A 218,986-nucleotide genomic window follows, 5' to 3' on the forward strand; every position below is an offset into this window, starting at 1 on the left:
GACATTGGTTCGCCTGTCTATTTAGCTCAAAACCAGAATGGAAGAGGGGGTTGTAGAACAAGCTACCATGTTAACACAGTTAGCTGCTGCATTATGTATAAGAATATGAACAAACAAATGAAATGAAATAAATGATAGTAATTTTGTAAGATTACTCAGGCAGCTGTGTTGAGGTTTTTACCTTCAATAAGTGAGAAAAATTTAGAACTGATGAGATTTTGACTCCGCATGAATTAAATGTAGCTGAAGAAATGATATAGGCTATTATGAGAACTGCTTGTAGGAATTTAGATTTCTTTCATATGTACAAGCACGAATAGCAACCAAGAAATCATTGCAATGATAAAAATGTAGCCATAATACTTTTTCTAAATAGTTTTCATACACTTTATGAAAACTGAATATAACACGACATCATTGTGTAACTGTGCATCCTTATAGTTTTATTCAATTGAGTTTGAGCCAAGGAAAAGAGTAAACACTTTTTCCCCTGTTTACTAACTACGACGAACAGTTAATGTTTTGCAGATGATGCAAAGAATGTGTTTAATGAGCACAATTCCTCTGTTCCTCATTCCATTACCTTGCCTGGGCTGTCCATGTTTTGTTAATTCATAAATTAGTGTTAAATATGATAATCGAAGTGCCTTAGTGGGAAAAAAAGCATGAAAAGGGGTAAATGTTAACAATTTCCTATACAGTTGTCATATTGTGTGTTCATCTGGTCAATGTATCAGCTGTATGGTGAGTTGTTACCTTTTCTCCTTTCGGTATTGGTGTTAAATCATATAAATGTACCACATAGTCGTGAAGTACTAATGAGCAGGTAAAATTATCAACAAAGGAAATTATACAAATCAGTTGGAATAAGTAAGTAACAGATCAAGCAAAATATTAAAATATTTTTTTTTAATTTTCAATGAAATCATGAACAACAACAGTAACAAAAATTACAATCATAAAAATATTTTGCAATATACTGTACAACAGCTGTTTAATTTATGCTGAATTAACAGCATAGAGCACTGTGTAACTTTTACCCATTACATGGGAGCTTGTTAGTTGTAAACAAATCCTTTGTTATTGTAACTGTTAGCAGCACAGACTGATGACTAATAATAATCCTTTCCTCAGCTTGATGTAGCACGAATACCTGTATGTAAGCACAATATATGTCACCAGGCTCAATATGGATTATACATATGAAATTAGGTTACTGACTTCATAAACATGTGAAACACTTTTAAAATTAATATAACACAGTAAAATAAATTAAATTTGTACAAAAAATTACCAAAATGGCACAGGAGTTCTCATTATGAACACACAGATGAAATATAATATCAGTGCCCGTTAAATTGTACACAGAGTCACATTTTCATTACATGAAGTGGCAGTTCACAGTCCTTAAAGCTTTTGTATTGGAAATAGCTGACAGCTCGTTAGATAAATACACGACATAAAAAATTTAAAGCGCTGTCAGTGAATAGTTAAGCACAAAAATCTAATTTTTCTGTACTACCATGGCCAAGAACAATTTATGTTCTCTGCAATGCAAAGTTTTGAGTAACCAAGATTTCTTATGAAACATTCATAAATATTAACTAATATTACACTGGTACAAGAAGTTATCCACACAATACCAAACACCATTCATAACAATAAATGTTTCAGCCATTGTGCCAGTAGCTTGTTAAGACTTATTTATTCATAATTTCATTGTAACAGTTATCACAGACTCTGACTGGTTTCTTATTGTTCCCAACAGGTGCCAGTTTTGAAGAACACTCATTGCAAAATATCTGTCCACAATTTCGACAATGGTGTCTCCTCACTATCATTGAAAAGTCTTTGTTGCACTGAGCACATTGCGGAGCGTCCGAATCTTCAGTCCATTTGCGCCCAGTCAACTTTTCGAGGTCCAGCTGAATTACAAACAAAGAAAATGAAAGGAGATGATTATCGGTCAATTTTATGAATTAATCTTAGTACATTGTTCATTAAGCACTTAGAATTTATGCAATGTCATAAATTACTCATACATACATCAAAGAATATTTGACATAGTATCATTACTTAAGCCTGGAACTGAAAAACTTCTTAGTCATTACTTTGATCGGCCGTAGGAAGTCCTCTGTGATACACCAAACACTCACTATTGTTTAAATACTTATTAATTAGTACAGTTTCAGAAAGAACGCATCATACTTGATTTCCTGTTATGAACTGTAAACAAACTTTTAATTATATTGTCATTTGCTCCTCAGTTTATTCACAGACTTCATTGTGCTGGAAGTTTACTCACCCACCAGAGTCCTCATACCACCAGAACAACTATCTGTAATGTTTTCTCCCAAGAGTGATAGTTCTCTAAGTTATTCAGGAGAACTTCTGTGAAGTTTGTAAGGTACGAGAGAGGAACAAGTGGAGGTGAAACTATGAGGGTGGCTTGTGAGAGAGACTTGAGCAGCTCAGTCAGTAGAGCACTTGCTAACGAAAGACAAAGTCCTGGACTGGTGCACAGTTTTCACCTGCCAGAAACTTTCAATTGTCACACACACTGCTGCAGAGTGAAAACTAATTCTGGAAACTATATTTGATAATATGACAGTGCTGAAATGTAAAGAAAGGGGGAGGTGGGGAGTGAGAGGGAATAGATAGAGAGAGAGAGAGAGAGAGAGAGAGAGAGAGAGAGAGAGAGAGAGAGAGAAAGAGAGAGAGAGAGAGAGAGAGAGAGAGAGAGAAAATATTGACTGTATAATTTTATTATGGTGAGTGGTTGTTTTCTTAGAGGGAGGGAAAGAGTGAGCATGTGGACATAGACGAGGGAACATTTTGGTGTAGGCAGGGCATCTGCATGCTGCACACAAGAATACAGGGATGAAAGAGTACGAGAAGATTGGGGAGGCAAGTTAGCGAAAGAGATAGAAGAGAAGAGAAGATTAGGATTTCACATCTCACTGACGAAGAGGTCCTATAGATGGAACACATGTTTGGACTAAAGGAGAATGCTGCAGGAAATCAATAAATCAGTCACCGAAATTTGAAAGGTACATTCTCAGTATTTGTCTTAAATAAGTTAGAAGGGGGGGGGGGGGGGGGGGGAAAGAACCTAACTCAATAATGACATGGAGATTTGAACTCTGCTCTTCTCAAATGAAATCCAGTGCCTTAACAACAATGTAAAAGGGCTATAAACCTAACTAAAATGAGTAAGAAGCTGGTGTAGTGGAATGGGTGGGACGCAGGAGAGGAGGAGGAGGAGGACGACGACGACGACGGCGATGACGACAATGATGACAACAAGGAGGTTTGGAGTTATATTTAAGAGGGACTAAGAAGGACTGAGGATGGGGTAGGGCGCTGGGAAACATAGATGTTTGGGAAGGTACACACTCCAACTGCACACTACAAAGAAACTGATAGGCATTAGTGTTAACTACTTTGAAAACTTACCCATAAGGATAACAGTACTTTGTATTATAGTGACATAGGGAAGAGGATGTCATGGATATGGTAAGTGAGTTAGACTGACAATCATTCAAACATAGGTATTTCTCATCATCATGAGAGCTTTTCATGAAATTTCTCACCCACATGTGAAAATATTTTGTTGACACCCACCTATGATAAAATAAAAGAAATCAGAGCTGACATGCAAAGATTTAGGTGTTCATTTTTCCCCAAGTGCTATTTGGGAGTGGAGTGGTTGAGGAATTGTTTCGAAGTGGTTTATGAACTCTATGCCTACACACTGCAGAGAAGTCATTTAGATGTACAGGGTGATTCTATGATGATGTTACAAACTTTAAAGAGATGGTGGAGAATGGTAAATGTACGAATTTGAGGTAAGAGACCCTGGTCAAGAAATGGCCAAGTTGAAATTTGTAAGTGAAAACCATTCTTTTGACAGTGGACCTCTTCTACGGCAAGTGCTTTCTTTCCATATTTTGGGAGGAGGTAGTATGGACCAAAACAAGGAAAAAAAGTCCAGTAAACATGGACTCTAGGGTGCTTACCTTTAGAGCTATGATCACTTTTTCATCTTTGCTACTGTGAAACACGTCGCTTCCACAGGAGGAGTGCTCATGGCTCCTCAGGTACACATTTCAAAGCTCACGTTTCCTAGGCCATTTTTCTTGATTTGCTCCATACTACCGGCTCCCCAAATATGGAAAGCAAAGAGCTTGCAATAGAAGAGGTCCACTGTCAGAGGTATCAGAACAATTTTTGCACATAACTTTTTACCTAAAATTGATACTGCTTTCCTTTCAAATGAACCATGAAAGCTTGTATCATCATCATGGAATCACAGATGTTAACTGGCAGTAGTAACTGGGAACATTCACAACTACGAAGTAACTAAGGACATACACCGATGGAATGACAACTAAACCCAGGAAAACAGATTAATTTAAAAATAAAAATCTTAAGGAAACACAATTCATCCACAAAGGAGATAACTTCCAAAACATTTGTTCAACTGATTCTTGAGAATTGCTCATTAGTCTGGGATCCTTTACCATTTGATAAGAATATTCACTCACACACTTAGTTAAGTTAGCCCAAATGGACACACAAACATTTTATTTTGCTGTCACCAAGTTATGTGATGTAACAATCACATTTTTATATTTTACATTTAACTACAATTTTATTACCCATGGTGTAGAATCAGTCTCATTTTTATTGTGCTGCAACAACGAAAATTTGTTTCACTGAACCTGTCTCTTAAACAAGTTCAAGTTATTGTATGATGTGGTTTTTACTGGTATCCCCAGTTTTTGTTCAACTTATGTCCGCTAAAAGCATGATTTGAGAATGGTTGTCTTGACAACTGACACTAGTCTAGTTATCAAATTTTAATTTTTATATATGTACATGGTTTATGCAAATAAAAGCTTTTTCAAAAGAGATATTTTACATTTTAACAAATAATTGCCTCTCATGATGGAAATACGACTGTTCTAACTGCAATGCTTACCACAACATTGTGAAAGTTTTGCTATAATGTAAAATCCAGTACAAACATTTTGATCTGAAATAATGTTCTATAAGCTCCAACCTGTAATGTCTGGTTTTCTCTCCCAAGCTCTTGGAGTGCAGCCTGACTCTCATCCAGTTTCCGCCTCAGTTCTATAATCGTGTGGCGTAAGTTTTCCATCTCACCAGAGGTAGTATAGAAACGTTGAAGAAGAGTTTTATGTTCACGTTGACTTGCTTCTAATTGAGCTTCAAGTACTGTCCAAAAGAAAAAAATTAATATATCACTACAGGTACTAATATTAGAATATATAGGGTGACAATTATAGAACTATATAACAAATCATCATAACTTCTCAACGGTTTGTGTTCCGATGTTCAAACTACATGGTTGGCCGCAGTACATGATGGAAATTACTATGCGCATGTATAGTTTGGTTTAGTGATGAAGCAACTTTCATTTGGATGGGTTCGTCAAAAAGCAAAATTGGCTCATTTGGGGGACTGAGAAACCGCATTTCATGATCAAGAAGTCTTTTCATTCCCAACGGGTGACTGTGTAGTGTGCAATGCCAGTCACAGAATAATCGGTTCTATATTCCTTGATGGCACAGTGAATACTGAATGATACGTCAAGGTTTTGGGAGATGATTTCATCCCCATTATCCAAAGTGAACCTGATTTTGACAAGATGCGGTTCATGCAAGACAGAGCTCAACCATATCGAAGCAGGAGAGTGTTTAAAAGTAATGAAGGATCATTTTGGGTACCATATTCTGGCTCAGGGGTACCCGGAGGCCATTAGCATTAGCCTCAATAGGCCACCATATTCTCCAGATTGGAACACTTGCAACTCCTTTTTGTGGGACTATATTAAAGACAAGATGTACAACAATAACCCCAAAACCATTATAGCACTCTGTCTTCAGGCCACAAGTGGCCCACCGGGACCATCCGACCGCCGTATCATCCTCAGATGAGGATGCGGATAGGAGGGGCGTGTGGTCAGCACACCGCTCTCCCGGTCGTTGTGATGGTTTTCTTTGACCGGAGCCGCTACTATTCGGTCAAGTAGCTCCTCAATTGGCATCACGAGGCTGAGTGCACCCCGAAAAATGGCAACAGCGCATGGCGGCTGGATGGTCACCCATCCAAGTGCCGACCACGTCCGACAGCGCTTAACTTCGGTGATCTCACGGGAACCGGTGTATCCACTGCGGCACGGCCGTTGCCCCAAAACCATTGCTGGGCTGAAAACAGCCATTCAGGAAGTCATCGACAGCATCGAAGTTCCGACACTTCAGCAGGTCATGCAGAATTTCGCATTTGTCTGTGCCACATCACCATCAATGACAGCAGGCATATCAAACGTGTCATAACCTAAATCTGAATATCTGTAGTTATGTTTACATGTTGAATAAAGTGTGTGCATGCCGTAGTTTGTATCTAATTTACTTTTATTTCATGTAGTGCACTAATTGTCACACTGTAGCTGACTGACAAAATTTTTAAACAAGTCATCATCATCATCATCATCATCATCATCATCATTATTATTATTATTATTATTATTATTATTATTATTATGGCAGTAAAAAAGAATTTCAAAACATTTTGTGTATTTATCATGTATACAATAACTTGTGAAGAGCAATTAAGTGTTTCAGGATGAAATAAATACACAAACAAATTTTTTTTAGGACTTCCCTTTCCATGTCATATGATCACATGAAAGACACAATCAAGACCAAAAATAAAGGGCAGGTTCATCAATCAAGTGCAACACTTTAGAACTGAAAGCACATTTATTACCAACACTAACATACAGCCAGAACAGAACTGATTTCCTGGAACAAGAGTGCAGTTATTTATACAAACATAGAATACTCCAGAATATACAAACATACAATGTTTAAAGAATCTTCCACAAACAATTAATACTTAATAAAAAATAACTTCTGGTGGTTTGGTTTGAACTAGTGACTGGCAGCATGCCAGCCAGCTATGCTAATCACTAGGTCACACTGTACTACAGTCAGTGACATTGCTCCCTCCCCTCTGTTTCAGAAATTCTCACTGGAGCACGCTGGATATAGATATTGTATGACAGTCCTGGTGGACCGTCGCATTCTGGTCATGATGTTTGACCCTCTTAACAGCGACGAACATCAAAGGCAGCTCCTTCCATTGAGGCTTCTTGATTAATGAGTGGGTTTTCAGCATCCTTGAATCACTCATCATCAGTCTGCATCTCCTGACCATAGTAAGGCTTCATATGTAGAACGTGGATGGCATCTCTGCACTTTTGTCTTCTTGATGAAGACATAATCCTTGACTTCATCTGTAACTAAGTAGACAATACAGCCCAGAGTAGCACTTCAGTAACTTTTCCAATATTTCCACAAAAATACATATGAAGTCTCCCAGACTGTATCTCACTGCGCAGTGCTTGACTTTATATTGCTCTCAGTCTTTCTCTAGGATGTGCAGGGTCCAAACGCAAGCCATCTGCCTTGCTCCTTTTGTCCTGGTGGTGAGGTATCTCACATGGTCATCTCGAGTATCATCCACTTGAAATGGGAACACTGTACCCACTGGCATTTCAGCCTTCGCTTTGTTGTATGTGACTGTTATGGTGGGCAGTATTTCTGTTCGACATCAACGAATGCTGAGAGCATATCTGACAATGTCTTATTAAAGCGATCTGTGAGTCCATTAGCCTATGGATGGTATGCAGTTGTCAACCTGTAGGTGCGCTGCAATAGGAAATTACTTTTGATATAGTCTTCATTGGAAAGCTTTTCCGAGATCAGAAATCATAACAGAAAGTGCTCCATACTTCAAAATGATGTCTTATACAAGGAACTTTGCAATTTCTGGAGCTTTGGCACTTGCCACAGGTGACAGCATAGCAGGTGATGTAGTTAGTGCAGACTATCATCCATTGATTCCATTTTCTCCATTGATTCCATTTTATCAACATTATGAACCTCCATAAGAGGTTGATTCCAGTGCTGTGACATGGCACTGCTGCAGGCAGGAATGGTACAAGATGCCTCTGAGATGATAAAGGCACATGCTTCTATCAATGGCATTCCTTACAGTGGCTCACACAGCGTCTAACAAACTGGTAGATACCTCGCCAGTGATACCAATGTCTGATCCAATATAGAGTCTTCATGAATCCCAGGTCTGCAGATGTTGAACCGTCATGGAAAAACTTGAGGTTACCTGGCCGTAGATGGGCTAGCATGATGAGTAACCACTTATGATCTGTTGGATGACAGTTGTATTAGTTTATTAATTGGAATTCTACTTCGCTGGATCATTCTTCCTCAAGGCTTCTGTAGTTTTTAGAAGTACCAGATCTTCCCTTGGTTTGGCAGCGGTGTCATTTAATTCAGTGGTGACTGAGATTTCATCCACACTGCTGTGTTCTGCCAAAAGATTCCTTGAAAGGCAGTCAGCATCCTTGTGCTCCGGTTTTGTATAACACTGTGACATCATACTCCTGATGCCTCAGTGCCCATGTCACCAACTGAATCAACAGATCCTTCACGCTAGTCAGCCAGTATAAATAATGGTGGTCCATCACAATGGTGAATGGTTTGCCAAATAAATATGGCTGGAACTTGGTGATAGCCCAAACAACTGCAAGGCACTCTTTCTTGGTTGTAAAGTAGTTCACCTTGAACTTGGAGGGTATTCTGGAAGCATAAGTTATCACATTTTCAGCACTTTTCTGAATTTGCAATACAACTGTGCCTATCCCATAACAGCTAGCATCATTGTGTAGTCATCTTAGCATTTTCATCACAGAATGCTAGTACTGGAGTAGTAGTTAGCACCTCCTCAAGGACAAGGAAACATCTTTCTTGTACCTGGTTCCAAGAAAATTGGGCATCTCTCTGCAGTAGTTCTTTCAAGTGATGCGCCTTGGTACAGAAACCTTTATGAATAGCCCGTAGTATGAGCAAATTCTGAGAAAACTTCTCACATCACAAATGTGCTGAGGGGTCAGAAAACCTGTGACTTCTTTTATTGTATCTGAATTCCATTGCCATCCACTACATGCTCCCAGATTTTTATTTCTTGTGTGGTGAAGAAGCAGTTTTGTGGACTCAGGTGGAGGCCTGAAGTCTGAATGCACTTCAACATGGTTGCCAAGCAGCTTAGATGTTCTTCAAATGTCTCTGGAAAAACGACAATGTCATCTAAATAGCAAAGACATGTCAACCATTTAAGGTGTTGAAGCAGGTTGTCAGTGACAAGTTCAAAAATGGCTTGAGCATTACTCAGCCAAAACGGCATAACTTTAAACTTGTAGAGCCTATTAAGAGTTATGAAGGCAGTCTTTTTCTGGTCATCCTTGTCAACTTCGTTTTGCCACTTGCCGTCAGAAATACTTCACTCCTTTCAAGTAGTCTAGGGTGTCATCAATGTGCGGCAATGGATAAGCATCTTTTTTTCATGATTTTGGGATTCTGTTCTGTAATCAGCAGTCGATGCAGAAACACCATGTGCAACCCCCCTCCTTCATGAGGGCCACAGGAGAGGACCACGGGCTCTCTGATGGTTTAATGATGACATCTCGCAGCCTCTTCTCCACTCTCTCTCCTGGATTATCCATTGTTCAGATGGCAACACACTATTTGCGTGCTGGATAATTGGTGGATGATCCCCAGTGCTGGTATGGTGTTTTATCATGAGCCACTTGGTCTGCCTTATCTCTGCTCTGGATTTGAAAGAATCTGAAAATTGGTGCAGAATGGCTAATACTCATCAAGGGTTTTCCTCATTCAGGCCAGATCTTATTGGCAGTTCGATAGTCGCTTCCTCCACTGTATTATCTGTAGTGGCAGTGGAGCACGATTCTTCATTGATGACACTAAGCCACCCTTTCTGGAATGGTTCAGATGCTCCTACACATGTACCTCTAGGGACAAGTTGTGGCTGCTCATGATAATTAGTGATTCTAATCACTTCTTGATCCTCTTTACTGCTTATAGTTGTCACTGACATCTAAATTTCTTTTGTGAGCCTGTGAAGCTTTTTGTAACTGACGAAAGCTTCACAGTTTAACTGAGCATCTCAACTGATGACTGGAACTCGTCTTGTTGAGGATGATGGGATAACAGTTTTCTCAACAGCAAACAATCACCTAGGGCAATCTTTGTCATGTGCTTTTTGCACTAGTTCTGTCAATCTGTAGCTGTGATCTTCCACAGTCTATGACTGCTTGTGATCCATGCACAACATCCCATCAAATAATAACCTTATGAATGACCTGCTGTGTTCTATCATTAATAGTCTTTTTGCATTACATATTCCTGTTGGCTGCATATTCCCATTTGTGCCTTCAGTAAAATCACTTTTGTATCACAGAACATAGTCTTCTTTAGTTGACAATGATAATCGTGCAACATTACAGAAAACGGAGCCCTGAGTCAACTAGTGCCTGGACAGGTTGGGTGTCCATGATGACATCAATGAAATTTCCTGACATCTTGGTAACTGTGGCAGTCTCACATACATACCTGAGGAAAATTGTATGTGGAAGATAAAGCAAACCAATACTGTTGTAGTGATCCTGGAAACTGCTACACAAAGTGACACGGAAAACATAATGAACCATAAAAATGTACAAGAGACACTGATTTGAGAACAGCCTAAGAAAGAGAGACCTTTAATGATACTGCACAACATCCCACATGGCACAGATGCAAAGACACAATATACATGCAGAACTTTGACGATGAACCTACTAAAAATTTCAAAAATGGCTTTACAGTATGATTCAAGACAGGACCAATGGGAAGAAAACTGGTCCATCAAGTCACTGGAGTCAGTTCTGAGGTTAGAACGGCCCTCATGAAGCAACAAAAAGCAGATCTTGGGTTTCATTCGGTTTCAGTGAAAGACTATCTAGTAATGAGCAGTGCGTTCAGTGCCAAGACCTTGGTCATTTCGCAAAACACTGGGATAAACAAGCAGTAATTTGTGGACATTATGGGGAAGATGGCCGTAAAAGACTGCAATAAAATCTAACAAGCAGCAGTGTGTGTGTGCCATGTAAATATAGGGTAAAAAGTGCACATGAAACAGAGACAACTGTTACACATATCAAACCCTCCTAACAAGGCAGGGTTTAAGAATGGATTATGGATAGGCATCTCACAACAGTAGAAAGCAATGAGGACTCTAATGACACCATCAAGTGCTGTCTACGTAAGAAATATAAATCACAATCAAGGATGAGGAAGAACGCTGAAAGAGTGAGAAATTTCAGCGAAAAGCGAGCAGTAAGTACCACATAAAAGAGCACATGACACAGACCAAACTAGAGCATCACACACCTACAAAAAGCAGGAAAGAACTTTTTGGGGAAAATTTAGAACTATGTGGTATAACAGAGATGCAAGATCACAGGTGGATATAGAAGTGACACATTATACAAACTATCAGGATTTGGTGACACAAACTGTGCTGTTGTACATAAAATGTGGCACCACACAACCTGAGGCAAATACTGCACTGCCTACAGGTGTACAAAAAGATTCACCAATGTAGTACGTGACTCTGCAAAAAATACAGTACGACACTCAGAGGCAGTTTGCATAGGAAACAAACACCTACAACAGAGAAGTAACCAATAAAACACAGATCGGAACAGATCCGTGACAGATTTATGAAAACATAGAGAATGCCATGTAATTCACAAGGCTGGAAGAGCCAATGATGCTTACAACTGGGTTAAGACATCTGGTATGCAATATGCATCCAGAAGGGGAGTACCATATTTTACGGACTATAAGATGCACTCCTTTCTTCAAAAAACTACTTCCAAAATTTACGTGTGTTAATATAAAAATCTACAGTGTTTGCTTTAAAATTCCTGTCAGTCTTAAAAATGGCCATATATTCAATTCCGTGGGAAATCTGTATCAGTGCACTGATGCGATGAACATGAGTTGCAGGGATTCACAAGTTTGTTGACATCGCCCTTCTCCAGCCCTGCCATCACAAACCCAGAATTTCAGCCCTCCACAAACAGAAAAAAACCATTCGCGATTGGCAGGCTAGCAAAGAGGAGCTGGGGGAAGAAGAAGAAGAAGAAGAAGAAGAAGAAGAAGAAGAAGACTAAATGTGCAAATACAGGACTGATTGCAAATGCTCAAAACTAGACGATCATGTATTGAAGTTGATTGTAAAAATGTTATTTAAAAAAATGCTTAAAAATTACAGCGCAGCTTATAGTCTGTAAAATATGGTATATTACTTTTTCTGTAACTGATTTCTTAGATATACTCCATCCCAAAGTGAACAACCTGCCCACAGAAGATGAAAAACTGGAGAAGTTACTAAAAAGGATTCTGTCAGAAGAAATGAATCATTCTCCTTAGACAAGTTGTACAAGCACATCATGATAATGCATGGTCATATAGCTCTGGATTATGGATGAGAAGAGCAAGATTGTCCAATATATAATCATCGTCCCTAATGGAGATAAAAATAAGACAGCTTAATGTTATGAGAAGTGTCAGTGTATTGCATGAGGCTAAAAGAGTGGCAGAAGACATTGCAGTTGGATGTACTGTGCCTCCAAGAACCATATCCTGAGGCAGGAAAGGTCCTTAGTATGCCAATAACTGCTCAGATAGTCACCCAAGGGCAACACCCTATGGCAGCAATAATAGTATTTAACAAGGTCATAGAAGTGACAAAAATATCACAGTATTGTTCAGAACACGTAATCTGCAAGGAAATGTTAACCAGTACGGACAGTTACATGCTGGTTTCCATGTAATTTCAATTCAGTGATGAGATCGATGAGTCTGCGAAGACTACATGACATTAGTCATCTAGGACTAACTACGCTTCTTGTGTACTCCACTGATGCAGATGTGAAGTCAGTATTGCGGCATAGCTACCTGGCTGATGACGGCAGAAGACAACTAGAAGCAGCCATTATAGAACTCAACCTACAGGTACTGAATGCATCTCACAGTCTCCCTACCTACAAAGAGAGGGTCAGAGCAACCGCAAATATAGACATCACTTAAGCAAATACGGTGGTGGTGTGCCATGCAAAAGTCTGGAAAGTTGAGTGTGGAATGACACTGAGTGATCACAATATCATGCACTACATGCCACTGGCAATGTTACCTTAAGGTCCAAATACAACCTCAAGGATGATAATTGGGAAGAACTAAATGGGTATTTCAGTGGCTGGGAAGTCTACTGCTGGGTGAAAATGTATATGTTAAAGAGCAAGGACTGACAGTGACTATGTCATCCTAAAGGAGCACCTTGCACCTGGACTGAGGTGCTGCCGAAATTAAGACATGAAAGAAAAACAGTGAAGAAGTTATATCAGAGCAGCATGACCAAAGAGAGTCCGGAGACTGCATAGATACAGGCATGTTAAACAATGTTTTAAGGGGGAGTTATGGAAAACAAAAATGGAATGATCAAAACAATTCGTGGAGACTAACTTAGAAGCTAATCCCTGGAGTATAACATATAAAATTGTCTGCAAGAAAATGCAATCACTAACAATCTTATCCATGCTCAGAAGGGATGATGGGATGGTAACAGAGAGCTGGAAATAGTCACCTGCCCTGCTAATGGAAACATTACTTCCTGATGATGGAGAAGGGGGTGAGACAGAGGATCAGTGTAAGTTACAAAAAATATTATGGAAAGACTATAGAATCAATAAACTTGTGTACCCTTTCACACAAAAAGAAATTACGTAAATAATTTTAAGACTGAAAAAGAAAAAAGTCTCCAGGACTGGATGGGATCCCTGCTGAAATAATACAAGCCCTAGATAACCAATTAGATAGTTACTTGTGTGAACTGTACAACAATTGTGTCTTGCAAGGATGGGTTCCTGCACCATGGAAGAATGCTAAAGTGGTAATAACTAGTAAAGGGTAAGATAAGGATTAGATGATACCAAAATCCTACAGACCAATTTGTTTTTTGAATGTTCCTGGCACAATATTTGAAAAAAAAAATTATGCAACAGATTATGAGATCATAGACTGCTACAGAGGATGAGCCCTTACCAGTAATTGTTTAGAAGAAGCAAGCCGACTGATGACACAATTAACAAAGCAATTCTGCTAGCAACAGATGTTCGTTCTATGTATGCTCTAGCAATGACGACTGATATAGTTGGTGCTTTTGGTAACTTTGGTTGCGTTAGTGGGCTGGATTGTCCACAAGCACTGCACAACTGCCTGAGAGATTATTGCCACAGGTGACACACTTTTTAATATCCCAGGAAAGAAAATAATGAGGACAACAACAACACACTATCTGCAGGAATCAGTGTGTGTGTGATTCAGGGTTTTGGGATGTAGCACTGGAGCCCAGGCTACAGAAATTACATGACAGTGACAACATAGGTGGTGTAATATTTCTGGCTTTGCAGCTATCATATGCAGCTACAAGAAGCTGTTTTTAGAGCAACTGAGAAGGCAGCAGTAACAAGATGAAGTAATGTGGTGTGAGGTACCAATGACAGATGGTTTGTTCAATACAGGTATCATGGGAAAGACTGCCTAAACTGGGATCCTCCTCCGCGATTGGCTGCTGCGTTCAGAAGTTGTGCAGAAGAATGGTAATCTTCTATTATTAATATTAGACAAACTAAAGAGTGTATTTGCTTGCATTTCATATTAAAGCATCTCTCAATAGCATGCTATCATTCCATTATTTCACTAGTATTAATAACCAACAGAATTATAAACAACTGTTTAATGAAAAGGCAGACGAAGCACTTCAGTGATCTTCGGATCGTGCCTAACTTAGATGGCGGGCGAAGTGGTTCAGCTGTAAGAGCAGAGCTGGTTCAGCAGTCTTGGAGGCGGGCATGTTATCCATCGCAGTATCAGTTAAAACTTGATTTGCAATGTCTAGTTTATAAATGTGAGAGTTGGTTTGGCAGTGTCAGAGGACCGACATGTTGTCTGCCATGGTCAGTGTCAATTAAGACTTTACAATGAAATGAACACATACGTCAACGGGGACAGATGAAAATGTGTGCCCCGACCGGGACTCGAACCCGGGATCTCCTGCTTACATGGGAGACGCTCTATCCATCTGAGCCACTGAGGACACAGAGGATAGCGCGACTGCAGGAATTTATCTCTGGCACGCCTCCCGCAAAACCCAGATTCTCAACTTAGTGTCCCGAACTACATTCGTAGTGCCCCTGCCCATTATACTCATTACTTGCGGCGTGTTGCCGATTCCTGTAAAGAGTTCAGGCACTGTTTGTGCATTCGCACAAAAGAAGAAGATGGTCAAGTGGCCGGTGAGCCTTAACTTTATATATACTAAGATGGTATCTGTTCTTTCGGACATGACTTTATTAATAATGTATGATTTGTAGTAAATGTGAGAGCTGGTTGTGAAGCCTCAGAGGTCAGACATGTTATCTGCTGTGGTCAGCGTCAGGTTAAGACTTTATTAGCAATGTATGGTTGTACGGACATGTAGTTGAGAATAGTATGATTGTAACTGCAGTGATATGCGGTTCATTACTTTGCTGAAGAATAGAAATTATTTGTGACTCTAATGTGGAATGCAACTGAGCAGTTTCTCGTGTCCTGCCAATTAAAAAATTAAAAAAAAAAAAAAAAAGCGAGTGGCATCCCGCACAAAAAAAAAAAATTGATTGGAAATTTAATGATTTCTAAAATAACAGTTCCTCGCAAACAGTTTCTTACAGCCTCAAGATTATGGAATCATGGCTTTGTGATGTTTTCTGCACAGGGGACAACACCTGAAGAAGACTACAGGTTGGTGAACTTTTATTAGAACTTACGCATTCCACTCCTGGTGTTGGAAGCAAATAAGCACCTCAAGTGTACTGTACTGCAATCTTAGTAGAAATGTGGTAACACAGATGCGGTAGAAATGTTTTTGAAGGAAGAGGTTTATCATACGATATATTCGGCACTCCGTGAACTTCAGGGCTGGCGCTGAAGTGTTAAAACTGTCATTAGCACCTTACAAAACAACATACCTCCTACTGGAAGGGAATCTAGCAAGGAACACTACAATAAAATTAAATGACATAACAATCAGGTGAAGTGCAGCAATGAGATGTCTAGGGGTATTTCTGGATGAACATTTAACTTTGTACATCATATAGAGAAAGCAGGCAGAAAAAGGTACGAATGTGATGAATAAAATTATAACCATTGCAAACAGGCAATTTGGCTTCCCTTGAGAACAATCAGAACGTACCACCAATCGATATTTGCATCAGTTGTAGGATATGGCGCAAGCATTTAGGTTCATAGAGTACAGCTAGTAAAGCTGGCCTCATTAGCGAGGAGAGTTCAATGAAGAGTGGTACCGTGATTAATGGGCACCTTCTGTGGTACCCTGAATGATGCTTTGTCAGTAATTCTACGAATGTGCCCACTGGACCTAGAATTTTGGAAAGGGGATCCTTTTATACTATAAGAGGTATTCAAAAAGAAACGAGCAGGAAGCATAATTATAGAAACCAGTACCTGTATGTTATAAGTATTGGTCCTGGCTGATGAGGCACTTGTCTCACTGTGATACAAGGTGGTGATTGAGTGTCTAATAAAATTCCCGGGGCTGCAATGTTAACCAGTTCCGCACGTACAGCTGGACGTCGTCGTCTGAGGTGAATCATTTGCCCCTTGGAGCCTTTTTAAGGGGACCAAAAATGGAGTAATCACAGGGAGAGAGGTCCAAACTGTATGGAGGGTTGCCAACAACCTCCCATTTGAATTTCTGCAGGAGTGCCGTGACTGTGTTGGCCATATGAGACTTTGCATTGCCGAGGAGCAGAATGACCCCACTGGTGAGATTGCCTGGTCGTTTTGATTTGATTTGATCGCCTGGCGAAGGGTGGTCAAAGTTTGCAAGTGATTCTTGACATTCACTGTTGTCCCATGCTGCATGAAGTGAATCAGAAGGGTGCCATTTTTGGCCCCCTTAAAAAGGCTCTGAGGGGCAAACAATTCATCTCAGATGAAGACGTCCAGCTGTACGTGCAGAACTGGTTAACGTCGCAGCCCCAAGGAATTTTATGAGACAGCCATTCACCGCCTTGTGTCTGAGTGGGACAAGTGTCTCAACAGCCAGGGTCAATACTTCTAACATACAGATACTGGTTTCTATAATTGTGCCTCTGGCTCATTTCTTTTCGAATGCCCCTTATAGTTAAATAACAGCAATCATGTGGAAGTATGAAGAATGCTTGGAACTAAGATCAATACGAAAAAGTTGGTAGAAGATCGCATATTGCAACTATAGCAAAATAAATGGCACACTTCAGGCACAGGCAGGAGAACATACAAATTTCTCCCTAACATCAGGGAGAGACTAAAAATGAGATTTCTTAACCCATCGAGTGGGCTGATACATTACATGACTGGTCATGGCCCATATGCTATCTAAACAAAATCAAAAGGTAGATGAATGATAGCTGCATCTGCAGCAGTGTGGGCACACTAGAACACACATTGGGGTGGGGGCTGCATGCTCTATGATGAGGTGGCGGATAATGGCTGTCAGACATTAAGGATGTTGGATTGCAAAGCAGCACTAAGAAGCGAGTCGACCTGGCACATCTTGGATGGTATTGCAGCCGCAGAATTTGAGAAGGCCAAGGAAGACTTCATGAGGCATTCAACCACAGGTTAACATGCTGGCATCCCGGTTAGACAACATACTCTCCAGATGGAGAGAAGACAACTGAGGTCAGTGACCACTGGATCAAATAGTTTCTCAAGAATTTGCATTGTGTAGGTTCAAGTGATCATGTGGACTTCCGAGAGGTAACAGTGATTGGTGGAATTACTTGTTACAGAGGAAATGCTACTGAAGTGCTGCCCAATGCCCAAGGAATTCAGCAGACAATTGCTGTTGACCAGGGTAGTATGAGGGCGATCCAGTAGCAGGGACAACCACCTACAGGTTAAGTGCAGTGAAATAAATGAAAAAACAGAGAACAGATTCCATCATGCTTAAAGTAGTATTAGTCACTGGGTTACTAGTTAAGGGTTTGTTATAGTACTGTAGTGGTAGTAGTTGTTTAGTATTAAAAATATAAATATCAGAAATAAGTAGTTAATATATAAATTTATTATTATACAAGAAAGTATGCCTATTTTAACTTTTCAAATAATGGACTGTAATAGTGAAGAACAAATAAATAAATACCAGATGGTTGCTTTGCTTAGTTTTCCTTTATTCAGAAGCTGGATGTGCAGCTAGCACCTATGTACCATGATGGGGAACAACTACAGCATGTTGGGGAGTAACCTTATCCTGGATACAGCAACAGGCTTTGCCCCACAGGTTGACTATAATCATCAGTGGCTGACTAGTGTGAATAAAACTGCCATGATGGATGGTGTCTGGTGGTGTAGTAGTGTACAACATGCCCAGGGTGCCCACAGAGGAAGCACACAGCTTGTTTTTCCTCTGTCCTCCAAATGTCTCTTCTTACACAGACAATTATACTATGCATAGGAGTTGGTTGTACCTGTGTTGGTCAGATGCTGAGTTGTTGTTTGATGGCTGCAGTATAAGTACAAGGTGGCTGACTCCATTCTTCCTGGTATGTTTCGCAAGTGGTGGAGAGTGTTGCTTAAGATTGATAAACCTCATTTTCATCATTCTCTATTACCTTCTGATGTATGGGGTCAACATTCAACACCGCTATCTCTTGTGTACTTGGACCAACATTTCTGGCTGCCAAATACTGCTGTATCTGTTATCTTACTATCTGGCATATGAGGGAGGTGATCTCACAGAGGTCTTCCAGAACTGCCATTAAGGACCACATTAGGCAGTAGGTCATATTTATATCCTTTTGTGCAACACTTTTCTATTGCATTTCCTCAATGTGCTGGCACCACCAAAATTCCTGGGTCACTGTGGCATCCTTTACCAGAAGAGCTTGGTACATGTCTTGTGCAACGCCTTTCATGAAGTGTGACTGTTTTGGCTTCTGTCATATTCGCATTAACAATATGGTATAGGGCCAAAACATGTCCTGCAGTTGTTCTTCCACAAAGCAGGCTAGATGCTGATTGTTGCCAAATGTTTTCCTACATTTGACCTGGAATTTGTCCCAGCTATTGAGCTGCTCAAACCATTGCTAGGCTGTGCGATCCAAGTAAAACTGCCAATTTTCCAAACACATAATGTCATCCCATCTGCTGTATTTGGCAATTCAGCTGAATCCTTTCAATAATTTTGCTGGGTCCTGACCATCGTCTACAGAAAACAATGATGGATACCTGATGTACTGGTGACTTACTGCTGGTTTGGAGTCCATCTGAGTCCTTTGTATAAAGATATTAGGAACAATGTCCCTGCAGGCAATGGCTTTTACATTCCCTAGTTGTAGACAAGGTCATGTTGATGTTTTGAAGTACCAAGCTTCTCTACCAAACCATGTCATGTCAAAGCCAAAATCAAGTCCAAATCTGAAGGCAGGGTCATCAATGAAATGCAACACTTAGAACTGAAAGTACTTTTTGTTATGGACACTAATATACAGCCAGAACAGAACTGGCTCCTGGACAGAGAGTGCAGCTAAACATCGTATACTGCAGAATATACAATCATAAGGTATTTGAAGAAATGATAGATATTAAATGACAAATAACTGCTTGTGCTCAAGTTTGAATTGGTGACATGCAGCGCAAAAGCCAGTGATGCTAACCACTATGCTGCACTGCACCACAGCTTTCAAAAATATATACTGTATGAGAACAAATGTGAAATGTTACAAAGTTAACTATTTCTAACACATTTAGAAATACAAAGTAATTTCATATCTTGAAAGGATAAAGACAGATGAGAATTCATGAACATGAGGTGTGCGTATATATGTGAAAATCACAAATTACATGGCACTACAATAGTAATGAATCTGCAATTGGGAGCAATAAGTGGTCACATCTTTTTAATATACCAGTATTGCTGACAATGCAATCTTCTTGTTAACACATGACATTTGTACAGAATGTGAACAGTTTTCCTCTACACCATGAGTGAGATGAAGAAAAACAAAGTACAACTTTTAGTTTCGAGAGGTAAGTTACTCCTCTTGTTTCACACCTTGACATTCATATTTAAACAAAAATGTTGACATGGATATAACCCATATATGAATTTTATTCATGTATGGCATATCCTTAGAAACTCAAAATTCTTACTTTATAGCACTCATTTAAGTGAAATGAGGTCTTTGTCACATATTACTTTACTAAAATTCATGATAGTTTTTGGCTTTGAAGTCATCATAAGACCTAAAAATGTTAACGAAAAACAAATCCATAAATTAATGAAACAAGAAGAAGGACATATTAGATGTCGAGGAAAAAAGTGAAGAAGTTACCCACTGAGTACAGCATCAACAACAGGCACACAGTCAATACATAAAGCAAGATGCTTTGGAATTGTACATTTACAGACACAGTGCTGAAAATCTTAACTTTCATCTTTATGTACACACTTTCTACTCTTATTCTTTTCAATATTGACTAGAAACCTGTGTGTCACTGCTGTACTTAGAGGGTAACATGTTAACTTTTTTCACAGATTTAATGTCTGTTTCTTTCCTTTAAATATTTTGCTGAAACTTTGTTTTGCTTACGTTTTTGATTTTTAGAACTAATGACAGCTGCAAAGTCAAAACTAATAATGATTTTTTAATAAACAATATGTCACCAACAGATGCTGATTTCTTTAATTTACTCATCAAGAAATTAGGAGCAAAATTATTTGGAGAAATTACATTCAAAAGTACAGCAGGTAAGGCATGTTCTTTAACATATAATGTAAACAAAGAAAGGTTTCTATAATGGCTCATGAATGACATACCAAGTTTTTCTCCTGCAACTTCATCAAGAGCAGTTTGAAGAACTGCAGTTTTCTCTGAATGAGCTCTCTCTGCAGCTATTAAACTTTCATTGCTGACTTTTAGTTCATCAAGAAGTTTAGAAATTTTTCTCTCAGCAGAAAGCTGAAACAACAGATAATGCAGAACAATATATTCAAGACACACTTTTCAATGAAATCACAAAATACTGCCAGTATGAATAACTAACAGCATGAAATTCTATTACTCTCTCTCTCAACAAATGAAGCCCTCAAACAAAAATTAGAAAATGAAAATTTTTCCTGTAAATCTAAGCTTCACCTTCATAGCTCTGAAGTGATGGTTTCACAAACAAAGACACATCTTATTCTTTGTCTGACATTTAAGTTAGAGTTATTTACCTATTCACGTATCAAGTTCTGTGGGGTCATGTGAGCCAAAGTTACTTGGTCATAAAATGAGTCAGTACATAGTTTACAGAATGCTAATTATAAAATTTATAAACACATGCATTAGTCCAGGGACTGGTTTGATGCAGCTCTCCACGCTACTCTATCCTGTGCAAGCTGCTTCATCTCCAAGTAACTAATGCAGCCTTCATCCTTCTGAATCTGCTTAGTGTATTAATCTCTTGGTCTCCTCCTACAATTTTTACCCTCCATGGTGTCCTCCAGTCCTAAACTGGTGATCCCTTGATGCCTCAGAACATGTCCTACCAACCGATCCCTTCTTCTAGTCAAGTTGTGCCACAAATTCCTCTTCTCGCCAATTCTATTCAGTCCTCCTTATTAGTTACGTGATCTACCCATCTAATCTTCAGCATTCTTCTGTAGCACCACATTTCAAAAGCTTCTGTTCTCTTCTTGTCTAAAATATTTATCGTCCATGTTTCACTACCATAGGTGGCTACACTCCATACAAATACTTCCCGACTCTTAAATATATACTCAGTGTTAATAATTTTATCTTCTTCAGGAACATTTTCCTTGCCACTGCCAGTCTCCATTTTATATCCTCTCTACTTTGACCATCATCAATTATTTTGCTTCCCAAATACCAAAACTCATCTACCACTTTAAGTGTCTTACTTCCTAATCTAATTCCTTCAGCATCACCTGATTTAATTCGAATACATTCCATTATCCTCATTTTGCTTTTGTTGATGTTCATCTTATATACTTCTTTCAAGACACTATCCATTCTGTTAAACTGCTCTTCCAGGTCCTTTGGTGTCTCTGACAGAACTACAATGTCATCAGCAAACTCATTGTTTTTATTTCTTCTCCGTCGATTTTAATTCCTATTCCAAATTTTTCTGTTGTTTTCTTTACTGTTTGCTCAATATACAGATTAAATAACATCAGGGATGGGATACATCCCTGTCTCGGTCCCTTCCCAATTTCTGCTTCCCTTTCATGGCCCTCAACTCTCATAACTGCCATTTCGTTTCTGTACAAATTGTAAATAGCCTTTCACTCCCTGTATTTGACGCCTGCCACCTTCAGAATTTTTGAAAGAGAGTATTCCAGTCAACATTGTCAAAAGCTTTCTCTAAGTCTACAAATGATAGAAATGTAGGTTTGCCTTTCCTTAACCTATCTTCTAAGATAAGTCATAGGGTCAGTACTATCTCATATGATCCAACAATTCTACTGAATCCGGACTGATCTTCATCGAGGTCACCTTCTACCCATTTTTTCCATTTGTCTGTAAAGACTTTGTGTCAGTATTTTACAGTCATGACTTATTAAACTGATAGTTTGGTAATGTTGACACCTGTAAACACCCGCTTTCTTTGGGATTGGAATAATTATATTCTTCTTGTAGTCTGAGGGTACATCACCTGTCTCATACATCTTGCTCACCAGATGGTAGAATTTTGTCATGGCTGGCTCTCCGACAGTTATCAGTAGTTCTAATGGAATGTTGTCTACTCCTGGGGCCTTGTTTCGACTTAGGTCTTTCAATGCTCTGTCAAATTCTTCACGCAGTATCATATCTCCCATTTCATCTTCATCTATGTCCTCTTCCATTTCCATAATATTGCCCTCAAGTACATTGCACATGTACTGACCCTCTATATACTCCTTCCACCTTTCTGCTTTCCCTTCTTTGCTTAGAACAGGTTTTCCATCTGAGCTCTTGATATTCATACAAGTGGTTCTCTTCGCTCCAAAGGTCTCTCTAATTTTCCTGTAGGCAATATCTATCTTACCCCTAGAAATATATGTCTCTAGCCATCGCTGCTTAGCCATTTTGCATTTCCTGTCATTCTCATTTTTGAGACATTTGCATTCCTTTTTGCCAGCTTCATTTACTGCATTTTTATATTTTCTCTTTCATCAATTAAATTCAATATCTCTTCTGTTACCCAAAGATTTCTACCAGCCCTCATATTTTTTCCTACTTGATCCTCTGCTGCCTTCATTATTTCATCTCTCAAAGCTACCCATTCTTCTTCTACTATATTTCTTTCCCCTGTTCTTGTCAATTGTTCCCTAATGCTCTCTCAAACACTCCACAAACTCTGGTTCTTTCAGTTTATCCAGGTCCTATTCTCCTTAAATTCCCACCTTTTTGCAGTTTCTTCAGTTTCAATCTACTGCATTAGTAAAATACCAAAAAAAGTTATGAGAGTATACGAGTAAATAACTCATTACTGAGAAAAGATCCTACCTACTGTGAGGAACCCTGTACAGAATAGAAGTAGAGTGTTTCAAAGGAAACTTTTCAATTCAGATTTTATGACTTGCTGTATATCACTCATTTTCTCAGTTACGCTGGAAGCTTACTGAAAATGAAACCTGTTGAATAGTGCACACCTTCCTGTACATTGCTTAAGAAATTATTTACCAAGTATAAATCACTTTTGGGCGTCTAGTGTTCTCTGAATCAATATTGCACTTTCTTCTAAATGAGTCAATACTATCAACAACAAATCCCGTGATTGAGTATATGTACAGGGATGGCAGAGTTAGAATTCTGAGATACCAGAGCAGTGGCCTATAGAAATGTTGTGAACTGACACCACAGATCTGCCTGGCTGTCCTTCTCTGTGCTAAGAGTATTTTTGGTATGTGCACAGAGTTGCCCCCAAATATAACACCAAATTAGATAATAGTATGAGAGTAAGCAAGCAAGTTCTATGTTTCACTACCAGAGTCAGTGGAGAGGACAGCATCATTCAGTTTCTGCAAAAGATCTTGAACACTATACTTCGATTAAAGCTTTTCATCTACCCTCAGAGTTTTAAGAATCTAAAATGGTTGACTTTAATGACCATTTGGGACAGTAAAGTTTTGTTTTTGTAAGTGTTCCAGGACAGAAATTGTATGTATTTTGTTTTGCTGTAGTTGAAGTGTTAATCCGTTCTCTTTGAAGTATCTTCCTGATGTTACTGACTATCCTATTAGCTAGATCATTTACATTACATTCCATGTCTTTCAAAATACCATTTTTGTCATCTGCAAAGAGAAAAAATTTCTATCATTTTCATGTATAGTGGCTGATTATTGACAGATATCAAGAAATGCACTTAACCCAGAACATAATGCTGGGCACCTGCCACTTTATATGATCCCAGCCAGATTCAAATGTATTCCCTGTTTGTTTACACTGGAGGACTACGTTCTGCTTCCTAATTTCCAGTTATGAAGCAAACCATTGTTCAGCACTTTTCCTAATTAAATAATGTTCTCACTTATGCAAAAGTATTACACAGTCCACACAATCAAATGCCTACGTCAAATCAAATAAAATATCTACGAAGTAAGGTCCGAATCGCCATAGCTAATTGAATGTCATGTGAAAACTGAAATGCGCATGAGTACCAACTTCCAGTGTGCCTTTTTGGTATTATCACAGTGTGCTGTCTACAGTGCCAGTTCAAAATGTTTAAAACAAATGATAAGCCCACTGAATGTGAAATACAGTCAAAGATTCAGTTTTTGACAGCAAGGAATGCTGCATCAGCAGAATTTCACTGACAAATAAGTGAGGCATATGAGCCCACTATGATGAGTGATAATAAAGTACATAAGCGGGGGAGAGATTACATGGCTGGATGGAAAAGTGTCCATGGTGAACCACGATCAGGCCTACTATTACTGATCTCAAACGATTTGGTCAAAGCCACAGATGAAAAGAATCATGAAGGCCAATGGTTCACAGTCTCAACCCTAGCACTCAAATTTCGGAGTGTGGGTAGAACAATTTTGCACAAAATTCTCTTTAAAAAGTTGTGATTTCGCAAACAGTGTGCATGTTGGGTTCCCAGACTGCTTACTGAGGAACAGAAAATGGAAAGAATAGTTTGTGCTTTTGACTTTTAGGGCTGATATCACAAGGAAGATGATCAATTTTTAGATAACATTATCACCAAGCAGACAATCTCAACACACAAGATTGAGGTAACTGTGTTTTGTTATGGACATGGAGTCTTGTTAGTCAAGTTTACGCAGCAATGGACAGCAATGAATGGAGCCACTTACTGCACTACCGCGACTAACCTTTGAAGTTCAACACAGAATAAGCTATAGGGTCTTGTGACATATAGAGGTGGACTTCTATAAGCAGGAGGCTGTTAACTTCCCCATTGGTAAAAACATAAAGGATACGACTGCTGACATCTTAGTCATGGTTCATGATGCAGGGTGTTGTTTTCAATTCAGCAGGGTTGCCAGAACATACTGTCAGTGGCTCTGACTCTGTTTTCAGAATGTATTTCTCCTCGTGAAAAAACTTTAATGCTGTCGACAACACCCTGCTGTTGGATACAGTGTGTGGAGTTGTTATACCACCAGCACATTGGCCCCAAGTCCTCCACCACCTGCAGTGTTAGCGTGGACAATGAGGCACATGAAGACCATGGCAAGATGTCATATTTGCCAGCTGAGAAAAGCTGTGCAGATAGAATGAACCGTCCAGTCCTGCAATGTAAGTGTGCAAAATCGGTCTGACCAGTACAGCATTTTTTGCCATGGTGCAAGTAGATATTGCTGGACTGTTCAAAGCCGCAATGTGGCTTCTGGTAGTAACCACCCTTTCCAATTTTCCCTATGTGGCCCCTCATACGACAGTCTCTGATAGTTGTCCCCAACTTGTTGCATCTGAATACTGCCAGTTTTGACAGTGCAAAGGCATTATTCACTGGCCACCCTTCCTCTTTGCTGGTGGCAAATATGGAAGCTGACCCGAACTCAGATGCAGAAGTCACATGGTCCTTTGAATGGTACAAAAAAATCCACATGCACCTGTTTTCATATTTGGCTTGGGCCATGGTGAAAAACTCTGTCCAGAAGCAGACGATTTCGCATGCATGTGTTGCAGGACTGACATTTTCTGAGGAAGCTCTTACTCACTTCCTAGCATTGAACAAGTATGTCCTCCTTATTGATGGTCACTGCCCAGCTGAACTGTTACCCATGTGATTAGCGTGAAAGTTAGTCAAGCTGTTATGCCCGATGTTGCATACCTGGTCCACCAAATGCATCTGAATTACTGGTCAGGCACCCCTGCCTTGGCTTGCATATTCAGCAAAAATTCTGGTGTCAACACTGGGCACTGATGTTGAACATAGAGGGTGTCAAATGTGATATCGTGGCAGGACCAAATCAGCTTTGGCTGCAACACCAGCTCCTGCCACATATTTCAGTGGCGAAACAACAAAGTCCTGGCAGAAACAGGGGCAGCCCATAGAAAATGAGACAGTCTCTCATCCCATACAGTTTTTGGCTCCTATAGTGATGGTGGTGGCCAGCACCAGCATGGTTCACTTTTTGCCATGACACTCTACTTAATCCCCCTGCCAGTTTCTGTTACCACCACTGAACAAAGTGAATGACACAAAACAGTGTCGCCTCCTATGCTGCTCAAGCTCTTGAAGGGGATATCTGCATCTGCAACTCCCTTTTGTTGTTGGTCCCATTACCATTTCGGACAGTTAAAGAGGGGAGGAATATTATATTCCTGTCGAGTGTGAGAAGGATATTCCACAAGCAGCCAACAATATGGAGGTGGAATTGGTAAGTTTTCTTGCTAGGGAGTGGAGCATATTCACTGCACTTTGTGGTAGCAGAGGCCACAAAGTCGCAACTCAGATGGGCAAATCCTTTTGTTCTTGGCTGCTTTAAATAAACTTGTTCTCCAGCTAGAAAGTAGTTTGTATGCTTACACAAAGCACTCCTTTATGGACCATTATTTTATTGTGTTAACTGATTAGCTTCAGACTTAGAATCCGGTTTGGATGCAACTGAGACTATGTGTTTCTTGTGCACAACAGACTTTGCATGCTCTGTAATTTATGGGCTTGCAACTTACTGGGTGAAGTTGCACATCACTGTCTCCTGGCTTGTAGCATTTGTGAATGTGTTCTAAAATAGTTTAAACTTGACTAGACAATTGAGCAAGTAAAGAATAATTTGTGTTGCATCCAGTGGCACATGAAACAAAAAAGGCACTCTGCATTAACCTTACAAAAAAATGAAACTACAGAATCAGTGTGGCCACTGGTTTATTCAGGCACATTAAAATGTGTTGTCAAACCGATAGTGTGTAGGGTACATCATTAAACAAAATTACCAATCAATGTTTAACTGTTGTCAGTGATAAACTGTTCTGCTACCCACAACATTGATGTACAGACGGGTAGTGTGTGACTGAGCCACTTGCTGACATCTGACATAAACAGGTGTTCAATTGTTAGAAACTGATGTGTACATGAAGAACTCAAACCCAAAAAAATGGAAAATTCTTTTGCATTACTTTTAAAATTAGGAATTTCAACATTTCCCTCCCATCTTTATAAAGAATGCTGCTAATCACACTGTTAGTTCTGCGCCTTCGAGTAACAGGAGGTCAAAAAAACTGCACATCAATAATTAATTAAAAACAATCCCAACAATGCTTACCAGACTGTCCTGTAGTTCACTTTTTTCTGATTCTTTGTTTTCGATTTCAGACTGAAGCTTCTGACACTCACTCTTCATTGCTTGTACCTCAGTGTCCCTAGCTTTCTCCAGGTCATTGTACTCTTCTGAGAGCTTATTCTTAAGTTGAGATACATGTTCAAGCTCCTGTTTTAGAGACTGAGTTTCCTGGAATTACAAACATGTCATGGTTTAATATTGGTATAAGTTGCAAAAAGAAAATTTTTTATGAAAAATGTGTACAATTGAACATAGATTATTTTATATGAATTACATTAGGCTGTTACTAATTGATACATGAGAAATACATATTCTCAGAAAGCCATGTAAGTCATGGTACAAAAAAAGGGGAGGAGGAGGGGCAGGTAGAGAGAATCTTGCAGATAAATCGGCAGGCAAGAGAATATTAAATGACAACCCTGCAACAATAACTCAACTCAAGGAATACAGGAAACAAGAACTAATACTCAGGAGTGAGTGTGGTGGAGAGGGGGAGGACTAAAAAGCACTGAACAAACCATTTTATATTGTGAAGCTTAATAAAATTGGTATTTATATTAACAGTTTAGTAATGCGAAGTGCATAAGGCAATGTACTTGAGAGCACCAGGTGTAGATGATAGAAAGACAACCACATACAGTACAAGCAGGAGTCTGATAGAAATTTTACCAGTAAGACCAAACTTAAATAAAAACAAATAATAATTCTCATAAGAAAAAGATGTATTTGGAATACATGCATAAAGAAAAATTAGAACACAGTACGAACAAATGTCATTGAACAAAGTAACATTATCTGCAAAAGGGGGGAAGGAGCAGTGAGGGACGGGGCAGACAGGTGAAAGGGGCAGTGATGGTGGACAAGACAGTGGTGGCAGCCAGTGTGGGAACGGCAATGGGGGATGTTGGCAAGGGAGTGGTGAAGGTGGTTAGTGGCAGGGTTGTGTGTGGTGAAAGGTGGGTGGCAAAGGTGCGGAGGGGCTGGAGCTGAAAGTGGAAAAGGGGCGAGCGAGGGGGGAAGGGGCGAGCGAGTGGGGAAGGGGCGAGCGAGTGGGGAAGGGGCGAGCGAGTGGGGAAGGGGCGAGCGAGTGGGTGAGAGGGGATGAGGGATGGGGGTGAGTGGGTGTGGGGGGTGGGGGTGAGTGGGTGTGGGGGGTGGGTGTGAGTGCGGTTGGGTGGTGGGGGTGAGTGCGGTTGGGTGGTGGGGGTGAGTGCGGTTGGGTGGTGGGGGTGAGTGCGGTTGGGTGGTGGGGGTGAGTGGGGACTGGGACAGGAGCAGGGGGTGGGGTGTGGGGGCAGGGGGTGGGGGTGAGTGGGTGCATGGTAAGTGGGGGCGGGGGTGAGTGGGTGCATGGTAAGTGGGGGCGGGGGGGTTAGGGGGACAGAGTGGGTGCAGGGTAAGTGGGCCCGGGGGGGGTTATGGGGAGGGAGTGAGTGGGGACAGGTGTGTGGGAATGGTGAAGGGGGAGGGAGTGGGGAATGGAGGAGGTAGTGGGGAATGGTGAAGGGGGAGGGAGTGGGGAATGGAGGAGGTAGTGGGGCATGGGGGAGGGAGTGGGGAAGGGGGGAGGGAGTGGGGAAGGGAGGAGGGTGTGGGGAAGGGAGGAGGGAGTGGGGAAGGGAGGAGGGAGTGGGGAAAGGTGGTAGTGGTAGTGGTGGTAAGTGGGGAGAGGGTAGAGGGGGTGAGTCGGTAGAGGTAGTTGGAGTCAGGTGAGGTAGGGGGCTGCGAGTGGGCGGAGGTAGAGGTAGGGGGGCACGTGAGAGGTAGAGGTAGGGGGCGGGGCGTGAGAGGTAGAGGTGGGGGGGCAGCGAGTGGCGAGAGGGAGAGGTAGGGGAGGGGCGCGAGTGGCGAGAGGGAGAGGTAGGGGAGGGGCGCGAGTGGCGAGAGGGGCGAGAGGGAGAGGTAGGGCAGGGGCGCGAGTGGCGAGAGGGAGAGGTAGGGGAGGAGCGCGAGTGGCGAGAGGGAGAGGTAGGGGAGGGGCGCGAGTGGCGAGAGGGAGAGGTAGGGGAGGGGCGCGAGTGGCGAGAGGGAGAGGTAGGGGAGGAGCGCGAGTGGCGAGAGGGAGAAGTAGGGGAGAGGCGCGAGTAGCGAGAGGGAGAGGTAGGGGAGGGGCGCGAGTAGCGAGAGGGAGAGGTAGGGGAGGGGGTAGTGAGAGGGAGAGGTAGGGGAGGGGCGCGAGTGGCGAGAGGGAGAGGAAGGGGAGGGGAGGGGCGCGAGTGGCGAGAGGGAGAGGAAGGGGAGGGGAGGGGCGCGAGTGGCGAGAGGGAGAGGAAGGGGAGGGGAGGGGCGCGAGTGGCGAGAGGGAGAGGGAGAGGTAGGGCAGGTGCGCGAGTGGCGAGAGGGAGAGGTAGGGGAGGGGCGAGAGGGAGAGGTAGGGGAGGGGCGAGGGGGGGAGTTAGGGGAGGGGCGAGAGGGAGAGGTAGGGGAGGGGCGCGAGTGGCGAGAGGGAGAGGTAGGGGAGGGGCGCGAGTGGGGAGGCGTAGGGGAGGTGAGCGAGTGGGGAGGGGTAAGGGAGGGGCGCGAGTGGGGAGGCGTAAGGGAGGGGCGCGAGTGGGGAGGCGTAAGGGAGGGGCGCGAGTGGGGAGGCGTAAGGGAGGGGCGCGAGTGGTGAGACGTAGGGGGCCGCAAGTGGGGATAGGGCAGTTAGGTCGAGTGGGGATAGGACGGGGCGAGTGGGGATAGGGCAGTTAGGTCGAGTGGGGATAGGAGGACGGGGCGAGTGGGGATAGGGGGAGGGGGTGAGTGGGGATAGGGGGTGGGGGCGAGTGGGGATAGGGGGTGGGGGCGAGTGGGGATAGGGGGTGGGGTGTTGGGCGAGTGGGTATGGGGGGTCGGGGCGAGTGGGTATAGGGGGTGGGGGCGAGCTGGGATAGGGGGTGGGGGCGAGTTGGGATAGGGGGTGGGGGCGAGTTGGGATAGGGGGTGGGGGCGAGTTGGGATAGGGGGTGGGGCGAGTGGGGATAGAGTGGTGCCGGTGGTGGTGGTGGTGGTGGTGGTGGTGGTGGTGAATCGGGAAAGGGTAGTAGAGGTGAGTGGAGAGAGCATAGTGATGGCAATTTGGGAGAGGTAGTGAGGGCAAGTTAGAGGTGTACCGGTGGCAAGTGGTGAGGGGTAGACTAGGTCATAAAGGAGTAACTGTTGTGGGAGTGGGGAGCAGAAGTGAGGAGTGTGTTGGGAATGTGGTGGGAGTTTGGAGGAAAAGCACGGAGGGGGAGTTGGGAGGGGGCATGTGTAGGGGGGATGAGGAGGTAGAGTAACGGCGGGGGCGGCGAGTCACGGCGGGGGTGGCGAGTCATCGCGGGGGCGGCGAGTCACGGCGGGGGCGGCGAGTCACGGCGGGGGCGGCGAGTCACGGCGGGGGCGGCGAGTCACGGCGGGGCGCGGCGAGTCACGGCGGGGGCGGCGAGTCACGGCGGGGGGCGGCGAGTCACGGCGGGGAGGGCAAGTCACAGTGCGTTGGATGTAAGGTTTGAAGTGTGGGCTGGGGGCGAGGCTTGGGGAGGTTGAGTGGGGCTTGGGGAAGGGGAGAGACGATGACAGTGGGAGGGGGAATGTGGGTGGGGAGCAGAGGTGGAACAATAGTTGGGAGCAGTGGTTGGGGAAGGGGAGCGTAGTTGGAAAACATAACATGCAACATCAGTACCTGAGAGATTTGAATGGGATAAGGTACAGAATCACGAAAGTACAGATCAAATGTGGGTCCATTATATGTGATAATTACCGAAAGTGTGGCCTGCAGAGAATTCTCCAGAGCTGCAATTTCTGTTTTAAAGCTTTCTTCACTGTTTTTCTTCTCTGTCTCCAATTCAGCCATACTTTTCTGGAGTTCAAACAAATCTGTCTCTAAAGAAGTTCGTTGAATCCCAATAGCTTGGATAAACTCTTCATTAGTATGTATTGTTCTTTGAAGATTCTCAACTGTTTCAGTTAATTTTTGATTCTCCTGTAAAAGATTAAAACAGGTTTATAGTTTTTTTTAGCTTTCACGCTTAATGCATTCAAAAGTTGAAATATTTACTACAGAGTCTTACTTACTGCTGTCAGAGTTTGGATTTGATCCTCTTTTGCACTAAGTTCAGTTTCTAAACCACGGATTCGCTCTTCCTTAACTTCTAATGCTCTCTGACTCTGAGAAAGTGTCTCATTCAATTCTTCTGCCTTGGAATTGATTGCTGTTAATTCATCTTCCTGTTTTTTTAACTTTATCTCCAAGTCCTTCTTTTGTTTAATGAGACCTTCATTGTTTTCCTTCAAAACACTAATTTCATGGAATTTTATGTTCACAGTTTCCTTAAGTTCTGAGAGAGCACTTTCCATGTTTGCTGAGTTCATTCTGCAACGCTCAATGGATGACGACAGTTCTTCAATCTGCATCTCCTACAGGGTTTAGGATTGCAATGTCATTCAGAATAATATATGAAGTTAACTAGATGTTTAGTGATACACTCAGTAACAAAATCATTTCTGAGAGGTATGTTCAATTTCTAGTGCAACAGTGGCCAAACACAGTTAACAAGGGAACACACAGCCACACATTATTTATGCACAACACAACAACAGGAGTGCAGCAGTGAATAGTTTTTGGACACCATATAGGGTAGTTATCAGGCTGTTATCTCATGTATATCTGTATGTTTTTAAGTACTTATGCAGGCTTACTACAATCCTGACCTTCCTCCTCACTTATTCTCAATTTGAAGAAGCACATGCACCAGTAACAATTTCAAAATTAAGAAACTGTTTGCATAAACTGAAACTCTGGGTAGCATAAAATTCCTCTCTCTCTCTCTCTCTCTCTCTCTCATAGTATCACCTTGGCACGCAAAACAGTCTAAAGCCTCCACAGACCAATCTTAATTGCTGGCCATTAAAAATTGTAACACCATGAAGTCTGTGTGAAGACTATCAAATTTACTACATTCTTAGATATTCAGTTGATTAGGATTTCAGCATAAGAGCACCAAGTAGGTAATAATAAAGCCATCTACATTGTTTATATAAAGAAAGATTATGTAGCGGTTTTCTTATTCACAAATTATAATTGCATTCAATTGTTAGTTGTTTGTGAGAAGATTGTGTTACGCCTTGAGTAAGAAGAAATGTCTAGCAGTACTTGTTGGGACTTGGCGGCAGCAGCAGGATTACAGCCTATTGAGAGTGTAGTTTGCCATTCTGTGATATTGCAGGCAGGACCCTATGCCTGTCATGCAAATACGGAATTGACAGATTCAGGAGGGTCATACTCAATGGCAAGTGGGACCTCAATGGCACCCTGACGAGTACTCAACAGACAGACATACTGCAGACAGACAGTCACATTGATCGCTTGACTGGGCAAAATCATACAGCCATGTCATTTACCTGGAGTCTGGAAATGAGCTTGTTTGTAACACCAGAAATATATACATGAACAGTGGCAACAACATATGGAACACCACGGGCTGTTAGAATGGCAACCCTCAACACAACAGCAGAGAGATGACGCAGGACACAAATGGTACCACACCATCTTTTCAGACAATACCCGGGTTTGGGTATGGTATCACGATGGATTTACCCTTCTGTCCAGGTTCTAAGGAAAAGACATGTTACTCTATTGCATTTGCTGCAGTCATATAGGCCCAGCACTCGGCATGATGGTAGCAATGGGTACACAACACGATCATGTCTTGTTCACACAACTGGTAATTTGGACAGCAGTTGATACACTTTTGATGCATTAGGGTCAGTGACTCTGCCCTATCAACAAGGTCTCCTTGACGTTATCTTTCAATGAGATAATACAAGACTGCACGTTGCCCGTATTATACTGTCCTACTTCAATATAGAGGATGTTCAACTGTTGACCTGGCCAGCATGTACTCCAGCTCTCACTCCCATTGAAAACATCTTGTCGCAGGTTACTGAGGGACTGGCACACCACCACTCACAATTGATGAACTCTGGAATAGAGCTGAAGCACTGTGGAATAATGTATCCATATCTGCCATCCAAAGTCATTTCTATTATATACCCAACTGGGTTATGGTCACTGTAGCTGCCAGACGCACAGCTCTATATACTAAATTTCGTATCCTGTACAGCCACAAATCACTTATAAATTTAATCATTTACAAAAATTAAAATTTTGTCACTTGCTATCCTTCATGTTGGTATAAGTTTAACGGACAGCAGTGTATCTTGAAATAAAATCCTTAATTATGTTTTATGGGAATCTAGCCAATCGATTGCTCAAACACATGCTCAGAAGCTGCATAAACTAAAAGAAGCTGGCTATCGTCCCACCAAGAACCAATATGCCAGCATGGCAGAGCGTTTTTCCTTTTGCCAAGTTGGTTGTAATTATAACTAAAATAAAGTTCAGTACACAAGAAATGCAGTTACTGAATAAAGGTTTAAAGTATTTCATTCAACTGAAACTTAATGAAAAAACCACTACATGCCTAGTTATGGATTTCAAAAAAGCAGTTGATGCCACCCCATGCAGTAAGGCCAACAAAGCAAAAATAACGTGCAGAGCAAGTGAATTAATCCAAAGGATTACATGTAACAGTCCCAACAATTAAGAATATCTCGCAATGATAAGTTAAGATCTGATGATGCAATGATGGTTTGTGCTTCCAAGGGTAACAGTTTAGTTGTTCTTTATAAAGAAGACTATATCGCTAAAACACACTCCTTTTTTTTTCTAAGACAATAACATTAAGGAAATAGACGATGACCCAACTGAGGCATATGCTAAAGAATTAATAACTTGTCTCATGGCCTGTCCTAATATCATAGATCCTAATGTCACCACAAAGTTGAAAGTCATGAACCCTAAAGACCCACGCTAAGTGTGCAAGCGAAGACTCATAAACCAGGCTATCCCATTCACCCAATCTCTAACGCGATAGGGAACTCAGAAGAACGGATTTCTAAATATTTACTGCAGTTGTTACAACAAAACGTTGTTTTTGAAGAAAACTTTGCTATTTGTAATAGGAAAGATCTTGTTAGTCTATTGTGTGATAAAACCTTTTTCCTGACAGTGTTCTGTTGTCTTTAGATATTAAGAATCTATACATGAATATTCCCATGAATGAGACTATTAGACTCACTGAAAACAGTCTTCGTAGACAGCATCAGCTCACAGTAGATGAGATCACTGAAACCATCTCACTTATTAAATTAATCACTTCATTTAACTATTTTTCATTCAATAATCAGTTTTATGAGCAACACAAGGGCTTAGCCATGGGTAGCTGTCTGGCGGGATTTATTGCTGTTGTTTTTGTTAATCATTTAGAAGGTGGCTACCTTAGGAAGAGTGATACAGTTATATCCGAACAGATACTTTCCTATAGGTGTTATGTCGATGACATTTTTACCATCTTTGATGGTACTGTGGATGAGGTCCCATGTCTGGTTGAAGATTTTAACTTGCTACACCCTCAGATGGCCTTCACTCATTAGATAATGGATGACAACAAGAATATCAATTACTTAGGCCTAGAATTACAACTAGAAGGTAGTGTCAAATTTGACATATTTCACAAACCAACAACAAGCGATTTCATATTCATTCCTCTTCTTGTCATTCATATTGTCATAAGATGAGCTGCTTTAAATCATGATTCACTGCATCACAGAACTTCCCCTTAGTCAGTCTTCTATTTAGAAAGAATTAACTAACATTAAGCATATTGCTATCAGTAACAGAGTCAAAAAAAAAAAAAAAACCTGATTAATCTAAACTTCCATTAGATCTGTTAGCAAAGAACACTAAATTTGTTAAAATCCCTTTTGTAGTCACCTTATCATATGGCCTTGCAAATCTATTCAGAAAATATGTTTTGAACGTCATATTTTTGTCGACAAACAAAGTCCAGCATTGGTACATACATAATGAAATATCTAGTAAAGACAAATACGCTGGATTCGGAGTTTACAGAATTGAGTGCGTCAACTGTGAAGTTTCTTATGTGGGCCAGACTGGTAGGAAATTTCGAACCAGATTTAGTGAACATTTGCTTTACAAGTATGGAAAAGTTAAACAGAATTACATGTACTCCATGCCGTTGGCAAAGGGGAAAGGCTAAATCTTTTAGAGGAAATTGTGATTCTGAAATATTCCAGTACAGGAAAATGTATTTTATTGAATGATCAGTTGATTAGCAAAAACGAGTCTTATTATGATATGGTACGCACTATTCCAACCCATCAATAGTTTTTATTGTGACTGTGATGCTACCTTTTTTATTCCTTTTCTTTTAATTGGTTTGACTAATGTTTTAGCATCATTTTAAGTTTTATTGCCTTATAATACACTGTTTTACCGAATTTGTCTTCCACATATGTAATTTAGTTATGCAATCACTTTTTGTAAGCACATTGGGTAGCCAATGCCATCTACCTTTTAAATGTCTGCTATTATGGTCGTATAATCTTGCCTCTATGGCTCTATGTTTGCGTGGCCAGCTTGGAGGGCTGATGTATCCTGTTCCCGACTGCATTATCCATTTGTCAGCTGTACGCAATGCTCCATGCTGAGTACGCCGGAACACAGTTGGCTCCATTCATGTAAGATTTCTTAAATTTTTTTTGGTTTGTGATAGTTTTTCCTCTCCAGAGGACACTAAAGTTATACTTGGCATTGTATTCCACATTCTGGGTTCTGTAATGCTTTAACTCATCCCATGATGACAGGACAATGGTTCCTTATAAAATTTTATCTTAATGCCATATGTGGGCATTAATGGACAATGTTGGTTTTCCACATTAATTTTTAAACAAGTTCACAGTTACGGTCAATTGTAGAGTTGGCTGCACAGCTTGGAACTTTGCGTCTTCTGTGTACTCATATTAACTCTATTTACCCACTTTAATCTGTATATGCCTCACTGTTGTCATTTTTCATCCCTAGGCCAATCTGATGATGCCCCAAAAGGGTGAAATGGGTCAGTTCCTGCAAATAAAAGAGATTTTGCAACCGAGACTGTCTTATTTCAAGAAATTCATAACTGGTTGTTGTACTAGTGTTAGATGCTTACTGGTGGTCACGGAGAGTTTGTCATTCTTCTACATCTTCTACATTTATACTCCGCAAGCCACCCAACGGTGTGTGGCGGAGGGCACTTTACGTGCCACTGTCATTATCTCCCTTTCCTGTTCCAGTCACGTATGGTTCGCGGGAAGAACGACTGTCTGAAAGCCTCTGTGCGCGCTCTAATCTCTCTAATTTTACATTCGTGATCTCCTCGGGAGGTATAAGTAGGGGGAAGCAATATATTCGATACCTCATCCAGAAACGCACCCTCTCGAAACCTGGCGAGCAACCTACACCGCGATGCGGAGCGCCTCTCTTGCAGAGTCTGCCACTTGAGTTTGTTAAACATCTCCGTAACGCTATCACGGTTACCAAATAACCCTGTGACGAAACGCGCCGCTCTTCTTTGGATCTTCTCTATCTCCTCCGTCAACCCGATCTGGTACGGATCCCACACTGATGAGCAATACTCAAGTATAGGTCGAACGAGTGTTTTGTAAGCCACCTCCTTTGTTGATGGACTACATTTTCTAAGGACTCTCCCAATGAATCTCAACCTGGTACCCGCCTTACCAACAATTAATTTTATATGATCATTCCACTTCAAATCGTTCCGCACGCATACTCCCAGATATTTTACAGAAGTAACTGCTACCAGTGTTTGTTCCGCTATCATATAATCATACAATAAAGGATCCTTCTTTCTATGTATTCGCAATACATTACATTTGTCTATGTTAAGGGTCAGTTGCCACTCCCTGCACCAAGTGCCTATCCGCTGCAGATCTTCCTGCATTTCGCTACAATTTTCTAATGCTGCAACTTCTCTGTATACTACAGCATCATCCGCGAAAAGCCGCATGGAACTTCCGACACTATCTACTAGGTCATTTATATATATTGTGAAAAGCAATGGTCCCATAACACTCCCCTGTGGCACGCCAGAGGTTACTTTAACGTCTGTAGATGCCTCTCCATTGAGAACAACATGCTGTGTTCTGTTTGCTAAAAACTCTTCAATCCAGCCACACAGCTGGTCTGATATTCCGTAGGCTCTTACTTTGTTTATCAGACGACAGTGCGGAACTGTATCGAACGCCTTCCGGAAGTCAAGGAAAATGGCATCTACCTGGGAGCCTGTATCTAATATTTTCTGGGTTTCATGAACAAATAATGCGAGTTGGGTTTCACACGATCGCTGTTTCCGGAATCCATGTTGATTCCTACATAGTAGATTCTGAGTTTCCAAAAACGACATGATACTCGAGCAAAAGACATGTTCTAAAATTCTACAACAGATCGACGTCAGAGAGATAGGTCTATAGTTTTGCGCATCTGCTCGACGACCCTTCTTGAAGACTGGGACTACCTGTGCTCTTTTCCAATCATTTGGAACCTTCTGTTCCTCTAGAGACTTGCGGTACACGGCTGTTAGAAGGGGGGCATGTTCTTTCGCGTACTCTGTGTAGAATCGAATTGGTATCCCGTCAGGTCCAGTGGACTTTCCTCTGTTGAGTGATTCCAGTTGCTTTTCTATTCCTTGGACACTTATTTCAATGTCAGCCATTTTTTCGTTGGTGCGAGGATTTAGAGAAGGAACTGCAGTGCGGTCTTCCTCTGTGAAACAGCTTTGGAAAAAGGTGTTTAGTATTTCAGCTTTACGCTTGTCATCCTCTGTTTCAATGCCATCATCATCCCAGAGTGTCTGGACATGATGTTTCGAGCCACTTACTGATTTAACGTAAGACCAGAACTTCCTAGGATTTTCTGTCAAGTCGGTACCTAGTATTTTACTTTCGAATTCACTGAACGCTTCACGCATAGCCCTCCTTACGCTAACTTTGACATCGTTTAGCTTCTGTTTGTCTGAGAGGTTTTGGCTGCGTTTAAACTTGGAGTGAAGCTCTCTTTGCTTTCGCAGTAGTTTCCTAACTTTGTTGTTGTACCACGGTGGGTTTTTCCCGTCCCTCACAGTTTTGCTCGGCACGTACCTGTCTAAAACGCATTTAACGGTTGCCTTGAACTTTTTCCATAAACACTCAACATTGTCAGTGTCGGAACAGAAATTTTCATTTTGATCTGTTAGGTAGTCTGAAATCTGCCTTCTATTACTCTTGCTAAACAGATAAACCTTCCTCCCTTTTTTTATATTCCTATTAACTTCCATATTCAGGGATGCTGCAACGGCCTTATGATCACTGATTCCCTGTTCTGCACTTACAGAGTCGAATAGTTCGGGTCTGTTTGTTATCAGTAGGTCCAAGATGTTATCTCCACGAGTCGGTTCTCTGTTTAATTGCTCGAGGTAATTTTCGGATAGTGCACTCAGTATAATGTCACTCGATGCTCTGTCCCTACCACCCGTCCTAAACATCTGAGTGTCCCAGTCTATATCTGGTAAATTGAAATCTCCACCTAAGACCATAACATGCTGAGAAAATTTATGTGAAATGTATTCCAAATTTTCTCTCAGTTGTTCTGCCACTAATGCTGCTGAGTCGGGGGGTCGGTAAAAGGAGCCAATTATTAACCTTGCTCGGTTGTTGAGTGTAACCTCCACCCATAATAATTCACAGGAACTATCCACTTCTACTTCACTACAGGATAAACTACTACTAACAGCGACGAACACTCCGCCACCGGTTGCATGCAATCTATCCTTTCTAAACATCGTCTGTGCCTTTGTAAAAATTTCGGCAGAATTTATCTCTGGCTTCAGCCAGCTTTCTGTACCTATAACGATTTCAGCTTCGGTGCTTTCTATCAGCGCTTGAAGTTCCGGTACTTTACCAACGCAGCTTCGACAGTTTACAATTACAATACCGATTGCTGCTTGGTCCCCGCATGTCCTGACTTTGCCCCGCACCCGTTGAGGCTGTTGCCCTTTCTGCACTTTCCCGAGGCCATCTAACCTAAAAAACCGCCCAGCCCACGCCACACAACCCCTGCTACCCGTGTAGCCGCTTGTTGCGTGTAGTGGACTCCTGACCTATCCAGCGGAACCCGAAACCCCACCACCCTATGGCGCAAGTCGAGGAATCTGCAGCCCACATGGTCGCAGAACCGTCTCAACCTCTGATTCAGACCCTCCACTCGGCTCTGTACCAAAGGTCCGCAGTCAGTCCTGTCGACGATGCTGCAGATGGTGAGCTCTGCTTTCATCCCGCTAGCGAGACTGGCAGTCTTCACCAAATCAGATAGCCGCCGGAAGCCAGAGAGGATTTCCTCCGATCCATAGCGACACACATCATTGGTGCCGACATGAGCGACCACCTGCAGATGGGTGCACCCTGTACCCTTCATGGCATCTGGAAGGACCCTTTCCACATCTGGAATGACTCCCCCCAGTATGCACACGGAGTGCACTTTGGTTTTCTTCCCCTCCCTTGCTGCCATATCCCTAAGGGGCCCCATTACGCGCCTGACGTTGGAGCTCCCAACTACCAGTAAGCCCACCCTCTGCGACTGCCCGGATCTTGCAGACTGAGGGGCAACCTCTGGAACAGGACAAGCAGCCATGTCAGGCTGAAGATCAGTATCAGCCTGAGACAGAGCCTGAAACCGGTTCGTCAGACAAACTGGAGAGGCCTTCCGTTCAGCCCTCCGGAATGTCTTTCGCCCCCTGCCACACCTTGAGACGACCTCCCACTCTACCACAGGTGAGGGATCAGCCTCAATGCGGGCAGTATCCCGGGCAACCACAGTCGTAGTCCGATCGGGGGATGCGTGGGACGAGCTGGCCGTCCCCGACAAACCCCCATCCGGACCCCCACAGTGATGCCCATTGGCAACAGCCTCAAGCTGTGTGACCGAAGCCAACACTGCCTGAAGCTGGGAGCGAAGGGATGCCAACTCAGCCTGCATCCGAACACAGCAGTTGCAGTCCCTATCCATGCTAAAAACTGTGCAAAGAACATCTGAACTAATCTACAGAGAGCGCAAACAAAACGACACAAAATTGAAGCGGTTATTAAAATACAAGATTGCCTAGTAAATGCAGTAATGCTGCCACTTGTGCACTGCTGACACACTGCTCGGCGGCGGAAGGAGACTACGCGATTTAACACTATTCGAGTACTAAAACGTGATGCTACAACTCTCAAATACTATAATACGCCCGAAATTTATGAATTAAACAATGCAAGTACCAAAAACACGCAAAGAAATTAAGAATTAAACTATGTAACAAATGAGTGAGCTAGGAGTATACGACTTGCTGCTGCAGCTGCTTATCCAACGGCGGCAGGGAGCACACTGACTGTGACCAACCGACACTGGCCGTTCAAAACAAAAACAGTTGACAGACGACTACGCGAATTTACACTATTCAGGTACTAAAACGCGATGCTACAACTCTCAAATACTATAATACGCCCGAAATTTATGAATTAAACAATGCAAGTACCAAAAACACGCAAAGAAATTAAGAATTAAACTATGTAACAAATGAGTGAGCTAGGAGTATACGACTTGCTGCTGCAGCTGCTTATCCAACGGCGGCAGGCAGCTTCACAAATAAACTGTTACAGTTTCTTGAGAGATGCTAGAAGACAGTAATTGGTGCAAAGCAGAACAAAATGACTGTTAATAACCAGCAATGTGGAAATGAAGGAGAACATATTACTTTATCATTAATCTCATTCATGTAGTTCTGATATTTCCAGTTGTGTGAGTGGGAAGATGAAAGTCTCTACTGGGAACAATCAATGTGCCATGAAATGAACACAGGACCTAAAACAGTTTTTCAGTACTTACTTGAAACCTTCACATTTAATGTGATCTTATGGGTCACTGAAAAGTCGTGACAACCCAAATCATTACATTACCTGAAGTTCTCAGTGTACTGTTATTTGGTGAACAACGATCCTCAGATGTACAAAATCAGCAGTTACTCTTATGGCAGCCTAATTTGTATCAGATATAATAATCTTCTTCTATGACTCACTACCTCCATCAGTAAGTTTTATTTTCTCAGCTACTGCATTTATTAGATGAAATATTTAAATGAACTCTACATGATGTCATGAAACTACATATGATAGCTCCATAGTATAACTGCAAATGTTGTCACCAATAAACCAACTAAGACAGCACTGCCAATCTGCCACTGTTTTAAGTCTATAAGAGTCTAAAGTCCTAAAAAATTATATGTCAACAAAGCACAGTAAATCACAGATATTATGGCTGCTCGAAACACTTTATAGATGAAGATAATGTTATCGACATATACACTTGTGCTCATAAATTAAGGATAATGCTGATACATGGTGAAACAATGCTCTGGTTGTCAGTTTGCGGGTTTAAATCACCTCGGGGTATGACTATGCAGTGCATTTGACCTGTGGTCGTCGCACGGTGGTGCTGGCAGCAGTCTACATACGCAGAGGTGTGCTGGTGCATGTCGGAGTACGGTGCAGTGAGTAAGAGTGCAGACATTTTCAGATGTGCTAATGGTGACTGTGTGTTGAAAATGGCTCAAAGAACACATATTGATGACGTTATGGGGGGTAGAATACTAAGCCGACTGGAGGCTCGTCAAACACAGTAGGTCGTAGCACGGGCCCCCCGTGTGCCACAAAGTGTGATCTCAAGATTATGGCGACAATTCCAGCAGACAGGAAACGTGTCCAGGCACTACAGTACAGGATGTCCACAGTGTACAACACCACAAGAAGACCAATATCTCACCATCAGTGCCCACAGACGACCACGGAGTACTGCAGGTAGCCTTGCTCGGGAGCTTACCGCAGCCACTGGAACAGTTGTCTCCAGACACACAGTCTACAGACGACTGAACAGGCATGGTTTATTCGCCCGGAGACCTGCAAGGTGCATTCCATTGACCCCTGGTCACAGGAGAGCCTGTAAAGCCTGATGTCAAGAACCCAGTACATGGTCATTGGAACAGTGGTCCCATGTTATGTTCACGGACGAGTCCAGGTATAGTCTGAAGAGTGATTCTCACCGGGTTTTCATCTGGAGTGAACCAGGAACCAGGTACCAACCCCTTAATATCCTTGAAAGGGACCTGTATGGAGGTCGTGGTTTGATGGTGTGGGGTGGGATTATGATTGGTGCACGTACACCCCTGCATGACTTTGACAGAGGAACTATAACAGGTCAGGTGTATCAGGATGCCATTTTGCACCAGTATGTCCACCTTTTCAGGGGTGCAGTGGGTCCCACCTTCCTCCTGAGGGATGATAATGCATGGCTCCACTGAGCTGCCATCGTGGAGGAGTACCTTGAAACAAAAGATATCAGGCAAATGGAGTGGCCTACCTGTTCTCCAGACCTAAACCCCATTGAGCACGTCTGGGATGCTCTTGGTCGACGTATCACTGCGTGTCTTCAAACCCCTATGACACTACAGGAGCTCCGACAGGCACTGGTGCAAGAATGGGATAATATACCCCAGCAGCTGCTTGACCACCTGATCCAGAGTATATGAACCCATTGTGTGGCCTGTGTATGTGTGCATGGTGATCATATCCCATATTGATGTCGGGGTACATACGCAGGAAACAGTGGCGTTTTGTAGCACATTTGTTTCGGGATGGTTTTTTCAACTTATCACTGATACCGTGAACTTACAGATCTGTATCGTGTGTGTTACCTGTGTGCCTATGCTATTAGTGACAGTTTTGTGTAGTGCCACATTCTGCAGTTATCCTTAATTTATGAGCATGAGTGTAGTAAGTCAGAAAATAAATTCTGAATGTGAAGTGTTTATAAATGGGTTTACACATTCTGAACAATCCTTGAATCAGTTTCAAATAGAGTTTTTTTACATATAACAAAAAGAAATGTATGTAGTTACCTGCTTCTTTTTTCCATGAGCCTGTTGCACTGTCATAGCAGGGGGAGATGTGATACTCCCACGTGGAAGGCAGCAGATAGGAATGCCAGAAAACTTGAGCAATCTAAACTAGCTCTACCAGACCAAACATAACTTAGTTGGAGAACATCTAGACACCCCTCTTGATCCCAACAATCAAGCTGTAATTCTGTGTTATTATTCTAAAGAACACTCTCCATTATGCATTCAACTTGTAAAATCATCATGATGGAACTAATGGTACCAATACAATTGTACAGGCCCTGGATGGAAGTACAGTTGTTTCTGATCATCAGATTCTGTGGCATCGGGAACATCACGCACAGAAGAATCAGATCTCCTCAAAATCTCTTCATCCCAAGAAAAAGAACTTTTCAAGAGCTATTAATATCAGGACCCTGCCAAAAACTGGAAAACTTAAACAATTGACTGACATCCTAGATAATTTGCCACTGAGATCCTACTAATTTATGAAACATATTTCCTAGTTGAAAACCATTTCAACTTCGAGAACTGCAGGATATTTAAAGGACAACAATCAGTAAAAATCAAAGGCAATTTATCAATACTTGGACTTTAAGAGCAGTAAGGAAAACAATTCGAGATTCAGTTGATGACCTTACATCCCCACACGAAAGAATTTCAGTCCATACAGCGAAATCAAGCAACAAAGCTTATGCCCCATTAATAGTGATAGCAAGAAAAATCTTCAGAAAGTAGATTTTTAGGAAACACTAGAGGATGACAAGCAAGAGAAGTTTATTAGGTGATTTTAAGGCATAAGATGGCATGGAAAAGAAATCCTTTTCAATAATAGGAATTCACCCAGTGCATCAATGGATGAATAAGAATGGAGAATGTCTAATAAGCTTTTGTTCATCATCTGCATGGAGTCCTGTGTCTCCACAGTTTGCAAGACCTCTATACAGAGAGAAAATGTGGAAATCGCCAAACTCATTATTAGTGGAATTTCAGATTGGTCATGTGTCAATTTCTGGAAAGGATATGTACGTTCAAAATGTCTGTGTATAGAAGGGAGTCATTGATTCAGATCACAACTTAACACAAATTAAAATTAGGTTCCACCCAAACAGATCCAAATTTAAGGGCAATGATTTCCTAGAGTTAATACAGACTGCCTGGAGAAGAGTGCTGAGGATTTCACTTGTGATATACAAGAAGAAGATCCCAAGGAGTGGTCAGACCTCCACAACACAGTACAGGCATCAGCCACTAAATTATGACAGCCAACCTAGAAACATAAACATAGTTGACAATTCACGATGAAGTTGTCCATGAGTGATCATTGGTATGGAGTCAATGGTATGGACAACACACATTTGAAAGATGGGAGTCCTCCTTGTAGATACAAAAATCAACCTCAAAAAACAATTTTCTGCAAAAAATGTCCCTACGACAAAAGCAATCTCATAGAGATACAGTATGAATTCAAGAAAACAACACCTGAAATTTCTACACGACATTCTATGAGGATCTATCTGGGTATACACCAAGAAACAAGTGAGATAATTCAATCACACAAAAATAGAAAATGACGTAGAGAGGATGGCATAACTGCACACATGTCAAAAATAGAAGAAGACGAACTCATAAGAAGAATTTTTGTACTCTTAACAAAAAATGGAAAACTGGAACAATTCCAAAGCACTGGAAAAAAGTTGTTACACATACATTGCATAAAACAGGTGATAGGAAAGACATCAACAACCACAGAGGACAATCTCTTTTTCCAGTTATATAAAAGATTTTATCCAAAATTCTCTTAAACAGGTTCAAGAGTAAACAGAACATTTGATTTTTGAGTATTAAGCAGGCTTCAGGAAAGGTAGATCGTGTGACAAGCAAATTTGGTTGCTGAAGGTATTAATTTTTAAGAATACATGAAAGTCCCAACACATTCGTCAACTTTGTGGCTCAAAAGAAAGTGTATGGCTCTGCTGGCAGGCAAACCATTTAGGACACTTTAGAAGAGTTCAGAGTAGGCAGGATGATTAGAAGAGTTCAGACTATGCAGGATGATTAGTGAACTAACCAGACAGAGTCTCACAGACACAGAACCTCAAGTGAAGTTTATTACTGAAATAACTGAGCATTTTGAAGCATTTAGAGGAGTTTGATAAGGAGATGGTCTCTCCCCATTTCTGTTTAACATAGTGTAAGATACGAGAATCAAAGTGAAGCTTTTGCTGATGATCTATCTATCTTCAGTAAGACAAGTATGCCATTACGAAGTTAAGCAAGATAGCATCAGAGACAGGCCTTCAAATATCATATAAGAAGAATCATTTGATGGAAAAATTTACATAAAAGTATCAGAAGAGGCCCAACAGAAATTAAATATGTGACAACTTCATATGTGTCTTCTTTTAAATATCTCACAGAAATCATAGTACCATCTGGACTGGCCAATTTAGGAAGAGTCACCAAACTCAAGAAAACATACAGAATAACATGAAAGTGCTACAATAAATGAGTGATATCTTTTAATGTGAAACTTCAACATTACAAGACAGCTGTTTTGCCTGAAGCATTATATGCCACGAAAACTATATTTCATGGTAGCCACTAAAAAGCTGATGAAAGTGGAGAGGAACAGCAAAAAATTCTCAGAGAAATTTATAGTCACATTAATACAAACGGTATATTGATTAAAGGGGAAAAAAAAAAAGAAATACTGCAGACACATACACAGCAACTGATAGGCTCACTGATGCAATACGTAGAAGACACTTGAAATTCTATGGTCACACATGCAGAATGGACAGTACTAGATTTACTAAAAAAATTCTTAACACAATAAATTTAAATAAGGTAAAAATCACTTCTTTAGAAGAAAATTAAGGGGGCTTATGAGAAATGATCACCACAGATGATACCATTGTAGAAAGCAAAGCCTTTGAATTTCTTGCTGCAAATCGCACATTCATGGAGAAAGCTAAAATGACCACTGGAAAATAATGGACACAGGAACACGAGAAACAACATAGCAAATTCGCAGAGAGATTTTGGCAAAGAAGAAAAGGACGCTGTCAGACGGAGCTAACAAGTTCAAACACACTCTATAACTGGGCATACGGAAGGAAGGACGTAAGAAAGGAGAAGTGCTTCTTTTTTAAGGACATCATGGTACAAATAAATAGCCTAGGGACCAATGACCTCAGCAGTTTGGCCCCATAGAACGTACCACAAATTTCCAAATAATTACTTTTTATATACGAGCAGAATAAAATTAAATTAAATTCACACTTTACCGCCAGGAAAAGCGATACCATGTTCACACATCGGGCTCCTATTTCACTTCACTTCAACAATAAATCATGAAGTGTATTCAACAGTAATACATTGATTGCATTAGAGAGAACCATTTAGAAATATATTAACAATACATTGTGTAAAATTGCTATTTTCAACATTTTAAATGGATTCTTCACAAGAATGCAAAATTTTACGTACCTTTTCTTCCAAAGATCTCTGCAACTCAGATGCATTATTGCTCATTGTCCCCAAGGAGCCTTCCATTGATTTTAATTCTGCTTCTTTTATTTCCAGTTCCTTCATACATTCTTGGTACTTAGTTGTAACATTCTGAATCTGCATTTTTAACTCTTGGACATATTTATTTTTCTCATCCTCTTTCTTTTCTAATGATTTCATTTTCTCTTGTAATGAAGTCTGGAACATTTAAAAATTAATTACTGTGTACATACAGCTAAATATCAAATTTTTAAGTTCTAAACCTAAGTATTTTTCTAAAATACTGTTTATATTGTTAAAACATGTAGGATCTTAATTACAGATAACAAAGATGATGTGTGATATAGATATTGTTGGAAATGCCCAAGATCTGTTAATCATTTTGCCAGTTTTTGGTGGAGCAAGCAGTCATCTTTATGGGCTAACATGGTCATATGGTATGGTGCATCTGCCAGGGCAATTCTTTTTTGAAGTACCATAGCACGGGATAGTTTTCTTTACACTGCACAAAGCACAGTTGGATGTTCACCAGCATAATAGAGATACAAATTTCTTTTCCACTTGGACACTGAAACACTACATTATCATAGAAATGCTGTCACCCCTGGATGAATCTTTTTTTTAAAAAAAGCTGGATGTCCAAAGAAATGTTCAGCAGCTAGTAGATCTCCAAGATTGAACACTTTTATACTTATCTGTGGCTCATTCGGAAAGATAATGGCTGCCACTGAGAGACATCATTGTGACTACCTAGGGCCAAGTTCACACAGAAACACTGTGGAGCCTAGGCAGAGAGACTGATTTCCTAAATGTAGTTGAAAATGACTGAAAGAAACAGCATTCCTTTCATTTACACACATGCACACACAGTGTCGTGCAAACTTAGTTCACAATCATAGTTATAAGTGAAATACTCTTAACTGTGAAATCACACTTCAATTTTATAATGCTGTTATGTTATTTTTCTAAATTGCAGTTTCTTGGAAGTTATGCCAGAAAGGGATTCACTGCCAGGAAGTTTCCAAGCAGTAAACACGCCGCAGCAGATTGCAGGAATCACTCTGATGTTAGTCAGTTGCAAATAATGGAATTACAGCATGCTTATTTGTACTTTGCTGTCTAAAACATCAAAAGTCAGGGTGCCAGCATATTTATGTTTATCCATCACAGGTAATTAGTAAAACTGAATTCTGGGCATCTGAAATACACGCCTATAACATGGGTGATCAACCCATGGCCCACATGCAGCTCAAGAAATGAGCATAATAATGAAATATCATACATGAAATGTCAAATAATTCGATCTTGCTTCTTTAAAATAAAAAAAAAATCATAAATTAATAAATTCTAAATTACTTAAATGTGTTAATTATATACCTCTGACCATCACTATTACCCTCCCCCCAGTGGTTTTTGTTAGTGCTAAGTATATTATGTGTGGCCTAAAAACACTTGTCTTCTCGCAGTGTTGTCCAGGTAAGCTAAAAGGTTGGACACCCTAGGTTTATAATCACCAGCTTATGTTGAAACACTGTGTTGTTCACTCTTTTACAGGAATGTGAAAACCAAGGTTCACTTCCTAAAATAAGCATTAATGATTTTCAATGTAATCATTTTAAAGAAGTCTCCACATACATTTCAGTTGACATCAGTTACTTATAGTATATAGTTTCTGAGTGCCAGTCCTTCCTTTGAGTTCTTACAAAGCAGTGTCATTCATTACTTGCAGGATAGCCTGTGCTGAATCTTTGTTACATCAATTGCAAGTCACAGTACAACCCAACTTTTCTTTAAAAAATAAAGCCTTCTTTTTTGAAACATTGCAAATTTACAGCGCTCTGGCCGCCTTTTTCAGAAGTGTTGTGCAACAGTTTTTGCAAAACAAAGTTTTTTTAGATATCATCCATATGAGGAATAGTTTGTCAACAATACGTGTGGTCAACCTATTACTTTATATGAGATGATTTATTTCTTATCATATAACATGAAATATAGGAGTAATTAGATTATTTCATGTACTCCTTAGACAGGCAATTATTAACTTAATATCTTCACTGTAAATTAGAGTTGGTTTGGATCTAGTGCACTCAATGAACAAGTGAGGTTAGACCTTTTCAAGCTTAAAATAAACAAGTAAATAAAGAACTTCCAAATCAAAAATCCATTTCAAATTAATGTGACTGGCTAACCATTGGTACAAACAATGGGTAAGAGCCTGCCATTCTGAAATATGTCAAAATCGTTGGATGGCATTCTGCACAGGCTCAAGTGCATGAACAAGTGCACATACCCTCACTGCTGCACACACCACCATAATTTCATGAAACGTTAATGCTCAAACAAAATGATTTTTTGTTAAAAATGAACACTGAAGAAGTATAGAGGGTGTTAACAACTTTTTCTCCCTCATATAAGTGGCTGGTTGACCACTGATACTGAAAAAGTAAAAGTGTCTGCCAATATGCAATAAGTTAAAATGTGTGCTCTATTATGGGGCTTTGGAAAGGTTCAAAATCATGAATGCGTAATTTTTACTTTTTTGTGTTTTAAAAATCTACAGACTTTCCTCTTTCAATTGACATATAATTTATTCAGTTCAGAAGACTACAACTATTTTAAAAATATTTTTGAAATAATTCTGCATGGGCATGATCCACTGTGCCACTGTTGCTGTCAAATGTTGTACTCATGAAGCTACATGCTCACATGTACATTTTATTGATGTGAGAGAAAATAAATGTTGGGGCTAACCTGTGATAATTCGATACATATCGCTTACTCAATTGTTGTGTGTTTCATGTTTATTTACTCTTTTGGAATCCTGACATTGTTCTTAGTGAATTCTGTTCATTGAAGTTTTTGTTTTATTGAAGGATAATCATGGGTAAACATAACGTGTCTAGAAATCCTCTGTAGGCTTTCACGAAATGGAGAAATATTGGAAAGCCAAAGGTAGGTGTTATTACAGTAAACAATAAAGACAATAACCAAGTGTGTGAACCTACTCTTGCTGGTACACCGGCCTACTGCAATGAAAGTGAGAAAGTACGTAGCAGAGGAAGCTTGGTTCAGTTAATGAAAAGTATGATTGTTTTATGGGTGAATAGGATGTGAATGAAATATTTGATATGTCAGTTCCTAGCAGAATTTTTTCAAACTGTGTAAGATGTATTCAGTGTAGTGAAGTCGGTATGGAACAATCTATAAAAAATCACGTAGAACTTGCCAGTGAAATGGAACTTTGTGGTAAGTGTTCATACATGACCATTTTGTGGAACAATGTCGCAGTGACTCCAAATGAAGAAAATGGTAGCAAAATCCATGAACATGACATTAGATCTGTTTGTGCCCTGTGTACAATTGGTGAGGGTGCTACTGCAGGTACAGTTTTCTGTGGCATGATGAATCTTCCAAATCCCCCAACCAAGTTTATGAACTATAATAGATTTATAGAGTCTAAAGTAGAAGATATCAGTACAGAATCTATGAAGGAAGCTGTGGAAGAGTCAGTAATAGAAAGCCGTGATGTAACAGAGACTTGACTGCAGGATTCAATAGTACTTGGTATAAACAGGGACACATCTCTTCATGGTGTAGTATCTGCCACCAGAATGTACATTGTGATTCTATAAGTTTCAAACATACTCAAGAACTGAATTCCTATGGTGATAATGACATAGTGCGGAAATTTGAGTGTCTTGGACATGTACAGAAATGAATGGGATCTAGACTTTGGCAACTGAAAGTTTCCTACAAAAAACAAAAGCTCAGTGATGGTAAAGGGTTGAATGGGAAGGAAAGGTTAACTGACAGTATAAATGACAAAATACAAAACTATTATGATGTGGCTATTAGGTAAGACACACAGTATCGACGAAATGGAGAAGGCTGTTGGGATCTTTTCTTCCCCCCCCCCCCCCCCCCCCCCCACACACACACACACACACTTTTTCAACTGGTGAAAGTCCTCATCGTTCCTTGCATCCAACGGGAGAAAACAGTTGGTGTAAGTACAACAACAGATAGATAACTGCTGAAGTGTACACTCATAAGCATAGTCTGCCAGAAGCGGTAATGAAGGTGATAAAACCTATTTTCAGAGACTTAGTAGCACATGAACTGTTGAAAAAGTGTGTTCATGGAAAAACGCAAAACCCCAATGAAAGAGTGAATAGTGTTATATGGTCAAGAATCCCCAAGACTGTGTTTGTTGGAATAGAAACACTTCACTTTGATGTGTATGATACTGTTGCTACTTTCAATGATGGCAATGTTGTAAGGTGCAAAGTATTTCAAAATATGGGAATGAAGATAGGTTTCAAAATGGTATGAACGATGCTTGCTTTAGACCAAGGAATGTCTTTTGGCTGCTGAGAGGGCTGTAAATAGCCTAGAAATGCTAGATAGTGTAAACAAGAGGAGGACAAAGAGGAAGTTGGAGGAGGAGTTTGCAGGAGATGAAGATAATCCATCCTCAACAACTGAAGCTCAAGTACTTTCTGAGAAAACATGTAATTTACAAGTGCTATTTTAACAATGGAAAGATAGGGCTTTCCAGAGCCCCTCAAATTTTTTTAAAATCTCTATACACTTCTCCAACCTCTGCTAAAATCGAGGCCAAGTTCATAGCTAATTGCAGAGATACCCTCTTCTATGCATATAAAACATAATGATCTAATACATAGTGTACCCATAAAGTTATTCCACCACAGGATTGTGCATATCACGTGGCAAGTAGGAAGCACTTGGTCACTGTTGGATAATCACTTTTACTTGCCACAGTTATTTGACCCTCACTTTCCTGGCACTTTTCTTCCAGTCAACACGTGCCCTGTGACTCAAAAGCTTGGGCATTAAAAAAGGGTCTTACACCTCGACACTAAAAGTATTGTGCAGACCTTCTTCGTTGCTGCATAGGCCATCCATTGTGTCAAATGCCCCATATGTCCTAGTAGCTGGCAAAATATCACCTACTTCTCTGGATGCAATTCACTCAGAGAAAACACATGAGGAATTTGTGTAGCTCGAACACATCTTAGCTGCCTTAGTGTCCTTACTATTGCATATTCTGAGTTGTAGACAGTGATTTGTGGGGTGAACCGAAGAGCAGCCAAAGTTGTCTCTCTGCTTAGACCCATTTCTGTAGATTGGCATAGAGCTGTGGTGCTGATTTAAAATGTAAAATAATCTCTTAAATATACAGTCTGTCATGTTATCACTCTTGTACTCATTTCTAAGTTCAAAATAATTCTGCACCTTATCAACCAGTGCCAATGTCCAATGCAACCTTGGCCCAGTTTCCTTTGTCCTCACCAAACGTCACTATGTTTACTTCTGCAAGGATCCCAACTGACAGTTAATTGTACACAATTTAAGAATGCTATTTACACAGGCAGTTACTCAAACAGGTGAAAGAGACTGCCAATTAAACAACATCCTTAGAGCCTGACGTAACATGAGAACATGCCATCAGATGATTAATGGGTACTCCTTATTATTGACATAGAGGCTGGGACTGGCAATTATGATATTCAGAAACATAGTCCTCGTTTATACATAAAGCCGGCATCAACAGTCTTATCAGGACCACACTAAAGCATTGTAAACCCACAGAAGAAATAACGGCTGCTTTGCAAGCCCTGTGCTTCAACATGTTTAGTTTGTTAACAGAGCTTGTTTTTAAGTCCCTTAGGTGTGGTATCCATATAAGTTAGTAATTAAATGAAAGCTCCAGAAACCTCACAGACTTTTTCACACCTAGAATAGTGCCCATCACTATCAATGTAGGTGGACTAAATGTGTATTGTGAATTGTGGAAGCATACCCACATTGTTGTTGCTGCCTAAAACTTAAAGACTGTATGCGCTGCCCTTGTCTCACAGATATTTAACATCAGTTTCAACAGACATGATGCTGTTACACGGTTGGTGAAGGAGCAAAATCAAGCAAAAAAGTCATTGAATTCAGGCCGCTGTGTTGGCTCACTTATCTTAAGCTATGGAGGATGATAGCAAACTCTGTGAAGCTTAATATACTTCCTTGTGGAAAACTGTTTTTCCAGTTAAAACTGTTTCTGCGAGGATTCCACAATTTTGTATTTACAGTACCATTCTGGGCCAAGGACACTATATGCAACATGGGAATTTAATAGCACACAAATGAAATTTGAGCTGCTTGCCACATTATGCAAGAACCAACCATATTATAAAGTGTACAGTACTGCCCATAAAAGTACACGGCACCTATATTTGCAAGAGTGTAATTGAGGAAGTTATACTTTATTGACACTTAGCATGAAACATGTATCCTTTAAAAATACACAATTAAAAACTGCTGTGTCTAATCCATAGGATGTCATACATGAAAAAAGAAATTCATGTCATGAGGTGTAGTCAATCGCATAATAACAGTAAAATATGCCTGAATACTGCAGCACACAAAATTATTGATGTCATAGTTCGATGGTATAGTTGACAGGCAAATAAGTTGAGGCGCAATGGCAGGATTTGAATCAAAAACCACATTTGGCAATTGTTTTTTTCCCCTTTTTGTTTTATTGAGCAAATTTTTTTTTTACTCTATTAAGAATACCAAAATAACAGAGTAACAGTTCACAATTCTTAATACAATTTTTTTGGTCATCAAAGGTGCACAGCTTGTGGTTTTTCTACCACTTAAAATCTTGACCAAAGGTCTTCCGCTTCAGTGGCCATCTGTGTACTGTGAGGAAATGAGTACAAGGTGAGTAATAAATATCTCAATTTCTGCCATCTCCTCCTAGCCAGCTAAGGCGATGTTCCAATATGCAGAGTCTGGTCTGGTTTCTCATATGGTCTGTTTTGTCTCTAGCCATAGATTTTTAATGGGGCTGAGATCTGGTGCAGGAAGAGGCCTTTCAAAAAGAGAAATCTCATTCTGTTCTGCAAACCATTGTTGCACCATAGTTGACATGTGTACTGAGGCCTGATCCTGCTGGAAACAAATTAATCCTTCAGGACATAAATCTCACACTGATTGTATCATAAAACCACCCATAATATGACTATATTGGGTAGCATCAATTAGGTTATATACCATGAGAAGCAATCCAAATCCACAGCAACATGTCCATTCCTAAACTACCACAGGCACATAGCCACTGTGGTTGGATAATCTTATTGCATATAATTTCATTTTTTCATACAGTCAGTCTCTTCCTGAACTTCGTCTTGACAGTGTATCAATTGACAAATGTCATAAAGCCATTCAAAATGAACAAATCTTTTGCACTGTGCAAACTGAATAAAAGACACTTTGATGTATGCACATTTCTTTTGCCTAACAGTTGCCAGAAAAGAAACTTTTATTCTATTCAAGAAAACACATCTGTGCACAATTAGTTAATGATAAGAGTTGGATTCTGATTATAACTACATAGTGTGTTATTTTTACCTGTATTATAATGTTATTCTGTAATTTTTGTATGAAGTAAAGATTATCTCTAGTCTTATTAAATAGGGTAAAACTGAAAAAAGGATGAACATTAAAGCTCTCAAATGTGATGACTGTTGATCTTGATCTTTCTGAAAACTAAGGCCTTATGACCTAAACTGTGCATGGACACATTTAGAAAGACATAACTGTTTAACTTAGTTTCAGGATGGGAATGTCATCATTTACCACATTAGTTATTATTCCCGCATATTGTTGCAGCATTCTCCCGTGTTAACTGACAGTCTTAACATGGTGAGTTATGTTTGTCAACACACCATCTGTTCTATAACTGCCAAAGGCATTACCCAATTCAAGATCAGATACCTGAATCACCTTCCTCTGAGTCCAGCCATTCTGTTCATGAGCCATATCTCATCATCAGCAGGCTGTTCAAGACTTCTTCATTCTTCCTGTAGAGGAAGGGATTTTGACAGTGTTGGAGGAAGGAAACAATATCAGTTCAGAATAATGAACTTGCAAACACATGACGACAAAATCCCTTCTTTGAATCATGGTGTAGTTTAAACATACTATTGTGTTTCCCATGTCAGTTGGCATGGTTCAGTGCCAGATGTGGGAGGTTGCACTGTGAAGCAAACATGTGGCCATCAAGGGGAAGCTCTGTGATGACCATCAACTCTGTCAATTAAAATTGGTTGGATTACACTTTGTGAGTATTCTTTCAATTACTCTCATCTGGCACCTGCCTTCCCTGTAATTAGTTATATGCAGTTGCACCACTTTAATCTGATCTATGGACACAGTCCCAGATATTAAATGAATGTAACTCTTTCCACAGATTGTTCAGCAATCAAACAATAACAGGTCTTTCCTGCTATTTATGTGCAATGTGTTACATTTGTTTTCATTGAGAGTGAACTGCCAATCCTTGTACTAAGGATTTTCTAGGAAGACAATAGCATCAAGGAGCGTATCCGAGCAATTTATATATATTACAAAGGTTCTATAACACTCCCTTAGGACATTTCTCAAGCTACTTTTAAGTCTAACATTTTCTCTTCATTCAGAATGATTTTTGTATTCTATTTGCAAGGAAATCTTGAATCCAATCACAAAGGTATCCTTGCTTTTTGTTCTTAGGCAGCACTGGGGAACTGTACTGAATGTCCCTTGGAAGTCAAAGAAAGCAGCACCAACCTGACCACCAACACGTACTGCCTTCTGGGTTTTGTGGATGAACAGAGTGAGCTGGGTTTCACATGGTTATTATTTTCGGGATCTATGTTGACTTCTACAGATACTTATGGTTTCCAGAAAGGACATAATAAACAAGCATCAAGTGTGTTTCAAAATTCTACAGCAGACTTATGTCAGTCATATATGAGGTGTGATCAAAAAGTAACGGGAATTTTTTAATTTTGTGGGCTTCATACAACCAATTTTCAATTTTTATTTCTCACATCAGTACACATGTTCCTGATGTATGTTTGCATTTTCAGCTGTTTTGAATATTTAGTTTACAGGTGACAGTTCGAGTGCTTGGCAAATTTTTACTTTCGAAAAAGATGGAACAAAGAATTTTCATTAAATTTTGCTTGAAAATGGCATAAAGTGCACTACCACATTCAGAATGTTGACTGTGGTTTTTGATGAATCTACAATGAGTAAGGCAAGAGTTTACAAGAGGTACAAACATCAAAGGGGGTTGAGAAGATGTTGAAGACAACGACATCCCTGGACACCCAACCACACCAATTACCGATGACAATGCGGAAGAAGTAAGGAAAAGGGTCCTGGAAAAATCACCAAATCACCATCAGAGAGGTTGCTGATGATGTCGGCATATCCTCTGGCTCATGCCAAGCAATCTTTTCAGATGTTTTGGGCATGAAACAAGGAACAGTAAAGTCTGTTCCAAAACTGTTGACTTTCAACAAAAAATGATGTGTAGGAATCACTCAGAAATTGTTGAATGAAGTCGACAATTATACAGAACTTCTAAAGAAGGTTATAACAGATGATGAAACATGGGCATATGGATACGAAGTCGAAACCAAAGCCCAATCATCCCCAATGGAAACTGCTTGAAGAGCCAAGACTGGGGGACAGTGGTGGGGGCAGGGGTCTGACGAGTTTGATCACATGTGAAGGTTCTTCTCACTCTTTTCTTTAATTACAATGGGATAGTGCATCAAATGTTCTTGCCGTATGATCATATGGTCAATAAGGAGTATGACCTGGAAGTTCTGGGTTGTTTGTGTAAAGCAATCCAAAGAAAATCATCATCAGAATTGTGGCAAAACCAACCACTGAAATTGCACCACGATAATGCTCCCGGTCACACCTCAATGCTTGTTTATGATTTTTTGGCAAAAAACAAAACTGTTATGTTGTCTCAGCCATGGACATGTCTCCCTGTGACTTCTTTCTATTCCTGAGGCTGAAGAGAACCATGAAAGAATGTTGTTTTGCCTCCACTGATGAGATAAAAACAGAATCGCTGAAGGAACTGAACACCACAACCTTAAGTGAGTTTCAGAAGTGCTTTCAAGATTAGAAAAGCACTGGGACAAGTGTATTATATCTGAGGGGAATTACTCTAAAGGGGAGAAAGTTGATGTTGAATAAATAAAGGTTCTCAAAGAGAAACAAAAATTCCCATCAGTCTTTGATCACACCTCATAGGTTTATAGGTGTGTGCATCTGTCTGAAGACCCTTCTTGAAATCAAAAAATGACCTTCGTAATTTTCCAACCACCTGTGCTCCTCCACTGACTTATGACAGACTGCTGCTAGAAGAGGTGCAACTTCATTCACATACTCTATGTATTATTGCATAACTACTTCATCAGGTTCAGTTGCCTTTCCTCTGTTAAGTGATTTTAGTAGGACTTTATATCCTGTGGTCGCTTATTTGGATTTTGGTGTTCGTACAATGATGACTGTTTGAATCACACTACCACCTTCCTTGTTGGACCATAGCTGAAAACAGAATTTAGTATTTTTGGCCTTATCTCTTTCATCCTCCTGTGCCAACATGGACACTGAGAGACTGGACAAATGGTTTTGATACAGTTACCGAGTTAATGAAAAACCAGAATTTCTCATTATTTTCTATCAAATGGTAGATTTTTACAATGTTGAATATTTCACACATAGCTATCCTTTCACTCATTTTGGCTTACTTCAGATTTTGTTTTTCTGCAAGGTTTCTGCTACATTTAACACTGTGGTGAAGCACTCTGTACTTCCGGATAATCTTTCTAATGAGCTGTTGAGACATGGCAGGTCTTTCCCATCCCTTATGACTTTGCTTGTCACAAACTTGTCTTGAATTTTGTACATTTGTACTCCACAGTTGCGTTCATAAAGATGAGAGTTTGATGCTGACTGCTCGGGTTACCCGAAATCTGTTTCCTGCTGTACTTACTAGGCATAAATATGTCCACACTTTTTTAGCACTGCACTTGACACTCATTATAAGTTAAGCTACAGATGCCTAAAAACCCCTGGTTCCAGTTGTCTGACAAAAGATGTGAGCTGCAGAAAACATGTTGAAGCCAAAAACCCAATTTTTTAAGACAATATATCTTCAACAAAGCTTTTTGGTTAGGGAACATCTAATACCTGTTCAATTTAGTCTGTTCAACTTAATCATAGATTTTACATATGAACCCTATTGCTTTCACACACAATCTCACACACACACACACACACACACACACACACACACACACACAAAACATTTACTTTCTTATGCGAGTGTCCTGGCTAAATAGGACATGGTTTAATTTTTTCAGACTGACAGCACAATGTACATATTTGCATTTCATGAGTTTTAGGGAGCTGCCCCAATTTTGACAACACACAGTGTAGCTCTTAACGAAAAAATAATAATGCATTGCTCTTCTATGAATTGACAACTGCTGTTATTAATCTAAAATCACAAAATAGGGATTTTTTTCCCTTGTGTTCAATGAATACTGTTATCAAAAGTATAGTGAATGTGGGAACAGGCAAATCAACACAGGGTTCCAGTACAAGACGAATTCAGATAAAACTTGAACATGAGCCAGTCATTTAAAATGCCTCTAGTAGCTTTTTAGTACAACTACTTTCATCTAAAAGGATTATATACCTTACCTGCAATCACCCTCAATGACAAACTAAATGTCATACATTTGCAAGCATTCCAAATTTGTTGAGTGCACATTATTAGATAATTTACTCTCTGATGCAATTGGAATTACTAAATCACATTTATTTACTGTTATAAAGCATAAATTTTATAGTCAACAAATATTAATTATGCTCTCTTCCTACCTCCCAAGTTTGTACAACAGAACATATTATTTACCAGTTAATTAAGGCAGTCACAAGCATTGTATCACTTTATAGTCTCATATACCAAATTTGTAATGACAATAGGCTAGTTCTTACACAGTAGATATAACACCGAACTAACAAGCAGTTCATTGGTGAAATAATGTAAAGCTTTCTATTAAAGATAGATGGGGTGGGTGATTTTTGAGATCTTTCTCATAAATTCATGAAATTCACTGAAACACTACAATTAAAGAGCAAAGTGAAAGTCATATTTTAAGTATGGTTGCCAGAAAACTCACTAGGTCTCTTACAAAGACATGCTTGAAATCAATGCAGCTCCTCATTCAATGTGATAACAACACAACTGATTCCAAAGATTTTTAACGAAGGCATATTGAAACTGCTTTATAAATAAAACACTACAGTATAAATATATTTGTAACAGTTACATCTCACAGCTTAAGTTCCGTTTCCAATTTGTGTTTAACAGTAAAGGAACTTACCGTCTCCTGAGTCAGTTGCTGAATTACTGTTTTTGCACCTTCTCCAGCTTGAATTTTAGCAACTAATTCTGCACGTTCACTTTCCTGCTTAGCACTAACTTCTTTACTTTTTTTCAAAGCGGAGCTCAGTTCTTCAATTTTGAAGTCTCTGCAAAGGGATATAATTGCAACTTCACTCGAATGCAAAACTATCAAAACCAAAAATAAAGCACCCAGGGATCTATTTTTAATCACTGCAGTAATGAAAAACTATTTGGCATCTTTAAGGAAGCAGTTCATAAGCTATGATTACATCTACATTTATTCTTCATAAAATACAGTACGACTATTACAGACAGAGCCTGTTACAAGCAATATGAGATTGCTTTTCACTGAACAGGGGAAATACAACTTCCATTTATGCTTCTAAATATGTCTTGCTATGACAAATTTTATCACACAATTCTCACTTAATGTGTGTGTCTGTAATATAATGTTCCTCAAATTCTTTGTGAACATAGGTTCCCTAAAATTTAGAAGCAGCCATTCACATGAAGCACAATTATTTCCTAAAGTTTCCCCCACTGGAATGGCACAAAGCATCTTTACTTAATAATTCCATTTTAACAAGTCTGTAAGGCCAAGTTATGTATCTCAGACTTGTTCCAAAGTTGTCATTGGTGCTGAATTCAAAACATATAAGAGATTTTTTTCAACTTAGATTATGCTGCACTTGCTTACACTTAGTTGAAACTTTCATCTGCTACAAGTTTTGTAGAAGTCTTGTATTATAATCTTTACAGTACAATAAAATTTAGAATTATTTTACATATTTACCAAATTATTGCTACATGTATCATCCTTACCTTGATTTCAGTTCAGCTTCCAGTGAATTGTAATTCTGTTTTAACTTGGTCAATGTTGCTTTAGTTTTGTTTTCTTCTTCAACACTGCTTTTGAGTTTGACTTGTAATTCATCAAGTTCTTTATCTTTATGCTCAAGTTTTTCTTTCATCTTTTTCAGCTGTGCAATAGATTCATCAATAGACTTCTGTTTTAGCTCTATTATTTCAGAAAACGACTGATCTTTATTTTTCAGTGATTGTTTCAATTCCTCGTGCTGTTCTTGAAGCTGTAAAAAACACACAATTAGATAACGTGGGTAATGGAAAAGTGAAGATTGTATGGTTACTGATAGATTTACCATTTTCAGTTTCTGTTTCTGTTCCGATAACTCAGAATCCAAAACTGTTATTTTTTCTTTTCCAGCATCCACCTGTTGCTTGCAATTCTCAAGCTCTTTCAATGTGCTACTACATTCAGATTCTTTCAAGTTCAATTTCTTATTCAGTTCTTCAATTCTGCAAGAAATAACAAATTGTGAAGTGTAAGTACAGTACAGTGAGCAGGCTATAAACAAACTTCATCTTAAAATTAAACTAAGCACTTTTTTTATGAAGTTTTCGGATTTCCGGTATTCAAAGATTTGCAAAGACGTGCTACAAGTGCAATGGGAACCCACATTTTTTAACTTGCAGTGTGGATAACAATTATGTAGACATAAGTAGGTACTACTATATCTTTATTTATAAAAGCAGTCTTTCCAAGTTCTGCAGTAAACATAGATTTCATGGAAATCAAGACAAAAATTTACAGGAAAGCAAAATTACTGAAGACATTTCAATGTGGCATCAGTGTTCTTTAAATAGCAACATGTCACAAAAATACAAAGTAACATTTCTCTTTTCAGTTGCCAGAGATGTGAAAAATGACATTATCACCACGATGCTAATGCTACTGGGGCAAGACTGAATCTGAAAACTTGGTAATTGTCCAAAAATGGGATGTCTAGCTTTGACCATCAGTACTATTATCATAAGATTTCATAAGTGACAGAAAAATAGGCTGCATTAATTTGCAGACGGAACTAGTGTGTAGTAAAAGGAGGAAACCACCAAATGGGCAACCTACAGTGATTAATGAACTTTAGATTCTTCTGAAGCTAAAACCTAACTGAAATAAAGCAAATACTAACAGCATTTTACAATAAGATTATTTGCATAAATTTTGGGAAGAAACTAGCAAATATAGAGAAAGTGGACATTCTCCTTATTGCTAACAGATATGTGGTGAGATTATGTCATCTTCAATGTAGGCAGTACACTTCTAGTACCAGAGGCCACAGACCAAACTCTGCCAAACATGAGAAACATAGCTTAGGATGTAAAAAAGTGTCCAAATTTTCTATGTGGGTATATTCAAGGCAAGGTTCAACATACGACCTGGATAGTATGTACAGAAATCTTGTTCAGGCTCATGGGCATTTAACAAATGACATTTCTTAAATAAGTCCAAAGGGAAAAAGGCATTTGCGGTAGTAAAAGGGACACTGATCCAATTCAAATGTTATAGAACAGTTAAAAATACAACACACAAAGCAATGGTTATGAAACAGCTACAAAGTGTGACAAAAAGAGAACCAATTTGATGATCACCAAACAAAATTTTACTAGCGCTCTTAAAGGAGCACACTGGTCACTTTGGAGTGCTGCAGATAGTTGTTGTTGTTGTGGTCTTCAGTCCTGAGACTGGTTTGATGCAGCTCTCCATGCTACTCTATCCTGTGCAAGCTTCTTCATCTCCCAGTACCTACTGCAACCTACATCCTTCTGAATCTGCTTAGTGTATTCATCCCTTGGTCTCCCTCTACAATTTTTACCCTCCACGCTGCCCTCCAATACTAATTGGTAACAAATAGTCACATGGCCGTCCACTGCTGACCTATATGGTGGCATTGAAGTGGTGTGTAAGCGACAGTCATTTGTATGGAATCAGCACAGACATATGGACTGACACAGAGGCATGAAGGAATGGTAGAAACAAGCTATTGTGATTTGATGTGCCCATGACCATACCATGAACGAAGTTGCCCAGTTTTCAGTTTATGAACATAGACTGCCCATCACACCTATAAAGTGGAGTCAAATGAAAATGAGACAGATTATTTATTATTTCAAAAGTAATTGACATATCTGTTAATACATTTACCCCACTGTGTGACAAGCTGGTCCACGCCTTCATGGAAAAATGTTTGCAGTTTTCTATGGAACCACAAGTATTCCCAGGCATGCTCTTCTCTGTATAAAGGAAACTGGAGACCATGAACATCTTTCTTCAGGGCTCCAAGAATATGGGAACTACATAGGGAGAGATTGGGACAGTGTGTCGGATGTGTAAGGCCTTCCCAGCAAAACTTCTGCAGTGTATTCTAAACAATGTTGACAACGTAGGTGCACATCTTCCGTACAGTCCAATCTCTCCCCACACTATTTCCATAATTTTGGAGCCCTGAAGAGAGACGTATGTGGCTGTCAATTTGATTTGGACGAAGAATTGCATGCCAGAGTGCAGCTGTGGTTCCACAGGCAACTACAAACATTTTTCCACGAAGCCACTGACACTTGTCTCACAAAGGGATAAATGGATTAACAGATATGGCAATTACTTCTGAAATAATAAACAGTTTACTTGCTTTTTCTCCCTCTGTCTCATTTTCATCTGACTGCCTCTTACACAAGGCATGGAGCACCACTTGCACTCATGTAACACAGAGTAAGAACAGTAGTCATAAAAAGATCCTGTCTGACAGGGACTAAAGATGTGTCTCATGTGTTTCCAATAACAACTGGTTCCAAACCAACAGGAATTGCTAATGTTGGTGAATGAATGTCCATCTCAGCCAGATTACAAGCAAAGATTGCAAATAGAAATGCTCTCAGTGGATATCTGGAGTTGGGTGTCTTGCAAAAGGCCAATGTTCACAGTGGCACATAAAGGTGTATGTCTTCACTGGGCCATGCAACACAGAAACTGAACAGTAACTGGCTGGAGGCATGTAGCATGGTCCAACAAGTTGCGATTTTGTCTCTTTCCAAGTGATGCAAGGTGTCAAGTGCACCGATGGCCCAGTAATGTATTTAATCTGTAGAGTGTGGAGTATGTAGATCAGGCCAGACATAGTTGTGTAATGCTTTGGAAGTGTTTTTAGTATTGTAACTTGGGCCCACTGATTCAGATTACCTTGAACATGTACAAGGATGCTTATTTCAAAATTCTCAATTACCCCATGTTCATTTTTATTCTACATGTTTACGATGTGTATTCTATCAACATCCCATCTTCTAAGATGATGACAGGTTATGTTCACAGCGCTACACATTTGCATTCCTGGGTATGATCAACAATAGGGCACCCTATCTTATCTCAACTGGCCCACTAAATTACTCAATCTTAATTCCTTAGAAAATGTTTGGAACAGAAGGTGACACATAGTAATCAACATCCCTAGAATTTGGTAGATCTGTGGGATCTAATAATCAATCAATGGCTGGATATGCATACATGAAAAAACTTGTGGGCACTCTTCCTTGACAAACAGAGGCCATTATTAAGGCTAGAAATGGTTTTACACAGTATTAGAGTGAGGATGACTAGTTCTTCTCTAGTGTGCTTATTCAACAGGAAGGTGAAATCTCAAATCTGCCATATATTGGATGGGTATCACAAAAATACCATCTCTCATGAAAGTTTTCGAGTAGAAATTGTTCAGCTGTACTTAAGGAGGCATGTGATGCCACTGAAAGGGCCTAAGCCAATCCTGCACTCCAGTACTGTAGAAAATGAGATCTGGTTTAATGGAATAAAGCACCAAACTGTGAAAATACAAAAGCTCAAAAAAGATGATGATGTTTTGGAAAAGCCAGTGCAAGAGATGTAATGTGGAACTATATGTCAAATGTTTTGCTGCTTATCATGCTAAGTAATTTGTTGTTTATGTTTCTGATTTGCAATTTGAAGTAATTTTTAATTTGCTTCACTGAGTTCAAAAATATATAACCTTTTCATATAAATGTATATTTTGCTCTCAATAGTGCTTAGTGTTACATACAGGTTTATGCATGGTGTATTATTTTAAAAGTATACAGGTAAAAATTGCTTTTTCCACTATAAATGCTTCCTTTTCAATGTAACAAACAAGATAAAAGTAATAAATGTGAAAATAATTAACAAAAATTTAATTCTGTTGTTATGGGTTAACTGAAGGTCAGGAGTATGAAGAAGCTGTATTTGTGTACAACTGGAATTTGACAACTTTAAAGCTATGTCAAGTTTACAACAAGCACATGGTTTGTTTGGAAGCTATTGACACATGTACAACAATAACGGTAACAAATGTGTGTTCAATATAGGGATTTTACTATGAGCACATGGTTAGTTTCGAAGCTATCGATAAGCATACAGATCTGAATCTGACAATAACAAATATATGTTCAATACAAGGAAGGCATATGCGAATACTTGACCATATGACAATGGCAGGGACAGACATAACAAAATGTATTGTGACTATGAATTCAATTTTATCTTTTTATCTTGTGGACTAGTAACACCGTTAATACTAGGGAACTAGATAAATGGATGCAAGAAACTAATTTAATGATTATTAACAGACCTGATAACCCACCAACCTACAAAAAACACCACAACCAGTTCAGGCATAGATGTAATGCTTGCCTCGGGAGAAGGCCTTGACGATGCTACAGGAGGGGAGATAAGTCACCACAGCAAAAATGTTTTTCCTTGATGCTTGTGTTCAAAATACCATGAACAAGTAAGTAATGCGCTACCTAACTTTCTATGCTGGTTTTATTTATTACTCTCTTCAAAATATTTTTCATCTAGACTCATTTCAGACATATGGTTGTTTCCAAATATTAGACTAAGTCCTTAAAATTACAACAGAATTACCTTTTGACTACCTTGATTCACTATGCACAGAACTTTCTGAACTACTCAAGCTAGGTCTAGTACATCCCCATGATTTTTCTACCCACATTTCTTTAAAGTAATCAGGCATACCTTGTTTCTGTCAAGTATCCCTATCCCTGTCACAAAGCACAACATTTTCAAGTCTAACACAAACTCCAATCCCTGCTTAAGGCCTTAGGCCCTCCCCATACCATCTCCCCTGAAACCATTTCATTCATCACCCCTATGACAGCCCACACACCCATCTTCTACACGCTCCCCAAAACCCAAACACCCAAGATTCCCCACTGTGGTTGGTTATTGTGCTCCCACTGAAAGAGTTTTGGCTCTCATTGACTAACACCTCCAACCAACTGCCCATAATCTAGCTTCACATGTCAAAGACACCTACCACTTCCTTCACTCACTCTACACACTCTTGCCCCTTTACCACTTGGATCCCTAATTATCACTTCTGACACCACCTCCCTACACACCAACATCCCTCATACCCATGGACTTACCACTACTGAACACTGCCTTTCCCAACGTCCTTCAGACTCCAAACTCACTTCTTCATTCCTCATATACCTAACTAACTTTATCCTTACCTATGACTACTACTTATTTGAAGGGAGGGTATACAAACAAATCTGCGGAACAGCCATGAGTAACTGCATGGCACTCTCCTATGCCACCCCTTTTTTATGAGCTATCTAGAGGAGACCTTCCTAGTCTTTCAGGATGCCAAACTACTAGTCTGGTTCAGATTCATTGATGATATTTTCCATTATCTGGACCTAAGGCCAAGACACCCTATCTTCATTCCTTCACAACCAACACCTTCTCTTCCATCCGCTTCATATGGTCCTCCTCGACCCAGCGTGCCACCTTCCTAGATGTTGACCTCCTCCTTTCTGATGGCTTCATCTGCACTTCTGTCCACATTAAACCCACCAACCACCAACAGTACCTGCAGTTTGACAACTGTCATCCCTTTCACACCAAAAAATCCCTCCCATATAGCCTGGCCACCTGAGGATAGCATATCTGCACTGACAAAAACTACCTTGCTCAGTATGCTGAAGGTCTCACCAAGGCCTTCACAGACAGGGACTACCCCAGAAATAGTCCACAAACGGATCTCCCATGCCATTTCCCCTCACACTCCCAATCCTCCCACCATCCCCAAGAACCAGCCACAAAGGAGTATCCCCTTCATCACCCAGTACCACCCTGGACTTGAACAACTGAACCACATCCTTTGCCAGGGCTTCGATTACCTCTCATTGTGCTCTGAAATGAGGGACATCCTATCCAAGATGCTACCCACTCCTTCTAAAGCAGTGTTCTGTCACCCACCCAACATCCGCAAAATCCTAGTCCATCATTATGCCTCTCCCAATCCCAACACCTGGCCACAAGGATCATATCCCTGTGGAGGCCCCAGTGCAAACCTGGCCAATGCACCTACCCAGAAGTTCCTACTAGAGTCCTGTCACATGTTTATCCTACTCCATCAGGGGAAGGGTCACCTGTGAAAGCAACCATGTTATTTACTAGCTCTGCTGTAATCACTGCACAGCTTGTTATATTGGTATGACTACCAACCTACTGTCCACCATGATGAACAGCCACCACCAAACTGTGGCCAAGAGTCAAGTAGACAACCCTGTGGTGCAACATGCAGCTGAACATAACACACACAATTTCAAGGGCTGCTTCTCTACCCGAGCCATCTGGATCTTTCCCACCACCATCAGCTTTTCTGAACTGCACAGATAGGAGTTATCCTTGCAACACATTCTCTGCTCCTAGTATTATCCCACCCTCAACCTGCGATAACATACTGTCCGCACACCCTCCACCCAACTGTTTCCACCCCTCTGTTCTATCATTTACTCCCAAGTCTCATCCTCCCAACCTGTTTATTTGCAGCCCTCCGCCAATGCATCAGCCCATCTTTCCCTGCTCCTATTCTTTTTTCCCCCAACTTCCTGCCCCACAACTTTCTGATGCAGTGCCTGTTGGTAGTTTAGTCTCTGCACACTCCACCAGACCTGTTTGTCTCCCTCCCCAACCATGATCTACTACCCCTTTCCCTTTCCGGCCCCCTCCAGATTGCTGGCTGCATCCCAGCTTTATTTGAATGTCATTTAATTGTGCCTGTCTGCAACCTGACATGTCTCCTTTATTGTAAGTATCAATCTGTATTTTCCTACATTGTTGATATTCCTACCTGGAGTTTCAATTGTCTGACATTTTCAAAAAGGAATTTGTTCAGTAAGAAGACCAAGTCATTCTAATGCGTTTCCTCACCACAATGGGCTATTAACATATTTTCAGCTACAGTTATAATGACCAGTCTATGGAGATTATGGCAATCAACAAGTCAGTGCTCCAGCAGTATTTTAACAATGCCAATAATAACAAACAGTGGACATTCCTTATTGTGCAAATTACTCAGACAATATCATTGTCATTATGTGGTTTTATGTTTCCCCAGTGTAGTAACATCTTTAATATTTCTCGGGTATTCAGCCAGATGGCATCACCCAAAAGGCACAGTTCAGGGTCCTCAGTGCTGCTGTGGCTGGTGCTGGATGCAGATCTCTACTGGTGTGGTGACAATGTGTTCTTGCCTTCTAAATTTGTCATGGAGGGAACGGATTTCCACACTGATTACCACTGTGCTTTGATCATGCTCAAGACTGGATCCTAGGCCGCACTTATTTGAAAGATGCTGTCTTTATTTATTGGTCCATCATGTAGTCATGTCTCTACTGCCTCTTTGAGAATACATTCCCAAAAGGTTTCAGTCTTCTGCAAAAACTTGGTTCATCACAATTCATGGTATGTCCACGGGAGATGCAGCGTTCTGCCTCAGCAGGCTTTGTCAGCTCTACATGGTCTGTATGGCATTTATACTCAATACATATCTCCTATACTGTCAGGATAGTCCGGCCTACATATATTTTCTTACATAAGGGATGTGGTAGATCCCAGTTTTTAGAGTCCTAGGTCACCCTTGACTGTTCCCAATAAGGATTTTTTCTTGGTTGGTGGGTGGAACACATACTTGATGTTGTGTTTCCCGAGTATTCCTCTGACGTGTTCCTCATATATGGAATAATCAACGCTGTAACCCATTTATCTTTATCTTCAGAAGGCTGCGGACTCATCTTCTTCAATCCTAAGGCATGCTGTATCTGACAGTTGCTGTAACTGTTCACAAGGAACACAGCTCACAAGTGCTGCAACTCAGCTGTCAGACTATCACGGTCCAAGATTTCACATGCTCTGTGCACTACTGCGCTTAGGACACCCTCTCATTGTGAAGAGGCATGCAAGTACAAATCTGTATGTTTCAGTTTACAGTAAATGCTGTGTCCTAGTGTGCCTTCTGGTATTCGCCTGACAAGCACATCTAGAAATGGAAGTTGATTGTTACCTTCTATGCTCATCATGAAACTAATGTTCTGGTGCAGTGGATTTATATGTAGCAGGAAGTCTTGAAGGTGATATCTGAGAGGTCTGATTACGAACGTATTGTCTACATACTGAAGAAAGCATGAGGGCTTATAGGCTGCAGATTCCACAGGTGCTTCTTCAAATGCCTCCATAAACAATTTGGCCACCATTGACGATAGTGGAAAGCCTATTGCTACTCTGTCTATTTGTTCATAGTAATTTCCATCAAACAGAAAGCAGATTGACGTAAGCATGAATTCAAGTGGCTTATTATTTCTGGCACAATCTTTTCTTCTATGAGTCTCTTGCAGGTACCCTCATAAAGAGGGATATCATGTCAATGGTCATAATAATGTATTTTTGGCCCAGTCACAAGTTCTGGAGCTGCTGGATTAAATGCAACGAATTTCATATGTAGTGCTGGCATTTGTCCACAAAAAGGCTTAGTTAGCACTGCTGTCACATGTTTAGCTAATTTATATGTTGGTTCGCTAATGATGCTAACAATTGCATGGAAAGGCATTCGTTCCTTGGGGAGTTTAGGTGGTCTATAAAATCTAACTGGCTCACTGGTGAAGTTTCTTGTAGAGAAATCTTGACTATTTCTTCGGTACTCTGCGGGGTAGGTCAGATGTTTCGGCAAGTCGACTTCTTGCAATCTTCAGGCATTCCTGATGACTAATATCTGCTGGGTGCCGCCTTTATACCCTCCCCCTCTCCTTTGCAGCCTCCAGGCAGCCACCTCTGGGTGTAAACCTGGTGCAGTCATGGAGGAAGCACGACATTGGAAGTCAATACAGGGTTGTCAGTAGCACCGTGGCTGGTGCTGGAAACAAATCTCTACTGGCAAAGTGACAATGTATCCTCGTCTTCTTCAGTTGTAAAAATGGGAGTGGATTTCCATGCAGACTGCAGCTGGGCTTTGATCATAGTCAAGGCTAAGTCACAGGCTTTGCTTAATTGAACACTGTTGTCTATGTATTAGTCTGCCATGTGGTTATGTTGCAACAGTCCTAGCCTTCTGGGATTGTATTCTCAAAGAGGAAGTAGAGATACCTGAAAGGGAGAATGAGTAAGTGAGTGATTTCTTATCTCGTATCCCACAAAGATTACAGCAGTTCAGAAACCGACTGCAAAATGGGTTGACAGGTTTTTTTGGCAGGAGGCATCCAACCAGAGTTAATAACTTATCAGTATTATGAAGAAATTGGTCTGTGATGGTGCCATTGGATGCATCATGTGGGTTGATCCTGTATTATAGAAGAGACTGACATAAGCCAAATGAACAGATGGAACTGGCAATCACAGATGGATCAAAAGCTTCTGGAACCTTGACTTCATTACTAGGATGTGTGCTGTGATGGGGTATTGAGTGTTCAACTCTGTACTGAATTCCTTACCTATATTTTGTGTATGAGCTTTGCTTTCAATCACAGAAACAAGTGGTAACCTTTCTGATCATGTTATGACCTAGCACGCACTGACCAGTGCTTAGCATTCATTTGTATGTGTGAACTATTCTGTGCCAATAAATGCCGCAGGCAGCAATAAACGCTGCAAAGCACCAAGATTAGCAAGTAAGTTTACAAATTTATCGCTAAGGTTCATACTCAGTTCCTTCCAGCAGCTGCCAGAAAATCATTGAAACTGAAATTTTAAAAAATCCAATATGGAAAAATTCTCTAAAACTGAATGTCTTAGTCAGGTTATGAGTTAGATGTAATGTACTTGGCTCGGGGTTTGGCAATTCTGTCACAATCTAAATTGTAATGCCTTAAACCAGAGTATTTTGCAGGAGTCTCTACAATGCCTCTAAAATAAGACTTTGGGGGGGGGGGGGGGGGATGCTCAATTCTGTTCAGTATAGATAAGAGAGAGACAGAGAGAAGAGAGAGAGAGAGAGAGAGAGAGAGAGAGAGAGAGAGAGAGAGAGAGCGTGTGTGTGTGTGGGGGGGGGGGGGGGGGGACCCTAACATATTGAAAATTTTTCTGACAGCTGCTAGAACAATAGTTCCAAATTCTCCCATTAGGTGCCTCCACTAGATGCCATTTTGTATCAGTTGCCCTAGCAGTACTGAGTTGGAAATATTAGTGTTCTCAGAGTAACTGCTTTCCTAAGCACTGTTTCATGTGTTCGGTGATTTTTCAGTGGCAGACATTAAATATCAAGAACATAGCACCAGGTTCACACCAAATGAATTTGCATTTGCGAACATGAACTACCATCAGCTGTAGAATGGAAAGACGACAATGACAATTTATGCCAGGTTGGGACTCGAATCTGGATTTCCCACTTATTGCAAGTGGTTGCCTTACCATCTGACCACGAGTTGTGCACGGATGGTCAAATGGTAAGGTGACCACTCGTGATAAGCGGGGAATCTGGGTTTGAGTCCCGGTCCGGTACAAATTTTCATTGTCGTCATACCATTTTACAGTTGATGGTAGTCCATATTCGCAATTCCAAATTCACTTGATGTGTTTCGCAATGGCTGTGGTCGCCACAGTGCCTCTTCCTTTGGACATGCATCATAATCAGAATAACACAGGCACTGCAACGTTAACATCAGGTTCTGTTTCCTCTTAGGAAAATCACCGGCAGACACTATTGCAATGATTTGGATGACTTATGGGGAGGAATCCTTGAGCCATGCAAGGGTTTATGAGTAGTTTTCTCATTTTAAAGGTGGTAAAATGTCAGTTGGAGGTAAATCACAACCGGGATGTCCCTTGACTTCCAAAACAGATGAAAACATTGAAAAAATCCATGTTGCAATTACGTTTGATCACTGTAGAACAACTGATGAATTGTTGGCAAGGACTGGAACACTGTGGATTTCATGCCAAAGAATTTTTAGTGAAGATCTCCAGACAAAATGTGTTGGAGCAAACTTCGTTCTGCATGGCCTTTCTGACGACCACAGAGTCAATCTTTTGCACATGTGCCAGGAACTGAAAGAACAGTCAGAAATTGATCCGTAGTTTGGCCCAAAAGTCATCATGGACACCAAATTGTGGTGTTAGGGATAAGATCCAGAAATCAAGCAACAACCCAGCCAGTGGAAAGCCCCTTTCTCATTAATAAAGCAGTCCACCCCCTGGTATCTGAGTGGTCAGTGTGACGAAATGTCATACCTAATGGCCCGGGTTCGATTCCCGGCTGGGTCGGAGATTTTCTCCACTCAGGGACTGAGTGTTGTGTTGTTGGTATCATCATCATTTCATCCCCATTGACACGCAAGTTGCCGAACTGGCGTCAACTCGAAAGACTTGCACCAGGTGAACGGTCTACCCAACGGGCATTTCCATTAATAATGCAAGGCAGGTGAGATCTCATATGAAGACAATGTTGGTTTTTTTTTTTTTTTTTTTGTCCACTATGAAATTGTTCCCCAGGGTACTATAGTTAACCAACATTACTACCCTGAAATGCTAAAATGATTATGTGAAGCCATGAGAAATAAACGACTTGCATTGTGGCAATCAGACACCTCCCCTGCATACAGAGCATAGAGTGTATGGCAGTTTTCGGCCAAAAACCAAATGACAATGGTTTCTCACCCACCTGACTCACCAGATCTAGTTCCTCTCTCACTTTTCTATCCCAAAGAATCTAAAGAAACCTGAATGGTAAGTGTTTTGGAGATAAACATGGGCACAAGTGTATTATATCTGTTGGACACTATTTTGAAGGTGTTCAAGTTTTGAAAATAGTCCATCAAATAGCTGATTTGTTTTAAAAAAAATAATTATTATTTTTGGACCGCAAAATTGTGTTTTTTTATTTTTTTATTTTTTAAGGGTCATGTATCTGACAGAATATTTACAAAACTTAAAACACCCCCAAATTGTGTCCAACAGATAGCAGATATAATGGAGATAATCATTTACAATCAAGTCATTGAAGTGTAGTGAAATAACAAGAGTCAAAGTCCCCAAAGGGAATTAGCAGCCAAATATGCCACACTCACATCCCATTTCCTATATTGAGAGACAGTGGGGGAGGCTACAATTATTGGCCCAGATCCCAAAGTGACTGTATTAAGATGTCTGGAATATCATATTAGTGTTACTTTAAAGGGAGATTCATGCAAGTTTGTTAAACAGTAAAATCAAATTAACTAGAAATTGAACCTGCATACATAATCATCACTAGTGCCTGTAAGTGTGTACTAAAACTTTTAGTTGAGCCATTGTGAAAGCTACCAGACACATCTGCTGAAGTAACTGAAAACTTTGTCAACAATGTAAATTTACTAGTAAATACACCGAAGTGCCAAAGAAACTGCTATAAGCATGCATATTCGGATACAGAGATATGTAAACAAGCAGAATATGGTGCTGTGGCTGGCAACGCTTATATAAGACAAAACGTGTCTGGCGCAGTTGTTAGATCAATTACTACTGCTAAAATGGCAAGTTATCAAGATTTAAGTGAGTTTGAATGCGGTTTTATAGTTAACACATGAGCAATGGGACACAGCACCTCTGAGGTAGCGATGAAGTGGGAATTTTCCCATCTGACCATTTCATGAGTGTAGCATGAATATCAAGAAATCTGGTAAAGCAACACATCTCCGACATTGCTGCAGCTGGAAAAAGATCCTGCAAGAACGGGATCAACGATGACTGAAGAGAATCATTCAACATGACATAAGTGCAATCCTTCTGCAAATTGCTCCAGATTTCAATGCTGGGCCATCAACAAGTGTAAGCGTGTGAATCATTCAACGAAACATCATCTATGTGAGATTTCGGAGCCAAAGGCCCACTCGTGTACCCTTGATGACTGCACAACACAAAGCTTTATGCCTCGCCTGGGCCCATCAACACCGACACTGGACTGTTGATGACTGGAAACACATTGCCTGGTTGGACGAGTCTCGTTTCAAATTGTATCGAGTGAATGGACATGTATGGGTATTGAGACAAGCTCATGAATCCATGGACCCTGCATGTCAGCAGAGGACTGTTCAAGCTGGTGGAGGCTCTGTAATGGTTTGGGATGTGTGCAGTTGGAGTGATATGGGACCCCTGATATATCTAGATATGACTCTCACGGGTAACAAGTACATAAGCATCCTGTCTGATCACCTGCAGCCACTCATGTCCACTGTGCATTCCAATGAACTTGGGCTATTCCAGCAGGACTACGTGACACCCCACAAGTCAAGAATTGCAACAGAGTGGCTTGAGGAACACTCTTTTGAGTTCAAACCCTTCTGCTCACCACCAAACTCCGCAGACATGAACATTATCGAGCATATCTGGGATGCCTTGCAACATGCTGTTCTGAAGAGATCTCCAGCCCATCGTACTCTTACAGATTTATGGACAGCCCTGCAGGATTTGAGGTTTTGATTCCCTCCAGCACTAATTCAGACATTAGTCAAATCCATGCCACGTCATGTTGCAGCACTCCTGCATCCTCGCGGGGCACCTACACAATATTAGGCAGGTGTACTAGTTTCTTTGGCTCTTCAGTGTATTTTCTGCTTGTATGCAGTAATAAATCAAGGAGTGCTTAATAATTCAACAACAGATTAAAATAATCTTATAAATGACATTCAAAACTGATCCATCTGTACACCACCACATACAACTGACTCTCTTTGAGGGTGTTCGCACCGAGATGAATGTCAATTATGATGATGATGATTGTTAAAATAACAATTAACAGGATTGAAAGAGATACAATATCAAATAATAATGACTGAATAAAATGTTTTCGGGCTTCTATCCACATCCAGCAGTTAAAATACCATGAGCCTGTAACTATCTTGGCCATTGTCAAGCGGAATCACTGATGGGTTGCTGGTAAGCCCTTTGTGTTTTCTAGCTGCTGGCTGTGATGTACTGGTACTCACAGACTCACAATAGATGGGAATATGTTGACTATGCAATAAATCAATGCGCCCACTTCAGCCTTGTGATTGCTGGATCCCACACCACTTTGTGTTGCAGGCCACAGACTTTATTAACGGTGTTACCAGTGATATTTTAATTCAGTCCCTTCTTTAATTACACATTCCCAGTGTTAGCTCTGGCAGAGATTTTGTCAAATTTGATCTAGTGACTGCATTCTAGACCACGCTCAATTAGCGTGGATTTTTTGGGTGGTATCGTAGGCATGCTCCTTCCTCAGTTTGCACTATTTATGTGATGTAAGTCTGGTCACACTCGCAATGTGTCTTGTTGGCCCCAGGTGTTGTGATACCTGCCACATTTTTAAAAAAGTGCCTGTCTGAGCAGGTGGTGATGGCATGCAAGTAGAGATCAGTATACGTACATTTTCTGTAGATGCTGTGGCCAACACGTACATTTCGATTGCAGTGGATGAGGACACTGAGGAATGACAATGCATAGACTTTTTCTACTTCCATAGTGAACACGCCACATGATGAATGTGTATCGCCCTTTCTCAGATCTTTGTACACTGCAACGAAACATATGCCTTGGCCACCACGCCTACAGAACAGGAATGTGCACTGATCTGTACTTGCATGTCATCAGCCATCATCACCCAGCACAGAAGTGCACTGTGTTACATATATTGGTATATCATGCAAGATCATCATCAGAGGCCTATGAGCTGAGACATGTACACAAGGCCTTCAGGAACAAGGGCACAATGATCAACAAATAAATGAAGTGATCTCCAGCAAGGATTGCAAAATGACCACCAATGAGGAACAGTAAAGAAAATGTGGCTCCATGTTGGGAAAGATAAGCCACCTGCCAGGAAGAGACAAAACTGAAGAAATATTGAGAGTTGTGTCAAATACCTGGGAATTACTGAGACTAAAAGATGTGGCAGGGTAGGAACATCTAGAGTCTACAAGGCAACTTGTGAGTGTGCCCAATCTTATGCTGGAGAAACAGTGTACACTGTAGAACAAAGCAGAATGAGCACAAGAGATTTTACCACCTACACTACACAAAAAAAATCTGCTTTATCTAAGCATGCTGTAGAAAATGGTCACTGTCTCCAGTTTTATGGAATCTCTGTTGTTGCTTGCACTAACGGCTTTTGGGACTGTGTAATTAAAGATGCCACTGAAATGAAACACCCTTAATGGAAACTGTGGCCTGCAGCTCAGTGCGGCATGAGATCTTGTGATAACAGGGCCAAAGTAGGTCCACGGTACTTAGTGTCAACTTATACCCACATATATCTGTGAGCACCAGTCATGTCACAGCTGACAGCAGTCCATCAGCAGTCACTTCACATGGCAACAATCAGGGACAGCTTGGTTGAAATCGTGAGATATGTTAACTACTTGACATGGCTGGGAGCCCAAGAACATTTTATTCAATGTTAATGCCATGAGACTCTGCATCCTGACATCTAGTATAAAAGACTCTTTGTTAAGTAAAGCATGCAAGCAGCTGATAATGTCGTATGCAGGCCAATCAAAGTTTCATGAGAACACAGTTTTTCGCAGCAACTGTCTTCGATAAAGGTTTTATGGATTTCTTGCAGCATCAAATCTGTATGTTAACTCAAGCTGTCAACAACTTCATTTGCATCATCTTCAGGCATTGTCTGTCATCCCTGTGGTATGTTATTTAGCTGGCTGAATTGTGTCATGGACATGTCATGAAGTCACTCAACTTCCAGATGCTGCCGAAGATTATATCAAGTTGTATGATGAAAGACATTAGTAGCAATTTTGGTTCTGTTAGACTGTAGTTAACTCAGCTTATTTCTCTGTTATCTTTCGCTATCAAACATTCATTTCCGTGCACAACAAAGGGTGTAGCTATTATCCCAGTTAAAGTTGTTCCACATTCTCATCTTAATGGCTTTTTTCAGGATAAGACTCCCAGTACGTAGATACATGGTATTATTGTTTCGTCGCACATAACTGGATGTTCATTTATAAGGCTGTGGAAGGTAACAGCAGATTTAACAAAAAAACATGTAATTTAGTGTAGGGTTGAGGTTTCGGGAGCTTTCTTAAATTGTATCTATTAACTGACCAATGTAATTCCTATCGCATTTTTATAAATTCAGTAAGAAATATGTTAAACTCACTTGTGGGACAGATTCTGAGGATACGGTTGGCTAATGCCAAAGGAACAGCCAATAGTGTCCCCCTATTTGGACCACTCAGTATACACTGGGGTGACAAAAGTCATGGAATGGCTCCTAATAGTATGTCGGACCTCCTTTTGCCCAGCAAAGTGCAGCAACTGAACATAGCATGGAGAGTTAATTTAGACGTGGAACAGCTGCTTCGACCAGGTGTGGGGTCTCATATCAGTGTAGTTCCTGTTGACTATCGGTAGGTGGGACTATACTAACCTCGGCCTTCACCTCAACAGGGAAGGGAAGGGAAGAGAACAGAAGGGAAAACTGTCTGGGCTAATAGAAAATAACTTATTTGGGGGAGGGTGGCATTATCACATGCGGTGAAGTACCAGTGGTTACAAGCGACAGAACAGCAGGGCTTTTTTTTTTTTTTTTTTTTTTTTTTTTTTAGTGTGGGAAGGGCAGAGACAAAAGATTTTCAGAGATATATTGAAAATTACACTAACATTGATAAAACAGGCAGTCAGAAAGCAAATTTTAATGTACACAATTCATGCAAACAGCCACTAATTGAAACTGACAGAAAAATTGGGACTTCCTGACACTTAAATCTATACTCAGTGTTAAAAAATTTCTCTTCTCCAGAAACGCTTTCCTTGCCATTGCCAGTCTACATTTGATATCCTCTCTACTTCGACCATCATCAGTTATTTTGCTCCCCAAATAGCAAAACTCCTTTACTACTTTAAGTGTCTCATTTCCTAATCTAATTCCCTTAGCATCACCCAACTTAATTCGAATACATTTCATTATCCTTGTTTTGATTTGGTTGATGTTCATGTTATACCCTCCTTTCAAGACACTGTCCACTCCGTTCAACTGCTCTTCCAAGTCCTTTGCTGTCTCTGACAGAATTACGAGGTGCATTCAAGTTCTAAGGCCTCTGATTTTTTTTCTAATTAACTACTCACCCGAAATCGATGAAACTGGCGTTACTTCTCGACGTAATCGCCCTGCAGACGTACACATTTTTCACAACGCTGACGCCATGATTCCATGGCAGCGGTGAAGGCTTCTTTAGGAGTCTGTTTTGACCACTGGAAAATCGCTGAGGCAATAGCAGCACGGCTGGTGAATGTGCGGCCACGGAGAGTGTCTTTCATTGTTGGAAAAAGCCAAAAGTCACTAGGAACCAGGTCAGATGAGTAGGGAGCATGAGGAATCACTTCAAAGTTGTTATCACGAAGAAACTGTTGCGTAATGTTAGCTCGATGTGCGGGTGCGTTGTCTTGGTGAAAAGGCACACGCGCAGCCCTTCCCAGACATTTTTGTTGCAGTGCAGGAAGGAATTTGTTCTTCAAAACATTTTCATAGGATGCACCTGTTACCGTAGTGCCCTTTGGAACGCAATGGGTAAGGATTACGCCCTCGCTGTCCCAGAACATGGACACCATCATTTTTTCAGCACTGGTGGTTACCCGAAATTTTTTTGGTGGCGGTGAATCTGTGTGCTTCCATTGAGCTGACTGGCGCTTTGTTTCTGGATTGAAAAATGGCATCCACGTCTCATCCACTGTCACAACCGACGAAAAGAAAGTCCCATTCATGCTGTCGTTGCGCGTCAACATTGCTTGGCAACATGCCACACGTGCAGCCATGTGGTCGTCTGTCAGCATTCGTGGCACCCACCTGGATGACACTTTTCGCATTTTCAGGTCGTCATGCAGGATTGTGTGCACAGAACCCACAGAAATGCCAACCCTGGAGGCGATCTGTTCAACAGTCATTCGGCGATCCCCCAAAACAATTCTCTCCACTTTCTCGATCATGTTGTCAGACCGGCTTGTGCGAGCCCAAGGTTGTTTCGGTTTGTTGTCACACGATGTTCTGCCTTCATTAAACTGTCGCACCCACAAACGCACTTTCGACACATCCATAACTCCATCACCACATGTCTCCTTCAACTGTCGATGAATTTCAATTGGTTTCACACCATGCAAATTCAGAAAACGAACGATTGCACGCTGTTCAAGTAAGGAAAACATCGCCATTTTAAGTATTTAAAACAGTTCTCATTCTCGCCGCTGGTGGTAAAATTCCATCTGCCATACGGTGCTGCCATCTCTGGGACGCATTGACAATGAACGCGGCCTCATTTTAAAACAATGCTCATGTTTCTCTCTCTTTCCAGTCCGGAGAAAAAAAAAAATCGGAGGCCTTAGAACTTGAATGCACCTCGTACAATGTCATCGGCGAACCTCAAAGTTTTCATTTCTTCTCCATGGATTTTAATACCTACTCCGAATTTTTCTTTTGTTTCCTTTACTGCTTGCTGAATATATAGATTGAATAACATCGGGGAGAGGCTACAACTTTGTCTCATTCCCTTCCCAACCACTGCTTCCCTTTCATGTCCCTCGACCCTTATAACTGGCATCTGGTTTCTGTACAAATTGTAAATAGCCTTTCGCTCCCTGTATTTTACCCCTGCCACCTTCACAATTTAAAAGAGAGTATTCCAGTCAACGTTGTCAAAAGCTTTCTCTAAGTCTACAAATGCTAGAAACGTAGGTTTGCCTTTCCTTAATCTAGCTTCTAAGATAAGTTGTAGGGTCAGTATTGCCTCACGTATTCCAATATTTCTACGGAACCCGAACTGATTTTCCCCGAGGTCGGCTTCTACCATTTTTTCCATTCATCTGTAAAGAATTCGCGTTAGTATTTTGCCATCGTGACTTATTAAACTGATAGTTCAGTAATTTTCACATCTGTCAGCACCTGCTTTCTTTGGGATTGGAATTATTATGTTCTTCTTGAAGTCTGAGGGTATTTCGCCTGTCTCATACATGTTGCTCACTAGATGGTAGAGTTTTGTCAGCACTGGCTCTCCCAAGGCTGTCAGAAGTTCTAATGGAATGTTGTCCACTCCTGGGACCTTGTTTCGACTCAGGTCTTTCAGTGCTCTGTCAAACTCTTCACACAGTATCATATCTCCCATTTCATCTTCATCTACATCCTCTTCCATTTCCATAATATTGTTCTTAAGTACATTGCCCTTGTATAGACTCTCTACATACTCCTTCCACCTTTCTGCTTTCCCTTCTTTGCTTAGAACTGGGTTTCCATCTGAGCTCTTGATATTCATACAAGTGGTTCTCTTTTCTCCAAAGGTCTCTCTAAATTTTCTTGTAGGTAGTATCTATCTTACCCCTAGTGAGATAAGCCTCTACATCCTTACTTTTGTCCTCTAGCCATCCCTGCTTAGCCATTTTGCACTTCCTGTTGATCTCATTTTTGAGACGTTTGTATTCATTTCTGCCTGCTTCATTTACTGCATTTTTATATTTTCTCCTTTCATCAATTAAATTCAATATTTCTTCTGTTACCCAAGGATTTCTACTAGCCCTAATTTCTACTTTACCTACTAGATGCCCTGCTGCCTTCACTATTTCATCCCTCAAATCTACCCATTCTTCTTCCACTGTATTTCTTTCCCCCATTACTGTAAATTGTTCCCTTATGCTCTCCCTGGAACTCTGTACAACCTCTGGTTCTTTCAGTTTATCCAGGTCCCGTCTCCTTAAATTCCCACCTTTTTGCAGTTTCTTCAGTTTTAATCTACAGTTCATAACCAATAGATTGTGGTCAGAGTCCACATCTGCCCCTGGAAATGTCTTACAAATTAAAACCTGGTTCCTAAATCTCTGTCTTACCATTATATAATCTATCTGAAACCTGTCAGTATCTCCAGGGTTCTTCCATGTATACAACCTTCTTTTATGATTCTTGAAGTAATAAATTAATCAAAACACTGAGAATTTTAGGAGATTATTCAAAGACAAACTGGATAAATGTATATAATACCTCTGACTCAAATGAAAAATACAAATCTCTCATTAATAAAGTTAATTTGTACTTTGAAAATTGTTTTTCTCGTAAGGTAACTCAGATCAAACAGAAGTCTAAAAATAAACCATCGATTACACAAGAAACAACAGTATCAAGTGGAATGAAAAGGAAACTGTATCTACCATCTAGGAACAGCTCTGGTGTTAGCACTGTAATGAATTACAAAGAATACTGCAAAATATTGAAGCAAGTAATCCAGAAATCTAAGCAGCTTTATTATGAGAAAAAGATAATTACATCAGGCAATTAAATGAAAACTACATGGAATACAGTAAAGACAGAGACAGATGGGTCCAGAATGGAAGATGAACTGATAGCTCTATAAATAAATGAGACATTGGTAACAAGTGCATGTAGTGTTGCAAATCTCTTAAACAAGTACATTTTTCTGTTACTGACAGCTTGAGGTTATCAGATTCAGTAAACAGTGCAATAGAATATTTTAGACCAATCTCTACAAATAACTCAAGTAAAATGGAAATGATGCTCATTTCTCCCAAAGCAGTAGTAGCCATGAAAACATCCTTAAAATCAGAATATTCAAGAGGTTATGAAAACATATTTACAAATTTAATCAAAGAGTGTTCATTTGAGTTGAGATCTATCTTAAGTTATTTGTGTAATCAGTCTCTTCTCAGTGGAATATCAACAATGTATGAAAAAGACACATTGCTACTTTCAAAGACTCTTGACATGTCACAGAAAATCCCAGTAGCGTCTACTACTTTTCCTACATTGGAGTGGAACATTTCCAGACCGGCTAAAATATGTCTGAAGTTACACCTCTTTACAAGAAGGGGGAGAAAGAGATACCACAAATTATCAAGCAATTTCACTTTTGCTGGCTTTTTCAAAACTATTTGAAAAGGTTGTGTTCAAGTGATTTCTTAAGCCTCCAACTGCAAACAAAATATTGTCCATGTGACAGTTTAGGATCCTTAAGGGTTCTGATACATAGAAGGCTATTTGCATGTACAGTGAGAATGTACTTCATTCATTAGATAACAAATTAGAGGCTACTGGCATTTTCTGTGACCTGTCGAAAACCTTTGACTGTGTGAATCACAACATTCTGTTAAGTAAATTAGAATTTTATGGTGTCACTGGCAGTGCTGCAAAATAGTTTGACTCTTACCTAACCAACAGGAAACAAAGGGTATCATTCCAAAATACCCATGGAATAAGCAATCAGTCTTCATCTGATTGAGAATTAATTATATGTGGTGTCCCTCAAGGTCCCGGACCATTGCTTTTTCTTGTGTACATTAGTGACCTCTTATGTGTTACACTGCCAGGCGCTAAGTCTGCTTTGTTTGCGGATGATACAAACATTGTAATAAACAGCAGGTCAAGTACAGATGTAGAAACGGCAAATAATCAAATTTTCACTGACATTAATAAATGGTTCAAAGCTAATTAACTGTCATTTAACTTTGAAAAGACCCACTATTTGCATTTCAGAATTTGTAAGAAATTTTCTTCCAGCATGGGTATAACATATGAAGACATGCAGATAGAACAGGTTTACAGCGTTAAAGTTCTGGGATTACAACTGAATAATAAATTCACTTGGGAATGGCATACCATAGAATTGGTGAAGCGCCTGAATATGTCCGTATCTGCAATGCAAATTATGTCGGATGTAGGAGATATAAACATAAAAAAATTGCATACTTTGCTTACTTTCATTCTATTATGTCATATGGGATGGTATTTTGGGGTAACTCATCAATCTGCATATGGGTTTTTAGAGTGCAAAAGCATGTAATAAGACTTATTTGTGGTGTAAATTCAAGATCATCATGTAGAAAACTGTTGAAGGAACTAGGTATTCTAATCACTGCTTCTCTGGATATTTATTCCTTAATGAAATTTGTTGCAAATAATATGTCTCTATTTCCAACCAGTAGTTCAATACACAGTATGAATACTAGGAATAAGAACACCCTACATAAAGACCTACAATCACTTACTTTGGTCCATAAAGAGGTCCAATATTCAGAAACACACAAGTTGAATACATTGGCAGAAACCATTAAAAACTTGGTTTTAAATAAAGCATAGTTTAAACAGTGTTTGAAAGACTTTTTGATAGGAAACTCATCCTATTCAATAGATGAATATCTTAAAGACCGTTAGATGAGCTTAAGTAAAAATGTTGGTTACATTTCAGTTTTGACATCACTTTGTCACAACAGTCGAGATAGGGGTATTTTATGTATGATAAATTTATTAAAAGTGCACAACACTGTTTCATTTTAACAGTGTATTAAGTCTGTAAATATTAGCAATTCCAGTTTACTGTTATGTAATCACATATTTTGACAATCTCCTGACAAATGATCAGGGAAGTGAGTATTATATTCAAATGTTCTACGTATTTTATGTTATACTTTCTGACATGTTCCACACCCATAAGAATCAACTCGTTTTTGGGACTGTAGAATGAGAACTGAATCTAATGTAACCCAAAAAAATGGTGGAAGTCCCCTGCAGGAATACTGAGTCATGCTGCCTCCATAGCTGTCCATAACTGCAAAAGTGTTGCCAGTGCAGAAAGTTGTGCATGAACTGACCTCTCAATTATGTCCCATAAATATTGGATGGGACTCATGTCGGGCAATCTGGGTGGCCAGTTCATTTGCTTGAATAGTCAAGAATGTTCTTCAAATCAGTCACGAGCAATAGTGGTATTGTGATGTGAGATCATTGTTTGGGAACAGTAAGTCCATGAATGGCTGCAAATGGCCTCCAAGTAGCCATTTCCAGTCAATGATTGGTTCACTTGGACCAGAGGACTCTGTCCATATTTGAGCATTATAGTCGCCTCTTACCAACTGAGACTGGGACTCATCTGACCATGTCATGGTTTTCCAGTCATCTAGCATACAAGCAATATGTTCACGTGCCCAGGAGAGGTGCTGAAGGCGATGTCATTCTGTTATCAAAGGAACTTGTGTCGATCATCAGCAGCCACAGCCCATTAAAGCCAAATTTCACCACACTGTCCTAATGGATATGTTCGTCGTGCATCCCGCATTGATTTCTGCAGTGTTGCTTGTCTGTTAGGACTGACAACTATGCAAACACTGCTGCTCACGGTCATTGAGGCAAAGCCGGTGACCACTGCATTGTCCGTAGTGATTCCTGAAATTTGGTATTCTTAGCACACTCTTGACACTGTGGATCTAGGAATACTGAATTCCCTAATAATTTCTGAAATGAAATGTCCCAAGAGTCTAGCTCCAACTACTATTTCACATTAAAAGTCTCTTAATTCCCATTGTGTGGCCATAATTGTGTCGGAAATGTTTTCATGTGAATCACTTGATTACAAATGACAGTTCTGCCAATGCACTGCCCTTTTATACATTGTGTATGCAATACTACCACCATCTGTATAAGTGCACATTGCTATCTCATGGCTTTTGTCACCTCAGTGTATATTACCTTAAAATCATGGTACTCATTCATAATTTAAAAAAAGAAATTGTTCTTAGAAACATAGTGTTGAGTAAACAAATTCATGCACTCTGACACGGCTAAAATTATCCTGGGCTTTATCAACAGGCACGTTGTCACTTTGCTCATATGCAAAACGATTATGTCAACTGTGGGTAATTTCTGTAAAGTCATTTTAGTATTTTATGGATGTTGACTGTTGCATGAAATGCCAATTGAGCAAAACCAAGCCTTGGCCTATATGTCCTGCTGACATACGGTTTGACACGCCATGGCCAGCCTTGCTTTAAACTGATCACTTCCATTTCCAAATCTCTAGTGACAGAGGTGGCTGATGATTTGGTCTCAAATGATCCCATCTCTATTTGATTGCACTTTGACTTGTCTTTGTAATAACTCTTCCTTTTGGGAAGAAATAGGGAGAAGATCCAATACTGAGAGCAACAATCATTGTAGGTGAGATCTTTATTTTTGGGGATTTTGGCATCACAATGTCAGCATCTGAAGTCCTCCAAACTGGTTCTCTGCAGGAGTCAGCTTAGTGGAAAGCGTAACTTGGGATGTGTGTGACTGAGTTTGCATGGTTTAAATAATTTCTTTGCTTCAGCATACAGTACATGTTTTGTGTCAATTATTTCTTGCATATTCTTTTCTTCTGTATTTTCTGGACACCCTACACTTCAAATCAGATGTAAGTTGAAGCAGTTACCGTATTTACTCGAATCTAAGCTGCACCCGAATCTAAGCCGCACCTGAAAAATGAGACTCGAAATCGAGGAAAAAAAAAATTTCCCGAATCTAAGCTGCACCTGAAATTTGAGACTCGAAATTCAAGGGGAGAGAAAAGTTTTAGGCCGCATCTCCAAATCGAAACAAAGTTGGTCCATTGTAATATGAGAGACAATTTAGGTCGAATGAATGACGATACAGCTACAGTAGTTTGGTTCGAGTCGTAAGCTTAGCAGTTAAGCTTTACCAGGTAGCCATTGCTACGCATCAAGCTCTCCGTCTGTATTTATACGGGTACCCTTCCTTTTTCACATGCTTCGTCTGGTTTGAATTGATTGATTATTTTTCTTTGATCTGATAAGCACTGTTTTCTTTGTTATAGGTGTTTACGTCACTCTAAGCTGAAAATGTATTACTGTACTGTGTCGTACATTGTTTGTTGCATTCTGATAGTGCGCGTTTACGGCCTGTCGCAGCTCGCAGCATGGCTTGCTTTTGTGCGTGCTACCGCCGCTTAAAAAAGAGAGAGAGAGAGAGAGAGAGAGAGAGAGAGAGAGAGAGAGAGAGAGAAAGAGAGAGAGAGAGAGAGAGAGAGAGAGATAGAGGAATTTTCTCATAAGCGAAACAATGGCAGGAGACTGCTATTTGTTGTTACTTACACTGCTGCTTTCTTTGATATTGATCAACAAGAACGAAATAACAGACTGTGTATGATAGGATATGTTCTGAACGAGAGTTTAGCGAAAACTTTTCTCTGTTTGAAAATCTTTACAGACGCCACTTTAGTACATTACATTCTGCACAGAAATTAGAGTCATCTTAGATTTAAAAATCTAGTCAATTGCCGTGCTTCATTTCTGACTATCACTATTAGGTATAAGAATAATACGAATATAAACATGACATGATATGTATATTCTTCCGCGTTTGCTGTTGTCTCACTCTAGTTTCGTAGTTTATTAGGCAGACAGGATTTAAATGAGATAGCAGCAAACACGAAACAATACACGGCAAAATGTTTATATTCGTATTATTCTTATGGTGAAGAGAATACTTCATAAAAGTTCCTATTAGCAACCATCTCTTCTCACAGGTACGAAAAAATTCAGAATGTAGAGTTGGCCATATTGACAAACATCCCAAACAGTCTTGCCAGTCGGATTTTCGTAGTACATTGAAATGCTGTTACATTCGAAGATGAACAATACGTAATTTGTATTTACTTTGTTGGATAATGTATGAAAATGCAGTGGTCAAAACTCAGGGCGGGGAAAAAAGCTCTTCTTCCACCTTTTTTTTAAAATTTATTTACTGACGCAGAGGTTTTGGTGCCAGTATTTATCTTTGTGCCTACAAAGCATGCCTGTGTAGCACTACATATATTCGATGGCAGAAGTTAGTTGTGGCGGCACCCACCAACATTTTTTGAATTTCCGCTTGCTTTGAACTCGATTCTAAGCCGCAGGTGGTTTTTTGGATTACAAGAACCGGAAAAAAAGTGCGGCTTAGATTCGAGTAAATATGGTAACACATGCCAGTGAGAATGTGCATCCTACAGTCATTCACAAGCTACTTGGTCACAGTATCCACAAGTAGTATTTGCACTGTATGCAACTGCAGCGTGTCCAAATCTTTGATGACTGAAGCATCACAACGGATTTAGTACATATAGATGAACATTTTAGCATATGAAATTATTTTTAATGTGATAGGGTAAAACCTGAGGGTTGAACATTATTTTTTCAAGGTTATTCTTCACACTCTTCCTTATGTTCTGCACATATGTACCACACCTTTGCTGCTCCCTCCTTTTATAGAGTTATGAGTTCTTCATTTAACAGTTCCTTACATGACAACACTCCATTGTTGGTGTTTTGAGTTTTATGCAGTTAAGCTACAATGGGATATTCATGAAGTTTATCAGATTTCAGTAGATTTGTTGCTTGTCCAGAACTGGCAGTTTGAATCAACTACATGTTAGTTTAGAACCTCAAACTCTGGGCTTCTTACCAAAAGGTGCCCTCTCCCCTTTCATAAAAACATTTTGACATGACTGTGTCCTGTTACTGTAACTGTCCCTTATTTCTGTATATGTGTACAGGAGAGCTACTCTCACAAGTTTTGTTGGGTTGGGTGCAAGTGCTCACCAGTGGCCCACTGGCTCAACTGTGAGTGTTATTTTTGAAATTACTGCTTTCCACTTAAGTCCTACAAGCAGCTAGGTAACTAAGAGTCCAGTCAAACAGAGCCCACTTGCCTCGGTAAGCCTTATTTAACTGAGGTGCTACAGTTGTCCCTGGGGTTGCCCATTATTGACTGTTTTGTCTCATTCCATGAACACAGAGCACACCTTGATATTGAGTGTTTGGCTTTTTTCTTTTTTTTCTTTTTCTTTTTTTTTTTTTTTTTTCAATTGAGATTTGTCCTGTCCTCATGATCCAGATGGTTAAGCCAAGATCCATATTCCCTGTAATACATCGTGTACCACCATCACACCAAATGATTACAGAGGACTGATGGTGCTCACCAGTTACCAGTTCCCAGTTCAGGAGAGAGAGGTTCACCAAATTCGAATTCTGTCACTGAAGACAAAGTTCCATGACATGCTTGCTATTAGGCAGGTGCCAGGAGGCATGAGCAGCTCATCAAATGCCATGTACATGACACGCATTACCCCTCTAGAAAATACAGATCTGATAGAATGACTAACTATGGTGAAGGTCCTATACAGTCCAAGGAAAGGAAAAAAAAATCTTTTGAAATCAAACATAAATTCAATAATCAATGGCCCAAAGAAACCAGTTGGAGCCTATTTTCTCATTTTTGAAAAGTTTCAATTAGACATCAACTTAGTTCCAATATACATACACATACATTTACATCTAGTAGGATTTGCAACTAAGCAGAGTATTTATTGACAGTTAGACTGTATTACGTTATCTTGAAGGGCGTTATCTACAGGCACAGAAATGTGAAAGTATGACAAGATCAATGCCATCCATCAAATACAATACCAGTTTGGGGTATAACATCAGTCATAACTTTAGACCATTTGCACGCAATACATATCTGTCTAAATGAAGTGGTGTCAGGAGAACACCACAAGAGTCCCATGATTGACTACTGGATTAGAATGTGCAGCATTAGTCTTTTATTATAAGGTTAATGAGACAAGTTTGTCATGCCACTCAAACTTTTAGGTGTAACAATGTATGGGGGTTACAAGATGGAATGATCAGAGCACTTCAGCAAAGTAATGCAACTGACAGGTGTTAGTTCATTGGAAAGATACACATAAACTGCAGCTGATGCGCCTTTAAAATTCCTGAATTACTATGCAGAATCATAGTTCAAGTATGAGGGGCGGGGGGTCATTACCTGAATGGACTGGCAGTGAATATCGATCATATATAAACAATTGAAGCACAGCTGGTCATTTTTGTCACAAAAAATGTTGACAGACTGTCTAAGGAGTGTTGTGATTATCTCATGAAAAGCTACTTACAACGTTTCAATAACAGGTTTTCAGCGAGGAATGAAGAAATATCCTGCAGCACCCTACATAGTGCTCTGGTAGGGATCATGCACATAAAATTAAATTCCAACTTGCCCTGAGGTATATAATCATTCTTTCCATGCTCCATCTGTGAATGAAATGTGAACAATACTTAAGATAAGGTATAATGTAAAAGACCATCTGCCAGACACTTTGCAGTGATTCGCAAAGAGTAGATTTACATACACCTCACAGCTTGATGAAATGCTTCAATCTTTTACTTGTTTTTTGAAATCAGTGTCATATTGCTTAGTAGCTCTCCTACATAAATGTCTTGATCAAAACTTCTGGGGAGACAGAATACTGGAAAATATCCAAACCAGTACTTAGAATTAAAATAACTTTTACTTACCAGTAAATTACAACTTGTACTCACAACTGCTGGTTGAAAACTGCTATCTACATTCTGACTAACATGAGCTTATGATATAGCTAAAACTTCTCACTGTCTGTTAAGATTAGTGTGGAGTTTATTATTTGTGGAAGTAATTTATTGAATAGCAGTAATTTTTCTATTGGTGCCTATTTTTGAATCTTTTTAAAACTGGAAATGAGAACAGAAGACAATGCAAAGATTAAACACCTAACATTTAAAAAGTGAAATGTGGATAAGGTGGTATAATAGTCTTTCAAGAAGGGCAAAACAATGAAAGCCATGGCATAAATGTATTCAGCTCGTGGTGCATGGGAACAATATCTGCAAAGTAGAAGAATCAGAGAGTGCGAACAGATAACATATAAGCAATAAATATTCTATGCAAGATACACGGCAGAAAAATTAGGATTTACACCAGGGTCATTAGAGACCAAGAACAGTCACGAATTGGAGGAAGGTCAGGGAAGGAAATTAGTTGTACGATTTACGGTATATTGATAATTTTTACTTATGGACCGTCTGACAGCAACTGAATAAAACACAATTTTAGTGCCATACGCGTTTCGCCTTTATTTTCTGCAAGGCATCATCAGTGGCCTGGAATATGTACATATGTTAGCTATTTTATTTACATTTTTGTCACTGTGTCCATAGGTTATAAACAGTTCTGGTGGTTGGTATTTCCTATTAAGTAGTAATGTTTTGAACTGTACTTACAGGTTGCATGGACAATTTCTTACATATTATGCTCCTGTTGCATTTTTGGTGTTGTTCTTCTTCTTATGAACGCCAATTTGCGGTTTTTTCCACATTCCACAGCACTATGCACTGAACACTTGTTTTAATGCAATGTTTTGCTTTCTGTTGCCGACTGTCAAATGTTTTTGCCAAAGATTGAATGTTATTGCCAAACTTACGAGTGTAACTATTGAAGCATCTGTGGTCTGTTCGTGTATGCATTTGTGTGTGTGTGTGTGTGTGTGTGTGTGTGTGTGTGTGTGTGTGTGTGTGATATTAATTTAATTTAATTTTTTTTTGTGTTTGTGTGTGTGTGTGTGTGTGTGTGTGTGTGTGTGTGTGTGTGTGTGTGTCCAGATGGTGTGGGGAAGAGTTTTTTTGTTTTATGTTATCATTTCCTTTATTAAGTGTAGTAGGGAGGCTGTGCTGATGTGTGTTTGTTCATTTATCACATGTTTGTTTTCTGCTATGGCTTTCTGGATGTGGAAGTTTTCTTGCATTTGTATAAGATGTTTGTCATGGTTGCTTATTCTCATTATTTTCATTTCTTGTTCCATGTTTGTAGGATGATGGTTGTAGTGTTTCAAATGCTCTGCAAATGTGGAATGGTTTGTTTCATACTTCCAACATCTATGTTCTTTGTATCTTGTTTCAAAATTCCTGCATGTCATGCCTATGTATACTGCATCACAACTTTGACATTCAAGTTTATATATTCCTGATTGTTGGAATTTGTCCCTCTTGGTAGCTGGCTGGCTTAGGTGTGATTGAAGGGTTTGCCCAGGCTTATATGCTATTTTGAAGCCCTGTCTCTTTAGGATGTTTGCAACGTGTGTGTTAGTTTATGTGTGTAGGTCATGGTGTACCATCTGCTTCTTTTCTGTGAGGTGTTGTCATTGTGTGTGTTTGTTGAGTGTGTTTGTAAGTTTTTAGCTTGTGAGTTCTTTTGTATTCTAGAAATGTTGTGTTTGTTTTTTATTTGTGTTTTTATTTTTTGATTGAGCCTGTGTACCACATGTGTGTCATACCCATTGTTCCTAGCTATTTGTATACAAAAACTGAAGTCAGATCCAACTACACGATTCCAGGCAAATGTGAAACGAACACTGAAAAACATTGAACACACACTCACAGACAAACAGAAATACTACTTAACACAGAAAAACCCACAAGCACCAACACTCCGCAGTCAACCGAAAGTACATAAAGACGGAATGCCAATGAGAGCTGTTGTCAACTTCAAGAAAGCCCCAACATACCGCATAGCCAAACACCTCCAAAAGTTAGTTACAAAACACTATAAAGTAGAAAACAACAGAACAGTGATAAACACAGGAAACCTAATAGAAAATATACAAAACATACAGGTACCACACACAGCATCACTGATTTCATTCGATATAGAAAATATGTATACCTCCATCCCTATCACAGAAACAATAGAAATCATAGAACAAAATCTCTCATCCCACAGCAACCTCACCACAGACGCAATAAAAGAAATAACAGATATGCTCAGACTGACAACTGAACAAAACTACTTTCAGTTTGAGAAAGAATATTATCTACAAACTTATGGACTGCCCATGGGATCCCCAATATCAGGTACACTAGCAAACATTTTCATCAGTCACCTAGAATACCATATATTTGAAAAGATAACCACAAATGAAAGTTTCAAAATCATATATTGGTACAGATACGTGGATGACATTATTTGTCTGGTAGATAAGCCAAGTGAAAAAAATAGATGAACTCCATTCAGAAATAAACAAAGCTCATCAGAACATAAAATTCACACATGAAAAAGAAAATCAAGTAAATTTTCTTGACATTACAATTAAAAAAGATAATGGCAAACATACATTTAACATCTTTAGAAAACCAACAGCCACAGACACAATAATACATTCCACATCCAACCACCCCCACAGCCAGAAACGTGCAGCACTAAGCCACATGTTACATAGATTAAACAGAATCCCACTCAGCAAGAGAAACTATGAACAAGAAATAAGTACAATCATACAAATAGCTAGGAACAAAGGGTATGACACACATGTGGTACACAGGCTCAATCAAAAAATAAAAACACAAATAAAAAACAAACACAACATTTCTAGAATACAAAAGAACTCACAAGCTAAAAACTTACAAACACACTCAACAAACACACACAATGACAACACCACACAGAAAAGAACCAGATGGTACACCATGACCTACACACATAAACTAACACACACGTTGCAAACATCCTAAAGAGACAGGGCTTCAAAATAGCATATAAGCCTGGGCAAACCCTTCAATCACACCTAAGCCAGCCAGCTACCAAGAGGGACAAATTCCAACAATCAGGAATATATAAACTTGAATGTCAAAGTTGTGATGCAGTATACATAGGCATGACATGCAGGAATTTTGAAACAAGATACAAAGAACATAGATGTTGGAAGTATGAAACAAACCATTCCACATTTGCAGAGCATTTAAAACACTACAACCATCATCCTACAAACATGGAACAAGAAATGAAAATAATGAGAATAAGCAACCATGACAAACATCTTATACAAACGCAAGAAAACTTCCACATCCAGAAAGCCATAGCAGAAAACAAACATGTGATAAATGAACAAACACACATCAGCACAGGATCCCTACTACACTTAATAAAGGAAATGATAACACAAAACAAAAAAACTCTTCCCCACACTATCTGGACATGGACACACACACACACACACACACACACACACACACACACACACACACACACACACACACAAACACAAACAAATGCATACACGAACAAACCACAGATACTTCAATAGTTACACTCATAAGTTTGGCAATAACATTCAATCTTTGGCAAAAACATTTGACAGTCGGCAACAGAAAGCAAAACATTGCATTAAAACAAGTGTTCAGTGCATAGTGCTGTGGAATGTGGAAAAAACCGCAAATTGGCGTTCATAAGAAGAAGAACAACACCAAAAATGCAACAGGAGCATAATATGTAAGAAATTGTCCATGCAACCTGTAAGTACAGTTCAAACCATTACTACTTAATAGGAAATACCAACCACCAGAACTGTTTATAACCTATGGGCACAGTGACAAAAATGTAAATAAAATAGCTAACATATGTACATATTCCAGGCCACTGATGATGCCTTGCAGAAAATAAAGGCGAAACGCGTATGGCACTAAAATTGTGTTTTATTCAGTTGCTGTCAGACAGTCCATAAGTAAAAATTAACAATATACCGTAATATTACACGCAACTGAGGAAGACAGGACTACAAAAGTTGAAGATGTTAGTTGTACGCTTTTTACTGGAACCATCCCAGCATTTGTGGTTAAGAAAAACAACAGAAAACGTAAATCTGGATGAGTGGACAATAGTTTGAAATCCATTCCTCACAAGTGTAAGTCTGGTGCCCCCTCAATCAGTGATAGAACAGGATGGAAGAAGGACCTCAGTGTTTAATTCTCTATAAACAGCAAGCACACAAGAGACAGAGCACTTTCTTCATCATAAACACTCAGTGATGTAAAGAATTTGGAATTGTGGTGTGTTTGTGTTGTCTATTAAAGGTTTTACAAGATTAGTACAGTTAATATGTTCTATATTTCATTGCTAGACATGCTGAGCAGAGGAGGAGGTGGGTGGGAGGGGAAGGGGGGGGGGTTTTTGATGTTTTGGTTTGTGGGGCGCTCAACTGCGTGGTTATCAGCGCATAGGGTGTGGGGGGGGGGGGGGGGGGGACATGGGGAGCAACCGTTGGGCTATTTAGAAGGAACACACAGAAATGTTCATCTTGACATCTATGAGGTTCAAAAACAATGGAGAAGGAGCTATAGGTAACAAACACAGTAAGATGTTGTGCCGGTAATAATTTAAGTGAAAAGCCACTGGACTACATTTACTTGAAGGGAGAAAGAAGGTAGATTAGGCTTTAATATCCTGTTGACGATGAGGTCTTTATAGACAGAACACAAGCTCAAAATGTTTCAAAGATAGGACGGGAAATCGGCTGTGCCCTTTCAAGAGAACCATTGTGGCATTTGCCTGGACCAATTCAGGGAAATTGCAGAAAACCTAAATCTGGATGGCTGGATGCAGATTTCAATGCTGTCCTCTCGAATGTGAGTCCAGTGTGCTAACCACTGTGCCACCTTGCTCAGCATATGGGGTGGGTGGAGAAACGACTAGTTAAGCAACAATGTATTCAGCTCATAGTCCCACCAGATAGGCTTTCCATGGACTGGTTTTAAGATAAGTTTTTATCCACATGTGATGAGGTACCCTCCCACACCTGCAGATCCAGTCATTACCAATCGATTCATTTTTTCCTCTTAAATGAAGGAAACTAATGTTTGAAAATCCAGGAATGCTGTTATCTATTTTCTATTAACAATAATGGAAGTTAAGCCCCCTGAGGTTAAGTTCTAGGCAGCCTTTGTTGATCCATGATTTTTGCATGATAAATCTTACATTTACATACAAATTCAGTTTATTGCAATATTTATCTCTCTATTCTTCCAGAAACAAACACCTTAATTTGTGTGAATAACTATGTTAAATACTGTGAAACTTCATTGCTATGATGTTCCAACCAAGTCTCAGCCAACAAGTTAACATACAGAAGTTGTATAGCCACTTAAAACCACTCAGCCAAGATGGATGGCTGAATTTTTTTTAATTCTAAGAGCAGTCAAGAATAGCTTAGAAGTAAAGAACACCAACCACCAAATAGCAGAAGTGTTGAGTTATCAACAGGCGCACACAAAAGAGAAAGAAAACGTGCTAGCATTTGAAATAAATCCTTTGTCACACACACACACACACACACACACACACACACACACACACACACGCACACACAGATAAAGCTAGCAAGTTTTCTTTCTCTTTCGTCTGTGTCTGTTGACAACTCAATACTTCTGCTGCTCAGTGAGTGGTCTCTTTTATTCCTAAAGTATTTACAGTCTCTCAGAACTTTCCTAACTATGTTCAATAGCAAAAAAATATTAGTCAAAAATTTTTAAGGATTCTAAGTCTGCATTAAGCTTCAAAGTTTTTGAAGATCCTCCCTATAGCCATGAAAATTCATTATGTGGCCTTGTCTTCATTTCCAGACATGAAAGGACAGCAACTGTCCGCAGATGAAAGGTTCCTCAAACTGAGGGGCTAATTAAAGTGGTCAGCTGCAAGAAGATAGTAGAAAAAAAGAAACAAATATTTTTTGAACAGTTTCAAAGAATGAAGTGACCCACTGAGAGCACTGAGAATTAATTTTAGAAGAATTAGACACGAAATGATCTGTGCTGGAAAACTTTCTCAATGTTCTTTGAGTATGGGGGGAAAAACATGAATCCTACAGACACACAATTTTTTTTAAATTTTTAAATCATTTATACTCGAGACAGATATTGGTCACTATAATGATATACAACAGACAAAAATATTAAAATAATACTACTCTCTTGTATGAATTGAAGCATCCGTGTTCCACTGCTCTAATTGAGTATACTTGTCTTGTAGATGCTGCAAATCTTTTTGTAGCATGTCTCGCTCCTTTTCTTTCTCTCTAGTCAATTCATCCATCATCCTCTGAACCTGAACAAGTTCTTGCTTTAAAACTGCAGCATCATCAATGCTCTCCCTGTAACCAGAAGGATTTTAGTGAAGTTCAGCTCTTTTGTTATGATGTATTTCTGAACTACTCTTCCACTTTTTTATATGTTACAGTATTACAATTTATACAGCAAATGTGAGAAATGTTTAAGAATGTAAGTAATATATAAAAAGAAAGTTTGCAAATTACATCTCCCTCCATGGTGTTCAATTTATACTGCACGTCTCATAGTAATTCACTAAATCTCATATAGTTATTATGTTGCACCTCGTGACCTATAATACACTTGCAAAATCTACTTCTGTAACACCCCTTTCAGCCAAAGGTTTTATATAAAACCACTTACCTACATACTTTCTACTTGAATTCTATCCACTTGTTTAACAGTGTTAAAAGAAAAGAACAAAATTGCTATTGTTAAAGAATTGTGTGTGCAGTTTATTGCAGAAAACATACGAAAAATAAAACATAAATATAACACAGAAAAAAATGTCATCAGCCAGCAAGATTTGCACATACGACAATTATCTAAAACTCAACCTCCTCTCCTCTCCCTTGGAATAGGCAACAGATAGACAGGAATTTTGCACATGTATAGCATGTCCCCCCCCCCCCCCCCCCACCACCACCACCACCACTATACTACACACACACACACACACACACACACACACACACACACACACAAAGAGACAGAGAGAGAGAGAGAGAGAGAGAGAGAGAGAGAGAGAGAGGGAGGAAGGAGAGGGCATTCATGCTGGCACACAATAAGGTGACAGGACCCTTGCAATGCAATCACAGTGTACACACAACACAATGTAAACATACCTAATATCGTCACCTAGCATCTAAGCAATAGGATGGAACACACAGCTGTCAGTGTTTACAATGTCACAATATGATAACCTATAAACTACTTGCACTAGCTTCCTGCAACAAACACCACTGACATTCTCATCATCCTCATTTATGCTACTTTAAGGATTTTACTGTCAATAGGCACTGTCTCATTTCAAAATTTGTGTCTGTTATAAACCAACTGCATGCCTATAATTCAATTCTGTGAAAACTGTGTATCAGTAGTGCCTACCATGTCTGAAATATCTGCGGTGCAAGTGATAGGTGATTCACCCTGTATTCCTATACACAGCACATGATCAAAAGTATTCAGACACCCCTATGTAATGCAGCACTGACAACCAGATGTATATGAGACATGGAGCTGCCAGTATAAAAGGAGGCAGGGAGTACTGTGTTGTCAGCAGAGAAACAGTAACAGGAGAATGGGTCAGTCAGGAGAGCTCAGTGACTTCAAACAGACTACTCACGGGATGTGAGTAACCCTTCTAAAGCTGCCCGAGTTGACTGTTGGTAAAGTGATTGTGACATGGAAATGTGAAAGAACAACCACAGCTCAACCAAGATTAGATAAACTTCATGTAATGACAGAAAGGGACCATCGAGTATTGCAAACGGTGGTAGCACAAAACCACATGATATCAGTGGAAGGAATCAGTCTTGAGTTCTAAAGTGCTATTATGAGTCAACCTAGTACAAAGCCAATACATAGGCACTTAAAAAGAATGGGGTAAAAGGGTCAAGAGCAGCTCCTTATAAGCCACACATTTCTCTAGTCAATGCTAAGTGACGCTTGACGTGATCTAAAGAGTGATGCAATTAGACAGTAGATGGCTAGAAACCAGTGATTTGGAGTGATTAATCACGCTATACCCTGTGGCTATCTGACAGAAGAGTTTGGTTTTGCCGACTGCCTGGAGAATGTTACCTTCCAGTATGTGTAGGGCAAATAGTGAAGTATGAGGGAGGTGATGTTATGGTACGTGAGTGTTTCAATGAGTAGTGTGTGGTCCCCTTATTGTGCTTTAAGAAATGCTAAATATCGAAAGATGTGAACACATTTTACAGCACTGTGTACTGCCCTTAGTAGAGGAACAGTTCAGAGACAATGGTTGTTTATGTCGATATGACAATGTGCCTTGTCATAAAGCAGCATCTGTGAGGCTATAATTTGTGGACAATAACATTCCTGAAATGGGCTGGCCTGTCCCAAGTCCTGGTCTGAATGCAATGGAATGTCTTTGGAATGAGTCAGAATGTTCACTTCACTCCAGATCCCAGTACGTCCTACATCACTACCTTCTCTGGCTTTTGCTCATGAGGAAGAATGATTTGCCAATCCTCCATAGACATTCAGACACATCATTGAATGTTACTTCACCAGAGTTAAAGCCATCATAAAGGTGAAGGGTGATTACACCCCATATTAATGTCTATTAATGTGTGTCCAGATACTTTTCATCAGACAGTGTACATTGTAACCGCAGTTAAAAATGGTTCAAATGGCTCTGAGTGCTATGGGACTTAACAGCTGTGGTCATCAGTCCCATGGAACTTAGAACTACTTAAACCTAACTAACCTAAGGACATCACACACATCCATGCCCGAGGCAGGATTCGAACATGCGACCGTAGCAGTCGCGCGGTTCCGGACTGCGTAACTAGAACCGCGAGACCACCGCGGCCGGCCAACTGCAGTTACTAGCTTAAAAAATTACTGATTCTTACTAATGGATGGAAATGGCAGTGCACAGCTTGTAATGCAAGATGTTTAAGTTAGCTGTAAATAAGACATTCCCTAATGACAAAACTTTACACTGGTACTTCGAATAAAAATTACCTGTGTGCCAACTGTGCTTCAAGAACTTTGAGCCTCTCTCTCAGTGTAACCTGGTTGCTTTCTAATTCATCTGATGCAGCTTTAAGTGAAGCATTCATTTTTGCCAAATGAGCTGCTTTCTGTTCCAACTGTTCCTTTTCCGTCTCCAACCATGACTTGCTTTTCAAAGTTTCAATTAATTTTTCTTTCAATTCAGCAGGATCATTCGTGTTCACCACTGTAACAAGACACATATTAACAGAATGTCAGTACTTGTCAACACCTTTCCTGTAATCATACAAACATACAACAAAAATAAATATAAGAATGTGTTACTTTCACAGTTAATGTTGAATATTCTTACTGAAGAGAGTACAGGTGAAATCAAGGAAAAATCCTATGAACATGTCTGGAAACAAACAGCTTGTGAGATATAGGCTACTTTACTTGTTCCAAGAATGTTTAGTATTCAGTGGGTCACTGTCTTCCGGTTGATGTTTATTACTCCTTTCTTCTTGGCTGTGTTCGTGTATTTATTCTAGTAAATGTGGCGCCAAAATCAGTCATTGCATTAAAACTGTTTTCTACTTTACCCATTCCATATGTATGGTACTGAGCATTGAAGTTCTGCAGTTCACAGACAGCAATTTATTTACAGAAATGGCAGTATGCACAAAAGAGAAGAATACTAAGTTACCATGATAACATACTCCAGATGCAAATACTCAAGCAGTCATTAGCCCACAACATTGGGTTCCCTTTAGCATCAGTATGTGACCAGGAATTGTGGGTGACATTTGTAGCGCTATTTATCAACAATTTCTGAGTGACAAATTATCCTCATTACTGGAGAATGTTACCCTTTCAGAATGACAACACACTAAATATGAGATACCGCTTTTATTGAATATATTAAGTGTTATAACATTATATTTAACAATGTTGTTGGGGCAGAAAAACAAATGTTAGACAGTAAATTAATTTTAAGCTATTTTTGGCTAATTATTCATTATTAAAAATACTCTTTGCTTTAAAATAACATTTTCAAATTGCTACTGACATGACACTAAATGTTTTATGAGGAGCATGCAATAAATGAATTTGGGATACCCTATATGTCTGATCTACATATCCTTTGATCCCACTGTTAATCTTCAGCAGGGCATTACTCAAGTAACTGAGTATCTCCTAGCTCGGTGAAGCAGAAAAATTGTAGGTGGGGATCAACCCCCCCCCCCCCCCCCCACACACACACACACACATCAAGAAACCAACTTAGCATTCGAAGGGAGCACACTATTTGAAACTCTAGAGTTACTCGCCAGTTAACCAGATCTACTGATCAGCTCTAAAACAAAACCACACTTCAAGAAAGGGTCAGGGAAAGATATAGAACAGTCTCATCCTATTCTTCTTTTCCAGTCTTGTAAAGAATGTGTGACAAACTAGATGCCGCTCAGATACAAAATTTTATTGTAAAATATAGAATTCTTTTGAATAATCGAATTGGTTTCCAGCAAGGGAAGAATACTGTAGATGGCATAAATAACTTTGATGGGATGCTTGCTGCTGTATCCTGCTACTAATATGTGTGAGTGCGTTGAGTGTTGTATTGCCACATGTGTGTTTGAATCACCCACCTACTATTCTGAGTCATGTGGAGTCCTGAGAGGCTTTTCCATTATTGTTCACAGGTTATGACTACAGACATATTTGTGTGATTTGGATTGGTTTTGTGCATTACATAGTTACTAAACAACTAGCCACAAGTTTGGAACAGTTTCCGCATGTACAGTCCTTAAGTGCCATTTGATCAGGTTTATTTAGTATGGATACTGTGCTACTGGCCTGGATTGAACAGCTTACTTTGGCTGTGACCACTTTGCTGGCTTCTGTGGTGTGTGACGCAATTACCTGTTTCATTCCGGAAAAGGAAGTGCGCCAGAAGGCTTTACTCTGTGAAAACCACCTGTTGGCAGAAGCTCTGCGAAGAGCACACTTTTTTCAAGTTTCTCGGTCATGGGTGACCAGATTGAAGCATGGGGCAACATAGCAGTAGTGTCATAAGATGTGCCCACTAGGACGACAGACAGCTTACACGAGGAAGAGGCAATAGCAGTGGCAAACATGTGGGCCCAGTGCCGAGCAGATCAAGGCTGGCAAAAGCAGCCAAAACTGCCACAGCGCCGGCGTCAGCATTCTCCGTTTCCACCTTGTCCTTTCTGTTTTGTCCAGCACCAACATTCGGCGTGCTCTAAGCACTGGGCTACTTGTAATGCTTCCCAGAAGGAAGACCACATTTCTTCCTTGTGTTGTTTGCCGAGGATTGCTCAGGATATAGACACGAACATAAGCTGTGTGATTCCAATGCTTGTGACTTCTCTGAAGTTTTTTATCAAGTTAAATCTTTTTCACCACGTGCTCTGGCTACATGTCAACACCGGTACTGCAGGGACGTTACTAAATTCTCAAACCAATGTGAGTTTAGGCTTGCCGCCATTGACGCTGCCCACGCGGAAGCTGGTCAGTTATAACAAACACAACATTGTGCTGTTAGGACAAGTTACAGCAGCTGCCTGTTACAAGTCAGTGGTTCATTCCATTACATTTTCAGTGGCTGTGGATGCCAGTGTTGAGAACTTGTTTGGGATGGATGCATTTCAGGCATCTGGATATTCTATCAACTCAGTTCTCCTTGTGTCTGGTCAGGTACTGTATTCTCAACTGGAAATACTGTGTGAGGAGTTTTTGGAATCTTTTTCAGAAGATATAGGGGCTGCTACAAATTTTTCTGCTCATATTTCTTTGAAATCCGCGGCTCGGCCTCATTTTTGTTGTGTGCATTCTATTCCTGTTGCCCTGAAAGATCAAGTGAAAGCAGAATTGGACAGACTTCAGTCTCTAGGGGTGGTGCAACCTGTTATGGCTAGCAAATGGTAATCTCTGCAAGTCGTAGTTTGGAAGTTGTTGGGGAAACATCGCCTCTGTGGTGACTTCAGTACTACTGTCAATGTGCAGTCATATGTACCCTCCCCCACACAAGAAGGAACTGTTGGCGGAAATATCGGGTGGCCATTACTTCTCTAAATTTAATTTGTCTGAAATGTATCTGCAGGTTCCTGTGGGCAAAGAGTCCTGGCGACTTCTGGTTCTGAAAAATTCTTTTTGTCTGTGTAAATAATTTGCACTTTCCTTTGGGTGTGGCTAGCACTCCTGCTGCTTTCCAACAATTTTTGGAGCAACTGACTATGCTTGTCCAGGTTGCATTAATTACATGGTTGATACTGTTGTCATCGGCTCCTCCACAGCCAATCACTTGAAAAATTTACGCACTTTGTTTTCTGTCTTACAGTCCACAGGCTTACAGTAAAACCTCCTGAAATCTCAGGTTTTTGAACCTTCTACTGTTTATTTGGGGTTCGAGGTCTCGCTGGATAGGGTTTGCCCCCTGCCACATCCATCTCTGCTGTTGTGTCTATTCCCCACCCCTCACCCATGAAGGAGTTTCGGGGCTTCCCAGTGAAGACAGCCTACTACCATGTATTCCTAGTGGGGGTGGACACATTGGCCCACTCATTGCATGCCTTGTTACACAAGAATGTACCTTTCCGCTGGAGCCTGGATTGTGAATGTGCTTTTCAAATGTTGAAATCCAAACTACTCTCAGCCTGTTGTTCAGCTATGGCCTCTCCGGACCAGCACATAGTTTTGGTAACTGACATCTCTCAGTACGTCCTCGGCACGATCCTAGTGCACTGATATGCTGACAGCTCCGAATGACCTGCTGCTTTCGCCTCTAAATCTCTCACTCTGGCCCAGCAACATTACTCTCAGGTGGAAAAAGAGGCTCTCGCTGTAGTCTATGATCTCCAGAAATTTCTTGCTTTTTTATATGGCTCCAACTTTCTCCTTGTTACTGACTGTAAACCCTTGGTTTCCTTGTTAAACCCTCACACTTTCTTTCTTAACGAGGGCAGCACCATGATGATAATAAAACAGGATGAATACAAGGAAAAAAACCTTAAAATTTCTGGAAGACAACAACGTAACAAAGCTAACCAGTGACCCAACACAAAGATACCAGAAAAATACCCTAACACTCCTAACAAATATCCCTCACATATTCACAAATCAGAAAGCAAAATGAAGAACCCCCAAGCACCCACACTGAACAGCCTACTAAAGCTCCACAAGGTTGGCATTCCGATACGCCCCATAGTCAATTTCAGAAGTGCACCCACAAACCACTTAGGTAGAGAAATGCACACATAATTACAGAAACATTACATATACACAAATAACAGAAGCATACACAACACTGAAGAGCTGACACAACAAATCAAAGACATCAACATACCCACAACAGCCACACTCACATCATTTGACATCACATCCATGTACACCAATATCCCCAACGCAGAAACCATCAACATCATCAAACAACAATTAGAAGAACAAGCCAAAATTCCCAAACTCCATATAAAAGAAATAGCTAGCATTCTAAAACTAATCACAGAGCAAAACTATTTCTCATTTGACAATCAGTTCTACTCACAAGAAAACGGGCTTCCAATGGGGTCACCAATCAGCGGACTCCTAGCCAACATTTTTCTCAATCACATTGAAAATAAAATATTTGAAACAGTAGTAAGACCCAAACAATATCGGATAATATACTGGTACCATTATGTAGATGACATCATATGCGTTGTAGATGAAACACCAAGTCGCATCCAACAATTTCACAGTGATATAAACAAAGTACACCCAAAAATAAAATTCACCATAGAAACAGAACACGACAAAAGGTTAAACTTCCTTGACCTCACAATACACAGACACAACAACCAACACCAATTCTCTATATTCAGGAAAGTGACCACCACCAGCACAGCCATTCACAAAGATTATAATCATCCGATTACACACAAACTAGCTGGCTTCCAATATATGTTACACAGACTGAACAAAGCCGCACTCACTGAAAACAACTACAAGAATGAATTACAGACAATCAGACAAATAGCAGTAGAGAATGGATATGACAGAAACACTATAGATAAACTGAACCACAAAATAAAAAAGGACACCCAACACACAAAAACAAAAGCCTCCTCATCAACTTACAAACACACAGAACCCACATATGAGCACACATGAACAAGAAATGCCCACAATGACAAACAAGTGGTTCATCCTCACCTACAACAACAAAGCAGTCCACAGAATAGGCAACATACTCAAAAAACAAGAGGTAAAAATAGCCTACAGGACAGACAACTCAACACAGAGAAAACTAAGGACGACCAACACAAGCACAGACAAGCACAACACATCTGTTACTTACCAACTAACATGTGAAGACTGCAAATCAGTTTATATAGGGCAGACAAGCAGAAACTTTAATATCAGATACACAGAACACAGAAGAGCATTAAAAAGCAACAGCTGTCATTCCACATTTGCTGAACACCTCATGGACAAGAAACATAACCCAACAAACATCAATACTGATTTGAAAATTCTCAAATGCAGCAACAGCCCCCCACAAAAACTAATAATAGAAGAAAATTATCAGATACAAAAAGCCATAGTGGAAGGAAAACAAGTGATAAATGAATACACAGCTCTCTGCATTGGAACTCTGTTCTCTGCCCTCAAAGAATTATTAGAAAAGACTAACCTATAGAGCTCTGACCCCCACGCACAGTGACAGTGACAACTGAATATATAGTGTTTGACAGTGATGAATATGAGAAAACATAATGTAAATACACACACACACACACACACACACACACACACACACACACACACAGACAGACAGACAGACAGAGAGAGAGAGAGAGAGAGAGAGAGAGAGAGAGAATTAATTAATTTCAGGCATAGCAATAACAATTTTCAAATCGTAATTTTGGCTTAAACAATTTATCTACTTTAAGGTGTAAGTGGTTGCAGATGACAAACTGTGGAACAAAACAGTCACTGTAGAAAAACAACACACTGGAAAAACCACACTATGTTGTAAAAAGGTATGAATTCATAATTTGTGTGTTTTTCAAATATCTGTAATTATGAAACTTCCTGGCAGATTAAAACTGTGTGCCCGACCGAGACTCGAACTCGGGACCTTTGCCTTTCGCGGGCAAGTGCTCTACCAACTGAGCTACCGAAGCACGACTCACGCCCGGTCTCACAGCTTTACTTCTGCCAGTATCTCGTCTCCTACCTTCCAAACTTTACAGAAGCTCTCGTGTGAACCTTGCAGAACTCACAGCTTTAAATCTGCCAGTATCTCGTCTCCTACCTACCAGCAGAAGTAAAGCTGTGAGTACCGGGCGTGAGTCGTACTTCGGTAGCTCAGTTGGTAGAGCACTTGCCCGCGAAAGGCAAAGGTCCCGAGTTCGAGTCTCGGTTGGGCACACAGTTTTAATCTGCCAGGAAGTTTCATATCAGCGCACACTCCGCTGCAGAGTGAAAATCTCATTCTGGAAACATCCCCCAGGCTGTGGCTAAGCCATGTCTCCGCAATATCCTTTCTTTCAGGAGTGCTAGTTCTGCAAGGTTCGCACGAGAGCTTCTGTAAAGTTTGGAAGGTAGGAGACGAGATACTGGCAGAAGTAAAGCTGTGAGACCGGGCGTGAGTCGTGCTTCAGTAGCTCAGTTGGTAGAGCACTTGCCCGCGAAAGGCAAAGGTCCCGAGTTTGAGTCTCGGTCGGGCACACAGTTTTAATCTGCCAGGAAGTTTCATATCAGCACACACTCCGCTGCAGAGTGAAAATCTTATTCCGGATCTGTAATTATGATTTGAAAACTTATAGTTACATGTATACAAACAGTAAAGAACATTCTTTATCTTTAACAGATGAAAAATAAAAGCCCACTGAAGATGCTGCAACTGCAGTGAAACATGTTTGGGTTAAAAAACAAAACTGTGTTTTGCTAAAGGCGGACCCTATCCAAAACCATACGTACTGTTAAAGCAAATATGGAAAAAAGAGCTTCAACCCCAAGACGATTTATTTGTAAATACGGCTACACTCCGAACATTAATAAGACGCGAATTAGTAATTCCTATCCACCACCTTTCACACATTACAATAATGCAAATTATTCTATGGAATAGGAGTAGTTCTCAAGGAGAAATTTGTTCAGTGTGTTTTCAAATTTTACTTTGCTGTCAATCACACATTTTATATTACTGGGTGAGTTATAAAAATTTTAGCTGCAGCTTTGTGCACTCCTTTTTGCGCTAAACACAACCTTAATGTGGAGTGATGAATGTCATATTTTCCATCTGGTATTGTAAATTATGTACACCATTGCTCCTCTTGAACTGTACAAAGTTCATGACGGAATAAATATAATGTGAAGCAGTAGTCAGAAGGCCCAAAACCTTGAACAGATGTCTACAAGACGATAGTGAGCGAGCACCACATATAATTCTTACAACATGTTTTTGAGCAATGAAGACTTTCTTTCTTCAAGATGAGTTGCCCCAAAACACTATTCCGCATTACTGAATGAAAATATACAAAATAAGTCAACTTAGTGATATGTCTCTCACCAATATTTGCAATGACTCTAAATGCAAAAGTGGCTGAACTAAGTTGTTTTAGGAGTTACAAAATGTACTATTTCCAGTTCAAATTCTCATGAATATTGACACCTAAGAAGTTTCCACCCTATTTATTAATTCCTCACTATGTGTTGCCCTTATCATTGGTGTAGTAGCTCTAGATGTGCAAAACAGAACATGTGGTGTCTTTTTAAAGTTGAGGGCATTCACAGAAAACCAGTCAATTTCTTCTGCTTCTGTATGTATACGTGGACTGATTACAGTAATAGTGTCATCTGCAAAAAGAATTGATTCTGCTTGTTGTATATTAGATGCAAGGTTATTTACATACTGGGTGTCCGTATTTGAAGTTCCAGTTTCAAAACACAGTAGAAAGAGAACCACTGCTCAGAATGAAGTAAAATTTGAGCAGCATATTATTGATGTAGCAGGGAAACATCAAGTACAAAACAGTAATGAAAATTTTACCAATAGATGACGATGTAAGCTTCTTAACGTAAATGGAGTCAGCTACAAATGAGAGATGAATCGAAATACGATTACTATGGTTTGAATTGTGCATTATACCATCTGTATTCTTCATTGTGCATGACTGCACAAATTCAGCAGTCAACAGCTGTGCCACTGTCAGTTAGGTAAGCCCATCCACCACATCAAAGTCACACCACATCGGATGGGAAAAATTGTGGCACTGTTAGTTAGGTAAGCCCATCCACCACGGCAAGGTCGTACCACATCGGATGGGAAAGATCAGTTTTTAATTTTCCTGGCACCACACAATGCACCAAAAGCAAAATGAGATCAGTTTCTAACTGTCATGAGACTGGTGGAAGACATGTTCAATATCTGTCCACAGCTTTCTACTACAAGTTCAATTTGAGAAATGGCATGTTCCACAACAGATCAGAGTGTGTCAGGGTTCACATTCAGGATGAATTGCCAGTGTATGCCTTCAATTCAGCTACATTTGTAATAACTGGAGTACAGGACACACGTATTAAGATCTGGTGATCTGGACGGGCAGTGTAGGGAAATGATGGGTGATAATTCTAGCATTCTGGAATACCCCTGCAGCTGTCATTTCACTGGCTGCACAATGTCTTCCATAAAACTGATCCTACCCAGACATGCACGCTGTTGAAGGCTTGGAATGATGTTGGTGCAAAAAAGGCTCTCATAGCATTTACCAGTGATGGTACAGGTAACAGGACTTGCAAGACTCATCTCCTCGAAAAAATACAGCCCTGTGATAAATGAAGGCATCAACCTGCACCACACAGTTACCTTTAAAGAATGAAGTGGTACTGGTTGTTGTGCATGAAGATTCTCTGTTGCTCATATTATGCAATTCTGCATATTAACATGTCCTTGGAGATGGAAATGGGCTTTATCTGTCCACAGTATGTTGCATGGCCATTCACTGCTCACTTTCATGCAAGAAAGAAATTCCAGAGCGAACATTTGCCTTGCTGGCAGCTCAACAGGATGCAACTCCTGAACATGGGTGAATTTGGATAGCAATGCAGGTTTTTTCATAGGATTTTGTGCACTGTGCTTGCAGGCAAGTCCACTCTTCGGGCAATTCCCTGTACACTGCATGTTTGCACACCACTGCTCGGCCCCTCCTGCAACACTAAGGACACATCTCTAACAGAGGTCAGATCAACTGCTTTCCTCTCTCAACACATTGCACTTCAGAAGTACCTGTCTTTTTGAATTTTGTAATCATTTCCTCCAAATCCTTAGCAGACATTAAACCAATGACTTCTTTTCATACCCTTGAGTGTCCAGAACTTACTTCTACACGGTACTTTACCAGCAGCGTACAATCCTTCATGTACACAGTCATGCTGGGCATCTTGATGCAAACAGGGACAGCCATGTGCTGCACAGCTGTTGATGTGGACATTCTGATGCTCCCAGTGCCATCTATTGGCCAAATTCTCTCTCTCTCCCCCCCCCTCCCCCTACCACTCCATAACACCTCCCCTTGCGTCAGTAATATGCTGTTCAAATTTGACGTCATTCTGAGCAGTGGTTCTCTTTCTACAGTGTTTTGAAACTGGAACTTTTATTATGGACAACCTGTATATGAGGAACAATAGTGGACCTAAGATTGAGCCTTGGGGACCCTCATGCATGATTTCTCCCCAGGCACAATAATTTCCACAGACTACATTGGCTCAATTATGAACTACAACTTTCTGATTTATTTTGGTTACATATGACATTATTCACTGGTTGGCTGTACCATCAATCTCATAAAACTCCAATTTATCCAGGGGAATATTGTGATTGGTTGGTTGGTTATTTGTTTGGTTGATTTGGGGGGGGGGGGGGAGGGGACCAAACAGCAAAGTCATTAGTCCCATCAGATTAGGGAAGGATGAGGAAGGAAGTTGGCCGTGCCCTTTTAAAGGAACCATCCTGGCATTCGTATGAAGCAACTCAGGGAAATGATGGAAAACCTACATCAGAATGACTGGACGTGGGTTTGTCATTTGTCCTTTTGAATCGGAGTCTAGTGTGCTAACCAATGCACCACCTCACTCAGTGAGAATACTGTGATTCACACAGCCAAATGCCTTACATAGGTTGCAGAAAATATCACCTGGCACTATTTCATTATTTACTGCTTGTAAAATTTGGTGAGTGACCACATAAATGACATTCTTAGTAGAGCAACTCTTCTGAAAAACAAACTGTGAGTTGCTGAGGATATTGTTGGTCAGCTCAGATATTAGTTCAGAATACAAAACTTTCTCAAAAATTTTGGAAAATGATGTGGACAGTAAAACAGATCGGTAATTATTGACACCTATCCAATCACCTTTATTAAAGAGGGGTTTGATAATGGCATATTTTAGTCTTTCTGTAAAAATGCTTTGAGTTTGTGATGCAGTACATATTTCAGGTAGGACAGGGCTTATTTTATGGGAACAAATCTTTAGTACTTTATTGGAAACACCATCAAAACCAGATGTGCTTTTATGTTTAACTGGATATACAGGGTTATTACAAATGACTGAAGCGATTTCACAGCTCTACAATAACTTTATTATTTGAGATATTTTCAAAATGCTTTGCACACACATACAAAAACTCAAAAAGTTTTTTTAGGCATTCACAAATGTTCGATATGTGCCCCTTTAGTGATTCGGCAGACATCAAGCCGATAATCAAGTTCCTCCCACACTCGGCGCAGCATGTCCCCATCAATGAGTTCGAAAGCATCGTTGATGCGAGCTCGCAGTTCTGGCACGTTTCTTGGTAGAGGTGGTTTAAACACTGAATCTTTCACATAACCCCACTCAAAGAAATCACATGGGGTTAAGTCGGGAGAGCGTGGAGGCCATGACATGAATTGCTGATCATGATCTCCACCACGACCGATCCATCGATTTTCCAATCTCCTGTTTAAGAAATGCCAAACATCATGATGGAAATGCGGTGGAGCACCATCCTGTTGAAAGATGAAGTCGGCGCTGTCGGTCTCCAGTTGTGGCATGAGCCAATTTTCCGCGGGCTACGCGTGAAACTTGCCCGCACGTGTTCAACCGTTTCTTCGCTCACTGCAGGCCGACCCGCTGATTTCCCCTTACAGAGGCATCCAGAAGCTTGCACTGGGTTATGACTGACTGATGTGAGTGCATTTCAAGCACAACATACGCTTTCTCGGCTCCTGTCGCCATTTTGCCTCACTGCGCTCTCGAGCGCTCTGACAGCAGAAACCTGAAGTGCGGCTTCAGCCGAACAAAACTTTATGAGTTTTTCTACGTATCTGTAGTGTGTCGTGACCATATGTCAATGAATGGAGCTACAGTGAATTTATGAAATCGCTTCAATCATTTTTAATAGCCCTGTATAATTTTCTTAATTTTGGAAGGACAAGTTGGAGATACATTAGTATGATGGGATTTTATGAGAGTTGCTTTTTCAACATGCTGCTGTGATTTTTCTCTTGAATTATTTGTCCTTATGCTTTCTACTACATTTAAGAAACAATTATTAAATATATCTGCTACCTGTGACTCATCATTTATAACTCTTTCATTCGGTTCAGACGTGACGTTATCCCGTTCTGCAGCTAGTTGTTCTGTCTCTCATTTTAGTACATTCCATACAGCCTTAAATCTGTTGCCAGAATTACCGATTTCTGATATTATGTGCAAGTTCTTTGATTTTTAATAACTTTTATTAGTAATTTTGAGTATCTTTTGTAGTATACAATTTTTACTTGTTCTTGCTAACAGATAATTTCCCTTTTCCTTTCACATACTTTAATCCCTGTAGTTTCCCATGGTCTTTTACATAATTCTTTGCTGTCCTTTCTGTTTAGCTTAGGCAGAAAGCTATGTTCAAATAATGATATGAATTTCTCATGGAATAGATTAAATATAATGTTAGCATTTTGTTCATTATAACTTTCATCCTGGGTCATCTCTTGTAAATTATTTTTAAAAACATTTGTCCTGGCATCATTACTTATTCTAACTCATTTCCACTTAGGAGTATCCACACTGTAAAGCACAATCTTATTTACCCTAATTGCGCATCATGACCAGAGAGAGCATATGTTACTGTGTACACAGTTATTTTTTGCTTTGAGCGTCATCAAAGAAAACATTATCAATTAAGGTCCTACTGTCTTTATCCACATGTGTAGGAAAGTTAAGTACCGAGACCAAACTTTAGGATCAAATAATGCTTCCAGATATAAAAATATTAGAAATCTCCAAATAAACAAGATTAACATGGAATTGGTATGTCTTTGTCTTAGAGCCAGGATATGCTACAGTTCTAGAAGCTTATAAACAACATTCTATATGTAGACAAGGCTGCTCGTTTATTTTTTATTTTTGCCAGACTGGTATTGAGCCATTTGCCCATTGTCAGCACTCATACAATTTATTTTTGTGTCCCCAGAGTTTTTGGAGATTTTAATTTAATTAACATAAAAGTAAAATTTACTTTAACTGCAGTAAAATATATCGTTCAACTTCATGAAGGTTATAGGGCACTGAATACAAAACACCTCTGGAAGTTGAAGGCAATATGGATGCGGTGCCCATGGAAACTACTCTGCTACAGACCCCAACAGCAGCACATCAACAGGGGTCACAGACCTGTCATTAAAACACTGTACAAACACTAATGTTCACTGGCCACATCACTACATGGTTCTCACTTCTGATGCACAGATGGATCATCTTATGATGGGCTACACACTACACCGACTTTATGGATACATCAGAGAATATAACACTTTCCACTGCTGATGAACATCAGCAACTCCATCCAATTATGTATCAGTACAATTAATATCAATAACTGTGATTCAACAAGTTACTGGTAACAGATTAAGAAACTGACATTGAAGTGTATCTAGTTACAAGAGTAGTGTTAAAAACTACTATAGTTCATTCTCATTAAATTTAAGCCAGTGCACTATTTAGCAGACTGCAAATGACCAGCTAGGAGCCGCTCTCTCAAACATATCATATACACGCATCAAAAAATGATTTGCATCACCTCGGTTCCGAGAGTTCCGGAACCTGTACGAAAATTGGAATAGAGAACAACATAAACATCATTTCTGCCCTTTTTACTGCTCATGAAAACCATAGATTGCATGTTGTACCACCATACAGCGAGACCTGTAGAGGTGGTGGTCCAGATTGCTGTACACCTCAGTACCTTTAATACCCAGTAGTACGTCCTCTTGCATTGACACATGGCTGTATTTGTTGTGGCATACTATCCACATGTTCATCAAGGCACTGTTGGTCCAGAGTATCCCACTCCTCAATGGAATTTTGGCATAGATCCCTCAGAGTGGTTGGTGGGTAACGTTGTCCATAAGCAGCCCTTTTCAATCTATCCCACGCATGTTCGATAGGGTGCATGTCTGGAGAACATGCTGACCACTATAGATGAGCAATGTCATTATCCTGAAGGAAGTCATTCACAAGATGTGCGTGATAGGGGCATGAACTGTCATCCATGTAGACGAATGCCTCGCCAATATGCTCCCGATATGGTTGCACTATCGGCCGGAGGATGGCATTCACGTATCGTACAGCTGTTATGTGCCTTCCATGACCACCAGCGGCGTACATCGGCCCCACATAATGCCATCCCAAAACAGCAGGGAACCTCCACCTTGCTGCACTCACTGGACTGTGTGTCTAAGGCGTTCAGCTTGACCGGGTTGCCTCCAAACACGTCTCCGACGATTGCCTGGTTGAAGGCATATGCGACACTAAACGGTGAAGAGAATGCGATGCCAATCCTGAGCGGTCCATTCGGCATGTTGTTGCGCCCATCTGTACTGCGCTGCATGGTGTCATGGTGCAAAGATGGACCTCGGCATGGATGTCGGGAGTGAAGTTGCACATCATGCAGCCTATTGCACACAGTTTGAGTCATAATACAATGCCCTGTGGCTACATGAAAAGCATTATTCAACATGGTGGCATTACTGACAGGGTTTCTTTGAGCCATAATCCATAGGTAGCGGTCATCCACTGTAGTAGTATCCCTTGGGCAGCCTGAGCAAGGCATGTGATCGACAGTTCCTGTCTCTCTGTACCTCCTCCATGTCTGAACAACATCGCTTTGGTTCACTCCGAGATGCCTGGACACTTCCCTTGTTGAGAGCCCTTCCTGGCACAAAGTGACAATGTGGACACGATTGAAACACGGTATTGACTGTCTAGGCATGGATGAACTACAGACATCAGGAGCCGTGTACCTCCTTCCTGGTGCAATGACTGAAACTGATTCATTGTCGGACACCCTCCATCTAATAGGTGCTGCTCATGCATGGTTGTTTACATCTTTGGGTGGGTTTAGTGGCATCTCTGAACAGTCAAAGGGACTGTGTCTGTGATACAATATCCACAGTCAACATCTATCTTCAGGAGTTCTGGGAACCAGGGTGATGCAAAACTTGTTTTGATGTGTGTATATGTAGGCTATAAACTGACTCATTCCATCTAATTTTAGCATGGACATTCAGTACTACTTATATTAGTACGTTTTGCAGGAAATAGTGTGGATTCAGAAATTGTGGTGTTCATAGATAAAATAATATACTGCAGAATAAATCAACATAATATGTGAAATTTTTCTGGAGTATTTTCAACACTTCACTGCAACTGGTTATATCAGCAATGGTGAAAATAGGAAGTTTACACTGGATACTCGACTAATCCTAGACTTAAACCTCATGTGATAAAGGAAAAGCATGGGAATTATGTATCATAAGTATTGTTTCTCTGTAATGTAAATACCATGTTTTAACTACTGCATCACCTCACTTGATGTCCCTGTTGACATTTACTCACAAGTTTATTAAATGTCCTCTGCACAGAGACATAAGTTTGAACTGAGGCACTGTTACTTTAGATGATGGCACCCTCAAAATCAAACCTCACAATCAAAGAAAGTCTATACCACAGTGTGCACCTGGTCTTCTAAGATGTTCACAAATTCAAAATAGTCTGTGATAATATGTACGGAATACAACAAAACAGAAGCATATACTACCACAAAGGTATGAAGCAGACAGCATGGTGCAGAGGCAGATGATATTTTGCTCAAAGTGGCGTATATTTGGGATGCTGCTGCTCTCAATGCACCTAACACACTCTTAATATTCAATATACTTTCCAAAACTAACCAAACTCAAAGAAACCTCCATTTTGCCTTCACTATATTTGACCAATTGCATGCATGACTAAATAATAATGTCTAAGGTACTACAGACCAGTATGGCATGACATACCTCTTATGAAGGTGGCATTCATTAATAAAATATTCTCAGTAGTCATGACGTCTGAGGTCACTATGGAAACCAAGTAGCTGGCATGACATTACTGTTGACCACTGTGGCACCACTTACCAAAGGACACTACCCACTAGGAGTGCCCTCTGACAAGACCACATTAGAATCTGGCATGTAAGCCAGACCAGGGCCAGTCTGAGCCACTAGTGAAATGCTCTGTGGAGTGCATGACAAGCCTGCTACCGGTTAGGGTCAGGTGCTACTATGTGGACTCTGTCATAGGCACAACTGTGAAATGGTGCACTGGACTTTGCTTAGAATATATAGTCTGCATGCACTCTGAGGAGCAGACTGTACATATCTCATGATCAATAAACCAGGCTGCATCCCTGTTATCTCTTAACTCTCATTTGTAAAAGTGGCGGCGACTTGCGTCTCATGAAGCATACAAAACATACGTCTAAAATTTTTTTTAATTAGGCCAGAGTGCGTGTTTTCCAATCATGGTAAACTTATAACCAGTATTAACACAAAATGCACAGGATTATCATGAGCTAATGACATATATTACACGCAATGCAAGTATTAGCAAATATAGCAGGAACGTCTCACATATCACCCATATTAACACGTTTTCCATTATTTAAAGCAAAATGTGAAGATGGCTTGTCACATTTTTGACTCTGATGGAAGAAAGGCCATATTTTTGCCAGGAAACTCCAAACTGTATATCTAAGACAAAAAGTAGAGCCATTAGTGAATCCACTGGAAATGAAGTTGTGTAGTATATTTTTTTAATGATAAGAACCTTTTTTAGTGAAGAAATATATTATTGCAGCCATATTAGAAGTCAGCCTGCAGAAATTGAGACTGAATTCCAATTTTAAATGACTGTGCAGGCAGAATTATGAAGACTCCCTAATCAGGGATGTTACTGTGTGTCTTATCCCTGACCTGGAAGTGAGGAACTATGCACTGAGGAACTCTGATTCGTCTCTTAAGCCCGGTGGGGCAAATAAAAGTGGTCCGGATGAGTGTTTACAATTGGATATGAATGTATGCAAATAACCACAACCTGTGACATGCACATCATGTGTATGTCCACCATGTGGTCTACACCAGATAAGAGCAGAGTGCAGGCGGTGTCAGTGTGAGTGGAGCAGTGCAGAGGGGATGATGGTACTCACAGCGGAGCAGCAGGTGTTTGTTGTTGAAAGTTATGTGATAAAAAAGTCATGGAAATGCTATGGCCAGTTTTTTGCTGTGAAGTTTAATAGTGTCAAAGTGCCAGCAAAAAGTGTCATGCAACACTTAGTCTGAAAATGGCATCAGATAGGATCTGTTTTGAACAAGTCAAAAAACATTTTGAAACGTGCCCACACACCAGTAAATGTGGCTACATTTCATCAGAAAATGCTTGAGCGTCCTACCAAATCAATCTGAAACTGGCTGCAAGAGACAGGCATATCACATTGATCATGCTGATGAACACTCCAACTGGACTTGCACATGCATCCCTATCGAGTGCCTGTTATTATTATATTAAAACTAGCAGATGCTCCTCAGTGTCTCCAATTTTGTGAGTGGCTGTTTACCGAGATAACAATGGACATGGATCTGTTCTTTATGTCTGATGAAGCCTGGGTTAACCCAAGTGGTTATGTCAGCTCACACATTCATAGGTTCTGGGCAGCAGAGAATCTGCATAACTTCCACGAAACACCATTGCATGATCAAAAGGTAGGGGTAGGGTGTGGTGTGCAGTGTCTGCACGTGGTATTATTGGTCCCATCTTCTTTCATCAGATGCTGACTTTGACATGTTACATTGTCAAGATTTGAAACCATTTGTGGAAGACTAATGGAAAAGGAAAAGACATACAGTTAATTCCAGAAGGATAGAGCAACTGCCCATACAGCCAGCTGAACCTTGGAGTACATTTACACAATATTCATGCCTGACAGAGTTGGTAGCAGAGGTCAGTCTGGTCGTTGCCATAGCTGGTCACACAGGTCACCTGATTTGTCAGTATGCAATTACTATGTGTGGGGAGCGCTCAGGTCTAAGGTCTATCTCAACAACCATCATAGTCTTTACAACTGCAGCAGAACATTTTGGATGAAACTGTATCAATTCCAGCAGTCCAGCTTCGATCTGCCTACAGCAACTTGCGGGCCAGAGCCCAAATGTGCCAAGAGATGACTGGTGGACACTTTCAACATCTGTAATAGTCACGCTAGTACTGTATTACCTTTCCTCTGCTGTGTTCTTTGTACCCTAGAACTCTGTTCTCCAAGTCACTTTTATTTACCCCACCCCATAAAATAATGCAAATAGCTCACACTTACAAAACTACCCACATAGCCCAGGGTTTATGGCGGAAAAAGATGTCATGGCTGTCAGCTCTTTATCACCGGTAATGCGAGATGTCGCACCACCTCTGGCAGGGACCCATTGTTCCACGGCCCAGGTGACCTCATTAACAGCCCCACTTGTGGAGGATGGGCCACATCAGTGGCACTGCTGTTACCGAGCTATATACATAAGTCCCTCTGCCACACATACAGCACAACATGCCACAGATGTGGCAAACAGGGATACTTGTGAGAGATATGTTGTAGAAGCTCGAATGCAGATATAACCTATGTCAATGCATCAATTGACTGATAAATCTTGCTTTGGAATATGGAGTTCTGTTAGCCTGCTTTGTTTTTGAGGAGCAGCCTGTATATATTTCTTGATGTAAATAAATTGAAGTGAGTACCTGCTAACGCATGTGTAACTTTCCTTTTACAAAACTCTCAGTACAAAAATTTGTAGAAAAAATAGAACACCTCTTTATAGGATTCAATGATGACATTAACTTTTTCCACAGAAACTAACAATCTGACAGTGACATATTCTGTATGAAACTAACAAAAAATGCCTGCAATTGTAATAAGAGGCACAGTTGAATTGTAAGAAGATTGAGATGCATGAAACAAATGGTGTAAGGCAGTAACAGAAAACTATCGGTTTTGTTCACTCTTTGATCTAATAATAAGGGAATGAAGGAGGCAATGGGGTAAGTTAAATCATCCCTCCCCCCCCCCCCCCCCTCCCAGAAACATCCATTCCCCCAGAGCTGCTACAAAACTGTGTTCTCAATAAACTTCCCAACTATCATTCCTGCTTCCATATATTCAGAACCACAGCCCTCTGAACTACTAAATTCAAACATTAAAATTGAGATAGCTTCTGGTAGTACATAGCCTAAATAGATAGATCTATAGACATGGACTTCTATTAATAATGAATTTTAAATTTCACCCTGGTATCATTACAGGTCACTTCCATTAACAACAAATCCAGCAATTGCTACAGCAGGATCATTATTGTCACTACAAAAAGCAAATTCCATCATGCCATAGTTAAGAACAGTGTAGAGGGGCAAATCAAATTAACAGCTATAAGGATTGTACAATGCTACTTTGGGATGAGGTAATAGTTAATAAAATTCATTTCAAGCTTATTAACAAATAATTATCATCACTGCACAGTTACACAATGAGTCTTTAAACAGTAGAATATTCATCATTATCACAACCAACACATCTGACCTCTTCAATACAGTGTTAATGTGAAGATCAGAAACTAAGAAACTTCCAGTGCACAGATGATTTACAACACACATTGTTAAGAAAGAAATGAATAACCGAGTTTAAAAAATTTAATGAGAAGTAAGATTTGTATCACTACGTCCACAATTCTAAATACATAGTTATAGCAAATAAATGTACAGTAGTTTAAAATGAAATGTATTGTATTATGACACACACACACACACACACACACACACACACACACACACCAAAAAAGCATACATGGTGCTGAATACAGACATTCACTGAGTTCTAATAACAGAGTTACAAAACTGATAAAAAGGGGGGCAGGAGCAGTGCAAATCAAAGAAAGCTGTAATACAGCTGACACTTGTATGTAAAATAAATTTAAATAAAAGTAGCTGTGGACTTAGAACACCTTCAGGCCACAAGCACTGCAATACAATACAATACAATAGTAATAGATATTCAGAGAGAATACTGTAAAAAGAGATGGTAACACAGTTTGAAACATCTGGAATAAAAGCTGCAATAACAACAAAATAAAATGTTATACCCATGATGGCAGCTGCTGGCAGTGGATGGAGCAATATCTATAAGAACACTGACATCAGCTGCTGAATAAGGCAGCATTACTCACAAATATGTACTGTAAGCCCCACCCATTGCATATGACATTATATCACTGACAACCAATAATGTACTTATTGTTTGAGATATGTTACATTAAATGGTACAGTTAAAATTTACAAGAAAAAAAGTTAAAAATTAGAACAAAAACTACATACATAATGTGCAAAACAACTTTTTAAAATAAAGAAATGCATTAACAGACATGATTTGATCAGGGGTAGGTTTATAGTTTATCTGTTTACACCTCTGGAAGCAATTGTGGGATACACCTGAAGCCTTGCATGTAATAACTTACTCAACAGAAGGCCTTAGAATATAAAATTTAATTCTCAGAAATTGTCAGCTTTGCCCTAATTTTGTTAACTATAGGAGAGCTTTACAATAGTTTACAAAATGAGGGTAAAATTGACAATTTTTCTAAAAAGTGCCAAAAATGGCTATTTTTGGCTCACCTTTACAAAAAAAAAGTGTCTTCTGTAAACTTTTTAAAACTGTTTTCATTAGAAAGACCATGTTGTATAACACCTAAAAACTATATTTGGTTCTGGCATGCCAGCATATATGACCCTAAAAATGACAAGCCCATATTTTCCTGGCACTCAAATTAAATCTGACATCTTTTATTGTGTTCTACAATTGTTTAGTACCCTCTGGGGGTAAGCAATACCAAAGTCTTGATGACTAAGAAGTGAGATAAAATCCAAATAATAGGAAAAACTTCAGAAAAGGAGTGTTTTTTACAATGACTCATCGTGACATGTTTCAGTGTAATTTCTGCTATAACTACAGAATCAAACCAGTTATAAACTTCATGATTTAACTGTGTATTACCAAGGCAGTGGAGATAATAGTAGTAAGACTGTTGCATAACAGCTGCAGCACACATTGTATAAATAGCCGGCAGATTTTACACTATTGCTACATAGTGTAAATTTTGGGGAAGTTCACAGCAGTCTTCCTGACTTTTTTTGGAATAGATTCATTTTATAGATAATTATTAGTATTTCTTTTTACTGTGTTATGCTGTTGATGTGCTAGTTTAACTCTAGTTTATGGTATAGTGTGCTTTGTGTTCACATAGTTTGTGGTTAATGTGGAACACTAGTGTACTAATGAAAAATTGTGTACATGTGTTGGTATGGTCCACGGTGCCTTACTCACTGCTGGTTTCATTTAAAGTGAGAAAACCAGCATCCCCATCACCGTAGGGGCCATGCTCGACAGCTGTGGAACAGATGCCAGGGGTAAGTTTCTCTACAACAGGTTCCCAAGCTGATGATACAGTTCTGTAAGTTTCAGAGGCCTTTTGGCGATCTTTTCTAGGATCTTTGGAGATCTTTTTAGGACCCTATGCTTACATTTGTTTCACGATACTTGAATTTTTTACAGGTTTCATTAATTTGCTCTAGAATGTCATGAGGAAAACTACACTGCTGGCAGATGATGTCACTGATGGGATTGTATGGGAAGAAATTTTCATAACACAAAACCCACAAATTACGCTTTTTAAATGTGATTACGTCAAATGATTAGAGCCATAAAAAAAGGAAACTATTTTTAAGGAATTCATTATTCCATTTCATTTATTATAAAAAAAAAGTTTTGTTGAGCTGAATGTTGTACAGATGTCTAAAAAGAAAACAAAAGACAAACTTGCTTTCAGTTTCTCTGACTCAAGTTCATTTCTTAGTCATCGGCTTTTTAGAAAAAATGCCAACTTTGTCCTCACTTTGTAAACTATTGGAAAGCAGTAGGAGAATGAAATTTTATATTCTAAGACTTTGTATTGGTAATTTATTAGGTGCAAGGTTACAGGTGTACCTCATAATTACTTCCAGAATTTCACTTTTTTTTTAGCGTCTTTTTTTTTTTTCAGCCAAATTTGCTTCACATGGTCTACGTGCAAATCACTCAGGAAATCGCTTTATTATTATTTTGCTTAAGAGAGAGCAAAATTTGAACAAGATGACTTAGTTTTGTTTCTTTCAAGAAAATATCACCAGAGACGACGTGTCTCAAAGGTGACAAAAACTCATGAGTGCACTGTTGATAGCTGAGCTATAGGATCAGACAAATGACTATATCTCTGCAAGCATTAAATTGGAGAAAGTAAAACTATACGAATGTTCACTGGGAATAGGTACGAATGTCCATGCAAAATCTCAGCATAGTCCATGATGGTTATGCAGGAACTTTTTCCGAAATTAGATCACTTGGTAGGGAATGGCCCATGTGCAATACACACATCAGACACACAAGTAAAAAAATGTATGTAACATTTGTATATATTACTGTCAACTCAAACTATATAGTTCCAGAGACCTTTTTCAGGCTACAAATATCCATGATGTACATACATAGACTGGAGAGACAAATGATAATTTGTGCCAAGGTCGAGACCTGGGTTTGAATCTCGGTCTTGGTTTTTTAATTTTAACTATACCATTTAATGTACCACATCTCACATTAATAAGTACATGATTGGTTGTCAATGCTGTAATACATAATGCCATATGCGATGCACAGGGCTTATAGTATATGTTCTTGAGTAATGCAACCTTATTCAGCAGCTGACATCCATGTTCTTAGGAATCTTGCTCCGTACACCACCACCAGCCACCATCATGAGCGTAACATCTTATTTTGCTACAACAGTAGCTTTTGTTCTAGATGCTTTTAGACACGCCACCATATCTTTTTATAGAAATCCTTCTGAATATGTATTACTGTTGAACTACAGTGCGTACAGCATGAAGATTGTCTACATTATAGACAAAAACCGGTTACCAGCCAAAATGAACATCTGTAATGATCAAGAATGTTTTACTGATTTTTAATGTTTTCACCAATCATTGTTCACACTCCAATTGAAAGAGTGCTTTCTACTACATTAACAGTACTGAAAAAGGCATCAGAAACATGTTATCCAGTTATGAGGCTCTTGTCACCCGTTATTTAAAAATTACAACTGGATGTTCCTGTATATGAAATTTTAATTCTCTTGGAAAAAGGGGGAAAAAATCAACTGCAAGTACACTTGCACCAAATTCTCTACACCTCTTTACCTTACTAGTCTATCAGTGTTACTATTCCATTGTAGCTTTTAATGATATTCTTGTAAGGCTGTTTGAAAATGCGATACTTTTCATACTACTATTTTTTTGGTAATCAATTATGGTTTTTATCATAAATGTTACCTCTTTTCTCAATAAAAATTGTTCTAACTACATAACCTATTGCACTAATTTTTGTAAAACAAAGCAGAAATTTCCATGTTTTACACAACTGTAGGATTTTAAATTTAATGTGCTCCTGAACAGCAAATCAAGTAATACAAAAATGTTATGCTATGGGCAAATAAAACGCATTTCACTTGTGAGACCATGATGACATTCCATAAATTCCGGGTAAGCTAGTTTTTAATGCCTTCTGAATAAGCAAGTCATTTGAGAAGGGCTACTAGCTCATTTACTGGAGGAGGGGGCCACAAAGTTTCAAACAACACTGGCTGATGTACCTTCACTCATGATGTGCACGATTTCAGAGAGTGCACATCCGTAAAGTTCACAGGCCTGCTTACAGAGTCCAACTGTGTCAGCCCCTGGCATGCTCTGGCGAGCTGCCAAAGAAACAGCATTATTTAACTGATCAAAAATGAGCGCTCAACCTATTCTTTCCACTGTATTACTATTATCCAGTCTGTGTGTTCAGTACCATGTACAACCTGCATCTTAAATGCTGCTCTATAAAGTACTATGTTCCATACATCATGTTTATTCTTACTATAACAAACTTGGCGGTGAGTGAGGGTTATGTTTTCTCTGTGTGTTAGTATCAATACTGTCATCCGACAAACATCTTGACAGAAGAAATACTATGTTTCATTGCCCAGCAAAAAGCTCTCGCCACCACTCTCAATCAAGTGGCATTTGTGTTTCTGTGGCAGGTTACTTTCTCGTCAGTGCAACTGTCACCATTTGCAACACATTTACCAACTTGTACCTTTGCAAGAACCAGCCAGCTTATCATCTGATGAAATGTTCAAGCTTCTCTCAACCTATTACTGTGACAGAACATGACATTGTAATGCGTGTAGAATTTTACCATTATCAGAAACACCCACACCAACCTTACAAAGCTTGGGCTTCAGAGTTACAGGAGTTGAGCTGTCATCACGAATTGTCAATGTACAAATTGATCAGTTCCAGCAAATTCCCCAGGTAGCAAATAACAATGTGTTTGTTATGTCACCTGAAGAATAGGCATGACTACAATGGTGAGACAGAATGTTGCAAGAGCCCTGTAATAATAATGACCGTGATGAGTGAAGAGGTTGTACGGTAGCACAGAATGAAAGTTGTTGAAGTATTGAGCACAAGTAGAACTGATGTAATCCTAATTCCAAACAAAATACCAAATGTCACAGTCATGAAGAAAAGACTTGGCAGAAGACAGAACATTTGATAATTGATGAGAAGAAGATTTTTGCAGCTGTTTTGTTGGAGAATGCAGATCTTTTCTGAGAACATTTGAATTTACCTGTCACTCATTTGGTTCAGCATTGTAAACATACTGGAAATGCAGCACCTATCATTTAAAAACTTTATTGCATACTGTACAGCCAAAGAAAGCTGGGAGACAAAATGGTTAAAAAACAACTGGAAGCTGGAATTATAAAACCAAGAAAACCTGCAGATCCACCATGGTCTACGCTAGTAGTTATTGTTAAGAAGAAACCCGTTTCTGGAGACCACCAGTTCAATTTGTGTGTCAATTACCAACCTCTGAATGCATTTACTACACTGGATGTTTCCCCCTTACTGAACTCTGTAGAAGCACTGGATTACTTGAGTAGATGCCATTTTATTTCTGTTTGTGATCTAACATGTGGATATCATCAACTGACAGTTCATTCAGATGATCAAGCAAAAACTTCACTTGTTACTGCAACAGGAGTGTACAAATCCCTTCATATGCCAGTCAGACTTCACAAAGTGCTGGGCTGCCTTCGAGTGCCTGATAGAGTCAATTTTGCGAGCCATGTGTCAATGAGAATGTGTCATGAAAATATAAAATTGCAGCTGTTACACAGTGTTCAAAAGTGTAACTAAATTTTATTTCCAGAAGTCACCACAAGAGATGCATTTGTCTTATGTTCACTGTTTAACTTTAATACATCAAACTAGTTATAGATGTTTACCATCATTCTAATTTTTGCTACAGTGTATTCCATTAACACCATAGAAATAGTATCAGAGATAACATGCAATGGTGTTTGAACCATGAACAGACACGGTAGTTTCGACAAGCAATGCTAAAATTGTACTTGAGCACAATTTAAGTAAAATTCAACAACAATTCAATGTTATTCAGATGTAAATAGACATAATTCATTCAGTTAAGGATAATGAGACAGAAACTTGGTAAAACAGTTGGATCATCGCCAAAATGCAGATATAGAGTCTACATTTGCTAATTATGAACAAGAGACTAACTGCATCCAAAACATTTTGTCACACAAAACCTTGATTACGCACAAACATGGCCAATTTTATTGTGGAAGGAGTATCTTTCAAAGTTTATTTTGAACTTTAACTGGTTAAGATCTGTTGGATGTTAAGGACACAGTATTAGCTCTTGAACAACAGTCTACAATGAATTCAATTAACTTATTTAATGAAAAATTGTATTAATATAATATAAAAAATATCATACTAGCTACACAGTTTTCACTGAACAGATTTTAAAGCAATTAATTACACATTTCACTCAATTTGTGGTGAAATGAATGCAACCCTCCACTAGTCGTTCCATGGATTGCATGCTGTGAGTGCCCACTTAGATTATAACAAACTATTGTTAAGAATTACTAACAGTACATCAAATGCTAAAATTACTGCTCTTAATTTAAGTACAGCACCACATAATACTTCGAATGCCTGATGGTGCAGTGTGCTACTGTTTCTGAATAAGTTATTACAGATCCTAATGTTAAAAAAGTATAGAGGAGATGTTGAGATGGAGACAGGCACAATGAAAAAAACTGCTGTACATTTAAGCTTTTGGCCAAAAAGCTTTATTCCACAGTGGCCAGAGACAGAGGTTGTGTGTGTGTGTGTGTGTGTGTGTGTGTGTGTGTGTAAGTTGGTGTAAATGTTCGCGTGTTTTCCACTTCAGAAGAAGGCATTTTGGCTAAAAGCTTGAACACACAGCAGTCTTTTTGTTGTGCCTGTCTGCAACTTAATGTTTCCTCTATATGGTGAGTAGCAGTCTATCCTTTTCATAATATTGTTATTCTGTTCTGAACTTTCCATTGTTTGATAGATCCAGTTATTAATTGAACGTAAACTAGATGCAACATCTACAATGATTTATCTTGTTAATTCTTATAATTTACATGCTTACTATAAATTAACTACAACACACATTCTAATGATTGAGTATGAATTGACTGTTACTGTATATTAGATGGGAGCATAATTTTAAAATTATAACATTTGTTGCATCACAAAAAGGAACTCTGGGTGAACATAAATTTTTTAAAGTCTTTTCTCCCAGCAAGCAAAGACTGAGCCAAGGCAGACCCGAACACAGTGTCACAATCAGAATCTAACCAGGAAGGAAAGGAAATGAAGCAATTACCGATCACACAACTGGGGCATTCCCATTTGAGATGGGCAAACTTGTACATCTTTGGGAACTACTTCACTGGTGATCACTCCCTTTGGGAACCATTAATTTTTACTTGTTTGCCATTCCTTTTTATCTAATTGTGTGCTATATGGATTTTGCATACGTATCCCAAAAAATTATTAAGTATGCATCAGTATTACTTCTGCATGATAAAATCATCGACTACCTAATGTAGACAGGTTGTTTACTTTGATTTCTTTGGCTGAATGTAGTTTCAGAACGCTTCACACTAGTTGGGTGATGTGACAGGCCAGTGACCACAAGCTAGATGGAGAGAGGGTAGGACAAACTGAACAGAAGTATGAACTAAAGAAGTTGTTTATAACCCAGCACAGACAACTACATTTGTCATTCACTTTCAAGGGAAGCTTGTAGTCATAGCAAGTATAATGTCTTGGTTTTCCATTCGTTTACAGAAAATTTTATATATCTGTGCGAGAATTACAATCATGAAATAATTGGAAGCAAACTACCATGTGTCAAATCAACACTAATATTTTTCTTTCACAATTATTGGATGCGTAAATTAACTACGCATCAAAGTGTCATACTGTGTGGGAAGTAAATATTTACTTGGAAAATGAATGACTTCTGACAAAGGAGCTGAGAAACTTTGTACTAAAGTTAGAAGGTTTGCATAGCAACCACAGCAGCAACTACATAAATGTGTTAGGAGATCATTGAAACTTAACAAGTGAAATGAAACAAGGCCTTTTCTTCTGAAACCTTGTCAAATTAGCACACATCATTGCTTCAATGATCTTTACAATCAAAAAGGATACCCAGTTTTTGATCAGTCAGCAGTTGAAAGGTACCCCAGGGTACATGCATGGAATCAGTCATAAGATATTTGAGCAAGAGAACTTCTGAGTGAGCATATGCAGCCATTAACAGATGAGAGCAAAATGAATGAGAAAAATCAACAAATCAGTAAATTACTTATTAACGTACTTAAAAGATAAATTTTACACACACAAATGTATTTACAAAAGAAGAAAAGGAAAATCCATTACTAGTTCTATGCTGCTAATTTTATGCATGAAAAGAAAAATACACAACTAGTTCAATGCCACAAATTTTACACATATTTTCTGTCATTTAACTTACTACAGAAAAGGAAAAAGTTTTTGATGAAACTTGCATGAAGGGGCTTTCTGTTAAATCATTAGTCTCTGTCAGAATAGCATAAAATATGACCACTTTTAGAGGTATGTCTGTTTTGATTGATAACACTTTGGAGAAAGTGTTGTAGTTACCTAGGAGGCAGGAGATATGAGATGATTGTACCGATAATTTTTAAATTGACTGCGAATTTTCTTTGAAGAAACATCTTATTTAGTATCCTTCCGTGCTACAAAGGGATCCAGCACGTAAGGCGGATGGCGAAAACCATTTATGTGTTGAAATTGATAATGTTCTTTGATTAAATGGATTGGAGCCATAAGAACAGACTACACATATGTGTATATCTGGTTGTCGATAGTGATATCCTGCATATTGCTTAACAACTGAAATATCACTTATGGTTCCTGTCCCTTGTTCTGTCACCTTAATCTTCTGAATCAAAAACTAAAACTTATATTAAAAATGAAGAAATTCCTACAGTTGTATTTAAGGTGTCGATTTTATTTTGGCAACTAGTTTCAATGTTGTAACAACAATATCTGACCACTGATTTCTAGTACCAGCCACACACAGTTGATGTCAACAAGTGCATGGGCCTGAAGGTGACGTTGTTACACTGTTGAAACTAGTTGCCAAAATAAAATCGACACCTTAAATACAGCTGGAGGAATTTCTTCATTTTTAATATAAATTTATACCAGCTGACATCCCACTGTCTTCCATTTCAAATATGGATGTACAAAGAAAAAACTAAAACAGTCAGTATACTGAATAGTGGAGCAGAAGCAAGAGATGTAAATACATAAGGATTCAAGTAGGAATTGATCAAATACCAAAAATTATGACTAATGGGACTGAAATGCTTGTTTCTAATAAAATAGGGTACTTTTAAACAATTTGATTTGAGTGACAAATTCCTTACAACAGGTTCTTCAGGGTGATATGTAAACAAAGATGTCAGTGCTCTACACCTAGTTACCAAACTAAATGCTGTGAATTATCTGACTGACACAGGTGATAAGTTCATAGGGGGACAGGGGCGGGGGATGGGGGGGGGGGGGGGGGGGAGGGGGGGACCAAGGACTGGAAGCTGCATGTACTTCAATTTGTGTCAGACTGGAAGCTGCATATACTGTGTATCCCCTTAAGGTTCCAAGGCAAAAAAGAAAAAGACACTTCATTGAAGAATAAGTGTGTTTAGTGCTTAGTAAATAGTAGCTTTATAGATTGTATTATTAAAAGTAATGCAGCATTGTGGTATTAATAACTAAGTTTACAGTAATAAAGCTTTCTGCTAAAAAAGGTCCTTCTGAACAATATTTTTAAGTTGATAAGTACATATGATTTTATCCAATTCTATGGTATTTCAAATGGAGAGGCAACCCTTCCCCTTTTCCCATGTAGCCAAATCCATAACCAACTCTTTTTTTTTATGGAAGAAAACTAAACTTGAATTTTTTTTATTTTTGGAAGACTTACAAGAAATCACAAATTTTATGCAAACTTTCTTATGCTAAAAGAGATATAAAGTTATCTTAAAAACTTGTCATTAAATTAAGTGGATGGAAAAAAAACACTCGCCTTGTGATAAAAATCTGTTCTACTATTGATCAAAATGCTGAAGAGAGAAGTAAATTTCTTTGATACATGAAAAAAGTATATATCACATTCAAGTTAATTTTTATAAAAGTTATATTATTATAAAAAAGTTGAAATGAAAAGTGGAATAAAAAAAGGACAACATGGAAGCAGGAACGAGACAGGCTGCAACTGTTCCTGGAATGAAGACTGGCCATTTTCGCTCCTGGAATGACTGAAATGAACAGTGAATGACCATTCCCTAGAAACTGTTCCCCTGTCCTTCCATTCACATTAGTGAACTGTTCCTTCAGATCTATCCATTTGTGAACAACCTACTTTTAACTGCCACTCCACACACTAGCAGACAGCACAGAGTGCAAACACAGCAGAATTACAGAATCTTAATATCATTCTGACAGCACAGCAAGGTGCTGTAACAACATGTAAATCATACGCAGGAATAACGTTCAGTCCACTGATATGTAAGGAAGTGCCAAGCTGAAGAGCTGAAAGCTACAGTTAATCACCACAGCTCGATAGCTTCTTCAGCATGAGATAACCAGCATAAATACTGGAACTTCTGAAGCACAAAGGCTGTTCTGTTCTATACTGTATGCTGTGAGCAGTCAGTCATCAGTCAGCATGACTGTCTAATGAGTTACAGAAAATCCATGTCATGTCAAGGCTGTTCCATGATGTGCTGCCTAATATTAATGTGGTGCCTCCAACTACAAGATGCTAGCCTGATGCACTCTACTGCTGTGGAATGCCATTACTGCCACTGATGTGATGACCTGAGTGTCTTCAAGGAAGGTGCAAGCATACAGATTAGGTTCCCCATATGTGAGGGGCTCAAGGGTTCTTAAGTAACAAAACCCAGTATGTTGTATTCGATGATGAGTGTTTATTGGAGACAAGGGTATCGTCAGGAGTGCAGAAGGCAAGTGTGATAGGACCGCTGTTATTTAATACATAAAAGTCAATGTTTGTTTGTTCATATTTTATGTGCTGCCATACTGTTCATGTGATTGTGATAGAACTTTATGAACTTACTGCTTGCACTTATGTGAAGGTTATAGGCATAGTGCAATTAACTTACAGTAGGTGGTGCATGCATCATACCGACAAATGTATTTGAAAGAGAAGGGAAGTAGCTAGATGTTTGAATGTGACAGAAACAAACAAATCAGTGTTTTATTGTGTTACTCATTTCAATACTGATAAATATGAATTATATCTAATCAAAATTTTTCAGTGCAAACAGTATTGTTTCTATTTTTTCAGTGAGCCAACAAACGATATTTTGGTTATATAAGTGTGTATCATGTTAATTGCTTTGTCAAAAATATGCCTCCCAAATGCTCATCACTTAGCAGAGCTACCAGTGCAGCACATATAACAAGTGAATTTGAGCATCCCAAACAAATGAGTAATGACAAGTGAGCAATGAAACAGATCATTTACGAATTGCACATTAACAAGCGTCAGATTCTCAAGATTAATATGCAGCAAGGATCGAAAGAGAACATTTATGAGCTATCTGATCACATGCATCAGAATCAGAAGACCAACATGCACCAAGAACTGAAAGAAAATGTTCACGAGCTATTCAATGTCGACATGCAGTACATCTTGAGTTGAATCTTGCTGCATTTCAATTTGATGTCAACTATAATTACAGTTTACATGCCAGAATAAATATTGGCAAAATGGATAAGGTGTGTGGCTGTTGCACTTCACTTAAGTTCAACAATGAAACACCAGGAATGTGCTGCATGAATAACATCCACCATCTGATCCGTTGTTGTCATTACTTTTGGGTGATTCACCTAAGTGCAAACATTTTTTGCAGAACATTACAAATACACTTCAGCACTTGAAATGACATCTTTCAGTGTCAACAAAGTTTTCCAAGATCAGTAAAAGCCTACTTTCAAAAGGGCCAATATATCATATTGTTGGTTAATTTTCACCCATTTCTGATGCTAAACATAAATTTCTACAAACATACTTTATGAGTGATGATGCACAAGTTGATCAACAATGCAGTGCAATTCCAGGCACCAAACAACACATTATATCCTATTGGCGAATACTTTTGCACCAACACAATGCATTAATAAAATTATTCAAAACTTCAATTGGCACCATACTGGTGGATCATTACATTATTCAAATATGAGCCATCGAAACACCACTAGGACAGCATGCCAGACACTACAACACACCTACCGTCAATGAAGTTGTGACTTTCATAGTTGGTGAAGAACATGACACACGTGATATATTTCTTCAGTGATGGAATAATACAATTCAACATGTCGCTGAAAAACATCGATCATATGATGTGCGGAAGTACTGCATATAATTTTTTGGGAGAGGCAGGATGGATATATCTTCAATATTATTCAAACTAATCAAATTACAGGTAAATACTGATATCTTTATTCCCTTTTAACAAATGAAAATAATATTTTCTTTTTAACTTTCAAACATTTGTAAGTGAAATTTACATTTTTCTTTTCTTTCTTTTTCTTTATTCTCAATAAAAAGTATCAGCAATGAATTATTACCACATAATGATACATCAGAATGGAATGCATCATATCCTGCAATGCAATCAACTATTTCATCAATAAATCAACTATTTCATCAATACATGGTGAAAATGTCTGCCGAAATTGAATCCAAACATTTGTTACTCATTCACTTAAATCAAACATTGTTGTATTCAAAAGAATACATTCATTTATTAGATGCAATTGCAAACAATGGAAATGTTGCCAATGCTGGCAAATTGTCATACTTAGAGCAACTTTCAATGACAGTCCATGTTATATGCATGAATATGCACAACACGCTATGAAGTGTGAGTTCATATGGCCACCCTGACTTTTTCCTTCACATTTATGTACCATTCAGCATGGGATGAGATAAAAGAATTTCTAGCGCACAATCACCATCCATCCAATCAACATGATTTGACTGTGTGAATAATCATGCAAAAACTCACTAATTTATGGACTTAATTGTGAAGAATCACATTTATGGTGAAACTCGCTGCTGGATGTATGCGATAAAATGACAAAAGAGAGTACTTCCATGTGCTCATATTCTCATTTGCTTAAAATAAAAATACACGCAGCTCAAATTGATGATGTTATCTGTGCAGAAATTCCTAATCGTGAAGAAGCTCCACCTCTGCTTGATACTGTGACAAAAAAACATGGTGCAGGGATCATGCACCATGACTCCACAACAAATGTACAAAAAAGTATCCCAGAGGTGATTTCCTGAAACACACACTGGTGATGACAGATATCCACAATACAGATGCCAAAAACCTGAAGATGGCGGTCATACAACAACAATCAGAATGAGAAATGTTGACATTAAAATAAACAACAGATAAATTGTGCCATATTCTTCACTGTTATTGAAAACATTTAAAGTGCACAGCAGCAATGAGGCTATTTGGCATATTTTGAGTTTCCCAATTCACAGTTGCCATCCTTATGTTGTTTATCTCTGTGTTCATCTCGAAAATGGACAAAGTCTATTTCACAGCAGACACTGCACGAAATGTTGTTGCTGAAACAGTGCACACAACACTTACAGGTTTTTTTGCACTGTGTGAGGAAGATGTATTTGCCAAGACATTACTGTACGCAGAAATTCCAAAGTACTATACGTGGACTGCTACATCCAAGAAATTCTGACATAAGCAAGGCATGCGTGTTGAAGGCTATCAAAATCTGTATTTGTCTGACTCAATGGACCATATTTACACAACACATCCAAATAATGCTGAGTGTTATTACTTTAGAATGCCATTGGTTAATGTCAAAGGTCCTACTTAATTTGCAAATTTGAGCACAGCTGATGGCATAGAATGACAGACACGCACAGAAACTTGACGAACTCTTCATTTGCTTGAAAATTAGCAACACTGGGAAACAACACAGATGCATATGCCACCTGTCATCCACGAGAAATTGGAACATTATTTGCAATTATTTTGCCACACGTTTGTCATTCAACCCAAGAGAACTGTGGGGAAAATTCAGAGATGATCTAGTGAAGACATTTTTGATCATGTTCATACTGTTAACAATTACAATTCTATCAATTTTTCGGGCAATATTTTCAGGAAAGCTTTGATCGAAATTGAGGACGTGTGCTTAACCATCAACAACAAAGAACTCATTCATCTGGCATGATTGCACCACAGTGTTCTGCCCTTGACCTTTATGATCACAATTTAGTGAGAGAACAGTCGTACAATGTTAATGGTTTGTGTGCATTTGTTGAAGCAAACAAACAGCTACTCCCTGCAGAACAAAAATTGGCCTACGACATGATTACGAATCCCATGTCAAATGGCAGAGGTGGTCTGTTCTTCCTTGATGCGCCTGGCGGCACTGGAAAAACATTTCTCATCAGTTTGCCATTGGCTCACATTCAATCACAAAATGAAATTATTTTGGCTCTTGCTTCATCCGGTACTGTGGCTACATTGTTAGATGGCATTTGGCATTCAAATTGCCATTGTATATGCACTTCTCAGAAGCTCCAACATGTAGCATTTCAAAAGGACCTGGCATAACTGAAGTTATGAAACTTTGTAAGGTCATTGGTTCGGACAAATGTGCAATGGCTTATAAGAAATTACTTGAAGCACTTGATTGAACTCAAAGATTTACAATCAAATGGACAACCATTCAATGGTGCTCTCATTTTATTATCTGGAGACTTTAGACGAACTCTTCCAGTGATACCTACACATCAACACCAGCTAATGAGTTCAATGATTGTCGTAAAGCATCACATCTCTGGAGAAATGTGCAGAAACTCACATTAAAGAACAATATGAGTGTACATTTGCAGTGCGATGGGTCGGCAGCTACATTTTCAAAAAAGCTACTTAACAATGATGAAGGAAAAGCACCAGTCGATGCTACCACAAAAGTATTTAATTTCTATTGAACTTTTGCATCATTGTGCCATCCATAAACAATTCATTTAGAAATTTTTTCCACAAATGGCTTTGCGAACTTGCTACTTGGCACCAAGAAACATTGATATCAATGCAATCTACCACGTAATTCAAAGACAAATTGCAGGTGATTCTGTTACCTACAAATTGATTGACAGCCTCATGAATGCGGATGAGTTTTTACTTTTGTTGGATCTTCCTGCTGTGCGGCGCAGAACTTGTCACTCAAAGTCAGTGTGCCAATTACTCTCTTACAGAACATTAATCCATCTCAAATGTGTAATGGAACAAGACTCACTGCAAAGAAGCTGATGCCGAATATCACTGAGGCAACTATTTTTAATCAAAAGTCAAAAGAAGATGTGCTCAATTCTGTGTCTTCCCATGGTTCCCAATGATATGCCATTTGATTTCAAATGAGTGCATTTTCCCATCTGACTTGTATTCTCAATGGCCATCAACAAGGTACAAGGTCAGTCACTTCAAGTGTGTGGACTGAATCTAGAAAATCCATGTTTTTCACATGGCCAGTTGTATGTTGCATGCTCACAAGTTGTGCAAGTCAAGAAATTTATTTGTTTTTGCTGAAGACAGAAAAACAAAAAATATTGTGTCCCCTAAAGCACTTGAATAATTAAGGCAATAGAGTGCTGCAACGCTCAATGTTTGACCGGTCACGGCTTGCCTGCTGACGGGGGGGACCGAGCTGCTCGTGTCGGGTCCCACATGACTCGACTCGATGCACTCACCCTACGTCTGTTGTCCGGATTCTGGACACGCGGATAACAAAGCATGACCGGTCACGGCTGACGTCTCACCTTGCCTCGCCCCGGCTCGCTGCACTGTACTGTATACATCCAACGCCCCCCCCCCCCCCCCGCTCTCTCTTTCTCTCTCTCTCTCTCTCACACACACACACACACACACACACACACACACACATACACACACAGAGTGTATTTATCTCTCTCTCTCTCTCTCTCTCTCTCTCTCTCTCTCTCTCTTTTAATACAAAAGTAATGTTTCCAAGAACGGGTACGTGACACAGCTAAATTCATAAAGCACTTGGAAACTAAAATGATATTTCAATACAATCGTGGATAGAAGATGAGTCTCATTTCCAAACAGAAGATATATTTTTCCTTTCATTAATAGGAAACATTAAATAAGTGCTGTCCCTGTAATATAGAAGACAACCATCTACATAAAGAAAGAATACAAAGAACATTAAACATTTTCAGACGTAACTTGTCATACTTTTCACTTGTTTGCAACAGAAACAAAATTATAGTTATTGTTGAGCAGCAGTAAATCACGAACACGTTCTGGATTTAACAGGCTGCGGCGATTTGTTAGTAACATGCCAGCTTTACTAAAGCATCTTTCACTAGGTTCGCTTGTTACTGGGATAGATAAAATACGTCTTGCAACTGCAGCCAGGCATGGCAGATCTGTTTCATGTCTGCTCCACCGCTTTAAGATGTCATCATCATTCCGGGGTGCATTAAAATGTAGAGACCTACTTCATCTGCTACAGATGATCTGTTGTCCCTCCATTCCTTGAAACGATCTCTCTTTCTGGGTAGTGATGGCACAGTACTCGATGAATGTATGACAATAAACAAGAGGGACAAGTAATACAGAACTTATGTGGAAATCATCAAAACATTCCCCTAAGGACGAGGTGCTTTACGTTAATGAAATATTATACGAATGATAACATTCCCGTTTCTCTATAATACACTATCCACTAACTATGTAGAAACGATTATGTTAATGATTGCATGTTGTACCTCGTAAGTAGCACACATTTGTCACACATTGCTAAGAATTTCCTGCTTTTCATTTATATCAAGCGTATTAAGGTCACGGAAAGATGGCCAAAGAAACGTAGCAATTTTATGTCAGGAAGTGATCACAATCTTCTCACAAACGAAAGTCAAGGCTCGATTTTTAATCCTTTGTACCTCATGATAAAAATTACATACCTGTTAGCACACATTAATTACCCTAGTGAATTATAAATCTATCGCATATCATAAAGAAACAGTGCTTTTAACTGCAGTAATCACTCACCTGACAGTCAGTGTCATTGACATTGCAAATTTGTTGCAGTTTGTGAAACCAATGAAGAAGTAACTGGATTGTCGGTTCTTTTTCGCCTTCTAATTCATCTGTGGCCTCTTTAAATGGTCTCAGAAAATGCGCAATTTTTCCTGCAAGCTTATTATCGTAGCCTTGCAATCAGTAAGCATAGTCCTTTTCCGTCAGCAAAGCAGCAACTTCGTTATACTGAGTGTGTAAGGATTCCAGCATAGTGTACAAGCTGTTCCAGCATGTGCAGACCTCTTGTTTCAACGACGATTTCACAGATGAGCGGAGGCCACTTTTCTTATTGTACCTTACAATGCAGTTTGCAGTATTTATTGTTGATGTGATGCTCAGGGCATGATTTAACAAGATGTTATCTTCATCGAAAGTATGGCTAAGTGATGTGTTTATACAATGAGCAGCACAAGGAATCCTTTCGTGATTTTCCAAAGCATTTATTACATTGGCACCCTGGTCGGAGACAAAAACAAAACTGTGCAACATGCTGGTGAAATGTCCCTATCAGCCATCCTCTCTTCAATTTCTTTTATAATATTTACTCCCGTCTTCTTAACGGTCGGGAAGTTTGTTGTAAAACAAACATTGTTCACAACAGACCAATCTGTGTTAATGTAATATCAACTGTCGCAGCACGTTTTATTAATAACTTCTGCAATAACAGAAGGCATTATGCTGTTTTGTATTGCATCAGCTTGTTCTTTGACATGTCTGCATATAGAAAAAGGGATGTGGCATGACATGTGCCACGTTAACTTTCCCATAATGCGCACCTATATGTATTAATTCTTGCCTAGTTCTCTGAAACCTTCACCGGAAGCAGCATTAAAAGGTATCATATCTTTAGCATACATTGCAACTCACATCACTGCAATACTATTTTTTATTACTGGCGGTATCCCTGAAGGAGCTGTATCTTTGTGAGCTTTCTTGCTAAATGAGTGGTTCCCGACTGGAAACACAATAATATGGAGCAGTTTATGAACAATATGTACCAGTAGATGCACTGTTTTCGTCTACAACCAACAGAAATGTACTCTATACTTGGCTTTTTAGACCTTACCGTTTCTTCAATGAGTAAACATTGGCTTCAATCTTATGTCTTACTGCACTGGCTCCCTCGCGCAGCATGATTAAAGAGAGAGAGACACCACAAATGAGAAGCTCGTACTGGCTGCAGTCTCACACGGATAGTGACATGTGTAATGCATTTGAAGTTATGTGCTACGTATTCGGTCACGGCGTCTATGCTCGGTCATTAAAACTAGTGTGGGCAGTCTATCCAGCTAGGGTGTGCTCGCCCCATCTCGTATTTTGTGCTCACTTACTCGGTCATGCAGGACTCTATAAGGCAACAAAATTAAATTGAGTTTCATTTATGCTTCTCCTTTATATATCATTCAATTTTGATACATGTATGCATTATCAACAATAAAATAAATATCATTCATCCTATCATTCCTAATTAAAAATGATAACTCTTTCAAATTTCGAACAATATTTCCATAATTAATTCTTCTGCGACAACAACACGCCGTGTACCAGCTAGTTTCCTATATACATAAATGGTCTGGTGGACAGAGTATGCAGCAGTCTATGGCTGTTCACTGAAAATGCTTTCGGGCACAGGAAGGTGTCATTGTTGACTGACTGTAGGAGGATACAAGATGACTTAAACAAATTTTCTAGTTGACGTGATGAATGGCACCTAGCTCTAAATGTAGAAAAATTTAAGTTAACGCACACGAGTAAGAAAAACAAACCCATAATGTTTGAATACAGCATTATTAGTGTGTTGCTTAACACAGTCATGTCAATTAAATATATAGGTACAAAGTTACAAAGCAATATGAAGTGAAATTAGGACATAAGGATTGCAGTAGGGAAGGTGAATGATCGACTTTAGGAAGGTGTTGTTCATCTGTAGTGGAGACCGCTTATAGGACACTAGTGCGACCCATTAAAGGAAGACATCGAAGCAATTCAAAGACAAGTTGCTAGATTTGTACTGGTAGGTTCAAACAACACACAACCACTAAGGAGATACTTTGGGAACTCACATGGAAATCACTGGAGGGAAGATGATATTCTTTTCAAGTAGAGCTATTGAGAAAATTTGTAGAAATAGCATTTGAGGCTGACAGCAGAACGATTCTACTGCTGCTAATGTACAGACTGTGTAAAGACCATGAATATAAGATTAGAGAGATTACAGCTCATATGGGGTCATATAGACATTCGTTTTTCCCTCACCCTATTTGCGAGTAGAAAAGGAATGGAAAGGACTAGTAGTGGTACAAGGTACTCTCCACCAGGCACCATGTAATGGCTTGTGGAGTATGTATGTAGATGTAGACCAGCATCCTGCTGGGCATCAGTTAAGGGTGACCTGCTAGGTGCCAGCCACACACACTGTCCGAGAGAGGCAGATTCATGCTGGCCTCCTGGCTGTAACTGTGAGCAGTTACCAGAGAGTCTTGGATCTCTCTTGTTGGGATGCCAGGACATACTTCCACTCGATAGCCATCATCCCATGTGGAGCTGTTGGCCACTGACCTTGGGTGGGTGGGTGGGTTTGGGGGTGTAACTATTTTGTCTTCAAGAGTGTCCTGGTACGGCAGCACAGCACACTGCCACCATCCTGGCTGTGCGGACAATGCCTGCAGACCTCTGGATTGGTATCCTGCATGACTCCATTTCCTACTGAAGTTGCAATTCCTGACCACAGGCATGCAACTTGGACACAGCTGATCTGTGCGAGTCAGGAATTCCTGGCTGCATGCACCACTCTGCGACCTTTGGTCAATGACATGGGGAAGCTATTTGCACTGTACAAATCCCGAAGGTAAATGTATTTACAGTCAATACTGTTTCACTGACGCCCTCTGACCACACTCCCGCATTCAGAGCTTGGCATCCTGTGCCTGTAGAGACCATAGCTTCATGGGTCTCCACAACTGGTGTCAGAATTGGTCGTCACCTCAGGGCTTCGGTGGCAGTCGGACCACACCTGTAGCATCAGCTGTGATCACCTGTCGGGACTTGTAGTTTGAGGCAATGCAGTCCAGTGCGCAAACACTTTTCTGTGGATTTCGTGTACCAAGGACAAAGCATCAACAGCACCTTCAAAGTGTCATTTCTTAAGCCACAGACTTGTCGCCATTTATGAATAATTTCAGATAAACGTATTTAATGCTAGTGAGGTTTAGATTCTGTAATTTGTCATGGCGCAAGTTGCTGTGCACTAAAGTAGTGTCAGATAGATATGACATTTGTGGATGATTTGGGCATTTGGCAAAGGACTGTTCTGAATCCTGTTGGGCCTTGATTTGGTGTAAAAACTAGTTTACTTTATTTTTTGTGTGGATTGTAAGTGCAGTTTTTACCATTTTTTCTTTTATTGTAATGGCAGTTGTAGAATACACAGAATACCTAACACACATACAGCTACTACAGCTGAGTCTGTTGCCACATTATTGGAACAAATAACTAAGTTATTGGCAGTTAATTCTTGGATGAAAGAATACAATGAGGAATTACACAGGCAATTAAAAGCATTGCAAGCAATGTAACAGCAAATAAAATGGGGATCATGAGAAGTAAAATCAGTGTTGGGTGTACCACCATTCTGTGAATCCATTGGCAGCAGACTTGATACTGTGAACTCATATGCTAAGGATCAGTTCCCTTGATAACACACCATCACGTAAAGGGAAGTTAGTTTGGATTACTGTAGGTACCAGTTTAACACAAGAAATATTGCCTGTGAGGGAACCACTAAAGAGTAATGAAAAATTAGATAAACTGTGTTGCTTTGTGCACAGAAGTGTGTTGTGCATTAGTAAAATGGTATAAATGGTGAGTTTACTTTTCCTGTTAGCCTAGATAATTTTGGCATAGATGAGGTTAATCTGTCAAAGGGCTTAATGAGTGCCACTTTGGAAGTTTTGGATACACTGGTAGGTCTTTTGATGATCAAAGCCACAAGCAAACCATCAGGGCATCTGCATTACGCAAAAAAGTGAATCACTTACAAGGCAGTGATCGACAAGCAATGAAGTTTTATGCTACACTTCATGCATTTGTTTAACACAGATGGCACATTAACCAGCAACCCCTATTGCACAACATTGTATAACCATGGTCAATAATACTCTGGTCTATAGAAAGCCATGCCATGCCCCACAGTATATCCATCCTCTAATGGAAGAGCTCATAGATCTGCAACTAGCAGAAGAAATAATAGAACATAGTGATAGTTTGTGGGATGCAAGTAAGGCCATTGTTCCGAACAAAATCACCAGACGGTACTACAAAATACAGATTCTGTTGCGATTACCGATCTTTGAACATGAAAGCTGTCGCAGATGCATATCCCATCCCCAGTATTAAGAGGTGTTGGATAACTTAGGCCAATGCAAATAGTTCTCTACGGTGGATCTAAGCAGCGGATGTCACCAACTAGAAGTAGTTCCAGTGGACAGACTGAAAACTGCCTTTGAAACACCATGGGGCCATTATCAGTATCGCAGAATGTCACTTGGACTCAATAATGAACCAGCTACGTTTCAGAGATTGTTAGTTGGAGTACTTCATGGATTAAAGCGTAAGTAGTGTATGGTATCCTTGGATGACATAATAATATTCTTGAAAGATAAGGAAGAATACTTGAGATGTCTAGAATAGTATAACTCAAACTATAAACAGCACATGTGAAGCTCAGCGTGGATAAATACCATTCCGTAAGGAACAGAAGTTAACTACCTCAGACCTGTAATTGCGGAGAAGGTGTTAAAACCAATTCCCAATTAGTGTCAGCAGTACACGACTTCTAGACACCACAAACAACAAAGCAACTACACAAATCAAAAAAAGTTTTGCATCACCTCAGTTCCTAGAGTTTCGGAACCTGTACAGAAAATTGGAACAGAGATCAACATAAACATCATTTCTGCCATTTTTATTGCTCATGAAAACCACACCTTGCATGTTGTACCACCATACAGCGAGACCTTCAGAGGTGGTGGTCCAGACTGCTGTACACACCGGTACCTCTAATAACCAGTAGCACATCTTCTTGCACTGGTGCATGCCTGTATTCATTGTGGCATACTATCCACAAGTTCTTCAAGACACTGTTGATCCAGATTGTCCCACCCCTCAACAGTGATTCGGCGCAGATCTCAGAGTGGTTGGTGAGTCATATCGACCATAAACAGCTTTTTTCAATCCATCCCAGGCATGTTCGATAGGGTTCATGTCTGGAGAACATGCTGGCCACTAGAGATGAGCAATGTCATTATCCTGAAGGAAGTCATTCACAAGATGTGCGTGATGGGGGCATGAACTGTCATCCATGTACACGAATGCCTCACCAATATGCTGCCGATATGGTTGCACTATTGGCCGGAGGATGGCATTCACATATCGTACAGCCGCTACGTTCCTTCCATGACCACCAGCGGCGTACATCGGCCCCACATAATGCCACCCCAAAACAGCAGGGAAGAGAATGTGATGCCGATTCTGAGCAGTCCATTCGGTATGTTGTTGCGCCCATCTGTACTGTGCTGCATGGTGTCGTGGTGCAAAGATGGACCTCGGCATGGATGTCTGGAGTGAAGTTGCACATCATGCAGCCTATTGTGCACAGTTTGAGTCATAATACGATGTCCTGTGGCTGCACAAAAAGCATTATTCAACATGGTGGCATTACTGACACGGTTTCTCTGAGCCATAATCCACAGGCAGTGGTCATCCACTACGCTAGTGGCCCTTGGGCAGCCTGGGCGAGGCATGAGATTGACAGTTCCTGTCTCTCTGTATCTCCTCCATGTCCGAACAACAACACTTTGGTTCACTCCGACACGCCTGGACACTTTCTTTGTTGAGAGCCCTTCCTGGCACAAAGTAACAATGGGGACACGACTGAACCATGGTACTGACTGTCTAGGCATGGTTGAACTACAGACAACACGAGCCATGTACCTCCTTCCTCATGGAACGACTGGAATAGATCGGCAGTCGGACCCCCTCCATCTAATAGGCGCTGCTCATGCAGGGCCGTTTACATCTTTGGACATGTTTAGTGGCATCTCTGAACAGACAAAGGGATTGTGTTTGTGATACAATATCCACAGTCAACATTCGTCTTCAGGAGTTCTGGGAGCCGTGGTGATGCAAAACTTTTTTTGATGTGTGTACAATCATTCATTGGACTATGTAATTATTATTGAAAATTCATTTGGTATTCTGCAGAAATCACAGAACCATTGAATTGTTTATTAAGGATAGATGTAAAATTTTGAGTGGTCAGCAGAGTGTCACACAGCATTTGAGGTACTGACAAAAGTGTCAATATCAGATCCAGTACTGATATTTCTTGAGTCAGAGAAAGAGTTCAACTTGCCATGTGGTGCCAGCAATGGTGTGATTGGTTGTATTCTAAGTCAAAACATAGATGGTAAACAACAACCAGTAGCTTCCGTGCCGAGACAACTAAACAGGGTGGAATGGGACTACTCAACTACAGAAAAGGAGATGTTAGCACTTATCTGCATGGTCAGAAATTTAAGTTAGTAACAGATCATGCACTGCTCAAATGGTAGTTGATATTAATAGATCTTTCTAGTAGACTGGCCAGATAGGCACTTAAATTGAGTGAATTCAACTGTCAAGTTGTTCATAAACAAGGTAGAAAGTATACAAATGTAGATACATTAAACAGGAAACTCTGGGTGCTCCAAGCACTAGGAAAACCTGTCATTGAATGGCTGAAGGCACAAACATATTCAGGTCACAGTCACAGCTCATGACACAAGATGGCTTACATATCAAAATGTTATGGACTACACATGGTGGTTCTGGCGGTGTTCGTGGATAGGATTTAGCAACAGGTGCATGGCCACATGTTAGTGGGTCACAGTGGTCGCTGAACGATGGATAGACAAATTTCTAAGAAGTTCTGGTGGAAGACCAGGAGACATAATGTAGAACTTTATGTGAAAAACTGCCTATCTTGTGCACAGAGGGCTGACCTTGGTCACCAAGAAATTCCATTACAAAGATTGCCAGAGGCATGTAAACCTTTCGAAATGGTTGGGCTGGATATTTTAGGGCTGTTTAATATAACACCAGCAGAGAGTAAGTATATAAAAGCAATAACACACATTTTTCATGATACATAGCAATTCTGAACCAAAATGCTAACACAGTAGCACAAGAAATGCTAAATAGTTGAATACTCAAGTTTGGTGTACCAGATATCATAATCACTGATCAGAGTATGAATTTAGTATCAGATCTAATGAGAGAGATGTGTCATGTACTTCACAACTGAAAACTCCATATTGAAACAAGCTCTTTTCAGCTACAAGAAAATGGGCGAAGAGGGCAAGTGCAAAAAACCATTTCTAAAATTTTAAGCCACTACATGAATAGCCACCACAATGACTGGAACACATACCTCGAGTTCATGGTCTTGGCGTACAACTGCAAAGTCCATACTAGTATCAATCTTTCACCATACGAGGTTGTTTATGGCAGACAGAGTCCATTTCCCTTTGAAACGATAAAGCCAAACTTGAAACTAATAGTGAGTCAGGAAAGGAATTTGCAAAACGTTTACATGAAGTTTGGCAAAGAGTGAAGTGAGCCAATACAAAAGCCTTAAAATGTCAGGTACAGGATGGGGGCAACATGCAGGGAAACTGCCACAGTATAGAAATGGTCTGTGAGTACTGTTAACAAACCTATATATGCCGGAAGTTAAAACTAAGAAGTTTTTAACCAAGTACCGCAGTCCACATCAAATCACTAAAATGACTTAACCAGTATGTGTTAAGTTACAACTGCTGATGAAAACATCTACTGTTCATGAGAACAGAGTCACAAGCCACTCAAAGGAGCTGTGGATGCACTGTTGCAAGTCTCATTAGCTGTATCATTACCAAAAAAAAAGTCTGGTAAAGTTAGGAAATGGTAACCTAGTGATGATACAGTTGCAAACTCTGTACCTCAAGCACTCAGATAACAGAATGAGTAGTTTCTGATCAGGTCCTTATGTTGTTTGTAGAGTTATTGTGCAGATTTGTTGTCTTTATTTTGTGAAGTGTTGCCATAAATTTATTGGTGAGATATGTATCAAGGGGTTTGGAAGTCAGTTTTTTTTTCATTATTTGTCAATAAGTAGGGTAGAAGTGATTTTTATAGTTTTCCGCCCCTCGTGTGTATGCATTTTCAGATGAGGGAAGGAACTGATAAAGGTTTCTTTCTCTTATGTGGCACGCCAACTTGGACATCCATGAGAACTGTCAAATACAGTTCAGAACCAGAGTCTACAATCTGGAATATTGTTCTTCTGGAAGGCAGATTCAATGTGAACTGGCCAACAGTCGATGTTGATATTAACTTTTGATGTATGGGAAGCAAAGTATGAGGTTCGCAGGTTACAAGATGTATTCTCAGACTTACACAAGGAAATGCAGAGAGAGGAAGTTCCAAAGGAAATACATGATAAGTATCAAGAGTTGAGATTCTTGTACGGGAAATTGGGAATACAGCTGAATCAATTAACAGTAGTACTACCACAGACATTAGTACGAAGAAGAGGACAGTTGGACACAGAAAGGGATTTACTGAAAATAGTGTTTTGTATAGCAGGCAATGAAGACATGCAAAATCTGAATAACAAAGTGGGACAAATACAGGTAATAGCAGACACCACTAAAACACAGCTGTCAAACCAGGAGTAGAGTGTGTTAAGTAATACAGAGATGGTACAGGAGTTGACTATGAAATTACTGCAGTACATAAGAAATACTATGCCGACAATAAAAAACAACCTAAAGAGAGCACAGACTCGGTTAAGTGTGCTGAACAGACAAATGACCATAGCTAGGATGTTGTGAACTTTGGTGAATAGCCTGAACATTGGAAGAATAGAAGTATCAATTCTGTAAGAAGTTGTTTATGATGCAATACACAGGCATCTAAGTTCCGCAACAATTCTTAGCAGGACTATACAAGGCAAAAAAGGAATTTCCTGCAGGACTACAACATCGTAGAATAACTGAGAAGAACTCAGCACGATTCTATCATATGGCAACAGCTGAATTCAGTACTGATAGAGCAAAACTACATATATCAATCCAAGTTTTGACAGTGAAGGCATGATACCACTGTTTTACTGTTCACCCACATCCAATAGAGTGAGGAACTATAGGCAAATGGATACAAGTACAAACTCAGGAAGTGTTGACAATTTGCCCAACCAGAGTAACACAGACTAATGCACAAGCATGTGAGGTACAGCTATTTTTAAGGAAAATGGAATGACAGTGCCAGAGAGAAGTGCTGTGCCCACAATCTCATTTACAGAGAGTGGGGCACATTGGATTTATTCAGCTTTCCTAACAGAAACTGTAATTGTAAACTGTTACATGAACAGAAAATCCAGAGCCTTGACAAAAGTAGAACTAAGAAACAGTAGTACAACGATAAATGGTGCAGTTTTGTCTTCCAGCAAAAACTACCGGTACAACCAAGATCAAGTTATCAAATGCTGTGTTGCATTAGCTGGAAAAACCATTACAAGTGTCAGCAACACTTTCCTTTCCTAAACAATGCCTTCAATCCAAACCTATTACACATACTAGATGAACTTACAGCATCACAGAGAGGAAGAATTTCTGCAGAACGAACGTTCCAGCAAGTCCAGCAATACTGCGGCAAGCATTATGAAAACATCATGACTGTAATCATTACAACTACCAATGTTGGCATGGTTCCACTAGCAGTTTGTGTATACTACTCATTCTTTGACATAAAACTGCCTGCCTCCTTGAGTTACCAGTACTTCAGATACCTGTCGAGTGGCTTACTAATAAAAATAAGGACCAGAAAGTGCCACATAACAAAATTATGAATTTGTATCAGCATATAAGGAGTCAACAGAGACAATATAGAATTAAAAATCAAAACAAGGATTTTGTGAATCAGCCTTCATAAACATCTACATAGTGAAATCTGTACAGAGGTACCATCTTATGCTAACTCGTTTATGGACACCCTAGAGGAATCCTTTCTATTCCTGAGCAAAACTAAAACCTCTTGTCTGATTTCATTAAGGATATCTTCATGATTTGATAAGGGCTGTCTCTGGCCTTTCTACATCTACATCTACGCGATTACTCTGCTATTCACAATAAAGTGCCTGGCAGACGGTTCAATTAAACACCTTCAAGCTGTCTCTCTACCATTCCACTCTTGAATGGCACGCAGGAAAAACGAGCACTTTAATTTTTCTGTGTGAGCCCTGATCTCTCTCATTTTATCATGATGATAATTTCTCCTTATGTAGGTGGGTGCCAACAGAATGTTTTCGCAATTGGAGGAGAAAACTGGTGATTGAAATTTCATGAGAAGATCCCATCGCAACGCCTTTGTTTTAATGACTGCCACTCCAATTCACGTATCATGTCTGTGGCACTATCTCCCCTACTTCACGATAATACAAAACGAGCTGCCCTTCTTTGTACTTTTTCGATGTCATCCGTCAGTCCCACCTGATGCGGATCCCACACCACACAGCAATACTCCAGAATAGGGCGGACAAGTGTGGTGTAAGCAGTCTCTTTAGTAGACTTGTTGCACCTTCTCACTGTTCTGCCAATGAATCGCAGTTTTTGGTTTTCTCTACCCACAATAATTCCACAATCATTCCAATTTAGGTTATTTGTAATTATAATCCCTAAGTATTTAGATGAATTTACAGCCTTCAGATTTGTGTGACTTATCACATAATCTAAATTTAGCTGATTTCTTTTAGTACTCATGTCAATAACTTCACACTTTTCCTTATTCAGGATCAATTGCCACTTATCACACCATACAGATATTTTATCTAAATCATTCTGCAAGTCATTTTGATCATCTGATGACCTTTACAAGATGGTAAATGACAGCATCATCTGCAAACAATCTGAGACGGCTACTCAGATTGTCTCCTATGTCGTTAATATAGATCAGGAACAATAAAGGACCTATAACACTGCCTTGGGGAATGCCGAATATTACTTCTGTTTTACTCAATGATTTTCTGTCTATTACTACGAACTGTAACCTATCTGACAGGAAATCATGAATCCAGTTGCACTCCGTAGGCATGCAGTTTGGTTAGAAGACGTCTGTGAGGAACGGTGTTGAAAGCCTTCTGGAAATCTAAAAATATGGAATCAATTTGACATCCCCTGTCGATAGCACTTATTACTTCACAAATATAAAGAGCTAGTTGTGTTTCACAAGAACGATATTTTCTGAATCCGTCCTGACTATGTGTCAATAAATCATTTTCTTCGAGGTACTTCATAATGTTCGAATACCGTATACATCCCTTTTTGGATATTGATGTGAATTGAGCAACTTTCCAGTCTTTAGGTATGGATCTTTCTGTGAGCGAGTGGTTGTATATAATTGCTAAATATGGAGCTATTTTATCAGCATACTCTGAGAGGAACCTGACTGGTATACAATCTGGACCAGAGGCCTTGCCTTTATTAAGTGATTTAAGCTGCTTTGTTACACCGAGGATATCTACTTCTATGTTTCTGATCTTGGCAGTTCTTCTCGATTGGAATTCAGGAATATTTACTTCATCTACTTTGGTGAAGGAGCTTCAGAAAACCATGCTTAATAACTCTGTTTTAGTGGCACTGTCATCAGTGACTTCACCGTTGCTATCGCGCAGTGAAGGTATTGATTGGGTCTTGCCACTGGTGTGCTTTATGTATGACCAGAATCTCTTTGGGTTTTCTGCCAGATTACGAGACAGAATTTCATTGTGGAAATTATTAAAAGCATCTCGCATTGAAGTACGCGCCATATTTTGAACTTCTGTAAAACTTTGCCAATCTTGGGGATTTTGCATTCTTTTAAATTTGGCATGCTTTTTTTGTTGCTTTTGCAACAACGATCTGACCCGTTGTGTGTACCATGGGGGAACTTATTAATTTATGTGGTATATATCTTTCAATTGCTGTTGATACTATCTCTTTGAAAACATTCCACAACTTTTCTACACTTACATGATCAGATCGGAATGAGTGAAGACTGTCTCTTAAAAAGGCGTTAAGAGCATTTTTATCAGCTATTTTAAATAGATATTCTTTGCGTTTCTTTTTGATGGTTGTAGGTGTTACGGTATTCAGCCTAGCAGCAACAGCCTTGTGGTCGCTAATCCCTGTATTCGTAACAATACTCACTATTTGTCCAGGATTATTTGTTGCTAAAAGGCCACGTATGCTTTCACAGCCATTCGAGTGGGCTCATGAACTAATTGTTCAGAATAATTTTCTGAGAAAGCATTCAGTACAATTTCGGTTGACGTTTTACGCCTGCCACCGGCTTTGAACGTTTAATTTTTCCAGTATATTGAGGGTAGATTAAAGTCACCACCGACTATAATTGTATGAGTGGGGTACTTATTTGAAATGAGACTCAAGTTTTCTTTTAACTGTTCAGCAACTATATCTTCCGAGTTGGGGGGTCCGTAAAATGACCCAATTAATAGTTTACACCGATTGTCAGGTATAACCTCTACCCATACATACTATTTCACATGAACTATCTACTTCAATTTCACTACAAGAAAAACTACCTCTGACAGCAATAAATACTCCACCACCAACTGTATTTAATCTATCCTTTTTGAACACTGTTGGATCATATGAAAAAGTTTTGGCTGAACTTATTTCCGGCTTTAGCCAGCTCTCTGTACCTACAACTATTTGAGCTTCAGTGCTTTATGTTAGGGCTTGGAGCTCTGGTTCTTTCCCAACACAGCTACGGCAATTTACAATACCAATTGTTTCTACAGCTACCTTACTGTATTTTACCCACCCACTTTCTGACGGACGCCCCTTCTGTGGTTCCGAGACCCTCTAACCTAAAAAACCGCCCAGTCCCTTCCACACAGCCCCTGCCACCCATGTAGCCACCTCCTGTGTGTAGTAAACTCCTGATCTATTAAGTGGAACCGGAAACCCACCACCCGATGGTGCAAGTCAAGGAATCTGCAGCCTACACGGTCACAGAACTGCCTGAGCCTCTGATTCAGAACCTCCACTTGGCTCTGCACCAAAGGACCACAGTCTGTTCTATCGACGATGCTGCTGATGGTGAGCTCTGCCTTAATCTCGGAAGCAAGACTGGCCGTCTTCACCACTTCCGCTAGCCGCCCGAAACTGGACAGAATCTGCTCTGATCCAAAGCGACACACGTCATTGGTACCGACATGAGAAACCACCTGCAGTTGGCTGCACCCTGTATTCTTCATGGCATCCAGAAGCACCCTTCCCACATCCAGAATGACTCCCCCTGGTATGCACACGGAGTGCACACTGGCTTCCTTCCCCTCCTTGGCAGCCACGTTTCTAAGGGGCCCCATTACGCGCCTAACGTTGGAGATCCCAACTACCAGCAAACCCAACCTCTGTGAATGCCCAGATCTTTCAGGCCGTGGAGCTTCCTCTGGCACAGGGTGGATGACTGCATCTGGCTCAGAGACATCGTCAGCCACCGATAATGCCTGAAACCTGTTCATCAAACAAACCAAGGAAGCCCTATGATCGGCCCCTCGGAGAGTTTTTCACTGCCTGCTGGACTTTGGAATGATCTCCCACTTGACCATGGGTGAGGGTCAACCTCAGTACAGGCAGTACCCGGGGCAGCCACAGCAGTGGACCTAACGGGGGACACGCGGGACGTGCTCAACGTCCCTCGCATCCCCGCATTCGATCCCCCACACTGACGCCCCTTGGCAGCAGCCTCAAGCTGTGTGACGGAAGCCAAAGCAGCCTGGAGCTGTGAGTGAAGGGCCGCAAACTCAGCTTGCATATGTACACAACAATCACAGTTCCTATCCATTACTAGAGTCACTCCTGTTTGAAGCTTGTAAAAATATGTAACAAGTGAACAGTGTACTCGCCTTATTAGTAGCAGGAACTAGCGGTGCTGCTCTCGCTGACAGTCTGACCGACACTCTTTTCCTCCAAAACTTCAATATTTACTCCCAAATTCACTTCACATTGTCTTTCTCAAGGAGCTACCTTAATCTCCGTCTTACAGATGGCACCACAAAAACCTATGTTCATATCAAATGCACCAGCCACCAACAATACATGGAAAAATATTTCTTTTCACATCTCTTCCTGCTACACCAACACAGCCACCCTCACTAGAACCAGTCAATGCTCAATCATCCACTTATCACCCCACCCTTGAAAATGTCAACCACATCCTTCATCAATACTTTGATTACCTCTCAACATGACCTAAGGTAAGGAACAACATACCCAAAAGAACAATCCTCATTACCCAATGTAGTGTTCAGCCACCCACACAAAATACACAATATCATGACCCATAAACCTGCACTACATGGTTCATTCTCCTGAAGACAACCTGCACAAAAGATCTTTCGCATACACTCATCCATCATACTACAACCCTGCAAGCATGTGGCCTGTGGCCCACATGTGCCTGCAATGTGCAAATGAGAGCATGAATACGCTACGCTAACACTGGTGAAAGTTGCCGAAGATTACTGATGTTATTACAGCCACATGAGTGGATGTACACCAGCTGCTTGTTTGCAGCCACATGGATTTCATGCACCTGCACTCATTCTCACATGGACTGGAAGTCTGCAGTGCGTGCATGTGTGATGTGATTTACTTACCACTGAACTTGGGTGAAATTTATGTGCATGACAAATAACAAATACAGATATAAATTATTATTCATTATTCATGAATAACAAATAATATTCGAAACATTATTCACTTACACAAATAAAAACATTTATTTGTCATCCGTGAATAAAATGTGTTAAGGAAAGTACATAAATTTGAAATCCAGTGCAATTTACTGCTCCTGTGCTTTGTAATTTATTAAACAAACATACTTTTTGTTTCTTTTAAATTAGTTCTCAAATAAAAATAACTGTTTTCAAACATCACATCATAAACTTTCTTCGATTTTTGGAGATTTGCCATTGTGGCACTAAAGAAAATACGTTCTACACATTTAATGCACACCTGAATTCCTCCTTAATCACGATAACGATATATGTCTTCGAACTCAGAATCTTCGTCAGCAAAAACTGAGAAATAATCCTTCCTGCTGTTGTGATTCTACTTTAACTTCACTTATCAAATCACATTCCAAATAAAATCTCTGATATTTCTTTGGCTGTTATGTCTCTGTATGTTGTTGAAAGGCACCCTTGGCCACAAACAGCAATCAGCAATACGGGTGAAATGTGGTACTTGTTTCTAAATCATGGATAACACACTGCTGCAATAATTGCTTTGGTTTAGAAAGACAAGAATCGTCTTTCAATTGTCTTCTGGAACTTTCATTACACAAAAGCTGCAAGTGTGCTGCAATTTTATAAACCTTTATGGACCTAATCCCAGTGTCTCTTTCTATATTTTTGAATCTCAAAGCCTATAATTGAGTAGATGCCTGTCGGATCGAAAAACTATTCCATGTTCTAATGGCAAGCTTGCTTAGAGTTCACTCATTATGTAGCACTACAAACACGAATGAATTGAGTAATTATACCAAGTAAACATGTATATCTGATAGTCTTAGCAGTCTAAGAAAAGTGTTGAAGATTATGAATTTTTGTTGGCTGTGTTCTCATCACTGGCGGCTTACATAGTTCTTGCACATGTTAGCAATGGGAGGTGGAGACATACTGGCAGGCGCAGACACAGTTGAATGGGGCCGAATTGGTACTGTAATAAGGCTGTAACACACTCAGCAGCTCATCTGCAATAGCCAGGCTGCGACAGCCAATAAAACGACGACGTTACATTGTAGCCTGCACACTGGGCAGCTGTGGTTTCCTGACTATGCTACAAATCAAGTAAAGCTGTGCTCTACTCGAAGGTTTGTTCCAGCACTGCAGTGCATTACTGTGCACAGTCGTGCGCCCTTAGACTTCTTCCCAAAACCAAATAGACTTATAGAGCCAATTAGAGGGGGTTCTACATTTTAACATGTACTGCGGAATACGGTGCAACTTGACTTGTAATTGCTGCCATTTTTATAGGTGGAAAAAGCGATAAGTAACAGAGGAAATCTTAGGACCAACCGGGGATAGGCCCCTATGGCCTTAGTTTTGTAGTTTGGAATTTAAGCCACTGAGCCACAAAGACACACTTCTAGACTAATCATTAATATGTTATTTATCAAGCAGAAACTGCACTGAGCCAAAGAAAAAAATAGTACAAGAAGTAAACAAAGAAAATATGATGGCATTACACGTTATTCGTTATTTATGTCACAAATAATTTAGTGGTGAATAAATCTGGTTAAATGATCTACATATTCAAATAATTATCCAGGTCGAAATTTATTCGAATGGTACCCATCTCTTCTCATCACTGCATCTTACACTTCCTTTCTCTTTCTGTACATATTATCAGCTGTGATGAGTGCTGGATTGAGTTACGAAAGCTAGTGAAGCTGGATTTAAGTTTTGTTGCTGATTACAAACACGGATGACAATTAAAGTCTGTTGTTACGCTCCTCAACATAAATCTTTTTAATTTGTTCTGTTCAAAATATGTCTCGGTGTCGCCACAATTTTAGCAGCTAACTCAAAGGGAGCATTATTTCATCAGCTATTCTTTCACACAAATATGAAGTTCTATAGCTGAAACATTAAAGGTAAGGGAATTAGAATTAATGGAAGAAGGCTTACCAACTTGAGATTTGCTGATGATATTGCCTTACTGGCCAAAGACTTCGCAGAGCTCCAAAACTTAGTTACAGATCTTGAATCGGAATGTCAGCTGGTTGGCTTGAACATGAACCTTTCCAAAACAAAAGTAATATCCAACAAATGGGTCCCAGCTGGAGATGTGAAAGTCAAGGACAGTCTACTAGAAGAGGTCAGTGAATATGTCTACCTTGGCCAGATTATAAATATGAAGGGAGATATAAGGCCAGAAATCTATCGACACATCAAGCTCGGCTGGAAAGCATTTGGGAAGAATTCAAAAGTATTCAGGTCAAAAATGCCAGTAAATCTGAAGAAAGCAGTATTTGATCAATGCATTCTTCCTGTGATGACGTACAGCTGCGAGACATGGACACTGAACTCATGTACAAAAGGGAAACTTAGGACAGCACAGAGAGCCACGGAGAGGTCAATGCTGGGCTATACAAGAAAGAACAGGAAAAGGGCAGATGACATCCGGTCTGTGACGAAGGTTAATGACATCTTAGAGAGATTAGGTTCCTTGAAATGGCTGTGGGCTGGCCACATCACAAGAAGAAAAGACAACGGGTGGACGAAGCTAGTACTGGAGTGGAGTCTGAGAGAGCACCGGAGGCCTAGAGGAAGACCACCAGGCAGATGGGACAAAGACATCAAGAAGATCGCTGGCAGAGAACTGCCCAAGACCATCTCACTTGGAGAAGACTTCTGAAAGCCTACCTGAATCCATGACTCGAAGAGGCCACATCATCTAGAGATTGAATTGGCTGATGATGATGATGATGATGATGATAGCTGAAACAATGGCCTTCAATATTATTCAATATTTGATTATCAATTTAAATTTCATTACAATGTGGTCACAATTCATGAATCTCAGGTATACAGCAGACAGCTCCTCCACAGAAAAAATGGAAAATTGACAGCTAAAAAGAAATTCTAATTCTGAACACATTTGTTCCCTTGCCAGTCCCAATAGTGCCGATACGTTGTGATAAAGCTTTACCGGCGTGACAAGGCCACATGCCTGTTGCCTCCCTCCTCACACACACTGTGTGTGGGCCACCTGCACCACATGTGTCAATTTGCTCTAGACAAGTCATAGACAATACCTGTCATATACAATCGCCCACGTGCCCCCGTGCCATGCATGTCTGTGTGTGCACGTATGCACCAGCACGGCTCTAATGCTTGTAATAAGTCTGTGCTCTTACGAGTTTCTATGAACCACACGTCAATCAGCTATCACTTGCCTGTAGCTATTTCTCATTTTTGGTTACTCTTTTTATCCAAGAATTCCCATTATTGAAACACCAAATAAGATGTCTACCAACAGTGACAACTAAAGTATGTGCCAACACTACTACAAAAGTGTGTTTCAGGCAAGACTCATGGCTTTACAAATTTACAACTTGAAGTAATGATTAGTACATGCTTTATGGTTTATTAACTGCCATATGCAATGCCCAATGCTTACCTATGTCCTGGTCAACATCACTGTTACTTCTGAGAACTTGAACGCCATCCTGAAATTCAATGTTCCACTTAGAGAACCATCAAAACACTTAAAAGAAACATTTAAGACTTAACTTATAGAACACATACAGAAATTCTGATACCTAAAAATAAAATACTGCTTAAAACACACACACGACATTAATTGTAGTAATCAGTCTCTGTGAATTTTTTTTTTTTTGTTTTTTTTTTTTTTTGTTTCAGTTTCACTACAGTGAACTACTGAGTGTTGCTGTATTTGATCTACACCGTATCAATTTCTTCATTGGTGATAATGACATAACATTATCTTTGGAATATCCCTTATGTTTGTAACAAATAAACAGTGATTTTTGTATGGAATACATTTTGCTTTTTATTGTGAAAGGATTGTTAGTGGCAAGTTTAGTTCTTCCTCTTTCCTGTTTCCAACAAATAAGTAACACTTATGAGAAGCAGTAGCAACAAAAACTAAGAATAACATTTATCACAATAAACAACAGGTTTGATACAAAATTGTGTGTTATCAACACAAAAGAAATAGACACTGTAAAAATAACAGCATACCATAAGCTAAGCCTATTTTGCATCCTGTTTCCTATACATTACATTTCCCAAAGCGCAGAATAAAAGTCTTACACTTTTGTCGCAATGAAACTACCCCCACTGAGCTGAAATTTTACACTCATGCTGGCAATAGCAATTATACTGCAAAAGACTCAAACACTCTACATACTCTCTTTGAAAATATTCACTCACATCTGGTAATTTAATACAACTAGTTGTTTCATGCTGTCTATTACCTGTTAATATTGGACTTCAGGATATAACTGAGTAAAAACAAAACTTATTAACTATTTCTTTCAATCCGACATAGTGACTTAATTTAGTGTTTTGGAAAATTAGTTGCTTTCAAATAATCATTATCATGGGCTTCAACTCTTTACACAAGTGATAAAAGCCTGTCTGTAATATTTTATTACATCACAATTGTTCTTCAGCACCCAAACTTTAATTTTTAACTACTATTTTCCAACAATTTAGGCACATAAAGGAATAATGCTAATCAGCAAAAGAAAGCGTAAGGCTCTCTCCCCCCTCAGTGTAACTGGTTTGATGCAGCCCGCCACGAAAATGTGCTAACCTCTTCGTCTCGGAGCAGCACTTGCAACCTACGTCCTCAATTATTTGCTGGACGTATTCCAATCTCTGTCTTCCTCTACCGTTTTTGCCCTCTACAGCTCCCTCTAGTACCATGGAAGTCATTCCCTCATCTCTTAACAGATGTCCTATCATCCTGTCCCTTCTCCTTATCAGTGTTTTCCACACATTCCTTTCCTCTCCAATTCTGCATAGAACCTCCTCATTCCTTACCTTATCAGTCCACCTAATTTTCAACATTCGTCTGTAGCACCGCATCTCAAATGCTTCAGTTCTCTTCTGTTCTGGCTTTCCCACATTTCACTACCATACAATGCTGTACTCCAGACATACATTCTCAGAAATTTCTTTCTCAAATTATGGGTGATATTTGATATTCACAGACTTCTAGTGGCCAGGAATGCCTTTTTTGCCATAGCTAGTCTGCTTTTGATGTCCCCCTTGCTCCGTCCACTACAGGTTATTTTGCTGCCTCAACACATCATGTAATTCTTCTTCACTTTCACTCAGGATAGCAATGTCTTCAGCGAATCATATCACTGAGATCCTTTCACCTTGAATTTTAGTTTCACTCTTGAACCTTTCTTTTATTTCCATCATTGCTTACTTGATGTACAGATTGAGCAGTAGGGGCGAAAGGCTGCATCCTTGTCTTACACCCTTTTCAATATGAGCACATCATTCCTGGTCATACACTCTTATTATTCCCTCTTGGCTATTGTACATATTGTATATGACCCGTATCTCCCTATAGCTTACCCCTACTTTTTTCAGAATTTCGAACATCTTGCACCGTTTTACATTGTCAAATGCTTTTTCCAGGTTGACAAATCCTATGAATGTGTCTTGATTTTTCTTTAGCCTTGCTTCCATTATTAACCGCAATGTCAGAACTGCCTCTCTTGTGCCTTTACTTTTCCTCTAGCCAAACTGATCGTCATCTAGTGCAGTCTCAATTTTCTTTCCCATTCTTCTGTATATTATTCTTGTAAGCAACTTGGATGCATGAGCTGTCAAGCTGATTGTGCGATAATTCTAGCACTTGTCAGCTCTTGCCGTCTTCGGAATTGTGTGGATGATGCTTTTCTGAAAGATGGTATGTCGCCACTCATACGTTCGTCACACCAACATGTGTCATTTTGTTGCCACTTCCCCCAATGATTTTAGACATTCTGATGGAATGTTACCTATCCCTTCTGCCTTATTTGACCTTAAGTCCTCCAAAACTCTTTTTAAATTCTGATTCTAATACTGGATCTTCTCTCTCTTCTAAATCGACTCCTGTTTCTTCCTCTATCACATCAGACAAATCTTCCCCCTCATAGAGGCTTTCATTCAATGTATTCTTTCCACCTATTCGCTCTCACCTCTGCATTTAACAGTGGAATTCCCGTTGCACTCTTAATGTTACCACCCTTGCTTTTAATGTCACTGAAGGTTGTTTTGACTTTCCTGTATGCTGAGTCTGTCCTTCTGACTATCATTTCTTTTTCGATGTCTTCACATTTTGCCTGCAGCTTAGCTTCCCTGCATTTCCTATTTATTTCACTTCTCACCGACTTGTATTTCTGTATTCCTGAGTTTCCTGGAACATTTTCGTACTTCCGCCTTTCATCAAGCAACTGAAGTATGTCTTCTGTTATCCATGGTTTCTTCGCAGTTACCTTCTTTCTACCTATGTTTTCTCTCCCAACTTCTGTGATGGCCCTTTTAAGAGATGTCCATTCCTCTTCAACTATGATGCCTACTGAGCTATTCCTTATTGCTGTATCTATAGCCTTAGAGAACTTCAAGCGTATCTCATCATTCCTTAGTACTTCCGTATCCCACTTCTTTGCATATTGATTCTTCCTGACTAACGTCTTAAACCTCAGCCTACTCTTCATCACTACTATATTGTGATGTGAGTCTATATCTGCTCCTGGGTATGTCTTACTATCCAGAACCTCTGTCTGACCATGATGTAATCTAACTGAAATCTTCCCATATCACCCAGCCTTTTCCAAGTATACCACCTCCTCTTGTGATTCTTGAACAGGGTATTCGCTATTACTAGCTGAAACTTGTTAAAGAACTCTTAGTCTTTCTCTACTCTCATTCCTTGTCCCAAGCCCGTATTCTCCTGTAACCTTTTCTTCTACTCTTTCCCCTACAACTGCATTCCAGTCCCCCATGACTATTAGATTTTCATCCCCCTTTACATACTGTATTACCCTTTCAATATCTTCATACACTTTCTGTATCTCTTCGTATTCAGCTTGTGACGTCAGCATATATACCTGAACTATTGTTGTCGGTGTTGGTTTACTGTCGATTTTGATGAGAACAATCCTGTCACTGAACTGTTGACAGGAACACACTCTTTGCTCAACCTTCCTATTCATAACGAATCCTACTCCTGTTATACCATTTTCTGCTGCTGTTGATATTACCCTATACTCATCTTACCAGAAATCCTTGTCTTCTTTCCACTTCACTTCACTGACCCCTACTATATCTAGATTGAGCCTTTGCATTTCCATTTTCAGATTTTCTAATTTTGCTACCATGTTCAAGCTTCTGACATACCACGCCCTGACTCGTAGAACATTATCCTTCGGTTCATTATTTGTTGGTTATTCAATCTTTTTCTCATGATAACCTCCCCCTTGGCAGTACCCTCCCAGAGATCCTAATGGGGACTATTCCGGAATCTTTAGCCAATGGAGGGATGATCATGACACTTCTTCAATTACAGGCCACATGTCCTATGCAGTGGTTTCCATTGCCTTCTGCATCCTCATGCTGTTGATCATTGCTGATTCTTATGCCTTTAGGGGCAGTTTTCCACCCCTAGGAGAAGAGAGTGCCCTGAACCTCTGTCCGCTCCTCTGCCCTGTTTGACAAGGCTGTTGGCAGAATGAGGGTGACTTCTTATGCCAGAAGTCTTTGGCCGCCAATGCTGATTATTAATCAAAATTTAAGCAGCAGCAGGATTCGAACCCAGGACCAAAGATGTTTTGATTATGAATCAAAGATGCTACCTCTAGACCATGGGTGCTATACTCTTTAGATATTACTCCAGAATACCATAACAAACAAGAATATGATCAGTGGCATTAAAATAATATTAGTTACAAAGTAATCTAAAATGAAATTGGATGTATAACTAAGAAAACATCTCATCACAAAACAAATACCTTATGTTTCAATGAAAGTATCTAACCTAACAGAGTGAACTAAATACTTGGAAACAATGGTGCACTACTCAAAGTGAAGCCAAAGGTAACTGTAAAGCCAACACATCATTAAAAACAGGCATTGTAAATTGGTATCAATAAACACTTTTAATCATGGTGATGTCACAATGATTTCGGGCACTGTGAAAGGCCAAAGCGAATTGTCCAAAATTTTTGAAAATGGAAAATTATATGAAGACGGTTGGCTGACAAATATGTTATATGTAAGTACTAAACAAAATTTTTTGTTCAAGATATTATAATAAATGTGTGACTGCATTAATTATTTGGAGATGAAGAGGCTTGCATATGACAGTAGTCTGGAGTGTGGCACCAAACCTCTCTCCAGATTGAAGACCATAACAACAACTAAAACTATCACTAACTTCATTCAAAACATTATGTACCACTTTGTTACTAAAACAAGAATATTAATAGCACACAAAAAAAACAGACAAGATGATTGAGACATGTCAAATGCAGAGCAAAAAGAAACACTACTTTGTGTTCTGCCTTACGGCAGATCTTGTAATGGGGGAAGCCTCACCAGAGAGGTCCACCACATGAGCGTCTAGGGAAGTGATTCCAGTGGTGGTTTCCCATTGCCTTCCACTGATGATGATGAAATGATAATAAGGACAACACAACTACCAATCCCTGAGTGGAGAAAATCTCCGACCCAGCCGAGAATCAAACCCGGGCCCCTTGGCGTAACAGACTGCCACGCTGACCACTCCGCTATCAGGGTGGACAAAAAGAAAAATAGTCATAGAAATTGTAAACTAAGTCATTTCTGGTTAATTAATGTAAGAACACACCATGGAAAATCGAGGCTGGAATAAGGACAATATTATGAAATGGACAGACTACTACTCACCATGCACAGAAGAAATTGAGTCACCGCAAGCACAATGAAAAAAATGCCATACATTTAAGCTTTCTGCCAAAAGGCCTTCTAAAGCAGAAAAAAAACACTTTCACACAAATACAACTCACACACATAACCACTATCTCTGGGTGTTGAGGCTAGACTGTGTACAGCAATGACACCTGACACCTGATGAGAGAAACACTCTGTGAGTGGTAGGGATAAGGGGGAGGCTGGGGTGAGAGGGAGGGGGAGGGTGAACAGAAGTGAGAGGTGGAGGGGAAGGGGAGGGGGATGGAAAAGGAAGTGTGAGGTGGAGGTGGAGGGGGAGGGGAAGGGGAAGGGGAGGAGATGGGGAGGGGGAGGGGATGGCGAAGTGGGAGGGGAGATGGGTGGATGAGGGAAGGGGGAGGGGATGGCGAAGTGGGAGGGGAGGTGGGTGGATGAGGGAAGGGGGAGGGGATGGAGAAGTGGGAGGGGAGGTGGGTGGATGGGGGAAGGGGGAGGGGATGGCGAAGTGGGAGGGGAGGTGGGTGGATGGGGGAAGGGGGAGGGGATGGCGAAGTGGGAAGGGAGGTGGGGGAGGGGATGGCGAAGTGGGAGGGGAGGTGGGTGGATGGGGGAAGGGGGAGGGGATGGCGAAGTGGGAGGGGAGGTGGGTGGATGGGGGAAGGGGAGGGGATGGTAAGGGGGAGGGGAGGTGGGTGGATGGGGAAGTGGAAGAGGCAAGGGAGGGGGTGGATGGGGGAAGGGGTGGGAGAGGGCGTAGGTGGGGGAAGGGGTAGGGTGGGAGAGAGGGTGGGTGTGGGAAGGGGTGGGAGAGGGGGATGGGCAGGGGTATGGGTGGGAGAGGGGGATGGGCAGGGGTATGGGTGGGGGAGAGGGGGTGGGCAGGAGAAGGGGTGGGGGAGAGGGGGTGGGCAGGAGAAGGGGTGGGGGAGAGGGGGTGGGCAGGAGAAGGGGTGGGGGAGAGGGGGTGGGGGAGAGGGGGTGGGCAGGAGAAGGGGTGGGAGAGGTGGAGGAGGAAGTAAAGCAGGGTACAGACAAGGGAAGGTTTGGTGTAGTTTATGGAAGTGTACATGAGGACAAGGTGGGGTTGTTAGGTGCAGTCAGCATGTTTGAAAAGTGGTGGAAAAGGAGATAAGTAGAAGAGAGGAACTGGAATAGAAGACTTTGCAGTGCGGGAGTGCGAGCAAGGAAGGGGATAGATAGATGAAGGACAGAGACTAGTGAAGGTTGAGGCCAGGAGTGTTACAGGAATGTAGGATATATTGCAAGGGGTGGGGTGGGGGTTCCCACCTGCACAATTCAGAAAAGCTTGTGTTGATAGAAGAGATACAGATAGCATAGGCTGTCAAGCACTTAATGACTACATGTAACTACCCACAATGTGCACTACAGGTGCTTATAGCTTAGAACTCTTCTCACAACAGACAGTGAAGTATAATTAACAAGACCAAAAACACCAATGTTCATATGTTGTACATTCCCCAAGTGTAGGAAAATGGAATAGCTATATTAATAAGTTGTATATGTGAGCTCATGATACAGCAGGAATGCTTCAATTTCTTCCCCATGAAATACAGCAGAACATCCAGCAGGCCTACTTGCCCCATACACTGAATTTTTATGACCTAGATGAAGTAACAATCAGCACTTTCTCATGAAGGCATTTAGGGAAATTATGGAAATCCTAAATCATGATGTCTACATGGGTTTTTAATCCATCTCTATCCGAATATTAATCCAGTCTTTCAACCGCAGCACTATCTTACTTTTTACTATACACTCAAATAGCAAGTGAATAAAATTGTGAAGAGGAAAACAAAGTAAGCACTGATTCAAATCATCTGGCAGGCCTATGAATTGACAATCAAACTCTAATACATTCTGTATAAACCAAGAATCAGACATGTTCGTCAAATACAGCAAATGACTTAAACAGCAGGTCAGGTACAGAGGTCACTGAAATTATAATCAATTAAGTTTCCATTTTTATCAGAGCAGCACTGCCCAAAAGCCACAACATGTAGTGTCACTTATACTGGTGAAAACAGTGTAGACATTTGCCTATGGACAAGTGTCTGATGTTCCTTCTCCTCTTTTTGTTTTCCAGCAAGATATGATCTTGATTTCAATGTGTAAAATAATTACATCATCACTGACTGTCGGAACAGTAACTGCAAAACCCTATCTGCTTCCTTCAACCTTGTACATCTGAAATAGTTTTAAGAAGTATCCCAAACATCATTCTGATTAGTTGAGACAACTAAATATTCACATCTCACACAGAGCTGATAGAAGCTATACACCATAAACTGTATCCCATTGGGAAGTCCTTGGAATCTTGAAAAGTAAAGTCTCTGATGACAGACAAAGTGTATGAGGGTCAGTCACAAAGAAGTAAAAGGCTTTAGTTTCCATAAAAGGAAAAGGTTTATTTTCACTTTAACAAACTTTGTGGAGTCTGTATACTTTTGGCCAAAACTTTCAGCAGCTTACTAGCTCAAAATGACACCTTCTGGGCTAAATTCTAACATTTTCTTTCAAAAGTAACTACCAGACGGTCACTGCAAAGTAAGTGATGTGCCCCTAAGCAAAAATGCCAATGAATCTCACTAGATGCCACTTGCATAATAGCTATGTGTGACAGTACAGGCAATATGTGATTTCATGCTTCCGTGCTTACATGTTCCACTCCGGAAATGTAAATTTACCAGTTTCTATGAATAAGAAAATGAAAAACTGCTAAATGGGTGCTTCCTGTAGTTAATACCTGTTGCTCATCACAATGACAAGATAATTCCACCTACACTGTGGCAGTTTCTTGTGTCAAACTTAATGTTCACAAAAACTCTCTCCAAATAAATTTGGATTAGAGTGTTTACTGCTATGAAAGTATGTCCCACCGGGTAGGGAAATTAAGTTGGTTTTGTGAACTGATAAGTCACAATAAATGACATGGCACTCATTTGGACATGTGTGAATCTTGTGGGCATCTAGCAAACAATATTAAGAATATTTTAAGTGCGTGTCTTTAAGTACAGCAACATATGGTGAAGATAGTGCTGTCTTTCTTGTTACTAGCTAAAATCATGAGGTTTTCTCAATGGAAAAACGAAAAAAAAGTGAAACTTCCTGGCAGATTAAAACTGTGTTCCGGACCGAGACTCGAACTCGGGACCTTTGCCTTTCGTGGGCAAGTGCTCTACCAACTGAGATACCCAAGCACGACTCATGTCCCGTCCTCACAGCTTTGCTTCTGCCAGTACCTTGTCTCCTAGCTTCCAAACTTTACAGAGGTGCTGGCAGAAGTAAAGCCGTGAGGATGGGTGTGAGTCATGCTTGGGTAGCTCAGTCGCTAGAGCATTTGCCCGCGAAAGGCAAAGGTCCCGAGTTCGAGTCTCGGTCCGGCACACAGTTTTAATATTCCAGGAAGTTTCATATCAGCGCACACTCCGCTGCAGAGTGGAAATCTCATTCTGAAAAAAAAAAAAAAAGTGTTCGCAAAAGCATTTTAGACAACAGTATGTTTTCCATATTGTAGCTAAATTTGGGAAGTGAACTTTTTCATATCAGCATGACAACACATCTGCTCACAAGCAAAGGAGTGTTGAATTATGAGCCAAGTCTGTGGTACTCAACCCATGAGTGCAGGTAGAGTGCAGCCTTTCAATTGCTGTATTTACTGGAGGAAGAGGGTGGCAAACACATCATCCAGGTTACCTTTTACCCCTGAAGATCACCAGTATTCAATTTAATAGCAGGATGAGAAGATCTAGAGGTATTCTAGATGAAATGGAAGGTCAAAAAATCCAAGCTACTAGATATGACATTCAGGGCAGGAGCTAAGCCCTCTGCCCGCTACACCACAATGGCCACTCACTGAAATACGGTTTGAGGAAAGTTTATATAGATGTGGAATTACTGTATGCAAATCCATCCACTCATTGCACCACAACCCTACTCCCATTTCTACATAAAATGTTTGGTACATAAGACAGTATTAGTCACTTCTGAAGTGTGATTCACATGAATCAGCATACAGCAGAAATAATATAATAAATGATTGCTGCTACAATATAAGTTTTGTCCTGTTCCTTCTAGATATGCCAGGAGAGCAGCACAGAAGTGGGTGTTTCACAGGACAAGCAGGGGGATTAGGCTGGCAGAGGGAGTGAATGGCAAAGGATCAGCTAGGGAGGGAGTTGGGCAGAGGGGGTAGGCTGGCAGAGGATGAGGATGGTAGGAGGGGAGGGGGGGAACGAGCGTGGCAGAGGGGGCGAGCGCGGCAGAGGGGGCGAGCGCGGCAGAGGGGGCGAGCGCGGCAGAGGGGGCGAGCGCGGCAGAGGGGGCGAGCGCGGCAGAGGGGGCGAGCGCGGCAGAGGTGGCGAGCGCGGCAGAGGGGGCGAGCGCGGCAGAGGGGGCGAGCGCGGCAGAGGGGGCGAGCGCGGCAGAGGGGGCGAGCGCGGCAGAGGGGGCGAGCGCGGCAGAGGGGGCGAGCGCGGCAGAGGGGGCGAGCGCGGCAGAGGGGGCGAGCGCGGCAGAGGGGGCGAGCGCGGCATGGGGGGGGGGCGAGCGCGGCAGAGGGGGCGAGCGCGGCATGGGGGGGGGGGCGAGCGCGGCATGGGGGGGGGGCGAGCGCGGCATGGGGGGGGGCGAGCGCGGCATGGGGGGGGGGGCGAGCGCGGCATAGGGGGGGGGGCGAGCGCGGCATAGGGGGGGGGCGAGCGCGGCATAGGGGGGGGCGAGCGCGGCATAGGGGGGGGGCGAGCGCGGCATGGGGGGGGGGCGAGCGCGGCATGGGGGGGGGGGCGAGCGTGGCAGGGAAGAGGCAATGGGGTGGGGTTGGGCAGAGGAATACCAGCAGGGTGGGCAGCAGGGCACTGGCAGAGGGGTAAGGGAATGAGAGACGGGCAGAGTGGGAGGTAAAGGGCAGGGAGTGGTGGGGAGGGGCAGGGAGTGGTGGGGAGGGGCAGAGGGAACACATGCATGTCCAGGAGCAGATGAAAGGCAAGTCTTGGCTGAACTATAGGGTAGGTTCTGGTTGAACTATAGCAGGAGAGTGAACTGGAAGAGTTATGTGAAAATTAGAGGCAGGAGGCAAAGGGCAAAGTTTACGAAAGGGAACCTGTTGCCATAAAGAAGCCACTTGCCATAATAAGTTAGCACAGCAGTAGTCACTGTACCTGCTTAGGTGCTGCAGTCTGCCTCTGTGTCAGTGACTAGAAATTTAATGAAACCACGGACGCTTTGGCACAGGGCATACATGACATTTGAGGCAGCGACAACACAATAATCTTGCTTTGGTGTGTATAAATACAGAATGTTGGCCAGGGTGTTCATTCAATCAGTTAGGCACTGGCTGTATTGTGGCCTTCCATCATGATGCTGCCACTGGGCAAACATCAACTTGACCAAGAAACTTCCTGGCAGATTAAAACTGTGTGCCACACTGAGACTCGAACTTGGGACCTTTGCCTTTAGCGGGCAAGTGCTCTACCAACTGAGTTACCCAAGCACGACTCACGCCCTGTCCTCACAGCTTTATTTTTTCCAGTACCTCGTCTCCTACCTTCCAAACTTTACTGAAGCTCTCCTGCGAACCTTGCAGAACTAGCAATCCTGAAAGAAACGATATTGCGGAGACATGGCTTAGCCACAGCCTGGGGGACGTTTCCAGAATGAGATTTTCACTCTGCAGCGGAGTGTACGCTGATATGAAACTTCCTGGCAGATTAAAACTGTGTGCCGGACCGAGACTCGAACTCGGGACCTTTGCCTTTCGCGGGCTCTTTTGTAGAGAACTTGCCCACGAAAGGCAAAGGTCCCAAGTTCGAGTCTCGGTCCGGCACACAGTTTTAATCTGCCAGGAAGTTTCATATCAGCGCACACTCCACTGCAGAGTGGAAATCTCATTCTGGTCGACTTGACCAGAGCGTCTGCCACAGGGTCCTTGCCTTGATGGGTTGAGGGTCGGGCTGAGACCCTCCCAGCCACCGAACTACTGGGCTTCTGCCACCAGCAGATGCACAAATAAGCCAGCCAGCATAACCTATGGTCAAGCCCAGCTGTGCTACCTTGTACCACAGCTGAGCCAGCATTGGCCAGCTGCCTGAGTACGCATATGTTACAAGGTGACAGCATGATCTGCAAACAATCCATGAGGGCTGCTTAGATTGTCTCCTAAATCATTTGTATAGATCAGGAAAAGCATAGGGCTTATAACACTTCTTTGGGGAATGCCAGATATCACTTCTGTTCTACCTGATAACTTGCTGCCAATTACTATGAACTGTGATGGTTCTGACTTGAAATCATGAACACAGTCACATTACAAAGTGCAAGGTTATGGCGAGCTTGGCGAACATCAAGGAACTCCTTTATAAAGTTCAAGAATACTTACTGCAGTTCCACAGATCAGGCACAGTTAATGCCACATCGCAACCTTTGCTACAGCTTGGTGCTAAACTTGGTGCCACAGCCACAAGCCCTGTGCCAGCAGACTTCCTCGGTCTGCTGCATATGCTGTCAATAGCATTCATTACTTTGTGTGAATAAAGAGAAAATTGTGGTTCACGAGAATGACCTTTTCCGAGTCCACGCTATTTGTGAATAAATTGTTTTCTTAAAAGTAATTCAAAATGTTCAAACAAAATGTTATAAAATCCTACTGCAAATTGATGTCAGTGATACAGGGCTGCAGTTCAGCAGATTATTGTCTTTAGTACTGGAGTGATTGCACAACTTCCCAGTCTTTAGGTATTGATCTTTTGTTGAGTGAGCTGTTGTGTATGATTACTAAATATGGAGCTATTGTAACAACATACTCTGAAAGGAACCTAATTGGTATAAAATATGGATTGATGGAATTGCCTTTATTAAGTGATTTAAGCTGCTTCACTATGCTGTGGACATGAACTTCTAAGTTACTCACGTTGGCAGCTGTTCTTGATTCAATTTCTAGAACATTTACTTTGTATTCTTCGATGATGGACTTTTAGAAAACTGTTTTTAGTAACCACTTTAGTGGCACTATCATAGGTGATACTACAATTGCTACTCTGCAGTGAAGGTACTGATTGTGTCTTGCCGCTGGTGTACTTTCCGTACAACCAGAATATCTTTGGATTTCCTGCCAGATCTCAAGACAGAATTTCACTGTGGAAACCATGAACAACATCTCACATTGAAGTCCACTGTAAATTTCAAGCTTCACAAAGTAAGGCAGAGTGTGTCACGGATATAATATAATATGATATGATATATGCAAATTAGGGTGGCATTCATTAAAACAAAGGCATTTTTCATTGTGACAGGATCTTTATACATTTCCATCACCAAATTTCTCCTCTGAATGCAAAAATATTTTTGATTCATGTCCATTGGTTTTGCCCGGCGTTGATTGACAAAGGCAAAGATATTGATGCGTTGCTGCAGGCCGGAGGGTGTGAGCTGTGTGGTGAGTATAAAGTTTGAAGTGAGACCAGATAGACAAAGAGAGGTGGCTGTAATGAACTGAGAGCATGTTGCCAGCAGCCAGCTTTGAGGATTGGCATTGTGTACATGTCCATAGTGGAGGATAGCGTAAGGGGAGATGGGTGGCCCCTGTCAATGGAAGGGATGCAGCGGCCAAGGAAGTCTGCTGGCACAGGGATTGTGGCTCTGGTGTCAGATTTAGCGCCAAGTTGTAACAAAGGTTGTGATCAGGCTTTGACTGTGCTTTACCTGTGAGCATCTGTCAACTCTACAAAGGAGTTCCTTGATGTTTGCCGAGCTTGTCATAACCTTAGTCTATGTTTAAGACTTAAATCAGCTTTCAGCTGCAAAGGGGAGGGAAGTGTGAAGCCAAGTGTCTCCTCTGTTTTCCCATGCTTAAGTTAGTATTGAAATTTTGAAAGGCACTGATGTAACTTTCAGTTTCTATGTTAAACGCAATTGTGTTCAGAGTGTTTTTCATTAATGGCCTTGTGGCAAATGGGCAATGTAAATTATGCTTAATCTAACAGCATTTTTCTGTCGTAGTGCTCTCTCTGGTTTGCCCAGCTCCAGAAATTACCTTGTACAGTGTGGGAAGGCATTGTCAATTGGAAAAGGTGACATAAAACGCTGCCTTTCACTTTGTGTAGGCTGACAGAGTTTGGCGTGCCATGTACGAGTACTGCTTGGTTAAGACTATCATAGATTTCTCAGAAAGATTGGATTTAACTGTTTCTTCTACTCATCAGTTACACCCATCTGTGTCTAAGAAATATTTTCGTATTCATAGACTACCACTGCCTACTGGGCATTCTCTCTGTAAAACCACGCCTGATACTGTTTAAGTAAGTTGGCCTCCTGGGCAGTAATGGTTACTTGTTTGATGCTGTGTTATTTGCTTTAAATTTTAAAGCAAACTGTTTAACTGGTCAGTTACAAATGCTTACTTAATGTTATATTGTTTTCTATCAATATTTTATTACCTGTTTCACTGGTCAGTCGCACCCATTTAGGATACAGAATTCTAACAAAATATTTGTAAAGTTATATGGAGTTAGAACTGAGGCAGCTCTTTGGGATTAGTGGACCTGAATTCTTTTGAGAAAAGAGTAACTGCCTAGAACTTATTGAAGTCAAGAAACTTAACATAAGCTATTTAACGGAAATTGTTTTTCCTAACACAAGGGCTCTAATTGTAGTGGTCTTTGGAATTAACGATCCTGATGCTATGTTTTATTGGAAAGAAATGTTTTTAATATTGTATGCCTTCTCCTGTATTGCTCAAATACTGATACATGCACTGCGTGCTCTGACGATAAAATAAATTTTGAAGAGAGCTCAGTGGCTTTCCACTCTGGGACCACTGCGTCCAACAAACCAGCTCGAAGATTATCATCCATCTGCCTTACCAGCCATCTGCCCCCCCCCCCCCCCCCAAACAAACACACACACACACACACACACACACACACACACACACACACCTTTTGTCCTTCCGTACTGGGTGTGCATTTCAATTTTGCTGGTGTCCACCTACAAAGGGAGAAATGATCACTGCAACAAAATAAATCAGAGCTGGCACAGAAAGATTAAAGTGTTTGTTTTTCCTACACGTTTGAGAGTGGAATGGCAGAGAAATAGCTTGAAGGTGGTTCAATGAACCCTCTGTCATGCACTTAACTGTGATTTGCAGAGTAGTCACATAGTTGGAGGTGTAGATGTACATGTAGAAGGTTCCCACACTGTCGAACTAAGATAGATGTAGCAACAGCAGGCTGTCTCCACTACAGGCGGAACATAGGTACGATGCCTCATTGTCCAGCCAGCACTGACAACAGCGTGAGCCACTGTTACACACTGTTGGGACGTAAATAAAGGTTTCTGCCGATGACAACCTCTGTCTGACTCACCGAGTCCCATTAACCTCCACAACAGCCTGCTCACTCCTGTTACAAGTCCACTTTTGTGGGAATGGGTTTAAATTCTACTTCTGACGCTACTTTTAACAGGTATGGGTATTCTCCGGTGGTAGCTGGGGAGTCAGTGTGAATCAAATAAAGATTGTTGTCAGCAGAAACTTTTATTTACTTACCAACACAGAGTGTACTGGTGGCTCATGGCCACGTTATACAGCAGTAGGTAGTGTGGTACTGTGCCAATCGTCCTCGGTGTAAAAGTGACACAATCAGCTTTTGCTAGATCTAGCTCAGCTTGGCGGCAGAGTACCTTGCGATGCACGCATACTCAGGTGGCACAGCTGGCAGACACCCAGTGGTTTACTTGAATAATAAAAATTGAAACCGACAGCTCTATTGTAATTCACACATCATTTATTCATAACATATTACCAGTTTCCATGCAAAAAAGTATCAGCTTTAGGCCCCTGTATATCGAAACATACATAGCATGATAAAGTATAATGACAGTACTGACAACAAAAAATCAAAGTTTATGAATACAATGGGGATAAATCACATTATAAAATTACATAATAAAAATATACTCTCAGTACCCAAACAAAACAAATTTCAGCATCTAATTTATATTGCTTAAACGTTTTATAATGTAAATCAAAGTCTAAAACCTAGTATATAATAGCATTGAAGTCACAAAAACTGCAAACAGATGCTCTGATGATATTATTAAACAGCAACCCAGTCATATCCCTACGGTCCACAAACACATTTGCATAACATATGTTAGCTTGTGTAAGTAACAGGCCATAAATATGCAATGTCTCCAAAGTAACAATGAAACAAGTCACTGATGTTTCTACTAATTCCAGGATATGTAGTGGGCATAAAACAATTTTGCCAACATTCGTAACATCCAACTTCAACAATATTTGTATACTAGGTTTCAGACCTTGATGTGATTTACTCCCATGTTAGTCATAAACTGTGAGATTTTTTTCTGTCAGTACCGTCATTATATTTTACCATCATGCTATGTATGTTTCCACATACAGGGGCCTGGTAGCATGTTTTGAATAAATTACGTCTGAATTACAATACAGCTGTTGGTTTCAATTTTCATTACTCAAGTACTTCATGTCTGGGTGCTGTCAGACTGTCCTCAATGGATTACCAGAGACCCTGTGGTCTGGTGGCTTGGAGGGCCTCAGTTTGACCCTTGGCTTATCTAAGCTCTGGCTCGACCTCCTGGCAGCAGGCCTGTCAGAATGATGGTCGCACAGTGGCAGTATCACGGTAGAAATCCATACTACAGCAGCCACTGAATTGACTTTCTGATCTGATGATCAGCCTGGCCAGATGACCAGTATTTATACAAACTGAAGCATGTTCTGCAAATGTCACATAATGTTGGGTGCTGTAGTGCTTGGTTTCAGCAACTTGCTTGTCACTGAGCCACAGGCGAGTTGCAGGATCTACGGGGGTACCATGGCACAATTTCAGTAAGTGGCTTCTTCTCAGCAATGAGCCCTATTGTATTGGGCACAGGCCATTATTGGTGGGGGGGGGGGGGGGAGGGGAAAGGAAAAATATTAGAGGGAAAGAAGAGAAATGGAAAATGTTAGTGAAGTAAGAGGTGGGGAGGATTGGGCGGGAGAGGAGATAGGAGGAAAGAGAATTAGGTATACACTGATGATAATGGTTCAATGAGCAATTCTACATCTACATCCATACTCCTCAAGCCACCTGACGGTGTGTGGCGGAGGGTACCTTGAGTACCTCTATTGGTTTGCCCTTCTATTCCAGTCTCATATTGTTCGTGGAAAGAAGGATTGTCAGTATGCCTCTGTGTGGGCTCTAATCTCTCTGATTTTATCCTCATGGTCTCTTCGTAAGATATACGTAGGAGGGAGCAATATACTGCTTCACTCCTCGATGAAGGTATGTTCTCGAAACTTCAACAAAAGCCCGTACCGAGCTACTGAGGGTCTCTCCTGCAGAGTCTTCCACTGGAGTTTATCTATCATCTCTGTAACGCTTTCGCGATTACTAAACGATCCTGTAATGAAGCGCGCTGCTCTCAGTTGAATCTTCTCTATCTCTTCTATCAACCCTATCTGGTACGGATCCCACACTGGTGAGCAGTATTCAAGCAGTGGGGGAACAAGTGTACTGTAACCTACTTCCTTTGTTTTCGGATTGCATTTCCTTAGGATTCTTCCAATGAATCTCAGTCTGGCACCTACTTTACTGACAATCAACTTTGTATGATCATTCCATTTTAAATCACTCCTAATGCGTACTCCCAGATAATTTATGGAATTAACTGCTTCCAGTTGCTGACCTGCTATATTGTAGCTAAATGATAAAGGATCTTTCTTTCTATGTATTCGCAGCACATTACACTTGTCTACATTGAGATTCAATTGCCATTCCCTGCACCGTGCATCAATTCACTGCAGATCCTCCTGCATTTCAGTACAATTTCCCATTGTTACAACCTCTCGATATACCACAGCATCATCCGCAAAAAGCCTCAGTGAACTTCCGATGTTATCCACAAGGTCATTTATGTATATTACTGTAATAATATTTATATTTCAGTACTAAATAAATAAATTACCTTCAGTTACAACGAGTGAATATTATGAAATTACAAGTGATGACAATATTATTTTGAACTGTAACATATGAGATAGTATCTAAATGGTTACATAATCATATGGGAAAACACTGTTTTTGATAAGGAATGTTTGCCATAAAAGTAGCTTACACAAAGTGTAAAAAAATGGCTAACTTTGATGTAAAGCTATAACTTTATGATAACATACAGATATTTCTTTCTCATGTCTAGTGAATGATTTGTTCTTCTTTAACCATACTTAAATTCAAAAGCATTAAAAGAGATTCACAATGAAAGCGAATTACTGAAATCCAAAATCCAAAACTATTGGAAAAATATTATTCATAGCCACTAAAGTAAAAAAAGAATGGTGACCCACTTGACACTAATGATATTTACTTAACTTTATTAGTAGCATGCCATATGCTAAACATTATTCAGCTATCTTAAGATATATATTTTGAAAATACCTGTCTGCTACACTTTTCTCCAATTTCTTCATGTAGTGTCTCAAAGCGTGTATCATTTGGCTGTACTGTGGTATCCAGTAACTCAGCTAATAAGAGAAGAAAGACAGATCATATAGTCTTCAGTAAATTTAAAATCTCAATTAATTATGATAATCTTGGTAAAATGTCAATAATTATTACAAGGGATAGCTCAACATTATATAATTTCATTTACATTTATATTGACAAACCTAAAAGATGCTGTATATCTGAGGGTACTGTTTGCTACCTTTTCTTATTCATCTGCATCTACGTTCATACTCCCACAAACCACAGCATGGCATGTGGTGGAATATAGCACCTACCAGTATCACATTCCATCTCACATGATCAAATGCACAACACATATTGATGTGGGGAGGAGCAATGGAGAACTGTTGTCTTATGTGAAAGCTGTTTGCTCAGTCTGTCTTAAAATTTACGTTATATCAGTAGTTCAGGTATGTGACATGTTATCTACAGAACACATTCCTATAATGTGGTGAGAAAGTAAACTGCCTAAAGTAAAAAGTAACAGGAAATAAATGTCCAACAGCTGACCAGAATTATAAAAGCATTAGTCATATGACAGAAATTATTCATAAATTCAGCTACATATCCTGGTGTGAGGGAAATGCTGCTTGTTGCTTTACCCCTGGATTCTGAAAACTGTTTTGTTCATTGTCCTGGACTGCCTTCATCACCAAAACGGAAGTTAGTGTCATGTAACTACCAAAAAGTTTCATCAAAATGTACGAAGAGTACTATTTCAGAAAGTATTTGCATATGAATAAGCTTTGCAGCCAAAATCATGATATGTCTTCATACTAAGTATAATAATAAAAACATTTCTTTTTACGTAATGTTTCCAGCATAATCATTGGAACACATGAAACTTACTACCTTTGGTGATAAACTAACTAGATGGCTTCCTAGAGCCATAAACAGACTGACTAATCAATCTCATGCTTAAAATATTGTCAAACCATAACTATACTTAAGCCCAAACCTGACAACACTTAGTGCAGATAGGCATGTTTATTATGAACACCAATGTACAACTAGAAAAGAACTGAACTCCTGGACAGTGTAGTCTGCTGTTTACACGAACATTGAATATTCCTGAATGTATAAAAATTAAAAGCACAAAATATTTTGAGAACCTTGCAGAAATGATAAATAACAAATAATTGCTGGTGGTTGGGTTTCGGACTGGTGACCCACAGCACGCCAGCTAGTGACGCTAACCACTACGTCACAATGCATGCACAGCAGTTTGCAGCAGGCTACTTCCTTCTACTGGATAAAAATAGTGACCCGCTCTTTCAGAAATTCTTACTGAGGCCTACTACAGTGAGATGGTATTCTGTATGGTAGCACTGGCAGATCTCACATTCTGCAAGCTGTCATTGAGCATTCACGACAATGAGTATAGAAGGTATACTCTCCCACTGAAGCTTTGTGGTCATAAAATGAATCTTCAGTCCCTTGAACATCCCATCGATCTGTGCCTCAGAATTATAGTACAGTGTTATACAATGAACACAGAAAGTGTCTCTGAACTTTTGTCTTAATGATGAAGGATCATCATCCTTGTCTTTATACTTGACATCTGACAAATGACTAAGGATACAATACAGCCTCAAAACAAAAGTATCACTTTAGTAACCTTTCCTATAGTCCTACTTCCTGCAGGGACATGAAAATCCTTACCAAGTCCCCTGGGCTGTATCCCACTGGCCCGTGCTTTGCATTATAACACTCTCAGTCTTTCTCCTAGGCATCCAGGGTCCATATGTGAGCCAGTTGCCTTGCTACTTTGGTCCTGGTGATGAGGGCTCGAGTATTGTCGGGCTGAAATGTGACAGAGTATCCATTGTTGTTTCGGCCTTGTGACAGTGGAGCAGAAAGAACAGTATGAAGCCTGTAGTGTCTTTCTTCACTGTGTTGTATGCAAATATCACAACGGGCCATACTGTATCTCAGTCTCTGTGTTTGACATCAACACACATGAAGAACATATCTGTTAGTGTTTTATTAAAGCATCCTGTGTGGCCATTCATCAGTGTGCAGTAGGAAGTTAACATCCTGGGGGTGATGTCGCAACATGAAATTACCTCTGACACAAGTCTTGACTGGAAAACCTTTACACAATCAGGGATCACCACACAGGCTTGCTCCGTTCTTCTAAATGATGTCTTCTACCAGGAACCTAGCAATTATCAGAGCTTCTTTAATTGGCATAGCTTTGGTGACAAGTGTTGGATGTGAGGCAGTGCAGACTGTTATCCAACAATTCCTGTTTGTCAACTTCAGGAACCCCCCCTACAGGTCGATTCCACTTTGGCAGAATGGCGCTGCTGCAGGTAGTATTGGTACCAGACGTCTTGCAGGTAATTACGGGACATGCTTCCATCACCGGCATTCCTTATAATGGCTCACTTATTACCTACCAGATTGGAAGGGGCCTGGCCAGTGATAACTGCTTCCGATTCTGTCTAGAGTCTTCATGAATCCCAGGTCACCAGATGTTGGAGCGTCTGGAAAAACTTCAGGATAGCTGGAATGATGACAACCATTTCTGCTCCATCTGATCACATTTCCTCTTATATTATGTTCCATTTATTAATTGGAACCCTCCTTTGGTCAGTTTCTCCTCCTCCAAGGCTTCTATGGCTTTCAGCAATGGTGGATCTTCCCTCTGTTCAGCACTTTGCTTTTTTTAAGCTGACTAGGGTGCCATCAATATGCGGCAATGGACAGAGATCATTTAGCTTACTCAGTTTGAGCTGCAAGAGGTGATCTTTGTCAAGATCACTAATAATAACCTTTATTCTCTATACCCAGTTTCGGTAATCAGTGTTATCCTCTTCATATCTGGACGGACAAGTTAGTGCACATTTCTTAAAATGGCAGTAGTCCTGTTATTGCTATTTTAAGAAATATGTAATAAACTGTCTGTCAGGATCTGAAGATGCTAACACTGATGACCAAAACTGGTTATCGACAATAAAGGTTATTACTGCGATTTTTGCAAATCAGTTTATGTTCTCTAATAAAGATATCTTTCTTCATGATTTTGTTCAATCAATGGTAGTTGAGGAAGAAACACTACATATGCCATCCTTCTTCTTCTTCTTCTTCTTCTTCTTCTTCTTCCCAAGGAGGACAAGAGAGGTCCAAGGGCTTTCTGAAGGTTCAATGATTCTATCTTGCAACATTTTCTACACTTCTGGATTATTTGTTGTTCAGATGGGACAAACTATACAAGGTGAGTCACTAACTATTTCCACCTAGAATAACTCTGAAAATATGACAGTAGTTGAAAAGTTTGTGGGACAAAAGGTGCATGGGACCACGGGGGATTTTTTTGTTGCTAGGTGGGGTCACGTTAGAGATATGGAGGTCAACTTTGTTTTTCTAAATGGGATGCTATAGTTTGGTACTTATTTTCTGATAGCAGCTATCTAGACAAATCCAATGATGTATAACAGTAAGGTCTTTGAAGGTCAATGAAGTGGCATGAAAGTCCACTTACAGAAGGTGTTGGAAGTGATGACCATTGGTATCAAAGCAGTGCTGCAATCATCTTATCATGGACTGAATGGTATTCCTTATCACTTCGGAATGTATCTAAGCACATGCTCTGACACTTTTCTCTTGTATACCATGCAAATATTAAATATTTGCTGAATACAGTGCATTCATCTAATGTGCCATTGACATGTAAGCACCATTCCACGGTTTTGCAACACAACACTAATAGGAATGGTAAGACTAGTATCGTTGAATCAACCAAAAGTGAATGATGCATTCCTTCGAAGCACAAGTCGATATGCTTCTCATTTATGGAGAATGCCAACGAAATTCAGTGAGAGCTAGAGACTCATACACTGAAAGATATCCTCAATGTACTCATCCTACACGTCGTACATTTAAATGCAACTTTTGTCCATCATCATCATCATCATCATCATCATCATCATCATCATCATCATCATCATCATCATCCATCCCCATTACAGTTGGAGGAAGGCAATGGCAAACCACCTCCGCTAGGATCTTGCCTAGTATGGCGGTGCGGGTCTTCCGCATCGTCCCCCACGCTCCTCGGAGTATGGGACCTCATCATCATCATCATCATCATCATCATCGTTGTCACCACCACCATCACCACACACTTTTCAGCTCCTAACATACTTTCGGAGCTATTCTTGGTGACAATAGTTAGTGACTCACCCTATATAAGTGCTGGCTAATTGGTGGATGGTCCCCAGTGTTGATATCGTGCTTTAACATGGGCCACTTGAGCTGTTTTTCCCCTACTCCAGATCTTAAAAATATAAAAAAATTGATGTAGAATTATTACTCGCTAATGTTGCTCCTCAATCAGGCAAGATCCCATATACAGTTTGGTAATAGCTTCCTCACCTGCAATGCATGCAGTGGTAACGGAGTATGATTTTTTTTGTCACTGACACTAGGCTCACCTTCCTGGGCCAATTCAGCTGTCTTCACATATGAGGTGTGTGAGAAAAGTAATGTGACCAACAGCAATGCAAGCGATATGGCAACACCATGTTTTTCTACTTGTGTACACTGGTGTGCTCATCCCTTCCAGACGCTCAGGCCAAATTTCAGCTCCATACAGCTATCACCGATTTTTGAGATTGCCATCAATTAAGTTGTGTTTTTGTTGTGTGTTACGAAAATGTGTTTTTGTTGTGTGTTACGAAATGGAACAATGGGATTTAGAGCAAAGTTATGCCATCAAGTTTTGTGTTAAACTTGGTAAATATGTTCGTGTGCCTATTGAAAAGTTGAAATAGGCCTATGGGAAACATGCCTCATCAAGAGCACAAGTTTCTCACTGGCACAAATCACTTCTGGAAGGCCGAGAACAAGCTGAAGATGTCTCTCAGTCAGAGTGACCTACAACTTCAAAAATCTACATTTTCGTCACTGAAAACATTGAACATGTGTGTGCTCTTTTGAGACTGTTCCCCTGGGACACACTGTCAATCAAATGTTTTCAAAGATTTCCCTGAAAGGCTTAGGACCAACTGAAACCAGTCATTATAGCCAAGTGGACACTGCATCATGACAACGCCGCATGTCACACGGCCACTTCCATCATCACTTGACATCAAAAGGCATTCCCGTTGTTCCACAGCCCCCTTATTTACCTGATCTGAGTTTTTGTGACAATTTTCTTTTCCCGAAACTGAAAAATGTTGTAAAAGGACGTCGGTTTGGGACTCTGGAAAACATTTGAAAGAATGTGACCAACTTGTTAACTGCCCTACCAGTTGAAGCCTTTCAGCACTGCTACATAGACTGGGATGACTCCACAGGTGTATACCTCCCAAAGAGAACTACTTTAAATGGGACAATATTGTTTGAAAAAAATAAAAACTTTGATAGATAAAAAATATGTCTCATTACTTTTCTCACACATCCCGTACATATATCTACATGACTGCTTGTGACAGTTAGTAATCAAAAGTTCTCTTTGACCACCTACAATGCATATTATTGTCACCGACAGCTCAATTTCTTTTGTGAGCCTGAGTAGCTTTCTGCAATCAATGAATATTTCACAATTTAATGAGCATCTTGACTGATAACTGGAACTCATCTCACTGATGGTGGCAGCATAATAATGTCTTCAATGGCATACAACAGCTCAACGCAGTCTTTGTTATAAGTGCTTGTTGAATAGCTACATGAATCTGAAGCTCCAATCTTCCACAGTCTGACAGCTTGTGATGCCTGCAAGAAGTCCCATCTGAGAATGACCTTATGACTGGCATTCTGGTCCGAGCTGCCAGAGTTGGAGGTCGTGTGTATGTGAGGTGTGCTTGCTTGTGTGAATGAATGATATTTGTTTCTCTTTCTTGTTCTGACGAAGGATGTGGCCAAAAGCTTATGTGTGTCTTTTTAATTGTGCCTGCCTGCAAGTTAACATGCTATCTTTAAGGTAAGTTGCAAACCATCTTTTCCTACATTGTTAGTATTCTGACACTGTCATACCAGAACGTCAACATTAAAAATATATTGCAACATATAATCAGTAAACATAAGACAGGAAAAAATTATTTGCACTTTGATAATGCTTCCACGACAACTGCATAGAACACTGTACAGCTTTCATTTGCAACAGGCAGAGTAGTAGTAGTTTGGCTGTAAACTTGGAGTGTGTGAAATTCAGGTACAAAGGCTTCCTTTAACATGCACTTTTTATTCTGTATTCTCACACATCTCGTACATATATCTACATGACTGCTTGTGACAGTTAGTGATCAAAAGTTCTCTTTGACCACCTACAATGCATATTATTGTCACCGACAGCTCAATTTCTTTTGTGAGGCTGAGTAGCTTGTTCCACAAACTAGCTTGTGCTTGCTTGTGTGAATGAATGATATTTGTTTCTCTTTCTTGTTCTGATGAAGGATGTGGCCAAAAGCTTATGTGTGTCTTTTTAATTGTGCCTGCCTGCAAGTTAACATGCTATCTTTAAGGTAAGTTGCAAACCACCCACAAACTAGTTTAGCACTTTTTTCTGTAGATAACTACTCATATATTATCACAAAGCTCAAGTTTAAGTGACCTGCATGTTCACAGGCTGTCTGTGAACTAGTTGCTGACAGGCACAACAAAAAGACAGTTACACATTCAGCTTTTGGCTAAAGCCTTCTTCAGAAAGGAGACACACACACACACATTCACTCAAGCAAGCACACATCATACACACAATCACTATCTCTGTCTGCTCCAGCCAGAGACCGTGCGCATAAAGTCTGCTTGCATGAGTGAATGTGTGCCTGTTATGTGTGTTTCCTTTCTGAAGACTCAGGCCAAAAGCTCAGTGTGCAACAGTCTTTTCATTTGCCTGTCTGCAACTCAATGTGTCATCTTTACAGTAAGTAGCGATCTATCCTTTTCATAATATTGTTGATATTCCAACCTGGACTTTCCATTGTTTGATTTTATCTGTGATCTAGAATGTAGTCTCTCATTCTTTCACTGTTTACACCCTTCTCTCTTGTTTCTCTTTGTTTTATACAATTGGCTTCAGCACTAACTGGTGGACTGTCTTTTCTTCTCCAGCTGCTACTTCAAAAAAAGTAATTTTATTATTATTATTAGTCCTCTCCTTTTTTGTGACCTGTCTATTAGCCACATCCTAGAACTATTCTTCATATCTGCCCATTATTCAGCTTCCTAATTTTTATGATCGCAACTATCACAGGTGACCCCTATTTATAATTTTTATAAATTCACCTAGCACAATCTCGGTACTCTCTGACTGTATATCTATCCTCTTTGATCAGTTCACAACTGGCATTTTATGCTCTTTCTTTCCAGTCTATCTATGTTAGGGTTCGTTTACCCTGTGTTAAGAGTATTTTGTCCATCTTTTCACATGCCAAGTACAGCTTTCCTTCTGTTTCATTAAACAAGCAACGTTAATTCCAAAACCTCTGGATTCTTTCTTTATTTCAGTTAGTTATTACTAAACAATGGAAAGTCCACGGTGGAATAACAACAATATGAAAAGGACAGATTGCTACTCTACTAGACACACACACACACACACACACACACAAAAGATACTGCCTCCAGCTGCTGGGGCCGGCTATTATTGTCATTCTTCATTAATACAATATTTATTCTCATCATCATATTACAAGTGTTTTCTTAGTTGCTGCTGGCTCCTGTTACACATTCTCCACATCTTGCTATTCAGCCAGTCTCCTTCCTCGAGTTCTCGAGCCTGTCGTGTAGCAACTTCCTTTCATGTTCTTGTTGGGCATCCTATCTTCCTTCACCTCAGGGAGTTCATTTCCAAATTCATTTTAGCCACCTGTCATCAACCATTCTTACAAGATAGCCAAACCGCTAGAGCAGTTTTGATTCTATTTAATCAATTATTGTGATACTGGCTCTAGTAATCAATTTACATTTCATATAATCTTTGACATTGTTGAGTACAAAGCAGCAACTGCTGAAGTCTACATTAGAACAGCAACCATTCAAAGAAAACACTGTTTTATGAATTTTACATACATTATACGAACACGAATTGAACTGTTCATTTTGATGGGTCAGATAATATAAAACAGGACACAGTACCATGGGTACTTTCATAATGGCTCCTCAAGGCTTCCACTGATGTAAATGCTTCCATGCATGATGGGCAGAGTAAGCCTTCTGCTGCCTGTCTGCTTCCCACAGCATCTTCCTTCCCATGTGCTGGAGAATCTGGATTAGATTCTCTACCCTACAACAAAGAACACATCAGAACTGAAATGTTGTCTACATTATTAGCAAATTGTGACACGTTGTGAGCAAACTGAGACAAAAAATGAAAACAGGCAAAATCAAATCAATCACGAAAAGAGCTTTCACTTGCAGCAAGGCGTAATAACATTAGAATGTGGAAGACAGACTCTATATGTAGGTCTGGTTTGTGTGTCAGCAGGTACAACACACTGTAAATTTAGTTTATGTGAAATTTACATGGAATTTGCAAATTAAATTCAGCACCATTTAGAACTACAAATCACTGAAGTAATGTGTGTGTCTTTCATACACAAAAGAAAATTGGAAATCTGGGAGTATTGAAACACTAGGCAACTTGAGTGGCACCAATGCTGCTGTATGAGAAAACATACCCATAAACTGTAACTGTGCAAATGGCATTTGTAACTAATGACTGCATTAATAAAAAAACCATTGTTGAATACTGCAAAGAAAGATTGTCAAAGGTTCACTGCAAAACTTGACAAGATTAATATTTTAATCGAATAAAAAATCTAATGTTAGAAAATGGGCAATACTCTTTAGTGTGAAGGGAAAAGTATTACTTTACTAAAAGAAAACTGAAGAACCCTTTAAGTCAGGAATTTTATTCACAGTCAACCTGAATGCAAATGTTACAACTGATGCATTACACTTTAGGTTCTTGAGAAAGACACGTACGTTACAGACATATTCTTATACTTGTCCAAGGCTTTTGACACTGATGACCGCTAAATAATACTAAATTTTAACTAAATTTGAATCCACTGTGCCTCTGTGCATAGCAATCATCGAATATTCAAATTTAAAGGACATTAGTCAGTTGCAAAAGTCCATAATTTATTGCAGATCTACATTTCAACACTAATACAGTCATCATTGGTGCATTACCGTCAGTCACACTGGTACCAACATGTCAGAGTATAAACTTGTGACAAACAACACAACATTTTCCACAGTTTTATACTCTGAAATGTTGGTATCGGTGTGACTCTTCTGATAATGCGCCGATGATGACTATATTGTAGTCTACATGTGTATCCACAGTAAATTAGATTTTTGCAACTGACTGCTGGCCCTTCACATCTGAATACTAAACTTATTTTTCTGATCATAACACACAATTTTACATGCAGTGGCAATGTCAACAACATGCAAATTACAACATGCATGCAGAAAGGCTTTTTTGAGACATTCTACATTTCAATAATTCACACAGTACAACAATAATTAATTCCATAACGAAAAGGATTGTTGCTTGCATTATTTTCATGATATATCCAAGTTATACAGACATTTATGGATAAGCCATTGCCCATAACTTAAGTCACTTTTTAAAACATCTTGAGATCATTTTGTAGCAAATTACGAAAAACAGCTCCTTTGATAAACTGGCTTTTTGTTGGTAAAGTTAATCTTCTCTTAACCATATTTAAGCCTGTTTTATGCCTCATGTCATCGTTGTGAATTTTTATGTCACTATTTGTGACCTTACTGTCTTCTTTTACTAGCTTAATGGTTTCCAACATATGTATGGCACATACTGTAATCATATTAAAACTAGTAAATAGGCTTTAGCAATATGTTTCTTGTTTCATTTTCACTACAATCCTCAAGACTCTTCTACAGTATGAAAATTCTTTTCATATTACTTTGTCAGGCCCTGCCATCAAAGTACTATTCCGTAAGACAAAGAAAGATATAATAATCCAAAACCAAAACTTATTCTTTATCATCTCCTCTTTCTGTTCACAGATGCCTGACTTAAATACATTTCTAGTAAATGCACGAGTTTGCCAGTGACACCACTCACCACAATTTTTGATAACCATGCAGAATGATGTATTCTGTTGAACACTTTGGAAATCTCGAGGAATACTATTGCTGTTTCAAACTCTTATTGTATTTTTTGAAGCACCTAATGGACAAACTGTACTGCTGCAGATTTAGTGCTCTTCCGAAACCATGCCAGAAAATACCTAATATGTCAGTAGTTTTGTAATATTCCAAGCTGCTTTTCAACATTATTTTCTCAGTCAGTATGTTAATGTTGAGTTTAGGAGAATGAGTCTGTAATTTGGAACATGCTTTATTTTTCTTTTTTGTGTAACGGTTTGAAAACAGTCAGTTTCAACTTGTCAAGGTATTTACTGTCTTCAGTAACACAGCTTATTATATGAACTAATGGTTTCACTAGCTCATTTCTACATTTCTTCAATGGAAATGGAAAATTTTCATCTAATCCTGTTTAGTTTTTATTTCTGAGACTATTAATTAGCTGCAGAATGTCATCAGTACATACTACATATACTGCATGTCTGTTCATTAGTTGACTCAAATGTACAGGTGTTGACAACAATGTGGAAATACCACCAACGCAACACATTGCCATCCCTAATACAGTGTAGGAAACCCCTTGACGTTCAGCTTCCAGTCATCTTAGAATGAATAAATACAGGTCCTGCATGGTTTTCAAGGTAATCTTAAACTATTCTTCCTGAAAAATATTGGCAAGTTCCGGTAACGGAGATGGAGGTTGATAGGCATCACACACCTTTCACTCCAAAGCTGAAGACAAAGGCTCAATAATATTGAGATCTGGTGACTGTGGTTGGCAGGGAAGATGTAACAATTCATCCTCATATTCACAAAACCAGTCCTGGACTATGCAAGTAGGAGCCCTGTTACCGTGGAACACTTGGTGAACAAACACTGTACCATGGGATGAACCTGATCAGCCAAAATGGTCACATAATATTTGGCAGTGATGTGGCCTTGCAGAGTAACCATGGGTCCCATGGAATGCCATGATATGGCTGCCCAAGTTATCACTGAACCCCCACCATATTTTCAAGCCCAAATAACTTTCTACCATTGCTCCATAGTCCAAGTTATTTGGCTTTGGCACCACGCTTTTCTATTAAGAGCATTTACATCACCCATGAGTGATTTTGGAATTCTAGCTCGTCCTGCAATTCCCTGCTTAAGGAGGTCCCTTCGTGTTGCTTTGGTACTGGCAGGGTTCGTAAGTGCAACATTCAATTCTGCAGCAAGTTTTGCTGCTGCAGTTTTATTTTTCATCACAATCCTCTTCAATGAACATTTGTCAAGACCATTCAACACATTACACTTTTCCTGTTTACAGTATAACTCTTCAGTTCAGTGCCTCTTGAAACGCCAAACACATCAGTTCCCTTGTTTATGGAAGCAGCCACCTTATGAACACTAATAATTTGCCGATGTTCAAATTCACTTAGATCTTACATAATGCACTCTCACAACTACACAGGACACTGTTCTGATCATGACAGACACTTGCAGCATATTGAAGACATTGCACAGGTGCCATTCATGGCACAATACAACACAACCTGCAGGTTTGTGCTAGCATGTGTATTTATGTTCAAGCACACATTTCTCACATTATTTCAGTATTTTTGTCCAGCCCCTGTGTGTCGTGCACCTGGTTTCATGCAGACCTCACTTTCGACAGTATCTATAAGCAATCATTTAAAATATTGCTAACTAGAAAGTATCAAATATTTTACCATTTTTCACACTTAATTAATTCTACTTTGTTTATTTTAGTTCCTACTGTATTGTTTCTAATTTTATTTACAACTGAGCAGCAAGAATTTGAAACATTATCTGAGCTTTGTATATGTTAACTCATTCTTTCTGCTTTCAATATCCTGACTTCTTTGCAGAACTGTCATTTGCATTGCTTGTACAGTTCTTTATATAACTGAGTTTGTTGGTCTGTGCAGGCTCTACAGGTTTCCATTAGATTTCCTGTCTTAACATCTAATGGCACAGATTTTAAAGATGGATTTTTTAATTGATGTTCACTTCTTTTAATGGGAATATATATAGTCAGACCTTCATAGAACATTTCATTTATTACTGATCCCAGTAGTAATAACTGATTCCCAAGAGTCCCAGCTTAAACTATGTCTTAGCATGGCAATGTTCTTTTCAGATTATATTATCTTAAGATCATACACTTTTATTGATTTGAATTTGGTATTACATTTGAGCACTAGGGTCTGACCTAAATGATATGAGAGGTGACAATTTATATCTGGTGAGATGATGGGGTCATAATTTGTTATAACATTATCAACTGAACTATTGTGTGTATTAACTATTCTAGTGGGTACTAGGCCAAGTAGATCTTTAGCCAGATAATACAGGAAACATTTGCTTTCTTGACAAGTCATGTACAGCACTGATGTTTGTATCTCCCAAGTATGACTTCCATGACTTGATCTTTATTTACTGTAAACTATATTAAATGACGTCAGGAAAATATAAAAAAACTCTGAAGGTGGAACTACATACACCTACAACAAAGAAACAAATTGAGCTAAATACGAATTTGAGCACTGTAATATTGAACTATATGTCAATACACTACTTGTTCACACACAGCACTTCTTATGTGGTGGTTACGTTTATTTTTTTCTGGAGTAAATGGGAACACTACCACCTTTATTATGTGCTCTGCAGTATGTTGTTGCTACACTATAGCCTTCTATTTTAAAATAATGAATGTCATCTACTGATCTGTGGTGTTCTGTAACACTAACTGCATGTGGATCCAATCTTGTGATAAAGGATTCAGAAGCATCTACTTTGGTATGTAAGCTTTGCACATTATAATGCAAAAATGATGGATAATTCTCATGTGAATTTAAGTCTCTGTGTGGCACATATGAATCACATACATTGGAATTATCTAGTATGGCAATAGTGCACATAATAATAATAATAATAATAATAATAATAATAATAAACCACGTGGAGGCCCGGGAAAAGAATAGGCCTCCGGTATGTTCTGCCAGTCGTAAAAGGCGACGAATAAAACAAACCACTAATAGAGCTAACCCCCCTTTTAGTGTGATTACTTGGTTCAGGACAGAACTAAAGAAGCCTCGGACAAGCGCCGTCATGGTCGGGGACGACGCTTGAACCCTATGCCCGCCCACAATGGTAACGATACTGCTAGCCAACTGGAAAATTATTTAAATCCAAATAGAGGTGTTTTGCAGGATATGCTTCCTGCAACCACCCTAGAAGGAAAACAAAGACAGAGGATGAGATGGTCAGATGAAGTTAATCGACACCTCATGTTCTGTTATTACCATGCAACAAACCTAGGAACCAACACAACTGGATACAGATCACAAGTATACACAACATTTATTACCAGATACCCGGAATTAAAATTTTTAACAGAACAATGACTAGCTGATCAGATCCGTGTAATAATCAAAAATAACAGGATACCCCAGTCAGAATTAGAAAACATCAAACAACAAGTACAACAAATACTGGAACAAAATAATGTGCAATTAGAAGAAGAAGAAAATACAGTAATGGACTCAAACATCCCAGAGAAAACAAACAATGAACAAAACGCGTCAATTAAACAATCAGAGGAAAACGAAATCTTAAGACAGCCACCAGAACAATCACAAATAGAACACGAAGAGACACACATGTTAGATATAGAAGAGAAATTTCAGCTGACATATATAGAATACAAAGACACTTTGTGTACAAACATTAGACCATTCTTGCATAGGCCACCAAATAACCCACAAGTCGAAACAACAATAACAACTATCAACACAATCATACACAACAAAATAAATGAAAACACAACTATGGAAGAGTTACAACTACTGGTTTATGTAGGAGCACTCACTACACTAAATATACACACTAGGCAGAGATCAGAACCAACCAACACACAGAAGAAACCCAGAAAACCAGCATGGCAACACAGGCTACAGATCAGAATAGAAAAACTGAGAAAAGACATCGGACAGCTAACACAATTTATAAGAAATGGAATATCAGACAAAAAACGAAAAAGGTTAGGTAAAATCTCACAACAAGAAGCAACAGAGCAATTAGATGAAAAGAAGCAGAAATTACAAGCATTGGCCAAACGACTTAGAAGATACAAAAAAGTGAAAATAGAAGGAAACAAAACCAAACATTCAACACAAACCAAAAGAAATTTTACCAAACAACAGATAACACACACATTAAAACAGACAATCCACCAAACATAACAGACATGGAACACTTCTGGAGCAACATATGGTCAAACCCAGTACAACATAACAGGCATGCACGGTGGATACAAGCAGAAACAGACTCATACAAGATGATACCACAAATGCCTGAAGTGATAATTTTGCAACATGAAGTCACCCGAGAAATTAATTCTACGCACAATTGGAAAGCCCCTGGAAATGATAAAATAGCAAATTTCTGACTAAAGAAGTTCACCTCAACACATTCACATCTAACTAAATTATTTTACAGTTACATTGCAGACCCATACACATTCCCTGATACACTTACACATGGAATAACCTATCTGAAACCTAAAGATCAAGCAGACACAGCAAACCCAGCTAAATATCGCCCCATAACATGCCTACCAACAATCTACAAAATATTAACTTCAGTCATTACACAGAAATTAATGACACATACAACACAGAACAAAATTATAAATGAAGAACAAAAAGGCACCTGCAAAGGAGCACGAGGATGTAAAGAGCAACTGATAATAGATACAGAGGTGACATATCAAGCTAAAATCAAACAAAGGTCGCTACACAACGCATACATTGATTACCAAAAAGCTTTTGATAGTGTACCCCACTCATGGTTACTACAGATATTGGAAATATACAAAGTAGGTCCTAAATTGATACAGTTCCTAAACATAGTAATGAAAAACTGGAAAACCACACTTAATATCCAAACAAATTCAGATAATATCACATCACAGCCAATACAGATTAAGTGTGGAATATACCAAGGAGACCCATTAAGTCCTTTCTGGTTCTGTCTTGCTCTGAACCCACTATCCAACATGCTAAATAATACAAATTATGGATATAATATTACTGGAACATACCCACACAAAATCACACATTTGCTATACATGGATGATCTAAAACTACTGGCAGCAACCAATCAACAACTCAACCAATTACTAAAGATAACAGAAGTATTCAGCAATGATATAAATATGGCTTTTGGAACAGACAAATGTAAGAAAAATAGCATAGTCAAGGGAAAACACACTAAACAAGAAGATTACATATTGAATAACCACAGTGACTCCATAGAAGCGATGGAAAAAACAGATGCCTATAAATATCTAGGATACAGACAAAAAATAGGAATAGATAATACAAATATTAAAGAAGAACTAAAAGAAAAATATAGACAAAGACTAACAAAAATACTGAAAACAGAATTGACAGCAAGAAACAAGACAAAAGCTACAAATACTTATGCTATACCAATATTTACCTACTCATTTGGAGTAGTGAAATGGAGTAACACAGCCTAGAAGCACTCAATACACTTACATGTTCACAATGCCACAAATATAGAATACATCACATACATTCAGCAACAGAAAGATTCACATTAAGCAGAAAGGAAGGAGGAAGGGGATTCATCGACATAAAAAACCTAAATTATGGACAGGTAGACAATTTAAGAAAATTCTTTCTAGAATGAGCAGAAACTAGCAAAATACATAAAGCAATCACTCATATAAATACATCGACTACACCACTGCAATTTCATAACCACTTCTACAACCCTTTAGATCACATAACATCAACAGATACGAAGAAAGTAAATTGGAAAAAGAAAACACTACATGGCAAGCACCCGTATCATCTAACACAGCCACACATCAATCAAGACACATCCAACACATGGCTAAGAAAAGGTAATATATACAGTGAGATGGAAGGATTCATGATTGCAATACAGGATCAAACAATAAACATCAGATATTACAGCAAGCATATTATTAAAGATCCCAATACCACAACAGATAAATGCAGACTTTGCAAACAACAAATAGAAACAGTAGATCACATCACAAGTGGATGTACAATACTAGCAAATACAGAATACCCCAGAAGACATGACAATGTAGCAAAAATAATACATCAACAACTTGCCATAAAACATAAATTAATAAAACAACACGTTCCCACATACAAGTATGCACCACAAAATGTACTAGAGAATGATGAATACAAATTATACTGGAACAGAACCATTATAACAGATAAAACAACACCACATAATAAACCTGACATCATACTCACCAATAAAAAGAAGAAATTAACACAACTAATCGAAATATCCATACCCAATACAACAAATATACAGAAGAAAACTGGAGAAAAATTTGAAAAATACATCCAACTGGCTGAGGAAGTCAAGGACATGTGGCATCAGGATAAAGTTGACATTATACCAATTATACTATCAACTACAGGAGTCATACAACACAATATCCACCAGTACATCAACGCAATACAGCTACATCCAAACGTATATATACAACTACAGAAATCTGTAATTATTGATACGTGTGCAATAACCCGAAAGTTCCTAAATATAGTGTAACATATACCGTTCAGTTAAAAGGAAGTCACGCTTGATGAAGGTCCGCGTCACTTTCCATTTTTAACCAGACCTAAGGTCTGAGAAAAATAGAAATAATAATAATAAAGATTTTATTGTCTTTAGGCCATTACAGTAATTGACAACGTCAAATGAAGATACAATTTATAATACAGTGTGATAAGGTATTGACTACTGAAATATTTTAGCTTATATTACAATAAATGTACAGTGGGTCATCTGTTGGATTACTGCATTTTATAGTTGGAGAATTCATTGATATCATAGAACGGGTGGGCAATAAACCATTCATGCAGTCTTTCTTTGAATGTATGTTCAGGAGGATCCTGTATAGCATGTGGCAGCTTATTAAATAGTTTGTGCCCTGTGACTTCATAGCTATTTATCGATTTTGATAATCTGTGGTAAGGCGTGTATGTGTGTTTGATGCTTCTTGTGTTGTAACAATGTACAATTTCTCTACGTTTCACACCTTGTAGACTCTTCTTCGTAAAGATTAAGACATTGTATATATAGAGGTTTATTACTGTCATAATTTTTTGTTTAGTAAATAAGGGTTTGCAGTGAGCCTCATGTGAAGAATTTGTAATTATCCTAATGGCTTTCTTCTGCAGTAATAGGATGTCATGTATATGACTACCGCTACTCCACAAGATAATGACATAGGATATTATACTTTAGAAAAATGCTAAATAAGATGATCTGATGTATGTTTCAGGTACACAATTTCTGAGTTGTCTTAATAAATAAATTACTCCAGATAGCTTAGTACTAATATAGTTTACATCTTGGCCCCAGGATAACTTTTCATCTAAATAAACTCCCAGGAATTTAACAGAACTAGGGTAATCAGATAGTGGCTTGTCTCTTAGAGTGAAGATTATCTACTCAGTTTTATTTTCATTTAGCAGGAAACCATTTGCTCTGAACCAATATGCTGCATGAGTGAGTGTATTTTCAGCACAGGTTTTAAGATCATTAAGATTGTTACTGCTATGAAGAAAAGTCGTATCATCTGCGTACAATACAGTGGCGGATCTAATAAACGAGGGGAGGTCATTGATCATTATCAGAAACAGGAAGGGGCCCAATACAGATCCCTGAGGCACACCTACTTTAACATTTTTCTATGTCTGACATTTCCTTACCAACACAAACTACCTGTTTACAGTTGTTGAGATAAGCTTTTAATAGTCTGAAACTGTTTCGTTTGATGCCGTAGAATTCTAGTTTCTCTAGTAGTGGCATGTGCTCAACACAGTCGAAGGCCTTGCTTAGGTCACAGAATGAGACCTGAGCAAAGCCTTTGTTCTCAAAAACTTCGAGGACGTAACTGACTACCATGTTGATTGCATCAATGGTCGACAGATTCTTCCTAAACCCGTATTGTGTAGCATTAATTATTCCTAGATTCTCAAAGTGAGATGATCATTGTTGGTACATGATGCATTCTATTACCTTGGATAATGCGGGTACTATTGAAATAGGCCTGTAACTAGATGGAGAGTCTTTATCTCCCTTTTTGTATACTGGGATGATCCTAGACAGTTTTAACTCATCAGGAAAATATCCCTCATGTAAGCACTTGTTTATGCAATGGGTTAAAGGGCACAGAATGCAATCACACACTTTTTTTAGCAGGTTGCATGATATGCCATATATATCTAAGCTATCAGGTGATTTCAGTTGTTTTATGACCCCTTGTAGAAATCTAGGCAATACTTCGGAGAAGGTTAGCATGCTTGTATTTAGTGACTGTCTACCCCAATTTTGGGAGAGTAACTCAGATGGACTAATGTCTGCTTTGATAATTGCATCTCGTATTTCTTTCACTGAATTAAAAAAATAAAAAAATTAAAAAAAAAGCCTTGTCCAAAAATTCACTCTTATCCTGCAGATGTATTGCTTCACTGACATGGCATTTCATTATTTGTTCTCCCAAGAACTTGCCATTTTTGCTATTGAGAGGAATGGCCTCTATAACATTACATTGCACATGCAACTTCTGGTTTATCATTTCTAGACTGTGTGTCATTACTAAGTTCTGTAAAATGTTGAATTGTAGACCTGGGTTGTGTAGATTCTTCTTCCTACACAGCTTATATCAACCAATGTTAAATTTTTAAATATTTTATATATCTTTTGTATCTCTATTTGCACTTTCCACTTTTTATGCATGACTAGTCCATAAGTTGTGACAATGTTGAACAAAGACGACGATCACAAAAGTGCTTCTCAGCTCATGAAGTCTTCTTTTGAATGAGATCAGTAAGCCGTTTGTTTCCTTTCTTGCTACATAGCTTGTACCTACTAAGAATGTTCATCACCTCATTCTTCATTACATGATACTGATGCAGTTTTCCAGATGCAATGGAGAGAGGGCATGGAGATGCATGGGCCACAGTAGCATGTTTATGGACCTGGAGTGTTTTCTGAAAAGACTGAAGGTAGTGCAAGGGGCATAGCAGCATATTTGCAGTTCTAGAGTTATCAACAGGTTCCATAATGTGTGCACTGATAGCATAGGGATATTTGAAGAAGCAGTGTAAGACTATTTTATTAAATTATCTTGTGTAAACTGTTTGTAATCAAAAGAATGGACCAACCAAATCAGGCAGTGAAGTTGTTCAGACGCTGATCTCACATTTGGAGGATGGGATTTTCTCTAACTGGCCATCCTCACCTGTTTTACAGGGTTCCACTGAATCACTTCAGGCAAATGCCAGGATGGTTCCTTCAGCAAGGTCATGGCCAAACACCTGCTGTACTCTTGTAAAAACATTCTTACATATTGTACATATGCATATATCTGACTTCTTTATATTTGATGTATTATAATGAAAATCTTTCACCACAGATATGATCCCTGGATGAATAAATAAGAATAAAATAACATGTAGCAACAGGGCGACAGAACTGCAAACCACAGTCCCATTGTTAGGACAGGAGATTCTGGAGGTGTTTGCCTGCTATTCCAGGTGTCATTAGACATGTGACTCAGATACAATTTGCATGTTTACCTGCACCCTTTAATCCCAGAAATCTCTGCTCTGGTGTTGCGATAATCACACAACTTGCTCATGAAGCTATTCAGACTTTCACAATGTATATGATATGTGAAAAAGTGGATACGGTTTTCATTTATGGTAAATACTGCTTAACTGTTAGCGTAGTACTGTGGTTATATGCTGAAAAGTATCTTAATCATTCCAAGCTCACACAATATGTCTTCACAAACATTATTGAAAAGAAATGCAGGGAACTATAAATATGGAGAATATGCCCAATGAAAAAGAACAGTAACTGATAAGAGAAATACAACTAACATTTTAGCAGCACTAACACACAATTCACATGTCACTATGAGGCAGATGAAGCATCATTTGTGAACCAGAGCAAATCAGTCTCCATAATATGCACTTCTTATGGATTGAAAATCCACACTGGCTGTGAATTGGATAAACATTAATCTTGGTCTGTCAATGGGAGGTTCAGATTTTCCAAGAATCACATTGTTGGTCCCTGTTTTGCCAAGAGATGAAATTCAGTGTACAGACTTGTCTGTACAAAACTGCTTTACAGTAGGTATCAATACTCAAGGTCAATAATTAGTGCATTGCTCAAGGTCAATCATTCGAGCAATGCTGAGGGTCAATAATTTGAGCACCTGATGACAGTCACAATAGGGAACAGCACACAAATTTTACATTAGTTGCATGTTTGCTTCTGTTTGGCGCAGGGGGGCAGAGGTTTCTGTTGTACTACTCATGTCTTGTTACTAAATGATCACGCTCAACATTTGTTAAGCCATTGAAGTCCTCTGAAGGCTCTTTGAAATGATCAGAAAAAAGTTTTACTGTTCCACTGAAATATACAGGGTGTTACAAAAGGGTATGGCCAAACTTTCAGGAAACATTCCTCACACACAAATAAAGAAAAGATGTTATGTGGACATGTGTCCGGAAACGCTTAATTTCCATGTTAGAGTTCATTTTAGTTTCATCAGTATGTACTGTACTTCCTCGATTCACCGCCAGTTGGCCCAATTAAAGGAAGGTAATGTTGACTTCGGTGCTTGTGTTGACATGCGACTCATTGCTCTACAGTACTAGCATCAAGCACATCAGTACGTAGCATCAACAGGTTAGTGTTCATCACGAACGTGGTTTTGCAGTCAGTGCAATGTTTACAAATGTGGAGTTGGCAGATGCCCATTTGATGTATGGATTAGCACGGGGCAATAGCCGTGGCACGGTTTGTTTGTATCGAGACAGATTTCCAGAACAAAAGGTGTCCTGACAGGAAGACGTTCGAAGCAATTGATCAGCGTCTTAGGGAGCACGGAACATTCCAGCCTATGACTCGTGATTGGGGAAGACCTAGAATGACGAGGACACCTGCAATGGACAAGGCAATTCTTCGTGCAGTTGACGATAACCCTAATGTCAGCGTCAGAGAAGTTGCTGCTGTACAAGGTAACGTTGACCACGTCACTGTATGGAGAGTGCTACGGGAGAACCAGTTTTTTCCGTACCATGTACAGCGTGTGCAGGCACTATCAGTAGCTGATTGGCCTCCACGGGTACACTTCTGTGAATGGTTCATCCAACAATGTGTCAATCCTCATTTCAGTGCAAATGTTCTCTTTACGGATGAGGCTTCATTCCAACGTGATCAAATTGTAAATTTTCACAATCAACATGTGTGGGCTGATGAGAATCCGCACGCAATTGTGCAATCACGTCATCAACACAGATTTTCTGTGAACGTTTGGGCAGGCGTTGTTGGTGATGTCTTGATTGGGCCCCATGTTCTTCCACCTACGCTCAATGGAGCACGTTATCATGATTTCATACGGGATACTCTACCAGTGCTGCTAGAACATGTGCCTTTACAAGTACGACACAACATGTGGTTCATGCACGATGGAGCTCCTGCACATTTCAGTCGAAGTGTTCGTACGCTTCTCAACAACAGATTCGGTGACCGATGGATTGGTAGAGGCGGACCAATTCCATGGCCTCCACACTCTCCTGACCTCAACCCTCTTGACTTTCATTTATGGGGGCATTTGAAAGCTCTTGTCTACGCAACCCCGGTACCAAATGTAGAGACTCTTTGTGCTCGTATTGTGGACGGCTGTGATACAATACGCCATTCTCCAGGGCTGCATCAGCGCATCAGGAATTCCATGCAACGGAGGGTGGATGCATGTATCCTCGCTAACGGAGGACATTTTGAACATTTCCTGCAACAAAGTGTTTGAAGTCACGCTGGTACGTTCTGTTGCTGTGTGTTTCCATTCCATAATTAATGTGATTTGAAGAGAAGTAATAAAATGAGCTCTAACATGGAAAGTACGCGTTTCCGGACACATGTCTTTCTTTGTGTGTGAGGAATGTTTCCTGAAAGTTTGGCCGTACCTTTTTGTAACACCCTGTATAAAAAAGTTGTGTCATAATTTGGTAGACATAAATGTTAAAAATTACTTGCATATGTCAGAAAATTCACTATGTTGTTCACCATAACTTAGAAAAATGGCATTTTGATATATTTACATATTCTTGATATATTTTGGTTGACCTATCTTAGCTGCCTGTATATGAATTACATTTTTTGTCCTTAAACTGTAACACTACAACACGTCAATGTGATTCACAAATGATTAAAACAACAACAACAACAGCAGCAGCAGCAGCAGCAGCAACAACAACAACAACGCAATGAGATTTCATGAAAGTAAACATAGTTAAGATACAAAAAGAGAATATATTTTGGGATTCCACCTTGCGAAGAGTAACACAATGTTTCCTCACGTTTAGTTTTTCCCTGTGTTACTGTGTAGTTGGTGGAATTTGTCATGAGGCATTTGACATGATGTCATCTTTAATCCAAAAAGTGCTTGTCTGTGGTCACATAAGGTCTCTATTTCTTTTGTTTATATGCAAGGAACAGTGCTCTCCTCATCCATGGATTCCATATGAGCAGCATTCATACAGCAGTTGCATTCATGTCATTCCCATCACCATTTACAAGTGAAAGTTATGAAGCAGGCATGCATCTTCTAATCAGCAGTCAGAGAAGATCACCAAGGAAAGAGAATGGGGCAGAAGAAGCATCAGAGGAACTTTCCATTTCAGTTTGTCTCCTCTCACTCCCCTTTTGCAAATTTTTTGTATGCGGATTTTGATTGGCTATTGTGTCATTTTCCTGCAGTTTTCTTTACTATGTTCTTTGCCAACTGTCTTTTTGTGTATTACCTCATGCAGTTTTCTGTGTGTTAATGCTGTTAGGATCTCTGGAGATAGTTTTTCTCCTATCTCTGTTACGCAAACATTTGAAAACGTTGTGTGTAACAACACTGAAATTCAACACATTTACAATCGACCCCTATGACAATTAGAACTGGATCCTTTTCCTCCAATGGCATATCTCTATTTACCTCACGCAATACTTTTACACAATGTTTATGAGTTATGGGTATACACTCAATACTACTGCTTGATTGAGTAGCTCGGGTATTTTTTGACTATGTACCTTTTTAGACTAGTGATCTCATACATAAAATATTCCAGTGACAGCATACAATGTGTCCACTCTGTCACAGTGTGATACTGATGCTCAGAGCCAGTGTTAAGTACAGTGGAATACTGCAGCCATCATATCAGAGCAGGCTGAAATTCACAGCACAAACTACATAGTGGAATGGTTATAGGAAACCCTGAAAGATCTAACCATTACCACTGTCTCTAAATTCATTTATACATACCTTCCAGATTTAGTAATGAGCAGTACATCCAATATACTTGAATGCATACCCTCATTACCATTAATAAAGAGTCTAGTAATGATGCCTGTTTGCCAAAATATGTTACCTGACTGGGATTAAATTAAAGGTGTGATCCAGATGGCAGTAGTAGTAGTAGTAGTAGTAGTAGTAGTAGTAGTAGTAGGAGGAGGAGGAGGAGTAGTAGTTGTTGTCATGATCTTCAGTCTAAAGGCTAGTTTGATGCAGCTCTCTATCCTTTGCAAATCTCTTTATCTATGAATAACTACTTCAACTTATATCTGCTTGAATCTGCTTATGGTATTCCTCTCTTGGCCTCCCTCCAATACTAAATTGGTGATCCCTTGACATCTCAGAATGTGTCCTATTAATCGATCCCTTCTTCAGTCAGGTTGTGGCAAATTTCTTTCTTCCCGATTCTATTCAGTGCCTCCTTATTAGTTATGTGATCTACCCATCTATTCCTCAGCATTCTGCTGTAGTACTACATTTCAAAAGCTTCTAATCTCTTCTTGTCTAAACTCTTTAACTGTCCATGTTTCACTTATGTATATAAAGATTAAAAGCAACTACAATCTCATGTCAATGAGACATCACAGAATTATTACTAGGTTCAAAAACTTCCCACTTACTGTCCCAACTCAACAGGTCGTATTATTGCTTTTAGCTGAAAGTGAGTACAAGCAACTTTCAGTTTTAGGAGTGTATGTAAGAGGGATTTGCCGACTGATGCAGTAGCTACAGAATTTAAGAACAGAGGTTGCACCCGAAATAAATGTCTTTGCATAAGTTTAAACAATTCATTTGTTGAAACCAATGTGGATTTTTCAAGGGAGGGGAAAGATCTTGTCAGTGATGAGGTCTTTACAGACTGAGTGCAAGTTTAAACTGAACATGATTGGGAAGGAAATCCAATGTGTTTATTTCAAAGGAACTACCTCAATATTCGCCCTAATTTACAGATTAAAAAGAAAATCTGAATCTGGATTAATATATGGGGGATTTCAGTCAGTCTCATCCTAAATACAAGTTCAGTGTCTTAACCACTGTGCCACCTGGCTCGTTTTGGAACGAATGGGTCCAAAAGCATATTCATCACTAATTAAGAGATCTAAAATGTTGCTTATAACAGTGGCAACAAGGAGGCTATGGTTTTCTGTTGTTGGAAATGTCCCAGCACAGTTCTACCCTACTGGTATGTGCTTCATGTGGCAATTGTTAGTACCATATTGTAAAAATGAGACATGTGTTGCTTAACTTTGAATATTTCCTTTTGCGCCAAGTTGACAGTGATGCCTGCCATCTGATATTCTTGCCAGCTTCAGGAATTTTTTCTTTTTAATTACTTGAACGGAATAATGGTTGTTCATAAACTATCTTTGCAACAAACTTTTATTTGCTTTGCAGGAAAGAAAGCTACACTATTCTTCTGAGCAGCAAAAAAAAAATCACTGAAGTTTACATCTTTGCTCCTTTTTGTCATTAATAGTTCTTTACTGGAACAGATTAATCTCTTTAACTGTTTCTGTCTGTGAATTTGTTTTGTTTGAAAACACGCATCAAGAATGTCTCAAAAATAATGCTACATATACTTGTGCTTGCAGACATACTGTCGTAATGACATTGCATGAGTGTGATTAATGATACCTTACAATGAATGCTGTGGCTCTAAGTATGCAGTCAACAATTGATGGCAGCCATAGTGATAAAATTTATCATGCACACAACTGTGTATGCAAGAGCGAACAATCTAGTCACCTCAGGGCAGGAAGCTGCCCAAATAAGTATCTTACCCATAGGGCCTGACAAATTATTTTATTTAGATTAGTATCGCTGAGACCAGAAAAAGTATTACGAATCAGGTCATAAGCTTATGAAGTATTTGGATGGATATGAGAATGGGTGGGAATTTCTTGTAAATTAGAAACAAATGTGACAGCAGCTCTTATCTTGAAAAAAGCTTTACATGACTATAAAGTGCACAATACACATTAATAACTTGGCAGACATCAGTAGCAGCTCTCCAACACAGTTCACATACAGTGTTGTTAATTATAGAGAGTTGGTACCCCTATAAATCTTCTGTTTAAGCGTAGAAGACTTGAAGGAAATTAAACTCCATGCATTTACTGCCAGTTGGACTCAATATGAGCAAATGTAATGCAGTGAACAAAAGTAGACAAAAAAGGACTTACATTAAGAACAATATCAGCAACGAATTGTTAATGTCAGCAACAGCAATAATCTCTTCCACAGAGCAATACATCAAATAATCAAATGAATTGAATCTTGTGATAGAAAAAACTACTGAACAGCACTTTTTCGGTCAAATTGTTTTCTCAAGTAGTAGCTTCTGTCCTATCTGTAAAGATCAATCAAAAAGTTCCCATTCGAAGGCCACATTAACCCCTTGCCTACATGTTGGTGCTTATATACCCGAATCAGAGTTGTGCTGGATTGCACATAAGTCACACCAATGACCTCTAACAGAAACTTTTTGATCAATGCTTTTATCACTGAGCACTAGTTGTCTGTCCCAGGACCTTGCGAAAGTGAAATGATTGACTATATTAAAAATGTTCACGTCTGATAGTCCTAATTTAACAGCACAAGGTGTTGTTATGCTTGATCAATCATATCTGGGCACATCGCAACAAAATCTGTGTGTATTATACGTGCTGCATCCATTAGCTCTTCAATGCAAATGACAAAATTTGACAGATTACACTCAGGTGGCACTCAATTCTGCATACATGCACTGATAGTGGACTTCTATGCAGCAGACAGATCCCTTGGCACCCATGGTCTCCAGAACTGCATAAGAAGGCAAGCTCCAGCAGATGTGCATGTTGATACTCTTAAGTTTCACTAGTTAAGATTTGGCTGTTCTTCTGACAATAATTACTGTACAGCTACAGCTCTGAAGTCTTTGATGGTGAAGCCTTGGGATAAAAAGTTCTTGGAAAACTTCCCACATCAAATTTGGATAAAATTCCAAGCTTTCAATGGCTACCTCCATCACGGTCATAAGGTAGTATGTCAGACTGTTGTGAAACTAGCAAGGCTCCCACTTTTATAAGTACAGGAATTTTGAAAAATTGGCAGTGTCTGAGCATGGCCTGTTAAGTAAAAACAAGCTTTTGTTTGAGCACATGAAGATACTGGTCCATGTTTCCAACTATTTGGATTCCGTGATTAGAGAAGCACAATGGAAATTAGACTTTGTGATAAAAATTTCAATAGAGACAACAGCCATGCACTTAGCAAAGCATGCACTTGATAAAGAAAGAACACAGAGGAAGACTTTTCGTAGTTTAACGCTTAATGTGAGTGGTGATGTGGTAAGAATGCTGGACAGAGAGTGCAAACTATCTATGGACAGAGAGGGTGCCACCTCAATATGCACAATTTCCATGATGTCACAATGACATAATCAAGCCTATCAAATGTCATCCTTTGGGCATAAAAGTGGGAGCGTTGCCAGTTTCACAAGTCAGACATATAGCCTCTGGTAATGATGATGATGGCCATAGTCATTAAAAGCTTTGAGATTTCATCCAAATTTGATGCAGCAAGTTTACCAGTAACGTTTTATCTAACTACTGCTATTGTGCCTCTACAAATTTGCTATGGTTTGCCGTACTGGCCAGATTCTTGTTTACTGTTTACCGATGACTACATCTGGACCTTGTTCTGTGCATTAGACTTTTACCCTGTGCAAACTGTCCTCGTGTATAGTGTTCAATAAACAAAAAATGTACCACATTTCTACAATGGTGATGAGATCGTACAAATCCAAAGTGCTACACAATGGAAAAAATGATATTCAAATTCCTGATATCAACAAATAGCCTTGTTACAAAAACAGTTCATAGCTCACGAGAAGTAACACCATCAGCAGATGGCCATGTTAACAGCAACATTTCACAGCACAGTCTGCAACATCCTTGCTGACATCTATGGTTCCACCATTCCCATCATTTCAAGAAGACGCTGAGGACTGCCAAAAGTACATGTACCAACAACATACAAACATACATAATTTCACTGCTTGCAAGGTAAATAATTCTGATGTACAAAAATAGTTATTTTTGTCAAGCTCATCTCATGAAGTAGTGTACCTTCTTAGGATACTGAAGCCCGTTGACAATCCCAATAGCTTGTTGTCCTCCAAGATTAATGAAGTCTTGGAGAGTATTATAGCTGTATAATGAATACTTATGCTATTATTTTCAAAAACTGCAATAACTCTTACCATGATTAGGTACTTGAGCTTAAAGGACTGAGTCAACTTCGCAATTGTGTGTGTGCAAATGGACAATGCAAGCAATTGAATGTTGACTTCCTAATCAAGGACTGGTTTATTAACTACATACCCAAAACAGAAGTAAGTACTTAGATGATAAGACTTTTGGAACCATCTTTGGTCAAAATTCTCAAAATTGAACAAAGTATTGAACTGGCATAAGAGACTAACCCCTCTATAGCTTCCTGCAATACTACGTAAAATATTCCTCTATGCCTTTACACCAGTTTATCACTAATTTCATTTATGCTACTCATCCTCTTTCTTTTCTTTACTGTCAATCTATATTCTGTGTTATGTGTGGACTGTTCATTCCATTCAGCAAGTCTTGAATGTAGCAATGTCTACAGCACATCTTATCAATTTCCTTTCACACTAGATTTCAATTCCAGTTCTGAAACTTTCTTTTAATTCCTTCATCACTTCTTTAATATGTAAGTTGAACAGTAGAGCAGATATGCTACATCTCTGCCTTATGCCAATTTTAATTTGAGCAATTCTCTCTTGGTCTTCAATCCTTTAGTTCCCTCTTGTTTCTTGTATATATTGCATATTGCCCATCTTGTCCTACAGCTTATACTTATTTTTCTGAGAATTTCAAACAACTTGTGCTGCTTCACATTGTCCAACACTTTTTCTGGGTCTACACATCCTACGGAATTGTCTCTTGCCTGCATTATCAAAAAATTCAAAAATGTCTCTCTGGAATCTTTACCTCCCCTAAAACCAAACTGATCATCATTTACTAGCTCCTCAAACTTTCTTTTCCAGTATTCTGTGTATTACTCCTGCCCGTGACTTGAAGACATTACCTATTAAACTAATTACGCAATAGTTTCCTCATTTATCCACCCCTGATATATTCAAAATTGTATGGATAATATTGTTCTGAAAGGTCAATGGTTTGTCTCCTCTCTCATAGATTACGAACGCTAACTTGAATTGTCATTTGGGTGCTATTTCCCCCAATGATTTTAGAAATTCCAATGGAATGCTTTCTGCCCTGCCTGCCTTGTTTGACTGCAGGTCTTCTAAAACTCTGCCAAACTGACTAATACTGGATCCTCTATGGCTTCACAATCAATGCTCTTTTTTTTTTTTCTCCTATCGTGTCAGCAAACAAATCCTGTATCCCTACTCATTGGATACATTATCAAAGTGAAGTAAAGTTCAGATTCACCTACCAGAATGGCATACTGTACATACAGTTATAAGTTAATAACTTGAATGTTCACATATGATGTAAAGTGGCAGCTCCCTGAAAAAGCACCGTGGAGTGAAACAGCAAAACGAAATGACCACTGAGTAGTGCCAGTATAAAGTATAGCACAACATTATTTTACAAAGGTTCAAACTTCAATAGTGGTGACTATTTATTTACAACTTAAATACAGTAGATACAAGTTTCAGAGTTTTAATGCTATTCAGAGTAGTCACCAGCATTGTGCTCAAATCACTGCCAGTGACATGGAAGTCGTAGGATACTCTTAGCAATGCCAGTTGTGTTGATAATATGAGTGGAGTGGTCTCCTGCTCAATGAATCTCTGTAACAATTCTGAAACGGATGCCATGAAGCACTTCCTTCAATTTAAGCATCAAATTGAAGTAACACGGGTTTAAGTCTGGAGAGTGTGGTGTGCAGTACAGCACTTCCCAGTTCCATCGATCGAACAAATCAGTCACACCCATATTTGCCTGAGCATTTTCCTGCAAAATGATTGGCAGGGTGCATTTTTGAGATGCAGTCCACTGTGGTATTATGGAACACACTTTGTGCTCACGTACGATGAGTAGTTTGAAGACCACACAACTCCTTTTTAGAAATCTGCATTAATTCCAACAGCTGCAATCATGCAAACCTTTGCTCACCCAAGTCATTCACTGTAAGTCTGTACACAACATCACACAAAATGATGGCAAGTTTCTTCAAATCAAGAAACCATATGATACAGTTTCATATGATCACAGAGCACAGAATGTCTGTCTGAACTCTTAACTTCCTAGCACACACTACAAAGCATGTTGTAAAAATCATGTAGCAAGTAACACTGATAGCACCTCTGAGACCGTTCACAGAGAGGTGATGTTAGCAGAAACTGCTGCAAAACATAAAATATTTGCCCATGATCAGTATTTTATACAAAGATACAGTACTTCATGCACAATATATGCAAATTTAGCATATGTATATGAACATGCGAGAACAGGTTGAATTATTGAACTAAATAATGTGGTAAATCACTAAAGAAAATGAAAAGTTGAAAATTTTTAATTATATCCTCTACAGTAAATAAAGATGGAACAGTGTCTTACATCTAGTTGTAAAAAAAAAAACTGAGTCTCACTGAAGGAACATTAAAAAGGGATTTCTATAAATGAGCTTTATTTACAGAACCCACATCTGGCAATTCCTTGAGTACTACTGTTCTGTCTAAGATCCTTGAAAACCATGATTAACAGAACAAAGTGACAAACAAACACTGATTTGTGGTGTGTGTTTCATCAAGTTTCACAAATATAAAGGTTTTTAATATGCCATGTCTTGTAGCTCTAAAATAGTGAAGAAAACATATTTTTAATTGTCTGCACTAAAGCTGCTAATTGTTTACTGGATGACTAGTTTTGGGCTTTGGCCCATTTTCACAAGCCATGAGTTTTGTGTTTGGGATACACTTGGTGTGGACAATTTTATTTATGTCATCAGACTTTAGATTTAGCTCAGATCTTCATTATTCAGAATGATCTGTTGTCACATGGATCAGATTCTGTTCTTGTTGGAGTGAATTCCAATGAGAATAAATTCCCCATCATATGTGCAATACTGTTGTCACATGGATCAGATCTTATTGGATAATGAATATGTGAACTACATCTAAAGGGTGCTGACATAAACAAAACTGTTGACATCAAGTAGATCCCAAATACGAAACACATGGTTTGTGAAAATGGGCAAAGCCTGACACTAGTCAGCCAAAAGTTACTTAACAGCTTTTATAGTGCTTTGGTAGCCCTGCCAGTGGACATAGCGATGAAGGCAGATGAGCTTGCATGGGTAGAGCAGAGGAATAGTTTGGATACTCGCCATGGAGGGCGCACGCGTCATGTTGTATGGGCAGAACCACTGACTGACTGACTGACTGTTTACTTGTGAATGGCAGTCAGCAGAGCAGGCCAATGGTCACAGTTAAACAGCTGCAAACCTCGCTTCATGCTTTGTGCCAACTGTTGTCTAGCGCTTAGTCACTAGTTACCTGCACCAGCCGCATGGTGAATATATTGCCATACGCATATTTATGTGGGTTTGGATACTCTTCTCCCCACAGATCAATTTGCATGGCAAGTCCATTCCTCTCACTGGGTTCCTTTCCCTGGTTGTTACAAAGCCACCATCGGCCCATGAAGTACTGTATCTATACCAACCGTGTTGAGTGGCAATGTTTTCGTGCCTGCTGCAGATACTAAAAGGGTAAACAATTAAAAATGTCTATCCTTCAATATTTTTCAATATGCTGAATGAAGCACCACAGGAGATATTAAAACAATTTTTGACATGGACAGCACTGCTCATAAAATGTAATTGGTTGGTTGGTTTAAAAGAGGGGCAGAGGGAGCAAACTGCTAGGTCATCTGTCCCTCGTTCCGATTAAAATACTTCCACAAGGGTGGGAGTAAAATAATCAAGACATACAAAACACAGCTGGAAGAAAGGAGAAAACCACAAGAATGACAGAAGGGCAACAAACACTAAAATGGACAAAATCAGAGATGAAAACCACAGAGAGACGCAAGAAACATGTAGAAGACATCAAAACAAGAGCGCTGATTACCATGGCTGGCTGACTATGAGAATAAAAAGAAGCCAGCCACTCTGAAACACATTAAAACCTCCACCGTAAAAGCACTAGGGTGGAGGACACATGGGGATAAAGGATATGTGCTAAAACTTAGATCAAATGATAAAAACCCACCATCACAAATAAAATGTAAAACTAAAGCTGCTGTTGAGGCATTGTCGCCCAACACCGAAGGTAGGTTGCTGGGGAAATTAAATGTCCGCGGTACAGTGGCTGAAAGTGGGCAGTCCAGCAAGAGGTGGACAAACGTCATTTGTGAGCCACAGCAACACCGAGGTGGGTCCCATGACGGAGGAGGTATCCATATGTTAGCCACATATGGCCCATGCGTAGCAAGCAAAGGACAACTGATTCCCTGGAAGAGGACCCCATGGACGACTTCCACACATTTTTAGTCTCCTTAATTGTCACCCAGTTTGTTCTGCGTACTGTTATGCCATTCTGTCTCCCAAAGCTGAAAAATCCTGCTGCGTAAGACAGAACGCAGCTGAGTTTCAGAGATGCCCATCTCCGGAAGCAGTTTCCACGTAGCCTGTTTGGCCAGCCTAATGGTAAGTTCGTTACCTGGGATTCCGACATGTCCTGGGGTCCACGCAAACACCATTGAATGATGGGACTGTTCCAGGGCATAGACTGACTCCTGGATGGGCACTACCAAAGGATGCGGCCTAAGTGTACACCATGGAGGCATACGTGAATGGACCTCGAGGAGAGGTGGTAATGGGAAGGACTCCAGTTCAGACAGAAGGGACCAGACGTGAACCACAATCTTAAGCCCTGACCTGGGCCACTGATGCGAGATATGAACCATCGTGGTTGGGAAAAGGAGATGGTAATTCAGATGTGCAGGAGAACTACGAATGTGTGCAACGTAACTGGCAAGCAGTTGTGCACACCTAACCTTCAATGGAGGGACTCCAGCCTCCACCAGGACACTGGCCACCGGACTCGTTCTCAAAGCTCTCGTCGCTGGGCGAACACCACAGTGGTGCACTGTGTTGAGTAAACACAACGCTGATGGCACCGTCGAACTGTAAACCAGACTCCCATAGTCAAGGCGGGATTGAAAAAGGGCTCTGTAGAGCTGCAGCAGCATAGAGCAATCTGCACCCCAGCTGGTGTTGCTGAAGCAGCGGAGGGCACTGAGGTGCTGCCAGCTCTCGCTTAAGTTGACGAAGGTGAGGTAGCCAAGTCAATCGGGCATCGAAAACCAGTCCTAACAATTGATATGTCTCCGCTACAGTGAGTGGATCGTCATTAAGGAGAATTCTGGTTCTACACGAATGCTGCGACGCTGACAGAAATGCATGACACACGACTTCGCAGTTAAAAACTGGAAGCCTTGGGCTAGAGCCCATGACTGCGCCTTGTGAATGGCTCCCTGTAGGTGCTGCTGAGCAACCCCAGTACTGGAGGAGCAGTACGAAATGCAGAAGTCATCTACATACAGAGAAGGTGAGACCGACAGCCCTACAGCTGCTGCTAGACCATTAATAGCCACTAAAAATAGAGAGAGACACTCAATACAGAGCCCTGCGGAACACCATTCTCCTGAATACGGGGGGAAACTATGGGAAGCACTGACTTGGACATGGAAAGTACAGAGTGGCAAGAAACTTTGGAAAAAAATCGGGAGTGGGCCCCAGAGAACCCACTCATACAATGTGGCAAGGATATGATGTCGCCAGGTCGTGTTGTATGCTTCACATACGTCAAAAAAGATGGCAGCCAGATGTTTGTGTCTGGAAAAGGCTGTTTGGATGGCAGACTCGAGGGACACAAGATTATCTGTGGTAGAGCAACGCTGGCGGAAGCAACCCTGACATGGAGCCAGTACGCCACGTGACTCCAGGACCTAATCCAACCACTGACACACCATACATTCCAGCAGCTTACAAAGAAAGTTGGTGAGGCTGATAGGCTGGTAGCTATCCTCATCAAACGAGTTTTGACTGGGTTTGAGCACCGGAACGATGGTGCTCCCCGCCATTGCAATGGAAAGACGCCATCGCACCAGATTCGGTTGAAGATGACAAGGAGATGTTGCTTGTAGTCAGATGAGAGATGTTTAATTATCTGACTGTTGATCTGATCTGGCCGAGGAGCTGTGTCAGGGCAATGTGCAAGGGTGCTGAGGACCTCCCACTCTGTAAATAGGGTGTTATAGGGTACATTGTGGCATGTAGTGAACGAGAGGACTTTCCTTTCCATCCACCGTTTGAGGGAGCAAAAGGCTGGGGGGGGGGGGGGGGGGGGGGGTAGTTCTCCGATGCAGAGGCTTGAGCATAGTGCTCAGTAAAGTGCGTCGGTAGAATACACATCATTGATGTTAATGCCAGGGACACCTGTTGGGGTCTGGTACCCAAAAAGATGTCCGATCTTCTTCCAGTCTTAGAAAGGTGACGTATGGCACCCAATGGTCGACACGTACCTCTCCCAACATTCCAGTTTCCGTCATTTTATAACCTGTCAAACACAGGCATGGAGCTGCTTAAAGGCTATTATGTGCTCTAGGGAGGGGTGCCACTTATGTCACTGTAGAGCTTGCTGACGCTCAGTAATTGTCTCAGCAACTTCCGGCATCCACCAAGGGACTGTCTTTCGCCGGGGGCACCCTAAATAATTAGGGATCGCGTTTTCCGCTGCACAAATGATTGTTGTAGTGACCTGCTCAATGACAACATTGATGGCACCATCTGGGGGAGATTCAGCGGTGACAGCAGAGGTGAAGGTTTCCCAGTCTGCCTTGTTCCAAGCCCATCTGGGCTGGCGTCCGTGGGCATGACGCCAGGGGAGTAACAAGAAGATGGGGAAGTGGTTACTACCACAAAGGTCATCATGTGCTCTCCAGTGGATAGATGGGAGAAGGCCAGGACTGCAAACAGAGAGATCAATGGCCGAATATGTGTCATTTGCCAGACTGAAAGGTGTGGGGCCACCTGTATTTAAGAGGCAAAGGTTGAGTTGTGACAGTTAATTTTCGCCCTCCCTACCTCGGCCAGTAAGCATGGAACCACCCCACAAGGGATTATGTCCGTTAAAATATCCCAAAAGTAGGAAATGTTTAGGGAATTGATCAATCAGTGCAGCCAATATGTTCAGGGTTACTGCATCATCTGGAGGAAGATATACATTGCAGACAGTTATTTCCTGCGCCATCCTAATCCTGACAGCTACAGCTTCAAGAGGGGTTCAAAGGGGGCACAGGTTCACTACATACTGGGTTCAGGACCCAGACGTATGCTCCACCTGACATTATTATAGTCACTACGGTCCCTATAATATACCTTATAACCATGGAGGGCAGGGGTCCACATTGCCGGGAACCATGTTTCCTGTAGGATGCTGCAGAAAGCAGGTGTAAAGCTTAGCCAGGTGGTGGAAAAAACCATCGCAATTCCACTGGAGGATTACGTGATTGTGAGATTACAGCATTTATTGTAATTACTGGTTTCAGTAACTACAATGCCATCATCAGATCTTCTTGCAGTACATTTCAGTAAATCTGTGATGAACTCCAGAAGATCTGATGACGGTGACGTAGTTTGCTGAAATTGGTCATCACAATAAATGCTGTACAACAGCGATCTTGACTGTTTGAAGTTTTACTTCTGGGAAAATTGAAACACTTAGAGAAAGAAGAAGCAGCTGTAAGAACATCAAGTAGTGAGCAAAGAAGGCAAGGCTAAAAGGTGGAAGGAATATATAGAATAGCTATACACAGGAAACAAACTTGAAGACAGTACTGAGAAACGGAAGAGAAAGCAGATGGAAAGGAGATGGGAGCGCACTGAAAGACATAAGTCGAAACAAGGTCCCTAGAGTAGTAAACATTCTCTCAGAATTATTAAGATCTTTGGGAGAAGTGACCATCTATTCCATGTAGTATGTAAGATATACGAGACAGCTGAGATACCTTCATACCAATAAAACTACAGGCTGTTCAACAACAGCTTTGATCTCGTATTTATTTATTTAGTGGAATGGTCGATAGAGACCAAATCTGCCAGGCCCAGCAGAACTTCTGCACACATTACAGAAGCACACCACCATCGTGTCCAACCATCAGACAGTGGTACGGGAGGTCCAAGAAATATGGAAATGTCATGAGGAAAACAAGTTCTAGGCATCTGAGCACAAGTGATGCAGCTGTGGAATGGGTGCAACAGACATTTGTCCAGAGCACAACCAAATCATTCCCTCAAGTCTCTCGACAGTTGCAGCTACCACCAACCACGTTGCACAGGATGCTACACAAGAGATGGAAGTTTGATGTCTACAAGGTGCAGTTGTTGCAAGCACTTCAACTTGATGACCAGAGCACTTAAAGCATTTGCAGCTGAGAATCAGAGTATCACCAACAATGATCCAGACTATCTGAAACTCGTGGTCGTGCGGTAGCGTTCTCGCTTCCCACGCCCGGGTTCCCGGGTTCGATTCCCGGCGGGGTCAGGGATTATCTCTGCCTCATGATGACTGGGTGTTGTGTGCTGTCCTTAGGTTAGTTAGGTTTAAGTAGTTCTAAGTTCTAGGGGACTGATGACCATACATGTTAAGTCCCATAGTGCTCAGAGCCATTTGAACTATCTGAAAAAGGTGACGTTCATGGATGTAACTGGCTTCCATGTGACTGGGAAGGCAAACCAACTCAATATGAGAATCTGGGGGTCTGAGAACCTCCACTTTAGCATGGAAATTGTGTGAAATGGTAAATACGTGCTGGCTGAAGTCAAAATGAGGCCCAGCGGTAGTCACGGTGGTGTTTATCTACTGCTCATAAGTTGGCAACAAGTCAGTTTGCAGAACCAGTGGGATGATTATTTGACGTAACCAATGAGAGGGTGTGAAGTGAAGCAGTGTACTTCTTGTGACAACATTGAAACCACTGTCTTGTTTGCTGTTTTTTGGTTTATCAGTGAGTTTCAAGAGAAATGTTGTGTGTGATAATGGCTACAAGTACTATAAAGTGGACTGATTCAAGTGATTTAGTTCTGCACAGCAACATAATCCATTACTGCATGTCTCAAGAATTGATTACAGAGACACAAAACCGTATCTAATGTGGTGGTGAAATGGCTTCACAATCTATCTGGATGAGCACACCAAGTGGTTCAATGTTTTATAATTAAATCATGGGAGAATGTAGGTGAATCAATGGTTATTAACAACAGAGTCTTTCATTCAATATATTAATAAACATTGATCCACCTACTTTCTCCCATGATTTAACTAAAAACATTGAACCACTTACTCGGTGTGCTCATGCACATTGACTGCATAGCAACACATAGCAGAGAAATATTCCACTGGTTTTTTGAATATTATCATGGGTTGCGACACTGTCCTTTGTTTGCAGATACTAGCTCACAGTTTAAATAGGAGTGACTCAAGCAAGGAGCTATCAAATTTACAGCAATTTTTCACCCTTTATTCCGAATGTATTACTTTGAAGCACGTCGTCTGCCTGCTGCTCTCTCATTGGCTGCCTAACACAAACAGCTGACACAACTTCTTCTGTTCCCATCATACCTGGGCCTATTCTAGGCGTTTACCACTGTGACCTGTTTCATGATTGAGTGGTGGATCTGTTTTTCTTTGCAGAGGAGTCAACTGTTTATCTGGACATGCTGGAACAGTTTGCATTTCCATGGGTTGAATAACTGAAACCTCGCACCATGCTGCAGCAGGATGGTGCCCCTACTCACTGTGCCTCGATCATGAAGAAAGCTTTGGAAACACATTTCCAGGCCACTGGATCAGCAGAGGAGGACTCATTTCCTAGACCCCAAGGTCTTCAGGCACAACCCCACTAGATTTTTTTCTCTTTGGGACTTGGTGAGGGATTCTGTCCACCAGACCCTGAAGGACAACCAGCAGGACTGCGAGCTCAAATTAGAGCAACAATTGTACATGTTAATGAGGCCATGCTAGGAACTGGAATATTGCTCAGATATCCCATGTGCTACAAATGGCACACACACTGAAGTCTGTTAAAGGCTACTAATACTTTGGTTGTGTGTGAACATTATGCCACAAAGTGCACCTTCCTACTTATCCGCACTTCTGAAATATACATCATCGAAGTTGTAAAGATCATTCAGTAAATATTCTATAACAACTAAAATTCCAAAAAAACAGGTTCCAGTATTACTTAATAATCAGTTTAGCACATCACGGTTGCCAAATACTAACTTGAATTATCCACAGAAAGCTGAAAGGACTGGCAGAAAATGGCCTAGAGGAAGATCTGGTTAGTTTGCTTTCCAGAGAAATGTATGATATTACCCAATGACTTGGAAGAGAGATGGAGACTTGAAAAGTTAGGCATAAGAATAATACTAACAAAAGTAAAAAGAAGGGTACTGGAATACAGAAGAATTGAATCAAGTGAGGTTGAAGAAAGTATATTGGGAATTGAGTAGCAAAAAGTAGTAAATGACGTGTTTTGTTATTTATGCAGCAAAATAACTGACACTGACCAAAATAGGTAGGATATAAAACACACACTGACAAAGACAAGAAAATAATTTCTTAAAAAAGAGGAATTTGTTAATGCTGAACAATAACTGAAGTGTTAGGATTCTATTCTGAAGGTATTTGTCTGGAGTACACAATCTTATGGTTGTGGAACACTGACAATAAGCAGCTGAGACAAGAAGATAATAGAAGCTTTTAAAACGTGGTGCTAGACAAGAATGCCGAAGACTAGATGGATAGACTGAATAATTAATAAGGTGGTACTGAATCAAATCGGGGAGAAAATAAATTTCTGACATAACTAAAAGAAGGAATTCATTGGTAGGAAACATCCTGAAGCATCAATGAAACATTAATTTGGTAACTGAGTGAAGTGTGGGGGCTAAAAATTGTAGAAAAGGATTTGTCTACACAAAGTAGTTTCATATGGATGTAGGACCTAGGTTACAATAATTATTTACAGATGAAGAGACTTGCACAGGATAGACTAGGGTGGAGATCTGCATGAAACTAGACTTCAGCCTACACACTGAAAGAACAACGAGGAAAGGTACCTATTCGTCATATTTCAAAACAAAAAAATGTCATGTAACTCATTTTTTACTGCTGAAGTCAACATTCTACACACTGTAGATCAATGAAAGTGTTATATATCCACTGAAACATCACAGCAATACCAGATCAATAATAATGAGCAACGACATTCAATGAATGAAGAAACGTAAGAATGTGAGGTCCATAAAATATATTTGTATGAATTGTAACATTATGGGATTAGGGTCAAAAGCTCAACAATGGTTAATTTCATATCTGGAAAGTAGGAAGCAGGACGTTGTCCTACAGTGTCAACAAACAGTTGGTTGGTAAGGGGGAGGGGACCAAATAATCGAGGTTATCAGTCCCATCTGATTAGGTAATGATGGGGAAGGGAGTCAGCCATGCCCTTCCAAAGGAACCATCCTGGCATTTGCCTGAAGCGATTTACGGAAATAACTGAAAACCTAAATCAGGATATGGCCGGATGTGAATCTACATCTACATCTACGTCCATACTCCGCAAGCCACCTGACGGTGTGTGGCGGAGGGTATCTTCAGTACCTCTATCGGTTCTCCCTTCTATTCCAGTCTCGTATTGTTCGTGGAAAGAAGGATTGTCGGTATGCCTCTGTGTGGGCTCTAATCTCTCTGATTTTATCCTCATGGTCTCTTCGCGAGATATACGTAGGAGGGAGCAATATACTGCTTGAATCTTCGGTGAAGGTATGTTCTCGAAACTTCAATAAAAGCCCGTACCGAGCTACTGAGCGTCTCTCCTGCAGAGTCTTCCACTGGAGTTTATCTATCATCTCTGTAACGCTTTCGCGATTACTAAATGATCCTGTAACGAAGCGCGCTGCTCTCCGTTGGATCTTCTCTATCTCTTCTATGAACCCTATCTGGTACGGATCCCACACTGCTGAGCAGTATTCAAGCAGTGGGCGAACAAGCGTACTGTAACCTACTTCCTTTGTTTTCGGATTGCATTTCCTTAGGATTCTTCCAATGAATCTCAGTCTGGCATCTGCTTTACCGACGTTCAACATTATATGATCATTCCATTTTAAATCACTCCTAATGCGTACTCCCAGATAATTTATGGTATTAACTGCTTCCAGTTGCTGACCTGCTATTTTGTAGCTAAATGATAAAGGATCTATCTTTCTGTATATTCGAAGCACATTACACTTGTCTACATTGAGATTCAATTGCCATTCCCTGCACCATGCGTCAATTCGCTGCAGATCCTCCTGCATTTCAATACAATTTTCCATTGTTACAACCTCTCGGTACACCACAGCATCATCTGCAAAAAGCCTCAGTGAACTTCCGATGTCATCCACCAGGTCATTTATGTATATTGTGAATAGCAACGGTCCTATGACACTCCCCTGCGGCACACCTGAAATCACTCTTACTTCGGAAGACTTCTCTCCATTGAGAATAACATGCTGCGTCCTGTTATCTAGGAACTCCTCAGTCCAATCACACAATTGGTCTGATAGTCCATATGCTCTTACTTTGTTCATTAATCGACTGTGGGGAACTGTATCGAACGCCTTGCGGAAGTCAAGAAACACGGCATCTACCTGTGAACCCGTGTCTATGGCCCTCTGAGTCTCGTGGACGAATAGCGCGAGCTGGGTTTCACATGACCGTCTTTTTCGAAACCCATGCTGATTCCTACAGAGTAGATTTCTAGTCTCCAGAAAAGAATTTCAACCATCGTCCTCCTGAATGTGAGGCTTTTAAGGGTGTTGCTGGGTTTGTTGTGCTGAGAAATAATAGTTAAGAAATAAATTCAATACATTGTGATGCTTCCAAGTTAATTAGAATTGAAGTTAGCTAACCAGATTGTTAGGTGCGCAAATTCAAGCGGCTCGCCAGAGACAGTGTTGCCAAATGTCTCTTGTTTGGTTTCCTAAAACTGAACATGAGAGTATACAAAACTTGGACATGGGATGGTATTGAGGATCGAACCTAAGTCAAAGGCTGAGCACTCTAGTATGTTATAATCTACACTACGCAAACAACTAACAGTAATTGTATCAGGCACACCACTTGAATGTGTGTGCACAACTGCCTGATTGGCTACATTTAATGCCAATTAACTCAGAAATGGCACATGGAATCGATTTTTTTTCTTAACATTTATTTTTCAACATAACCTATCCTGCAACATCCTTACATGTTTTAACCAACATGTATGTCAACAATTTGCCACTAAATACAACACAAAAACTATTCACTTTGCAAATGACAGGTGTTAATGTGAAAGACATGGAATGTAATGTAAATGATGTAGCTAATAGGGTAGCCAGAAATATCAGCGTGTGACTTTAAGAGAACAAATTAACACTTAACTGTAGCAAAACACAATGCATACAGTTGCTTACAATGAACTCTTGTAAAAGCGAAATTCTATTTTCTGAAGTTTGTCAGTCAGTAAAGTTGAACATTTTAAATTCTTTGGACAGATGTTGGACGGAAGACTTTCTTGGTAGTATCATGTTGAAGAGCTTGTACAGAACCTCCTTCTTCACTATAAGAATGGTCTCGACTGTCTCCGACATTGAAACACAGAAACTTGTTTATTTTGCTTACTTTCACTCTATTATCTTGTATTGTTTTATATTCTGAGGCCACTCTGTGCATTTACCAAGAATATTCTTAGCCCAGAAATGAGAGATCAAACTGATCTGCAATGTCAGTTAATAAACTTCATGAAACTTCCTGGCAGATTAAAACTGTGTGCCCGACCGAGACTCGAACTCGGGACCTTTGCCTTTCGCGGGCAAGTGCTCTACCAACTGAGCTACCGAAGCACGACTCATGCCCGGTCTCACAGCTTCACTTCTGCCAGTATCTCGTCTCCTACCTTCCAAACTTTACAGAAGCTCTTCTGCAGAAGAAGGCAAAGGTCCCGAGTTCGAGTCTCGGTCGGGCACACAGTTTTAATCTGCCAGGAAGTTTCATATCAGCGCACACTCCGCTGCAGAGTGAAAATCTCATTCTGGAATAAACTTCATGAACACCATTGTTCACCTTTTGTGAAATTCTAACACTGCAACCCCTGTACACATATTCTGTCATGGAATTTGTTGTTGACAATACTGACTCATACAGAAAGTAATGCAACACTCATTCAGTGAACACTAGATAGAAAAATAATAAACACTTTGCTAACACTTCCTTAAACATTGCGCAGAAAGGTGTGCTTTATTGAGCAGGTTTCACTTTCATTAAGCTTCCTGCAGAATGGAAAAAAACTGAGCAATAAACCACAGGTATTCAAATCCAAGATTAAAGGTTTCCTTCTGGCACACCACTTCTATATTCTGTACAGAAGATCCTCGCAGTAGTTAAGAACTTCTCTCTGAATTGTGTTATTTGTATAAACTCGCACAATTTTTTGTTTTATTAGTTCTTTCTTTGTCAATTTTCTAATTAGCATTCTGCAAACTATGCACCGACTTGTGCCATGACCAACTCACTTTGGTTCACAAGGCCCTATGAAATATGACTGATAGATTAATTAATTAATTATGTGTTAAGATAACATATTATAAGCATTAAAGCTAAGGAATCTTTGAATTTTCAGATAAATAAAACCAATATTTGTGCATAAAAATGCATTCTATTTCCTACTGCAATGAACCTTTACTTCTACTCAGTGTTCATCTATTAGCACTGTCAAAAGGTTTATGTTCTTTACAATGTACGTTGTATGATTCCGATATCACTTGTCCAAGCTGATGACTAGTATTAAATAACCCTATTTATCCATTAACTCCGTACGATGAGTATAAATCCCTACTAACGTGAAGTGACTTGTTAAAGGATATGGAAAGGCGAACCAATGAGGGCATGCAAATGTAGAAATATATTTCAGGAAATATAATCTATTCATAAATGAAAAGAAAACAATATACAGAAAAAAATTCAAGCATACAGAATTGACAATACGCATAATTTTATTCTTACGAATTGGGGTTAAGACCTAGAAGTAGATTGTAATAGGTTCTTGGGAATAGAGAGGGATGAATAACTGAATACGAGAAGCACATTGACAAGATCTACTCAAGAAGTAAGTCCAAACATATTTTTGATGGAGAAAATGTCATATACAGTGAATACAGGATGCTTACTTTCAATGTACTGTAGACACATCTTACCACATATTTTGTTCTGTATACCAATATAGTGAGAAGCAACAGATGTACATTCTAAAAGAATTTCAAAGCTTCAAAAGGTGCAGAAAAAAAAATTGGGAATCTTATAAAACTATAGGCCTATTTAAAGAACTCAACATATTAATTATGCCTAGTTTCTACATCTATGAGATAATTCTCATTTTAATGACAAACAGTACAGCACCATTCAACAGAGACTTCTGTGAATACAACACAGGAACCAAACAATTAGCATATTTGCAACAAAAGGCTTGAAATAAGACAGAGAGACAAAATAAATTAAGTGAGGTTTTTTATACAAAAAAGTGCCACCAAGCATGTAAACAAAACAAATGTAAAAACAAATTTCCAGTGACATATATAATAGTTGTGTATAGGATGTATTGCAGTGACATGCATGACTTTTCCTTTGCATGCAATATATTTCTGCATACAGTGTAAATTCTTGAACTGCACACTAGATAAATATTGGGCATGTATAAAGAAATACTGCCTTCATATTTTATGAAAATGTAAGCATTGCATACACACTGGACAACAATCATACAATGTAAATTGTATATGAATGAATAAACGAAATGAAAGGATGTCCGTTTCTCTCTACATGTAATCTGCAATTGTGGGCCCCATCTACTGATTAAGCAGGGATGACAAACTCCTCATAACTATGCAAGTGATCTAATAGATACCATGTAGCCACACGACTCAAATCACTGAATGTGTGGAGATTTCATGAGCGATAATTATGCGGAGATTTCATCAGCGACAATTATGCATCATTCTGATACACAGTATGGCAATGTCAGTAGGAAATGAGCATGCTTTGCATCCTTGAAGTAACTATTTGCGCAATATCTAAAATCACTGAAGCACACCTTAAATAAGGATGGCCCAATACGATTCAAACATAGTTTCTCCTGATGATTAGTCAAATCTTTGCATCACTATCTGCAGAAGGATAATTCACAAGATCATAAGGAAAAAGGTAATTCTACTGCTAGATATTTCCAGCCTGGGGTCTAAAGATTTTTCAATGTCAACAGGTGTTAGGTTCAGAACTTCTAATTTTTATTTCTTTTAAATAGCAGGATTATTGTACATGCATTTTCATGAGACACAAGATTATAGACAATACCAGAAAAATGTGCTGTAGTCGCAGGTGCCTCACAGACAGAACAGTGTGCGTCATTGTTAACTTAATCACAACAGTGATGATACATTAAGTTACAGCATAATCAAACTAGCCAAACATATAACACAAACGCTGGAGCTAAGACTGAGGTGCTCCTATGGCATGGAGAAAATTTCTCATGGAAATGCACATTAAGAACATCCCTGAGAATACAGAACTAGAAATGAAATCATATGCTGTCCCAGTTCATATTCACCAGAGGAAACAAGCAAACATGTAGCAAACTGCAGAGTGAGGCACACAATATCAGCAATGCCCTTGGTTAACACACCGTTTCAGGCAAGCCTTTTTGCATATGGACGTGAGTATACAATAGTGATGCGTCTACAAAAGTAGGGGGGATGGATGACGGCGACAAACATAAACCAACATCATTGTTACCTACATTTTAATTTATTTTTCGTAAAGGCTGTGTAAAATACAGATGTTGTCTTTAAAGAGGTTGCCCCAGAAAAACCATTTTATTCGCAAAGGTCAGAAGTAACACCCAGCCTTTCAGGCAACGCCTACCTGCGGTACGGTTTTCATCGTGTTTGTAATAGATAGTTACAGTGTTAACTGAAATGTGCATCATTATGGCTTCGATTTATGTACAATAAAACAGTTCTGTGCTAACCATCGATTCAAGGTATTAAATATTCTCTTATCATGTCAACACAGTGCAAAATTGTAAAACGACACACCAGTATAAAACCTGAAGCTTAACTTACCCTGTCTCTTATCCTGTTGACTATGTTCTTTATATCAAACATTGTTTTTCACAATCTGTACACATCTAACACACCAATCAATTTCAAACACTACAATTGCAAACAAGTGACAGTACACTCCGATCAGAGTCTTTTACAAACATCAGAAACGAGCGCTCAAACCAGTGATCACTCGCTCAGATATATAATTGTCAAAGATGTTACTATTCATATTGTTGCGTACTAATTACAACAACGATAAAAACATGGTTACACAATCCAAATTTTTTTGACGTTTTATGTGCTCCAACTGTACTCCGAAGACGTCTCTCTCTACTGCCCTCGCCGCAATTTTGTTCAACAGATTCCAGAATTCGATCAGATTTACTGTTTATCTCTGTGTACTTCTGATAACTATATCACTGAGAGTAGTATCAGTTTTAGTTCCATATCTTACAGAATAAAGGACGTGTATATCCATATATTCCTCCCAGCTTGCGTTAATTTCTTTTTTGTAAACGTACACTTGTGTTTTATTTTGGAATGATGAAATTTATCTAACAATGTCTACAAATCGGCAGTTTTATACGACTTCCGTCTTTTTTTTCTTTTCATGTGGAACAAGATGGAATCCACTCTAATCCATGGACATCCTTTCTAAACTAATATAAAATTATTGTTATCTGTCACTATATGTCTTGGAGTGGTTTTCAACAAAACACTACCATTAACTTAGGTGAGATTGGTCATACTGATAACTTTGCTTTACTGTGCGTGATTTTAAATATAATTTTTTCGGGGAAAATCTGAGAGGAACTCTGATTTTCACGCTGTTCCATGAGTTCTAGAACATATGTTGAACATTCTATAGTTGGAAGGAGCTAACAGTATATCACTTCCAATAGGACCATGTGCAGTAAAGCACTGTGGTGTTCAAATCAGCACTCAGTTAGATGATAGAGTTATCTTTTTTTTTTGGAGAAACTATTTAAATTTTTGAAAGTTTCCACTAGAGGTAGCAACAGTCAGCTTGTGTTTTAATATAGAAACGTAATATTTCTCTACTAAATCAATACGTGAGAAAGAAGTGAAAGAGGTAATTTCGCATTTATAATTGGATGACATCTGTCCTGGAATATACGTAAATCGTAAAGACGGGTTCTCTTCTCTTCTAAAGAAGTTACTAGAAAACATTTGGGAAAATGTGAAGCAAAATTCGATTTCAGATTCCATGAAGTGTAGTACATATCTACTTAATAGAGCTACAAAGGAAATGTAGCGATTTTGAAGTAGTTAAGATACATGGCAAGGCCGTGAATGGAGTATTTAGGAAAGATTCTAACAAACGAAAGCCAAACAATAACGCTGGACATCCTATGAAAGCTGTAGTCTGGAATTATAGTGATGATTCAACTGAACGTGAAGAAATGGAAATGGGATATAATAATCTGACTGAAATACTCAGTTATGTATAAACTGAAAACTTCATTCATAAAAACATCATAATAGAAGGAGGCATTGAAATGAGCCAATTTATGTATGTTAGATACATGGTACAGAAATTGCCTGCTGATGATATCAAAGGATCTACTACTACCTGTATTGAGAAGTGTAGGATAATCTTGAAAGGGACTGTGAAAGCAGGTTCCTCAGAATATGAATGCAAGAATATAATCAAAAATGAAACGCCATATGTATTGTTAACTTTCTTCAGTGTACCAGAATTAAATCGTGTTGTTTCAGTAGGATGTTAATACTGACTGAAAATGATTACCATGGATTTTGTAATAATTGTTCTATTTTTAATGTGATACTTTTTTTATATAAATAATGGGAAAAAGAACTCAAAAAAGAAAAGTACTGGAAACCAATATCACTGGGAACCAAAAAAGATGACCTACAAATCCCCTACTTAGCCTACGCAGACGATCTTGCAATAATGGCAGATTCTAGTGAAATGGCAGTCAAACAGATAGAAACCTTAAAAGAGTGTGCAGGAAAAGTTGGCCTACAAATATCTTTTGAGAAAACGGTGTTTACAACAACAAATCTAGAAATTTCTAAGTTACAAACCAAATATGGAGAAATTAAGAGGGTACCATACTTTAAATATTTAGGAGAGATAATTTCTGAAAAATACTCACAACAAGAAAGAATATTAAAAGCTCGTAGGGGTCTAGGGCTGGTCCAAAACATTTACAATAAAAAATGTCTATCTATAAATACAAAAATTAAACATTATAAGTCGGTAATTAAACCAATAATGCTATATGCCAGCGAAACCTTGACACTTAAAAGAAAAACAGATATGGAAAACCTGAAGAAAGAGGAAAGGAAAATCATTAGGAAAATTCTGGGACCAAGATGGACCAAAGAGGGGTATAGATTACAGAAAAATTCTAAAATTGAAGAATATTCTAACATAGAGATAGACATGAGGAAGAGGCGTCTAAAATTCTATGGCCACATAATGAGACTTCCCGATCACAGACTTACAAAAAGAATAGTAAGATACGTAGCATCCCTTGTTAATGGAGGAGAATGGATCAAAAATGTAAAGAAAGATCTGGAATTAGCCAACATTACTACTGAAGACACGAACAAAAGAAACAATTTCAAACTTAAAGTTGACAAATGGGAGGTCAAACCAGAGACAAAAGCGCCGAGAACTGGAACAAAATGGAGCGAAGAAAGAAAAGCTGAATTCTCGCAAAGAATGAAGACCTGGTGGGCAAACAAGAAGAATAAGAAGCCCCAGAAGTGAACCATCTTTACTTAGCGTCTTCCATGTTGGGAGCTTTACGACTAATAATAATAATAATAATAATAATAATTAAAATTGTTGGTTTTTCGTTTTGAAGGTAAGTTTCTTTTCATTTTTTGATTTGATTTCTGTGTTTTGGCGAATGAACCTAATTTTTAATATTCTGGTACAAAATATTTCCTTTGAACATACATCTTAGTCTTTAGAGCACTCTTTCATATCAGAAAAGTCATGCAAAAACTGAGAAATCACAATGTGGGTCAGTCACCAAAAATCTGGCAGAAATTATTTCACAAATTTCAGGTTAAATATTTAACAAAATAGATGAAACTTATTTGGTTTGTAGAAGTATGAGTTCATTTTTGCACACTTTAGACACATGAAATTGAATATTACTCAGTTATATGACAATTTAGGTAACCAATACATAACTAAATTATGAAATAATCCTGAAAAATTGACAAATCCCATCCCTGTTGGTGGTATTTGTCATAGTGGTTACTGTGAATAGAGATCTCATTGAATGATGGATTATAAATTAATCAATTAGTTCTATGTTCCATTTATCCCTATAGCAATACATGTTACTATGAGAAAGATTTTGGGTTAAACGTGTTACTTACATGTACTTCATAAAAAATATGGCAATTTAAACAGAGACAGACACAACAGTATGTAGTGATCATCATAATCATTAGATGATGAACATACGGCATTGTTGGACAGGAGGCCCCATTTGGGGGAGTTCGGCCACTGTATTGCGAGTACTTTTTAGGTGACGCCACATCAGCGGCTTGCGAGTCAATGATGATAAAAAGGATGATGAAGGACACACAACACAAAGTCCCCTGCCAGGAATCGAACCCAGGCCCCCTACGCAGTAGGCAGTAACACTAACACTACACTACTGAGTCCGCCGCTCATGGTCTCGCGGTAGCGTTCTCGCTTCCTGAGCACAGGGTCCCGGGTTCGATTCCCGGCAGGGTCAGGGATTTTCACCTGCCTCGAGATGACTGGGTGTTTGTGTTGTCCTCATCATTTCATCATCATCCAGGAAAGTGGCGAAATTGGACTGAGCAAAGATTGGATAATTGTACGGGCGCCGATAACCACGCAGTTGAGCGCCCCACAAACCAAACATCATCATCATCACTACACTACTGAGACGGACACAATAGAAACAATAGTAAGATGCCACTTTTTGAGCAAGAAAAGACAAACAATATCTCTAAACGTTGTGCTAGTGTAAAAATTTCCAGAAAATTTCTATGGTAAGTCTTGTGCAGACATAGAATATATGAATGCCTTAACATTACTGTATCACAATGTACAAGCCTTAAGTAGCAGATCTGCATATTGAATAACTGTTGAAGTTCAGGTAGGGCATATACACTGAAGCGCAAAAGAAACTGGTATAGGCATACGTATTCAAATACAGATATATA

At 39.8% G+C, this 218,986-nt stretch overlaps 1 protein-coding gene and 1 pseudogene across 1 annotated transcript; both read right to left on the reverse strand.

Moving 5' to 3' along the window:
* Nucleotides 1-937: 937 nt before the first annotated feature.
* On the reverse strand, nucleotides 938-214,978 carry LOC126183517 (early endosome antigen 1-like). Its single transcript, XM_049925573.1, has 16 exons — nucleotides 214,799-214,978; nucleotides 178,090-178,237; nucleotides 169,936-170,021; nucleotides 152,187-152,235; nucleotides 97,835-98,051; nucleotides 94,981-95,163; nucleotides 60,612-60,768; nucleotides 60,274-60,539; nucleotides 59,429-59,576; nucleotides 47,145-47,363; nucleotides 31,840-32,181; nucleotides 31,526-31,747; nucleotides 27,787-27,972; nucleotides 20,881-21,022; nucleotides 5,066-5,241; nucleotides 938-1,925 (listed from the first exon to the last, which is right to left on the reverse strand). Exons 1-16 carry the CDS (start codon nucleotides 214,838-214,840, stop codon nucleotides 1,701-1,703), a joined length of 2,808 nt encoding a protein of 935 aa, XP_049781530.1. The 5' UTR covers nucleotides 214,841-214,978; the 3' UTR covers nucleotides 938-1,700.
* LOC126185823 (5S ribosomal RNA) lies at nucleotides 6,100-6,216 on the reverse strand (annotated as a pseudogene).
* Nucleotides 214,979-218,986: the final 4,008 nt, after the last annotated feature.

This window comes from Schistocerca cancellata, chromosome 4, assembly GCF_023864275.1.
Source record: "Schistocerca cancellata isolate TAMUIC-IGC-003103 chromosome 4, iqSchCanc2.1, whole genome shotgun sequence".
In the NCBI taxonomy this organism is placed as follows: Eukaryota; Metazoa; Arthropoda; class Insecta; order Orthoptera; family Acrididae; genus Schistocerca; species Schistocerca cancellata.

Bases quoted from the DNA above. Each gene is read 5' to 3' on its own strand.
- LOC126183517 (XM_049925573.1), bottom strand. From the start codon at position 214,840: ATGTTTGATATAAAGAACATAGTCAACAGGATAAGAGACAGG. The intron at 59,577-60,273 runs GTAAGGATGATA...ATCCCTTTGCAG, and splicing joins GAAGCTGAACTGAAATCAAG to AGACTTCAAAATTGAAGAAC. The intron at 27,973-31,525 runs GTAATTATCACA...TTGTAATTCCAG, and splicing joins CTCTGCAGGCCACACTTTCG to GAAACTCAGTCTCTAAAACA.